General features: G+C 41.8%; 6 protein-coding genes, 2 long non-coding RNA genes and 3 pseudogenes across 20 annotated transcripts in view; 5 read left to right on the plus strand and 6 right to left on the minus strand.

The window, feature by feature from the left end:
• Positions 1–447: 447 nt before the first annotated feature.
• On the minus strand, positions 448–1056 carry LOC120582058 (uncharacterized). Its single transcript, XR_005647446.1, has 2 exons — positions 836–1056; positions 448–691 (listed from the first exon to the last, which is right to left on the minus strand). It is a non-coding gene; the product is annotated as an uncharacterized LOC120582058 (long non-coding RNA).
• A 4766-nt stretch (positions 1057–5822) lies between these two features.
• BTD (biotinidase) lies at positions 5823–30395 on the minus strand. 5 transcript variants are annotated; one of them, XM_039837083.1, is made up of 5 exons: positions 30264–30386; positions 23594–23744; positions 13206–13470; positions 8406–8555; positions 5823–7299 (listed from the first exon to the last, which is right to left on the minus strand). In XM_039837083.1, the coding sequence occupies exons 3-5, from the start codon at positions 13452–13454 to the stop codon at positions 6127–6129; spliced, it is 1572 nt and encodes a 523-aa protein (XP_039693017.1). In that variant the 5' UTR covers positions 13455–13470; positions 23594–23744; positions 30264–30386; the 3' UTR covers positions 5823–6126. The 5 variants fall into 5 exon arrangements, with proteins under 5 accessions (XP_039693017.1, XP_039693016.1, XP_039693020.1 ...); XM_039837082.1 differs by lacking the exon at positions 23594–23744 and having other exon boundaries at positions 30264–30395; XM_039837086.1 differs by lacking the exons at positions 23594–23744; positions 30264–30386 and adding an exon at positions 14306–14331.
• Positions 30396–30426: 31 nt separating this feature from the next.
• HACL1 (2-hydroxyacyl-CoA lyase 1) lies at positions 30427–60220 on the plus strand. Of its 4 annotated transcripts, XM_039837078.1 has the most exons (17): positions 30427–30650; positions 30839–30943; positions 35358–35398; positions 35948–36028; positions 37545–37617; positions 38694–38771; positions 39973–40067; positions 41687–41799; positions 44086–44221; positions 47733–47838; positions 49237–49320; positions 50272–50373; positions 52264–52418; positions 52861–53019; positions 54579–54686; positions 55733–55919; positions 59160–60220. In XM_039837078.1, the coding sequence occupies exons 1-17, from the start codon at positions 30507–30509 to the stop codon at positions 59190–59192; spliced, it is 1800 nt and encodes a 599-aa protein (XP_039693012.1). In that variant the 5' UTR covers positions 30427–30506; the 3' UTR covers positions 59193–60220. The 4 variants fall into 4 exon arrangements, with proteins under 4 accessions (XP_039693012.1, XP_039693013.1, XP_039693014.1 ...); XM_039837079.1 differs by lacking the exon at positions 38694–38771; XM_039837080.1 differs by lacking the exon at positions 35948–36028.
• Positions 60221–66380: 6160 nt separating this feature from the next.
• LOC120582611 (uncharacterized) lies at positions 66381–66499 on the minus strand (annotated as a pseudogene).
• Positions 66500–76152: 9653 nt separating this feature from the next.
• COLQ (collagen like tail subunit of asymmetric acetylcholinesterase) lies at positions 76153–135063 on the plus strand. 4 transcript variants are annotated; one of them, XM_039837090.1, is made up of 17 exons: positions 76153–76192; positions 105655–105767; positions 106934–107035; positions 110069–110113; positions 110437–110463; positions 111986–112057; positions 113831–113893; positions 114385–114411; positions 115081–115125; positions 115351–115386; positions 118212–118292; positions 122299–122404; positions 128244–128383; positions 129374–129493; positions 129906–130026; positions 131656–131758; positions 133505–133574. In XM_039837090.1, the coding sequence occupies exons 1-17, from the start codon at positions 76168–76170 to the stop codon at positions 133572–133574; spliced, it is 1296 nt and encodes a 431-aa protein (XP_039693024.1). In that variant the 5' UTR covers positions 76153–76167. The 4 variants fall into 4 exon arrangements, with proteins under 4 accessions (XP_039693024.1, XP_039693021.1, XP_039693022.1 ...); XM_039837087.1 differs by lacking the exon at positions 76153–76192 and adding an exon at positions 81384–81590 and having other exon boundaries at positions 133505–135063; XM_039837088.1 differs by lacking the exon at positions 76153–76192 and adding an exon at positions 101041–101292 and having other exon boundaries at positions 133505–134224.
• Positions 93647–93765, plus strand: LOC120582681 (uncharacterized; annotated as a pseudogene).
• LOC120582576 (uncharacterized) lies at positions 111599–111717 on the minus strand (annotated as a pseudogene).
• Positions 135064–140881: 5818 nt separating the features above from the next.
• EAF1 (ELL associated factor 1) lies at positions 140882–153415 on the minus strand. The gene is made up of 6 exons (XM_039837092.1): positions 153025–153415; positions 151046–151140; positions 148925–149061; positions 147107–147315; positions 145159–145392; positions 140882–143035 (listed from the first exon to the last, which is right to left on the minus strand). Exons 1-6 carry the CDS (start codon positions 153389–153391, stop codon positions 142989–142991), a joined length of 1089 nt encoding a protein of 362 aa, XP_039693026.1. The 5' UTR covers positions 153392–153415; the 3' UTR covers positions 140882–142988.
• On the plus strand, positions 153370–166677 carry METTL6 (methyltransferase 6, tRNA N3-cytidine). 3 transcript variants are annotated; one of them, XM_039837094.1, is made up of 6 exons: positions 153370–153531; positions 154292–154659; positions 155379–155513; positions 159902–160072; positions 164783–164924; positions 166240–166677. In XM_039837094.1, the coding sequence occupies exons 2-6, from the start codon at positions 154405–154407 to the stop codon at positions 166419–166421; spliced, it is 885 nt and encodes a 294-aa protein (XP_039693028.1). In that variant the 5' UTR covers positions 153370–153531; positions 154292–154404; the 3' UTR covers positions 166422–166677. The 3 variants fall into 3 exon arrangements, with proteins under 3 accessions (XP_039693028.1, XP_039693027.1, XP_039693029.1); XM_039837093.1 differs by having other exon boundaries at positions 153390–153531; positions 154295–154659; XM_039837095.1 differs by lacking the exon at positions 155379–155513 and having other exon boundaries at positions 153390–153531; positions 154295–154659.
• A 27093-nt stretch (positions 166678–193770) lies between these two features.
• LOC120582064 (uncharacterized) lies at positions 193771–198209 on the minus strand. Its single transcript, XR_005647447.1, has 3 exons — positions 198069–198209; positions 196703–196888; positions 193771–193990 (listed from the first exon to the last, which is right to left on the minus strand). It is a non-coding gene; the product is annotated as an uncharacterized LOC120582064 (long non-coding RNA).
• Positions 198210–202629: 4420 nt separating this feature from the next.
• The window catches only part of SH3BP5 (SH3 domain binding protein 5), a 62938-nt gene continuing 60890 nt past the window's right edge, over positions 202630–204677 (plus strand). The window contains exons 1-2 of the mRNA XM_039837099.1: positions 202630–202921; positions 204576–204638. Of these exons, the coding sequence (XP_039693033.1) occupies positions 202784–202921; positions 204576–204638 (201 nt within the window). The 5' untranslated portion in view covers positions 202630–202783. The remainder of the gene's footprint in view (positions 202922–204575; positions 204639–204677) is intronic.

Consider the following 204677-nt stretch of genomic DNA (forward strand, 5'->3'; position numbering starts at 1 on the left):
TTTTATTATAAATTAAAATTTTTTTTTCTTTAAAATGCTGTTTTTCACATCCCTCGGTAAGGCCTCATGACTGGTCATGAGGTGTGAATGATTTAGGAGGGGTTGAGGCTTCTGGAAGCCACCCATCATCAGCCAGAGGAATCATTTTAATCAACCATGTCATTCTTCTGCTCAATACTATCCATGTGCTTCCCATATAAACCCCAGCCGCTACCATGGCCTGTGAGGCCTGCACACCCAGGCCCTGCCTCTCTTTCTGAATTTATGGCTCCTTCACTCACCACAGTGTGGCCACGCTGGCCTCTTTTAGTTTTTAATTTGTCAGTTCTTCAAATATGAAAAACTTCTAAAATCAATTATGGCTATCATTTGTTGCATACCTCAAAACTTAATGGCTTAAACAACAATCATTTATTTCACTCACGCATCTGCAATTTGGGCCGTGTGTGGTCAGGGCTGGAGGGGAGAGGGGGTGGGGCTCGTCTCTGCTCTGCAGGCTGGGGCAGTGCATCTGAGCACCGGAGGACCTGCTTCCAAGAGGAGCCCCTCAGATGGCTGGGAAGCAGGCCCTGCTGTCAGCTGGGAGCTCGACTGGGCTGGGGGCCAGAAGCCTTGATTTCCCTCCTCGTGAGTCTCCCCATGAGGCCTCTGTTTCTGCAGAATATGGTCTTCGTGTTCCAAGGGGTAGAGCCTGGAGAGAGAGCCCATAGGAGCAGTGTCATCCACCGTGACCTAGCTTTGGAAGTCACCAGTGTCACGTCTGCCTCATTCTGGTCATCGAGGCAGACACAAAGTTGTACCCAGGGTCAAAAGAAGAAGCATAAATCCCACCTACCTCTTGATAGGGACTGACAAAGGTCTGGAAGAGTCAGTGGGACCGAAAATATTGTCACAGCTATTTTTAGAAAATACAGTCTTCCATAACAGCCTTTACTGATGTGTGTGTGTGTGTGTGTGTGTGTGTGTGTGTGTATGTGTGTTTAAATCCTGTATGTATATGAACACTAGATAATAAGCTCTCTCTAAAAGTAACAGTCTTTTCTTATGTGACTGACTGCATACTCTAGGATTTCTAGCACAGTATTTTACAAGGAGCTAATGTTTAATTTTCACCTGATTTTATGTGAGTCATAAGATACTCATGGTTGGACAAACAATTTTTAAAGAATTAGAACCCCCAGATGCATCTTATCTTAAAGTCACACTGTGCAATTTTGTCTTTCTTGGATTATTCAGGAATCACTTTAGAACCCTACAGTTCTTCCAGGTCAATGGGACGAGTTTCAACCATTACATTCAAAGAAAATGTAAAATGCTGATCCTTTACACTTCCTGTCAGTATGTTTCGAATGGAAATAAGAAAAGTGGAGTCTTCCCTTTAGTGTACTGATATCTTTAGTTAACACACTAGGACTCTACTGTGATAGACTCGGGATTCAGAAGAGAAACTACAAGCCAAGCCTTGAGGTCAAAGGACACAGTATCTAAGATTTCATTCTGCCTAAATCAGATGATAATATTTCAGAAATTGTAAACACTTAAAGTATTGATAAAATGGATCATCGAGCTTGCTTGGACCTTTCAATGTGGTGGAAAGTTTGATAAAGACATGTGCAGTAAACATAAAAAGAAGCAACCGTCCTACATATTTTATTCAAAAACGTTGAAGCACCACATTAAAAGATTACAGGAGCATTCCACTGTGAGTTTTCTCACATTGGAACTGAAAAAAGGGATTATTCTTGAAATAATTGCAAATAAATTAATTAGTTCAATAAATTTTCTTGTATCAAAAACAGGAATAAAGAATGGTAACAACTACATTCCTATCAATAAATACCCTAAACGGAAAAGAATTAAGTGCTCCAACCAAAAGATAGAGTGGCTGGAAAGATAAGAAAACAAGACCCCTACGTATGAAAAAGAAGGGGATGGAACAAGATATTGCTTTGATGGACCTAGAAGATATTTAAGTCAGACAAAGGTAAACACTATATGATTTCACTTATATGCAGAATCTAAAGAATAAAAAGAACAAACTAATTAAAAACAGACTCACAAATATAGTGGACACTTTGGTGTTGGACAGAGAGGAAGGGGGTTTGAGGGGCTGAGAGAATGGGGTAAAGGGCTAAAGAAGTACAAATTAGTAGCTGCTGGATGGTCATGGGAATGGGGAGCACAGCCTAGGGAATGCAGTTAGCATTAATGCAGGGCGGAGGGTCAAGGGAAGGAGGGAGCAATTGAGGGGATCATTTTATTAACTATATAGATGTCTAACCAATGTACTGTATACTTGAAAGTAAATTAAAAAAATAATTTAAAAAAATAAGCTTTCTGCATTCCCATGAAGTCTTTCATGAACTCTCAAAAGTACATGGAACCTGATGAAAGGCAATTGCTTAACTATAAATTATATTTCCCTACTACTTTGTCTTTGGCTAAATAAAAGCAGGGTAATATGTTTGAATGATTAAAAGGTCACCCAGACAGGGTGATAATGTGTTGAAAACCAGAGAAGAGATGACAGTTCTGGGTCAGCAATCCAGAAACTAGCTGTGCCTTGGTCCTGGGGCGGGATCTCCACGTTCTAGCTCTGTTACTGGGGTGCTGTTTGGCCTTGGGCAAGCCCCTGCCCTTCCAAGCCTCAGTTTCCTCTTTTATAAAACGGGCGCACTTGCCTGTTTCAGAGATTGGTGTGAGGAGCTGAAGTCTAGGGCCTGCACACCTGCTTTGGTCTCACACTTGACCAAGATCAGAATACGCTGCTGGGCACTGGCCCGAGCTTCTGCTCCAGCAAATCTGGGGTGGAGCCCAAGAATTTGTGTTTCTAACACGTTCCGAGGTGCTATTGGTTTGGGATCACCCTTTGAAAAACATTGGTCGACATCACACCAGGCTGGTTGATGACTCTGCCTGGCGCGTGTGTATGCCTTCTCTTCTTGTAAGGGCATCTAACGTGTTGGATTAAACGGTCACCCTACTCTAGTGTGACCATGTGACCTCAACTTACATCTTAATCATATCTACAAAGACCCTCTTTCCAAATAAGGTCACATTCTGAGGTCTGGGGGTTAAAACTTCAACATACCTTTTTGGGGGACATAATTACCAATAACACCCTCCATCTCCAGTGAAAGCTTCAGCTGACCACAGCCCTGGCTGTCATCTTGACGGCAGCCTCATGAGAGACCTTGAGCCAGAACCACCCAGCGAGTCTGCTTCCAGATTTTTGATGGACAGACACCATGTGTTAGTCGTGTCCGTGATTGCTGTAAGCCACTAAGGCTGGAGGTAACTGTGTGGGAACAGGCAGCTAATACAAGGAAGGAGACTTGGCATTGAAAGACTGAAGGCCTCCACAGCAGTCCTGCTCACAGATCCTCATGTCACATCAGCATTTGTTTTCGATCTGGACATTTTTGCACGACATTTCATACTAGTAAAACTTTTTTAAAAAGTTCTGCAATGTATAAATCCATTTCGTTGAGAAAACATTTATTTAGTTTGAGCAATTCTGAATTTCAATTGCAAATCCAAGCGGCTGAGTCACCATTGTGCCTCTCTGAGCAGAGCTTGGGTGCCAGGCCACCACAGAGTCTACCGACCTGCATTCTGACTGGCTGGTCTTTGGCCAGGTGCCTAATTCTGGTCCAGTGTGCAATGGTCACAAGCTACTAAGCAGGGCTACCTGTGGGTAAGGGGTGGCCCAGGTGGGTTTCCCGCAGCAGGGGCTACCTCCAGGCTCGCCCCTCAGGCATGAGGGCCGAACGATCTGCATGCAGGGCATGGTTTGCCTCCTCTAGAAACAGGCCTTTTTTAAGTGCAGTGTGAACACAGCTCATTTGTCTCTCACTTCCTCTGTGAGGAAAACCACAGACAGGCACAGCTGCACCTACATGAGAAACCGCATGAACCAAGCCACTTCCCCCAAGTCTGATTCAACCAAAAATACATTTGATTTCTTGCCTGTGTTATAGTCAAGACTGCCATTTGCTTCCTGAATTTCAGGATCACAGTTGACAAAAACATATCGCAACCATGAGTCATAGGTGCATTTTTTTTTTCCTGGAAATGATTTATTTTACTCATGTTCCTCTCCTCCACTTCGCTCTGCCATCTGGCAGCTACTTCTTTTGATTGTAAAAATCATTTCGTTTCACCACCATTATTTAGTTCTCCCCTCATTTCTACTTCATGGGCAGATTGTTCTGAATTGTTGGTAGAAAGTAACTCAGGAAAAGTTCTAGGAGTTCTGCTCAGGAGGACAGAATGCGCATTCGGCAGGCGCTTCATAAATGTTTATTGGGTGAAGTAGTTCCCCCAAGACTGTATTTAGGACCAGACCCTCTGTCTCTTTCTCAGGCTGATTTCAATCATCTTGGCATGAGGAACAAAATGCATTTTTAAGATAATTTCTGTTTCTCTGGGGCTTGGGGCAAGGAAGCTAAAGGGGTGGCTGACAACCACACCAGGAGCCACATGCTGCCTGCCGGCTCACTCCCCAGGGAGGCGAGCTCTGCTCTCTGGTGGGAGAGGTCCCACTCCCACCCCAGGAGGACTTCCCAGGGCTTCCTCAGGAATCCGAGTTGTTCCTGTGTATTCCCTGAAGATGTGATTCATTCCAGGCCTTTGCGGGCTGGTGGGCAGTGAGTCAACAGGGACTTGGCTTCTTTCCTACATGGATTATTCAGTACACATTCTATGAATGAGAAAACTGGGGCATTACAAGGTTTAAACAAATTGTCCAAGGTCTTCCTGGTGCAAGGTTAACTGTGAGACCAAGGCAATAAACCTGGAGAGTCTGATTCTAGGATCTGTGCTCTTTATTATCCTGCCTAAAAGCCAGAAAAAGTCCTGGACTTTGCAGGGGAGTGGGAAATAAATTTCATTTTTTAACCTTATGTAATTATATATGTATGCATATACTGTTTTCAAAAACCTAATTTAAAGAGGGGATAAAACTAAATAGTCACAACATTGACTAGACAAGCCACAGGTGACTAATTATCCATGCTCTTTAAAAATTTTACACTTTAATGATTGGAAACAGTTACTAGGCAGAGTCAAAATGATGCTGAAATGTCAGTTACAAATAATTCAGAAATCAGTGGCCTAACAATGTCTTTACACACAATATGATTTTGCATCTAGAATGAATATGGTGAGCTCCTTACTCTGTACCAGATAGGTTCTCCAAAAACACCTGTTGGGTGATTAAATCACTAATGACTAAAGCAGGCCAACCTCTGTGGCAGGTATCCCATCTTCTCTTCAAGAGGTGGGCTGCCTCTCTGCAAAAGGAAGGCCCTCCTGGGGGCGAAGTAGATTCTACCAGCATCATTCTGTCCTGCACAGTTGGGCAATCATAAGGCTCTTGCCCAAAGCTAGTGTGATTTATTAAGGTCTCTGGAATCCCTAGATGAGACACGTTGTGCAGAAAGAATCCTATTACTCATACCTTCCCACTGCTGCCCCTCTCTTCAGCACTTTTTTCCAACCCCCCCTCTTTCCAGTTATTCCAAGCTCTGCCTGACACATTCCGTTTACTGAAAGGCAGATATGAGAAAAACTTCCCTTCTGTTTTTAAAGCTGCTTCAAGATCCATGTTTCTGGTGTTGTTGGTGGCTCTGGTGTTATCACTTCATCTGAATAGACTTCTGGTCGATCAGCATGGAAATGGGCCCCTCGGCAGCCATTTCTAATGCAGCTTTTGCTCTGAGTTTGTTTCTTCCCTTAGAAAATGTTGGAGGCTTGTGAAATACTTGTATGTCTTAGGTGTCACTGATCAACAAAGAACAAGAAACATATAGACACACACCTCACTGATTTAAGGATTTATAAAATATAAACTGTAATTTTTTTCACTCTTAAAACCAGTTGTACAGTAAGAGATTTGCTGGAGGAAGGTGTGGCTTGAAAAAGATAAATGTGGGTAGAAAATACCAGAAAACATCTCAATAATTTCCACTTAAGAGGACATTTCATACTAGACACACACTGTCTCCCTTACTTCTTCCCCCAGCTCCCAGGATGGGGGAAGAGGTGGTCCCGGTGCTTGTGAACTGTGGCCTGTGCAAGTGCAGGGCTGTCCATGCAGTGGCCACTGCCCGCCCCACACTTCTCCTAATCCCTCTCGTACAACCGCCCATAGAGGGCCGCCGTCACTAGGCCAGAGGACAGTCTACTCTTCCTCAGGAAATAGTGGTCATTCTCCCAGCCGAGCTGGTCAGGGGTTTCCAGGGTCATCCCTGAGGTCAGGAGCAGAGGAAAGATATAGGAAGTACTGAAGTTCCCCCAAAGGTGAAACTCAAATACCCCCGTCGCCTCTGTGATCTCTTGCCCACAGGTGTCAAAGCCAAGACCCCCACACTTGACCAGGGCGCAAACTTGAACATAGTAAGTGCCGTGCACCGTGTGAAGGTCATCAAAGACCCCCAGGGCATACAGCTCTTTGGACAAAGTGGGCCTCTGGTAAAGTAAATGACAGCAGAGGCCATTTGCGCAAACTCGGAGATAGCCTTCCATTTCCTCTACTGGGACCAGGGTAAAATCATCATACATCATCTCAGAGTGAAACGTGAGAGGTGCGTTCATGTTCCATGTGGTGGCTCTATCACAATGGACTTCCTGAGAATCCTTCTCACAGTATGGATCACCTGCCAAGATTTCCAAAAACTTACTATGGGATGGGTCCATTTTATCTGTGGCATTCTCTATACTAACGAGACTCTGTGGATTTTTGGATACCTGGGCAATTATAAGGTGACCTGTGAGGTTTTCCATGTCATGGTGCCAAAAAGACTTCAGAGGGGTGTGTATGCCACTTCCAGTCATCCCCAGAAATGGGTGGTGGATGTTAGCAGCCAGGAAATTGACACCAAAGGCTATGGCGAAAGCACTCTGAATCTGAATAGCTGCCAAGAGTGGGAGCTGGTTCATCCAGGCAGCCGTAAACACGATGTGCTTCACCTCAGTGTCTCTGAGGAGTCTGATGGCAGGGTCAAAGAACAATATATCAAAGCAAGTGAAGACGCCAAACTTGCCAGCAAAAGGCGTATCAAAGATGATGTGATCTACATGGAGAGGAGTATCAAAAGCTGCCTCAAAATAGAGGTTGTGTTTGCGGTAGCGGTCCACAAGGGTTCCATTATTGCTGAACACGACATTTGTGTTAAACTGGTATCTTCCATCACTTGGGCACCCTTGGTCACTGCTATGACAAGGCTGCTTCGTCCCGAGATTGGCCACTAGGAACATATCTCCCTTGATGGCCATACAACTCAGGCGCTGGAGGACCTAGAGGGAAAAAAAGGTATACATAAATGCATAAATAATGGAATTTTTAAGTCCTGCCTTTTGCATTATAATTTTAAAACAGGAAAGTCCCTGTATTGTGTCCAATAAAAACAAACCACTACTGAGAAACTAAAGGATATGAACAGGTGATCCACAGAAGAACAAATACAAACATGAGAAGATGCTCAACCTTATTAGTAATAAGGAAAACCAAATTAAAATAATAATGAGATATTTTTCACCCTTGTAAGACTGGCAAAAATTGAAAAGATGATTCTATCTTACATTGACCAAAGGGTTGGAAAACAGGCACTCATACACTATTACTGGGGATGTAAAGTGAAAAAAGTCTTTTAATGGTGAAATTTGGTACTCTTTAAAATAATTTTAAAATGTGCATATCCTTTGCTGAGAAATTCCATTTCTAGCAATCTTACCTTACAGACATGTTTACAATAGAGAAGAACTTAGACATGTTTATAATACTATATGTATAAGGATAGTCATTGAAACATTGTTTATAATAGCAAGAGTTTAAAAAATAACCATATAGCATGCTAAAAAAGAGGATGTCGATAATTATAAAATGAATAAAAGAATATAGTTGGACGCCCATCAAATTGTTGATGGCAGTTTCTCTAGGAAAGAAAATAGAATGAGGGGTGGGGTGGAGTGTGGTAAAGGTGGGCTTTCATTATTTTTTACTTCTGTTTGTTTAATAAGAATATATTTACTGAATGCGCCCGATCCCGTCTGATCTCGGAAGCTAAGCAGGGTGGGGCCTGGTTAGCACTTGGATGAGAGACCACCTAGGAAGACCAGGTGCTGTAGGCAGAAAAAAATAAAAATAAAAAAAGAGAAGGGACTGTAAGCTGACAAGGTCTTGGCAATCTGTGAGGTCAACCGGGATTGACGAATAAATGCCTCGTAATACCAGACATTCTTTAATTGGATGACTGTGTGGCACATGGAACTTGGGTTTCATTTTTAGGATCCCAGGGTCCCCTTTCAGCCTCATTTAACATGTCTGGGCTTTTGGCCCCTGGCATGGTTCCTCTGTGCGTGCCTGCGGCCCCCTGAAGAGGAAGGGTGAGACCCTTACATACCTCCGTGTCATTGAATCTGTGGGGCTCCAGACATGGGTTCCACTTGACCAGCTGGGGAGACGGCATGAAGTCCAAAAATGGGTAAATGGATGCTCTTGTAAAGTTGAATCCATGAATGCCATCTTCCGGGAACACTATAATCTGTACACCCTGTAAATCAGAAACATCAAACTATTGTGTGCTATCAGGTAATGGAGAGCACCACTTCATTCATTCATTCATTCATTCTTTCTTTCGTTCTTCTGACAGCCATCAAGCAGTTGCTGTGTACCACGAACCAGAGGTAAAAAGATGGTGGCTGAACTCTCACTGGGAATCTCAGTCTTGGGGAAGCGGCCTCGCTTGGCCTAATTCTGAGGGAACAAAGATCAAGTCCTCTAGGAACAACCATTAACTGTACCTGGGGGCATGTCCAGGGAGGGAGGATTGAAGGGAGCAGGGGTTTGCCAAGGAAACAGGGGTTTTGAGTTTTTGGTGGTGCAATGGGAGACGGGCCAAATGTAGTGGCCTTGAATATTGGGCTCATTACCAGATGTGTTATCTGTAGTCCAGTAGTTTAACCTTCATTGCACATCAGAGTCAGATGGAGAACTTCTGAAAAAACACTCCTTGTTTAAGGGTAATCCTGAGACCCACCCCTAAAAGGTCTGCTTCAATTGACTGTGGATGGGTCCTGGCAACAGTGTTTGTTTAAAGTTCCCCAAGTGATTCTGACGTGCAGCCAAGGTTGGGACCCACTGGGCTAGTGGGTAAAAGTCAAGTGTGTTGATTTCAAGATAGAAATAAGGACTTGCTCTAATTCGCACTTCTCCAAGTGGATATGAGGAGGTTCCCTTTACCTGTGGCTTCCTGACCACACTGCAGACCTTTCCCCACACCTGGAGACACCTGGGTTCCCTGCGATATCTGAAGCAAACTAAGAAAATCCAAACAAAAAGGGCAGCGCTCAGCTCTCGGCACCAGGGCCTCTTGCTTCTGCTACTCTCCACTTACAGGGCTTCAAATGTCAAGCCTGGACCATTGCCCCAAAGTGAAAGGGGACAAAGAAGGCAGAGAAGGCATGAGTGATCTAAAACAAAGGGCAATCTGAGTTACATACTTCTGGGATGCACTGAAAACGCTAGAATTTTTTCTGGTTATAAAAGCTTCAAAAGTTGAACTGTAGAAAACTTGGAAAACAGATAAAGAACTCATAATCCTGTCACATGAAGATATTTATTGTTACTACCTTGACAATTTTCATTTTTTCTCTGTCTCTGTATATATAATTGAGAAAATAAATATACGGTTTTCCATCCTGACTTTCTCACTACATAGAACATCAAGACTAGAAAAATACCTTCAAAAATATCATTTGTAATGGCCACATTATATTTACAAAGACAACACAGTTTATTGTCTATCATTGGACATCTGAATTGTTTCCAACTTTTTGTAATAAAAAACAAATGTGACCAGCTGCCTTCAGAGCGCTCAAAACACTTAGCGAATGAGTGTTGTACACAAATCTTTGACTGGCTCGCCAATTATTTCTTTGGAATAAAGTCTTATAAGTGAAAATACTGGGTCAAGGGTATGAAAAGTTATACGTTCTTAACATACATTTCCAAACTGGTTTCCAGAAAGATTATACAAATGTACAATCCCTCTAGAGGAGTGTGAGATTGGTTACCTTACTGCACATTGTAAAGAAAATTATTGCGAACTTGGAAACAGCAAAATGAAGAATGTATGCCTTTTCAGGATCTACGAGGGTACTAAATGACCTCACTTAAGGATTATTTATCTAGTAGACGGACCACTGTTTGACTTTGTTATTTAATAAAACATGACAACTACAAAGATTACAATTTCATTGCCCTGCAAGAATTAGCCAGTTTTGTATCTCCTAGCAAATTCATTTCCACATTCATTTGACTGACTGATCCAGTGATACACACTCTGTTGAACAGCTTTACCATCATACTGGTTCCTTCATTAATTAATGAGGTAAATAAAAGCTTTGATACATGTTTATTCTATATTTCTATGAGTCATGTTTTTAACTTTTTGAAAATTATACTTGGATATTTTTCTTTATTAAAAGGAAAACGTTGAGAGCATGGAATGGTTTTTTATGGACGATGACACTTAAATTATGTATATGTATCAGGTTACTATTTTTAAAATTGCATTTCCTGAATACGTTATCTGACAGGAGTGAGGAGGAGAAGAACCAAATCTGAGCTGGGGCAGAATTTTGGGTCTGATGTGATAACTAATCCATTCCAGAACATTCTAAGAAGCAAGTAGCATTCCTGATAAATGGCTTGGGTGATTTTCTGATAGATCTTAATGAAATCAAGAACTCCTGAGGAATTAAGGTTGCCCACTCAGGTGACTGACCAGCCTCATATCTTTAAGTTGGACTCCTTTTCTTCCCCATAAATGCCTCTACCAAGAAAGAAATAATTTTAGCTGGCTTGTCCAGGAACCTCTACCCTTATCACAACTTTGGTATAAAATTCTGACACATGCTTGGCATCGATTCATCTTAGAAGTTGCTTTAACACGTGTAACACATCGGGGAGCTAAGATGTCTGTAAACACTAAAAACGATCAGATCCACAGCTTCATCCCTGCTCCTGGACCACAAACAGGGAAGGAATGATGCCTCGCAGCCAGCTGGCATGACTTTGACAAAAACACACTATATGATTCATTTGGGGGCAGGTTATTAAAATGCGGGGGGATGCTACAGTCACAGTCTCTGGGTTTCAGGATGGCAGTTGCCAAATGTCTTAGAATGGTCTTGTAGACAGGAGAGAAGCAAGAGGCGGGTGATACTTTGTGCCATGTAAGCAAACACCTCTGTGCAGAGAATGCACTGGAGTGGATCTGAGTCATCAGGTTTGCAGGCACAGCCTGGGATTTGTTTACAGGTAGACATGAGTGAGATGTCTATCAAATCTGTGAATGACGAGAAGGTAACTGATATCCTGGATGGCAGTAAAGATCCCCAAATAGCCCAACAGGCTGGAATGATGAAATTTAACAGCATAAATGTGAAATCTTGCTCTCGAGTTAAATAAATCAACTTTTATGAGTACAGGATGACAATGGCAGTACGTGTGTCTGAGTGTGTGAAAAAGGCTCAGGATTTTAGCTGACAGCAAGTGGCCTTATGCATCCACAGTGAGATGTGGCTCTCAAAAGCGTGCTGGAGACAATGTCTAGAACGATAATGGTGACAGACCTCCTCCACCCTGCCTTCATCAGACAGAATCAGGAGGACTGTGCAGAGCTCTGGGCATGGCGACAACCTGGGAAGTCTTTGGTAGAAAGTCTGAAAACCTCCTCTCTCAAGGAACTGTGGGGTGAACTAGGGATACATATCCTGGGGGACAGATGCGAAGTGGGCCATGAACTGTCTTCGAATTTGGGGAGGGTGGTGAGCTGTGGGAAGGGCTCAGTCTGTTCTGTTTGGCACAGAAGACAGAATGATGAGTGGCAGTTACACGGAGGCTGAGCGTTGTTCATTGAAAGGAAGAGCTCTCCAGAAGGTCCTACTGTCCTCAGCTGGAAGCAGTGGGCCTGTGAGACAGGAGTTTTGGGCCACTGAAGGTGTTCAAAGAGAAACTGGATGTCAGGTTGGGAACAAGAGAGGCCTGTTGTGTCACTCAGCAGGAGACACTGGACTCGGTCTTTAACCTTCCTTCCAACATCAGGTGTGTGTGTGTGTGTATGTGTGTGTGCATATGCATGCACGCGTGTGCATATTACAGGCTAGAATTTTAAAATGTTGCCATAGATAGTGGGCTGTCCAGGCCATCTTAAGCCCCTGAACAGAGACAGGGATGGTTTGGGGCAGGACCTGCTGGCGCAACTGATTCTGTCCTCTAAACTCAAACACAGGGAAGTTTTGCTCATATGGAGTTTACAGCAGGGCTTCAGCAGGGCTTCTTCAAGCAGCTGGTCTTGGTCACCCTGCCACCAGGGTTAAAGCCCAAACTTCCCTTTGGTTATACATTTCCCAACAGGGCATTTTTTACAGTAACATCTGGCACTGACATTCCCTTCTCTGCCCCACCCTTCCTGGCAGGGGTGGGAAATGGGGCCCAAGCAGGAAGGCTTCACAAAGGCTGGCACTGGCCTCCCTTTGTTCTTTTGGGCTCAGCTCTGTCTGGACTGAGTTCTCAAGACTCTTCTCAATCTGGCACTGAGACCAGAAATGAACCCCGAATAATCTGAAGGCAGCAAGTGGCAATTCTGTGGATGCTTACTGTTTTAGTTAAACTTGGAATGCCTCAGAGACTATGACAGGCCATCATCCCTGGTGACTTTCATATTTTTCTGCACATCAGAATCCACTGGGGAACTTTAAAAAAATCCCAAAGCCCAGCCCACACCCCATCTGGCTCTGCAGGCGTGGCACCCAGGCGTGACACCCAGCCATATTTGTTTACAAGTGGCCCAGTGATTCCTCTCACAGCTACCTTGGAGAACCAGGGATCTAGCCCCATCTTCTCAGACTTGAGTTGAAAAGCATCACCTGGGAATCTTGCTAAAACGTAAATTCTAATTCAGCACATCTGGGCGGGGCCCAAATCCTGCATTTCTCATAAGCTCTGAAGGGCTGATGCTGGTTGATGGACCACTCTCTGAGTAGTGAGACTCTCACCAACTGACTACTTCAACTCAGCTTTACCAGCTGGGCTGATTTTTCTAATGGGGCCGCAGGAACCCCTGACCGAGGGCTAAGGAGCAATTTGGCCCATTCTGCGAGACAAGCTGAGGCTCTAACCCAGGAACACGTCTTGCCTTTTGGGCTGCAGTCATCACTTGCTGTTCATAGATGTCAAGGTTCTGGTTCATTAGCTCCAAGGCCTGCTTGCGGCTGGTGAGAGCGAGAGGGTTGGGACTCAGGATCGACTGGTGCTCGTATACTGCGGCCGTGTAATATTCAGCCTCGTGATCCTCAGCCACGCAGTGCGCCGCGGTGTGGACTCCCAGGGCCACCACGAAACGGCAGCAAAGGAAAAGAGCGAGCCGACTGCTGGCTCCAGTCATAATGCAGACCGTAAACCTGGAATGAAATGAGGCCAGGGGAAAACAGCTGAACAGAGAATCCTGCCAAGAACTTAACTTTTGCAACTGTGATTTATTAATCCCAGCAATTAAACTCACCCACGGTGATACTGCCACTCAAAGAGTTTGTTTCAAGTTCCTAATAAAAGGGTATGTGTTTCTCTCCAAACACATAGCAAGCTCCGTTTAAAACGCCTCACTGTGTTAATAGTCTGGTCTTAGAACATTTCCAAAACAGACCCAGTATTTGCGTCACTACTCGCTTCTCTAGTTGCACGTTTCTGTTTTTAGGCAATTATAATTATTCCGATTATTTTACGTAATTTCGTGGCAGATTCCCCATCCTACCACCTGCCCTCTATACACACACACATACTACAGGTCAACCACCTATGCTGACTACGATTGTCGTGATCTCAATAACACAGCTCGGCTTTCATCACTGTAAAAACCTGGTGGACTAAAATTCTCCCTGCACCTCGTTGGTTAGGAATGAATATAAAGGGTAAGGCTCCCTTTACTCAGCAAAATAGTGCTTATTTGGTGCGGAGAAACTGCTGACTTCTTAGATGCCGACATCGATACCCCGTTATGGACAGGTAAAAAGAAGTCTCCCAAGCAAAGTATTTTTTTTCCTCCGCGAATTTGACAATTGCCTTTCATCACTTTCTTAATCTGTCTCTGTGACTCCAAAACTCTTACTCGAAAGCTACTCATTTGGAAAGAAAATCCTTTTGCAGTGATAAAATGCAACTTTCTAGAAAAGAGTTTTCTAGAAAGTAAACTCAGCTTTGTAGCGCCTACCATTAAGAGAAGTAAATTATGTCACTTACAATGACACTTCTGTGTGCCTCCCCCCCCCACCAAGAACAGGAATTTTTATTTCTAATCCTTACGTGCTAAGTGTTTTAGAGTGATTAGTCCAATTCCGCCTTGTAAATCAACCTGGCCTCCGGGCCGAAGCCCCTCCCCTGGCGCCCTGATTTCCTGGGTGCTGTGCCAACGCTGGGCCGCGTGCTCTGTGGAGCTGTGCTGGGGCTGACCAACTAATTGCCCGGGAATCCGGGTTAAACATCAAGAGAACAAAGACAATTCAAGGACTCATATTGCTGCTCTTTAAAAAGAAAACGACACCCTGCCCAAGTCTGACTCATAAATCCTGTGTTTGCATTTCAAAACTAAACTCTCCAGGCCGCAAATTTCTTTTTCTTTTTTTTTCCCTCCCAAGAGTTCCAGAAACAAAAGTAACCATAATTATTTTCAGCAACAGAACAAGGACTAAGGAGGCTCAATCAGAATCCTCAGAAAATCAGAACAAGGGGAATTCTCAGAACAAGGGGAGGTCTGCCTCCCAGCCCCGCTCCTTCGCAAACTGTTACTTATTTTCCCAGGGAATAAATGTGCCATCCAAACACCAAACCCCAGGATTTGTTGCCATTCATCTGGGACACTGTCAACAATGTTTTAAGATTAGAATAAGGGACCTTTGAGTGAGCAGTCATGAGGTTTTGAGTAGAAACAAAAGTATAATTGACAAGTTTTTTTTTTTTTATCTGAATTCTGCCTCTGAAGACCAGCAAGAAATACTTTAAAAAATCTCAAAATCTATTTTCCATTCCATCTCTGCTTTTATGATGATGAAGAATGGTGTGGGGGGATACAGAACATTTAAGTCTCAGGGACTTGCAATCCAGCAAAACAAGGAAACTGTGGAACCAGCGAGTTATCACATTTCTTTCTATTTTGAGAAAATAAAATTTAGAATATTTACAAAAGGAGCCTGGTAGAAGAGCTGTAAGTAGCAGTCGTTTGTGTGAACAAAGGTGGGCTCATAAGAGGTTATGCAGATGCACCCAGGTATTCGTGCTTGAAAGGAGCAAGCTAAATGAGGTAGGAGAGAATGAGTAATTATAATAAAAATAGAAACAAGTTTGCCCTTCACGAAGGGTGGTAAAATAGCAGCCATTTTAACCAAATTTGCAAATGCTGGTTTTCTGTCTTTATTTGGCACCACACAACTGTCTCAGTAAAAACAAAACGAGGTCAAGGCAAGGACTCCAAAGGGCACAGCAGGAAGGAGGGGATGGTTCTAATGGGGTAGGACTGGACATCACCCAGATGGTTTCCAGTGGTTGCCAGATGCTGGCTATGACAGCATGCACGAGAGGGCTGGGCGGTGTGGGGGCTTCCTGGGAACAAGGGGGCTCTGGAATGTCATGAGGTTCTAGGAAATCCAGCAACCGATCCAGCTTTACAACTGCCCGGGACCTGGACCATAAACGACATGGTGACTAGAGCTATGTGCCCGGTCTGAAAAGGTAGCTATGCCCTCTCTTGCATTGGAGGGCACTTGACAGACGAGACAAAACTGCAGGAAGAGCCTGGCAAGAATGAATCACCGAGGTGATAATGTGCTTCCACACCCTGCTTCATATGCTCTGCTCTCCACAGCCCTCTGAGATGGGGGCGTCTGTTCGTGAGGTGCCTGGGAACAACAGAGTCCGGAGGGCTCACTCCAGACATCCATGGGACACTGACTGTACGCCAGATGCAGGTGTAGGTGTCAGGGATACAGCACTGAATAAGACCAGCCCTTCTCTGTGGAGCGCCCACTTTAGATGTGTCGGGAGACCGACCACAATCAAATAAATTCCTAGTATGTCAGAAGACAATGCGTGCAGGGGGAAAATGGACGGGGAAAGGGGAGGGATGGCCTGGCCTGGGTGAGGGACAATTTTAAACAGCGTGGTCGGGGAAGGCCTCAGTGACAAGGTGTTGTCTGAAGGTGAGAGAGGAAGCCACGTGGATGCCTGGGAGAGTGCTGTAGGCAGAGGGGCTGGCTAGGTCGACCCATATGGAAGCTTGATAAGTGGGTTCAAGAACCAGCAAGGAGAACTGGCTGGAGCCCAGGTACTAGGGGAAGGCAGCAGAAAACGAAGTCAGAGAGGAATCACGGGGGACCCGTCACTGGCCTCCGCACACCCCCCTGCAGCTGCTCCCGTCCGCTTCCATTTTCATCTCATTAGAGCAGCCCAGGAGATCCAGTTAAAGCTCAAGTCAATCATGACGCTTCTCTACTGAAAATCTTCCAGTGACTCCCCACTGCTTGCAGAGTCAAAGCCGAAGACCTTACAGTGTGCCAGCCAAAAGGAATGACAGGGCAGACAGGAAATCACCGGCGGGTGGGAAGAGAATTGCCAGAGTGACATCTTGAGCAAGCATCCTGATATTTTAACTGCCCTATAGAAGCCTCTGCTTCTTATTTCATAATGAAAAATATTTCCCCGACACTCATCCAGATCAGGATGGTTCTTGTGATCTATGAGGAAAAGAAATCAAAAGTCTAAATTACATAGAAATCTATTTTGTGGAAATTTGGCAACATGTCAATCACTAGATATTTTTACACAAAAGGAACTTTTTTTCCACCTTGTTAAATGATTCATCTTGGTAATTATCTGTGTTTCCTTCCTAAGCCTGTTATTACAATAGTGTCTTTGCAATAAAATGAAAGGATTTTTATTAAGGTATTCTTAATAAGATCATTTCAGAGGTGGGTATGTACATTTAAAAATATATAGAGAGACCTATTGATCTTGTTAATAAAGAACTTGTCACTCTTTACTTGTCAGGGAGAATAACTGTCCCGCGATTGGAAAAGGAGGCAGGAAAAATCAGCAGAGGAAATGTCACATCCTGTGGAACGAAGCCGAGGGACCTGCTACGTCATTAGAAACCAGCCGAGCATGCATTTCTATGTATATCTGACAGAATGCCAAGAAAAACACTGTAAACTTCCAAATAGTTTTAAACCTATTCTTTTACATTGTGTGATTCCCGTGTCTAAATCCTTTTACATAGAGAAATAATGTCTACATCTGTCAAATTTACATAATTTGAATTTAAAGAAATCCTAAAAGAGGCCTTTTATTTCCTAGAAAGCCTCTTCTTGTCTGTTTCTCCCCTCTGATGATGCTAGCAGGTAGCTTATCCATGACTGGCCTCTGAAATGAGAAGCCCCACGATGATTTTAGCTTGAACAGCTTTCTGCAAACCCATCTACCACCAAGACTTTTCGATGTCTCAGTGGGAAATGTCAAGTGTAAACAATTGTGAGTGGCAACTGATGACGTCAAAATTCAAGGCTGAGTTCACAAAGGATAGTGTGAATAGTGTAAGTTACCAACTCCTTTGAATTGAACTGGCAAGTTGTGATTTCACCTTTTAAAAAATTACAGCTATTAATCTGCAAAAATAAAGAGAGTGACATACAGAAGGGTAACTCTAGACCAGTCCTTCACTTGGGGCCTACTTCTGCTCTGCTGACTAAAATAATTTATCTTAGAGCACTAAATGAGCAATCAAGGGATCGTGACACTTGAACCTAAATATAGGTCTTTTCCTCAAATGGGATATTATCTTCATAATTTAAGTAAAATAAAACTTCTCCCTGCAATGCCCACGGAAGTAATGCAAGAAGGCTGTTTCTCACTTTGTGCAGAAAAAATTCTCAGTTGAGACTGATTCTACAGGTTTGCTACTGCCACCCGGTGGACAAGATGAGTATCGTTAGCTCAAGTGGGGATTAGCTCCAAGCACCACAATAGCAGAGTGGTTCCTATGCAGTAAATCCCTTACTTCTCCTTTCTCTTTCTAACACTTCGTCTATCTTTTTTACACTGGAAAAAACAGCAGCAACAACAACCACAACAAAACAACCATTTTATTTTCCAAGATAGGGGTCTCATGAAAGCTGTTTTTTATTTGCCTACTGCATCTTCTATATTCACCAGTTTTAAATGTTGTGGTTACTTATCTTATAATCCTGCACTCTGAGGATGTGACTGGAGTGCAAGGTGACGCAGTCCCTCCACACTGTGCATGGGGAAATCTGGCTGAGTTAAGGGATATATAGGGACGAACTTTTATATTGATGCCACATTGCATTTTACATATTACATGTTAACATTTTCAAGCTATTTTAACATCCATTATTTCATTTTTTTTCCCCCTTGTCACATAAAGCGGTGAAAGCAGATGGTAAAATTCTATCTTTGTGGTGAGGGAATATTCCAGTGGTGAGATTAGGCTAAAAATCAGGTCTCCTGGCTCCTGGTCTAGTCCTCCCAAAACATGTTGAACTGGGGTAATTTATCAGTCAAACCTTCAAAGACCACTGTGGAATCCTCGGCTGAGGCAAAATCAAACAGAAATACAAAGTAGTGCTCCCAAGGGACATTCTGGTGTGACAAGAGCAGGAGCTTCTAAAATGTGGGCATGGTGTTGAGTGACCTGCAGGGTTTGAAGACACAGATCCCTGGACCCCCATGATCGGAAGTTTTAATGCAGCAGGTCTGGGGTAAGGCCTGAGAATATGTATTTTCTAATGAATTCTCCTGGCCTGGTGATGCTGATTCTCCTGGCCTGGGGTCACACCCGGAGAACCACTGAGCTAGAGGATAAGGGCATGTAAAACGGATATTTTCACTCCTACCTTTCCCTCGCATTGAAGAAAGACATCGCCTTTATTTCCCAGGTGCCTCTCCAATAGGACCAATAGAATGTATGCGGATTTCAAAGTGTTTCCACCACATATAGTGAAAACGAGCAACAACGTATTTAAATGCTTAAACTAAGGGGTGGGGTGGGGAGTGGGGAACCTCCCCCAAACAATTTGATCCAGGTCAGTTAAAGGATTCGGTGCTTATCCTGGCCTTGACAGAAACATCTCTGTAGAACCAGACTGTTACTGGTTTTCATTTGTTTAAATAAAGTTCCTAATTTTAAAAGAATAAAACAGGAGTAGTTGATGGATGCTCTATAGACACGCTCTCCTGCGATCCTTGAAGAATCAAGACACCAGGAACTCTACAGCTGCAAGGAAATTATTATTCCAATAAGCAACTGAGCTCAAGAAAGGACTCAGCCTCAGAAGAGACTGTGGGCCCAGCTGGTGTCTTCACTCTAGATTTGTGAGATCCTGAGCAAAGGCTTCAGTTAAGCTATGCTCAGACTTCTGACCCACACAAACTGTGAGATAATAAATGCGTCTTATTTTAAACTGCTAAATGTGTGGTAAGGTAATCTGTTATATAACAATAGATAATACATAATGGAACAGGTAGAATATTTAGATATAATTGAAAAAAACTTTCCAGAAATAAAAGCAGATCTGAATTTCTGATTGAAAGGACACACCAAAATTCAGGACAGAAAGGAATGTCAACACCAGGACATAGCCTAGTAAAATTCCTGATTTTTAAAAGTAAAATAAGAATCATTTGGGAAGCCAAATAAAAAGGTCAAGGGCATTTATAAGGGCAAAAACTCAGGCTGTCCTCAGACTTTACCATGGTAACATCGATGCTAGTAAAAACTCGTAGAGTCCTTTTAGAAAAGAAAATATGAACCAGGAATTTTATACTGTGCCGAACTGTGGTTGAGGTATAAAAGTAAGAGATAACAGATTTGAATATGCAAGAACTCAAGAAATATTATTCTCACCAGCATTTCTAGAAAAAAAAATTCAGAGGATAAACTTCTGTTGACCAAGAGGTGAACAGAAAAATTGTGACAAAAGAACTGACAATGAGTCTTAAATATGAAATAAATATGAGGATCATGTTTACAGAACAAAAATGCAAATGTTATAAACTCTTGACAACGTAGGAATTATAAAACTAACAAAAGGTGGGTGGCGATGGGAGGTAGAGTAGTATAGTACACAGGAAAGCAGAAGGAAGGAAATAAAAGTGCAAATTAACAAATTAGGAAATAGAAAACTGACGGAATAAATAAGTCCAAGAGGTTGTTCCTTGAGCAGAAAAAATGGTTACATAGAAAAATCAATAGCTAAACTAATAAAGAAAAAAGGAACATATACAAAATAGATAATAATGTGAAAATATCTACAAATGCAGAAGTTAAAATAATAATGAACAATCTATTCCATTCTGTGCTGATAAACTTGAAAACTGAGATAAAATGGATAATTTCCTGGGAAAAGGCATTTTTACCAAAACTTACTTCAGGTAAGAGAGAAAACTGAACCAAACCAAAAATAACAGAAAAAATAACAAATGTTCCAATCCTCCACTCTCAAAACAGTCCCAGAGAGTTTCCAGAGGAATTCTTACTAACTTTATATAAAGGAGCAGATAATCCCAGTGCTACTTAGTGTTCCAGAACATAGTAAAAGAAGAAAAGTTTTTCTTATCAAGTGATAAAGTTCTGATAACAAAACCTGACAAAGGTAGGAGCTCCAAGATATTACTTTACCAACAACCTAAGGTCCATCTCTCTTTGTGCCCTTCTGTCCTCAGCATGGGGCTTCTGTCTTCAGTCACCTTGAGGTTGCAAGAGGACTGCTACAATTCCAATCCCATGCTGTGTGGAGGAAGGGGGAGGGGGTATCTGCCCATTTATTCCACTTTTCCCCAAACCCTGCTCACTGGCTTAATTTACACTGCTTTGGCCCACGCGGGGACTTATGACCACTGCTAGCAATAAGGCAGGCTGAGAAGTAAGCAGCATTACTATCCTGAAAAAAATCAACATTTTGCCAGATAAAACACAGGGCCCATTTAGATTTGAATTCTGGGTAAACAAGTATGCTGGGATATACACTAAAAAATTACTCACTGTTTATCTGAAATTCAAATTTAACTGGGAGTCCTGGGTGTACTGTTTTGTTTTTCTAAATCTGGCAGCTCTACTCATAAGTGGCCAAGTAACCATTACCCTGACTTATAGTTATTACTTCCTTTAAGAAAGTAAAAGCTTCATCACCCAGTGTGTACCCCTAAGCATTACAGTTCAATCTTCTCAGTTTAAAAAAATTGATGTATCTTTTAAAACTCTTTTAATCCATAGTTTCCTTTTCCATTCCTTTTATTTCTGTAAAATCAACCTGTTGAAGTAGCCTTGTCATTTGACCTGTAGATTTTCCAACAGAATGAATTTTGCGTATTGCACATGCATGGTGAGGTTCAAACTTTCTCTTTCCTTGGTATTTCTTACAAATTAGCCGTTGGATCCAGAGACTGGATCAGACTCAGATTCATCCCTTTGGGAAGACTATGAGTGGTAGCGTGTTCTTTCATCATGAAGCATATGTCTGACTCTCTTTTCATGGTCTTAGCACGAAACACTGATGTTTAATGCCTTTATCTATACACTGGGAGTTGTGAAATGCTGGTATTCTATCATTACATTTTTACTTATTAATCAGAATACTTTTTATAAAGATTTTATCTACTATTTAGTTATCTAGAGGTACAGTTCATATAGGAATGGCAGGATAAATGCTAGATTCTCTCTTCTATTCTTTTTAAAATCACTTTTCAAGATAATGAATTGGTTCTCTATTATTCTCTGAAGGTGATCAATTTTTAAAAATACTACTATGAACTCATGGATTTAAAGATATTTGATGAGTTTCTCTCTATTGCAATTATTATCATTATTGAAACTCAAACGATCCCATCCTTAGCAAGTGGTAGCCTCTTCAAGTTGACTCTTGATTCCTCTTGAATAACTCTAGTAGTTTCTGATAGCTTCTTTGTAATCTGACATTAAAAGATGTCCCAAGCTTATCTTGTACATTTTCTACCTCAGATCTGGAACTGGCCATTACGCCAAGAAGCCTTGGATCTAAAACTGAAAAGACTAATGAGATAAACAAACCTCCATCAAGACTGATCAAGAACAAAAGCACTAAACACATACATGAACATAAAGAAAAATTTAAAAAGAAACATAACTATGATTGCAACAGAGATTTCATACATGTGTTCCATGTGTTGAATTTTTTTTTCCAAGAAAGAATATTGGATGCTCTGGAACACATGTATGCTGAATGGATATATGGATAAATTGCATAATTTCCTAGGACAATAAAATTTACCAAAACCAAGTCCAAAAAAGATAGAAAAATAAAGCAGACTAGTTACTGAAGATGAATTAAATTACCAAAGCCTCCCTCTAAAGCACTAATCCTGGTCTATTTTTTCAGGGGAATTCTCTCAAACATTTAAGGAAAAGACACATACTGTATCTTTTTTTTTTTTAATACAGACATATTTATACATACATATTTTATACAAATAGCGCCAAAATTTTTTTAAAAGTTAACTTTGATACCCAAGCTAGATAAGGATAGTTCAAGAAAGGAAAATAATGATTGACTCTTGTTCCTAAATACAAATGAAGAAAGCCTAAATAAAAATAATAGCAAAATGAATAAAGTAATATATAAGAAGGAAGTCGTCATTACCAAGTTAGGTTTATCATAAGAATGATGAATCATTTAATATGAGAAAGCATATCAACTGAATTCATCACATTAACAGATTAAATGAAACAAAATTGACACTTTTCAGAGCTTCTTAACTATATTGTACTGGAAGTCTTAGCTAGTGCTAAGACCTAAAAATAATATAAAAGATATAAAAAAAGAAAAAGAAACAAAATTTTTATTTTCAATGATATGATTATCTACAAAGAAACCCAAGAGAATCTATAAGCAAATTATTATAATTAATAAAAAAGCATACTAGTTAGATTTAAGACAAACGTATGAAAATTAATTGCACTGTAATACATTGGCCCCCCAAAAAACTAGAAAATGCAAATAAATAAATAAAAAGGTACTTAGAAATAAATATAATTAAAAATTTTTTTAAAAAGACATTAATGAAGAACAAAATAAATGGAGAGATATATTATGCATATAGCAAGATACACTCAATATAAAGGTATTTTTCTATCCAAATTAATCTATAAATTCAATGTAATTCCAATCAAAAACCCAATGAGTATTTCATGGAACTTGATAAATGGATTCTATAATATATATGAAAGAAAAAAGGCCAAGAATAGATCTAGAAGGTAGAATAAAGTCCCCTCAAAGATCCTAATCTCCAGAACCTGTGAAAATGTTAGGTTACAAGACAAAGGGGAATTAAGGTTGCTAGTCTGCTAACTGTGAGACTGGGGAGTATCCTGGATTATCCAGGTAAACTCAATGTAATCACCAGTATCTTTACGAGTGGAAGAGGGAAACAGAAGACTGAGAATCAGATGGATGACAGCATGAAAGGACATAGCCCAAGACTACTTACTTTGAAAATGGAGCTAAGAATGCAGGAAGCCACTAGAAGGTGGAAGGAACAGGCATGGATTCTCTCCTAAAATCTCCAGAAAACAATGCAGTCCTGCGAACACCTTGATATTATCCCAGTGAAGCCTATTTCAGACATCTGAACTTTAGAACTGTAAAATAATAAGGTTATGTTGTTTTAAGCCATTAAGTCTGTAGTAATTTGCTACAGCAGCAATAGGAAACTAATCATGATAAGACAGTTTCAAAAGAACAAAGTAGGATTTGTCCTACCGACATAAAGACTTATTTTAAAAATATAGAAACTAAGGTATTATAGTATTTGTGTTGGGAAAGGAAAGGAACAGAGTCTAGATACAGACCACACATATATGGAAACTTGATATATGTCATTAAAGATCACTGGGATAAGAATGAACTATAAATGGTGCTTAGACAAAGGATGTTCTGCTAAATTAACTATAAAAATTGCAGCATTATTCCTCTCTCCGTATTCATGTTCCCTTATCATTTTAATGCCATTCCACTCAGAGTCTGAACTAAATCATGTTAACTTGCTTTGGCAAATGGGCTGTTAGCAAACATGACACATAAAGGCTTCCAAAATGGGGTTTGTCCCCTTTTACAACCTGCTGCCATCATGAAGAAGCCCCGGTGTAAGCGCACACAAACTACATTTCTTTAGATAGCTTTTACTCTGATTCGAACAGGCTTTGCCTAGTTATAATAGCACTGGGACTCGCTTGCTGGTCTCGCCCTAATCTTTACTTTTGTAGGCCTACTCCTCTAATCATTAAGCCTTAGGACATAACGTTTCAGCCAATGTCAAATCTTTTAAGAATAAAGCCCAGGTCTATGATCATGAGGACAATAAGTTTTGGTTAAACTAAGGATAACATCTTGGTTTTAGTGTGTTTCAGCCCCAGGCCCACCCAAGTGGAACAGCCCCACCAACCAAGGGATCAGAGGGGACAGGTAGGGGACACCGTGGCTGATTTGAGAAATGGACATGACGATCAACTACCCTAGCTCCAATGAGCAGCACCCTGACCCCGACTCCCTTAGTTTCCATAAATAATGATTTTTCCCCTATATAATCTCTCCCCTCGAGAAACCTGAGGGAGCCAGGTGTTTGAGCTCACCTGTGTCTCTGGAACTTGCAATTCTCTAAAATAAACCTTTACTTTCTTTGCTGCAAAACCTGTATGTATCTCATTGGACTTCAGACATGTGCAGGCAGACAGGCCTCTGCTCTGATAACACGGGCAGGCTTGAATGATGAGATATGCATTCATAGCTCAGCAGCAGTATGCCCGCCACAACACTGGCAGAGTGACCTAGCTGACAGTAACTGAACATAGAGACAGGAAGGAGCCCAGCTCAGCACAGCCTCACAGGATTATAAATTAAATAAATGATAGTTGTTTTAAGTCACTGAGTTTTAGCATGGTTAATTACAAAGCAAATCTAATTGATATAGATATTATATGGAAGAAAAAAATCCCCTGGATTGCTACCTCCCATCATATATAAAAATCAATTTTAGGTATGCTAGAGAATTAAATACAAAAAACTAAATTTTTTTGATGAAAATACAGAAGAAAATCTCCATAACACCAGGTTAGGGAAAGTTTTCTTAAGCAAGATACAAAAAGTATAAAACACACAGGACAAGAATTGTCAAATGTGACCGTACACCAAAAAACACAACTTTGCACCTCAAAAGTAACTTTAAACAAAGTTAAAACACAGAGACTATGTATTTGGGTTATATAAAGAACATCCACAAATAAATAAGAAAAGGATAAACAATCCAATAAAAAAAATGGGGAAAAGATATAAACAGGTAATTCACAGAAGAAGAAATCTAGATGGCATATCTATACATAGCTATATCATTACTGATACACATATATCTTTATTAGTAGTCAGGGAATTGGAAATGAGAAGTCATTTGATATCCATCGGATTGGCAAAAAATGTTAAATCCACAACTGAGGATGTAGAGAAAGGGGAGTTCAGATAGACAGATGGATAGATGGATGGATGGATGGATGGATAGATGGATGGATGGATGGATGAATGGACTGACGGACGGACGGACGGACGGACGGACAGACAGACAGACAGACAGACAGATAGATAGATAGATAGTGGTAGTATAAATTGGTACAATAACTTTGGAGACCAATTTGGCAATATCTAGTAAAACTGATGATGATTTCCCCCTCCCCCTGATACATAAAAAACTCACACATATACACAAGGAGACATGCGAGAATGGTCATAGAAAACTGTTTATGACTGTGAAAAGATAAACAAACCTAAATGCCCATCACCTACAGAATGGAGGATGAGGGAATTATAAACACCAAATTCACTATGGTGGTTGCCCCTATGGCTTAGGGAAGGAGATACAATGTGGGAGGGACACATAGTGAATTCCACTGTAGTTGTAATATGTTTCTTAAGCTAGGGGCTGAGTACATGGGTGTGTATTAATTTCTTTTCCTATTCATGCATCTCAAAAATGTCATAAATGTTAAGTACATATAAAAAGTGAAAAAAACAATAAATCACAGCTAAACTCCAAAGAAAAACTCATAGCTAATGATGCAGAAAGAAGTTTAAAGGCTTGAGTTCATCATGAAGATGTCTCTAACCTGGCTTACACCCCAGTTCGAGTCTTAACCCTAGGAATCAGAGATTCTGCCAAGAGCTCATTCTTTGTTTTGCTGACAAATAATGGATTAAATGCAAAACAAAACAGTAAATTACAATTTAAAAAGCTAAAGGAGGCGGATGTAATGAAAGTTAATGGCAAAACAGAAGAAACAAAAACAGAAAACATGTAAAGACTGATATCACCCCCGCCCCCCACCCCTGGGCTACCCCCAAGTGTGGAGTTCTGCCATATTGAGAAATGCTGGACTATAATTTCTAACCCATTTGAGATCTCTTACGTCCTCATAGCATGACATAACAATTGTCACCATTTCTTAATACATTTTACACATTGTCGATGTCAAACTACTATAAATTTGCTTTAAAAACAAAAACACCACAATGGATGAAGACAAAGCTAAAACTGGGAAACAATGTTCCTTTAGTTTCTGCACCCTGCTTCCCTGCAGTGCTCCCCCCTCCACTTCTGGGTCTCATTGGGATCAAAACGCATAGTAAAAATATAGGGCTTGCCAGCCCAAGGCAGTGGCTGGAATCCAGCTTTTCTCTAGGTTAGACAGTCACTGGGAAAAACTCCCAGTGTCTGTCCATTGGTACCAGGCATTAAATCTATCCCTGACAGTTTAATAATAAAGTTGCTTTTCAACTGGTTTTGCTTCGAGCCTATGTCTAAGCTTTGGTACTTTGCGGTCCATAAATATTTTAATGAGAAGCAATCAAAATCAACTTAAATTGTTTTATGCAAAGAACTACTTTGTTATATTATTTCCTGCTCTGTTTATGTTGATATATTTTCTATAGCTCATTTCCTGCTGTACCGTTTTCAATGTTTGTTCTAAAAAAGTGTTCTACATAGATTTCTTGTTTTGTTATTGTTGCTTGCTTTTTGTTTGTATTTAAGATATTTCATTTCAGCCTTCTTTTATTTCAGCCATTCTATAATGGATCACAAAACCCCGAATTCATTTCTTCTTTTGATAACTTCACATTTTGATAAAATATTTGTGAGAATATTTCTCAAAGGCTTAGCCTGGGTTATGCTTTTAAACAATCACAAAGATTTTGAGTGTCCTTCTTAATTCACTGAAATTAAGACGTAATTTTGGAGGGCTAAAGAGTTACCACCTGCAGGAGCTCACTGTTATAAATCTTTAAAGAGTATATTTTCTCCAGGCATGATATTTGCAACTTTTACTAAATTATGTGGTTGCCTGGATATTCTCTCCACCCAGAGGGAAGAAAGCTGCCAAATAACCGTTTTATAATCTCAGTTCCAGCACTCACAAATAGAATAATTGGTATGAAAACTGTTTGATGACTGGCTCTGCTCTTTGCAGAGCATGTTAGCATTACTTTGGCCTTTGCTTTTAAAAAAATTAAACCTATTCCTCCCTTGACCTATGTCCACCAATAAATTAATTAATAAACAAAACCAAATAAAATCCCAATAAAATACCCGACAAAATTAAATTACCAACCAAAGTAATAAAGAATGTGGTTAATCTTTACAAAGTTTGCACAAAGGGCCTTGGATAAATTACAAAAGAACCCTGAAATCTTGTAATTACAGTTAGATTAGAAGGAGGTGCTTCCAGTGCCTGCCAATACTGTGGATGAGGACTCTCCTTACTTCTGCTGAATCATCATACCCTATCAAAGAGTTGGAATGTTGTACCCTGGACTGAAAGATATAGAGGTGAAAGCGATTATAAAGTCTGACTTTTCCCTTTGCCAAAAGGCAGAATCCAGTCTGTTGAGAAATTACCCTTTTGCAAAACAAGTTAATCTGAATTCAGCAGATTTATTCCAATTCACAGTTCAGAGTCCACTACACTTTCCACTGAGTGATTCTGTCAGCAATTCTTTTGACACAGAAGTGGACACAAGGTCCCATTAACTGAATAACTACAGTCTGTTCTGCCAATGTCAAACAGATCTTGAACTTGTAAATCCAAATTAATCAATGGTTTTACTTTGGTAACAATCATACGTAAGTGCTTCTTAAGTCAGGCTGCGAATCAAAATTAGGTGGCAGCTTTGAAAAAAAACAGGTGCCTGACTTGTCCTAAGATGCTGATGCAGAAGATATGGGGCAGGGCCCAAGTAACTCTGTTTTTAAAATCTTTCCAAGTGATTCTGATGCAATAGGGGTAGAGACTGTCACATAGGTACTGAATATAAACTACTACATAACAGAAGGGATGGGGTCCACGCTTCTGTCAAAAGTTAAGAAATACGTTAAGTATAACGAATGAATCATTGAAATAATAAGTAGTAAAAATTTATTGTGCACACACCAAGAAGACAGTCTGCAAACCAACAATTTTGGCAATCAAACCAAAACACAGAATGAGGCTCAAGGGCATGCTATAAAGCAGCTTATACAGTGAGAAAGCAATGGTTATTTATTCTTCACAGTGACTGGTTATACTATTAGAATTTTCAGTGGTTACTTCATATCAACTTTGGGAAACAGTTCAAGTTTTGCTTATGATTTCCAGAGGCATAAGCAAGAAAGATAGGTCAGTTATTCTTGCAAAATAAGCTTAATTAAACTTTGTGTGACTAACTGCTTTTGTTTGCTCAGGGAATTTTCAAGGCTGGTCTCTGTTTTTTATTTTAACGCTTCTTAAACAAGGACAAGAGTCATTCAAAGCCACATAAAGGACATTTTGCATCTTTCTGAAATGTCAGTTTTACTTGACAGGTAAATAGTTTAAAATGTCATTTTGATTTTGAGCGGTGGTTACATAGGTATATACAATTGTCAAAACTCATCTAACATTTAAGATCTGTACATTTAATTGTACCTTTATTTCACCTAAATAAAAGGATCATTTTCTAGTAAAATATGGATACATTCTGGAGAACATAAAATCTGTATTTATTTTTTAGATGAACTCTGAGACTTCAAAGAAATCTCCCTCTTAGGTGGACTACCCTTAGACTACATCCCCATATCCAGTGGGGCTAGCATTTCCCTCTCCTCTACTTGAGGTGAGAGTTAGGGCTTGATATCTGGAGAGGAAGACCTTTTAGAAGGGCCCGGGTCTGTAATCTGAAAATTTCTGGGTTCAGAAATCCTTTCACTTCCGATGCTTTTCATTCATTTCACTACCCATGACACACTCCCCTCTCTTTTTGTCTCTTTATCGAGGTGTATTACTGGTCTTTGCTTTAAAACACTCCAAATCCTCAAATATTTAAAGTTCCATTTTTTGTTATGATTGGAGATTTTGTTATTGAGCAGATGGTCTAATGAGCCTGGGGTCTTAGCCTCAGAAATCGCACATCGAAAGCATCTGTTTCATTAAAAAAATGTCTTTTAAAAGGTTATAAGCCGCAGGCAGGGGCTGCTGTATATAGGGACTGAACCTAAAAATTATGAAAAGCCACATTTTCTGACTTTGGAAAGATAAGAGAGTAATGTGAGTTTAGGCGAGGGTTAGAAGAAACATGGTCAAAAGTAACTACGTTCAAGAAGCCATTCTTATCTTCTGTAGCCAAAGGGTTGAACAGCGAATAGAGTACAAGATTGGGATTCTGAAGCATGGTCTGGGTCCAACAGCTCTAGAAATGTTAATTTACTTCTTGCTTGGAAACTAGATGTCCTTATCTATAATATGGAATTAAAGAGTGCACATTCGCCTCCGGATTAAATGAACGTACATCTGTGTGTTACTATGCTTCATGGGTTGTAGAGCCACAAAGTTATGAAAGCATAAATTAAAAAGCGTGTAATAGCTACAACACAGGGGAGGCAGAAGTATGGCGCGACTCAATGACTTTGCCCAGCGCGAGGAGCCATGCAGCCCGGCCCTGCTCCTGCAGCCTTGGCGGCGCTGGCCTGCAGCCCCAGAGCGGCCCGGGCCAGGGCAGGGCCAGGAGCGCGCCACGCCCCCTCCCGCCCCTTCTCTTAGACCTCCTCCCGCAACGACTATGCGGGGCCCGAAATGGCGAGAGGCCTCTGAGGTTCGCCTTCTTACCTGCTGGACACAGGCCACGGTCTCTTGCTGGCCCCGACTCCTGACACTGATCCCACGAACGGAACAGTGTGCAACACGGCGCGGTTCTGATTGGAGAGAGTGTGTTTACATTCTCACCTCTCCCGGAGCGTGGGCTGGTTTTAGTCCCGCCTTCCTCCCGGCTGTTTAAAGCGGTTGGTTGCCTTCTTCCTGTCAGTCGGAGGAAGGGGGCCCCCACAATTGGTGCTTGCAACCCACTTTGACATGGGGTTGCAAGGTGACCCCGTGTCAGCTTGCTGCCGACTGCGAGAGTGGAAAATGTCGGAAAGTAACTTCGCAGAGCGCAGTGACACCAGTGAGGAGAAGGTGTCTGGTGCTACAGTTATCGCGCAGGCCCTGAAAACGCAAGTATGAATGACCTCCCTGCAGTAAAAGGATCCTAGGGGAGCCTGCGGGGGCCGAGGTGTTATCTTGGAGACGCGGAGAGCGTTGGAAGTGGGAGATAGGGAGGTTGGCGTGAGATTTTCCTTTTAGCTTCTGGGACGGAAAGGTGTGGCGGGGACACGGGCATTTATTCCTTTGTTCTTGGTCCCCAGAATGTGGAGTTCATGTTTGGCATCGTAGGCATCCCAGTGTTCGAAATCGCCTTTGCGGCCCAGCGACTGGGCATCAGATACATCGGGATGAGGAATGAGCAAGCGGTAAGTATGGACCCTGGGAGCCGAACGCATTATTGTTAATGACTAATAAATGAGAAACATTCATTGCAGACATTTAGTGCTTACCAGCATCCTAATACTATTAATATTAGTTGACATGAGAAAAGTGAGACAGAAGTTAAGTAACTTGTTAGAGGTGACGGCTGTTATTGTCAGACTCAGGATTTGAACCCAGGTATTCTGAGTCTGGAGTCCATGTTCTTAACACTACACAGTTGTGCTCTGCCAGGTGTAGAGTATCAGAATTGGGACAGTTTCCAGGTCTGAATGGGGGCCCCATGTCCTTCACTCTCATAACTACCTATTATATGTTTATTTCTGTGTATTATTTGCCTGGTCAGACTTCCCTATTAGGCTGTCAGCTCCAGTCCATGAGGACAGGGATATTATTTCTTCTTGACACATCTGTATCCCCTAGGTGGTTCCTGCACAGGATGGGTACTCAGGGAGTACCTGGGAGATGACTGAGTGAAGACCAAGTCTCATATAGTGGGTGGCCCTACAAGGTGACAGATATCACAAGTGATAATGCCATGATTGGAACCCAGGTGTCCCAAAAAATGCTGCCACCTTTTTTAGAGGCTTATTTGGAAGCATGAGAAAGGAAGATAAGCTATTTTGTCAAACCAGTCTCAGTTCTTCCTCTGTTAACCTAGCCTCACCCTTTTCTCAGCAATACTGGCTTAAATTGTAATTGAGGCTTTTGCCACTTCTGGCCCAGACAGCTGCCTTGACCTCCTTAAGTGATGCCCTTTCTTTGCCATCAGATGTGAGCTCCTGGAGAGCAGGAATTGTGGTTCATTTCTCAAGTCTCCACAGTGCCTGGCTTGTTTAGGGTTTCTGCATGATGTAGATGCTTACTACATTTTCTTTAATGAATAACATTCCTTATCTATGAGATTTGAGAAATTTTTTTGTAATCTTAAAACTAATGGATCTTGAGTTTGTGTTGCTTCTACCTTCTACTTTTCTTAGTTGGAACAACATTCTGTTTCATCTGTGTGAGAAGGTGAAGCTGATGACCTCTTAATGGGAATTATATTTTACTGTTTTTCCTAGTGGCGGGATGACTGGTTTCTTCTTTATACAGCAAATATTTATTGAGTACGTAGTATATATCAGGTGCTGTGTTACGTAACCTGTGGGAAATATATGAAGGAATGAGGTTTAGTCTTGATCTTCAAGTTGATCACAGTCTAGGAAGGTGAGGACAAGACATACCAAAAATTTATCGAGTATAATACCTCAAAATAGACATATGTATATGGGACAGTACATATAAAGCATGACTGGTTCTCTTTGAATAGGACAGAGAAGATTACCTATAGAGGCAATATTTGTTCATGTTGTTCCAGTAAGCTAGCTTAAATGCATAGTGGCCTGTGAGACTGGATTTATAGGCCAAAGGGAGGTTGTAGAGATATCTATAGCTGGAAAAGAAGTGTGGAATTTTTTCAATAGGCATTGGGTGAGACTGTAAAAGTTTTTATAAATAGGTGGGCAACATAATTAGATTTGTACTTTAGAAAGATGGTTTTTGTGGTGATATAGAGTATGAATCAGAAAGGCAGCTTGAAGTTTTATTTCAGTCCTCATAAAATTAGTTGAGGGCCTCCTTAGGTCCCAGGTGCTTTGTGGGACACTGGATATGGAGATGAAGGACAGTTCCTATCCTTGAGGGGCTTAGAACCTAGCTGTGGAGATAGACACAAACAGTTTTATTATAATGTGATAAGTTCCATGATAGAGATATATCCAGGGTGCTGTGGAAGCTCAGAAAAGGGTACCCTGCTCAGCCTAAGACTTCAGAGAAGGTTTCCTGGAGGAGATGATGCCTAAGCTTTCCTAAAGGATGATGGGCATTAACCAGCTACGAAAAAGAGAGAACAGGCTCTTCTGAAGATAATTCATGGGTTTGGCCTTGCTTGAATGACTAGGTGGATCATAATGCCAGTGACTCAGATTGGGAATACAGAGGGAAGAAGCAATTTGAAGGGGAAAGGTACTGAGTTCAAATTTGGACATAATGAGTTTGAGATTCCCAGTGTATATGCCCCTCAGTCAACCTGACTCTTTGCAGTCAAAGAAAGACTTAACTAGTGCCTGAACTAAGGGTAATGACAGGACGATTAAGAGAGAATGTGAGAACGGGTTCGGAAGCTGTTCGAGGAGCAGAAGTTTTGGCATCTCATTGCATATTTGTACTAAAGAGAAAGGTGTAATTGGTTGTGACTTGATTGTCTTTCATCAGATCCTTAGAGTAATCAAGACATATATTGAACAGTTTTCCAGACTATTAGAATTTTAACTGCTATTGAGAGCTTACTGTGTACAGGCACCATTCTGAGAGTTTTACATGTGTTAACTGATTTCATCCTTACAGCAATGCTGTGAATTATGTTTCTTTTATACATGAGGAAGCCAGAGTACAGGGTAACTTTCCAAAATTACACAGTGAAAATTAAGGGAGCTGGGACTTGAATCAAAACAATTTGGTCCTAAGAGTATGCTCTTTTAAGAACTACAAATGCTATTCTGCCTGTGAGTGGTGGTAATTGGTAGAGAAATAGATTTTTTTATGATCACAAAACCAGTTCCTTTTCAACTTTTGATAGCTGTTACCAGAGAGATATAATTTTTGTTATATGTTGTTTTCTATTTTAAGTTCTGCAGCAGCATTTCTTACCCTGCTTTAATAAGTGGGCAGTACTCCTCAGTTTCTGAGGAAGTGTTCTTGCATTATCTTATTGTCATTGAATTATCTTATTATTGTCCTATGTGAACTTTGCCTTTTGTGCAAGAGAGAAAAGGGCCAATGGAGAATAGCAACATGGAAAAGGTACAGTGCCTTTGTGCACCTTTGGCATGTCTTGGTGCCAATTAAGATTATTCGTAAAAATTTATTTTTAATTTTTTTCACTTATGTCCTTAATATGGGTTTATTTAAGTTTAGTATACCACATATAAAGTTGAATGGAGGTTAGACAATACCCAATTTATTATTACTTCTAAAACAATGAGAAGAAATAATACTAGAAAGGATGATGTTCCAAACTAAGAAGGATTTATTTAAGAAGAGCATTTTGCATTTCTCTAGGTTATCTTGTATTTAATTTAGCACCTCCTCTCTTCCTGTTATAAGCTGAAGTACAGTTTAAAAATAAAAACTAACCATATACAAGTCATAAAGGAAATCTCAGTAAATCTCCAAGGATTGAAAACATACAGTATATGTAACCTGACCATGTGGAAATAAACTAGAATCCAGTAACAGAAAGATAACTAGAAAACCCCCAAACTCCTGGACATTAAATAACATTTTACTATGTAAATATTTGAAATGATTAATAAATCAATAAACTTCAGGGTAGACTGATCAAGAATAAAAGAAGAAAAATACAAATTGTCAGGAATGAAAGAGGAAACATCTCTGTGGGTCCTAATCAACCAATGGCTTGAAGAAGAGATCAAAATAGAGATTATTCCCCCCCCCAAAATAGAGGATATTTCCCCCCCACCTCTAATTACCCCTGCCACTTTCACCCCTGACTTATGGATGTTGCTGTTTCCCCTTAAGAGCTGGATCTTTGAAGGCCGGGTGTCTCCTCCCACATGTCTGGGGGCGCTCGGGTGGGCCTAGGGGGCCTGGAGCACTGGGGGCATAGTCCGTGGCTCCACCTGGGGTGAGAACCCAGGACTTTCTGCGTGTAAAGCAGATGTGCTAACCGCTACACTATGGAACCACCTCCAAAATAGAGAATATTTTGAGTTGAGTTATAATGAAAAGATGAGATATCAAACTTGTAAACTATAGCTAAAGCAGTTCTTGGAAGAGTTTCAAATGAATCTATTAGTGAAAAAGATCAAAAACCAGTGCTCTGAACTTACATTTGAAGAAGCTAGAAAAAGGAAGCCAAGTTCAACCCAAAATGAAAGGAGTAAAATAATAAATACAAGAGCAGAAATCAATGAAAGGAAACAAATGAACACTAGAGAAAAATCAACAAAGCCAAAAATTGGTTCTTTGAAAAGATTAATAAATTTAATAAATCTCTAGCAAAACTGATGAAGAATAAAAGAGAAAAAACACAAATGACCACTGTTAGAAATAAAAAAGAGGACATTCCTATTGATCCTGAAGATATTTACATAATCGTAAGAGGATATTATGAATATGCTAGGTGATATGGACAAATTCCTTGAAAAACTAAAAACGATTAGATATCTAAACCATTATTTGAAATCTACAGGTGAAACATTAGTTGTTAAAATGGAAGGTGTTCCATTTCTTCCTTCATAATTAGGTTCTTGTCTCTTACTAAATAGTAAAATTATTATACATGTGCTTACTTTAAGGATCCCAATGTACTTAAGACACAGTGTTTTTTCTTTGTAGGCTTGTTATGCTGCCTCTGCGGTTGGGTATCTGACGGGCAGGTAAACAAAAGTCTGTTCTATTTCAATTTCTTTTAAAGGCTGTCTTAAATTGAGGTTCTTAAGAAATTACTTTAAATGTAAAATGGCCAACCGAATGAATGAGGATACGTTTTCCTTGAGTGCCTAAGCTTAGACATCATCTAGGGTAAAACATTCAAGTTCAATTTAAAAAATTTGGACAAAACACTACATTTCAGAATTACTTTCTGTCAAAGATCAATTGACATATTTACTTGTTAAGAAAAATTTTAAAACTCTTCTTTTTTCCATACAAAAATGTCCTCAGCAATCAAACTTTGCTTCTGTATGCAGTCAGCTTGACTTAGCCCTAATGTAGTAGGAGCAGAATATGAAGAGGTTAGTGAAATACAATGTGAAAATGATAGGTACCTTATTTCTTGCAGGAAGACTCATATCTTCCTCTTTTTTCCTAATTCAAAAATATTTTAATAATTGTTTTACCAAGGTTACCATGTTTCACCCTAAAGTGATATGATTTCAATGGTGTGTTTGAACTCCTTTTAATACAATAAATTATTTTGCTTTTAGGCCGGGAGTATGCCTTGTTGTTTCTGGCCCAGGTCTCGTGCATGCCTTGGGTGGTATGGCAAACGCAAACATGAACTGTTGGTAATTAGATAGTTCTTATTAAAAACATTTTCTTAAAAATATTAATGCATGATTTTACCTAGTGGAGCAACCACTGATCTGGGGTGGGAAGACTTGGAATTAAGCGCTTGAGAGAATGACTTAGTAAAAAATTAAGAAGACTATTAGGAAGAAAAATTTTAAACTATCAGTAATTCCTTTATCTAGAGATAAACCTTGTTGACATTTTGGAATATACATATATATATATAAAATCTATATATATGTATGTGAATGTGAATAGTTCTCTTTAAGTGAAGAACTATTTTTTAAAGATCTCAGCTCAATATGCAAGAATGTATTTAATTTTTCATCTTTTCTTGCATAATTAGCAAGACCATTGAAATTATTATATGTATTGAGTTTGCTATAAGCTGCTTAGTACTTACTCTTTGACCTTGCCCCCAACCCCATCTCTGGTACTTTACCAACCAATAAGATTGCATTAAAGTGGGTAATGTTTTAATCAATTCATAAAATATTTAATTTTCCTAGTAGGTAGGACATTTTTTTTCTTTCTTGCCATGTATTTCTTATATTCCTTCTTCCCTTCCTTCTTTCCTATTTACTTTAAAGTAAATAAGTCTTTCTTATTTACTTTAGGGTCCGATATATTTTGAGTAACTAGCTTTACTATATCTTTTGTTTTCTTCTTGAAGGATAAGAGTGTCATGGCTGAGGAATTTCTCTCATTTCCGAATAGACTCACTTAGGAAAGTGTGAAAAACATTTTCTCTTCCCCTTAATCCCAAGAATAATAGGAAGGGCATAAAAATTCATTTTACATCTCCATGCCTAGAGGTTTAACATCAGCATCCAAAGGGGCAAAGAAGAAAAGGGTATGGAGAAAAAACATATACTATAAATTCTAGATTTTTCCAAAATTGAAGAAGGGGTCTCTCTTACCAGATTATTTCCTAAAGTTTTTTGAATCTGCAATTTTTAAGGGGATATGTAATTCTTTTTCTCTCTCTTTTTTTAACATTCATTGAATATTTATTATTCATTGGGCACTTTGCTAAGGGTTTTAGGAATTGGTCTCATTTTCTTCCTTTTTTTCTTTTTTAATGTGAATAATAAGTTTTTTTATTTTCAATTACAGTTGACATTCAATATTTTATTAGTTTCAGGTGTACAACCTAGTGGTTAGACATTTATATAACTTATGAAATGATCCCCCCAATAAGCCTTTCACCCGCCTGACACCATATGTAGTTATTACAATATTATTGACTATATTCCCTAAGCTGTACATCTCCATGACTTTTACAGCTGCGAATTTATACAGTCTCTAGGTGGCTGCTTCTGTATATCATTAGTTATAGGACTTCTGTTCAGCTAGACTTCAGGTGATTCTCAGTGATGATTCTGTAGTTATAATTTTGATGTGGTCGTGAGAGGAGATGAGCACAGCGTTTACCTACTCTGCTGCCATCTTGACTGGAACTCCCAGGTTGATCTTGTTTGTAATTCCCCTTTAAAATTATGAATATTTCAGGCCCTTGATTGTGATTGGCGGTTCCTCTGAAAGAAGTCAGGAAACCATGGGAGCCTTCCAGGAGTTTCCTCAGGTATCCAACTCTAAGATTTTTTTCCTCTAGAGTTTAGATAAATCAGGAATCATTTTGAGAACTTCAAAATATAAACAGAATTTTACATATGATTTAAACTGATATAAAATATTAGATCTTAGTATAGGTTAATGAAAAAGTTATATTTTTATACTCTTGAAAAGGAATTGAAATTTTACTTAGTTAATGGTAGAGAATAACAGCAGTTATTTAAAAGAAGCTGATACACGTATTTGAAAAATAAGTTGAGCAGGTAAGTTGTTTAAAAGGAAATTTAAAGTATAGATGAAAAAATAAATCAGAATATTGTCCATTACAAAATTTTTTTCCAAAGAAGGAGAATAAGAGGTTAAAAAATTTGAAGAGAGAGATCACCAATTTGATTTACAATCCAAATATCTGTTTCTTGTGGAAGTACTTAAAACTAAATGATATGACCATGAACAGAATAAAAGTTGGAAGGTAATCTAAATTCTGTCATACTTGTGGGACGAAGACTACCAATTATTCCATAGATTTCATACCAAAAGGTATCAAGAAAAAGTTTCTATAATGCTTCAGAGTACACTAAATAGTGAAAAAGTAACACTACTGAATTCATATGACCCAAACAGCATACCAGCAAAATATATAACAGGAAAACTGGCAGAAATGTAAGAATATTATTGTAACGAGATATAACAGATGAAGTTGTGTATTCCTGGCTGTGTAATTTCTGGATATATTCATATTAATTTTTAGAAGACTTTGTCAACTTCCCTTCCCATTTATACTCTCACCAGCAGTTTATGAGAATGCCTGTTTTCCTGTATTGTAGCATATGCTGGGTATTATCTAAGTTTTTCATTTTTGCCAGTCTGAGAAATGAAAATAGTGTCTTGTTTTAATTGCTTCCTTAATCAAACTAAGGCAGAAATTTGTGCTTTGTATAGGCTTTTAAGAAACAGGCCAAGTAATGTATTTTTTCCATCTTGCCTCTGAACATAATAGAAAGTAATGACTTAACATTTGTCTTCCTTCAGAAGAGTAATTTGACCTGTGAACTGAATTTTAAGTAATTTTCTTTCTGCATATAGGTCGAAGCTTGTAGATTATATAGTAAATTCTCTGCACAGCCAAGCAGCATAGAAGCTATTCCCACTATTATCGAAAAGGTACAGTGTCTAGTTACAAGCTCTCCAAGTCAACTGATTTTTCTCTGTTGCTCATAACCTGTGTTATTTTTATTCTCAATTGAATAAGTAACAATTTGGAATATATTCAGGCCATTAAAAACTATATCATTAAAGAGCTATTTACATTTTAATGATCGCTGCCATTATATTTAATTATAGAAATGAGTTATTTTTGAAAAAAGTTCCTTTTATACTTAACTTTAAAAATAACTTTTTTAACTATGGAAAAGTAAACAGAAAGATATCATAAAAATCTGGTGGCCCTTTCTCTTATGCTTTTGCAAAAGATTATTTTTGAAAATTAGTACTAATGTATATATCTTAGTTGATTAAACAGCATATTATCACTTTAGTTAGCTAACATTTATATATGAAGTTATTTATGAGCTGTTTCAAAACCATGTGTTATGAAAACCATTTGATACATTACAGTTTCTAAAAACTTTGCCATATCATTAGGTTTAAGAAGCAGGTGAAAGTGTATGTTACAGAGCCCAGTGGTTAATTTCTAAGACTAAAGTGTAACAGAACATGAATTTTAAAGCTCTAAATGAGTATCTCTTATCTCTTTTCTTTTAAACAAAAATATGTTTTAAAATACAGTTGAGATGTATACCTGAAAATTATATAATTATATTAACCAATGTTACTCCAATAAACTTAATTAAAAAAAATAAATAAAATACAGTTGACCCTTGAACAACATGGGTTTGAACTGCATAGGTCCACTTACAAATGCAAATTTTTTTCAATATGTGCAGTACTGTAAATGTATTTTTTCTTTTTTATGACTTTCTCAACATTTTATTTTCTCTAGCTTACATCACTGTAAGATTATAGTGTATAATACATATAACATACAAAGAGTGTGTAAATCAACTGTTTATGTTATCGGCAAAGTCAACAGTAGGCAAGTTTTGTGAAAGTCAAAAGCTGTACACAGATATTTACTATGTCGGGTGTTGGTACCCCCCAACTCTTGCATTGTTCACGGGTCAACTATATATAGAATCAATGGAGGGTATTTCAATTTTAATTAAAATTGTTTATTTCTATGACTAAGGATGTCCAGAAAAATTAAAATAATATTCATTTCACAGTTTTTAAGTTATCTTTGAGAGGAATATGATAGTAAGGTATGAGATTTAAAAATTTTTTTTTCTATTTGTAATAAATTTAGGCAGTAAGATGCAGTATTTATGGTCGTCCAGGTGCTTGCTATGTTGACATACCTGCAGACTTTGTGAACCTCCAGGTGAATGTGAATTCTGTAAAGTGAGTAATAGTTATACTGGAGTTTTTTAATTGTGTTATTTTAATGCTTACCTTTAAAAAAATTTGTCTAGGAGCTTATCAGTTAATCTTCATGTGTCTTAACTTTTAAGGATTTAATAATTAAACTGAATCCTAGCCAGAAGGCTTCTCTTAATTAAAATGGCATTATTTAGTAATTATTTTGGGATTTACTTACTGAATCAAATACTGGACCTTCCTGAACTTCTCATTTAAAATTACTCTTCCAGTACCCATAAATAATACATCCTCATTAGTACGGTATGGTTATTTAGAGTCCTTATCATATAAACCAAGAGATGAGGTGATTATTGAAAAACTATTAGAAGTCAGCATAAAAATTTTAGTCTATCTCTGTGATTTAAAAATATTCCAACATCAGATGTTACTATGATTTACCAAGTTCCCTTATTCCTTAAATAAACATTGAGTGAACAATAAGTATAAGAAACATTTTTCACTGGTATCTAAGTCACCCCTAGTAAGGATTGGTACTTGGGTTAATGCATCACCCTGAGTACCACTTAGTACATTCCTGCTATTGTAGACCAAGTGGTCTGGTCCTCTAGTAATTGCAGAGAGAAAGTGGGTATTTCTGTGCACTCATATATACCAAGGAGTGGTTTCTATTTGGGAAAGTCAGACAAAAAGGACAACTATTCTGCATAATACCTAAACATGATACTCAAAATAATATTATTGGCTGTGGGGAGGGAGAGATGAGCCTTAGGTAAGTTAACTCTGTAATCCTTCATTAAAATTTTTGTGAAGATTTGAATGTTCTCTTTTTGTATCGTATGCCCAAGTTTTGTACAGTATGCTGTTTATCATAATAAATAAAATGAAACACTGAGATCTCAGTGTCCAAAAATAATTAACTATGACAGTTTTAATATTTCTTTTACTAATAATGCATATTGTGGTACTAAAATATTGACTTACCCAGTGAGTCAAAATATAGTGAGGTGGTTAAAAGCATGGACTTTGGAGACAGAATGACCTAGTTAAATCCATTCTTTGCCACATGCTGTCTAGGGACCCCGAGCAAATTACTAACTTTCTGAATTTTTTTTCCTCATTGGTGAAGTGGAGATAATGATAATACCTAACCTCATTGTTTTGAAAATTAAAATGTGAATAACTGGCACATAGTAAGTGTTATGTATTAGCTTTTAGTGCATTTTTTATTATTACTACAACAACAACTATTACTACCATGCAAAGACATTAACTCAAATTTCCTGTCATTGATTTACTCATTCGGCTGGCTTAGACGATATTAGGGAATAACTCTTAATTTGCTCAATTTGATAAGGATATTATAGTTATATAGAAGAAAGTCTTTCTTTTTTAGGGCTACATAGGGAAGCTTTTAAATCTTGATGCCAAGATTTCCTTTGAAATAGTTTAGGAAAAAAAAATTGTTATATGCATGTTTGTGTGTATATGTGTGAAGCAATAAAATGATATTAGCTGTTGAGTCTGCATGGTGGGTATGTGGAGTTTCTGTACTGTTTTTACCTGCCTTTTTAGATATTTGATATTTTTTCCATAAAATTTTGAAAATTGGTCTCCTAATTAACAGACATCTTTATTTCCAGGTACGTGGAGTGCTGCATGCCACCTCCTGTCAGTATGGCAGAAACCTCTGCTGTGCAGCTGGCAGCATCTGTTATTAGGAATGCAAAACAGCCCCTTCTCATCATTGGTAAAGGTGACACTGAACGGAACCTAAGTCTTCCTTGTTGAAAGAATGGTGATTCTATCAAGAAACTGTCTTTATTACTAACATCTGCTCTAATGTTTGAAATTGGAATAAAGTGTTCTTCACCCATGTAGCATCGTTTATTGGTAGACTTATTCATAGAATTATTCTATAGTGTTTAGTGATCTTGTTCTTTTAATGGAATATCACCTGTTGCATTTCTTTGGTCATACAAGTAAAATGTGTTCTTTTCCCCATTATAAGAAATAATACATTGTTATTAAAAATTTTGGAAAATCCAGAAGATTATAAAGAAATCCCTTCATCCAAAGATAACCATTTTTAACATGTAGTACTTTTCTATTCCTTTTTGCACGTATATTTTAACATATATTGTGATCATACTACATAAACAGTTTTATATTCTACTTAATCTATTTAACATTATAACATTTTTTCATAGTCTTAAATTTTTTAATATAATTTTTAGTATCTATTCATGTATATACTAATACTTTATGGCAAGTATTTGCCAGTTTCTGTTTGTTTGGAATATCTGCGAAAAACATGTTTGTACTTTAAAGCTTTTTCCATATTTAGGGTATAAGAAAGATTCCCAGAAAGGAAATTAGCAAAGTTAAGAGGTATTCATATTTTAAGGCTTTAAGTGCACATTATCGGGTTGCTTTCTCCCAAGGTATTGTACCAATTTACACTCCTGTCAGCAATTTATTATGGTATCCATTATATGTTCTAGAACTGAGGAGGCTATGAACCACTTATGACCATGTCAGTCAGTTATCAACTACTTAGGAACTAACTATATAGAAACTAAAAATCGTTGTAATGAAAATGGTGGGCAACATGAAAAAATCAAAGTCAGATCTGAGTTGAAAGTAGCTATATGATGTGCCAGCTCTCTGATCTTGGCAAACAACTGCTGTGGGTCTCAAATACCTCATTATACAAAAGATATTAATCACCTCAACTGTATTGTTATAATTACATAACAAAATAAGTAGAAAGCACTCAGTAGATGCTAGTTTTAATTCTTTCTTTAACCGATATTCGATCAACGCTTACGATAAGTCAGGTAGTATAGAAAACATTCTGTGAAGTATACAGAGAAATAATGTTCCCTGCCTAAAGGGAGGTAGACTTAGTAACACATAAGTGCAGTATATACTCTTAAGTGATGTGTACAGAGAGGTGAGGTGGATTCTCAAGGGAGACAGCAACAATTTGCTCATGTAGTTGGTGTGGAAAGATTATCCAGAGGAGACGATACTGACGATACTGTGGCTACACCTTCACGAAATATGTCTGATAGGTCAACTGCATGGGCAAAGAGAACAAAGACAATCCCAAGAAGAGAGAACTGGGTGTGCAAAGATATAGAGGCAAGAAAGAGACTACAAGGTAACTTTCTGGATGAGAAAAAGGAACTACTTTTCATCCTACATATATGAGAAAAGGTTCTAAGGTGGTTTTATGAGGGGAGCATTACACCGAATCTGAACGTACACTATACCATTTACTGGGATTCAGTGGAGAATTACAAACTCTAAATATGCAGTAATATTCTGTTAGTCCTAAAAAAGAGTATAAAACTAAATAGCTAAAAATATATATAGTGACCTTGATGACATTAGAAATGTATTCAAACAGTGAGTTGTTTTCAGTGTCATCGAAATAAGGCATAGTTATTCTGCAGACACACACTGTAAAAACAAATGATATGTGATCTTCTCGTATTATTCATGTTGCAATCAAAATTGTAGAGCCTATGAAGAGAGCTATAGAGCTTTAGAAACTTATGCCTATTGTTAGAATTTCCATGCCTAGACTAAGAGACTGCAGTCCAGGTTAGCTGGTGGGGGCGGGCAATGTGCAAAATTAGAGAGAGCCTTCCCCTGTCAGGGCAGAGTCCTTCCTTGCCCTCCTGGGCCTACTGGTAAAGGCAATGTGTTCAGGGAATTGTGAGTAGCAATTTAGTAGGATTGTTAGCATAGAATGGGCCATTGAGAGCAGAAGAGATGTGAGATGCAGCTTTTTGGGAGGATAAACATCTTTCAGAATAATTGAGAATATTATTGGAGGAGAAATTAGAATTATTGCTTTCTTAAACATTTTTAAATGCCACAGGTTAAAAACAGTAGTAATTTGTTTTGAGTTGAAGCCCTGTGTAAGGAAGAGAATATTTGAGAAGGTCTAAAAGCAGTTTTGCATGAACTCATTTAAGGGTCATTGCCTGGAGCTTAACTGACTTGTGCAATAAATTTGCATTTCTTCTAGGTGCTGCTTATGCCCATGCAGAGGAGGGAATCAGGAAATTGGTGGAGCAATGTAAATTGCCATTTTTGCCAACCCCCATGGGAAAGGGGGTTATCCCTGACAACCATCCAAACTGCGTAAGGGCTGCCAGATCCAGGTGTGTGGCATTCCAGATGTTAAATACAATGGCTAGGCAGATTTTAGGCTAATTTAAATTATTTTGTAACTTTAGTGAGTCTAGGAGAAGTTATGAAAGAATTGTGTAATTTTCAGCACATCTATTTCTTTTTAGACTTTTCAACACTTTAAAGATGTCCACTATCTCCTGATACTCGTGTTTTCAGATGAGAAATTTGCAGTCATTTGAATTATTGTCACTCTATATGTAATATGTTGTTTTTTTATGGCTGCTTTCAAGATTTTTTTTTATCATAGGTTTTCGGCAGTTTGATTATGATGTGTCGACGTGGTTTTCTTTTAGTTTATCCTGTTTGGTGTTTCCTAATATTCTCGAATCTGAAAATTGAGGTCTTTCACCAAATTTGGGAAGTTTCTGGTCATTATTTCTCCAAATACGTTTTTCTACATCAATCTCTTTCCCTTCTCCTGGAATAACACAAACATTATCCCATAGGTCCCTGAATACCTGTTCGATTCTTTTTAATCCTTTTGTTTCTTATATTTTGTTTCTCTACTGAGAACTTCTATCTTCCCATTTATTTCCAGAGTATTTTTGTTTATCTTATGGAACATAGTTATAATGGCTGCTTTAAAGTCTTTTTTAGTAATTCTAATACCTGGGTCATCGTAGAATTAGCATCTATTCATTATCTTTTCTTTTGAGAATTGGTCACATTTTTCTGGTTCTTTGTGTATTGAGTAATTTTGATCGTATCCTGGAATGTTGAATACTATGTTGTGAAATACCAGGTCGTATTGAAATACCCTGTGGAATGTTTATTTTGTTTGTTTGTTTTAGCAAGCAGTTAGCCTGTTTAGGTTCAGATTGCAAGTTCTGTCTTCCTGTGAGCAGATGTTCCAGGACCACATCGGTTTCAAAGCCTTTGCTATACAATTCTGGTCTGTCCACATATGCCCAACCAAGGGATAGCCTCAGACATGTGCTGGTTCATATCTAGAGTTAGGGATTTCTTTTCCCTTTAAAATATAGCTCCCATTCCCCTTCTGATTTCCAAGAGTCCCTTTTCCTGGCCCCTGCTGCTGCTTTATTATACTGCACAACAGGGGCTGCCTTTGAGGTAAGGTGGCAGTAAAAAAGGAAAGATAAAAAATAAGTGGTTTGCCCCCATAGTCTTCAGACAACAGGGGACCCTTTGCTCAGTTCTTCTTGTTGGAAAAAATGTTTTTCTTGGAATTTTATCTGTTTGAGAGTTACTACAGTGCTGCTGTGTAACAGGGCTGCCCTCGGAGCACTGCTGGGAGAGAGAGGAAGAGAAAAAGACAATCCCGAGCTTTTCTGTTGCGCTCTCTTGCTTGCAGGAGTCCATTTTCCTGAATCTTTGGCCAAAAAGACAGGGTTTCTCTCAAGGTTTTTGCTGGCCTCCAGTTCTGCAGGTAGGGCTGCCCCGAGTCAAAGCCAGGAGTGGAGATACATGAGGGGACAAAACCTTGGAAACTCACCCCCTGCGTGGGTTACTTCTTCAACTTCCCTTCCAAACCACCCACTGTTGTTTACTTTTCTGAATGCGCAGGTAGTTGTTTTTTTTTCTATTTCAGTGGAGAGCTAGGCTGTACTGGGCTTACCCAATCATGGCCTCTTTTTCAGTTTTTAAAACACACTTTTTGACAAACCATATATATATTTTTTTCTTTTAATTTCTTGAAATTTATTATGAAATATTCTCAATATACAAATAAGAGAGAATAATTTAATGAACATTTATGTAACTACCACTCAGTTTTATCATCTGTAACTGAGTGGTAGTTACATAAATGTTCATTGCTTCAGGGTTTTTGTGGTTTTTTTTAGGAAACAAAAATTACGGATTCACTATAGTCCCCAGGATATCTTTCCTGATTCCAGTCCCTCCCTCTCCACTGTTTACCAGCGTTATGCATTTGGTATCTTTCATATTGTCATGCACACATAAAATTAATTTTGAGGGTTTTTAAAATGTAATGTTTGCTATGCAATCTTTGTTGCTCATTTAATGCTATCTGAATAGATTATACCTTTTTTTTATATTAGTATATATTGTACAGAAACCAATTTAATTCTTACACTTTTTAAAAAATATATAACATGGATCGAGCTGAAGTTTATCTTTGTTCCAGCTGAATTTTAAGAGATAATATTAATGACATTAATAGTATAAAAAAGATTGCAAGAGGCAATAATTGAATCAATAATTTCAAGGATTTTAGGGTATCTACAAGCAAATCTATCCTTCCAATGATAGTTTTTAACAGATAGTTTTTATCTGTTAAAAACCATCATTGTTTTATCTGTTAAATTGGGTCCCACAGGACCAATACAGTATACGAAGATAGCTTTTTTGAGTGTATACTTGAAATGATAACTGAATGTCTGTGAAGAATAGGGTATACTACTGAAGAAGACAAACCGAAAAAACAGCTCCTCTATGGCAAAAGATAGGAAAAAAAGAAACAGCTAAGAAGCAGAAAAGTGAGAGGAGAAATAAAAAACAACCCACAGCAATTATGATAATAAATTCTCCTGAAAAAAGGCAGAGACATTTAGATTGAGTCACTAATGACAGTTAACACGCACTATAAAAGTCACATCTGAAACAAAATGATACAGCTTAAAAACCAGCAAAGATGTGTGAGGTACACAAAAAGAAAGCAAGAGCATCTGTGTTAATATCAGTATGGATATCAAAATAAAAATCGTTAAAAAATTAGAAGTTATGACAAAAGTATTAAGATCTATAAAAGAAAACTATTAGAAATATACTGGGTGTAGTATTTTTTTAAAGCAATTCAGAAATAGGAATCAATCCTCTTAAAAATATCTGCCTGTAGAAATCAATATGAAGTGTGTATTAAGATTCAAGCATAAACATGTGCAATCCAATACTGTTAATAGCAAAAAAATCCAGCAATTGAGAAAAGGTTACATAAATTTAATGTGTGCATTCAGCCAAATGCATTGCCTTTAATTGTATTGAAAAAGAACTTAATGACAAAGGAAAACATGTATGATAAGCACAAGTGCATGAGGCAGTACTGTATGAGTTCAACTGTGTAAAAATATACTAGCATAGAAAAAAAGACTAGATGAAAATATGCCAGGATATTAATAATAGTTTATAAGTTGATAGTACTATTGGGTATTTTTGGTTTTTTCTTTATACTTTTTCTGCTTTTTCCAGATTATCTATGGTGGACTTGTAATTTTTCTAATGATAATAAAGTAATAAATGAAACAGTGTAGATGCAGTCCTATGATAATATTTTTCTACTTATTTCATCTTTTATATTACTATTTAAATAAAATGGCATCATAAATTATTTTAGTTTGAAAGATCTGATTTACCTACCATCAAATTCATCTGATTCTGAAGGTTAATGAAGTTCCAAATTATTTAGACTTTTCCAAATACTTTAGAAATTAATTTTAGAATAATCCAAATTAAAAATATAGATATACTTTTTGTGTTACATCCTATTTTTCTTTTTAACAGGGCTTTGCAATTTGCTGATGTAATCGTGTTATTTGGTGCAAGATTAAATTGGATTTTGCATTTTGGATTCCCTCCGAGGTATCGGCCAGATGTGAAGTTTATCCAGGTACCTAGAGAAGAGAGAGCTTTTAAATCAGAGCTATCTATAGTTTATTGTTCTCCCTCTCAGCCATTACCAGCTCTGCTTTCTCCTTGGCTTTTGTAGCGAATCATTATCTTTTTACAAAAGTAGAATTTTATAAATTGTCTAACATAATTACAGGTACCAAAGTAAGCTGCCTTTTCAAGCCTGTGAAACATAATGTGCCGCTAATCAGAAAACCTTTCAAAATCAAGTTTTAAATAGTTTGAAAAGCATAATTTGCCTCTTCTTTATAGTTTAAGTATATTGAAAAGTAGACAAAAGAGGTTTAGGTAGGATGGTAGCTGAAAACAAAGCATTCAGCATTGTTAGGGATTGAGTTGTTCTTTTATATGCCAAAACTTTTAAACACCCTTTGGTTGGAAATCTCTAAACAATGCTGCTTTTACCTATGTCACTAAACGGTGTTTGAGATATTCTCCGACTTCCTTTTTAGGACTCTTGTATCGTTATGACCCTCTTTATGAGCCAGTTTCTTCACTGGTGTGGAAAGTCCTGCCTACATAGTGGCATGGAAACCTGTTTGACCTACACAGACTTTGTATGGTATTTGATGATCTAGGTACAATTGCTGTTTTCTCTTATTTATGTTTTTATTTAAGGAGTTAACCTCTAATAATTCCTTTCCCCTGGGGACATTCAGAACTAAAACCAAAAACAAGCATGACCTGGGTTGTACCTGGAAGATGCTGCCACTTCTTTGTCCCTCTTGGTTCCAAAATAAAGTGCAGCCGCTTTGAGGTGGCTAAATTACTCCTCTTAACAGATGCCCTTTTCACTTGCCCATGTCCATCCAGAAATGGAGCTTCTGAGTACATGGGAAGTAATCATGACATGCCCTAGGAGTGGTTCTCAAATGCGGTTCCTGGACCAGCAGCATCAGCACTGCCTGGGAAACTTGTTAAGACATGCATATTTTGGGGCCCTACCCCAGACCTGTTGAGATCAGAAACTCTGAGGTGGACTCTTGCAGTCTACAGTTTTAACAAGCCTACTGGATGATTCTGATATATGCTCAAGTTTGAAAAATTCTGCTCTAAATAGGAATTCCAGGGTAATTAAATAGAACCTTATTATTGGTTAGATTCAAAAATATAATCGATCAAGTCAGATGGGTTCCTTTGGGTATAATGGAACACTACCAAAATTTTACAGAATAGATTTTTAAATGGGGGAAAATGATGACGTTTTTGTACTAGCTGTATTACTCATAATTCCATGGATTTTTACTTTTATTAAGGAACTTCTTAAATATCAAATATTTATCATGTTATATGTACATAGTTTATTTATTCAACTTTAATTGACTTAAAGAATTTAAGAATAAACATGGCTTGCTCTTCAGTCTTGTCTCTTTTTTAGATCGATATCTGTGCAGAAGAATTGGGGAATAATGTGAGACCTTCTGTGACTTTGCTAGGAGACATAAATGCTGTCACGAAACAGGTAAGAGCTTTTGCCTGGGTTTTAATTTATGTGGATTGGTCTTTAGAGAATAGTTCTTTAAAATGTTTCAATTGTGATTCACTTGGTGACAGGTCTGATAACATCTATTTTAAACAAAACTTAGGCTATTCTTAAATATAACTTTGGAACTTGGTAAATCTAACTTCTTGTATATAGATTATTTTTATGTGAGTAAGTTAAACATTTTTGGAAGGCAATTGAAAATTTAAAGGCATTCAGTAGGCAAACAGTGATTTATTAAGTAGGATTCAGCTATTTGAAAAATTATAATATAGCTTCCAGAGGCACTGAACTTACAACCAAGGAGTGGCTTTATGTACTGGAAAAAATCTAATTTAGGATTTCTTCAGGTATTAGAGAGATTTTTACTCTTCAAAACTGTAATCAGTGATTTATTGAGATTCTTATAATTGTACATAATTTATATATTTCACTGTGACAAGAGATAAAATATAGTCACATTTATCACTTGATTTTGCATACAGATCGGTATTGTTATCATGATTATACAACATTAGGATGCAATCTCCAGTCACATTAAAACACTCTGGAGCATTTGATCTGTATATTGGAAGTCCCTTGGTGTTTGAGGCTGTTCGCCTTCCTGTAAGGGTTCTATGGAGGGGGTAGTTTTCCTTTTAGTGTCAAAGACGGAGAAGGGCTTAAGAGCCTCAGCCAGTGAGGTGAGGAGTAGGGAGTACTTTGCTCTGCCTTTGGGAATCCCAGGATCTGGCCGAAGTCCACACTGACCCAAACAAAAACTTTCCCTGTTACCTATTTATCTTCTATCAGTTGTTTGCTGCCTAGAGGAAAAACAAAGAGTGTGAGCGATGTGAAGGACAGGATAGTGTGTGTCTTTAAGGAGAGATTTTTATGTTAATACGATTTGTTTATTTTCAAGAAGGAAAGAAAATGTTTGTGGTTTTTTAGCTTTTAGAACAATTCGATAAAACACCGTGGCAGTATCCTCCGGAGAGCCAGTGGTGGAAAACTCTGAGAGAAAAGATGAAGAGCAATGAAGCTGCATCCAAGGTAATACGGGACCCACTGAAACTCAAGAACGCTTCAGGTTCACGGTTCAGTTCTGTTGTGACATGGCATATGCATTCTTAAAAATCACGCCATGCAAAATCATGCAGTAAAACTCACTGGGCTCATGGGGAAAAAGATTTAGGGGCACAGCTGTCAACAGCTTTGTGAAACATTAAGGTAGGAGACTAACAAAAATGGTGGCAAAGTCTTACGCAGTTCTGTACACATGGCACTTTACCTTGAAAGAGGCTTGAAGTTTCCTGTGGAAGTGGGCATCGGAAGGGTTACAGTTTGTGAGTTACTGTGGTAGAAGGAGGGCAATCTGACATTGGACAGAAAGTTGTAAGAGCGTATGTTGATGGATGTGACATTTTATCTTCAGTTTGACCTTGGCACCAAAATACAGTTATGGTCTTTTGGAGCCTTAAGTCCTGGGGTATGTTGGGGCGTATTTTTCTACCTTTAAGATAAGTCCTTCAAGGCATTTATTTGTAATAGATAGATGCTTCATCAAAATTGAAATTTTGATCTAATGTATAGCCTTTTTTCTTTAAAAAAAATTTTAGCTTTATTGAGGTATGTTTGACATATAAAATTGAAAGATATTTAAAGGTACATCATGGTGGTTTGATAAACACATACATTGTAAAGGATTTCCCCCTATCTAGTTCACATTTCTCTCTCTCTCCTTTTTTTTTTTTGGTGAGAACATTTATAGCTTTCTTAATTCAATTTGTTTTTACTGAAAATTCTTTTATGACTTCCTCATCTTACTTGTGGCTTTGCCTGATACCTGAAGGCTTTAGAAATTGTAGTATTGTATAAAACCACCATCCACTACTAGCATTAAAATGAGCCACTGCTGCAGGATTTGGCGTTTTCTGTTTAAAGTCTTTGTATATCGATAGTGTTTTCTCTCTGAATGTGAGAAAGGTCATTCCTGACCTTGTTTTATGTGTTTCTATGCATTTTGGTTCAGCTGAGTGTAGTCTTCTGTGTTCATGTATTTCTCATGGATAGAATGATGCATGAGCAAATATGAAATTCAAGTTATGCTCATATTGTTCCCTAACATAGCAGCCATCTTGGAATAAATTCCCATTTTCAAAACAAGCAGAATTAATTATACACGAGTCTGTCTTTCCTTGGAATTTTAATCAGTGACTGTTTCTCTTAGCAAGAACCAGTCTCACTTCTATTTCCTTAGGGGTATGATTAATTCCTTCTTTTCTCTAGGAATCACCTTAGTTTAAGATGGAAGGAAGTTGCCTCTCGTCTCTGGTGCAAGAGTATAGGAGGGCTGCTCATCCGTCTGGGGTGTAATCTCTGATGGGCCAAAAAGTAGGACAGGTGAAGCGATGCTGGGACAGCCCCACGTGGCTTTCTCCAGTTCAGAATCTAGAATAGTGGCTGAAACAAATCTCTTTAACTCTCCACTGGAATTCTGACTTCATTTTTATTTAAACTTAGAGCCATACTTCAGATGAAAATATCCTAGAATAAAGTGTTTACTTTTTCTAAGGCAGTGTTTCCCCTAAAAGTGCTCAAATAGGACTGTTTAGTTCTGTTTAACTCAGTGTTTCCAGCTGTTTTTACTATAGGACTTCTCAGTCTTTAACATGTTAATATGGATCTTCAGGAAGAGGGATATTCCCTGGCTTATTTGATTGTGTCCCAAATTGGGAGTGTGGGACCCATTTTTCTTAGCATGTCCCCCAGGACTGTTCATAGATCAGTTAGCTTCTCAGAGTAGCGATTGGTGGTCATTTGGGAACCTCATAGTTTTTAGTTGTTACCTGTTTCCAAATAAGTTTGATAGTAGCTTATCGGCAGTGTTTATTTGCATTATATTTCAATCTAATTTTATTATTTTTCTCTCTAATATTTTAGGAATTAGCTTCCAAAAAATCCCCGCTTATGAATTACTACACAGTATTCTTCTGTGTTCAAGAACAACTACCCAGAGACTGTATTGTGGTGAGTGAAGGAGCAAATACTATGGATATTGGACGCACTGTGCTTGAAAACTACCTTCCTCGTCACAGGTAAGTCTTCCAAAAAAGAAATTATGATGAATTATGTGTTAAATTTGAAACTACAATAGTGCAAATTAATAAAGGATTTGAGAATTATATGTGTTCAGTGTGTAAAGCCTGAACAGTGTATAGGTCATGAAAGTATTCTTAAGTGAGGTTTTATAGAGTTTTTATGCTTTGTAGGTCCTCGACATCATGTGATAATTTGTATACTCAGTGCTCTAAGAATATATTCTCAGTCTTTCAAGCAATTACAAGTGACTTTTTCTTGTTATTCTGCTGATCTTTGACAGATTAGTTCTTCACAGACTAAAACTTTATTAAAAGAAAGAGAATGTTTTTACTGTTCTTTATTTTTTTATGAACCATGTGAATACATCTAGATTTCTGCCAACTCTACCACCTGTGACATGCCCCAGAGGGTTTCATTTTAGCTTTATTCCCCCAATAGGCTTGATGCTGGTACTTTTGGAACAATGGGAGTTGGTTTAGGATTTGCCATTGCTGCTGCAGTAGTGGTTAAAGCTAGACACCTAGGACAGCGGGTCATCTGTGTGGAAGGAGACAGCGCATTTGGGTTTTCTGGCATGGAAGTGGAAACCATCTGCAGGTAATACAGCACCCTGACTCAGAGTATTTCTTTCTCCAAAATATGGAAAATTATACACAAGCCTCACCTGCCTAAGAAACGCTTACCAAATGTTAATCATGTGCCAGGTGACAGCACTGGGCTGTGTCCTGAGAATATTAGTATAAATAACGCTGGGGGTCTTTCTCATCCAAGACAGTGTGTTCATGATTTCTTTACTGCGTGCCAAAAACCTGTAAAACTATTGGGTGTGGTTTTAAGGTCGTTGAAAAAAAAGTTCTGTCTGAGAAAAGCTTGTTTTCTGCAGGGAGCCAGCAGAGCTTGTGGTTAAAAGAAGGCCTGTGGGTCAGATGGCTTGAATTTAAATACTGACTTGACCACATCAAAGCCAAGTGACTTGGGTTAAGCAATTTAACTAAGCTTCAGTCTCCTCTGGAACAGGAGTAGGAATAATAGTAGTTTCTACCTTAGAAGATGATCGTGAAGAACAAATGAGATAGATCATCTGGGTAAAGCTCGAGGTGACCGCTCTGTGAAGTGAGCTATTCAGATTATGTTTATAGTTGTGTGGATTCATGGGAAAACTCAGTAAGTTGTAGCTCTTACTATAGAAGTATGGGATTTTTTTCTCCCTGATTATTTAAATTAGGAAAAGCATTCTGTTCTTAGCCAGAGCTCTTCTTAGGGCTTTTGGAAATCATGTTTCGGGGCTTTGAAAGCTTTAGTATATAAAACTTACCAGATCGGAGGGAAAGTATGTGCCGGTTAAGAGTGTCTGTGTTGACAACCAAGTAATATACACATAAAAGGTCATTTAGGGGGAAGGCAACCTTCAAGAGAGTGAAGCCTTTCCCTTTGAGCATGGAGAGCAAATAGTTGCCACAATCCAGTTACATAACAGTATGCAGTTTAGTTTTTGTTTTTACAACTCATCTCAGAAATTATGTCTGTAGAAAATAAAGCCCATGTTCTTTTGTCAGTCTTTAGTAAAGTTTAATCAGCCTTTTTTTGGTCTTTACCATACCCATACTGTTTAGCACATTGTTAAATACTCTCTCTTTCTCCAATTACTACAGCAGGTAATGCTTTTCTAATTATGAGGGAAATGATTTGGGAGGGGAGAATGTTTGCTAGTCGCTTGTATACATCCCACAGCATCTAGAAAGTGCTGGTCGTCTATGAGGAATTCAGTAAATAGATAAATTTCTAAAAGTACTTCGAGGCACTGTGTCGAAGTGGGGCTTCAGAGAGTATTAAGTATGGAAGGTGTCATTCTTATTAATACCGGAACCTTTGAAAACCGAGACTCAATAATTTGCCCAAGGTTCATAGCTGTATAGTAGTAGGAGAACCTGGTCTACAAACCCCTAATCTTGTTTTCTTCCTACTAGTCCATGATATTTCTGTGAATGATTTGATATTCTTTTATTAGGATAACAAATGCTTAGTTTTTAGTCTTACCCTAATATTACAAAAGTTTAGAGAAAGCCATCCATTTTTAAGTTAAAATTTCAGCCCAAAGAAAATAAATTGCTTTAGAACAAAGAATGATTTCCTTTCTATTTTGCTGTCAATTTTAGGTACAACTTGCCAATTGTACTTTTGGTGGTGAATAATAATGGAATTTACCAAGGTCTTGATGCAGATACTTGGAACGAAATGTTAAATGCTAGAGATGCTACTGTAGTGTAAGTAACCCAGAATAATGTGTATTTCCTTTCTTTCCTTTCTGAGAGAAAGGAAAAAGTCAGCTGTATTGAGATGTGCTTCCATGATGTGAGTATTGCTTATTTATGTTGTCAGCCCCTCTAAAGGGCAGGAATCTTGTCTGTATGATTCCTCTTTGCACAACCATCCATGATTGGGCACTTCAGTAAATAGTTTATGATCCGGGAGCCACTGAAGACTCAGACGAATGAGTTTGCTAAGCCTTGTTAATGAAAGAGCTTATTGGAAAATGCTCCCAGTCCTGCTATTCCTATTACACCATGTAGGAATACATGTTTATATCTAGAGGTCTTCCTTCCTTTTACTACTTATCTAAATCTTGATCATCTGATGGCACAGCCAGACTGAGATGGTGTTGTAACTGGCTGTGTGGTGTGAGAGAGATGTGAATTTGTGAGTCAGCCTGGGGGTGGAGCAGGGTGTGGGTATGCCTCAGTGACTTCATTTTTTGTTTTGTTGTTATTTGCTGTTTTTCATTAACCATTCCTTTTATAATTTATTTTAATAATATATATTATATGTATTATATATATTTATTATTTACGTACATTAGGATGTAATGTATAGCACAGGGAATTTTATCAGTAATAGTGTAATAACTTTGCACAATGACAGATGGTTAACAGATATATCATGGTGATCACATCATAAGGTACATAAATGTCAAATCATTGTGTTTTACACATGAAACTAATACATGCCTGCTATACTCTGATAAAATTTTTAAAACACAATAGTGAAACCAATTGATTTCCTTATTTTAACTAGTCATGTTTCAACAGCAACAGGTGACTAGTGGCTATTACATTGGATAGCACAGATATAAAACTTATCTATCATCACAAAAATTTATATTGGACTTTGCTGTATATGGACAGTTTAGTCTACTGGCATCTCAGTTTAAGTATTGGATATAAAAGTATGCCTTTCGGTTTACCTTAAATTTTTTCCCATTATGTCAGAGGATGACTTTTTTTTCTTATTTACTTATGACCTCCTTTTTCAGGGCCCCTCCATCGTGTTTTCTGCCAAACTTACATTATGAGCAGATTATGACTGCATTTGGAGGCAAAGGGTATTTTGTACAAACACCAGAAGAACTTCAAGAATCCCTGAAGCAAAGCTTGGCAGACACAACTAAACCCTCTCTTATCAACATCATGATTGAGACACAAGCCATGCGGAAGGCCCAGGTAAACGCGATTGCTAAGCAAGAAGCATGAATGCACCTCCCCTCTCACCCCCAAAAGTATCTACCAAATAGAACTCAGGGTTGTTCAGAGAGTTCTTTCTAAACCATTTCTGAGTTTGGCACTTTCATTTGTTCAATAAATATTTGTTGAGATATGTGTTAGGTATGCTGTGTCAGGTGCTAAGAATAGCATGGTGAGCAAAACCAGGGGTCAGCTTCACCCCCACAGGGAGCTAACAGTACGGTAGGGGAGGACAGCCCAGTGACCTCACAACTGGATGCATTATGACAGAGTGAGGCAGTTGTGCTGAAGGCAAGGAATCTAGTTCTGAATGTATATACAGCAAAGGACTCTCTTTTATATTGGGGTCACAGGGGTGGCGTCTCAGAGGAAATAATGCCTAAACTAAGACCCAAAGGTTAATAAGTAGGGACAAACTCAGCAAAGCAGTAGGGGAAGAGATGTGCAAAGGCTCTGGCAGGGGGGAGTACGGCAAGTCTGAGGAACTGAAAGAAGGCCAAAGATGCTAGAAGACAGTGAGGGAAGCACAGTGAGAGAGAAACTACAATAGGACGACTTGTGCAGTTACATTCAAAATTAGTTACTTTGGCCTCTAAAGTAAAACTATAGTGTAGATTATAACGACAAAATAAACGATCTTCTTTCTTCCCAGGTTAAGTTGCTTTTCATTCTTAATTTTGTTCTCTGATCCTGGTCCTGCCCCTTGCTCTCTCTCATATACGTGTCCTCCATACTTTCAAATTGTGTATCAGCCATTGTTTTCAGAGCGGGTAATTTTTTCAGTTAGTTTCGTCATGGTTCTTTATACACATATCTGCTGTGAGATTTTTTTTTTTTAAACAAGGCAGTAAGCAAATTCTCACACTTTGCAAAAGGAACAGATTGGAAATATAAAACAGCCAGAAAACAATTAGCAAAGCAACAAAAAGGGCATACCTATCAATAATTACTTTAAATGTTAAGTGCACTAAATTCTCCAATCAAAAGACGTAGAGTTACTGAAGGGATCAAAAAAAGAGGACACATCATTACGCTTCCTACAAGAGACTCACTTGACATGTAAAGACACACACATACAGAAAGTGAAGAGATAGAAAAAGATATTCCGTGCAAATGTAAACCAAAAGAAAACTGGGGTATTTATACTTACATCAGACAAAATAGATGTTAAAACGAAGATTGTAATAAAGACAAAGAAGGGCATTACATAACGATAATGAGATCAACCCAACAATAGGATAGAATATTTGTAAATATTTAGGTACCGAACATAGGAACACCTAAATATATAAAGCAAATATTAACAAACTTTAGGGAGAAATAGACAGCATTACAGTAATCACAGGGAACTTTAACACCCCATTTACATCAATGATAGATCATCCGAAAATCAATAAGGAAACATTAGCCTTAAGTGACACGTTAGACCAAATGGACTTAACAGATGTATGTAGAACATTTTGTCCAAAAGCAACAAAATACACATTCTTTGCAGTGCACATGGAACATTCTCCAGGATAGATCATATTTTAAGTCACAAAACAAGTCTTCATAAATTTAAGAAGATTGAAATCGTACTAAGCATCTTTTCCAACCACAATGGTGTGAAACTACAAATTAATTACAAGAAGAAAATTCACAAATATGTAGAGAGTAAACAACATGCTACCAAACAACCAACTGCTCAGGGAAGAAGTCAAAAGAGAAATAAAAAAATACCTTGAGACAAATGAAAATGGAACACAACATACCAAAGCTCATGGGATGCAGAATAAGTAGTTAAGAGGGAAGTTTATAGCAATAGATACCTACTCAGAAAACAAGAAAAATCGCAAATAACCTTACTTTACACTTCAAGGAACTAGCAAAAGAACAGTTAGTACAGTAATCCACCCTTATCCACAGTTTTGCTTTTCATAGTTTCAGTTACCCTCGGTTAACTGCAATCTGAAAATATTAAATGGAAAATTTCAGAAACGAACAATTCAGAAGTTGTAAATTATATACTGAGTAGCATGATGAAATCTTGTTCTGTCCCACTATATCCTGCATGGGACATGAATCATCTCTTTGTCTAGAGTATCCATGATGTATAAGCTACCTGTCCATTAATCACTTAGTAGCTGACTTGGTTATCAGAGTGGCTGTCTGCAGTATCACAGTCCTTCAAGTAGCTCTTATTTTACTTAATAATGCCCCAAAGCCATTCCCATAACTTTTAGTATAGTGTATTGTTATCATTGTTCTATTTTATTTGTAGTTAGTGTTAATCTCTTACTGTGCTTAATCTATAAATTAAACTTTATCATAGGTATGTATGAATAAGAAAAACATAGTATAGATAGGGTTCGGTAGGATCCACAGTTTCAGGCATCCACTGGGGGTCTTGGAATGTATTCCTCTTGGATAAGGGTAGACTACTGTATTCCAAACACACATACACAAAATAGATAGTATTGAGAACTGTGTTAGTCATAGGAAAGCCCTAATGAATTGTCTTCTCTCTGCTAGTGAATTCACCCTTCTAATGATCTGCATCTAATGATTTATTCTCTATGTACTCTATGAATTTAGGAGTGTTCCTGCAGAAATACAAGGTCTTATCTCTTCCTTTATAATTCCATGAGGATTATTTTTATATTTCTTACATCTACCTCTTTGACATTACTTATCCCCATTCCAGTAGAATTCTGCACATAGTTTCCAAGCTGTTAATTTTCATCAGTTGTCTTGTCCATCTACTATTTGTTATTGATTCACACTGAAGGCTGGCTGCTTCCTGTTGTAATAATCGGGAAGACCTAATCTCTGCAGTCACCTATGTCAGAGCCACATGAGTAGGACGGCGTTAGTCCTAGGAGAGACTTCTGTGCACTGCCCTTCCCACCCAGGTTTTTAGACCTGGGAGCTCAGCCCTTCTTCGGGACATCTTTATCACCTGTCTTCTTTTGAATGTACTTCTGTTTCTTTCAGACTCTGTTAATGGGAGAGGACCCAGAAAGTCATTTTAGGTCGTTTCATAGGACAAGACAGAAAGGTTCACTATGGGTTTTTACCTCCTTTTTGGGAAAAGCACTAGACCAAAGACAAACCTTATTTACCACCATTGTGGTAAACATGGTTAAAATTGGATTTGTAGATTTTAGAGTAAGCAAAACAGTGAGGATATAGTTTAAGATAATATTTCTTTTGACTGAATGTTGTCTTTTCTTTTTCTAGGATTTTCAGTGGCTGACTCGTTCTAATATGTAAATAAAGGTGCCAATCAGTGACCTTGAGGAGTTTTCTCTTTCCTGTAAGATGGAATTTTATTTTCCACGGCAAAATAACTATGTTAAAATTGTTGCGCAAAGAAAAAAAAGACATTTCTAAATGACATTATATAGTAAAGTAATTGATTAAAAACAGAACAAGTTACTAGTATTCAGCCACAGAGATAACCATTCACAGATGAAAAAGAAAGGGTTTTGTTAAATAATAGCGTTGTAACTGCCTAACCACCAAGTTAACATCAGTATCCTTTTGATACATACATTCTTAAAGTGACATATCTTTTAAAAACATCTGAAGAAAAAAGCTCCAAGAATTTCGTAATGTAGAGGCATGTTCAGTAAGTCGGAGTACACAGGCTATTTCTACTTCATAGTTTATTTGTTAACTACTTTGTACTTTAGTCTCCCCAGTATTTAGTGGGGGATGTTCTATACTTTTTGAGTTGGGGTTTTGTTTGTTTTTTTTTTGTTGTTGAGCCAAAGGAAAAGTCACACCCAAACTTGTTTTTTTTTTTGTTGAGCCAAAGGAAAAGTCACACCCAAACTAATAATTTTAGGGCATATTTGAATTAGCAACCTTAGTTCGTGTGTACCACATTGAGACCAACAGAGTCAACAGCCTTAATATATAAAGAACGCTTATAAATAAAAATATTAGTGTACTATAGAACAATGAGCAAAGGGCATGAATGTATAATTAACAGGAAAAATACAAATGGCCAATAAAATTATGATCATGAGTAATGAATATGTTAGACTGGAAAACCGTATTTTTACCTATTGATGCGGCAAAGCACTTTTTAAGTTATAATTCTCAGCGTGTGTGAGGGTGAAGTGAAACGGGCACTGCTGTGCTATGGCGGAAGTGGAAACTGGTGCTATATTTCTGTAGAATAATTCTAGCAGTGCTTGTTTTGGAATCTTAAAAATGTTCATACCCTATAACTTTGACCTAGTAAGCCTGTCTAGAGAATGTATTCTGAAGAAATAATAAAATACTTGGTCACATATGTATGTATAAGACCATTCAGCGTTAATTTTAGGAACAACCCCAGTGTTTCATAGTAAGATCTTGGTTGTATACATTACGATCTGGCAACATCATAAAATAAAAATTGTGTTACAATTATTTATTAACGAAAAATAATCACCATAGAATATTACGTGAAAAAGGGAAGCTACAAAATGGATGGGTCCAAGTCAAGAGACACACCTGTACGCGTGCACACACATACACGGAGGAAAAAGACGGGAACAAAATAAACCAAAATTTTAACATAACTTGGTGATGAGATTATAGGTAATTTTTATTTTTTTTTTATTTTTTTTCCTTTTACAAAATTTTCAAATAATTTTGTAATTTTTATGACTAGAAACAGACATTGCAGGCATGCCCCCATTTGATCACACTTTGCTCTATTGTACTTCCTTACAGAGCCACCTGCTCTGCCAGGGTTCACTAAATAATAGTTGAATGAGAATTCATGATGGTTGGAAATAACTCAGATGCTGCGTTTTAAGACCTTCCACTAGCAAAGATTAAGACACGCTGAAAGTTCAGATGATGGTTAGCGGTTTTTAGCAATCAAGTATTTTAAATTAAGGTATGTACGTTATTATTTTAGGCTTAATGCTATCTCACACTTAATAGGCTACAGGAGAGCGTAAACAGAACTTTTGTGTGCTCTGGGAAACCAAAACATTTGAGCGACTCACTTTATTGTGATACTTGCTTTACTGCAGTGCTCTGGACCTGAACCTGCAATATCTCCGAGATATGCCTCTATTTAAAAAGAATATTGGAAATGGAAAAGTACTGATGATTTTCAGGGTCATTCTTGATGTTCATTTTCTGCAATTTTATATGAATGGGAACATAGGACTTTATATTAGAGTTCACTTTGCACCATACGTATCAGACTCGTCTCCATTGGCTAGTTAGAGGCATGCGTGAACTCCACAAAGTAGTGGATTCCAGCTGTGAGATGTGCACCCAGGAGGTACTTTCAGGGAGCTGTAGTTTTTACCTGACAGGCCCCTGAAATGGGACCCAATCAGCAGGTATTCTTAAATATCTCTAAGATACACACCAGAGAGCCTGGGCTGCCTAAGAGCACACAATATCAAAAGAAACATTGATAATGGGTAGCTCATATAACCCCATCAGTGTCCTACTTTGCTCATGGACATTTGCCTCTGGCAGCCAAGTGCAATACACGATTTTGCTGTAAGGTAGTATGGAGGGCTTGATGAGTATTTGAGAATTGAACTATATAAATCTAAATATTAGATATAATTTGGGGAAAATGCTCCTTCCCTAGCTACGTTCTCTCAAGAGAAAAAAAAAAGTCAGGTTAATAGACTGTCCAGCAGAGGTCAGTCTGAGAATATAAAAACCAGATTAGTCTGGTAGCACTTTGATGACTATTGATTGCTTATTTTATAAAAGTGACCTTGCAATTAGTCTCCTAATAGGATTTTTTCTATAGAAGGATAAGATATTGACTAAGTCCCTCTAAAATGATTCTATTGGTTGATAGTCAAAATTTACTTTGATAAAACATTTTGCACCCCTTAGTGTAATAAACAATCTTACGTGATCCTAGTATGTTGACTACTCAAGTGCCTCATAAAAACTGAACTTTGAAATATTGTGACTGTTTTCTTGATTTATGAAAACTAAGAATCCAGGGAGGGAAATGACTTCTTAGGGTTAGTTTCTCTGCTAATATTCTTTATAAAATCTTTCATACTTTATGGGGTTGTTAGGGGATTCAGAAAGCTATCCAGAAGCTCCTACCCCAGTGCCTGGCATGTGAAGGCACTCAAGAAATGCCACTGTGTGTGAGAAAGATGTGACCTTAGAGAAGGGCACACTGGCTAGAGTTCCATCCTGTTTAACAGTGTGGTTTCACTCTTAGAGTAAGTGGGTCTTATTTCCCCAAGTAGATTAGTCATTTCTTGGAAAACAGGGGCTGTGTTTTTACTTCCTTACAGAGCCACCTGCTCTGCCAGGGTTCACTAAATAATAGTTGAATGAGAATTCATGATGGTTGGAAATAACTCAGTGTATATTTTCTATGATTATTTCAACATACACCTTTGAAGTAGCTTAGCTTATATGGAATGAGTGTATTTTCCCTAGGGAAAAAAGTCTCAGATCTATTACAAAGAAATAATAGGACTTTTGAACACTGAAAGAAAATGAAAATAATATTCAATCCAAAAATATTACTGTTTCTTTGCTGTTTTCAGGTAGGGGGGAAACGGCATTTAAATAAAGAAGTGGCGCATGACTAAAATGCAAACTTAGAGTGACTAGGATAGAATTTCATATGAATGTATAAGAAATTTGGAAACCAGTTAAATTCCAGGTAGGAATTATGTCTGAGAAAACCAGATAAAACTGACTCTGAAGTTGGAATCATCTGGTGTTTTCTAGTTGTGTTTGCTGATACTAATCTGAATGATGGAATAGTATGAATAAAGGAAGAGATTCTGCGAATTCCTCTTGTGGATAAGGTACAGATAAAAGTACAGCAGGGATTCAGATCTGACAGGCAAGACTGCCTGCATTTCTTGTTTTTCACTGGATTATTTTAGACCTTCCCTCCTCTCCAAGGCCTTTTCTTCCAGAAGAGGGGCGATGAGAAATCCATGAGAACCCATGAGAAATCCAGGTTGTACGGTTACCCTTTCAATTAGGGAGCAGAAAAAGACACATGTAGAAATCCCTGGCACTCCAGTTTCAAAGTTTGAAGGGAACATATTAAATTTTGACTCAGGCCTGGAAATATCTACAGAGATAGTCCCGTCCACGATTTCTTTCCTTCTCTCCAGTGGTCACTAGGGCCAGCTCTGTAGAGTGGTTAATCTGCAGCCACATGGTTCGTTCTGAGGCTCATTCCCTGGTCCCAGCATGTTCCTGGGAATTGCCTCTTCACTCCGCCAGTCTAGGTGGGCTCAGGAAATCAGACCTAGTTTCGCTTTAGCAGGAGCTTTACTTGTGCCGTTTCCACTGCAGTGCTCCGTGCACTCCCACCCATTTTTTGCCGCGTGGAGTCAGCCCTATGTTTCAACGTCCAGCTCAAAAGTCACCTTTTCCTAGAAGCAGTCCTCCCTCTCAGTGCTCCTACAGCACCGTGTGTACCTCTGTCACTACTCACGGTGTTTAGAGTTCCTAATAAGAACCAAAGGGTCGCTGCAGTTGTAACCTTGATTTAGAAAGCTGTCCGTGAGCTCACCAGCGCCCAGATGAGTGCCCCCCAGGCATTTCTAGCTGATAGCATTACTAAAAGGCTGAGACCTGTACAAAACAGTGATACATTGTACTACAAGTCACTAGGTGATAGGAATTTTTCAGCTCCATTCAAATCTTATGGGACTGTCACCACATATACAGTCAGTCATTGACGGAGATGTCTGTAACAGAGTAACACACTTGCTCTCTCTGACTATCAATTCTGGCCTGTATTTCTCCCTTGGCAAATAACTCCTGCTGTAGATATTAGAGGAATTCTTCAGGCTTGAGGTTTGGCAAAGGTTTGCAGGAGCCTGAAGACTGGACACAGATCGGCAAGGGTCAGAGGACTTGGGAACAAAGAGATTTAGAGATTTTGCACTCTTCCTTGGATCCCTGTTGGTGCCGAGGTGACATGCCACTCTTGCCCCGCCCATTCTCCCTTCTCTTGGTATAAAAAGAAGCCTGAATTCTGGGCTCTCTTAAGAAGGATTTGAGGAATCTTTAAGGCCCCATCTTCTTGAGCTCATGCTTTCTCGATCAATAAACTTTTCTTACTCCAAACTCTGATATTTTGAATATTGGCCTTTTGAAGCATTGGGCACACAAACCTTGAACTGGTAACATATGTGGCACATGACTATGTCACAAAAGTTGCAGCAGACAACTGCAAACAAGGATGTAGGGTGAAGAGATGAGCCAGCAAGTCTCAGAAGCCCACCCCTGATGCCTGTGTAATATGTAAGCCCAACAATTCTTAGAGCCGTGTGGGAAATGGGGGTCGGGGGTACGAGGTGCTGACATGACTGAATTTCGTTTTCACCCTGGCCAAGGGAGGTCAAAATTAAAATTAAGTTACTGAAAATAAATATTTCTTTTACACTTGATTCCTATAGGCTGAAATTTGTACCCACTATATACATAAAACCATTTCATAGCTCATTATGCCATCCCTGTCTCCCCACCCTCCATCAGCCACTCCATCGATCCCCTCTTCCCCACTACCCTACCTATGTTTATTTTCAGAATTTTCATGGTTATTTCCGCTTGATTATTTTTCTGTATTAACTTTAGTAGCACACACTAAAAATCTGCTATTTTCATTGGAGTGTGTTTTAAAACAGTATACTAATAAGAAAATGAGGTTTAGGAAGGCCAACAGATCAAGAGATAATTGTCATTGAAAAATTAAGTTTCTTACTCACAGTTCCCAAGACCAGCACCATTCAGGGCCACAGGAGAGAACACTGATGTTGATCTCAGGTAAAGATAAAGGTAACTAGCGGGCTGAAGCCTTGTGATTTTGTGGGGAAGAAAGAGAGGCAGGGTAAATTGGGATTGGTTCGGTTGAATAATTTCCGCGTGCCCTGATTGTATTGGTATGTGGCCCTGGTGTGATTAGGGCAGGTAATAGTAGCTTGGAATGTGAGAGATGATAAAGAGAGAGGTTGGGATCACCAACTGCTTGCTTTGCATGTGAAAGGAGAGTTGTTTGCTCTAAGAATTGACTAACAAGAGGAGGGTAGTAGATCCACGGTCAGCAATTCTCCACATGTCAAAGCATCAGAATTACAGAAAACAAAAAGACATGGTTAAATCTGGATAAAAAGAGACCACATACCAAACCTGAGATGCTCAGGAGATGCCTGCACAAGGGGCCTTACAAACACAGAGACTGAAATTAATCACATAGTATGGTCTAAGTGTTGTAGCCACCAGCTCCCGATAGACACATGGACCACCAGAAATCAGTGAGTTATAAGAAATGCACCCTTTATTCAGCCAGCTGGGTCTGCCAGGGGTACACAGACCCCAAATTAAGCAGCCCTGGAGTGTAGAGGTACAGGGTTTTTAAGCTCTAAATCCCATTCCTCATTCTGTCTTAAACACAAAGGTCTATTTTTCTCCTATTCACTACCTGTCAACCCACAGTTCGGGTGTGCAGGCAGGGGTACAGAAGCAGAAGGCTTATTGTTAGAATGTTATGTTCCCATGGGTGACAGCCTATGCTTCCATGGGCGATACCCAAGCAGAAATTTTCCAGCCAGCACATAAGCATAAAAATTCCTAACTAAAAGTGGTGCATAGTCATGTCTTGGGCCTGTAGCTCCCTTGACAAAGGTCAATCTTTACCTTCAGTGAGCCTGTCTATTGCCTTTGCATCTAAGAGAACATAACCTTGAAAGGTCAGAGTTATCCCCTTTTTCTGGACCCCTCAGAGCATAACCCACTGCATCAGAGGAGGAGGCCAGGAACCCCTCATGGTCATCTTGTCCTCTGCATACCATCTCTGTTTGCTCAATGTTAATTATTAACTTTCCTGTACCCATCAATGTAAAATAATTATGTATCCCTCTGTTTTACTTTTTATCCAATCCCAGAGATTCCCCCCCAACACTTTACTTTCTCCTACCCCCTTAATCTACCACCAATGGATTTCATGTAACCCTTCTTACACCTCCTTTGATTTCTAATTTATGAAATAAGCTGCAAAATTGCCATTCCCTGCTCATTTTCTTAATCCCCTGAGATTTCGCTTCCCAGCAATTGTCCTGGTTTGGCTCAAATAAACTCATTAAAATTATCTTCAGGTTTGAACATTTCTTACATCAACAATACAGAGAGGCATTAAATGGATATTTATTAAAATATTCATATATGTATTAAATATCAAAGTAATATTTGGAGAATTGGATCTTAAAATATCGTTTTTATGCAAGAATAAGGTATCTGAATTTTTAAATGTTTTTTCTGTCCCTCAGTGGAGTTTTCATCATATTGGCCTTACACAATTTTTGTTAAATATGTTTCTAGACATTAATCTGTTTTGTTCTTATTGTAATTATGTTCTTATCTTTTACTATATTTATATGTAGCTATTGTTTGCATATTTTGTCAGCTTACAATCCCTTATTTTTTTATTTTTTACACCTGCAGCACCTGATCTTCCCTGGTGGTCTCCCATCCAAGTACTAACCAGGCCTGACCCTGCTTAGCTTCCAAGATCAGATGGTATCAGGCTTGTTCGGGGTGGCATGGCCGTAGAGTTTGCATATTTTGTAAATCACTTCCATACCTTAATAAATTCTCTTAAACCTCTTTTCCTTTCTCTTACTTAGTGGCATTGGCTAGTATTTCCAGAACAACGCTAAATAATACTGGCGATTGTGAGCATTCACCACTTTCTTTCTAGGTGTTTTACAATCAGCATATTGTTTGTCTGCTTTTTTTCCCCAAAGGAGAAAAGATGACAAGAAACTCTTCCTATAAAGAGTTACTGAAGCTGCAGGGTTTGAATGTCTTCCCCAAAGGACCTAACCAGATGGGAAGAGAATCCCTACCATTTCCAAGTGGGCACTAGTGCCAATAAAAGATGACTTCTTGGCAGATACATTAGGACTAGTTGGGCTACTAGTTAGTTGCATGTCACCTGGACTGTGTTCTACTTGGCACTGAGAGCAATGATGAAGCCAAACATATGGAGAAATCTGTTTTTGTGGACCCCAAGAAGAAAGATTTATTTGATATAAACCCCAAGAAGGAATTTATCTGCTGAGATGGACTCCTGATGGTCAACTAAGGGCCCAAATTTTATAAATAATAAAAGTCTAAGAACCATTTGCTGACGGGCTCATCATATACTCTGTATACTCAAAAGAACCTCAGACTGGACAGGCTTCCTGCACTGTGTCCTGCTTGTTTATGCGGCTGAGTCACCACTGCACGAAAGCCCTGGTTTTGTTTTTCCACCAATGGATTGAGACCTGCCCTGTCCATTCAGAACTGCACAATTACATTCTCATTTGCATCTATACCAGCCGATCAGAACTGCTCTGCAACAACGAATCAGAACTACATGATTCAGACCAATCAGAAGTGTAGGAATTTGAAAACCACATTTGCATAAATTTGAAGCAATTGGGAACCTGGGTGGGAACTTTCCCTATAAAAGGCGGCCTCCCCTTTGTCTCAGTGAAACCGAAAGTAACAGATGCCAGAGGAGGCTTCCTGTGAACTGTTTCCCCTGAAGTATCTCCTTTTTGGCACCTCTTTGGGAATTTGGTTTATACTCTGTAGTCTTCACTGTCAAAATCTCAGACCAGGTTCCTTTAGGCGAGTCAGCAGAAGGTGACCTTCTTTCCTCCCTCTTTCCTCCCACAGTGATGTGTGTATGGTTAGGGCCACCAGTGGGTAGGGACATTGAGGTTCTCTGAGAAGCTGTTGCCAAGATGGAATTAAACACTTGAGGGTTTTATTAAGGGAGCTGCCTGTGTGAGAAACCAGGGAAGGAGCAAGAAAAGGCTGTGAGAGCCATCAATCAGGCTTTCATGCAGACCTGACCCAGGAAAGGAGGAGGGGAAGTAAGGTTTGGTGGTAGCATCCTGGTTGTGCCCCCAGTCTAAGGAAGATTTGGCAAAGCTTTTGTCAGAGCCCCATGTCTCCCAGCAATGGGTCCCTCTTCATATCCCTACTGGACACAGACATCGAGGGGAGCAGCACAATGCATGGGAGATGTGGGCTCAGCACAAATGCAGGTGACATGTTTCAGAAAGCAGCTGCTAAGCTCTTGGTCAGTTCTGTTCTTCATGGCTGCCACAGACACTTCTGGATGTCTCTTTGTTGCTGCCTTTAGACTGTTAGAGCTGAAAAAAATAGGGAGGCAAAGTTGGTTTAGGAGAACTTCAAATCCAAGGTTCTGTCCCAAGTCCATCTGCAGCTTGCTTTCAGCTTTGAACCTAGACTGTCCCTCTTGGACAGAGTATGACAAGCTTGAGTTTCCATACTGGCTCTACCATGGTGGTTATACAACCTCTCTAAGTCTCACTTTCCTCCTCTCTATAATAGGGGTAATAGAACGCTTCATTCAGGGTTATTTGGAGCATATGCTATTTATAGAAATGCTTATGGTAAAACCTAGCACAAAAGAGATCTTTGGTAACCATGAGCCTCTCACCCTTCACTCCCTCTTCATACCTCTGGTCCCCAACCCTCACAGCGTAAAGGGTCAAGAAAAAGCACTTTTTTGTAAAACACCTAGAAAGGGTCCCACTGTGGAACCCTCTGATAAGAGAAGTCCTCATGTCCATGTAGTTAACTGTGTTCCTTTGACAGCCTGTCTGTTGCCCACTGTGGAACTGGCCACAGCCAGCATTTAGTTTGGCCACCTTTCTTCTATACCTCAGCATAGTCCTGGGCTGTCAGTATAAACTCAGGAAAAGGCACATTCATTTGAGCCAAACTGAATTATCCAGGCCCGTCAGTGGCTGGGAAGTCACGTGCTGTTTTCCCAAACCAAATAGAAATTATTTTTAGATTATTTACTGTTTGGTATTATCCATGCCACAGCTCCCTCCTATTAGGGCACATCAGAGAAAACTGGCTGCAGCCAATTAATGGATATTTCACAAGTCATTTGTCAGTACCGGGCCTCCCTGTTGTCATTTGTAAAAAAGTGGTTGAAATTGACCAGTGGTTCTCAACCCTGGCAGCATGAAGAAATCACCTGAGGAACTTTAAAAAATCCTGATTCTAAGGCCACAGCCCAGCCCAATTACATCAGATTCTCTAGGGTGGAACCAGGTATCGGTATTTTTCAAAGCTCCCCCAGAGATCCCAGTGCGCAACCCAGTTTGAGAACTAATGAAAGATGATTTTACAGCTTCCTGTCATCTCCAGTTCCAGGGACAATGACCTTGAAGAGTGTACAGTCTACTCTAATTTAATTCACAAAATGGGAATTCTGAGAATGAATATTCCAGCAATTTTGTAATTTTATATTCTTTTTAAATTTCCTTCCCTCAATCTTGTTTCTTTTTGGTATCTTGTTTAGATACCAAATGTTTAGACTCATTTTTAATACTTTTTTTTCTACATAAATATTTGTTTACTTCATGTATCAGTCACAGTCCCTTAATTTTACTTATATATGTTTATGGCAGATGTACATTTCATGGAGTTCGTTAACTTTTCCTTATTACTCTGTAATAGAAATTAGCTCCCGAGCTCCATTTCTACTTGTTATCTTGAGTATACAGCTTAATGAATTCTTACATATGTATGTGTCCATATAACCACTGCCCACATCAAGGTATAAAACATTTCCAGCAATCTAGAGGCCTTTCTCATGCACTTTCCAGTCAACCCTCCACCCCCCAGAGATAGCTACTCTCTGACTTCTATCACCAGAGGTTAATACTCAGTCTCCTTTGACTAGGTGCTTTGTCCAATTTAGGTTCACTCCTCTTCCCTGTTTCCTCCTTCTAAGGATCTAATTTGGGGAGGGGGGTATTTATCTTGCCATCAAGAGAGATATCTGCTTCAATTATAGCTCATTCAATAATCTACTTATGTGTAACGAACCATCCCAAAATTTAGTGTCTAAATACAAGGCATTATTTTCTCACACAATTTTGTGGATTGCTGTGGCCCATGTTTCCTCTTACCTCGCGTATGGCCTCTCACACAGCTGCAGTCAGATGGCAGCTGGAGCCAGATCCATTAGAGCAGCAGTCCCCAACCTTTTTGGTACCAGGGACCGGTGCTCCTATGAGAATCTAATGCCTGATGATCTGAGGCGGAGCTGAGGCGGTGATGCTAGCGCTGGGGAGCTGCTGCAGATACAGAGGGAGCTTCGCTCGCTCACCTGCTGCTCACCTCTCTTGTGCAGCCTGGATCCTAACAGGCTACAGACCAATATATTGGTCCGTGGCCCAGGGGTTGGAAAATCCCTGCTCTAGAGGCTCCACTGAGCTGGAAGGCCTGAGTTTCCTACTTTACTCTGAGAAAGTAAAAATTAGCTCAGTCTAAGAATGTAAAAATCTGCCTGGCCATTCATCAGGCTGGAATAAAAGACATGGACAAAAAGCCAGATACACATTTAACAGAAAGAAACATTTCATTCAAGAACACTGTTTTTTCCTACTTCTGTAAAAAAAAATGCCATTGGAATCTTGATAGGGATTGCATTGAATCTATTGATGGCTTTGGGTAGTATGGATCTTTTAATGATATTAATTCTTCCAGTCCATGAACACAAGATATCTTTCCATGGATTTGCGTCCTCTTTTATCAATGTTTTATAGTTTTCAGTGTATGGATCTTTCATCTCCTTGGTTAAATTTATTCCTAAGTATTTTATTTTCTTTGATGCTATTGAAACGAAATTGTTTTCTTAATTTCTCTTTTTGGATAGTTCACATAGAAAGGCAACTCATTTTCGTATATTGATTTTTGTATCATGAAACTTCACTGAATATGTTTATTCTAACAGATTTTTTGTGGAGTCTGAGGCTTTTTTTATATATATAAAATCATGTCACCTACAAACAGACAATTTTACTTCTTCCATTCTAATTTGGATGCCTTTTATTTCTTTTTCTTGCTTAACTGCTCTGGCTAGGACTTCCAGTACTATATTGAATAGAAATGATGGGTATAGGCACTCTTGTTCCCAATCTTAGAGGAAAAACTTTTATTTTTTCGTCATTGAATATGATGTTAACTGTGGGCTTGTCACCTATGGCCTTTATTTTAACATACTTTTAAAAAAGTGGTTTGTAAGAGGCTTAGGGTTTTGTGTGCACAGATGGTAAAATCGAGTGAGATAAAAGATTTTATTTAAAGGGAAAATTCAATTAGGCGAATGCTTTGGATGGACCTTGTACTGCAAGAAAAGTTGAAAGATGTGAATTGTTGGTGCTATGAGGGGTATTAATTAAGGGTTATAAGATGCCAGAGAGACAAGAAATAGTAAGTGCTGATAACTAGTTTATTGAAAGTTTTAGTCTCTTAAAAGAGCTTTATCTCATCTCCCTTTCACAAGTCTTAGGCAATAGTTCAAATAGGAGTCGTCATAGCTTTTACTGTCAGTTTAGATATTAAACAACTCCTTCATTTTCAGGCTTTAGAAAGTCCAGCCCAATCTATACCAAAATTTCAACCTCTCATCCAATGCAAATAACAAGGGCTGTTAGTTGCCCACACTTAAGTGACCTTCTCTGTATGCTTGGTATTAGGTAACTGAAACCTGATCCATTTCCTGTGGTCAGAAAAATATCCTCAATGTGTCTGCTCCACAGCAGCCTTCTTTCTCCTTGGGGCCTATAGGGCAGGGCTAAAAGTAGCCATGAGCACTTCTCTCCTCCCACCCACCGGTGGTCCATAAGCAAGTTGCCTTGTACATCTGAGAGTCCGAATATCCCTACTTATTGGCTGAGAGGGGAACCAGTATTCCTTGAGCACCCACTGTGTGCCAGGCACTCTCTACATAGTAATTTCTTTGATTCTCATAAAACCCAGGAGCCTAGTTTTCAAATAAGGAAACGAAAGCTCAGACAGGCTTAGCAACTTGTCCATGATCACATAGCCAGGACAATGGACTTGAATCCAGTCTTTCTGAACTGTGTTCACCCCCAAATTTATATGATGAAGTCCTAACCCCCCAGTATCTCAGATTGTGACTGTATTTGGAGATGGGGCCTTTAAAGAAGTGATTAAGTTTAAATGAGGCCTTATGGGTGGGCCCTAATCCAATCTGACTGGTGTCCTCATAAGAAGAGGAAATTTAGACACAGACAACAGGGATGTGTGTGCACAGAGAAAAAACCGTATGAGGACACAAGGAGGAGGTGACCATCTCTAAACCAAGGAGAGAGGCCTCAGAGGAAACCAAACCTATTGACACCTCAATCTTTGACTTTTAGCCTTCAGAACTGTACGAAAATACATTTGTTGTTGAAGCCATCCAAGCTGCAGTATTTTGTTATAGCAGACCTAGCAAATGAACCCACTGGCCTAATGCATTTTCCAGACAGCACGTGGAGTGTCACAGTCTGTAACTGAGGGTATGTCAGTGTCTTTCCCTCTGTATGCTGTTTTTCAGGGTTGCCGATATTACATTTCCTGAGGCCTGGGCTGGGCAGAGCAGGTTCTTTTGTTCTAGACCAGGTGGCATGCCTGACGTGGAGAAGTGTCCAGCATGTAAAGAGAGCCTTGGGGAGACAGGTGGGAGGCCAAAGCACTCTCCCAGCCACCAGCTCACACAGGGGACTCTGGAACATCACATTTATAAGCACACAAGGTGCCTTGCATGTGTCATTTAAAGCTAAGGGCTCCTGCAGCTGCAAACTTATGGTTCCCTTGGCAAGAGGCAAGTCTGCTCTACTACTTTGCAAAGGGAATCTTGACCTGGGCTGAATTACTCTTAAGATTTTGGACATATTGCAATATAGTTTATCTGTCTTGTGTGTACCATACAAATCAATTCATTAATTAATTCAACACATATTGAAGGCCTACCTGTGTATCAGATTTGACACTTGGGGGAATAAAGAGATGAAGCAGTCATGGACCTTGTGCTCAAGGATTTAGTAATCTATTCAGAGAAATAAAACACGTACCTGAATAACTATATTGCAAGGCTGAAAGCACAGACTAGAGCTACATTTATATAAACATACACACAAACATAAGTATTCTTATTTTTGAATAGTTTAGAGCTCTCCTACCACATGGCAAGGCAGTGTATAAGGCATTTTAGAAGCTGTTACTGAATCCATACTGTTAAAGAGAAGACCCCCCTCCACACACTTCTACCCTGGGCCAGCCCCATCTCAACCCATACCCCCATGCCCTCTAAAAGAAAAGGAGTTATTTGTCTGACCAGAACCCAGGACATTCATAGGGCCATTTTGCTCATGGGCCAGGTCACTCTATCTTAAAGATCAGTTCCTGTTTTTCTCCTGTGCATGTGGTCAGGAGGCTTTCTAGGGACTGCTCACCCAGCTCTGGCCTCTGTCCCACCTTCCTCAAGATAGACGAGAGAATATGTAATAGTCCATCTTAGCTCAGCTCATTCTATTCCCCTCTGAGGACTCTGGCCAAGAGGCCCTGCCACTGGCCCCCAAAGGGCCATGATCATGCCCACTCTGTGCCTTGAGCCAGGACTGGTTCCCTCATCTTACTCTCCATTCTTTGTGGTGTCTGGAGCTGGGGCTGGGTAGTGTGGTGTAAAGAACACAGGCTTCAGGGTATGCAACCAGCTTCGTGTTGTAGCTCTGTGTCCTTGGGAAGATCACCCACATTGCCTTTAGCAGCCTTTGTTTATTCATCCCTAACAGGTATAGTAATACCTACCTCCCAGAGTTGCTGTGAGGCTTTCAAGAAATAGTATAACGTTCAAGCATAATGCGAATCTAATGATGGTGTTTGGTGTCAGCATTTTCATCCCGAAGGTCAGAATTGTCTTAGACTCTTCCATGAATCCCCACTGAGAATTATAGTCAAACTCATCTCTTACCTTCTACATCTCTTTTCTTACTTCTCTTCAGGAAGGCCTTCCTCACTAATTATATCTCTCCATTGTTCTGCATTACATTGAATATCCCTGGGCTATTATATATGCTTCCTGTCTGTTTTGAGACCCCTACTAGAATGTAAACTCCTGTAGACAAGGAATTTCAAATATTAATTTCAGATTAAATCTCCAACTCTAGAACTTTGCCTGGAGCACAGTAGGAACTCAGTAAATATTTGTTGAATTAATGAATACTGAATGAATGAATCCTCTAATCTCTCTCTTACCTTCCTGAATCATTCTTTTTCTGTTTCTATCTTCTTGAAGTTAGCTTCGTCCATTCACTTCCTGAGGACGTGTGTGTTTTTAAAACATTGCAGTTACATTCAGTAACTCTGTATATAAGGAAACAGGTAATCACATAATCCATGATAACTGAATGGAAAATTTTTATCTCTTTAGTTCTTAAAAAAAAAAAAAAATCACCTGTTCCTCTTATCCCAGATTGTGTGGTATGTATTTTAGCCTTACAGATAGCCCTTTCCCTGTGGCTGGGTATTTTTAAAATACTTTAAGACTTTAAGGAGTGGTTTAAATACAGAACATACTTAGGCCGGGGGTTTGTTCCACCACAGCCTGCAGAATGGGAGAACCTCCTGGTTCCAGGAATTACAGGGCCTCATTGGAACTCAGACTCCACAGCAACATGTGCTGGTCTGCAGCGATTGTGTATGTTCTCCATGACTTAGGTTATTGTTTCCTAAAAGTTTGTGGTTCTGAAATGCTCCTTAGCAGCTCCCGCTTATTGCTCATGTTGGCCAAGATCTTTCTTCCCACAGTGGGATGGAAATATGCATAATTATATGTGGCAAGGGCAGTGCCCCTTTCCCACCCTTTACTTCAGAGTCTTGGTCAGCATGGGCCTAACGGTACATTAGGAATGGCCCTGTTCTATGGCCTTCCCAAACCACACAGCCACATGACCTTGATCTTCACCTTTAGCTGTACTGAGATTAGATCTAAGCTTTGAAAATGATGCTTTGTCTTGACTTTGGGCCAAGTCAAATTGTGAGGTGAGTCTTCCTCTTCACTCCATCCAGTCTCTTAGAATACAAGGGGGATCATTGTCTCCAGGAGGAATGAGGGTGGGGACGATTGAGTGGGGCAGTAGGGTTGAGGTAGCAGGGAGGCAATGCAGGTGGTGGTAGTAATATTCTGCCAATAAATATATCAAAATAAAATCTTGCAGCGACTACATGGCAAATACAAACAGTAAACAGTAAACTAGGAACATACATTTGGACTGGCCAGAAGAGAATGAAGTGAATGTTAACTAAGTTTTCTGGGTTCACCCTGGGGGAAATCTGAGGCAAACTCCCACCCCACCTGTGAGAGTGGTGCTGAGATTCGTTATGCCCTTCGGTGGCTTAACAATTATTTTGAGCTCATTTATTTCTATGATTCTTGAATTAAGTAACATCAGAAAACTGGCTTTGCTCAGGATTCAGGATGTTTTCCCTTCCTACGGGTTCCAGTTCAAGAACCACTGATCCTTGGTTGTCATAAATCATTCTGGGAACTCCTGTGAAGGATCCAGCCCTCCCTGACTTCCTGTCATACAATCTGTGACTTTCCAGTCTCCCTCCCAAGAATGTGGTTTTGCATTTTCAGAGCTGAAAGATTCTTGGACTCACAGTATTTCTGAGTCCATGTTCAGGTAAAGGTTATTGATGTCTCCCAGGGAACCAGTCTAACCCAGAGGCCTGGGAGCACTGCTGGCATGTGGCTCCATGTGTCATTCGGCCACCCAGAGGGTTCAGGTTCAGTCTTGCCAGCAATCACTCTGCCTGTCACACAATGCCCAGGATCTCTACTGCTAACCCTGGAACCTCACACAAGCCTCAGTTTTCTCATCTGTAAAATGAAAATTTTAAGTCTAGTTCCACTGCCTCCCTTGTGAACACCAAAAGAAAAAAAAAAGGATAAAAAGAATTTTATAAAAATTAAAGCCCTACATAATAATTATCTGTTTAGCATACCATTAACATGTTTATTGCATAAAACATAGATAAGAAAAAAAGGAGTAATAAAAAATAGAAATTAAATAAAAATGGGTTTTGGGGTCAAATACTTTTAGGGGTAAAAGCAAAGTAAATGGGTTTCTTTACTGCTGGATTTCGCAGTGGCTTTGCTATACTAATATATGTTGTAAATTTCCAATATAATTTTCATAAAATAAGCAGGGATTCTCCAGGTGACCTCTTCTGCTTTTTAAAAAACAGTATTTCTTAGAATGTGTGTACCTCCAACTGTACTGGGTAAGTTATTGTCATTACTGTGATTGCATCCAGGTGGCTCAAGGCCAGTCCAGTGCAAATTTCATCCCTGAAAGTGAGGATAACCAAGCTCCCTGCCCTGGAGATGGAACTGCATGCTCAATGTCTGAGTGAGTCTGATTAGTCTCATTAGACTTTAGTTCTTCTGCTTTTCTGTTGGATTTTTCCTTTGCATTGTGAGGCTCCATCACTTCTGGCTCTGATTTAAGGTTGAGCCGATGGGACAGGGAGCCATTAGGAGGGACTTTCCCAGGGCTTCTCAGCTGCCCAGTGTTGTCTCCCTCCTGCTGATACAGCTGCATAAAATGAATCATGTTAATTCTGGGCCAGAAAGACCAGGCTCAGCTCTGTTCTCTGCCAAGACCAACCCAAAATGGTTTATCTGCGCCTCACAGCATGTTGGCAGGTACTTTGTTGGACCTCAGACGTGCAGGAAAGATGCCTTTTTCCCTTTCTTCCTCCTTCTTTACTCCTAAGGTTGCCAATAATTTTATTTTATTTTAAAAAATCCTTCTGTTTTTAAATCGCAAATTAAATATTCATTGTAAACATTTCCAAAGTACACGTATGTGTAAGATTTAAAAGGAAAGTTTCCTTTCTTCCTCCCTTATCATCGCACGTACTTCCATCCCCAAGTGTGTAGTGTACATCATTCTAGATCTTTCTGTTTGCACATATAAATAATTGATAAACAAATTTGCTTGTTTGCTCATATGTTTGATTAGATGCACCGCAACTTTCCAATTTCACTCAACCATATTCCATGGACAACTTTCCACATCAGTGCATAAATGCGAAATATCTTTTTCTTATTTTTTTTAAAGTCAGGTTTATTGAGGGAAAACTTACATAGAATAAAACTCACCCTTTTAACAGTATAGTTCAATGAGTTTTGACAAAGCAAACAAGCATTCCAGTCAAAACTCAGAACATTCCCGTCGCCGCCAAAAGTTTCCTTTGCAGTCAGCTCTCTTACAAGCCTAACCCCTGGAAACCATGGAGACCGTTGTTCTCCGTCTCTATAGTTCTGCCTTTTCCAGAATGCCATGTAAATGGAATGATACAGTACATAGTCTTTTGTGTTGGCCTCGGCATATTGCATTTGAGAGTCAACCAATTTACTTATTTCAGTCGTTTATTACATTTTACTGCTGAGTAGTATTGCACTGAACACAATATGTTTATGCATTCAGTGATCGATGGCCATTATTTGGGTTGTTTCTAGTTTTAACACTTGGAATCGTCAGTCTTTTACATTTTAGCCGTTTGAGTAGTATGTGGTGGTAATTCGTCATGGTTTTAATTTGCATTTTCCTGATGACTAAGGATGTTGAGTATCTTTTCGTGTGCTTATTTATCATTCCTGTATCTGCTTTGGTGATGTATATATTTACACTTTTTGCCCAGTTATTTTAATTAGATTGTTTTATTATTATTGAATTGTAAAAGTTCTTTATATGTTACAAGTCCTTTATTATATAACTTTTGCAAATATTTGCTCCCAGTCTTTGGCTTGTTTTTTCAACTTAACATTATCTTTCGAACAGCAGGAGTTTTAAAATTTTGATGAATTGAAATTTAACATTTTTTTATGGTTTGTGCTTTTTGGGGTCCTATTTAAGGAATTAAAAAAAAAGAAATTTTTTTATAGAAGCAGATAGTAAAATGATGGTTACCAGGGGTTAGGGATTAGGGGAAATGGGAAGATATTGATCAAAGAGTACAAAGTTTAAGTTATGCAAGATGAATAAGATCTAGAGATCTAATGTACAGCACAGGGACTATAGTTAATACTATATTGTATACTCGAAAATTTCTAGATTAGTTCTTAAATGATCACTACAAAAAAGGATAACTATATGGAGTAATGGGTATATTAATTAGCTTGATTCTAGTAATTATTTCACAATGTATTTATATCAAAACATCATGTTTTGTATATGTAATTTTTATTTAAATATATGTAACTTTTATTTAAAATTTTTTTTAATTTAAAAAGAGAAATCTTTGCCTAATTCAAAGTCAATAAGATTTTCTTCTATTTTCTTTTAGAAGTTTAATACTTTTAGCTCTTACATTTATGTCTATGATCTACTTTGAGCTAATTTTTATATGTGGGGCAAGGTAAGTGTTAAGGTTCATTTTTATTTGTTTTGTATATGGAAGATCAATTTTTCTAGTATCATTTGTTGCAGAGAATACTTTATTCTTTGTCACGACTATAATGTTTGAATGGAGGTTCTGTGATTTATACAACCAATCTCATATTCATGGAGAATTAGGCTGTTTCAAATATGAAGCTGTCATCATGAACATCCTTGCACCTAAACCACTGGGCAGCTGAGTGTGTATTTCTGTAGAATTTCTGGGTGAAATGGCATGTACAAGTTAAGTGTCAATGGGTACCCCCAGATTATTCTTTAGTATACACTCCCACCTACAAGGCCTGAGAAGGAAAGCTCTAACTTCGACTGGATTTATTGGTGGAAGCCTTTTATAACTCTCCTATGATTTCCTTCTGGAAAAGTGTCATAGCCTGTGTTAATAGATTCTGAAAGATTCAGAGCCCTTCCAAGAGGGTTTGAAGAAAAGATGATAATTTCTGCCTTGGGCACTTAGGGTAGCCTCATAAGACATAGGCTCATAAAATGGATGGTACATGGGAAATGGAAATTTATAAAAAGCTGTTTAATAAGTGTTGGGGCCCTATGAATACCTCTGTGCTGGAGCCTCTTCAGAGGGTAGTGATTCCTGTGGTAACTTTAATCAGCAGTCACTCATCCCCCAGTGGCCTGAATGTGTACACCCTAACTCAGGGTGGCGGTCTGTCTGCAGCCCCCCACTCTCTCACTTTATTCACCAAAGCCAGCCAGCGGTATGTGCAAAGGCACAAAGGGATTCTGGGAAATGCAAGTTGCTCATTGTGGCTGGAGCATAAAATTATGCTACTTTTCCTAGTTTCTTTTCTTTTCATCCTACAATGGTGTGATTTGATCAAATGGAACTGACTTTGTTGAGGTTCTGTTATTAGGTGACAGGGACTATCCTAGGGGTCATGGGGGTCACAGAGCTATGGAACAGCCCCCCATCTTGGGGTATGTTAACACGGGTTAAAATAGTAACACAAAGTGGTTTAGAAGTAGTTCTAAAACAATACCGGCAGGTGTCACAAGCAGGACAAATTGATATAATTTGTGCCAGCTTCGTGGTCTGTGGTGAAATCTGTATGCTGAGAGAAGAAATAGATCACTCTGGCTGCTCAGAGGAGGAATCTGAACTGGATAGTGGAAGTTCAGATTCTGGCACCAAATTACTCAAGTTACCTTCTTCGCAGATAGACTACACCTTTCTCCAAGCCACCAAAACCCCACCGCTGGGGCTGTAGGTTTCAAGAGTCAACAAGAGCAATCCTGGCAATTTCCTGGTTGGGTTTAGCCAACAATCTTTCTTCCATTAAACATCTTGGGAGCATTTAAATGGAGATATCTCTCTTTAAACTGTACTGTTAATTCTGAATGTAAGCCAAGTATATTCTTTATGCTTTCAAAAGCTTTTCTTATGAATCCTGTATCAGTTAGCCATTGCTGTGTAATAAATCATCCTACAACCTAGTGGCTTTAGGATGCTGAAAGCAGAACCAACAGCCATTTTATTTGCTCATGAATCCGTAATTTGGGCTGAGTTCACCTTGGCAGTTCTTCAGCTGGTCTTGTCTGGGATCACTTTTGTGACTGCCACCATCTGGACACCTGGATGAGTACAGATGATCCAAACTGGCCAAACTCTCATGTCTAGTGCCTCATCTGAGACGGTCAGATATCTGGGGGCTGGCTGCTTCCCCCACCCTGTGGCCTATTCAATAGTATAGACCTTTTTTATGTGGCAGTTGGCTTCCAAGTAAAGGCAAAAGCAGAAGATGCCCAGCCTGTTAAGGGCATACTGGTGCTTTAGTCACATTCTATTAGTCAAAGCCAATAAGGCCAGGAGGGGAAATAGATTCCACCTCTTGCTGGGCAGAGTGGCATACGCATACCGGGATGAGAGAGGTTTCTGCTGGCCATCTTTTCACCCCATTTACCATGGCTCTGTAGGTTTCATTTTTGCTGTCTTGACACAAATTTTAATTAATGTATGATTCATCTCATGTTACCTTATTTAACCTTTCCAACCAATCTTTAAAGGGAACGTGCCTCCATTTTATGATAGAAAAACTGAGGCTTGGAGAGAGCAAATAATTTGTCCACTGTCACAGCGGAGCTGGGAGCCAAGCCCATCCGGTGCTGGAGCTGTGGAATTTCGCCTTGTGTCTCGCCTTCACCCAACTCCACCTCCCCCCAGAGTGAGGGTCAGTTACTGGATCCGCGTCCAGTCACTACCAAGCCATTTATGAATTAAGCCATGAGGCACTAGGAGTATGTTATGTAAGTTAAAGCAAATGGACAAGTCTGTGAATTATTATTTTAATTATTTTAGTAATCTAAGAATCTCTATAGCAGGCTTTGTAAACTCATAAAAGGTATTCACTTAAGGATGCAATACTTTTTATTTAAAGAATTTTGTCTAACCAAAGAAGAAGTAAATGATGCTATTTCTCCAAATATAGTTTGATAAAATAATCATTCACTTTCCAATCTATTGACTCTTTTCATTTATCTTGCTTTGCATGGGATAAAGTTAGCAGCTTCTAGAGAGAGAATAAACACTCTTTCATGGAAAAAACTGTTTTTCATGGAAAATAGAACACCCCCCTCCACACACACACACTTTTTATTGGATGATTAAAGAAAAAAAAAATCCAAGGTCAACTTTACATTTGTTACCCAGTGGGTAAAAATGTCACTGACTGACAGCAGAAGGATTTGTCCCCACAGAAATTCAATGTGAATCAGGAGAGTTGATTCTGTGATGAGGCAGGACACCTCAGTCCCGAGCAGGTAGATGCTGGTGGATAATCAATTGGGAAATCTATCTGCCATTAAGGGCTGCTTCTCGTGAGCATTGAAACTTGGCTGCCTTTTCATCACCTCTTCAATAGCCACTTACTACAGTCTCCAAAAAAGAAAATTCTGACATCTTAATTTTAATGTGGGCATTTGATCCAGTGCTTGAGATAAATATAACCCTGTGAAGTAGAGAGAAGGTTTAATGGAAATGGTTGGCATTCTTTCTTGGTAAAGACATAGGGAAAGGAGATGGAGAGAGAGAGGAGAGAGAGAGAGGAGAGAGAGAGAGAGAGAGAGAGAGAGATTGTGTGTGTGTGTGTATGTGAGAGAGAGAGAGAGAGATTGAGAGAGAGAGAGACAAACAGCAGCGGTGAAGACAAAAGCAGAGATAAGCAAAGCTCCACGGCAGCTTGGAGGCAAAGCTGCTGAGAACTTGATACTTTCCAGACCCCAGGCAGCATGGTTGTCCTGAATCCAATGACTTTGGGAGTTTATCTTCAGCTTTTCTTCCGCTTTATTGTGTCTCAGCCTACTTTCATCAACAGTGTCCTCCCAATTTCAGCAGGTAAATGATGACCACAACTTTCCTCTCTTCCATCTATTGGGGGCAGGGGGAGGAAGGAAGATTGTTTTACATTATGTCCTGATATTTTTCCCATTCTACTCTTGGTGGAGGGAGCTGGAAGGGAGACGGACACCCCAGTAGCTTCCTGTCACCCGAGCTAGTCTTGGAAGCCCCTTCTGTCTTTGTTTCAAATGGCCTCCGTGCAGCTGCTCCAAGCCAGAGACCCTTTTTAAAAAAGGATCTCCCCGCACTTCTCATTGCTGCATGATTTCATTTTGGTTGGGAATTGTGGGGAACTTAAAAGAGATGGAGAGAAGTGCAAGTGAGAGAGAAGTGAGCCCAGACGTTTCTATAAATACATCCCTGGCCCCTTCCGAAGGGGGCTTGACTCAAAGGAGACATGGAGTGAACAGGCCTCTGCCCCGGCTCGGCTGGGCTCCGGCAGTGATAGCTGGCTGCCAGCCCCACCCCACCCCACCGAAGGAGAAGGGAGCCCCCTTGATTCTCTGGTGCAGACTCAGGACTAAGTCTTCCCTTTCTCCAGCTCTGTCCGCTTTCCTGTTGTGCTTTGTCCCTGGGGTGGAACTTCTCTTCGGCCTCAGATAAAGCAGCCAGAGGTACTGGGAGGATTTCTGGGGAGAAGTGGAGGGAGCTCCAGAGTGACAGCCAGGCCTGGAGCTGGGTGTCTGCCGGGCATAGCACCGGGAGATGAAGAGAAGGGGGCTTTCCCTGCCAGCCTGGCAACCTTTCCTGAGGGCACCAGGCTGTTGCCCTTGTCCTGTCTGACCCAGAGTGGGGAAGTATTGGGTTACCAGCATGGCCTAGTTCGGCCTTTCTGAGGAAAGTTAAATGTTTCCGGGGGCTCGAGGGAGGCATGCAGACCCCAGGCTTGGCTTCCTGTCCCCTTGCAGCCCTCCCTTAGTTCACCCAAGTCACCCCTAGCTCTCCCCAGAAATGGCAATTTTAGTCATGCTCCTCATAGTATAAACATGAACCTCATAAATATGTTAATTTAAGGCAGAAATTTCACCCTCATTGCCTTTGCTGGAAACACAGTCTCTGAGAGAGGGCGCATCTCTGAATCCGGTCCTGGACCTCTGTCCATTCATAAAAACGGCTCGTCAACATTATGAGCCGCCAGTGTGGGCCTCGAGGGAAGGACTAAGAGAAGGGCGTGGGGCTAATTGTAAAAGTGTGAGGAACTGAAGGAGGTTTGTGGGGAATGTTGTGTGTGTGGGGAAGAGGGGTGGGAAAGGTGGGTGCTGCCACCCAAGGGTGTGTATGCCAGCATACTCCCCACAAGTTCAAGTTGAGAGCACCAAGTTTCTTCTGGGAGTGAGTGGGCCATTATTTCGCTATTCAAGGGGGGAAGCTTGGTAGTTAATTTAGTCTAACTTGGTGGTTCTTAACCTCGTTTGGGCCGTAGATTCCTGGAAAATCTGCTGAAGGCTCAGAACTTAAGGAAACTTAGTCTTCTGGTCCTAGCCCTGCCTCTAGCGGGCTCTCTGACTTCTGAGAGGGATGTGGTGTTAGACTCTAAGCATCAATATTTCCCCAGGGTCAGAACAGTGTCTGGCACATAGTAAATGAAGGAATAAAAACCTTTCTCTTCTGTAGATTGAGGTTTGCCATTATTTGTACCACTAAATTTAGATAGAGCCAAAATGGCTAATGAGTTCTGAAAGCTAGAGAGAAAAAAAACCTCTGATTTTCTTTGAACTCCTTGTCCTAGAGAGAGCCCTGGCACAGCTTAGACATCTCTTAGGTGAGATTTTGAGCAGATCGTATCAGTCAGGATAACAGCAGGAAAAAGAAGCAACTCCGATGGTTCTGATAAAAAGACTTGAATGAAGGGACCACTTTCAGAGGTGCAGGTGGGGTTAAGAGAACCAAAAAGGGATGTTGAGAAATTAGCAACCACCGGAAGCCTCCACCTCCTTTGTGCTTGAAAAGGCAAGAGGAGGAAACGGGGAAATGGATCCCAAGATGATTTGGGACATTGGAGGAGGGGCGGCGAGCAGGAGCTTGGATCCCAGAGGGCCCCAAAGCAGGGAGAAAGTAGAGAAGCAGTAACCCCATCTCTCTGTCCTCCAGGCCAACTTCCTCTTGGCAGTGCCTCCCGTTGGCCAAACCCAACCTAAAGCCCAGGCAGGGAAGCTTCTGGATGATGCCGTCATGGGGGCCAGCCTCTGGGGTGCAGAGTGAAGCGGGGGTGGGGGGACGTAGAACAGCTAGCCCCCACATCCGTAGGCACTTCCTCATGAGTTGCTAGGTCCAGATCTTCTGGTTGGGACTGTGGTCTTTAGACATGTGGTGAAACAGTGAGGTAGGGCTAGGGGGGAATCACTAAGGTGACAGCTCAACAGACCAAAAAATATCTGCGTCCTGTAGAGTCACTTGGCTTTGTCCTCTTCATTCAGTTGCCAGGGTTTCCTGATAGCACTCTTTAGAAATAAACTTATGCCCCGAAATGGGAACTGTTTCTTGATACAGGAGAACTTCAATCCTTTGAAAGTATTTTCCAACTAGGTGATGTGAAATATTCTATATTCAGAAACTTATAGATTCTTACTCTTCTGAAGAAGACATTCCCTGTGCACACAGAAACGAGGGCCACTAGGAAGATCTTTTCATTCCACCCACCATACCTTAGTAAATGCTTACTGCGTGCCTGGCATTGCATCAAGTGCTACAGGGGACACAGAGACAAGTGGGACTCTGGGGGGACACGTGGTCATTCGCTGTTGAACTAAAGGCAGCACAGGCAGCACATGCTAAATTCTCTGGAGAGGGGCTGTGATGGGAAGAGCTCTTACAAACCTGTAGGCTGGTTCTTACCTCCACTCTCTCCAGGAAAGACAGTATTCCAGCAACACCAGACACAGCACTAGCTGCCTGGATCAGATGCTCATTACCTGGCTACCTCCACTATCAGGTCCCAGAGGAGAACCAGGAAGGGAAGCAAAAAAGCATCAGAGAGGCCAAAATTGATGATAGAAATCTGAGCACTAAAGCACGTGCATTTGATACACAGAAAAACAATCTCAGGCCCTTGCTCCAACCCCATCACCTTTTCCTTTGGATACCATTCTAGCAGGCTTAGATAGCAGGTTTCTTGAAGGGTGCTGAATTAGCTGTAGCACATTAGATTTGGGGAGGGAGGGGGCTGCTGCTTAAGAAACACACAATTGGGGGGCGGTGGTCGCATAGTGCAGATTGGGCACGTCTGCTTGGTAGAAAGTACATCCTGGCTATGCCTGGGTGCACTATATATATATAGGCCCCCTCCCACCCCCCCACCCCATGCGCCAGCCCCACCCCCACCGTGCGCCAGGCCCCTCCCCCATGAGCCAGGCCCCGGGTGCACCTCCAGAGCTGCCCCAGCTTCAGAGATCCACTTCTTAAGGGGAAACACAACATTCATAGGTCAGAGGTGGAAGCTGGGGGCTAGGGTGGGGGAAGGGAATTAAAGAGAGGAAAAAAATACACAATGACAATAACAGCAGCAAAAGACAGCTGATAAAATTGGTTACAAAAGTAAATAAATAAAGAGTTAGGGAATAGTATACTAGGGAATAGCGCACTGGGGTTATTTTTGTGTTCTGTGTGTAACCCCTGAGGGCATCATTGACTTGTAGCACATTACCTGGCTTCACTATGATGAGCAGGAATGACCCAGTAAAGACTGAATTGTGTTCACTTTATTTTGCTTAAGAAGGCAGATAAATGTCATATACATTTTAAAATAACTTCTACTGAACATGACCCTAAAATTTTAAATGTCAGAAACCCAAACTTTGGTATGTCGTTTTAACCATTGCTGGGTAATAAACTGCCCTTACATTCAATGGCTTAAAAAACAATCACTCATTACTGAAGTTCATATGTTTGTGGGTCTACTAAGGATTAGCTGAGCTAGTCTGGGTTTGGCTGGCCCTGGCCGGGCTCAGTGTAGGTCCGTGGATTGACTCATCTCCAATATTCATTCACAGATGTAGCTCAGTAGTTGTTCAGTTTCTAGAATGTGCTGGCACAGACCCAAGGACAGTAATGTTTATAGATAGGCAGACCTTCCACACACTTCAATTTATGTAATTCTCACGACATCCCTGGGATTGGATGGGCATCACTCCCACTGTTCAAATGAGGAAATAGAGGTTCAGAAAGGTTAAGTGACTTTCCCAAGATCACAGAGCTGGTTTGTGGGAAAGCTAAAGGCTGGAATTCTGCCCTCCGACTGTAAGTCTGGGGCTTTCACCAGTGTAGACCAAATCTACTTATGACCATGGATAAATAATGATATTAGCTATTATAATCTGGTAGCCTACACTTCTGTCCTCTGAAAACTCGGCGCTAGATTCTATTTAAAAATTCTTCATTCCTTCTTGACATAAATTGAAATTTTTCTTTTCAATTATAGTTGACATAAATATATTAGTTTCAGATGTACAACATAGTGATTAGACATTAATATAACTTTGAAGTGATCACTCCAGTAAGACTAGTGCCCATCTGACACCATATATAGTTATTACTAAATTTTTTATTCTCCATTTCCTCCTACCATCTCCTTAGGATATCAATGCCCAAAGCTCTTAGCAAAATATTGAAGATGACTGTACTGAAGTGTGCACGACTTGCCCAGATACTGGTTTACCTTTCCTTTGAAAGTATTTGTATTTTAACAGGGGGTAAAGTTCTAAGCCAATGTATACTCCAGTAAGATGAGCTTCAACCAAGGTATTTTGGTGGATGAGGCCTTTCTAGAGTCAAGGGGATACCACTCCACAGACATTCTCTTCAGGCATTGTGAGCCAGTCTGCCCTGTACCCACACAGACACATATGGCTTCCCTCTGCCAGCACGGGATTTCTCAGGCAGGCAGGAACTCTCTAGATGATGTTTGGGTCAAGGTCTCAGAGACCAGGTGGTGAGAAGATCCAAATCCAGTCCTACTGAGTCATGTAGAAGAATGTGAATTCTGTTCGGGTGCTGGAATCTTCTCTAGTTGCCTGCTGGGATGTGACCAAAAGCAGACATTTTGTGGCCTATAGGACCTGATGTCTAGCCCTGTGCTCCCCTGACTAGGGAACCAATCACGTTCTCGGCAGTAGATTATGGGCCATTTGCTTGTGTCTGATGTTGATCAGCTATTGTTTAATGTTCCGTAATGCATTTCCCAGCCGTCTCCTCCAATTTAGCTTCCCATGTTTCCTCTAGATAATATAATCAGTGAAGGTTCTTAAATTAAAGGGCTTTCCAGGGGTCCCGGCCTTGCCACTGCTCCGCATCCCAAGCCTCTGAATAAAGCAGTAGTTTCATCTCCAGCTCAGACGGAGAGAGGTGGGTATGAGAGATGGGAAGCTTTCCCTTCAGATATCTAGAGCCGAGCCCCCACATTGCCACTCACCACACTGATGCCTGCTTTCCTCAGATTCACAACAAGCACTGCAGCAACCATACAAAAACATTTTGCAGCTCTAGAATGAAGGAATGCCCCTCTGGCTTCAATGAGTCACCAAGTGTTCCATCTTCTTTAAATGCAGTTCACATCATAAATACTACTTGTATCGCTCGTATACTTGGTACCAATTATCCCCAAAGCTACAATTGTATTTGCTCTTCCTAGCAGTCCCTATGTGACGGATCTTGGGTTTGAATCCTGACTCTGTTATTTGCTCTGTGATTGTCGGAGGGGGGTGGGGTCACACCACAATTATAGCAAGCCCCAAATTTCTCATCTGTAATACGGGTATAATAGTCTTCAGCTCACGGGACTGCTATGAGGATTTATTCATTCAATAGTAACTTAATAAGTGCCAACTATATACCTGGAACTGAGGAGCAACAGTGTTCAGATAAAAATGTGCCATACACGTGGAGCTGCTGTCATCACCCTGAGAAGGGCTTGCCCGGCTGGCCCGCTGGTCCCACGAGGTGGACGAGACACCTGCAGCAGAGCTGAAGCTCAAGAAACAGCTGCCCAAGGACCAAATCCAATCTTTATGTTTAGCCTTCATGTTGTAGTACTAAAAAAAAAAAGGACAGAGAGAGAGAAAAAAAAATTTCTTGATTGCCTTAGTTAAAAGTGTATTTCTGATGTCTCTTAAAAAATAAACTTCTTGAAAACTAGGACGACCTGGTGGTCCTGACCACAACCTGATATGGCAAAAACTGTCTGGAATGGAGCAATTGGTGACCACTCAGCCCCAGCTCCCAAGTCCCCACCGCACCCCTCTTGCCTCACACCTGGTCTACCCTCCTCAGGACACTTACCTGTCTAGCCCCATCTGGGCATGTGACTGTTTAACTTCTGGGGTCAAAAGCCCTGCTGGGCCGGACTCTGCCTGCTCCTTCTTTAGCAGTCTCAGGGAATTTTTCCAGAATTCCCGAGCTTTGTAGAGCTCAGTTTGAAGTCAGTGTTCTGGACTAGTGGTGCTCAAGCTACAGCACTGGTTCTTGGCTCTGGCTAGACATAAGAATCACCTGGGATGCTTTATAGAAGCCCAGAGTCCAAGCCAAACAGACTAAATGAAATAAATCATAATCTCTGGTTCATTTGATCAGATACTCATAGTGTTTAAAGTGTTCTAGGTGATTCTAAGGACTAGCCAGGGTTAACTATTGAACTATAGCCAGCATCGGAATGACCAAAAGGTTTGTTAAAACACAGACGGCTGGGACGTGGTTCCATAGTGTAGCGGTTAGCACATCTGCTTTACACACAGAAGGGCTTGAGTTCGCACCCCAGTGGAGCCACGGCCCATGGTCTACGGCCGTGCCACCCTGAACAAGCCTGATGTCTGATCTCGGAAGCTAAGCAGGGTTGGGTCCTCGGCTGGACCGCATCCCCGGAGTTTCTGATCCAGTAGGTCTGGAATGGGGCCCAAGAGTTTGCATTTCTAAGATCCTAGGTGCTACTGATGCTGCTGGCCCGCAGACCAAACTTTGAGAACAGCTGTTCAAGTTGGCCTTTGAGCTCCTGTATTAGTTTCCCATGGCCACCCAGTGGTCACATTGCTGCCTTCTTCTGTGTCAAATCTTCCTCTGCCTCTCTCTTATAAGGACACTTGTAATTACATTTAGCCACCCCGCTCCCAAATAATTTCCCCATCTTAAACATCTTAATTTAATCACAGCTGTAAAGTTCTTTTTGCCATAGAAGGTTACATTTACAGGTCCTAGGAATAGGGATCTGGACTTTTTGGAGGCCATTATTCAGCCTACCACAGTTACCTTTCCACTGGGCAAAGTGTCCCATGAGTGCATTTTTTAAGTGACATCAGGTTCAAAGGGACAGGTATATGTACTGTCTTCATTTGAGTTCCTTCCCAGAGCAGACCCTGAGACAAGATTTGGGTGCAAGTATTTTATTTAGGAAGTGATCCTAGTAGGGCTTGGGTAAGAAAGACAGGAAAGGGTGGGCAGTCAATACCGGGGGAGTTCATAAGAGGATACCTGGGGACCTTGAGAAGACAAGGAACTGGGATATTTATCTACCAGACCCTGGAGACATGCTTGCCTGAAGCAGCAAGCATGGCTGGAGAAGCCCTCTGGCATAGTCACAGGTGCTTGTGGCAGGAAATGGAATCCCGTAGGGCCTGATGAATGCTGAGAGATATGGGCAGGGAGGTGACAGCATCTGCCATAGATACTTGAAGAGATCAGCTGTGGTTCTGTGGCCCTTGCACAGTTGCCTACTCCATCCGTTCTTTCTGGGCAGTGGCAGTTATAGCTCAGCACCCCTGCTGTGATACGGGAGCTGGGATCCAGTTGCTAAGGGAGCCCCATTAACACTAAAAGCCGCCTTGGATGGAGCACTTTCTGTTTGCTAGACTCTTTAAGTATATGACTTCTAATCTTCACAACAATTTCACAAGCCATTCCTGCCTCCATTATACCAAAGAGGAAACTAACTATTCAGAGAGGCACAGTCACTTGCCTGAAGTCACACAGTGCCAGGGCCAAAATTCCAAATCGGGACTTTCCCAAATCATTGTAGAGGCAGAATAGCCTAGTGGTTAGGAGTAGGGCATCTAGTACCACACTGCCTACGTTCAGATCTTGTGTTTCCCTTAGCTTTGTGATGTTGAGCAGGCAAATTACCCTCTTTGTGCATTTTTTAAGTGACATCAGGTTCAAAGGTACAGGTATATATACCCTCAGTTTCCCCATCTATAAAATGGGGCTAAAAGTGAGATTTAACTCACAGATCACGTTTGAAGTTTAAAGGAACTAATTATGAATGTAAATACTTAAAATCAAGCTGGGTGTGTGATATATAAACTTTTTCTGTTATTTTTTTCCCCCAGAACCTAGCAGTATCTCTACATATGCCAGGAGGTCATGATCTCCTAAGATGCATTTGTGTCAAAAGGCAAAAGTTCCAGATAAAACCCAAACAATAACTTTGCTTAAAATATCCCGCAAGTTAAGGCAAAAAGAGGGGCTCAGCTTTTATCCATTTTGTATTTGTGAATCAGTCCCTAAAGTAGGGACACATAGACCAGGGAAAGAATCTCTGCTTGTGGTGACGGGCTTTCCCAGACGGCTTTAAAAATACACCTGGCCCTATTCCATCTTCCAGCCCAGGAGCATTCAGCTCCATTCATGCCCACACTTATGTCTCCACAGCAACCAACATAAGCACAAGCTTGACTGTGTGTTGGGAGCTGGTGACAGCTGAAGGAGGCCTTGTGGCTGCTGAGGGCTTTTTACTGTAAACCAGCTGGAGTCTGAAAAAAGAGTTGAACAGGCCCCCACCTCTCCCAGGCCTCCCACTTCTTTCCCCCTTCATCCTGTGCTGCTGCTCACCTGGCCTTCTTTGGAATTTTCTCAGAAGTCTGGAGAAAAGACGAGGAGCTTTCCTACTGCAGCTGGTAGTTCTTTCTTGGGACATGTGCTTCAGAAGGGACCTTCCAGGGGACCCAGAAGGGCAGAGGGTGGGGTGATGATGGCCATCCTACCTGTAGAGACCTGTCCGACTGGGGCTTTCTTACTCTACTGTGACATGGGGTTTGTTCAAGCGTTTGCACTTGTCCCATGTATGAGAGACCTGCAAGGTGGGTCGTTATCGTTAAGGGTTGAAACTGGGCTACCTCTTTGTGCCCAAATAGAACGGCTCAGTTTCTGGGATCATCCATACTGGGGTGGCCCCCGAACGCTTCCAAATTCCCTGTGGTCATCCAGAAACCCAACACTCTACCGCTGAGATTAGTGTTCAGGATTTAGGGTGGCATCAAGTGAGACAACGACCCTTTTCCCTCTTGTTTGTCTTCCTGAGAGCTATTTTAGGCAAGGTCATGATAGGAAAAATAAATGGTGGAAAAGATGGACGTCCTCTGTGTCCTGGGAGCAGCAGGGCCCTGAGCGAACAGTGTGGGTTTGGGTGACATGCTCCTTCACTCTCCATGTCTGCCCATAGAAAGTGAGGGGTGGAAGGCCAGGATGCCTGTCTGGGCAGTTCGAACCCTGGAAACGCTTTTCCCAAAATAACTGAGATAAACGGCATCTTTTCTTTTTTGTTTCTTTAATTATTTGAGTCAACTGCCTCAGCCCGCACTTTCTCTGCTGGGCAGCCTTGAAGGTAAGAAAACACCTGCCTCACAGGCATAGAGCTGGCTGCCATGGTGACTGCTGCTAAGATTCTCTTGTTCAGGTCCAACTAGAAGGTTGCGTGGGGACATTGAATCAGGGGGCTTGGCAATTTGCCAGTTTACTAACATTCTTTGAGAGGTATTGTGACATAGCGCTAAGGCACTGAGGTAAAATTTGGGAAACTTGGTTATTTCTCTGGACCTGCCACTAACTCCTGGGACACATGTGCAGTATTGGACAAGCAATTTGTTCTCTGTGAGATTTGTTTCCTGATCTGTAAAATGAAGGGATGGACCAGATTGCAAAGATCCTTTTAGACGTCGACTTTCTCTGACTTTGTGGCTAACAAGTTGCTTGCTAATTTATAGAATTAGCATCTACCCAAAGAAGGGGTCTTGGTGCGTATTTCTCTTCTGAGCATTGGCATCTGAATATCCATGATGTGGTTCACCTTTGGACAGCTCTGGACTTGAGTGACATCTTTGTGATCTACTAGCTAAGTGATCTTGGTCAAGTGGTTGTAGTTTAACTTAACACCTCAGTTTCCACCTCTGTAGAATGGGGATAATAAAAATACCTATCCCATTAGATGGCAGTGAGGATTCAACGAGCTAATAGGTACAGAGCTTTGCACTGCACCTGGAACACAGTCAAGTTCTCAGTTACTGGCTGCAACATGATTCCAAATGGTGGTGAGCAATTTGGAGTCCAGGCCACGTGCCTCCTCCTGGGATTCTTCACTTCTACTCTAATCCCACCTGCTCTTATTTGGTGGCTGGGAGATTTGCTCATGGTTCGAAAGAGCCCAGTTTCAGAACTCAAGGTCTCCATTGAAAGCCCAAGGCTGAGCAGGGGACATCACAGGGCGTGGGCCATGGAATCGGAGGTCTGGGCTCAGAAGCCCTGCTCCATGGGACCTTGAAGGTCAGAGCTTCAGTTTTCCACACCTGAAAAAGGGGAGTGGGGGGCATAATAGAAGGTAATTCCAGGGGTTATTGTGAGGGTCAAAGGAGAAAGTATGGGAGGGCCTAGCTCTGACCTAGTGGAGTATGTACTTGGGAATTGTTGTTCCTTGAGGGGTGACACCAGACTTTCTCAACCTGGAAAGCATGGGGTCATACCTGAGGCTAATAACAGTGTACTAATTTCTCAGCAGAAAGGCCTGCTGATGGGCAAAGCCCACCCATAGGCAGCCCTTCCTGTGGCTGTGAGGGAGAAAGCCTCTCACTTCCCCCCACAAGGGTGAGCTTGCTTATAACCCTCCTCCCCTGCCCCAGGCACTGCAGCCCTGAGAGTGTCCACCCTTTGGAAGTTGTGCAATTCTGCGAGGAACCTAGCTGGTAAAACAAGCTACTTCCTTGTTCATCCATGTCAGGAGAACAAGACCCTCTGTCCGCATAGCATCTGTCTTGTATAGAATGACAGTCTTTCCCCCTTCAAATGGACAGCAAATGCCAAGTCACCAGGCCTGCCAGCATGAGTCCCTCTGGGCAATCAGAGGAAGGTTAAGTATGAAAATTTCAAATGGAATGCCATCAAATGGTGGCTGATTTGGCAAAGATGCTCAGTTTACTGGCCATATACCCATTGCTGCCACTTTGCATTTTGTTGAATTTTTTTTTTCTAAATGAGGCAATAAAATCTATTTAAACTTATTCAGGTTATTATTTATTACCATGTATAAATCTGTCACTCTATCTCTAAATTAATTATGACTCTTACTTAAGATATATAGCTTTTGATAGACTTCCCATCAGTCCAGTGACCAATGACCAATAGTTATTGCACCTCCTATTATATACTTCACTATTTTATTGAATAGGATTCATAAGACAAGCTAACTCAAGGAGCCTGAAGTCTATCTGTGACATTAAAATAACACAGATGAGATAATTAACAAGGAGCAAAGTATCCACATGGTGGTGTCTCAGACACACAAGTAGTTGGAGTTTATATGAGAGCAAAGCAGTTACAACAAAGAGACAACTGATTTGCGTTCAAGTCACAACCCCACTGCTTAGCTGGGCACGTCTTTGAGCCTCAGTTTACTGATCTGTCAGGTAGGGAAAACGTTAACAAACCTGAAGGCTGTTGTAGGCCAGTGCTTAGCACATAAGTGTCCAGTACAGGTTACTGAGTATTTGTGATGGTTGATGTTTGCAAGCTATGTAAAAGTAGTTTAAAGAATGTTTGTGTTGTCTGCTTTAGATCACAGATAAAATGTCTTCTGGAAAGCAAGCAAAACAAACAAACTTATACCTTATAACAGAATAAATTACAAATGAATTAGGATTTAAATATAAAATATGAAATTATAAAATTATTAGAAGAAACCTGGGGAGATTTTTAGAATAACTTTAGCATGTAGAAAAACCCAGAAACCATAATAAAAAAGCTGCTACCATAACTTCTACCACCTAAATTTTGTGCGTGGGAAAAACAATCAAAAACAAAGTCAAGTCCACGGCCATGCCACCCTGAACAAGCCCAATCCCATCTGATCTTGGAAGCTAAGCAAGGTTGGGCCTGGTTAGTACTTGGATGAGAGACCACCTAGGAAGACCAGGTGCTGTAGACATAAATAAAATAAAAAATAAGGGATTGTAAGCTGACAAGGTCCTTGCAATCTGTGAGGTTAATCAAGGGTTGCCTAACCTAAAAAGTCAAAAGGCCAAAACAAACTGAGGAAATACTTGCAAGTCATATAATAAAGTGCTACTTTCCTTTTATGTAAGAAAAATTTATAAGAGAAGACCAGCAACCTGATGGAAAAATGAAAAAAGTGCAAATGGCTCTGAAGCATGTGAAAATATTCACCATAAGAGAAATGCAAATTAAAACCACACTGAAATACCGTTTTTATCTATCGGATGGGCGAAATTCAAAAGGTCTGATGTCGCATGTGCTGGCGAGGGTGTGTGGAAACAGGTACGCATATCTCTGTTCGTGGGGAGGATGCGAACTGATGGCGGCTTTGTGGAGATGAATTAGCCAACATGTGTAAAAATTACAAATACACACACTCTTTGGTCCAGCAATTTTATTCTAGGAATTCATTTAATGGACACACCACCGTACGCAAAGATGCATGCTAAGATTATTTTATTGTATCATTGTTTATATCAGCAAATGTTTGCTAATTACCCAAATGTACATCAATAGGAGGGCAGGATGAACAAATTGTGGTTCTTCCAAGTGAAGGAAAATTATGTAGCTATAGAAAGGATGCATTTTATGTAGTCACACAGAATAATCTCTTAGAAATACTGTGAAGAAACTGAGAGAAGACCATATTCATAGTATTATATAAGTAAGTTTACTCGAAGTAAAAGGGAAAATATTGTACCTACTTGCTTGCCCTGTATGCATAAAATTATCATGGAAGTATACACAGGAGACTAAGCTGCTGATGAGAATTAATTGGAACTGGAACAGATGTGGGAAAGTTTTCATGTATACCTTTTTATGAGTTTTGAACTCTGAATTGCATGAATGTGCTACTTATTCTAAACAATTAAACAAAATTCCATATATGCATACAAAACAGAGCCTCTCATCTGAAGCACAGGGTGGGATTTTTCTGTCTTTAAAGGTCTGTTAGACCCAAATTAACAATAGGAATTGAGATCTCAGAGAATTTCCAGACCGATAGAATCACACAATCATAGTGCTGCAAAATCCTAAGCTTTATCTTGCCAACTTGTTCAGTTGAGAATCTCTGTTGCTCAGTCAAGGTCAAGTGGGTCAGCCTGGGGTCTCCCACTTTCTGAAATTCAGGGATTTGAGTGACTCCGTGAGACCAATGGGTAGAAATGTCCGTCTGTGCCAGTGGGCATCCGGGGGTTCCCAGGAGCTCTACTCCCTCCTCCCCACCTGCTGTGGACCCTCAGACAACAAATACTGAGGGGGGTGGGGCAGGGAGGTGGGGGCTCTATGGAAGGAGCTAAGTAAGCCACTTGGTTTTGAATCACAAGTGTCAGCAGAGCTAAGATGTCACCATGGAAGAATGAAGGTGTGGAAATGTGATGATTGGAAACACAGGGTCTTTCCACTCAGCCCCAGTTGTCAGAGGGTGTAGGAAATAACCCACTCTTTGGGCCCAATGCAGCTGGACGGTTTTGTCTCTGACCTATGGCCAGACCTCCTGAATAACCCTAGAACGTGGCCTCCCCTGTCAAGCCGTAGCCGAAGATTTAATAGCACTCACTGATTTATGCTGGCCGCTGTAATCAGATTCGGAGCCAGGCGCAGCCAGACGTGGGGAGGTTTCTTGATGTTCCTTTGTCTCCTAATAACATTGTCTCCTCCTTCCTCTCTATTTACCACATGCCATTTGGTCAAATTAGAACTTGAACTTAAAAAAGCAGATGCCTTCCTTTAGATAAGGTCCAAAAATTTCCCTCGTGGGAGGAAAGAGGGATGGGTTTGTCTCCTTGAATCTATGCACAGTCAAAGGAGTCACAGTTGATATATGACTTACTATAAAGTAACGACCCGTGTGGGATGATTCTCTTTCATCCTTGTAGCTAGAGCAGATTTTTCCTCTTCCCGGCATCCCTGTAAGGGACAGAGGAGAATGTCCTCATGTTCTTTGTGGAAATTTAATTACCTTCTCCAGGTCTCTTGATGAGTGGCTACAGGCTCTTCCAGACAACACTGGTGTTCTAGCTCTGTGCAGCTCCAGGAGCCCCCAGATATTTGACCCACGCCCAATCCTAACCCTTATGAAGATATCTTCTGGTTCTTTGTTGCCTACTTAAAATTATTTAATTCTTTTTTATTATGAAAAATTTCAAACATTCAAAAAAGTGGAAAAAATTATCCAGGGAACATCAATATGCCCCGCTGTTATCGGCCGAACTGTGTGCCTCTCAAAAATCATTAAGTGGAAGCCCTAACCCCAGTACCTCAGAATGTGACTGTATTCGAAGACAGGGCCTTTAAAGAGGTGACATGACTATATGAGGCCTTTAGGGTGGGCCTTGATCCAATCTGACTAGTGTCCTTATAAGAAGAGGAAATTTGGACACAGAGAGATACTAGGGATGCTCAGAGGGAAGGCCATGTGAGGACACAGCTAGAAGGCAGCCATCTGCAAGCCAAGGAGAGAACCAAACCTTCCAATACATTAATCTCAGACTTCCAGCTTCCGGAACTGTGAAAAATAAATTTCTGTGGTTTAAGCTCCCCAGGTACATTGTTATGGCAGCCGTAGCAAACCAATACACCTACCACATAGATTCTGCAGTCATCATTTTGCCGTATTTATTCTATCATATATTTGTCCATCTTTCCTGTTTTTTGGTGGATTCCAAAATGAGTTGCAGATCCTCTGCGCACGTTAAAGACTAAATTATTCAACAGGGAAGGTAAATGCACATTTGATTAAAGGCCACTAATGCACATGATTGAACCCTTTCTGTGGCCAGAATAGTAAGAGGCAAGTAGGACTGTCTGTCATCCTGCAATATGAGTTTACAAACCAGGAAACTGGGACCCAAAGATGAGTCATTATAAGGCTTGATTAGAAAGACATGGAACTGGAGGCTGGTAAATTCCTCCAACCCTAGCTGGCTGGAGCTGCTATTACACTTTTTTTTTCAGGTTCCCTACGCTTTCTCTGGCTGGTGGGGACAAGGGGGTGGGAAGTCACCACTTTGTGCCGGTAACCAAATCTCCAGAAATCTCCAGGGTCAGACATCTGCATTCAGTCCTGGCCTACTACCCACTGGCCCTGTATGCCCTTAGGTACGTCCCTAAGTCTCTCGGCCTTGTATGAAAATGAAGATGTTAGTACTGATACGTACCTTGTAGGGTTGTTGTGGGGACAGGAGAAAGTTATTGAATGTTCGTGGAATGCTTCCGGTAGTTGGCACTTCACTGTTGCGTTAGGGTAATGCTGTCCACTGTAACAAACAAGCACCCACATTTTAGTGACTTAATCTAACCAAAATTTATTTTCTGCTCACGCAGCAGTCCAGTGTCCCTGGTTGGGGGCAGCTCACCTCCACGCTGGCATTTCAGAGTGCGGGCCCTTTTTCCATCTGTGGCTCCACCATCTCGCAGGGCTCTGGTCATCTGCATCCAGGCAGAACCATTGGAAAGAAGAGTCACATGCCCCAGGTATTCTCACTGCAGAGGCAGGAAAGTACAGCCACGTCTCAGGGACAGCTGTGGCCTATGGAAGGGGGAGCACACATTTTGGGGGAGTACTAGCCTTCTCTGTAGAGCCCCAGGGAGAGAGGTGCTGTGATGTAAAGTCAGTGGCCAGGAGTTAGGTGTGGAGAGAGCCAGCCAGTCAGGGAAGGGCCAGGTCAGAGGGAAACCTTCCTGCTCCATGGAAGCAGTGAGAACAGAAGAGGGGATGGTGAGGGGTGGCAGGAGGAGTGGGGGTTGGGAACAGTGGTCGGGAAGGAGAGCCATCCCTCGGGGCGGGATAAGATGGCCACCAGGGAGCACCTTCTCACAGGGCTGTGTGCAAGATTCCTTTTGAACTTGGTACTAACTATGTGGCCTGGACTTGGCTTCTCCAAGAGTCCTTTTCTCCTCTATAAAAGGAAGATATTTTATATGCTATGAGGAGTAACTGCAATATTACGTGGGAAGTGCTGAGCCCACCATCGTCATTTCATGATGAGGATTCTGCTAAACAAGGGTCAGCAAGTATGCAGCACAGGCATCACTCCTTCCTCCCATTTCAGGGAGGACGACACTGATAAGTCCCAACCCTCTTTCCTCTTAACACAGTGTTCCAGGGAATCTGTACCACTCAGTTCAAGTTAGCAGATGAGATGAAAACTCTTTGCCCTCCAGAGTTAGACCATGGACTTATTCATCTATATATCCTGGTGGCAGAGCAAGAGCTTGACATACAGTAAGTGTTCGATAAATGTTTGCAGGCTGAAATGGAATCTGTTATAGGGCTCTACTGCTGGGGATTCTGTCTAAACCAACTTAGCAGGATTCTTGCTAAAACTGGACTCTGCAAGCATGGACGCAAAGCCCAACTTCAAAGCCTTGTTGAGAGCCTGACCAAAGTTTGCTCAAGGAGACTCTTTGTCAGCGGGAAAGAACCTATGTCCTCCAGGCTACTTCTCTGTCCACCAGGTTCGGATGGGACAGCCAACTTGAGGTGCTCTGGGGTGGATGGGACCCTAGGCTCTGCCCCCAAACATGCAGATGTCTTTGCCTCACACTGGGAATTCTGGGTCCTTGAGAAGGATTCTGAGTTATCCAGGCTCCACAATCTCTCTGCACAGTGGGGGTGGGAGACACAGCAGGGGGAAGATGCAAAGCAGACTCCGCTTTGGTGAGGACCAACAGGGAACAGGCCTGCATGTGCCAACAGTGGGGACAGGAGCTTCTGGAACAGTGCCCAGGGAGGCAGTATTCCAGAAATGGTCTTCTGTCCTGGTTGATAAATACCAGAGCTGCAATTAAGACAAAATACTGTGAATATGACACCTGCTGACAGCTGCAGGAAGGCCCCGGAAACTTATTATGAATTAAATTTTGCAGGCAGCTCTGCTGTGGTGAGCTGGTGCTTGGGCCAGTGAACCTGAGGGTACTCCGCAGGCCGCTACCTCCAGTGCAAGGATTGCCCTCCAGGGTAGAAGCGGGGAGAGTGATCCTCCGTCCCTGTCAGGGCCCCTGTGAAGGGCTTTTTGTGTCTCAGAAGTCATAGCTGGAAAAGGCTTAGGCTCATCTTGTCCCACGCTACCATTATACGTTTTGGAAAACCAAGGCCCAGTGGGGAGCTAAGGTCACACAGTAAGTTTCTGGCCACACCAGGGCTGGAAACCAGGATTCCGTATCCCGGGCTGGCAAGCTTGGCTGAAGGGCAGTCATCAGTCGTGGAGCATACATCCAGGCGTTTGGTTTAAGGAATTTCAACTGTTAGTCCCTCAAGAGATAGAGACAGAGGCAGAGAATGGGACATAGTTAGAGATGGGGAGACAGAGAGAGAGAGAGAATGAGACCGAGTCAGGAAAGAGAGTTGCAGGAGGAGAGAAACGAAGATAAAAGGGACAGAAAGAGACGTGCATGAGCCTGAGTCGTTAAGTTCGAAATAGAGATTCGAACACCTGAAGGGCTGGACGGGACCTCAGAGGTCATCTAGTCCAGTCACCTTCTTTTTTACAATAATGAAACAAAGTATACAAAGGTTTACTTGTGCAAACCTTTTAAGAAAAACGTTGATGCCGAATGGTAAGAAAAATAAATGCTTTTGGTGCTAACAGTGGCAAAACTCCCATCTCCAAGAGTTTCGAAATGAGCTTTAAAGAATGGAGAGGTGCAGGAATGACCCAGCCCAGGACATCTGAGAAAAGGTGATGCAGATGATATTTCTGCAACTGTCTGGGATTCGGGCCTCTATGCCTTCCATGCTTCTTTCTCTGAGATCTTAGATTCTGTGTTTCTGAGAACAGAGAGGAAGGCCCCAGAGAGAGAACACAGCCTAACCCTTTCAATCCTCACTCCTCCCATCTCGATGCCAGTAAATCTTCTCTGCTTTCAAAGCTCAGCTCAAATGCCATCTCTTCTCGGAAGCTTTCCCTGATTTCTCACTTGTATTCCCTGCTCCAGCTGGTACCCATCACTTCCTTCTATAAATCCCTCTACATACCCCAGCTGCATTTTAGCCTCTTCTCTTTTCCCACCTTGTACAATAGTTGTCTTTGAAGATGTTGATACAAGAGCCCCTATTCTATGCCAGGAACTACCAAAGCCTTAATAGTTCTTTAGTCCTTACAACAAGTAACAGGGCAGGTTTCATCTTATCCACTGTACAGATAAGAGAACTGAGACTCAGAGAGAGTGAATAACTTTCTCGAGGTCATACAGCCAGTAAGTGCAAGACAAGGACTGCAACCCAAGTTTGCCTAACTCCAGGGCCTGTACTCTTTCCACAGCACTGAACAGCACGCTCCGAGGGCAGGGACTGTGTCTAGTCATTGCGTCTTGCACACGATTGGTACTCGATATGTGTTTCTGAATGAATGATAGAGTAAATGAATGAATGAATACAAGAAATAGTCTTTCTTTTGGAGACTATAGCTCAGGGGTCAGCAAACTACAGCCTGCGGGCCAAATCTAGCTTGCCTCCTTTTTCGTAAGTGAAGTTTTATTGCAACACAGCCACACTATTCCTTCATGTATTGTCTATGGCTGCTTTCATGTACTATGGCAGAGTTCCATTGCAACAATGACCATGTGGCCCATAGAGCCTAAAATATTTACTGTCTAGTTCTTTCCAGAAAAGCCTTGCCGACTCCTTCTATAGCCTATGGTCTTTACTAAGCTGGTTAAAACAACAGAGCTTATTGCTAAGTACTAATAATCTTGTCTTTATGACCTGGAATATTTGTGTGTGTGTGTGTGTGTGTGTGTGTGCGCGCACGTGCGCGCACGCACATGCTTGTGCATTGGGTATGCCTATAAAATTTCAGACAGATTTCTACACGTGTCTGATACATATCACCTTATTATTTTACAGGCAGGCTTCATCTAAAAAGGTTTACCCCACAGGCTTTAATTAATTTAGCTTTTTTGGCAGCACGTTGGCACAGACATGGTGAAGGCTAAGGGACCCTGGCAACAAAGGTCTCCCCTGAAGCAGTGGAGGGCAGACTCCCCAGACAGTCACAGTGAGAGTGGACATTGGGGCTGGCCAGAGCAGTATCATCATGGCAATTTCTGAGCTGAATGAAAGAGGCCAGTTTGATGGACTGCACTTCATTTCCTCTCTGCTTGCGATCAGTAGCCCAGGCTCCCGACCTCAACCCCTCCCTTGGACTGAGAGGACTCTCCCTCTCCCAAGCTGCCCCCTAGTGCTACCTCCTGAGAGGCAGCTCAGGTCTGGCTTCTGGACCCCTGGTGTCTGGGGCAGAAGCAACACCAAAGAAGAGATTGGCTGACTGTCACCCAAATGCCCAGCAGGCCAGATGCTGGGAACACTCGGGGTGTGACAGATCTCACCCCGTCTCTAGTGTGTGCTCCCTGGCCAGTCCGCCTTGGGCCTTGCCCACAATGCTGGGCCCATCTCTCAGCCTCACTCATCTGCTCACCACTTCGGGACTGCTCTGTTACTCAGCTTGCTGCTTGGGTGAGTTTGCATGTGTGTGTATGTGTGTGTGTGTGTGTGTGTGTATTGTGGCATACTTGTGCACTTGCATGCGCGCGTACATTGTGTTGGAAAAGAGGACTCTCGGAAAGCAGACTTGATCTAGGAGCTCTCAGCGGCCTTTAAATCTTAAACTTCTCAGCTAGTTTTGGAATCGCAATGTAAAGGGGTCTGACAGTGGACTTGGTGGGGGCCTCGGCACACATGCTCATGTGCGTGTGCACCTGTGTGTTCCCACTTGTGATCTTGACTTCACAGTGGAAGGCTGGCAGCTGCTTCTCCATTGGCTTTGGAGTAACATTGTGTCCTGTGGTCTGGGGCCACCCTCGCCTTTGGTGGCCGAGACACTCTCCATCACTCTCCAGGCTGACTGACGTGGGTCACGAGGCTCACCATCCCAGGGCAGTAGCTACCAACCCACTAAATCGTTTTCTTTATAGACTGTGTCCTCACCTGCCCCCCATGACTACTCAGGAGCAAGCCGCAAGATGACAAATCCTAACATGGTTTTTCAGAGAAGTTCAAATACCTTCAACTTTTAGGATTAGTTTGTTTTTCAAGGTGTGTGCTATGTGTGGGGGTCGAAGAAAGGTTGTAGGGTGAAGTCTTCTCTGGGATATGCGGATCAGGGAAAACCAGGCAAATTGCAACCAGTTAAGGTGACTCAGGGTCCAAATGCCTAGTGATGCTGTGGAATGTGTGCCCTTCCCCTCTCTTCTCCTTGAGCTCCTTCTCAAAAAGGCAGGGAAACGCCTAAAAGCAGCAGGAGGAAGTTGGACAGTCCATCAACTGCACGAGCAGTTACGGAAGGGTTACTATATGGCGGCACCTGGAATTTTCTCAACCTACTAAGGCAGGATATTCATGTCACTTCTTTCCTTTGATGGCTTCCGATGACACATTTGCTTGATTTGAGGGGAGCTTCTTGATGCAAGAAAAAGAGGCAGAAACAGAAAGGGCTGTCTCTAGTACCCTGTTGATGGGCATGTCTTGTGAATGAGAGATCTAGGTGGACACAGTGGGGATCCTGGTGTCAGATGTGTAAAAAGGACTTGAGAGATGGTTTGAGCTAAACTCTTTGTGGTACAGATGGGGAAACTGAGTTTCAGATTGAAAAGGAAGTCACATGGTCACTTGCATTCAGACTCACATTTTAAGTCTCTATATTTCCAAGAATGAGTGGAGTGAATCACTTTCCGAGGATATGCCCCAGAGTCAGGTGGGTACTGAGTCCAAAGGGCAAAGCCAGCATCAACAACAGCAACGAACAAACAAACAAACAAACAACCCAAATTTTGCCAAAAGCCTGATTAGACTCAGCATTGTTTCAGCTCATGATTTGACATTGCAGTGGCCACATACAAAGCGACTTTAGTGTCTTTAAGTCAGGGCGAGCAGTCCCAAAATTCCATGATAGATGGCATTTCCAAGGCAGCTGCCTGGAGCTGAGCCACGTGACGCAGCCAGGTTTCTGCGCCCCATGTACACACACACATAATTTTTCCATCACAACAGAGCCTGCTGGGGCTTTTCCAGGCTGGACCCTGAGCTCAGACACGATTCCACGGAGGCAGCGTAGTCCAGAGAGAAACCCACAGGCCACTCGGATGACACCAAAATAGACATGTGAAGCCCTGGCTTAGGTGACTGGGAAGGAGGGGTAGGGGTGTGGGGGGGAAGTTGTTCCCAAACACGTCCACCTGATGGAAATTTTCGGAGCTGGAATGAGCTGTAAATAAACTAGACTGTGCTAAAAACAAACATCTCCAGGCAGTTGGGGGGGTGGGCAGAAATGCCTGCTGAAAATGAAAAAGGTTAAAGGGGAAAGGGATGGGGAGTCTCCAGTTTCCAGGAAGAAATAGGAGAAGTGATTGCTTTAAATGATGCAGAGTCTTTCATCAGTGGAAGGACACACAGGGTGTGGGGTGAAGGGGGGCACTGGAGGCCATATATGGTCTGGAAAAATAAGTGGTCAAGAGTGCAAGTGAACCTGCAACCCTCCCAGGTGTTCCTGGCTGGGAGAGGCTTTACAGAAACCCGCATCCTCAGGCCTTAGCTGTCTGCTGAGGCCAAAGAGAGGCAAGGGAGAAACTGCAGCTGGGTGACCTTGACAGGGTTCTGAAGTGCTGGTGCATGTCTGCCAGCCATCTCCACATGCCCGAGGCAGGGTGGAGCAACAGAGCTCGCCCGTGCCTAGCTCATTCCACACTCTGGGGAAGAAATCGGAGGAGGAATACCATTGGTATCAATGTCAAGTTTTGTAGCAATATAGCTATATTAGTTTACCACCGAGAAGGAGAAAAGCAGCCCATGACAGCCGGAGCGGGCCTGCCATTCACAGCTGGGCCATGGTGTTCTCCTGTCGAACATAAACGATCCCATAGAGCAACATCAAAGGCCACTCTGTGACTGTGACGGGTCAAGATAAAACAAGGAAGGCCACTCTGTCGCCATGTCAGACATAGACAGAATGAGACTATCAGCCGACCACAAAAATGACCAGCTATCCCTCTGTCTTTGGTAATGTGAGTGACTTCTGCTTCTTTACCAGTCAAGCTTCAGTCTCTTTCTGGTCTTCTCTTCATCCAGACAAGAATTAAGATACTCAGTCATAGACCAGCCCTTGCTTCTCGACAGCATCCAATTAAGAGTGAAGGCAGACTTTGCTTCCTCAGTCTCCCCCAATGCCACCTGGCAAAAGTCCGAATCCTAGACTAAACCTCTTCTCACACCCTGTCACCCAGATGCCCACGGTCCCCCCTGGTGTGTGCCCTCCCTGTTGCGGTGAGTCAGTAGAGCCCACTGTGTTCAACTAGAGGTACGGTCCTGGTGGTCTCCTGTTGGAAAGCATTGATGCTGGACATCTCAGGTCGTTGTTATGGGAGACCCTTGCCTTCCTCTTAGCTCCTGACCTTTATTTCCACCCACAAGCAGTCAAAGAGGAGAGATCTAGAGGAAGGACTCTGGAACCAGACTGCTGGGTTCAAATCCTGTTTCTATCACGTACTAGTTGTACACCTTGGGCAAGTCATTTCACCTCTTTGCCTCAGGGAATCAATCTATGAAATGGGGATGATAATTATAATAAAAGTACTTAACTCTCAGACTTGCTGTGAGGATTAAATTTATATGTGTAAAGCATTTAAATGGTGCCTGCTGTGTAATAATGCCCATCTTCCCACTGTCTTAAATACGTTTTTTTTAAATTAATTTTTCAAACATTTTTGTGGAATATCTAGTGTATGCCAGTTACTGTGCCAGACCCTGGGGATAAAAACTGGCTCCCATAAAACATGAGATCGTCAGAGATATACAAAGATAAAGGCCAACATAGGGGTAGGAAGTCAAGGAAGGCTTCCTGGTGGAGGCAGCACCTGACAGTTTTCGATGTAGAATAAGAGTCTCCAGATAGGCCTGGGCATGGGAGGGCTGAGTGGGATATGAGCGGAAAGGCTTTGGCAGCCACTTTACCATCTACAGGGGCACAGTTTAGGCATCTTTCTTCTTCCTGCAAGGCCTAGCCCGGTGCCTGGCAAAGCATGTGCTCAGACGAACGGACGTTTAACACCACATTTGGCAGCTTTCCCCACAAACCTGTGCCTCCTCTGATTTTTCCATCTCATACTCTACCACCATTGCCCTGGGGCCCCTGCAACATCAAAAGAGTCCTTGACTCTTCCTTCTCTTTCTCTCCTACGGCACAGTGGCCTCAGTTTCCTTCTCTCCAGTAACGTGTGCACCAAGACACTCCACGTGACAGTGAAGCTCTAAAGGTCCAGGGCCCTCTCTTTGTCTCCTCACACTCATGTATTGAGACATTTAACTGTAACTCTCCAGTGAGCGTGGGGGACACCGAATGTGTATGTAGGGTCCGGAGTCTAATATGTGTTTTACATCATGGCTCATGGCCTCTTGGAATCACCGCTACCTCCAGCCCGGCTGCCTCCCTCTCTGAACCATTTCTTCTGAGCACAACATCAAAGTTATTAACAACAACTTCCTTCTCCCCCACTGCGGGGGCACATTATGAGTCTGTCCGAACTTTGCATTCCTTGCCCCATCTCCAAAGTGACGAGTCAATCTCCAAAGAAGGAGAAACGGACCTTCTAAGGGTCACGGTGTCCGTACTGTCCACTCATGTATATCTTATCCAACTTATCTTGGTCATCGAAGGCCAGGGGAGGGCTACATCAAGTAGCAAACAGGAGGTGCACTGCTATCTAACGGGTTAGGAATCAGATTCGGAAGTCTAGGGTGGCAGCGCGGGTCTCCTTGGGCACAGCGGGCATGCCAGAGGCCCTAGCACTCACACCATGCTAATGAGTGGCAGTTTTCTCTAAACAGCCCTTCCCGGCCTGGATCAGAAGAAGCGTGGCAGCCACAAAGCATGCTGCCTTCTGACACCTCCTCCGCCCCCACTGTTCCCCCCACCGCTCTTCAGAGAGGGCCGAAGTGCGGTGAGTATCTCAGGACATGTGAGGGGACAGGAATGCAGGCTTCTCCATGCCCACCACGCCGCCCCCCTCCCCACCCCCATTCCTCAGAGTGAGCTGCCTCCAGAACCTTCTCTGAGGGATTCAACCCTTCCCTCTCACGTAGCGGTCGAGCCTGGAATGGACACTTTGCAGCTTCTGGTGTGTGCCCATCCTCCCACTATCTTAAATAAGTTTCGGAGGGAGACTCTTCTCGGTAGGGAATTGGGTTTGATAAAGTGTCCCATCTTCCTGAAAACAATGAGGTGAATTTATAACTTGCTGGGCTCCCATCAGCTGCTCAAATATGGAATTTCCCCTTTTATTTTTCTTCTCCCCAAGTACTGATGAAATTCCCTCCCATGGCCTGTATCTCTCACGGACCGTTTTTTGTGAGTTGATGCGGGAAATGGTCCTGCTGTAGCCGAACGAAGGCGTGAGCGGGAACAGAATTTGGGAAGAGAGGAAAAGAACGGGATTTGGAAAGCTGACCTAGAAGACAACAGGCTGGGCATTCTGGGGACTTGAGAGCCTCAGATCTTTCCAGAAACTCATAGATATGTACTGCCCAATACAGAAGACTCTAGCTATGTGGGGCTATGGAGTGTTTTTCATGTGGCTAGCTTGAGTTGAGATGTGCTGTATGTATAAAATGCACCCTGGATTTTGAAGACTTTCTATGAAAAGAGTCTGTAAAATATCTCATTAGTAATTTTTTAACATTGAATATATGTTGAAATGGGATATATTGGGTTAAATAAAATATATTATTAGAAGTCATTTCACTTATTTCCTTTTACCTTTTTAATGGGGCTACCAGCAAACTTAAAACCACATATATGGCTCACATTTGATTTCTACTGGACAGTGTTGTCCTAGACAGACATTGGATAAAGGTCGCTGAAATGAGCTCCTAACGCCATCCAAAGTGATCAGTAAGTCTCTGTAATCCATTCAAGCCAGTTACATCTCAAGAGCAGATGTGAGAACAGACACTGGTGGCCCAGAGGTCATCTTCTTGGGACACCATTGGGGTGTCAGGGAACCACCAGTCTTGGGAATTAGACTATGGAGCAGGTCCGTGTCCAGGATGGTGACCCTCTTCGGTCCCCCAAGTCTGACCTATAACCCTGTGTTGCTTTGCATTGAAGCTTCTCTCCCAAGACATGAAGAATCTCATCCTGGAACTGGAGACCACGCAGCCCCTGTGCACACAAGGATCGCTTGGCTCCCCTGGGCCTCCTGGCCCCCAGGTTGGTGCATCCACCAGACCTTCTCCTGCTGTCTTCGGTTCAGAGCAGCGAAGCCCACTGGGCTGAGCCCGTTCGAGCTGCCTGTTTTGGTGCGATGTGGGGCAGTTTTTCCTTCTCTGGCTCACCTCCAGCCCCAGAGCCACGTGGATAGAACGAACGCTGGTTCTTCCCTCGGTGAATTCTGTCCTCCCAGGCTTGATTTTCTCATCCACCCACTGGGGATAATAATTACCCCTGCAGTACTGGATTTGGGGTGGGGGGGGCAAATGAGATGTTGCCTAGATGAATGTGGTTGTTATTATAGTTATCATCAAACACCTGATGACAATGGGTTGCCCTTTATGTGGCCATCGACCCCACCAGGGGACCCAGAGGTGCCTGCATTCAGTGCAGGAAAGTGGAGGTAAAGAGGAACTTGTTACCTGAGCTCAACTGGCCCCAAATATGGTACCAAGCAGCCCACCCCTCCCCAGCACAGCCAAAGGGAAGAGTGAGGAAGAGGCAAAATGCTAGAAAAAGGATTTTCTAGGAGGGGAAAGAGAGAACAAGGAGCAGTCAGTTCCTCGAGTTCCTTAGGTGTTATTTCATCCTCCCTAGTAGTCTCTCCTGTGGCTTCTCATCACAAGACTAAGAAACAAATTCCTCACCCTGGGTTTCAAAGCCCCACGTGAGGGGACACCAGCCTGTATCTCCCGCATCATCTCATGCCACCAACCCTGCTTCTTCAATGCAGCCATAGTACATGTCTTGGGCCCTCAAGCCCACCAAGCTTTTTCCAGCCTTTACGCTGTGGCTCTGACTGTGTGGAATGTTCTTCCTTCTGATTTTTTACCATGGCCAGCTCCTTTGTCACTCAGAATTCCATTTACATGCCACCTCTTTAGAAATGCCTTCCTCGGCCACCTCGTTCACAACAGCCTTCCCCATCACTTTCCAGCCAATGACCTATTTTAATTCTATGCAAATTTTGCTCATGTTGTTATATTTTCCTTTTTTTTTTTTGTTTTGTTTCTAATCTCTTTGGTCTCCCCTCCATAAAATGTAAGTTCTGTGACTGGGGTTGGCAAACTGTGACCCATGGTTCATATCCATCTCTCTCTCTTTTTCTTTTTGTAATTAAAGTTTTATTGTCTCTGGCTGCTTTCATGCTACAAGGACAGAGTTGAATAGCTGTGACAGAGTTGCTATATCAGGGGCACAGCCAAAAATATTTACTATCTGACTCTTTACAGGAAAAGTTAACTGACCCTTGGTCTTGAAAACAGGGACGTTGTCTATCTTGTTTATATTGTGTGGCCAGTTATAGCCGTGTGTGGGGTGTAGTAGGTTCTCCGTAAATATTTGATAAATGCGATAAAGGAAACAGGACTTCGAACCCAGAATTGGCCAGAGCTGCCACAGAGGGGCTAGGTAGTTGGCAGAAAGGCAAGATGGGCACCCTGAGAAATACCTCTCGGGTGGGTTTCTATCTGCCCACCTCCCACAGTCTCCGCTGACAGCTCTCAGGGTACGGGAGAACACACAGAGCGTGGGGGAAGACAGGGATTCTCTGCTGACCAACCGCCCTCCAGTCACACTTGCTAATCTCTACCCTCAAGCAATCCCATCTGAGTCATACAGAGGCTGTGTTGTCCAGTTCCAGGGGACTATGCAGCCACCTCTGTTCTCTTAGGACACCGCGTGAATGCTGTCCCCACCAAAATGAGATCTGTGGATCAGCAACATTAGCATCATCTGGGAGCTTGTAAGAAATGCAGAATCTCATCTCCCCCCCTCCATCCCCCCACCCCCCACTCAATCAGAATCTGCATTTTAACGAGACACTCCAGTGAATCATCTACAAGTCAGCGCTAAGCACAATGGCCTGGGAAAATAGTTCTAGCCCATTTCGAGAAATGGAAAATACCGAGTCTTGGAAAAAATGAAAGACTGGAATGAGAACTCTCCCCTCTGTCCCCTCCCGAAACCAGAAGGAGAATAAACCAAGGACGGTGGTTTCCAAACTTATGTGCACATTAGAATCCTCTGGGAACTTCAAAAACTCCTAATGCCTGCCTGTGCCCTTCACCCTGAGGTTGGGATGTAATTTATCTGGGGTGTAGCTTGATCTTCGGGATTTTTTAAAGATCCCCAGGGAATTCTAATGTTCACATAGGCTTGGGAACCACCGGCTGAAGGGGCTGTTTGTCATTCGGACAAGTCTCATAGAAATCATATTTCAAACAGACTTCGTGTTAGGCGTGTTCACCTGCACGTCTTGGGGATGAAGTAGTGGCCTGGATAGGTTTGATGGATTTCCTCTCTGCTGTACCGGGGAATTTCAAAAACAATTAGCCAACTGAGCATTTCATAGACACATGAGCAGAAAGCAGCTGCATTCTGCTGTGGGAGTGCCAAGACTTCGTGCCATGGGTGCTAGAGTCCCTGAGCCTGAGACACCCCCACTCCTGCAGCTGGGCAGTGGGACAAAAAAAGAACTATTTACTTGCTCACATTCTCAACGTCTTAAAACAGAAGACTTTGCTGCACCTGGTACCCATAGATCCACCATGGGAATTTCCAAGTTGGCTGTTCCCACTTGCAAAGTGTAAATTTTCTCTCGTCAGGGCCCAGGGAAGCTTGGTAAAAGCAGCTGCGAACATATGAGAGGCGGTGAAGCCTCTTGTTTTCAGCAAACAGCATTTCTTTAGTTGCTCTCACCAAGCACTCTGGATGCTTCAGGCAACCTAAGAATTCCAGGGAGAAAAATTAAAATCACAGAGAATAGATGTGTGAGCACCGCAACTGGCACCATTGAAGACACAGCTCAAAAAAAGCTAGAAGAGGGGAAACAGAGAGGAGAAGATTGGTCTGGAGGGCACAAGGGGGGTCCTTCACGGGGCCTCTGGAGCCCTGAGTCTGCATAGAAAATGAGGCTGTGGTTGGAGCTCAGTGCCCCAAGACCCCCGCCCCCCAGTCCTGTCTCCCTCGCCACCCGTTCTGCCCTGGTTTGATGTATACTTTCTTCATTTCTTGACTTGTTTATTTATGTAGGGTCCTCCAGGGCTTCCTGGCAAGACAGGAGCAAAGGGAGAAAAGGTATGAGCCACTACTCACTTCTCCTTCCTAATTCCAGCCTGTTTCCTGGGGGTGCCACTGAGAACTTTCTTGTTGAGATTTCAAAGCACGTGCTAATTCTACCTTAGTGCATGAGAATGGGCTCTATGATGGTTGGGCTGCTGCTGCAGGCGTGGGGTCCCATCAGTGTATTTTGGCTTGGCCCACTGACATGGCAGTGGTGCCATGAGTGGCCAAGGGACCAAGCCACATGAGGATGCCCAGTCATCAGCCCTACTAAGCCCTCTGCTCCTAGGACTTCTCTTCCAAAGCAGCCTCTGCTTACTTGTCTCTTCCATCCGCAGGGGGAGCTTGGCCGACCAGGAAGGAAGGTATGGTCCATGCTGTTCTGTCAGCATTGCATAGGCAACTGTGCTTGGCATGCATGTGAGTGTGTGTGTATTCCTTGGGGTGTGGGAACCAGCAGTACACTTCTGTGGCCTCCAACGCCCAGGTGGTCAATGATGGCACGGCCATCCTGATGATGACAATAGAAACCTTTCTCTGCCCTCGCCTTCACTCAGGAGCTGGAGCCTTCTATTGCCAGCTTTAGGACTTCTGCCAGAGGCTGCAAGCCTGGCCAAATTTTCCCCAGCTTCAGAGCGTCTCATCCTGCCACCCATCAGAGAAACTCTCCAAGGCTCCAACCAGCAGCACAAAATGACTCTCACTGTCTATTCGATTAAACTGGAATAAAGTGCCAAACAGACAGAAACAAATGGCTTTTGCTTTTTGGCCCCACTGAAATTAACGGGAGTTACTTTAGGTCACAGGGACTCTGAATGAACCAAACACATGTTATCAAGACTCTCATTAGTGTCAGGAAGAAGAAAACCAGCAGCCACTCACTGTGGTCAATGGATGCTGGCACTAAAATTGTAGGTCTTGGTGATAGAAGGAGGTGCAAAACTTTGGCCAAGAAAGATGCCTATGGTTCTAAATATAAATTAGTATCTTTCTGATTGACTGTTTCGTTCAAATACTTTTACTATCAGTAAGAGCCTCAAACAGACCTATGCAAGGCAAAGCTACAACATTTTAGGGCAGAGATGACAACCCCAGCCAAGGCACAGCAGTTGTTCAAAGTGCTGGGCTGGAGAGGATTCTGGTCTCCATGCTCAGCGAGGACCATGAGTAATTAGTGATGTGTACCATGGATGGGAAGCAAGAGTAGAAACCGGTACACATGCCAGCATTTGTGATCCCTGATTTAGGGGCTGAAACTTCCACATCTCTAGCTAGGCTAACTGAAATTAGCCAATGAAATTGCATCCTTGGGGAGAACCCACTGGAATGCAGGGGACATTTGGGGGGGGGGTGGGTAGAGACAATGAAGATGGAAAAGCAAGTTTATTTATTTTATTTAATTTATTATTTATTTCTTTTTTCAGGTGAGGCAGCCCTTGGTTGACCTCACAGATTGCAAGGACCTTGTCAGTTTACAATCCCTTATTTTTTTATTTTTTACGCCTACAGCATCTGGTCTTCCTAGGTGGTCTCCCATCCAAGTACTAACCAGGTCTGACCCTGCTTAGCTTCTGAGATCAGATGGGATCGGGCTTGTTCAGGGTGGCATAGTCGTAGCAAAAAACAAGTTTAGAATACCTTCTTCACCACCTTCATTTCTTCAGTAGAATAAGATCTTGTGTATCAAAGCAATGTGACACCTACGGCTTTAGCTTATACCTAGGTGATCCACCCTTTTGGCTATCAGTTTTTAGAGAGTGAGGACGAGGGTCCTGGAGCCATGCTTAGAGGCCCCATACTCCTCTCTGGACCCCGGAGATAAATCTTATTTCCTGGAAGGAGGGAAATAAACCCAGTTGTCCTGACTTTTGTTCTTTGACTTTGAAGGGTAGACCTGGCCCCCCAGGTGTTCCTGGCATGCCTGGGCCCATCGGCTGGCCTGGCCCTGAAGGACCCAGGGTAAGTGTGACACACTCTCAGGGTACTGGAACACGAGAGAAGATGGTGGCTCCTCTGGCCCCTGAAATGTAGTCAGTGAAACTCACTTCCTCAAGACGGGGAGGAAGAAGAGGGCATGAGGGCTGCTCGGAGGTCCCTCAAATGCTTCCTTCTCACTTGGACTGTAAGACCTTGGTCAGTCCAAGATCTCCGCTCCTATAAGGGGAGAAATACTGGCTGCTTGTTCTCTCTCACAAAGGCCCTGATTCTTTTTGTCCTGGGCGTTAGCATGCAGTTTTTTTGTTTTCCTGAGATTACTCAAAATGGGCTTGGGTCTGAAAAGCTTCGGCCTGTCGTGCTGATCTGGTGGGAGGTGGAGGGTCGAGGGCGTGGGCGTTGGCTGGCTGGAACAACCACAACCCTGTATTCAGAGGGGGGTTGCCAAATACTAATGAATTCCCTTCCTTAAACAGGTTATAGAAAGCTAACATGTCCACACCCATGCCTTTGTTTACGTTCTTCTCACTTTGGTCATAGATTATTGGGTGCAGAGGCCGTGACTTAGAAATCTGACCTGCTGAAGACAAGGGCAGGCAGGTGAATGTCACTATCTACTCTGATTCACTTCCGGCAGTATTTATTATGGGACTAGAACTCTTCCCAGTCCTCATAGGAAAAGTCCCAAGGATATATACTTTTTAAATCTATACCGTGTAGAGCTGAGCTGTCCAATATGATAGCTCTAGCCATATGTGATGACTATTGAACCTTTGAAATTGGCTAGTGCAACTGAGGAACTGAATTTAAATTTTTAATTAATTTAAGCTCGAATTTTAAAACTTGTACTCAATTCAGTTATTTGAAAATGTTTAAGTATATTCACTTGAGTATGTGAATCTGCTTTTTCAACTATAAATTTTATGAACTCTAAAAACAGATTATATATTTTGGATGCAAATTTAGCGCCTGAATTGAGATGTGATTTAAATGTAAAATATACAACAGATTTCAAATATTTATTATGAAAAACAGAATGTAAAATATCTCAATAATGTTTATATTGATTACACATTGAAATGATAGATTAAATTTGAGTAAATAAAATATATTGTTAATTTCATCTGTTTAGTTTTACTTTTAATGTGACTTCTAAAAAAAATTTAAAATTAAGGATTTGGCTCACCTTATATTTCTACTGTTTAGCAGTGATATAGAGTTGTTTTTAGCACAGAGCGTGCTGAAAGTTCCAACTGCAAATCATTGTGAGGAGCAGCAGAGCCCACCCATGAGGCTTAGCCCCTTGCCTCCATCGTACATACCCAGGGGCTAATGTTCACTTTACTTGGCTGCAAACCTAGGGTGAGAGTATATGGAGATGTCTGAAAGCACTTCCCTATGCAAAGAGCAAAGTAGGTGAAGCTTTTTAGGGGTGTTGATACCTCATCCTCTGGGACCCGCAGAGCCCCCATTCTCTCTCCCCCACCCTCTTACAAACTTCTCAAGGAAAAAGTCAAGCATCAGTCCATTACAACGTCTTAGTGAGAATTTAGTTTGGAGATCTGCCCTGCCTTGGGCAATTTCATTTTATATTTCATCTCAAATACCAGAACGAAGTGTGGAGTATGGAGCCTTGGGCCCCTGCGAGTGAACAAGGGAGCATTTGGGGGTCCTCAAATTCACAAGCCAGCCGCGATGTCTCTAGGTCCTTCCTGATCTTGCCCATGACTTCCTGGTTCAGTTTCTCCAAGAACTGTCACTTTAAGTCTGTTTTTACCTTTCTTATGATTCCTACAGGGTGAAAAAGGTGACTTCGGTCTGATGGGCTTGCCAGGATCAAGAGGACCAATGGGCTCCAAGGTCAGTGCGTTGGCCAGATGGGTGTTCCCAGGTCTTCTCACTAAGGCTCTGGAGCAACTGTTACCTACAAAGATGGGGACTAGGTGGGGGCTGCGGTCCTGGGCTGGGGAAGGTCATGGATGTCTGAGAGCCCAATGCCAGAGTGCTTGTCTTTACCAGTCTTTGGGGGACATCAGGGCTGGGACGCGGGGGAGTAGGGATGCCCCCCCTGCTCTTCTCCCAAGCAGCAAGGGTTAAACCTCTGGACAACGAGACAGATGGCACTCTCTGTTCAGGCCTTTGGGGATGGTGGTAAGAAGAGCAGTGTTCTTTTTAGGCCTGGTGTAAACACAGTCCTCAGGGACATCTTTGCGTTTAATGCAGCAACCCCCACTAAAACTTGCAGCACAATGAGACACATCTCACCACCGCATTCAAGGGTTCCTCCTACTCGCATCAAATCCAAAGGTCCTTCGGGGCTGAATGTAAATGTACCTTCTGCTTTCTTTTAGGGCTATCCTGGATCCAGAGGGGAAAAGGTTAGTACCTGTCTACGCTGGCTTCCCAGAGCCTGGTGTGGGCTTTCAGCTCTGGGGTCAGTGGTGAGCAGAGGATGGGCCCAGGTCTCTCTTTAGTCAATAACTGAGTGACCATTCCTAGCTATTCCTGGATCTTTTATCAGTGGGCTGAGAGAGAAATGAGGGGCCTCCTGAGGCAGGGCTAGCAGGTTAAGAAGGAGCTCTCGGTAGAGGTGGAGACCCCTCACATATGAGAGCAGATGAGCAATCGAAGCTTGTGCCAGATGGAGAATGAACGCGGCTTGCATGGGGGTGCTGGAGGAAGATGGCAGATGTGTGTTTTTAGACCAGGCTTTCACTGCACAGTCTTCTTATCTGTTAAAAACAAAACAAAACAAAACAAAACAAAACAAAAACTCATTCTGAATCTGGGGACAAATTTCTTATAGGATGAGAGAGGGTCTGGGACCCAGAATTTTCTGTGGGTTGTCCTTTATTAAGGCTAGAGGTCTTTGGGGTCCAAACAGATGGCAGAACACAGAGAATTCCTTCCCTGGGTGAGTCAATCCCTGAGCTTGTTTCTTTGACTGTGAAATGAGGGTGTTGGCTTAGGGAGCTTTCAGTTTGAAATGCTCCAATTTTTCCCCTACGGCATTTACTCATTGACTCTCTCCTGTGGTTTCCTCTTAGGGATCCAGAGGTGAAAGGGGTGACTTGGGTCCCAAAGGAGAAAAGGTAATGGCCATTGCATAGATGTGATAAACTACAATGGAAGTGGTGGCCCTGTCCACCCCATCATATGGGCTGGCTGACTGGTTATCTGTGAGTCTGATTGACTGGCTGGCTGGCTGGCTGGCTGGCTGACAGGGCTCTATCTTGAAAATGACTGACCAAGCTCTTCCATAGCCCTTTTAAGTGTTGTTTCAGAGGTGGTCACTATATTTTTTGTTCTCTTCATAGGGTTTCCCAGGATTTCCTGGAATGTTGGGCCAGAAAGTAAGTACCTAGAATTAGTAAAAATAGGCCTTAGTAATAAATTAGACCATCGAACTACAACAAAAAAAGAGGTCTGCTTTTTTGTTCATCGGGCAAGGAAAGCAGGTTTTGCTGTGGAAGGTTCTGGTTTGGAAGGGGAGCAAATTGCCAGGCATGTTGGTGAGAGGGTGGCAGGATGGTCTGAGACCTCCCTCCAGTTGAGTGGGAGGGCAAGGATGCCCCACTGGGTGGAGGGAGGCCCTTTCATGTGCATTTCCTACTTCTTAGAGGGCTGTGGTAACGTTCATAGGCAGAAAGCTTTATGACATGAGACTCGGACCTGAGCTGCAATGGCCAAGGGCCCCGGTGTGAGACGAGACGCAGGCACCTTTGGCTCAGTGCCACTGCGATATACACCCAACTCAGAGCTTCTTTGAGGGTGGCATATGTGCTGCTGGAGGCACGCAGAGTTGTTTCAGCTGGGCAATGGCAAACATTTTTTATTTGATAGTTAAATTTTTATTTAAATAGTTAAACATTTAGTGGGATTTCATGAATTTCTTCTTGGGGCATGGCTTAATAAAAAAAGGAGTTCATTCAGTTGGCTTAAAGGAAAAATATTCAGTAAATAAGAATAAAATGATGTGCAGATATGACAAAAATTGTAATGGTGGCAATTGACTGATAGTTTTTTAAAAACACTTTTCCTCAGGGTTAGGGTCTGGGAAGGAAGAATGGGGGTGGTGGTGACGGGAGCTGTCAGAAAAGAGAGAGAGAGAGCGCACAAACGGCCACTGAGAATAACTCCTAATCGAACTTCATAGCAGTGAGTCCTCATGCTATAAGGCATTGACAGGGGAAAATGTTATTTTAACCTTGGCCCAAGAGCATAATGTTCTTCAAACATGCAAATGAGACACTTCCTTAGAATTCTAAAAAATTTTTTGAGTTCACCTTAAAGTTTTATTTTCTAAACTTGAATAAACAATTTTTATCTGCTCTTCTCCAGTCAGGGGAGCATATTTAAATAATTTTAGTCATCTGACACTCACATATTATAATTTATCACTGCCTTAAGTTGTCAAAAACTCTGTTTCTGCTACCCTAGATGGAGTGTTGGTTTAAAAATAGATTATTATATAAGCAAATTAAGGGAAACATTAAAAGGGAAAAAATAATTGGGTTAAACATAGATTAATTATGTAATCAAATTAAAGGAAACATTAAAAGAGAAAAAGTCATTTTATTTTAAATGTTTCGGCTAGGTTTACCTTCAGTGCAACAGCGAATATCAGAGAATAATAAATTATAGTAAAATTAAATGTGACAGCTTCTCTGGTCTCTGATCCATTTACTAGACTTGCTATTAAGAGTCCCCTTCCCCTTTCACAGCAGGCTGTTTTAAAACAGAGCTGATATGATAACCATAATTAGGTCTTGGAGAAATTAGATCAAGAAATTACTGGCTGCTTCCAGTTGACGAGGAGAAGGGCCACACTTCCTTCTGACAATCTTTTTAAAAACAATTATGCTGTCTATGCTGCTGCTTTCTCCCAGCCAAACAAGACAGCCCCCGGCCCCCTTGACACGGCCAGGGCAAGTTGTGCGCTGACCACATGGAGTCCACCCATCCTCTCACACTCTCTTACCGCCTAGCATCCCGAGGGATGTGGCTGGTTGGAAGGAAATCATAGGTTTAAGGTCAATTCTTGGTGAAGCAAGATGTTAGTAGCTTGGGCAGGGACAAACTCATAACGTTGGCTGAGCAGACAGATAACTTCGGAGGTTTCTGCTTGCTCCTTACTGTATATCGGTGTTCCCTGGACTTTTCCATGTGTCATATACCTCCTCGGACTTCCATGTGAAATGTGGCCTGGGCGTTTCTTGTTTTCTCCGAGTGACTGGGGCAGCTCTTTATGGACACTGGCTGTGGACTAACAGAAACCTTCATGGTTGCTATTGCTAACCTTAGCTTGTTGGCGGTGCATTCTGGGCTGTGGAGGGATTACTGGAAGTGTGAACAATGCTCTGTGGGTTCATGGTCCAAAGAAACAGCAGGTGGCCCTGGAATTCTAGAAGAACATGAGAAAGAAGAGAAACTAAAATGGAGAAATGGGTTTTACAAAAGGTTGGCCTTAAACTATGGAATTCCGCAATTGGTGCATTTGGTTCTAATAGTTCGAAATAGGGCTTTTCAATTAGGAATGTTGTTTACATTGCTTTCTATGCTTTTACCATAATTATATTGACTATTTGAACATATGTCTGGAACATCTCTTCCCACAAAAAGTTTTCATCTAAATCGAATGGAAGCGAGCTGGAGATCAAATCAATTTTTGCTGAAGAGTGGGGAAATATACAACCCTATGTAAAGGTCATTACATGAGCAGAAACTTCCCAAAGAGGATAGTCGTGAAAACTGTCCAGTTATTCCAAAACCCATATATTTGAATTTGTGCTAAAACAACAACAACAACAACAACAAAAGACAGACTAAAATCTCAAGTAAAAGAGAAAGCATTTTTCCCCAGCAGCTTGCAGTGTCACGGGCACACATGCGACTGAAAAGCGGGAGCCTCTTTGGCCATTATGGATGGTAATTTGGGACACCAAAAGGTGTTGTTGCCTGGCAGCTGTCTCTCTCCTTTCCTTCCTCTTCCATGAAAAAAACCTATCCACCATTCACATGCCCTCACGTCACTCTTCCAGTTCCAGAGCAGCCCACCCGGAAAAGACTTGGAATGATCAAGTAGGCTGCCCTCGTGGACAGTGACTGGATAGACCTGTGGAGACCTGCCTGCTCCACATGCCCTAATTCCTCTCTTGCTTCTCTTTTTTCTTTCCAGGGTGAAATGGGTCCAAAGGGTGAGCCTGGAATAGCAGGGCACCGAGGACCCACAGGAAGACCAGGAAAACGAGGCAAGCAGGTAAGGATCCCAGGGCTTACCACACCCCTACAGTCACGCTGGGGGGCAGTGTGGAGAGGCAGGAGGGTGGGTCAATCAGATATTCCATAAACCCAGTCTCCAGTGTCCTCTGGGCTCGTGAGCAGAAGCAGCGCCACTTCCAGGAGCTCCTGGCTTCTGTACGTTAGCCATAGTTTGAGTCGATGGGATAGGGTGCTATGTTCCAACGGTTTCCAAGGCTAGGGGCAAGAGTGGATCTTTGGTTCATGAGAAGAGGCCCATCTTAATGAATGCAACGGGGACTGGAAACAAGATCTAGTCGTTTACCCAGAAAACCTGCTTTTTGCCTCAATGCCCCAGACACAAATGGAGTTTTGGAGAACAGTCCAGATATTTCCCTGCTGTTGAAGGGTCTTCTGAGTCTCAACAATTGGGTGGTTTCCCCCTAGGATCCTGATTTATAAGTGACCCTCTTTATCGGCACTATTAAGGGTTTAGAGAAATTTTTCATTCTACTCTCCCCCTGGTCAGCGGGCTCTTGGGTCAAACCATGTGCAATGAGAGAGGAAGGAGGAAGGTACACGTGCCTTGGCCAGCTTCAGAGCTGTACTGAGCGCCTCAGAGAAAACTCTCATCTTTGTTCTAATGGACAGGCGCTCCTGAGAGGCGCTCCCTTTTCTTTTTTGGTTGTCCGTTTGCTGGCTTTTTAGCTCCTTTCCCATTATAAATGTAACATATAATCATCACAGAAAACTCGGGAAAGTCAGAAAAATTGAAAAGAAATCATCTAAAGGCCTAATATACAAGAATAACTGTGTAACCATTTTGGTGTATTTCCAGTATTATTTATTTTATGAACTTCCTAGTTGTTTCTTTCTTTTATATCCAATATCTACTTGTGGTAGCCTAAATTTTTAACTTAAAATCACAATATAAGCATATTTGCTTGTTATTGCAGTTATTCATTAGGCATTTTTAACATCTTTTCAAAATGTCTACATCAGATTTTAGTAAGTGAATAAGCAATAGATTGCTTGGACAAGAGAGGCCTAGCCAAGTCATCTATAATGTTGAGAAGTAAACATCTTTGGGCAAAAAGCTTTTCCATTCTTATACTTCCATTATCTCCTTAGGCTAGATCAGTGGTTTTCAGACTTTAGCTTATATCAGTCACCTGGAGGGCCGATTAAATACAGAATCCCTACCCCAGGTGCAACGGTTGTAGTTCCAAGTTTGCCTCTCATTGTCCCCAATGCCTAGGCCTTACTTCCCAAAGACTCTTGACATAAGTGACTTGGCACGGGGCTTTAGATATGGAATGTTGTGTTTTTAAAGCTCACCACATGATTCTAATGTACAGCCAGGGTTCAGAACCATGGTAACACTATAAAGCCAATTCTGGTCTTTCCCAAATGAACTTAAGAATGACACGGACTCCAACCTGAATAATTCAGATTGCATGATAACTTTCGATGTCACAAAATTCCAGTTCAATTTTCAAAGTGGCATGGCCATGCATTCACAATGCTGTCACAGATACCAATTTCCCAAAAACTAGACTCCGAAAAAGAAAAAAAAAAGGAAAATCTTTCTTTCTATTTTTGTTTTAAATAATTTTCTCTCCTATTGCTGATTTCCATCCAGAATTTTCTATACTGGGGTTCAAGAAGCCTATTGGCTTCTGTCATCTAGTTCTTTACTTCAGCAACGTTTGTCTCTTCCTGGTGAGGACTAAAGCCAAGGAGGCTATTTCTTGACCCTGTTGAGAATGATTCAGTTGTAGTAATTTTAAAAACTACACAAGAACCATGTCTGGGAGCTCAGAGAAGTGAAGGAAATTAGCTCATCCTTTCTACAAGATGTTATAAACAACCTGAGTGTGCTCCAAGCCCTCAGTGCCTGCAGTCGGCAGATACTTCAGTTGTTAGCCTTGGGAACCTGCCATGGCACTCTCTTTTTGTCATGAGTTAATTCCTAGCATAGGGTCTTATATACCAAGTGTTCATTTGGGACAGTGGTACTGAGTTCTGGAGGTTACTGTAAATTAATCCAAATCCTAGAATCAGAAATCCAGAAGGGACTTCAGGAGATTAGGATTTCAGAGCCAGAAGGATTTTAGTGACTGTCCAATTCAATTTCCTTTGCGTAGTCACAAGGAAACTGAGGGCCAGGGAACTGGAGTGACCTGCCCAAAACCCCTCAGCTGAGCCAGCTTCCAATCCAGAGTTAGAACTTGGAGGGTTGAGACCAGCTTTTCCCCACATCACATCTTCTTCCATTACCCTCATGCTTTAGGACTTGCCGCAGGCAGGCCTAGGAAAGCAGCTTTCGGCTTTTTTATACAAATCTTCAGCTAGGGAGTCAGACCAGCTTGAGGGATCAGTAAACTTTGTGGCAATAAAAGAAAAAAGAATGCTTTTCCTGGAAAGCACTGTGCAGTGATTTCTGCTCATAGAGACATGGCTTGCTCCGAGTAGATGACTGATAAGCAGAATAGTCCATTATTGCTGGTGTCAGAATCAAGGAACATTTCCAGCTTCCTCAAGCTGTGGCACTTCCTGTGCTCACAGCCAGCTGCCATGGTTGTTAGAAAAACAAGCCTTAACTGTGGCTATATTAAGACAGTGTGACTTCCTTTGCCATTTTGGGACCCATCTTGGTTACCTCAAGGAATGCTTCAGCTTGGGCTAAGGCTTAAGACTCCCTCCGTCAGGATGAAATTAGAAACAAACTCTGACCCTTGAATCCACATTGAGAGTTTAAGAACTCCTTGGACATCCCCGAGAGAGCCCCTGGGGCCATGTTGACAACATGGCAGGTTACAAGTCACTGCTGAGATTGGAAAGGTGTGCCCCGCATGCCTGCTTCCGAGACTTGGGGAAGATCACGTTTCATCATGTGGGCACAGGTGTAGAAAGGGGATTCAGGCCAGAGATGTCGGGCATCAATCACTGTGCTGGTTAATCCTGGGGCAAGAGCGAACAATTAGCAAATTGTTCATGGGAAGAACCCACAGGTCTTGGTTTCTGGGGTCATTCCTAAGAGCAGTCCCGAGGGAGAAATCTTTGTTCTTGGCCTTCCTAGAGCCGGCCGCAGAGAGGACTCTCAGGTAGAATGACTGCAGCTGCAGCTGGGCCTCTTTTTAAGAAATCGGGACTTCTCTGACCATGTGAGAAAGACGAAACCAAGCCAGTTGCTCTGATAATCCGCTCGCCCCACATAGCCCTTGGTTCTGTGCAAACCCCTTTTTCCCCTCTGAGACGTTTGTCAGCCTCACGACAAACCCTTCACACAAATGAAGCTGTGCGTGTACTCGCCCCATTTTGCAGATGAGAAGACTGAGGCACAAAGCACTGACGTGAGTTACCCAGGGTCTTGTGGCTAAGGCGAAACCCCAAATCTTTGACTAATCACTAAACAAAATTACTTCCTTTTGTATTTTCAGCTTCTTCCTCTTATCTCATTTGATCTATGGAAGAGAGGTGAACAAGTCAGATTCAGCCTACAGGGAGCTTAGATGTCTCATGGGGAGATGTTGATGAAATGACCACAAAGTAATTGTATAGTTATGATCTAGGATAAATGCTATTGGTTTTTATTCTGAGAGCAACGGGTAGCCATTGGGTAGAAATAGCTCTTGTGTAAAATAAAAGTGGTCCTGATGAGCAGGCAGAGGGCCTGAGTTCTAGGTCCATCTCTGCTGTCTCCATGCTGGAGGACTTAATTAATTCCAGCTTTTTTCTAAGCCCATTTCCTCCTCTGCCCAGTTAGAGGAGTGGGCTAGATTGTCATATGCCATATTTCTAGGACAGAGCAAGAAGTAATGTCTGCAAACTTGCAACCATTACTATCTCAAATGTCACTTGCCCTGAGCTTTTTAGGAGCTTGGTGGTCAAGGCCTCTGGGGCTGCATCCTGCCTTGGGCCCTTGCTTCAAAGTGTGAGGTGGTCCTCAGTTTAGAGATAAATAGGGAAGGAAATTTGCTATGTCATACTATTATAACAGGCTCTGCCTTTCTCTCTGTCAGGGGCAGAAGGGAGATAGTGGAGTTATGGGCCCACCAGGCAAGCCTGGGCCTTCTGGTCAACCTGGCCGACCGGGTCCCCCAGGCCCCCCAGGCTCCCCATCTGCAGGTAAGTGCTATAATGCTTTGCTTGACCTACAGTGTCGCACTCCTGGCCAGCCTCCTGACAGAGGGTATTAAGAGATGCCAGCAGAGGTCTACCTTGTGTTTTGAGTTAGAAACTACCAGAGGCACTTTGATATATTTAGGATTTCTTCACAATTTGGCTCATTCAACTTTTACACAAGAAAGACGAACATCAAAAGAAAAAAAAAGAAAGATAAACATCATTCTGGTCTTGTTTTTAGCATTTTGGAGAACAAATAGAGAAAGAGAAAAAAATTATATTTATGATGTCCTTTTTACTTTAAGTGAAAAATAACAGGCACATATTTTATCAACTAATACCCTTTTTAAGAAAAAAGTTTCATGGCTCCAAGAAATCTTCGTAAGCCTAGAAGTAAAGAAGGCATTGCAAATTTTTCTGTCTTACACAGTGTTACGAAAGAGTCCTTATGGATTTGCATCAAAGATAGGAGGAAATCAAAAGAAATCAATGTCTATCATTGAATAAGGCATAGGTACACTGCTGCCTTGTTTGACCTTGTTTAATTTGATGAGCTCAGCCCTTTATTTGGTTTGTTCCTTTGTCAGCTCAAAGTCAGGCCTTTCATAGCACACTGTCTGGATGAATACAGCATCCCCACGGCCAAGAAGACTGTTTACTGACTGTGTAAGAGTCTTCCTCCTCAGTTATACAAAAGAAATCAAAACAATTTTTATTCTGATTTTTTTCTTAAGAAAATGAAGGCATTTAAAAATTCCACAGTGCATCACTCCACCCCCACTGTCTCCCCCACCGTGCTTAAGGAAATATATTTGTAACCATATCATGGGATGATCAAGAAATGTCAATTTTGTTAGACCAAATTGAAACTGGCTCTGAGATTCCAATCTTCCAGCATGCCAGGAAAATTCAATTTCAGGCATTCTTGGGGTTCTCTCTGCTTCTCCGACTGCCACAAAGGAGAAGAGTTATGGCAGAAAAACAGCAGGGAAGGCCTCTCCAGCCTTTTTCTGCCCTCTTTACCTCTGAAATGCCTGTCGTCCAAGACCATGTGGTCTGTGCGTGCCTGGTGACCACTATCCTCATGCCAAGCTTAGGTATCAGGACATTTTCAAGGCTAGGGATCCTGGTCCCTTCCCAAAGAGCTCCCCACAACCCATCCTTCTGAGACCTTACCTCTTCTCCGGGATACCTGGGGTCTCTATTCTCTCCAGGTTGGGGCGATTTCTCCTCTTCCAATCTCTAGCCCCCCCTCTCTCTTCATACTCCTCATACACCGCCACCCCTCTTAGGAGCTTTTTCTTCTGAGAACAAAAGGCAGACGTTTTCAAATAGTACCTGTTTTTAGCAAGGACAAGAAAGCACAAAATTTTTGCTATCTGCTTGAAATCCTGAGAGAACAAACATCGATTAGCATGCCAATAAGTTATCTTGTCACATCTATTTCTATTTCGTTAAGGGAACTGGATTTGAGGTGCAGCCCAGTCTACATGTCCGTGTCACATATTCTGTTCTCGTGAGTTGACTGGATGATGTGGATGGAGGTCCTACCTAGTCCTCGTCCTCCTTGGTTCTGGCATGCATAACATTCCAAATCCAGGGACTGAGAGCATGGCCCGAAGCCTGGGTTTTGCCTTTGAAAGGGACTCTCATGGTCCTTGGGGTGTCAGGGGCTCCTAAAACTGAGGAGTAGCCGGGAGATGGAGCGGAGATGTGGATGCGTAAGGAGGTCCTTAGCAGACTCAGACCTTAATAGTCTCACTGCGTGCATCTGTTTGTCAAGGCCAGCCCCCATCTGAGCTGAATCCCAGTTTCCTGCTTGGGCCTGGGGCTGGGTGCGAAGGGCAGGGCCTGGAGACTGTCAGCAGCTCATTCAGATGCCCACTGTTTGTCTCACCAGTCTCTGATGGATTGCAACCGCATCCCTTTAGTAGGGCCAGTGTAGTCTTGTTTTCCCTCCTGGTTTTCCACCTCTTTCTCGCTCAGTTGAGTATGCTCACGTCCCCTTCCCCTCCACTACCCCATCTTCTGCCAGATCCCAGCCATGCCGCCCTCTGTCCTCCAGCAGATGCCCTGCTCTCCGCAGAGCTAGAGCATTTTCCCATAGTCTCTCTGGGTCCATGTAGCCCAAATGGCATTCTTGTCATCCTCTGGTCCACCCAATAAAAGCCTTTCCTTCCTTCAAAGCCCTTTCTTCAGTAAGGCCTTCCTTTGTCTCTAACAGATGGGTCTCCTTCTCTTGGGGCCCCATTGCCTTCTGCTATGGCTCTTCCACTGGTAACTCTTTTCCCTACATGTATTTCATTTCATTTTCTTTCGAGATACAAGTCCTTGAGGCAGGATCTGGCTGAGCCAGCTTCACATCCCATGGCACCTGGCAGGTGGGATGGCTGGGGCTGGTCCCTGCAGGTGCCCGCTGGGCTACATTGGCTCTCAGCCTGTCCCACCTGGGTATTTACTGCACAGCAGGCAAGCAGGATACTGACTGTCTCTTTGGACTGATGTCCCCTCCCTGTGCCTTTCTTTGAGTCACTTCCTTTCTGGGAACCTCTCAGAATGAGAGGTCTGAAGAAAATGGGGCAATAATCCTGTTCTTTGGGAGAGGTTTTGGAGGGTAGGGAAAGAAGGGAAGGAGGAGTTTATAATAGACCTTCCCTGTGCCTGGGACCAGCTGGATAATCATGGAGAGTTGGAATAGGGCCCCAGAGCAGTTCCTGAGACTACCTTTGAGAGTCTAATAAAAGTCTCAAACCCATGCTCAGGAAAAAAAAAAATGGGTCTACCCAAGATTCTGCACATTACTTCCCAGAGATCCAGAACTCCTGCTCCAAATCCATCTGGGGATACCCTAGGGCTCTGCGGAACACAGGTTAAGCTCTCCTGGGCTAGTTCAACCCTTCCTTTATAGGTAAGAACTTTGAGCCTCAAAGAGAATTGACTTCTCCAATGTCACAGAGCCGACTAGTGGCTCAGCTGAATCAGTCTGTGGCTCCTGGGTCACAGACCTCCCCGCTTGGCCGTGCAGCCTCCACAGGGGCAAAGTGGGACCTGGGGATGATATGGAGACTATTCTATGGTTTCTCTGCCTTCTCCCAGATCCCCTCTCAGACCTGCTCCCCCTGCAGCAGCCAATGGTGATGGGAAGTTCTCTGGGTAAAGATGGAGAACAGGTCCTCTGGCTGCAGGGGTGCAGGACAGGCCAGGCCCACTGGACCAGCTTCGAGAGGCCGAGGTAGGGAAGTTCAGGTTGCTGTGTCTTTCAGTGAAGCCTGACAAGAAGTAGGCGGAGGCAACAGATGCCCTCCGACAGTTGGGAGGAAGCGGCAGGGAAGCTGCAGTGGTGGCAGGAAGAAGCCTCCCTACCACATCCTATCTTATCAAGTTCTGGTGCCAGTGGCGTGACATGGAATAGTGCTGGGGGAGGTGGAGATGGTGGGAGCTTTTTATTACCCAAGTTACAGAGAAAAAGGAGTTGGAGTAAGGGAGGGAGTAAAGGCAAAATGCTTTTAGGATGTAATTTGCAATAACCAAATTATAAATTTGGCTGAGTCTTTTCTGCACCCAGACAGGGTATAAGTGAATCAGTGTGGTACCTGGGAATTGCCAGCTTCCTTCGAGCATCAATATTCTTGGATATTTGTCTTTTGAACAGCATAACGTTAGATCAAACATGAATTCAAATCTTAGCCTCAGTACGAATTAGTTGGATAATGGACAAACCCCTGAATCGTTCTGAGGCCACGGTTCCGGAGGAGTCGCTGGGGTCACAGAACCTGCCGGAAGTCTGCTCCAGTGCCACTCTCACGTCCTTGGTTACAGAGCATTCCTACCTCAATTTCCCTAGGTTTTTAAGTACCCAGAATATTCCTGGGCTGGTGGAGTCTCTGCCTCTCTGGGCTCTGCTGAAAATATCAGAATACAAGACTGGAGCTCTCCCTACAGAATCGTATTCATATTTCTATTAGAACAAACAGCCGTTAGCTGGTGTAAGATGTTGGCAAGCCTCCCTTCCCCTTCGCACCGCCAGCATCCTGATCTTGGACATATCTGTCCACTAGCTCACGAAGGCTCAGGGTGTGGGGGTCTTCCCACTGGGGGCTCCTCCTCCAGCTGCAGCTGTTTCCCTGGGCTCCTGACCAGACCTCTCCTCTGGGGTCATTTTATTTCTTGCCCTTCTGGGGTCTGCAAACTGTGCACCCCGTTACTGGCTGCCTTGCATGTTTTACGACCTGAAAGCAATGACGGGCTGGTATCCAGACTCCCCTTTATTTTCCCTGGGGGAGGGGCACTTATTTCATTTTTTAGTCCCCATCTTTCCTCTCTCTCAGTCAAATGGCTCTTGCTGTAGCACTTTTCTGCCAACCAGAGTGTGACTTCTAGCATTTTCTGAAGATCTTTCCTTTCCAGTTAGTCTGCATTGATTGATTGATTGATTGATTCATTCATTCATTCAGTCAGTCAGTCATCAAACAACTACCATTCCCCTACTGTGTGTCGAGTCCTAGTGAATGAAAACAGGCACCAACCCTGCACTCATGGAGCTTACATTCTTGAGGGGAGATCAAAGAATCTCATAATATATACAATCACGAACAGATAAGTACCTTGAAGAAAAGGCATGAAATTGTATCCGAGTTGAACATGACAGAGTGTAAGGATTCAGAAAGGCTTCCCTGAGAAGGCAGTGTTTGAACCCAGATCAGGAGTGGGGGTGGGGGCGGTCAGGCACCTGGAGGGGAGGGATAGAGGGTGAAGGGGAGAGCGATCTGTTGAGGGAATGAAATTTCCGTATTTACCAGCAGTTCTCAACCTGGGTGCACACTGGAATCATCTTGAGAGTTTTTAAGTGTGGTTGCCTGGGTTCTGTGCTCAGCAGTCTTGATGGAATGGGTCTGGGGTGTGGCCTGGGCATCAAGGCCTTTAAAAGTCAAGGTGAGAACTACTAACCTAGCAGGTATCTCACATTGCAGGGAGTAAATTTCCTGATCACGTCTTTTCAAGACACTCTTCACTCAGTACCAGGGAAGAGTAAGTGGGCTGAGCATTTTTTGATGTTCCATTTTCTTTTGGAAGAAATCAAGGAAATGCACACTCAGACACTCTTTTGTAAAGATCCTATGTATAAGAAGAACAATATAAAATAAATAAGAAACAATAAAAGTTATCAGTCAGCAATTTGATCATCTGCAAGCAGTCCCCTATTGATAGTGGTCTAAACAAATAGGATTGTTCTTTTCATGCAACAAGGAAGCCCAGAAGTGGCCAGTGGCCAGCTCTGGTCCAGCCTTTAAGTGTCACTATCAGGGCTCCAGGCCCCATGAGCCCCTGGTTTTTCCCTTATGTTGGCTTCTCTTCTCATCCTTATTACTTTATGTTTGCAATGTGGCTGCTGCAGCACCAGACATCTTCTGTCTTCAAGGCAGGAAGAAGGGGGAAGCTATGCCTTCCCCCAGCTATGTTTCGCCCTTATCAGGATAGAGTGTCCCAGATGCCCACCCTTCTCCCACCACAGACCCTGCATTGGCCGACACTGTGGCACCTGGTCACCTTCAGATGCAACAGAGTCTGGGAAGTAGAATCCCTGTTTGTCTAGTCTCCAAAGCATAGAGAGAGGGAAGGGAGAAGGGGACTTGGGAAAGGTGTTACCGCACCCAGCATGGTTCAGGGACCCACACGGAATATCACCTCTTCCACATCTTGGCTCAAAAGCATCTCTTTGAACCCTGCCCTGAAATACTGGGGACTTAACCTTCCTTCTGTTGTGAAGGTCACTCACATTTCTCTGGGCTGTTTGGTTTTCTCTTCCTTGGCGCTAGTTACACAGCAGTCTGTTGCTTCCTAGGACAATTTGTAATGGGACCCAAAGGGGAAAGAGGATTTCCCGGGCCTCCAGGAAGATGTCTTTGTGGAACGCCCATGAACGTGAATAACCCTTCTTATGGGGAATCCGTGTATGGGCCCAGCTCCCCGCGAGTTCCTGCGGTAAGGTTCTTCTGGGCGAAATCTGGGGTGTTGTCCATTAGGACAACATTTGATCCTCTCGGGGCTTTTTAAGAGTAAATCTTATTTTGTATGTATGTATGTATTTAGTAAAACTTATTTCCCCCATTTACTGGGTACACACATATAAGAAATTGGAAAATAGAGGAAATATCAAAAAAAGAAACCCAAATTGTCCATTTGGTTGTGGGTCCATTTTGGAGTGGTTTTTTCTTTTGTTTTTTTTTGTGGGGTTTTTTGGTCTTTTTATGCAAACAAACAAACAAACAAACAAAACACACACACAAATACACACACATAAAAAAACACACATTGAAAATTTCAAATAAATACAAAAACAAAACAAATAGCTTAATGAACTTCCATGTACCCTTTACCCAAATTTAATGATTATCAACTCATGGCTAATCTTGTTTCCTCTTTATGCCTACTTACGACTGCCCACCCCCTTGGATTGTTTTCAAGTAAAGCCTGGTCATCAGTTCATCATAAACATCGTTTGAATCAATGCACACTCTTCTATCTATCATGTGGTTGTGCTGTGATTTATTCACCCAGTTCCCTACTGTCTGATGTTTATAGAGTGCTCCCAAGCATTTCACTAATGTAAATAACACTGTAATGAACATCTTTGAGTATAAGAATTTTGTTAAGAATCATTTTTAGGTGTTGAAGTACTCGCTTAGATGACATCACCTTTCTCCTTAAGTCTTGGGAACAATTTAAATGTTTAAAATTTTTAAATTATGGTGACAATTTTTATTTCAAATTTAGACATCAGGAAGTGAATTGCAAAGGTGTGGGAACCAAGCCATTCCTTCCCACTTCTGGAGGAAGGCTAGAATATAACATGCAAATCCCTCTTCCCTCTGTTGAACAGCCCGAGGTTGGCGATTCTGTGTCTTCCTCTAGCTTTTCCCTGCCCCCTGTAGAAGTTTTTTCTGAACACCTCACCAGTGTGTTCTCTGGCAGATTTTTGTGGTCAACAACCAGGAGGAGCTTGAGAGGCTGAACACCCAAAACGCCATTGCCTTCCGCAGAGACCAGAGATCTCTGTACTTCAAGGACAGCCTTGGCTGGCTCCCCATCCAGGTACCCCGAGGCGTGCACTTAGGACATACCCCACCCAGGAAAGGGACACGTCATTAAAGGTAGGGAAGGCCAACAGTTAGGCCTAGTGCAGAGCTTTTTGCAGTCTTTCCATGGAAGGGCCGAGCATCCTTCTATTTCTGAGCAGCTCTCCATGCCCCTGCTCCCCAAACAGAATCTCCTCTCTGAGCCAAGGATCCAGATAGTCTCATATCACTATACTGCTCAGCCACCGACTGATCTGGCCCAGACGCCCTGCCAACTACAGAGCTTTAGGCAACGGGAAAGGAATGCCTTTCCCACTCAGGAGGAAGCCAGGGGCTGCCCTCTGGACCTAGAGCCTCTGTCCCCAGTGTCAATGACTGCCCTGCCTGGCACACTGTCCCTGGTAACTATGGTATATTTCTTTGACCAGCTGACCCCTTTCTATCCTGTGGACTACACTGTAGACTACCGCGGCTCCTGTGGAGATGGAGTCCTACAGCCCGGGGAGGAGTGTGACGACGGGAACAACGATGTGGGTGACGATTGCATAGGTGAGTGGGGCCCAGCCGAGGAGAGCTCTGGGGCGGGGGTCAGGGCAAGCCCTAGACACCAGCTGTGGTGGTTTGGGACAGTTCTAGAGCCAGAGGGATGATGTACCTGTGCTGTTGTGGGGACAACCTTCTCCATTCAGGACAAATGTTAACTTCTACCATCCAAGCATGCCAGTGGGGGTTGGTGTCAAGGACCTTGTCCTCAGAGGAGCCACCAGTACTTCGCTTTTTTCTGAATCCTACTTCTTGGCAAAATCCATATACCAATTCATATTCTTGTTCAAAAGATAAGGGCGATGCAAAAGGGAAAAGCTATGAATTTAAGTCAGGACTCAGTTTTACTAGATTGAGCCCTACTAGAAAAACCCTTTTTAGGGGCAGTGGGCTGGCCAGACCTGCCTTCAGGCCTTCAGGCTTACAGGATGCTACCAAGATGGACAGGCAGCCTAGCACTGGAGGGTTTGCTTTGCTTTTTAAAATAAATCAGGTAACAAAAGTAGAAGATGAAGTGAAAAGCATAGGCTTTAGAGTCAGACAGAACAGTGTTCAAATGCAGGCTTGAAGAGCCACTAACCTACCTCCAGCTCAGAGCAGCTACTCAGTGAGTGGGGTGATGGGGAAGTGATAGCTCCAAGCCTCACTCTTCTCAACTGAAAAATGGGTATAGCAGTACTGACCACTTAAATCTTTAGAGATTCTATGAACTAATGTGTGTGGATTATCTGGGTCTAGTAAGGGTTCAACATCCCTTCACCGAATTATTTTTAAGCCCCTGCCAGACTCTGCTCGGGTTTAGGGATTTGGAGATACAAAGTTGAGTTCCTTTCCTGCAAGAAGCTCAAGGGAAGGGTGACGGTGTGGTGAGGAAGGTGTGCACAGGGGTGGGATGGGGGGTGGAGTGAGAAACTGCACTTCCTGTGACAGTTCCTGGGATGGTGATCCCCAGGATGCTGGCCTTTCCTGGAGTTCTTTCTGCCTCTGCTGTGGACACTGTCAAAAAGGAGATCATGCAGCAGGAAGGAACAAATGGGGTCTGAAAGCCTTGTGAAAATGAGGGTGGCATTCATACTCCAAGACCCTCCCTTTGTGTGAAAATAGAGATCCCTTTGAAGACCATCTGGCTCCCCAGGGATATGGAGTCACCCACCCTGGAAGCTCTCTGTAGACAGACAAGAGCCACCATGGCCATCACTTGTGCCCAATGCTCAGTCTCCTGACCCTCAGCTCACGGAAGCCCACAGTGGTCCTGTGAGGGGGAGGTGGTGTCCATACGCCAGGTTTAAGATAAGGACATTGAGGCTTCAGGAAGCCAAATGGCTGCTCTTGGATGCTTGGCTAACAAGTGGCAGGACTGGGCTGGAGCCTGAGTCTCCTTATTCTCCAGTGTGGGATTTGGGGTCTGAGGGTGGTCCCTGGATGCACATGAAGCTTTATTGAAGTCCATATAAAGCTTTAGTGAAGTCCATGAGCATGAAAGGCTCAGGCTCTGGATGGATGCTTTAGGCCACGATTTTACCAGATAGAGCCTTAGTAAAGAAAATCCTTTTAAGTGAGTGGGGCCCACCCAGGCTGGCAAGCCTGTCCTGCCCCTGCCCCTTCTCAGGTCTGTACCTCCTTGTGTCTTTTCAGGCTGTCACCGAGCATACTGTGGAGATGGTCACCGGCACAAGGGCGTGGAGGACTGTGACGGCTCTGACTTTGGCCACCTGACATGCGAGACCTATCTCCCTGGGTAGGGAGGGCGTCACGTGCTGTCATAACACCCCTTCCTTCCCACCTGCCACCCTCCCTCATTCTTCCTCTTCTTTCCTTTACAATTTTGAGTGCCTCGTACATTTCTGGTACTTTCCAGATACGGAGGTATGGTAACAAGACAACACATGATCCTGCTCACCCAGGGGAGACAGGCAGTGAAACCATAACCACTATGTGTCCTTCTGGGGCAGCCTGCATGCCACCGAGGACAAGCTGGGACAGACACAGCCACCAGCTCCATCCTGGGCCCCTGGGGGTCAGCGATCTGTAAGCTTAGCTGGTGCCCCACACGAGCAGCCCCCATCCCTGGTGGCTGCCATGACCACATTAGTATTCTGGGCTGTGGGCCTGGGAGAGAAGCCCAGCAAAGGGTGGAGAGGCATCAGGGTGTTTCAAAGAATCTAAGCATCTGTATAACTTGCACTCTCTGGAACAACTCCTTACTTCTGGGCAGGCCTGTGGGTGCCAGTGAGACCACACCAGAATTAATATCTAGTTTTGCTGGCTTGTGGCTCCTTCCAGAAAACTCTAAGAACTTAGTATTCCCTTAGTAGACCCCTCTAGTTACTTCTGAGACTCTTCAGTGGGGAGTTCACATTGCTTTGGATAGACATTCCAATGTTCCAGCCTCTACCTGGACATCTCTCAAGCCAACTGAGGGCCACTGGCCTGTGAGGCGCTCATTCCATGCCCAGGCTCCTTTCAAGATATAAAATGGCACCATGTTCCCCCTAATCCTCCAGAACCGGAGTTGCATAGCATTCTAGGGCAGATGGGGAGGCTCTTCCCCACCGCCCCCCCCATCACCCCTCCTCAGTCCCTTAGAGTTTCAGTCTCTTCAGCCTTTGCTTCCAGTGTTGTTCCTCTGATAGGTTTGGACCCAGGACCTTGGCAGGGCTGGGGAACAGACACCAGGCCCCCCACTGCATCTAGTGCATGCACTGCCCCCTCTCTGCAGTGAGGAGACCTCCTAACAGCCACCTGCCAGAGAGTTGGCGGGAGGTCTGAGCTGGATAATGGCTCCATGGACACAGCTGAGAGTACACAATCACTCACAAGTACAGGCTCTCATCGAGCCCAGGGCTTGCCCACTGGCTCACTGTGGTTACTCTCCTGAACTCCAGAACATAAGTAGAATGCATAACCCACCATGTGGGCACTAGTACTTGGGCTTACAGAGGTATAGACCGCACTGTCCAATATGGCAGCCCACAGCCACATGTGGCTATTTAAATTTAAATTAATTAAAATTAAATAAAATTTAAAATCTAATTTTTCAGTCATACTAATCTTATTCAAGAGCTCAGTAGCCACATGTGGCCAGTGGCTGCCATATTGAATTGTACAGCAATCGGACATTCGCATCAGTACAGCATGATCTAATGGACAGAGCTGGAAACATTTCAGGCCTTGAGACGGGGGCGATTCTCTCGGAGATGGTGTATTAAAAACAAGACTACCAACCCCTTTTACCCGGATTCCTCAGCTGGGTTCAAGAGAAAACACTCCAGAGGCCTGGACTCAACTCCCCCAAGCCCCTTACCCCAAACAAGAATGAGAATAGTCTCTGTAGAACCCTTGGCCCTAAGTCAGGTGGCAGCAGTGGCTGCTGTTTGATGAGGTTCGACCGAAAGTCACCAGAGGTGGCTTTGTCCTGAGGGCTAGGCAGGAGCTCCCCTGCTCACTTCCCCATGTCCACCCTGACACGTGTCTGCCTCCTCAGGTCTTATGGGGACCTGCAGTGCACCCCGTACTGCTACATCGACTCCACGCCCTGCCGCTACTTCACCTGAGGGCGCCAGGAGGAGGCGGGCTGCCTCTCACATGCCTGCAGCAGCTTCTCCACCCTCGTGAAACTGACCTCGCACCATCCTGGTCCGGTTTCCATCGCCTTCCTGCAACCAAGACAAGGACAAACTCGTGCTGCTAAGATATGCTTTTAACTCAGTCCAACTGGAGGAACTTAGGACCAGTGCATCCTGTCTTAATCCAAAATACTGGAAAACCTCCCACATGCCCAGCCTGGGGACTGTGACCCATCGCTCAGATCGGGCCAGTAGCTGAACTACAGTGCCTGTTCTATTCCCGCGTCTTGCCCTCCCAGGCCGTGGACTGGCTTAGCACTGTTACACACACATGGACCTGCAGACTACTTGTTCTCATCCTGTTTGGGGTGTCTGGGGTACAGGCCTCTCCATCCCTCTGACCTCCAGAAATGTGGGCATTTTCACCAGGACAACCAGCTTCCGAGTCTCTCCAGGCCTGTGAACCGCACAGCAGGAAGTGGGTCCATTCTCTCATAGTGGCTCACAGCTCTGGACCTCCTGAGGGTCCCCTCAACTGGCCACAGCCCAGTACAGCCCCATGTGGACGTCCCCCAACAAGAGACTCAACTGTGAAGAAGTACTGAGAAAGCCACCAAACCCTTACTCTGCCTCAAGTATTGGGTGGAGGCTCAGCTGTGGTGCCTGCCACGCAGACAATAGCAGATGAGTGGCCTTCCGCTTCTTGACCATTTCCCAAAGGGACAGCTCTCATGGTTTCACCATCCCAGGCACCATCTTGACCTTGTGGCTCTCTGCACTTAGGCCTCTGTCTCTTGAATGCCTCTCGCCCATTTCTAATTCAGGAAAGTCTCTGGCAAAGTGACCTGAGTCCACAACTGGGCAGGCTGTCCGTGTTTCTTCAGCCCTGAGGAGAGCCCCGCCCTGGATGTCCCGTCTGGGACCCCACCACTTTTAGGCAGAGACGGTTCCTGTCCCGAGCTCCAGCTCCTGGCTGCCTGCTGACCCCTGAACGCCCTGTGGCCTCCCCGTGTCTCCATAGTGCGCAGCTTGGTCCTCCCGTCTGTATGCCGAGTCTCCCACGTGTCTACAGGGTCGTTGTCCTGCATGTCTGTGAGCTGCCTTTCATCACCATCTTTCCTGAGTGGGCCTTGGCATTGTTTTAGAAAGACGTCTTCCCCACAGCAGACCTTGAGTGGGGTTTGCCCATTTGTTACCAGATGAAGGGACACTCCTGGACTTTCGTACAAAGCTATTTAATTTGGCTAAGTCCTGGGGACTCAACAGATAGGAGCCTCTGGCCCGGCTGGCCATCATGCTGGTGGTCTATAGTGGACGGGGTCAACTCGAAGGTGGTGTCTTTAGAGATGGGCACATTGGCCAGCTTGGTTTCCTCAGCCTCTACTGCAAGCCCTGGGGTGATCTGCTCTCATGTAAAGTCACCACCTTCATACTGGGATCTCTGGGTAGGAAATCAAGAAATAAAGACAGCTCTTTTCCCCAACTGTGGCTTTCTCTTCTCTGGGGGTTTGGGGCTAGTGTCCAGCATTGCTGGATGGAATGAGGGGTCTGAATTCAAATTCTCTTCCCAGACCCTGCAAAGGATTCTAGAATTTGGAAGCAGTCCTGCTTCCTCAGGGAGAGGGGAGGAAACAGGTTCAGAGATGTGAAGGAACTTGCCCAGGGTCACAAAGCCTCGGCTTGCTAACCCAGCCCCACCCCCAGCCTTGTATGAGGATCTTTAGGAGGGATGGAGATTCAATACTGCCTCGGGCCTGGCTGAGAGGGTCCCTTTTCTGGGCCTCACACCTTGGTGGGCATGAATCTGTTTAACCATTGTGCATAATTTGCTTAACTTCTCCGAGTCTCTATTTTCCCATCAATAGACTGGGAATAATAGTATCTTATTTCAGGGTTGTGTTGGATTTTAGCGAGCATATAGTTAAAATTTCTGACACCTAGAAACTGTTTAAGAAGTGTTAGATTTTATCTGTGTCATTATTATTTAGTAGCTCAGCCCAATTCAATCACATCTTTGGGGACCTGGGGTATTTTTCTTCCCCATTTGAGGCCAGTTACGTGAGTTCACTTTTGACAGCAGTTTGGAGCACAGCCTTTACTGCAAAGCCATGAGAAAAAGCAGTGGTTCTCAAACTCTGCTGCACGGTAGCCCATTTGATAAATAAATACCACCAGGGATGAACCCGTAGACCATCAAAATTAGGTTTACTGACTGGTAGGTAGTAGGGAGACCAAACACCAGAGGAGCAATGGGGCACCTCGTCAAACCCAGAAAGACAAGATCGCGATAGGATTTGGGGAGGGAGGGAGAGTAAGAAGAAAGTACATGAAGCAGTGCTGGGACAGGCACAAAGTAAAGCAAGCTGTGCATAAAGGGGTCAACAAGCAGCCTGGACCAGAAAGTGGACCAGTTAAGAAAAACATGGAATGTTATGCCTGAAAAACCCTTTCAGAACTTCTGCATCTAGGATGGAAATTGAAACTGCTTCTCTGTGTCAAAGTGACACACAGTTCAGGTCTTCCAGGCAAGAATGGAACACTCCATTCTTACTGACAGGCTTGCAAACTGCAAAGTTTTGACAGCCCATGACAAAGTTTCACAGTGATTTTTGTTCAGGTGGCAGGAGTAACAATGGGAGGCTGGCGATGTCATTAGAAAGAAAGTAGTAGTCACTCAAAGGAATGATTATGACACTTTCAAGTGGCAGCGGTGACTTTGAGAGAAAGATCACTTCCTATTAACTTTGCTGCTGGCTTTATATCAGTGTCTGCTCAGGCAGTCTGATGAATGGCAGGGCACAGGGCTGAACTGTACACTCTCAGTCTGAACGGGTTTGTTTCCAATCCCAAGTATCCACCTGTGGCCAGGACTCTCTAGGCCAGCCCAGAAGCTCTTACTATAACCAGGGAAATGTGGGGATGGGCAAAGCCGTTTGAGTGACAAATTTGTAAGCAAAGTAGTCTTTGAAGGAAGCTTGGTAACTAATACTTAGAAACCAGTGCTTGGCAAGATGGTAGTTGCTGAGCATATTGGGACAGACGGGATGCTGGCCATCTACCAGTCTAATAAGGGCATAGAGGGCACATGTGGGTCAAATTGCTTAAGAATCTTCAAACCTCATTATAATTACTGGGCCAACCTATGGCCCAGTGACTGTTATACTTGAGTCGTCTGCCCCATCCTTCCCCTATAATGGTGTGAACCAGTTTAAATTTACAATGAAACTCAGATCTTCAGTTTGTAACCATGAGCTCACAGGTGATGGACCCTGGTGGTCCACCAAGGTTACACTTGAGCACCCACAGTTACCACCCAGAAGTTCCAGAAGTGTCATCTATTCTCCCTCATCTTCATTTGTAACCATTCTGAGAGGGTTTCAAATCACACAAGAGTAATGGGTTAAAGACTCCCCACTCCACCTCACCCAACCCCCCTGAGAGAGGAAAATAACTCCCATTTCTCTCTGGGGATTCACCTGAGTTATTTGCAGTCCCAGATAGTTGACTTTTTAGTCAGACAAGTCTACAAGAAACAATCTTACTAAAGGCAGAAATTGGTTATTTCCCCTGCTCTCTGTTCCCCCTTGCCCCACTCCCTTTATAGAAACTCAAGTAAAAGTCACTGGCCGTAGGTTGGCCCATTAATTATAATAAGGTTTGGAGAGTCTTAGGCTATTTGACCCATATGTGCCTTCCATGCCTCTATTAGAATGATGACCAGTGTGTCTGTCCCAAGATGCCTATGTAACACTGAAATTCTGCTGCAGAGACACTAGTATCTCAAGAGAATTTCATTTATGGTTATTTTGGTCCCCGTAATTTCTTCAAGGACAATGATGAATTTTTCTGTCTTTGATGTTCCAACTCATAAACAGTACCACACTCCACTGCATGTCCTGCCCCAGGTTATGCTCAATATAACACCTGCGATGGGAACTTGAAGGTAGTCATCCTGGTCATGGGTCATCACTTGAGGCTCACCAGTCTTCCCCGGGGCAGTGGTTCTCAATTAGGGCTCGTCAGAATGACCAGAAGTGCTTATGAAAAAGATTACTGGGTCTCAGCCCAGAGTTTCTGATTCAGCAGGCCTGGAGTGGGGCCTGAGAATTTGCATTTTTAACAAGGTCCCGGGGAATGCTGATGCTAATGGACCAGCAGGACATTTTAAGAGCCACTGCTCCAAGGAGATGGCTCATCTGAAGACCACTGCAGTAGACCGAAAACACAGGGAGGAAAGGTGGGGACTTGGGTGGGTTGCTTTTTAGTACTCTTCTATTAAACGGGTAGAGTCCAGATCCCTTCCTTTTGAATCTAAGTGGGCTTTTGACTGCTTTGACCAGTAGAATACTGTGGAGGTGATGCGGTATGACTTCCCATGCTAGGTCTTAAAAGGCCATGCAGCTTCTCAGAACAGAACATTCTAGGGGAAGGCAGCCATCATCACATTAAGACCGACTACCCCGAGACTGCTGTGCTAGCAAGGCTATGTAGGTTCTCTGGTTGGTGTTCCCAAATGAGCCTACTTCAGCCATCCCCACCATGGTACCAGATATGTGAGTGAAGTCAGCCTGGACTTCCAGTCCCGCCCATTTGCCAACTGAGTACCTCCGAGTGACCTCAGTTGAAGCCACAAAGAGCTGAATTGCCCAGCCAAGTTCTGTCCTAACAAATTCCATTAGATAAAATTGTTGTTTTAAGCTACTAAGTTTTGGGGTAGTTTGTTACTTAGTACTAGATAACTAGAATACTGCTCTAGGTTAGAAAGGATGGGAAGGAAGCAAACTACACACAGTGAATAAAGAGGGAAGCGCTAAGCCTAGAGAAGCCATCGACTTGGGTTTGGTGCCCTCTGCAGGAGCCATAAACAGAAATGTCTTAACTCCCCCTGGGACTTACTTATCTGGCCAGGAGAAAAGCCAGAGCTGGGGGGGGCCTTAGTGATCTCATGGCCCAGTGTCCTCAACCGTAGTGGAGACATGGGATATGTTGAGGTGAAAGATTGATTGCAATAATTCCCCAAATTTTCATACCTCCCTGTATCTATACTTTTCCAATGCACTTTGCAACTCCTCCCATCAACTAGTGGAGTGTATTTTCCCACTCCTTGATTCGAACTTGGCCTGTGCCCTGCTTTGGCCAATGACACGTTAGCAATTGTGACAGAGACAGTTGTGTTTATTCTCATTCTGCCTTGCACGACAACATGCCCAGGCTAGAGGATGACACGTGGAGCCGACCTGCCTGATTTTGCTGGCCAAGGCCTCCTCGATCAGCTGAATCTGTCAACTGCCAGGCATATCAAGGAGCCCAATCAAGACCAGAACTGTCTATAGCTATGCCCAGTTTAAATCACCAATCCAGACTTGTGAGCAAAATAAATGCTCATCATTGTAAGCCATTGAGTTTGGAGATAGTTTGTTATGTCATTGTAGTGGCAACAGTTAACTGAGCATTAAACTGTTATGTGATGAATGTATACCACCACTTCCTCACTGAGAGTCCTGGTTCAAGTTTAACTCTTATTTCCACCTGAAGAAATGGGAGCCAACTGCAGAATAAGCAGCAGAAGATTCTTGGCCTAGATCTCTTAACGTGTAATTGTATTCAGTCCAAATTTATTGAGCACCCATTAGGTGAAAGACACCACAGAATTAAAAAGGAATATGGTCACAGCCACCTAGGGGTTTACAGTCTATCAAGGGAGCCAAGACCACAAGACAGATGTGGGCATTGCTGATCAGAGGTATGGAATAGAAGCAGGAGGCAGGATCACTTCCAGCCACCAAGTGTCAATCGGGGGTCAGAGGTGTGGCATGGCATTCCAGGTGAAGGAAATTGGTGAGCTAAAATGACTAAGATATGTCTAGGAATTCGGTTTAAACTTTGCGTGGTTCTCAGACCCAAAGCCAAGCCTTTCCAGACCAAGGAAAATGGCCTCAGATGCCATGTGGCTCACTAAAGTCGTCCTTTAGTTTTGAACTTACACATCTTTTAAAAATGAGGTGTATGTCCTGATAAACGTAACACCAAACTAAGAAGGAATCAATTTAGGTAATCAAGGTTAAGCACAAAGGATTCCTAAAAGAATCCTATATTTTTCATTGATTTCCAGTTAGAAAATAAAATCCACCAAGACAGGAAGTGTATTGCTGACTTTAATTTTTACTTAAATATAATGATCTTTTAAGAGAATAAACCAAAAAAAACTTTACACAGCAAATATTTTACATAAATGTAAACATGCACATCTACTTCATAATTAAGCAAAATAAACTTTTAAGCACAAAATTTTAAAAATTATTAAAGAATGAGACAATGAACTCAAGACGGAAACAACAGGAGCAACGAAAACACACATTCCATAAAGCTTCAATTGGTCTTGTCCTCCAACCCACTGGTTAAGGCCTGAGTTTCAGAAATCCTACCTTCCTCGCCAAATGGGAACATCCGATTTGGCTGTACCTAATATACATCCACATAACAGAATATTACTCTTTCAAAATAATGTAATAAATACATCACACACACACACAACCAAACCCGCACACACCTGTACACACCCATACACACCCTACTTAACCAGCCTCTCAAAAAGGGAAGTAAGGATTTTGGAATTTTCAAGTTTTTCCACTACTGAAGCACATACATATTAATACCACATAGAGAAAAAAAATGATTCAGCTACAGAAATAAAACAGTTAATGAGTGGCATCATTACAAATATCTAGTTTGTGTTGTTTTCCAAATCACGTCTTTACTGTGGTTTGCCATGGCTCCTCAGATCGTTCGGACTTAAGTCTTTACACCTCACCTAATGACCCATAGTTGGTAGACGTACAGAACAAAGGAAAGGCAATTTTAACAATTCAGTTAGAAACTTCAAAATTATGAAAATCAGCATGGATAGTTTTTAGCTGTCTCTAAATGCCTGGAATGTTTTCTCTAAGTCTACCCTCTCTACTCCGATAGTTGGTTCCCTCCGCCTCCCACTCATCGGGCTATAAGCATCTGAATGTCTATTCCTGTGGACGCCCCAGAGGATAGACATGAGAATAAGGGCCCCTGCTTTTCAGGAGTTCATACTAACCAGAGCTCAAGCGAGGTCAGTACGTACACACAGCACTCCAGTCAGCTGCAATGAACAAGGAGGAGTCCATGAAGATGGCACCTACAGCACCTCAGGAGTAAAGTTTGGAGGGGGCGAGGGGGAGGAGAGACTGTGAAGGCACAGAGGCAGGAAGAACAAGTCAAGTTGGGCTGGCACGAGGGTGCTCGTGAGTAGTCTGTAAGGCCAAATTCTTGATTTCCAAAAAGAAAAAATTCCTTACTCTGGTGGGTTAAGCTGGAGGGCGGACAGAGGGAACCACCGAAGGCTTTGTGCAGAGAACCGACCTAGACTGTGCTAAAAGACAGCTGCGCGATGCCAGGCAGGATGGATGATGGGGGAGTCTGAAGCTCAGAGAGCCTGACTCGCCAAACCCAGTGCCACGTGCAAGCATTTCCTATAGAAACAAATGTTTACCCAACATGCCAAAAACCACAGTTCTGTCTATATATGTGAAGACTTTAGGAAAGGGAAAAAAAAGAGGCTTAAACATATTTTTAGTTCAAGTTCCTGGAACTTGCCCCACCTTGAGCAAGTTAAGAGCAGTGAAACATTCTCACATCCAGTAACAATTCAAGTCTCCCAATCGTGACCTTCACCCTCCCTGAGCTGTCATTACCAAGGAATTATAAAGCAATTATCAACTCATTATAAAGAAGTTCCTACCTGCCATTAAATCCACCGGACACCTCGACACCTCCTGATGGGCTAAGTACCTACCACAGGGGGCGAACGTGCACCAGCAGCCCACACTTGGCAGTGGTGTGAGCACGTGGCCGGACGCTGGCCGTAGGGCCACGATGTGGGTAAAAAAGGTGACTCTGTAAAGCTTTATTCTAACAAAGCCCCCACTGTGGATCACCTAATTCCCTGCTAGGTCCAGACTGCTTCCCTCCGCTAGCTGGGGAGGGAGAGGCCATCCAAGTGGAGGACCCCAGGCAGGAAAATCATATTGAATGTTCTTGATACCCACTAAACATAAGTAGATGGAAATTTCTCAGGACATATTCATTCAAATAACAGGAATGGGATATTCCATCCTAATTATGGGACAATTTATCACACATACACTCAGTAAGGAACATTTACTAGTGACCAGTTTCCTGCAACAGATTCAGTATGGAAACTGCACACAGAAGGCAATCTTGTGACTTTCTTCTAGTTGTATATAAAAAATACAAATCAGTCTGGGAGTCAGGCACAAACAGTGGTACAAAAAGAATGAACAAAAATATCTTATCAAAAGAATGTGCTCATTTCATATTGCAGAACTCCTATCTAGATTCTGGTTTTTGAAAACCTGCAGCTGGTTAACTGGTTCAGAAAGGGTTTTTCATCATGCCTCTCTTCCGCTCTGACCATCCCCTATTAAATCCACTGAGTGAAGAACACTTAATATGGATCTGCGATGGAACGAAAGCCCCAGTTTGACTGAGTCATGTGTAAGCACAGTGACTGCTGGTTTAATTTGCTCACTAGCCCATGCATTTAGGGACTGTCTAGATTTAAATTTGAGCTAGAAGCGCTCAACTCTTTTCTCTTTCGGAATCCAATAAAAACTCCAATGTTCATTTATAAGTCACATGTGTAAGAATCTCTGGTTCCAGTAAGTGAGATTCAAGGGAGGGAGCAGTGGGGAAAGCCTGGACTGGGGGCAGGAGACTGGTTGTAAACCAGCTGTGTGCTTCCCTTTCCTTATTTGTAAATGAGGGGGCTGAACCACAAGAGCTCCAGGGTCCCACCCAACTGACACTCCAGGACTCCTTCTGGAAGTCCATTTCTACACAGGCTTATCAGGCTGAGTCAGACAAAATTTCCTTACCACTTTGTGTCCACAAATGAAAGTGGTTTTAACATACTTCTACACTGCAGTTTGAGGTTTCTCTTACCTCTCAAAAACTGTGTTTCATTTCGCTGGTGCAGACCACTTGGCCAAACTGGTGGCTGCTGAGGTTTAAAACTGAATCACTGGCCTGGTGAAGATATGGCCTTTGAGTAACCTAGACCAGGGCACATTTGTATGTTTTTCATTAACAGTGTTAATCAAATAGAAATATAATTCTGTTAGTTCTTCTACAGATCTACTTAAACTTTGAAACGTGAGATTGTTCAAAAATTACATGAGAAAATCACCCATCACCACTAAGTTAAAGACTTGAATATCTGAAAGGTCCAGAGCCTCAAACTCCTACTACAGTCACTGAACCACATTTTCCTCTTGGCAATGGACTTCATGCAAAGTAGCCCGGTCTTGCAGCGTATTTGTGCACCAAAAAGTTGATTTGAAAGATCCAACTCTAGTCATCACTGTCACTGCCAGACTCACTCAACTGCAAGTCATTTCCTATAAAAAGAAAACAGAATCAAACCAAAAGTACACAACTTAAAAATGACTTCCCCACAATTCTTTGGTTGACTGCCTTGGCTATCACACTATAGTAAAAGCAGGCCAATTCAATTTAGTAGAGAAAAAAACTGATTTGGCTCATTGACAAAACTGCTCCAGTCAAAACTGTGAAAGAGATGCTATTTTTGGTACCTGCAAAGCACATCAATGCTGTTTACTGGGATAGAACAGGGGAGAAGTAGGCTAGATAGCTTTAAAATGTGTTAATAAATAGCAAGAAAATATTTCTAAATAACTTTCACTATCTAGTAGAATTTTTCACATTGAGTTGCTTTATAAAAGCTAAAATGACACCAAGTTGGGCTTCCCATTAAGGAAGCTGAATACTGTTTATACCTGCAACATGCTAATCCAATATCCCCCCCGTATACCTCTATACAGGATATTCATGTTACTTTAAAACTGAAATCTGGACTAATTAGCTTTTGTAAGCTTCAAATTTTTGTATGGTGTGCAGAATTTAGGTTTTAGGAGTGTAGAACATAAGTACTAAACATTTCACTCTAATATAATAAAAAGAATAACAGGCCCCCAGTTGACACCAACTGGATTATAACAAAAGTAAACATCTATATTTTTAGGTTGCTAATCTCCATACCAGCTCTTCTCTAAGTGTGTTCTGAGGACCCTCAGGTCCCTGAGACCCTTTCAGGAGCGTCCAACTTCGAGGTCCTTCCTTTTCAAACTACATACATGTGTGATGCCAGGTTTTCTTCGTAGTTCAACCTAAACAATTTTTGGCAACAGACTGAATGCAGAAGCACATGTAAGAATCCATCTTTCTACTAAGCCAGGCATTAAAAAGATTTGCAAAATTTTAAAGCAATGTTACTCTTCTTACTAAATATTTTTTGATTTTGAAAATTTGTTTCATAAAAAGTTTTTGTTAAAATGTGATGGTTTATTATTGTTCTTTTAAAATGAATTACTGAATATTTTTACATTTGAGTTTGGCAAATTTGTGCTATTTACTGTGATTTTAGGGTTTATAAGTTGGTTTCAGTTGACAATCCTGGTTTAAGTAACTCTAGTGCTTTACTGTGTATGAGGTATGCAAAGATTAAGGTCTTGCCATTCGAGGAGCTGTAGGAATGGAGGACCTGGAGACATAAAAAGCTAAAAGGAGTTTAAAGCACTGGTAAGTAGTGCCACAGTGACGCCCACTATACCATCTTTTCGCTCCTTCTTTCTAAGAGGAAAGAATAATTTAGCATTGACTGGGACAAATGAAGAATTGAGTTAAAGCTACAGTAGCTGTCTGGTACTTTTCCACTATGAATACCAAAATCCCAATGTGAAACTTACTATCCCTAGGCAACTAAAAAGAACACCAAGATATACTCTGATATCCAGAATCTGGGCCCACATAATGAGATAGTAGACAACATCCTTAACTGATATCATATCCCCAGTATTGCCTTCAGACCTTCCAATCTCCTTAAAAGAAGTCGTACTAGGGACAGCATTCATTAGGATTCTGGAGAGAGAAGAGGGTAGAGAACCTGCATTCTCCCTACCTCCAAAACAGGGAAATTTGCTCTTGTCCTTGTGTTCCTCTGCTTTACTTTTTGTATCGACTATGTTGAAAGCCACCCAGACATTACTATGTCTCCTCCTTCCCCTGTTGCCAAAGGCTAGCTGGTCTCCAAATATATGCAATAGCATAGGTTCCCAAGACTGCGGGCCACAGACACCACAGTCTGGAGACTGTATAAGGACTTGAGGTAAGGTGACAGTACAGTGGCAGGCAGCATCCCTAAAGCCTGATATATGCAAAAATAGAGCCTAACTGTTCAAGTTTCAGTATTTTCCAGAAGTCGCAAAACCTAATTTGTGCCAGTGGGGGAAAAAAACCAACAAACTTTTAGTTTTGTGCTTCTTTTACTGTTTGATATTTTTACTGTCTTATTCCTTTCTGTTCCAAATTATCTTTGTCAGGATCCTTTCTCATGCCTTAAATATCTCCAGGTTTTTAGATTCTTCTCTAAGAGAAACAGAAGGTGTATCTCTGACCTGACATGCCACCCGTCTCTCAGCCAGAAAACGGAAAGCACACTTACTGAGCGTGTTCATGAGCTGGTTGCTTCCTTGTGGCCGGCTGGTTCCATTGGCAATGGCTGGCCTGTTGTTGTATGGCTGCTGGTGTGAAGGCTGCGGAGGAGATGCAGGGCCATTGTCCTCACCTCCGCTGCTGGAGCTGTCATCATCGCTTCCCGAGGAGCTCTCAGAGTCTGAGGAGCTGCTACCACTGCTGCTGCTCATCTGTTCAATAATGTCAACTTCAGCCCTCAGCTCTGGAATAAAATTGCACGACAGGGGTCAGCACTGGAATAAAATTGCACGACAGGGGTCAGTACTGCAACCACCCTCAAGACAGCACACTGAGCCTTTTATAAATAGTAAATTGGCAAAACCAGTAGCAATGAGGAATAACGTAAAACAAACTCCTGCTTCTCTATTCCTTAAAAATGTACAAACAAAATGACCAGACCAAACAAACAAAAACATCTAACTTGTCTCCAGAGAGACAATGGAAACATTAAATTCACCCCAAATAAGCAAAAAGCTGACTGTTTCAGGATAATGACTGTTCTGTAAAAGCAATGAATTAAGTCTATTTTGAATTAAGTCTATTTTGCCTTTATCTGGTAAGAAAAAAAAAAAAAAGATGGTAAATTATGGAATTAAATACCAAATAAGAGAAGAGCAATATTATGCTAAGGAACTGAAAAATATTTGACTAGGAACTAGAAAGTCTGAGTGCTTGTTTTGGATATACCTCCTACCAGCAGTGAGACTAAAGTGGAAGTCAATGAATTTTCCAAGACACTGTAGAAAAATGAAGGGCCAGAGCAGACAGACTCTGGGGTCCTTTCCAGTTTTTATGTCCCACAAATGGAAGCCTACGGGAGGAACCATGGTGACTGAAGAAAAATAGTTGAAAACATTTTTCCTCTGTCCTCTTTATGTATTTGACTAATAGCCATGCTTGTCAGGTATTGTGTTTTTATAGATGTAAAGCAGGGAAGGAAAAACCTGTTTTACCTAAGCATTTCAATGTCACTAAATATATTAAGGATACATCATAGATTTTCCTGTCCAAACACAACTTAAATGGCTATGGTTCCTATAACTGGCAACAGCTAACCACTCAGGGTCCAACTCCTATTCAACTAAAGTGAAAACTTCCATAAATGGCATTCCAATATCCCTGAGGGAAAAAAATCAGGAGGCTTAACAGCTGTGCGCCATGCAGAGTTATTTCGTTTCCTGAAAAATAGCATATGTATAAGGTGGGAAAGGCAAACTTTCTAAGGACAACTCTTTACCTTTCCCTATTTACTACTGTTATGGATTTAATTTTTTTTCATAAAACTTTACAGATATGAAATATAATACTTACCCTCATAACTTCCTGAAAGTCTGGACAACTAAAACCATCCACTGCATAAGGGAGAAAGCCAAGGTAAACTTCTTTATCTCAGATATGCATTGGAGAGAGGAGCCAGACCAGGCTACTAAGTCTTTCTAGACCAGTGTCCATGTCCACTGGTCCTCATGACACTTTCGTATTTATAAACTTTGTGTTAGCACAAAGCACTCACTACTCGTGGTATTTTAAATATCCCTCTAAACTAGATACTATACTAACACTGGCACACTTGGTTTCTACCTGCAGCACCTTGGAATTTTCTTCTTCCAAAGCCTTCAAGGTGTGCCATATAGACCTTTAGACGGTAGTCATGCTTGTTTAAATCCTGGGCTTCTAGGCAGAATGCTGCAAAGATAGCCACAACTGAAGTCACTGTGGCTGGACTCCCCTTTCAAATGAGGTAAGTGGTAAAAGACCTGACCCTCATCACTTCTGGAATGGTGAACTCTGCAAAAATTTTTTCAATGGCAGAGAATGCCCGTGTCATTATGCCAATACAGCAGCTTTGTGATGTTCACAAAAACATCTACAATATACTCTAAGTTGCGATCGTGCCTCCAAGAATTGCTCTCTACCTCTTTTGATGTCATCCAGCTGAGGTTCAGGTGAAGGGTTATCTTTTAAGGGAGAAGTTTTGGGTCCGACTGGAGGCTTTGTTGGAGCTCTGAATGGCATAGGTGGTGGAGGTGGCGGTGGTGGTGGAGGTGGTGGTGGCTGTGATGGCTGTGGGGGACGAGTGGGCTGCTGTTCCATTCGAGCTTGGATTTTACTGCTCCCCTCAGCCCTGAAATAAGATATGGACATTGAATCAGAGGGACAAAACCAGTGCTTCTCAAACTTGTCCATGTGACTGAGCACCTAGAAGTCTCCGCAGGTCCACCTGCTTTTAAGACTGCTGCAAAATATTGACATTTATAATTTTAACATTCGACAACTGTCTATAGTATTTCAGTACTGCACTATGCACCAGAGATACAAAAATGAATACAACAGACTTGCTGCCCTCAAGGAGCTCACATTTTATAGCAAGAATCAGATAAAACATATGTAGAATACGATGTGGTTATAAGAAGTCATTTTACTAAGAGAAAATATGACTATTTGACTTATACGGTGATAATCACAAGTATATGAGTTATTAAATAGCTATTGAAATATTGTCTAGTTTGCAAATTTTCCCATTATTTACTGCTTGCTCATTTTGTCAGCTCTTGCTGGCAGACAAGCAAAGCATTCTATCCCAAACTGAGGAAATTCTATCCATTAAAAATTTCTTTTGTAAATGGACTAGGCCAGTACTTTTCAAACTTCAGTGTGCATATAAATCATCTGGGGATCTCATTAAAATACAGATTCCTACTTAGTAGGTCCTGAAATTCTCTACTTTAAACAAGCATCCATGTGCTAAATGCTGCTAGTCCCCAAATGACACTGAGTAGTATGAGAAATGCGAACAACCATCAGCTCCTGGAAGAGTAACAGCAACACCTGGTTCATGGAGGTAATTAATACAAATACACTGAGCAGCAGGAGAAGAACAGGGGCTCTACAATGCACTGGCACTGGACTAAGACAGGTCACAACGTCACTTATTCTCAGTCTCTTCGTCTGTGTATTTGTGTTTTTAAGGATAACAATAGCATCTTTCTAAGAGTTAGTTAAAGATGAGATAATGCCATAAAGCGTCTAGCACAGCTCCTGGCATATGATAACCCCTCAATAAATGATAGCTTTTATTTTTATGTGAAACGAGTGAAGAAAGATGACTTGAGGAAACACAAACAGAAAAACATCAAGCTATTAACATTCTTTAAAATGTAATTGCTATATTACAATAATTGCTATATCACAATATAACTACTGGGTTACTTCTATTTATAAAATGAATTTGACTTAAAAATAAAATCTAATTGGCTTCATATCAAACATGTAATGCCTACTGAATTAAATATTAAAGACAGTTCACTAGCTCAAAAAATAAGCAAAGCTTTATTTTAATGGTCTTCTAATGACTTCAAATAGATCTTATAAAAAATGTTTTTACTCTAATAAAGAATATACCATTCAATTATTCTTTCATAATTATAAATCTATAAATTTAAAATCTCTTGAGTAGGACTGTATCAAAATCAAGAGATTAACAAAATGAACTTAATTATAAAGCACATCCTTTCGCCAATGGCTTCTATGTTTCGGGTCTTAAAGGTATTATTTCTTTCCATTACATTTGAGGAAAAGATATTTTACTTATTTGTCTGAGAAGACAAGTGAAGTTGTTTAGATTATCAATAGGATACTGAGTACCCAGGTGTTCATATCCTTATAAAATAATTCAACGGATAATACAAAGATACAGAAACACCTTCTCAATCTGTACCTGGTTATGGACATACCTTGTTTTCTTGACCTGAATGCTGCTACTGAGTTTTTCCAGCACGTATTCACCAGTGTCATGATTAATAATAAGCACACAGTCTTTCTGATAAGGCCGTTTGTTCCCCTTGAATACAGTCATTGGTGGTGTGGATCCCTAAATGCCACAAAAAGTATAAGATGTTGAACACGCAGTGTAAATATATATATATGTGTGTCTTACTGTTAAAATGTACAGCTGAAACTTATCATTATTTCGTTAACCAATGTCACCATAAAAAAAAAGGTATAGGATGAACAAAATCAACACACCAGTTATAAATATCAAAACTGAATTTACAAGTGACTCTACTTCATCAAATCTTTTCTCAGAGCGACTCAAAAAGCACAGAATAAACTGATTTCTATTTTAACTCCTGGCTTCCCAGGCAAACATAAAGGGGAAATAATAATATAGCAAGAATCTATGACTGTGTTACTGGTTCTAAGTAATCAAGAAAGGTAATATAAATTTTTAAATTACTGTACATTTTCCTGAGGTTCGGGAAATGTTACAAATAATGGTAAAGTGTGAACTGAGAAAAACAAATTAACCATTACTTGTATTACACTGAGTAGAGTTTTCACTGTGAGAAGTAAAACTAGTGAGCCATCTCTAATATTTCCTTGTAATTGTAGAGTCCAGGGCTTCCCCCTCATGCCAAGTAACCAACAGAGCATCACGAAGGGCAGTTCATTATTCTGGTTAGCTCAGAGTAAGTACATCATGTCACTCACCTGTCTAAGCCCTTTGATCACTAACCCATTGATCTGAAGTCAAGTAATTAAATCTTTAAACCAACTGTTCAGCCCTCAGCCTCACCCATACCACTAACTCCTGGGCTCTTCGTGCTCCAGAGCAAAAGGCAGCTGGCATTCTCTCAGATCCTCAATATCTTTTTTCTTGGGCTTTAACAAGGCTTCCACCTGTAATGCCAGTTGCTCCCCCTCTTTCAATTGTACTCAACCTTCAAATCTACTCACAGGTCACTTCCTTAAGGAAGCCTTCCCTGACTTTCTAATATAAGCACTGTTTTCTTATATTTAAACTCCATACCACAAACTCCACAAGGACAATCAACTTGTTTTATTCAAGACGGTATTCTCAGTGCCTAGTAATGGACCAGCACACAGGAGGTGCTCAATTAATATTTGCCAAATATAGGATTTAATCCCTGTATAGATTCAAAAACTGTTTGGCTCCTTGACTTATTCAGACAGTAAAAATTTAGAGTAGGAAGGGGCCTTAGGGACCATTTATCTGACTCCTTCACTTTACATTTGGGAAAGTAAGGTCCAAAGGGAGATGATGTAACCTGCCAAAGGTAGTAGGTAATGAAATAGCAGTTTGAACTGGCAGACAAGTAATTTTTCCAAAACATAAAGCTTCCAGGTCTCCCTGTCCAAAGTGTTTTCATTCTACCACTGGTTAGCAAAAACTTATTATGTTCCAGAACAGGACTGTGACATGCAATGACACATGTTCACCAAGCGTATTTTGTCTAATCCTTTGGACTCTGTAATCAGAGTCCTGCCTTGAGCAAGGCTTCACAAAAGCCTCTCTCTGCAAAGATTCTCAATTCAGCTTTTAACTGGGTTTCTCATCACTCAATTAGCTGAATGCTCTGAACCTCTGGTTCTTGCCTGAAACTATCAGCCTATACTTCACCCTTTGCCAGATATATGAAAGATGTAAATCCCGTTCCTGCCAGCCTTAACCCCTAGCTTGGCAGACCCCACGCACCTAAACTATTGTTGTTTTATATCAGTGTGGCACCTAGGGCTTTTCTCTGTGGAGCTGCTTGGGGAAAAGCTACACACGTTTAAAAGAGGGTCTAGGTGTTCGGATAGGATCTTTGCCTATTTTGTAGTAAACGGAAGAAAAAGAAGCTTGGGGAAAATGGCAAAGAATCATTTTTAATCAAGCACCTAAGAAGTATGAATTCAACCCCATCCTATATCCCAGATTCCTTTTTTCCTTATGTTGGCCCTTTAGAAAATTAGAAATTTTTAAACAGTAGGAAATTCAAATTGTAATAACGTAAAATATAAGGATTCACAATGATTCTACATTTAAAAAAACAACAATGTAATAAACTTACAGGAATATGTGGCAGCGTAATTGTGACTTCATCTCCTTTGCCAACCTGAAGCTCTCCTTCACAGGAAGTATCTATAGATGCTGGCTTAAAATCATCTAAAGGGAAAGGGAAAAAAGCATTTATCTACCAGGTTACTTATCCTAAGGGCTTTCTGGGCATTCTCATTTAAGAATTAAAATTTATTACTCAGATAAATGGAAAATATAAATAATTTAGACTACTAAAAAAAATTATTTCATTGTGGAAAACTTCACATATACAAAAGCAGAGAGAACAGTACAATGAACTCCTGTGTACCATCATCACCCAGCTTCAATAATGACCAACTCAGGGACAATCTTGTTTCACTATACCTCCATATACTTTTCCTCCCACCCAAAATGGATTATTCTGAAGGAAAAAAAAGCTAGAATTTCTACACCATTTTATTAAACAAAGATATTACCTTCTCCCCAGTGATAGATGAAAATTAATGCTTATTATTTATAGTAGTGTTTTGTTAGGGTTGTTGTGAGGATGAAAAACAACAGTATATTAATAAGTATATAACAGTATATTAATATTAATTCTGACTGTAAAACCTTACATGAAATATGAAAGGCTACAGCGTCATATAAGCTGATTTCATTTTTGCATAGGAATTGTCAAAACTAGGATTTGCCATTCAAGTTCCATAGTTTTAACGAAACATTCCTGTAGATGTTTGGAGTAGATGGCTGAACTGTATCTCCAAAGGTTAATTCTGCCCAGGTTTTTGAATTGCAGGGAAAGTACAACATGGATAGCCATCTTATTCCATTTTAACACACACCTGCCTCAACTGCAGGCCAGGTGCATATGTGAAGTGTCTCATTTAAATTCTACATTGCCCTTCACTCTACTAAAATATCGATTTAGTAAACTGCTCAGGAAATGATGCTCATCACATTCCTAATATTCTTCTTCTGAAAGAGCTGATCTGCTGTCAGTAGGAAACACAGTAATGGCATGGCAAGTGATCATACAAGGATGGAACTTCATTTTCTAACACGCCCTCTTCCAATGTGTTGAGTCACATCTATTAGCTCCTTTGACAAAAACAAGTCTTAACCAGCATTACCACTACCAAGACAGGAAACCCAGAGCTCATGAATCACAGAGGGATGCTCAGTCAGCTAATTCCTAAAAGCCAATCTTTACCCAGAACATAGAGTGGAAGTGCCCTCCCTCAACAGAGTCTGTAATCATGTAGAAAAGGAAGGCCCAGCATAATGACTATTTCGACATTCTCTATGCCTGCTCTCTTCTGCTTCCAAACATAGATTAAGCTTTAACTTATTCCAGGTTCACAAATTCTAATTTTATTCTTCACCCACATGGGATTTGGCCCTCAGTTAACGTCAGGGCAATAGAGATGACTTCAAAAGACACCAAGTCAAAGGAGGTGCGGAAAGCTGGAGGAGAAAGACTCTGATGGGGCGCAAAGAAGATGCGCATTCTTCGGCTGCAAGAGGGCATGAAGCATAGTGACAGGGTGTTCAAAACAAAGACAGCCAAGGAAAGAAAGCTGAGGAAAACGGGGGAGAAGAGAATGGAATAGGAAGGAGTGGATGAGGCTCATGAGCAAACAGGGAGTCATTTAAACTTGGAGAACCCTGGTGGGGTAATCAGAAAGGGCGGGGGGTGGATAAGAGGGAGAACTGGAATCTGATGTGGGGTCACAGTCTTGAAATGGCAAAGGGGACAATGAACTTAGGAAAATGTGTTTGGCCAAAAGGCAGAATAACTGGGAGTGGCGATGGGTTTGGTATGGGACGAGCCAGCTGGGGCAGGCGGGGGATGGGGGAGGTAAATTGAGGTCTGGGTTAAGAGAGAAAATAGGTGACGTAGGCAAGGGGTTCCCTGTACTTTGGAAGACCCAGGGAAGAGAGAAGGGAGTCGAGGTTGGCACAAGAGGCAGCTGGAGCAGCCAAAGGGAACCGTGGGGAGCGCTGACTTACAGCGAATGGTGTGGAAGGATGCTCGCGGTCGCTTCTCGAAGCTTTCCCCGAGACGCAGGCAGTGTTCCTCGCGGTCCAGCAGCGGGTTCACGGTCCCGTTCATGGCCCCCCACGGGCCTCGCACCTGGGCCGGCGCTCTACTGAAGCAGCCGCGGCCCGAGCCTACGGCGCCGGCGTCCGGAAGTACGGTGCTCCGGGGACACCGCTCCGGAGTGTACCGGGAACCCAGCCGGCGCCCAACAGGGGCCGGAAGCAAGTCTTTACCTCCGCGTCGCGGTGGGGGAAGCCCCTGAAGCAAGGCCGCGGGACTTCCGGCGTCGGGGAGGGACTTCTGGGTTCGTAGCGGAAGTGGCGGGGGCGGTGCCATGGCAATAGAATTCCGCCGGGATTCTGAAGTTCTGGGTGCTGGTTTGTCCAGGCTCAGGGCTTTTCGCGGTGGCTCCCAAATTCTGCTTCCGAAGTCTGGATCTGCCTGAGGGCTGAATGCGCCCGACCCTACCCCTCCAGGTGAGTCTAGGAACTGATGACCAGAGCGCGGTGGACTAGATTAACGCGGGTATGATAGCCAGTATGGCCGGCTCTCTGCAGGCCCTGGCAGCCTGGACGCCCTAGTTTACCCCGAGTGTCCTGAGGCAGATGGACACTACGCCACGCATCGCTCTGTCTTTGTGCCGTGATGGCGGAGCGAGGGCCTCAGTTCCTGGAAAGCGACGCCCCCTCTGGTCGGGAGACAGCTTCTTGTGAGTGCAGTCAGAGACTCGGGTCATCTGGACATAGTTGTTCCATCTTCCCCTGAAAAAAATTGAGTCTCCGGTCCTTGGGAAACGATGAGCCCACTTCTGTCTGGCAGTTGACCACCTGCCTCCAGTTAGGGCAGCTGTTGTGGCTGTTGTTAAGTCACCCCTTTCACAGGCACCGAAAGTTAATGAGTATTTTCTCTCAAAGGTTTCTCATTCAGTTATTGGGAATGTCCTTTTTCTAAACTAAACCGATTTATTATAGTAGATGACTTATTCTTGTTTGAATTAGACTTCGGCGCATGAGAGTCCTGGGCCACTTGAACGTAAGCCCCACGAAAGTAGGGACTTTGTCTTGGTCTTCTTTGTGACCTCCTCGTTTAGTGGGTGGGGTTTTGTGTAGAGTCAGCACTAGTAAATGCTTGGTGAATTTAACTTCTGTGAGAGAATTATTCTAGAACTACTAACTCAGCGTCTTAAAGAACTCTTCTAGAACCACTAATCGGAATCTCATTCTTTTTCCTTTGAAGCAGGAATTCTGCCTGAGGCTTGAACCCAACCTGAGGAACCACATCACATCTGCTTATATCTGCAGAATCAGCTTGGACTCCTCAAGTTATTCAGGGATGGAGAATCTTCAGCAATGTTAAATATACTACCATCAACTTATGAGATGGCATCTTTGCAAAGGAAAGGGCTGCAGGCACGGATTCTCAGCTCTGAAGAAGAGGAGAAACTGAAAAGAGACCAAGTTTTAGTGTCTGACTTTAAACAACAAAAACTGGAAAAAGAGGCTCAGAAGAACTGGGACCTTTTTTACAAAAGAAATAGTACTAATTTCTTCAAAGATAGACACTGGACCACTAGAGAGTTTAAGGAGCTCAGATCATGTAGGGAGGTAATGTTACACCTTATTCGAGCTGTTCGTCATTTAAAATGTTTAGAAGAGGAGTGCTTTATTGCTTTTTAATGGAAGTATGAGGTAGAGAATTTATGAAGCCTGCCAGAATGCTTTGTACCTTAGAGAGAAATAAACTGGTCTCAAGTAGTTTTAGCAGTCTTTGGGTTGTATAATACATAGGAGAGAGAACTTTAATGGACATGTCTGTTTCTGTAATCTGAAAGTTGTAAATATTAAATTTGTACTGAATAACTTAAGTGACAGATTCAGATTCACAGTAGTGATGATGATGAACACTTTACCATGGCCCTTCTCTAGAACTTCATATGTATTCTATAATTTAAGCCTTCTAATAAGGCTGTCAATTAGGCATTGATATTATCTCCACTTACTGATGAAATTGAGGTACAAAGCTGTTTGAGTGATTTGTCCAGTGACAGAACACAGGGGCAAGGGGAGGAATCTGGGTTGAGTGCAGGTGGTTTAGCCCCAGAGCCTGTTCTCTTAGCCATTATGCTGTGTTTTCTCCGTAACAAATTGCTCAATGTTGCACAACAAATTGATATATCAATATTAGCTTTCAGTAATCAGTTTACTTTTTTAATGTTTGCTCAAGGTGGCAGAGGCCTTGTCTTTCATTTTTGGACCTTTTTGTTTGGTTTGTTTCTTCATTATGCCAATGTATTGTGTTGTAACTTTGAGTTCTCTTTCCTCAGTTTGAAAATCAAAAATTGACTATGCTCGAGGCTGGCTGTGGGGTTGGGAACTGTTTATTTCCGCTTTTAGAAGAAGATCTGAACATCTTTGCTTATGCTTGTGATTTTTCTCCAAGAGCAGTTGAATATGTCAAGGTTGGTGCACCATCCTCGTATTCTGTTACATTTGTTTTCTTAGACTTGTTTAACCTGCCCTCTATACCCATTTGGCCAATTCCAGTCCTCTCCCTGGAGCTAACCAGCTGTGATCACCATATATGTAGTTTTCCTATTTACATACATGATATTAATACATATAGAAACACAACCGTATTCAGAAAAGTAGAAATAAATACCATAATGACACTCATATACTTACACCCAAATTTAATGATTTACCAGCATTTTGCCTCATTTGTTTTATAGACTTTTTTCTTTGTTGAACTGTTTTAAAGTAAAATTACTGCTACATAAGCCTGCGTACATCTTCGATAAGAATTTTCTCTACATGACCACAAAACATGTATATCTAACAAAAATAACTGTAATCTCCTAATGTCATTAATACCCAGTCTAGATTCATATTTCCCCATAGTGCTAGATATCTTTTATAGCTGTAGTTAATCAAGGACTACATCTTATACTTTATTATATACCTTAAATCTCCTTACCCTAAAATATCCCTACCCTTCCTATTGACCTTTTTCCCCACTGACAATGAGTTTTTGAAGAGCAACCATTTTCTTTAGTGAGGGAGGCCCTACTTTCCAAATTGTTCTGATTGTGTCATTGTTGAACTTATTCCTCTAGCCCCTATTTTTTCTTTAAACTAGCAGTTAGATTTAAATTGGGTAAATTATTTTTGGCAAAAATACTTTAGTACGTGATGTTGTATCTTTCATATTATATCCTGTCAGGAGGCAATAAGGTCTGGTAATCTTACTATAAGTGACACTAACTTTAGTCACTCGGTTAAAGTACTAACTACTGAATTCTTCTGTTGTACAGGTATTTCCCTTTTGCCATGAACAAATATATGGGGGATACTTTGGCAACATGCAAATACCTCGTTTTCTATCAATTTTTCAGAGTTTTAGCATCCATTAGATTTTTTTTTTATTAGACTTTTTAATAGTGGTATCACATTGTACTATATATTGTTTTTGTCACACTACATCTTGCAGAGTTTTTCATTTCAGTAGATATAGGTCTACCATATTTTATTTACCTATTGCAGTATTCCATAGAATGGATATACCATACTTTAACAATTACCTTGTTGATATTTATTTAAATTGTTACTAATTTTCTGCTCTTATAAGTAGGGTTAATGTAATCAGCCTTATGCACATGTTCCCCAAAACACATGTACACATTTCTCTGTGATGAATAATGGAAGAAGTAGAATTCCTTGGAGAAAGCATATACACATTTAAATTTTAATAGATAATGCCGTTTCCTTTTAGAAAATTATACTAATTTACAATTTTACCAAGAATATAAAGATAAATTTTTCTCTGTGCCTCAACATTTGATGTCAGTCTTTTATATCTCCCAATCTTATGGGCAAAATATAATGTCTCCATATTTTAATTTGTTCATTCCTTATAATCAGTGAAGTTGAAGTCTTTATAATATGTAAATAAGCATTAGTATTTTCCTACTTGTGAGTTCATTTCACATATATTTATCGAGAGCCTAATGTGTGCCAATCATTGTTCTAAGCACTGTGATTAAATAGTGAACAAAACACAAGAACCCCAGCTCACATGGTGCTTATATTATGAATCGTCTGTTCCTAACCTTTCCCATTTTTTTGTCATTTTCTCTCATTTTTAGTATACATTCTGATTCTGTTATGTATGTTGCAAACGTTTCTTCTAGTTTATTCAACGTTGTTTTATGGTATTGTTCTATGACAGGATTTAAATTATTATGTCAAGTTTATTAACCTGTTCCTTTTGAGGTGCTAAAGTTTTATGTTTTGTTTAGGAGTTATAGAATCACCTGTACATTCTTTTTATAATTTTGGTTAATTTTTTTTTTTAATTTGGAACAACATTGGTCATTATTTCTTCAAATATTTCTTCAGCTCTGTTCTCTCTTCTCCAGTTATATGTATATTACACCATTTGCTATTGTACTACAGCTCTTGGATGCTGTTTTGCTTTTTTTGTTTTTAAACTTCTTTTTTCTTTGCATTTTCAGTTGGTATAATTTCTCTTGTCCCATCATCAAGTTCACCGATTCTTTCTTAGGCAATAAGCATTCTCCTTGATGAGCCTATGAAAAACATTCTTCATTTCTGTTATTTAGTTTTTGGTTTTTAGCATTTCCATTTGATTTTTTTTGTAGTCTGTCTCTACTGAAATTACCTATCTGATCTTGTGTGTTGTCCACTTTTTTCTATAGAGCCTTTTACATATTAATTATAGTTATTTTAAATGCCCAAACTTTTAGTTCCAACATTTGTGTCATATTTGAGTCTGGTTGTGATGGTTGCTTTTTCTCTTCAGACTGAGTTTTTTCTTGTGTTTTGGTATGCCTTGTACTTTTTTGTTAAGAGCCAGATTTGTTGTATAGGGCAGCGGATACTGACATCATAAGGATTTGTAATCTAGACAGAAGTTGGGCTGTGTTTGAGGTCTGCTGTTACTGTAGTTACCTGTGAGGTTTGCTGTTGCTATGGGCACCACAGACTTTACACGCCTCTGGTGACAGTTTTTGTCTCTCCTCTTGGCTTCTCTCCCTTTGTGCTGTTGCCCATAAAGAATCTGCTCTTGTGGCTTTTCCAGCTGCAGTCCACTATTCTTATTACTGGAGACTTGTTGGTAGGGTATGGGAGAAGGGATTGTTCGCTAATGTTCTGATTCTCAGTTTTTGAACTGCATACCCGGCCTGTGTCTGCAGGGTATGACCTTCTACTTCTCCAAGAATAGAGCTGTATGAGGTATCCACTACTGCCCTCCTCTTTGGTGTTGAGGCTTTTCTTCCTGCAGATTAAGACTAGATCTGGGCAGAGTCATTCCTTTCCCCCAGTAGCAGTGGTATTCCACCAGTTCCCTAAGGATGCCAGCCTCAAATGACCTGTCCCTAGCAGGTTAAACCTTTTCTGTAAAGGAGATAAGGAAGTCCAGCACCAGAAAGAACCCCGTCCTCTCTGTGAAAGCCTGGTGATGTTTCTGGTGAAACCCCTGCAAAAGGGTGAGAACGTCCCTGTGACTTCAGCCCCCAGGAGCTTCACAATATAACACCCACATTCCAGCAGTCTGTCAGATTTCTAGTGTTATCTTTCCACTCTGGAGGCTTTTGCTTCAGGTAAGCAAATGCTTGGGTCTTGTCTTTCCATGAAGGCACCTTTCTCTTTCCAGATTTTGGTTGTTCATTACTCTGTCCAGCTTTTTTCTTGTTTTAAGGATGGGAGCTACATCTTTCCACTGGTGTACATCTCTGTGCTGAAACTGGAAGTCCTTTAATTCATTTGGGTAGCCAGTCTTTTAATACAAATGGAAAGCTAATTGTTTGAACACAATAAATTAAATGAAAATTTCATTTTCCCTCCCTGATAATTGTTACCTTTATTATATACATTCTTTTAATCTCATTGTCATCTTTGTCATCTGTCTTTTGTCGTATCCAATACTAAATTTTCTCTATATACATGGGTCTGTTTTGAAACTCTGTTCTGTTCCAGTGATTTGTTTGTCCCCATTCTCAAAGCACATTGTTTTAGTATTACATTTATAATGTTTTGATGTCCAGTAGTGTACCTTCTTCTTCATTGCTCTTCATTTTAAAGGTTGAGTTGGCTATTTCTAAAGATTTTTGCTTCCAGGTTAGTTAGACTTATCTTGTCAAGTTTCTAGATATTTATTAGAATTCAGTTGAGATTGTAAGTGCAATGATAGGTAGAATTGACATCTTTTCAATACTGAATCTTCCCATCCAACCACTTCGTATGTCTATCTCTTTATTTAGATCTTTATTTAAAGAAAAGTAATATTTTTCTTCAAAATATTCTTATATATGTGTTGAAACCCACCAACCAAAATGTACCAGGAACACACTTGTAGTAAAAAAAAAAAAAAAAAAAAGTTAGGCTTATTTGCCTTTATGCATCAAGGGAAAATATAACCGGAACTGTGGGAGCATCCCAGTAAGGGGAGCCGGAAAGACTTCTCGTAGGATTTAGTTTTGTAATGGATGATTCAAAGGAGGATTAAGGAAGCAGAGGCCAGTGTGGATTATCATGTCCCTGGAAATACATGCTTCTGAAATACTCAGTTTTGAGTAAGTAATAGACTGTTCTCTCTTTAGTTAATAATAAGTTGTTAAAATGAAATCTTGTCCTCTCATAGCAACATTGAATATTACATGCTTTAGTATGTAAATGGTTCATTATTCAGTTTTACCCAGTAACAAACATCATTGATTTCTGTGCAGTAGTACAAGTGGAAACAGGATCTCCTTTTGAGGCTCTATATTTCTATATGTATCAACATGAATGTCGTATTAAAATTCTTTGTGTTTTTTTCCCTTTCTAGCAAAATCCTTTATATGACACAGAAAGATGCAAGGTATTCCAGTGTGATCTAACTAAAGATGACCTTCTGGAACATGTGCCCCCAGAGTCTGTGGATGTCGTCATGTTGATATTTGTGCTCTCTGCTGTTCACCCTGATAAGATGCAGCTTGTCTTACAAAACATTTATAAGGTTAGTGATTTGGAGCCTGCACTTGAGGGTTGGACATCTTGGTCTTGTTTACCTTCCCTCTGAGGCCCATGTACCATCTAGGTTCAGAGTCCCCATTCTCACTATGAAGGATGTATTGTCAGTGTATGGAAAGGGATGCTCCTGCATAAAACATCCACCCTAAGCTTTGGTTTGTCTGGTGGCCATTGCTCTTCTTCAGGCCAGCCTTGGAGCAAGGATGATTTTTCAGTTAACCTGGGATCTTTGGAGTCCTGCCGTAAAGTAGAGGGAAGTGTGATTCAGTGATCAAGAGCATACAGTCAGAGTGCCTAGAGTCAAAATCTGGCTTCTCTATTTAGGCAAGTTCCATATCCTCTCTGAGCCTCAGTTTCATTACCTCAATGTTGAGATAATAGTTCCTAGATCTTAGGATTTAGGGTAGATTATATGAGATATGAATAAAGCACTTAACATAATGCCTAGAACGTGGTAAGTGCTCTTTCAGTCAGCCATTGTTGTTACTGCCATCATTCGCTCTTAGAATGGGAAGAACCCAAACTGCTGTGGCCACCAGGAGGCTGCTGTAGCACTCGGGAAGTAAAGCTTCACTTGTAAGTGATGTGACTTGAGATAAGCCACCTCATCTTCCTTCCCTGGGAATTTGAGGTGTAAATTTCCTTGTCTGTAAAATGGAGGTATGTCTCACTGACAGTTATTGTGAGATGCAGGTAAGATCATATATGAAGATGCTTTGTAAACTACAGTAACAGCTTTCTTATCTATACAATTGGTATCAGTGTTGATTAATTTAAAAATCAGCTAAGTCAAGAAATCATAAAAAATGGTAAATTCTTACCTGAGACATTTTTATTATAACTTAAGATATATTAGTATTCATTTATCACTTTTGATATAAAGCCAAGGCCTTTTCTTTGAGTTTAGAGCCATTTATCTTCCCGACATGAACCACACATATGAAAGAGTTTTTGTTTCTTTAAAAGTGGAATAAGAACTTAAAAACAATTGGAAAGTAATGTGAGGGCAGATTCTTTTATATTTTTACCCTGACTTCCACAGTTGATTCTTCCATACGTAATTAAATAGTTTGTTAATTTCTTCTTTTATCAAATCTTTCCAAAGTATTCAACCTACTTTTCATAGAAAATAAAAATGGCTTCTGTTCACGTTCATATTGCATTGTTTATATACTCGTGTATAATTATAAATCTAAGTACAACTGGCACAGGCAAGTTTGGGAACACACGTAAGTGACTAGTGGTAAGCATGTAGCTTACTTGGGGGGCACTAAAGTGCAAGCATGCGTCTGGAAAGCCTGTAAGCCTCATCTGTTCAGTCAGTCGTGGGCTCCCTCCTTTACAAAGGAAGTGGAGAGCATTCAGCAAGTTGAAAAGTAAATGTTAGGTAAGGGAGCTTCTATGTATTTAGAGCTCTACTTTAAAATTTAACCCCAATTTTAATTGTTTTAATAGAGTAATAAGGTAGAAATTTCAAGACACTGGAAACTTGTTAGGGATAATAATTCTCGCTTAAAACAATATTATTATTAAATTCAGATGTTGCCATATTGGTTTTAGCCCTCCTCATGTAAGGTTTTTTCTAACCCTTTTCCCTGCCCCTGGTATGTGAGCAGATGAGAACCCAGCCTTTACCAATAAATAATCATGGAACTTAAGCTGCTAAAGAGGGAAGAAAAGGCATCTGGGAAGAGACAGTAGGATCACCTGAATTAAAGGTCCGGTTGACGGTAAAGGATTAATAAAGATGGTGAACTGGACAGCTGAAAAGATAGTAGGGGTGGTCATGGAGTGACCTGTATGACAGGGTATAGAGGATTATACTTTTTAGTTTTGACAAGGTTTAAGTAGAATAGTGGACAAGATCTTTGGAAGAGAAGCTCAAGTCATTAAGAAGCCAGCATATTTGGAAGGATAATCCACAAGTATATTGAAATTGACCAGAATTAAGAATGGAGCAGTGTTAAGAATAAGAATAAACCAGAAGATACGTTCATAACGAAATGAAGGGAAGTGACCATGGAACTAAAAGACAGCAGTAACAAAAAGGGATACTGGGTGATATAATCTGATGACTGGAGATTCAGATCTGGGGCATTTAGGGAGGAGAAAGGAGAATGCACAGAAAGTAGCAATGAGGAGCAAGGAGGACACCAGCTCGGTCTTCAAGCCCGGTGGTACAAGGGTAATGGGAGAAAACACAGCCATGACTTGAGCTCCTGCAAGGAAAACATTATCATCAGGGGACAGTCAGGTTTCTGTGAGCGCAGGAATGAAGGGAACATTAAGAAGAGGTTGTGGATACTTGTAATTCCACTTACGAAGTGTTTCAGGTTTGAGAGAGGAGTAGAAATTAGGATAGAATAAGGAATATCAAGAACTTTATGGAGATGTGGGCGCCCACTACCAATACTTGTATTCAGCATTGTACTGGAGGTCCTAGTCAGCTCAAAATGACAAGAAGAGAAAAGGTTTAAGGATGAGAAATAAACAAAACTCATTATTTGCAGATAATATAATTGTCTACTTAGAAAATATTAAAAGAATTATAAAAGCTGTTGTAGATCTAATTACTCCAAGACGTTAATACCAAAGAAATTTTAAAACTACGTAATTTTAAACTGAAAGACAACCTTAAAGTTGAATTCCCTCATTTTTTGATTAAAATGATGAAGTAAAAATGGACCAAATTTGTCATTGGAAGATCTGGATTTGGTCTACCTCGTGCCACTGACTTGCCTTGAAACCTCAGGCAAGTAACTTTTACTCTTAGCCTTACTTACTTTAAAGTGGGCATAATAGACTTCGTCTATCCAATTCTTGGAGTAGTTGGGAGAATGAAAGAACCTAACATTGAAAAATGCCAGGTTAACTATCCAGTGCCATGATCAAAAGAGGCATTAGTATCATTATTATTTTACAGACGAGAAAACATATACAGAGGGATGGAATTACTTGCTCAAGGTCATTCAACTAGTTAATGGAAGAACTGGGATATGAATCAAGATTCCCAAAATTGATTGGAAACTGAGTGAGTGTTCTTTCCACTGTCCCACGTAGTATTTCCTTCCTTCTGAAATGGAAGAATAAGTCTTTCTCATATGAGTTAATTTTTTCAAAATTTTCCCTTCTCAATTATTCAGATTTTAAAACTTACCATTTCTAACCAAGGTAAGAATGTTTTTATAGAAGAAGCTCTTTACTGACAATATTTAAAATGCATGCTAGTATTGATAAAAATTATTAAATGAGAAAATCTGCTAGCACACTTGCAAATATTATGGACAGTCTTTCATATTCTGTTCAGAAAGAGGAAATACATGAAACTACATGAAAAAATCTATTATAATAACATATGTCATATGTTTTAAAAATCATCTTGTTGATGCGATGGGTCAGAATAAGATTTAATAAAATTAGAGCCCCCTTTAAAGTCCACTCTTATTTGGTAGTGTTAACGCAGTTTGAAAGAATTTTCACATAAAAAGCAAGTGTCCCGATCAAATATATGGTAGCTGAAGGAAACTGGACTTTGGGTGGTAAACACACAATAGAATATACAAATGTCAGATTACAATCTACACCTGAAAATTATATAATTGTACTAAGCAATGTTACCCCAATAAACTTAATAAAAGTAGATACATACATACATACATACATACATACATACATACATACATAAACAAGTGTCCCAAGACATCTCACTTTTCATTCTGGAAAGCATATGCAATATGCTTTGTAAAATAGAGGAAGTAACACCCACACCCTGCTGATGTTTTCAGTTTTTGAGACACCTACCCTGTGATACATGTATCTGGAAGGCTTTAGTGTGGGACTCCTGTCTGGGCCTCACACTGATCCCTTTCCCTAAACAGCTGTACTGGCCTGAAGATCCACTCCTCCTCACATCAAGAAGTGCAGCACAGTTTGAAGTTACTCTGCCCCGCGTAGCCTCTTTTCTTGTTGGTAGTATGAATGGCATTGGAATGATACCCCACACATACACCTGCCAGGGCAAACAAATGTTTCTGCTTTTATTATATGATGCTTTTTAACCCAAATGTGAGTCCTGTCTCCCCCACTAACTAGCTGATATGTGATTGTAGACAAATCACCTCTTCTGTCATCAGTTTCCTTATCTCACATGAGGACAGTAAACACATTCCTTGCTCCTAGAATTGGATGAAGATCCAATGAGATCACGTGTGGTAAGCTGTACAGTGCTAGGCATATGTCAGTTATTAGCCTGATGGGCAAGCTATACATAATTGTAGCACAGTGAAACCAGTACTGAGACTCAGAATGAGGAAAGCTAACCGGAATCAGGAAAAAGCCAAAATGACATATTTTTAAAGAGGCAGTTTAATTATAAGGTCATGTACTAGGAGATGACTAATAAATGCTTTAATGAGGATAAGACTGTTTTGTTTAATGTCATTAACATTTTAATTGTATGACACTGGACCTTCCACTGTGTTCCTGTAAGTGCTCAAGAAGTTTCCCTCTACTGTCTGACTATACCTTTGATTAGCAGGCCCTTTTTCCTTCATATTAGGGGTATTTCAGTCTGGCCCCCTTTTATAATTATCATAAGTATAAGTTAATATAATCCCTAAGTCAGATTTTTATTTTATGGTAAGCTTTACTTGACTGGGTTCCCCAAAGTTATATGCAGCCTGTTTTTCCTTTTCAGGTATTAAAACCAGGCAAAAATGTCTTGTTTCGTGACTATGGACTATATGATCATGCCATGCTTAGGTTTAAAGCCGGCAGCAAACTTGGAGAAAACTTTTATGTTAGACAAGATGGAACGAGATCATATTTTTTTACTGATGGTAAGATTAAAGGAATCTGTCTTTATTTCTTATCTGTTTTATCACTGTAATACTGGGGGAAGCCGCGGGTGGCAGTACTTAGTACACAAGCACGAGACCCTGGAATAAGCTTTCTGACATATGCCATTTACCTATGATGGCATATATGATGGCATCCCAGCACCTGGGATGACATAGACACAGCCCCTGGCCGTGGTAAGCTCACAAACCTCTTTTGGTGACGATGTCTAGTTAGCCTGGGTTAGTGGACAGGCTCACACACACTAGGTGAATGCTGTACCAGGAACTGTGCTGGAAAAGGGGAGGGCAACTCAGAATCTTCACTTTGTTCAGTCAAAAATAAAGCAAATAAGACAGTGTAAAGCCCTGAGATTACTTTCTCAGGCCACAAAGGCAAGAAACATTTTTCTATAAAAGTGATTGGATCTGTTTTTAAATGTATAAATTTGCTAGAGGGGGTTCCTTAAAAAGTAATTTTTGATAAAAACATCCAAGTTCCGTACATTATGTCAATGTTTTAGGTATTTTGAACATTAGTTTTAAGCCAACTTAATTATATGGACCATAAAATAATTACTTCTTAAGCTTGGTTTCTTAGAAACTTCTGTATTTCTTGAAATACTGTTTTGATTCCAAAATGAAATGAAAAATGATTGATTACCATTAAAATTGTAAAATAAAAATGTCAGGTAAAAATTTTAAATTTGTTTTCATGTTTCTGATTCATGAAATTTGATTAAACCAGTTGTAAATAATTGAGAAGATGCAATAATAGCTGCAAAGTGCTTCAGAGCACAATCTTTGGAATAAGCTCTTAATCAGAGTCTTTATTTTTGCTACATAGCCATTTATTCCATTTGTTTCACTTAAAGTGTAGTGATATATTATTTGGGTTAAATTTTCCTTAGAGCATATCATCATTAGGTGATTTTTTTTTCCCCTACTCTGGTCACAAATTTTCCTTCTTCATGTTAGGATAGATGAGGTGCTTGAGGTAAACAAATTGAACACATGCAGACTTCGTATGAAGATAGCCAGTTGGAATTTTATTTCTTTTTACTCAGACATTTGTATTTGGGGGACTCACAATAGGGCACTGTGGGTATTTTCTAGGTTGTCCTTAAACTTTTCTGATTAAATTTTAGGTGGGGATTTTTTCGGGGGTGTAACATGATGAGAAGTAGGAGTGTTACTTTAGCATTGAAAGTTTAGCATTGAAATTTTCATTACATTAAAAAAAATCTGTCTCAGCCCTCCAGTCCTCCTCATCACCGCAAAGCAAATATCAAGTGTTGTTGATCTGCATGTCTTACAGAATTCCTGGCCCAGCTCTTTATGGACTCAGGTTATGAAGAAGTGGTGAACGAGTATGTCTTTCGGGAAACAGTGAATAAAAAAGAAGGTCTGTGTGTGCCGAGAGTTTTCCTTCAGAGCAAATTCCGAAAGTCTCCGAAGAACCCAACTGCTATGACACTGGGCGTGGGTCAAAAGTCCTGACCTTTCACAAGGTTGCATTTGTGAAGGACGATAAAGTCACACTTTTTATTTTGTGTATTCTTATATTTTAACTTTTTTAAATGAGTATGTTTAATTTTTGTATTAAAAAGTAGCAAGTGTGTGTTTATGTGTGTATGTATTATAGAAATGCAAAAGCAAGTAGAATTGCAAAGCCTGAAAAGTTTTACAGTATAACATAATTTAGCCATGTTGACTAAAAGCCCCCAGAGGAAAGCATAAAGACCCAGTAGCACTTGAAGAGATCTTTGTCATTACTGATGTGATTCTGTAAATGTGCCTCTAGGCAGCATGTCAGACAGCCCTGTAAAAAATGAGGCCAAATAGACTAAAATAACACATCCACATGTATTTTTAGCTTGAAGGACTGTTCCCTTTTTTCCACTGTCTCATATTTGCCCATTTTCTGTGCTTCAGTTATTTTATATTCCTTTTCAAGACCAGTGTTCCACAAATACCACTTATGCTGTGTCATAGGAACCCACTGTGGCTCTCTGCCTAATTCTGAGACCCTGTATAGTTGGTCCAGTCCCTGGCCACACTGCCTCAAGAGAGGAGAAGGCCACCACCTATCCCCACCATCTGCCTTCTGTCCTATTTTTCTTTTTTTTTTTTTTTTGGCAGAGTGCTGTTTATGAGAGCATCTGTCTTGAGCGTATTAGCCGGACTACGTGTGCAGCAAGCTAGGGCCCTTCAACACCAACCACATCTGAAGAGGGTTCCTGGTGGGGCAGGGGCTGGATAATAGTCATAGCCATTTTGTACAACTGGAATAAATCCTGGCTCTTGGTGAGATGAGGGAGAGGCGGTGGGTCTCAGCGTGTTTGCCGGGTGTCCTAACTGCCATCACTCCTCTAGTACTTGGCATAGAGGAAGCAAGAGGAACCCTTATCTCTTGCTGGTCTGTTGCATTGTGTATTCTCCCCTTCTTCTGAAGGCTGGAAGATGGCTGTACTAGGTGAAAGCAAAACTGATAACAGTACCACGTTTTCTCTTTGCAGTGTTTTTATTTTTCTTTGAAATCAACTTGTAAAGAAGATGTACCTATAGGATAGATGCTCACAGGCATTAAAGAGAGTCAAACCCTGTCCCAGAGCAGTTTGTTAGGGGAGAGCCAGGACCAGGCCAAGGCTCCTACTTCCAATTCAGGGCTCTCCTCCATGCCCCTCCACCGAATGAATCCCACACCAGCTCTAGCCCCAGAACTGCCTACTGCCTCCACAGAACTTCACCTGTTCATTAGGTCTGACCAATGTCACTTGGATTTTAGTGGCCAAGCTGGGTAAAAATGGGATACTTAATGGTAGAAAACGGGCAATGTGGTATATAGTAAGATAAGCGTGGGCTTTTGTTATCAAGTCGTTTGGAATTGTGACCTCATCGCTTACCCCGTTTGAACCTCAGATTCCTCATTTGTAAAATGGGGATAGGTGTACTGAAGAGTGCACATAGAGGTTGCTGATCCAGGGCAGACCATCTGCCCAGGAGCCAGGAGTCACACACATAAAGAAAGCTGAACAGGCTAACAAGGACCCTGGCCATAAGAAAAGGCCACTCTACCTTTGCCAGTAGTTGGCTGGGAGGACATCTGTAAATGAGGCTAACAATTTCTTCCAAACACAACTTGGCATTGTCTTCAGCGACAGTAGGAATTCCTACTCCATAAAGGAAGGCTTGCATAAATTTTCACTTAGGATATTTAAAGTGAGCAAGATAATCTCTCAGTGACCCCACTTTAAAATATATTGATTGTAAAATATACTTCTAGTTAAATGAATGAGGTAACACAGTCCGTCAGGGTTTTAGCTATGAGCCAGTGAATTGGATTAAGAAAAAACAAAAGACTGAGCATTATAAAAACATGACTTGAGTGCCACTGCCTCAATGTTCTTGTGTTAATTCTCCCTAAGCACACCTCCATTATTGCACCCCCATATTAACACAACGGAGGAGCAGAGTCTCCCACAATTTGGGTGCCCAAGGACCCAAGAAAGCAAGGGTACAGTTTAGTAGCAAAACTCCGTAACAGCATTTGTTGAATTGTAGACTACAGAGAGTCAACCAAAACTACCTTGTCTTTACAGACAAAACAGCCTCAGAAAGTTAGTGGGTACTGGTTAGCAGTACTATAGAAAATAGCATGAATACTATAGTACTATGTAGTATAGTATATGTAGCATATACATAGTATATTATACTACACAGTATATACCCTATACTGTATATTTCTCCCGAATTTTTTATATATACTGCATAATATATAGTATATACATACTGCATACAATGATATTAATAAATTATAGGATTTGGAGTATGAACATGTGGGTTCAAGTTCAGGATTTGCTGAATTCAAGCCTTCAACTTCTCTGAGCCTCTGTCTCCACGTCTCTAAGGCTGAGATCACGCTACCTACAGCACTGGGCTGCTGCCAGGATTAAATGAGACCATGTGCAAGGGCTTTGTTTACTACAAAGGGCTAGTCAAGTTCAAGTTATTTCTATTACTTTGTATTCCCCAAGAAAATGGCCTCTCCCATGATTATTATTAACTCCAAATTCCTTCAAGAGGGCTGTCATTTTTAAATATTGGAATCCTTGAAAGGGCCCAGGATTTGGATGCATCACCACAAGGTGGCGTTAGATACCAAATATGCCCATTGGCTTCAACTCCCATCTTAACTACAGCCTATATAATGTCCATTTTTATTATCATTGAAGAGGAAGGAAAATGCTCACAGATGTGTTTTCTAGGTCGACTTTAGCTCAACTTAAGATCAATGTTGGCCTCACTGAGGAGATAAGAAATCAAGGGAGATTTCATCTAGCCTTCAATCTACTTTGCCTACTGAAGGCAATTTGCTCTCAACTAAATTTAGGTAACATTTTAGGCACTAGGCTCTGAAGGTGTCCTCACCCCAGGCACACTGGGAGGCATAACTATATGCTGGACACCAATCAAGGATCCCAAAGTTTTTTTCTTGGGGGTAAATAAAATATCCCTTTACACTTTCCTCATCCTTAAATGATTCTGTGGATTCATTTTTACTGTTGCTCAGGATTAAGGCAAAGCAAGAGAAGGACTACAGCACAGATACTTATTTGCTCACATATTATTCATAGTTATCTTTGATAGCATTTGGTTCCCTATTTCACAGCTGTCGGCCAATGAAGGGGAAATTGTGAAATGTCCTGTATACCAAGAGAGTGTTTTATAGGACGATGTTTGCTGTTGGGGAGAAAATATTTAATATAATCTTAAATAAGCTCTGCTACCAAAACCAAAAGTTCCATTAAAAATAAAATTAGCTATTTTTTGTTTTAACGTTTCCTGTCTACCCTTCTTAAACGTATAGCATTTCATGGAGTAGTGTTTAATGGGTACTAGGCACAGGGCACTGTGGGGTCACTCTAGTGGGAGCACAGGGCTGGGGAAAGAGAACAGTGTGGACACATCCTGAGAGGTAGGGAAACAGCCCCAGCCATGTCTTTACTAAACCAAAGTAAAATGGCTAGGAAACCAAACGAATACTCAGAACACCAGAGAAAAGAAAAAGAGGAAGAAAGGCTATGGAAAACCTAAGTATGGTAACTGTCACCATCATTTGGAAAGGATATTTCCACATTTTTCCAGTAGAGGTATCATATGCTTAGGTCTGGGGCAAGGCTGTGGAGATGAGAACGTGATACATAGCTCCTTTAGAGTATCTTTCCAAGCATGTCTAAATCTATAAGGAAAATATCAAGACAGCAAAATGAGTCCATTCCCAGAGGAAATACAACAGCTAATGAAACGGTCAAAATGGTCAACTCTAAATAGAAGTAATATAAATTAAATTGAGATTCTCTTTTTGGACTATCAAATAGGCTTAAAATGATAGTATTCAATGCTGATAACGGAGTACAGAGACTGATTGTGGGGGTACAGAAAGTACAGTTTCTCTAAAATAGCACTGTCCTCTAGAACTTTCTGAAAAGATGGAAATGTTCTCTCTCTGCATTGTCCAATATGGTAGCCATACACACCATGTGGCTATTATGGACTAAGGCTAGGGGCCAGTGCAACAGAGGACCTCATTTTTAAACTGCATTTAAATTTAAATATAATTAGCCACATAGGGCTAAGCAGCTACCATATTGGACGTCACAGGGCAAGAGCACAAGTAGGCATCCTGTAGCAAATCCCATAAACCTATATGTAATCTTTGATCCAGTAATCCCACATATGGGAATCCAACTTAAGGAATTAACCAGAGGGGTATACACAAGATTTCATCCAAAAACTATTTAGATCAGTGAAAAGATGGCAACAGCTCAGACGTTTAAAAATAGGTTGAGGGATAGAAAAAAATGGTGTAGATGATAGAGGCTCTGTTCATCCCTCTGGCGACCAAATCAAAGTTGTGACAGAAATAAGGAGCAGCGGCAAGGAAAAATCACCTGGGATCTAGAGGAACAAGCCATACAACTATGGAGAAATCTAAGAAAGCACCCTGCCACGGCAGAAGGTAGGACAGGCAAGGACGCAGGGCTGCTCAGTGTCGAGCGGCTGAGATGGAGGACGCAGCAGCGGCAGATGCCTCTTAAAGGGGCCGTGGCCATGAGCGAATTTTCCCGATGATGGACCTGCTCTCTCTGAGCACCAGTGCCCATTTGGCTGTGCGCAGGGGGCACCAGAGACTTACAGGGAGGCATTTTTGGAGTGAGTGCCTAGGTGAGACTCACTTGGTATAGAAGTGCTGGCAGTATCCATTGATCCCTATTGAGCCCTGCCCCCTCCCAGTGCACTGGACACAGCATTGCCATAGCTGTGACATCATCAAACTGGATAACAGAGGTCGCTCCGCCCAGAGGATTCCCTGAAACCCCGCCTCCCCCAACTCATGGCCCCACCCAAGCCGCATCCAGGTATATCCTCAGCAAGTCAGGTGCTCCTTGCTGAGACTCACACTGGTGGAGGCAGCTGACCTCAGTTTCTGGTGTGGCCTTTTGAGGCAACTATAAGCATAGCATCTGTGGATTGCTTGCTGAATCTTAACAGGTGGCCCCAGAGGAGTAGAGGCTTGGGCTAAATTTGGCCTGCAGCTGAACCCCTCTCAGGATTGTGCCACTGGACATCTACTTCACAAATCCACACTAATAAGACCAGGAGACTTAGGAGCTTTGCTTACTACATAGAAACAGACACAGATAGGCAGCCAAAATGGGAAGAGAAAGAAGCAGAAACCATATGACATAACAGAACAGAGATCCAGATATAATGGAATCAAGTAATCTAACAGGTGCAAAGTTCAAAATACTGGTTATAAAGATGCTCAATGAACTTTTGGGAAGTGTAGATAAATTCAGTGAGAACTTCAACAAAGAAATAAAAAACATAAAAATGGAAGAAGAAATTATACAAGGGAACCAGTCTGAAATGAAGAACAAACACATTATCTGAGATGAGAAGTATATTAAGTGGAATAAACAAAGGAATAAACAAAGTGAATAAAGAAGAGGATCACATGCCCTATCTAGAGGACAGGAAAGCCAATCTGGACACTCAATCAGAATGGCAAGAAAAAAGATGCCAAGACTATAAAAATAATTTAAAGAGAATGTGGGACACTATTAAGGCTCCAAATATTCGTCTGATCAGTGTAACTGAAGAAAATCAAGATGTCGAACAGCTGTTTAAAGAAATAGTGATGGAAAACTTCCCTAACCTGGTGAAGGAAATGGCCATAAAACCCCAGGAAGCTCAAAGAATTCTAGAAATCAGATCTAAAGAGGCCCATACCAAGACACACCATAATTAAAATGCCAAAGTTTAAATACAAAGAAAGAGTAATAAAAGCAGCAAGAGAAAAATAATTACATATAAAGGAACACACATAACACTAGCAGCTGATTTCTCAAAAGAAACTATGCAGGACAGATAGCTTGGCAAAAAAAATATTCGAAAAGATGAAGACCTAGGATATACAACCAAGAATAATTTATCCAGCAAAGCTATCATTTAGAGTTGATGGACAGATAGCTTCCCAAACAAAAATAAAAGAATTTATCACCACCAAGCCAGAATTACAGGAAATGTTGGAGGGACTTCTTTAAGAAGAAAAAACATGTATCAAAAACAAGAATAAAGAATGGTAACAGCTACATTCCTATCAATAAGTACCTCAAATGGAAAAGAATTAAGTGCTCCAACCAAAAGAGAGTGGCTGAATGGATAAGAAAACAAGACTCTTATGTATGAAAGAGAAGGGAATGAAAAAGATACTGCTTTGATGAACCTAGAAGGTATTTAAGTCAGACAGAGAAAGGTAAACACTATATAATTTCACTATTTGTGGAATTTAAGGAATGAAAAGAACAAATCAATCAAAAACAGACTCACAAATATAGTGGACAATTTGGTGACGGACAGAGGGGAGGAAGGTCTGGGGCCTGGGAGAATAGGGTGAAGGGTTAAAGAAATACAAATTAGTAGCTGATGGATGATCATGGGGATGGGGAGCACGGCATTAATTAGCATTAATACCTTGGCTAGGTGGAGAGTCAGGGGAGGGAGGAAGAAATTGGAGGGATCATTTTGCTAACTATATAGATGTCTAACCAATGTACAGTATACTTGAAACTAATTAAAATTTAAAAAATAAAAAAAATTTTAAAAGAAGATTGATTATATAAATTGTGCTGTGTATTAGAATATTGTGCAGTCATTGAAACTTTTGAAAACTTTTACTAAGAAAATGCTCATCGTATAAGAAAGCAAGAATATAAAACTCTGCATGAGTGTTCTCAACTATGTTTAATTGGATAGGTTGATAACGTATTTTTTTAAATACCCATACAAGAAGGGACTAGTCTAAAATTGTTATAGTATATAGTTCAGGGTCATTCAATTACAGCTGATACTTTTTCTTTAAACTTTTCTGAAATTTTCATGTTTTCTCTAATAGAATATATGGATTTTACATTAAGAAAAAAAGTATTCTAGAATCTTCAGAACTCCTTTCCAAAAATCCTTGTGACAAATCTATTAGAAATGCCATTTCAACCTTTAAGATTCTTACCAACCTGGAACTAGAGGACACCTCCCAGGAATAAGAGAGTGGCTGTCTTAGACTGTTCTTTTTGTTCTAGTGTGCTGTAGTCATGGTGAGGTATTCAGATGGCGATATTTTCATCTTTTGGGCCGGGCCCTCCATGGCTGCAATGATTATCCTTCAGTTTGGAGAAATTTACTCAAGTGAAAAAGCAATATCTTTTTCATTCCCCACCACTACCAATACACACACACACACACACACACACACACGCACGCATGCACACACGCACACACACATTTTTCTTTCTCTCTTTGCAGAACTCTCATTATTAAAATGTTGAACTTCCTAAACTGATGTTCTAATTTTATAATCTACTCTTCTTTTCTACCATCTCTCTTTCTTAGTGTTTTGCTTTCTGGGAGATTTAACTCACAATCTTGCATTGAGATTTTAATTTCTGCTCAAATTTTTAAGTTCTAAGAACTCTTATTCTTTCAATGTTTGTTTTAAAAATTGCAACTTATTTTTGTTTCATGGATGCAATGTCTTATCTCTCTAAGGGATGCATTCTCCACAGGAGCAGTGTTGTCCCCCAAAGAGGCAAAAATTGGTCTTTAGGGGTTGGCAAAAAATATCTTAGATATTATAATGCTTTGTGGCCCTCCAAAACTCAACCCTATCTGACAAAATCATATTCTTTAATATTTAATTTTCTCTCATTATGGAAAAATAGATTTAATTCTAGTTTTTCTCCCTAGTGGTATGATTTAGGCTTTCATCTCCCTGCATAGTTTCTGTGTTATTAGTCTGGGTTTGCCAGAGAAACGGAACTAATAGTGTATGTATATCTTATACATACACTATGAGGAATTGGCTCACACAGTTATGGAGATAAGAGGATGCAGGGTGACTCAGCATATTCCTGACCAGGGCTTAAAAGCCAGGGCTTTGTTTATTCTCAGAGTTGCAAATATCCACTTGGTTCCTATTATGGACTGAATTGCCCCTTCACATCCCCCCAACTCCTACCCCACCCCCACCCCTTTAAATCATGCCCTGAAGCCCTAACCCTTAATGTGACTATATTTAAAGATAGGGCCTTTAAAGAGGTAATTAAGCTTAAATGAGGTCCTAAAGATGGGCCTTAATCCAATAGCGCTGGTGCCTATGAGAAGAGGAAGAGACACTAGAGATTTGCTTGCAGTGAAAAGGCCATGTGAGGACAGAGAAAGAAGGTGGCCGTCTGCAAGCCAGAGAGAGAGGCCTCAGGAGATACCAAACTGCCGGCACCTTGATCTTGGACTTCGAGCCTTCAAAACTGTGAGAAAATAAATCATTGTTTAAGCTGCCTAGTCTGTGGTACTTTATTATGACAGCCCAAACTAACTAACATAGCTCCTAACCCGGGAATGGAACGAGATCTCTGGTTTCTAGGTGACTGTTTCTGCCTTAACAGAAGATTTTCAGTACACAGGATCTCCCTCGGGGGGTGCTCAGCAGCTTTCGGCTGTCTCCGAGGCCAGGCGAGGAGAATCTCCTCTGGCCTAGGTAGTTTTTATGGGAAGGCCAGAGCAAAAGGGCCATGCCAGGTGGAATCTGTGCTATCTCAGGGCTGCTGGTTGTTAACTTGGTGAGAGGAGTTTGAATTCAACACCTGACGTTCAGGGGCCGCGTTCTCGCCTCACAGTTTCCTCTTGGCAGCTATTCCGAGATATTGTCTGTGGCTCCTCAGCCTCATTCTTGCCTTTCCCTGTTCCCTTCCGTACCTCAGGGGGCTGCAACCTGAAAGCCGCATTTCCAAGACTTCCTTGCCAGCTGTGTTCCTTGCATGTTAAGTTCTGTTAGTTCAAGACACTGGCGTGAGGTTGGTTGGAAGGCAGAAGGAAGGAAAAGCCTTTTTTGTCTCTCTATTTGTGACATCAGCAATAGCAGTCGTAGGTGGTTATGAGTTCTGCCCTGGCGTGGGGAGTAGGCAGCAGTGGTGGTTAGGGTAACTAAGGGCTCCAGCAACTCTGATGGCAGGTTTTAAAGCATGAGCAGGCGGGCTTTGGCTTTCTGCTCAAGGGGAGAGCAGTGAACCTAATGGTGGCGGCGGCAGGAACCACACTCCAGATGCCTCAGTGGTAACGAGTGCATGCTCATGGGCTCTGGGTAAAGCTACTCTCCCCATTCTTCTTCTATGTTGTAGCATATGTCAAAATTTCTTTCTTTTTTAAGGCTGAAAAATATTCCATTGCATGTATAGACCACATTTTGCTTATCCATTCATCTGCTGATGGATACTTGGGTTGCTTTCATGTTTTTAGCTGCTATGAACATAGGTGTGCAAATATCTCTTTGAGACTCTGCTTTCAATTTGGGGGGTTATATAACCCAGAAATGGAACGGCTGGATCATGTGGTAATTCTATTTTTAATTTTTTGAGAAACAACCATACTGTTTTCCACAGATGCTATACATTTTACATTTATTCAAGCAGGATGAATGTAAACACAAAACACTAACTGAGGATTCCAATCGTTGGTTTCTTAATAATATCGATTTCCCCCTGGGGTCATTGAAAAAAACTGTGAACACCACAAAAATGGTCTGAATATAAGGGCCTTGGGTGCCAGATTGACATGGTGCCTTATACATCATTCAGATTTGCTGACCAGTTCTCGGACTGTTAAATTGTAGAAGCTATGCTAAGAATACCAAGGTGACGTGTCTTCTGTTCCCGACTGGGTTCCTGAATGTCCTCGGTTCTAATAACCTTTCCACTACTCGTGGGTAAGTCATACGCCTCTTGGGGCCTCAGTTTCCCCATCTATAACATAAAGTGATTGAATTACATAGTTGTTAAGCATAATTCAGTTCTGAAACTTCTTCTAAAATGATTGGAGTAATTGGGGGTCTCTGGCAGAGTCACAATTTGGAAACCCAAGGATCAGTCTCAGCCCGCAGATAGATGGTTGATTGGTTAAATATTTTTTAAACTTTTGGGTTTGAATTGTTATAGATACAGAAGGATTTAAAGTAATATTTTGAGACTATTAACTCACTATATGGTATGGCACAAAATCTGAAAACCTAGAAAAAAACAGATTTCTCTCAAAATATGAAATGCCAAAGTTGACATAGGAAAAAAAATGAAAAATTTAAATAAACTTGTTACTATAGAAATTATTAGAAAGGTAAAGATATGTGATGTTGAAAAAGCATCAAGACGAAGCGGCTGCATAACTGAATTTTATCTAACCTTTCAGATACAGATAATTACAATGTTATTCAAATCCTTGCTACTCCAAATGTGATCCATGAACCAGCAGTTTCCACATCGCTGGGAGCTTGTTGGAAATGCAGAATTTCAGGCCCCCTCAGACTCACTAAATTAGACACTGCATTTTCACAAGCTCCGCAAGGGATTTGTGTGTATGTGAGCATTTAAGCAGCACTAGGCTAGGGCAGGGATTCTCAATCTTGGCTGAACATTGGAATTATCTAAAGAGTTTTAAAAAATACTAGCATTCTGATTATTGATCAGGTGTATGGCCTAGGCATCTGCATTTTAAAATACTCTCCAGATGATTGAGAATCAGAGATTTAAACTAGGCCATAGAAAAACATAGAAAGCTTAAGAAATAAAGTGACAAAAAAATGTACCCTTCAAAATAACAACAACAAAAAACACTACAGACCAACCTCAATTATGATAATAAATAATATCCAGTAGCGATAAGAAATACAATAAGACTAAGCACAGTTTATTTCAGGAATATAAACTGTAGTGTGCTGGTTTAACAACCAGCTCTCCAGGAAAGAGTAAAAAGTCTTGATTTGTAGCATTTGTCAATTCCTGAGGTGTAGATACTCTCACCATGACTAATATTAACCATAGTTAATTTTAAGCTAATTTTATATCCGACAAAGAATGGTGCTTATTTTAAGCTACAAACATGACCTCAACCAGCTTGAAAATTCCTGAAAATTAAACAGGAGAGGTCGATTCAAAATTAGGAAAGGTATCAATGAATCTATTCCATTATTACCTTAGAGAAGAGAAACCACATTAGCAATATCATGGATATGTTTGGGATGGGATGCCTTAGGTTGGGCTTCATCTCCTCTTTGGCACAGGCAGCATGTGCCAAAGATGTCTTGTTGTCTTGTACTAGCTGCCTTCACACATTTCCCTGACCTGCTGGTCCCTGACGACACCTGCTTTGCTGCCAGGTCAGGCCTAGCCCAGACTTGCTGGGGCCACTCTGCCCTTTGGTCCTGGGAAGGCCTCGCCCGGGTCAGGTCCTCTGGAGGTGGATGACGAAGATATTACCGTCACCTCTTCATTTTTCATCAGGCAGAGCTGGCAGGGAAAGTGTGCTGCTTCCTTAATCCATGGATATCCTGCTTCAGACAAGTTTGCCCTTTCTCGATCCTGAAAGAAACGGAAGAGAGAAGGCAGGGGCCCACCTAATATGCCTGAAAAACAGGATGAGTTTCCTGCCCCTGTGACATTCTTGGCTTGCCTTCGGGTCCCCATGGTTCACCTACTCTGCTCTGCATTTCCTTACTTCCTTGGCTCGATCGTGCCAGTCCCTCCTTCTTGGAATTATGGGCTCTGATATCCAGTAAATTACCATTTTGTTTAGATATCCAGAGTCTATTTTTATTACCACTGAACTGTTCCTGAATATTAGCATTACTCTTAACCAAGAGGGCTGACTAGTACGAGAATCCAAACTGGTGTTCCTGTTAGCTGTGATGACAGTTACAAAACAAATCCCGTATCTGGGCCTTGTATCAGGATTCTGGGGCAGTGGGGTCATCAGCAGCCTCCAGGTTGGCCAGCTCTTCTCAGTTACCAGGGTTACCCGGGTTACTAGGTTACCAGGGTTACCTGCTGGGAACAATTGCGTTGTGCAGAGTCATTGCCTCTCAGAGGTCATGTTCTCGGAAAACTGTGTGGCAGACTGTGACCTCTCTTCTCTCAAAACTACTCTCTCCACCTTGCAGGAACAACGCCACTCCCATTTTCTAGCAAAGAAAGGTGAGAAGTTGACAGAGATTCTGCTACGTGAGCTTATTTATTCTCAGTGGAGCAGATTTTATTCATCTAACAAATAATCGCTGAGCACCTATTATGGCCACTGTGCTGGGGATGGAGCAGTGAACCAGAGGGATATAAACACCTAAGTCCTATATTCCATCAGGCGAAGAAAAAATGGACAAAATCAGCCCTAACAAATAAATGAGTAAGGTGATTTTAGGTAGTCATAAGTAATATGTCGAAAATAAGAGTGTAGAGAAACAGAGAGGAAGGGGTGAGCTCCTTCAGCTCAGAAGGTTGGTGAAGGGCCGTCTGGGGAATGAAATGATCTAGGAGCTGAGTGAGGACGAAGAGCCAGCCTTGTGAAGAGCAGGGAGAGCTTTCCAGTCAGAGACAGCAACAAGTGCAAAGGCTGTGAGGTGGGAACGAGCTTGATGTGTCCGAGGAGCCAAGTGGGAGTTACTGGTACAGCTGGAGCAGTGAGCAGAGGCTCTGAGAAGGTGGGCGACTGGACCTGCGGCTGAGCACTAAGCGCGAAGGCATTTCATCTTTATTCTAATGGCTAGGAATGGGAAGTGTTAAGCAGGGAGGTTTATAAGATCTGACTCATGGTGTGGAGAATAGGCTGTGATGGGGTAACCATGGAAGCAGGGCACTGGTTGGGAGGCTGCTGCCAAGGCCAGTGACAGTGATGGCAGCAAACCACCTGGTGATGCAAAGCCGGGCTTAGTCATTTGAAGTGATTCCTCAAAGACAACTGCACAGACATCACCTTTCGCTGCAACCCAGAAACACAGCAATTACTTGCCAGGAAAAAAAATATGTATATTTATGCTGAAATAATAGTAATTACAGGGCTACTTCTCTTCACGCCTTCGTTGCTAACTCTCGACTGTCCTGACAACTCTTGCAAGTGAGTAATTTGCTTAGCCCCACTGCTGTTACGTTATGGGATGCTTGAGATCCTCAAAGCCTCTACCACCCTCTGTACTCCCCCTACCCCCAGGGTGGTAGACTTTCATTATCAACTCGTTACTGTATGTGTCAGAGGTGTAGGGATCAGAGATTTTTGGAAATGTTTCACATGTTATAAATTATTTGATTACTTTGACATGACTTAGTTATTCATCTCAAATCATTTATCATTCCGGAGGAATATATTCATTCATTCCTTCGTCCATTTATCCATTCATTCAGTCAACAGACATTTGTTGAATCCCTACTATGTGCCACACTCCATGCTGAGTAGGAGCTAGAGATACTGGGGCAAAAGGCACAGATCCTACCCCTCAGTGGGGAGTGGCCATCCGCAGATTTTGTCGTGACTGGCTCTTTATTAGGCACCAACACCAACCCAGGTTTTCAAGCTACAGAACTAGATATACTCTCTTTAGTAGGAGGAAGGAAATGAAATTCACATTTATTGAGTATCCATCCTGTGTCAGATTCTGTGTAAGGTCCTTCTATAGACCTAACCTCATTTAGTTCTCACAACATTCTGGAAAATGGATACGATTGTTCCCATTTTTACCGATGAATATTTTAAGGCCAGGAGAGGTTATACTATTTGCATACTATTTTACAGCCAGTTAGTAGCAGAGCTAGGACTAAAATCAGCTCTGCTTGACTCAAAGATCCACACTCTTTCCACTCCACCATAGTTAACTTTAAAGAGGTAAATCAAACTCAAATAGAAGGGGAGAACTGGGGCGCATGCTAAGTCCCTCCTCAGTCAAAGGAGAGAAAAGTGTGCCCTGTAAAGACGAGAAGGAAGTCATATGTCAGGGATGATAAAGTATCAACAACAAAAGAATCATAGAAACGATAACAAAAGACATCATGGAAAAACCCAGCAAGCTGTTTCACTTCACAGAATGAATCATCCCTATAAGACTTCGGAGAAAGATTAGAAAATGGATAGGCTGTGGAATAATTATTCATCTGCACTGTTTACTGGGAGGCAGAGTCCTGCCAAATCCAGTGTATTTAGCATCCAGCTGCCTGTGGGAGGTGGGAGGAGAGTTCTCCAGGGACTTCAGATTGAAGTCAACCAAATTGTGCTCTTAGCTCTGGGGTCAGGGAGAGCAGCCATCTAGGTCCCAGCATCTCAACCTGGGTACCTGCACCCATGGGATGTTGGCAGACCAGAGGCTATATTAAGCCACAGGAGAAAGAAGACAGATTTTTTTAGAAATGTCCATTTTACTTAAAAATTTGAGAAAAATCAATGGCATTACTTTGAAAACAAACAATATGTTATGGAAGAGACAGTTTTACATGGTATTTTAAAATAGTACAAGTCTTCAAGGAAGTTTCCTGATTTTGGTGGGCTGCTTCAAGCTTTGTCCCCAGACTCTCAAGATCCATGATCTTTGGTGGGAAATACTGAGACACTCTATGCAGGTTATCTAAAACCTGTATCAAAGGAATGACCCTCCTCCCACCCTCAAGTCAATTTTTAAGTGAACTCTCATCCTAGGCAAGAGATTCTGCTGTATCCTGCTTAAGATTAATAGGATATAGTTCATGCAGTAGGCCTTAATATATGTCCACAGTAGCTATAATATAATGTGTTAATCATGCTATAGTAGAGGTACGTGGAAAGAGTTACAGGTGCTCGGAGGAGGCGTGGTAATTTTACCTGGGAGAGGGGCTATGGGGAAGACTTTGCAAAGAAGTTTAAGCTGAGGGGGAAAGGGGTGCTCGCTCATTCCAAGCAGAGGAAGCAGGGAGCCTCTGAAGCATATGGCACAGGCGGGGAAGCAAGAAGGCAGAGAATTTGCTGTGTAAAGAACATGGGAGGTGTTGGTCAGTGATTAGTAAGGTAAATTATCGGGTTCGGGTCCCACAGGCCTTGAATGTCCTCTTGGGTATTCTAGAATTTATTCTAGGGACAATGGAGGGCTGGCACTGAAAGGTTTAGAATTGGTGAGAAATACAACCAAACCTATGTTTTAGAAAGTTAATAACGGTGAAAGGCGACTCAGAGGGAAGCGGTCTTATAGTTCGGTTTTCTGGAGCCAATCGTTAATGTCTATCCTGAAACCGGTCTGCCATTTGGACAGCTCAGCCCTCTCTTGGAACAGTCTAATGACAGAGATTTGACACATCTATGAAGTCCATTCCAATGTGTAGTCACCCCCATAGGGTGGATGTATATATTGCTATATCACAATTTTAGGTAGCATTTTTATAAATTTAATTCGATATAATTGGTTTACTTTATCATCCGTGTTTTTGTTTTGTTTTGTTTGTTTTTTAATGCACTTAAAAATATTCTGGGAAAGATTCCATGGACTTCACCAGACCCCAAAAGGGTTCATGGCTCAAAGCCTTCAAATATTTGAAGACATTATGCAGACTATCTTCTTTCTTTTCTCTGTATGACTTGCTCTCAAATCGAGCCAGCATTTATCAAACACCCCTTTCAATCTCAAGGCTATGTCAGAGACTATGCTCTGAAAATCTGGACCCAGGCTGACTGGGCCAGAATCCTGACTACCTTTTCTAGCTGTGTGACTCAGGCCAAATTACTTTAACCTCTCAGTCTCCTCCTCTGTAAAATGAGGATGATAATAGTATTTACGTTATGGGGTTGTTTTGAGAATTAAGTCAGTTAATGTGTGTAAAGCTTTAGCATAGAGTTCAGCTCCCTGCCCCCAACCCCTGTGGTTCCAGTAACAGTGTGTTTACAGTATAATTAGGGAGGCATGATAGGGAGTCTCACCTCTGCTGGTGAAGAGGAATTTCCCACTTAATTGGCCAACATTTCTAATCAGTTCTTTTTTTTTTTTTTTTCTGCTTCTGTAAACATGCTTGCCGCATAGGCCAAAGATCTTGGGGTCAACTGAGAACTCACCCTTTCCTAAAGATGTATTGCTTTAGTGCTTGTTAGAAAATCCCATGCTCTGTAACTGCCCGTGGCCCATAGCAATTTCAGGGGTCTGTAAATCAGCCCATGCCAACGGCAACAACGCGGGTATAAAAGTGAAATTGCCCCTAAGCTCTGTGCCCAGATTTTCAGAGCACTAGCTCTTCTGGGACCGCTGGTGTAATAAAACTGAGTTCTCTTTCTCTCTGGGTTACTGCTTGGAGTTTTGCTGGTCTGATTTTTGGAGCTTTTGGGATTTTTCCATAACACTGGGACGACTTGAGGTTGGAGCCACTGTTTGGTACAACTCTCATCATTTTGGTTTCTTTTCTCTGGTTTCTTTTCTTTGGTTTCTTCTTAAGGATGACTCAGAGATTTCTGCCCAAAAGTAGTAATAAAATCCCTTCAAAGTATGCACTTATCTAAAATTTTGGTAGATGTTTTAGTTGGGGCAAGTAGTCTATTTGGGAGGTGATCCCAGGAAGCAGAGTGTGGAAGTGGGAAGAGAGATAGGGAATAGAGAAAAGCCAAAAGGGTAAGTTAACAAGCAGGTTACCTCTGAGGACAACTGGGCCTCGTTCTTCTTACTGGGGACCCTCTGAGAGGCTGTGTGTAGAACACACCTCCAATTGTCCCTCTAGGGGTGAGGGGGCTGGTGGCCTTATCCACCAGCTCCTAGCCCTCATCTCTTAAGGGCTATCCTGAAGGCCAGTCTTGTTTGTGGGCTCAGCAAGCTGCTGTGGCAGAAAAAGGCCTGAGGGAGAAAGCCAGTGGGTAGAGGAATTGTCTTTTAAAGCTGCAGGTGACCACAGGGTGAGGCCCTTTAGCAGGGTGGGCAGGTTAAATACCTCTGTTGGTAATAAGTGAGAGACATGAAACAGATTAGTTTTGACTTGATTTGATTAAAAATGTGACTGAAAGTGATTTGACCCAGCCTAGATCTTTCAACTTCTCCTTCCTTCCGCCTCCACCCCCGCCCCCAACTTGTCACATTTTGCGATTCTCATGGGTGGTTCCTTTACCAACTTGTGTGTGATTTAGTCTTTAAGGGTGTGCTCATCAGAAATTCCAACCACCCACTCGTTAGAATCCACATATTATTATGGGCAAACTTTTCATTTATGTGGGGAGGGGGTGGCAGAAGATATTATTTTGGTACCTGCTTATTAGCAAAGAAAATTGAGTTCCTGAAGTGTTTCTCTTTTGCTGTTGTGAGTTAAGCAAACAAATACCATGACTTGTGTTGTAGAATCTTAGGATTATGGGATGTTAAATTCATCTGGTTAGATTTCAATGTAAGCAGAGCCCTAACAGCTTGCACTTGGTTGAATAAATAATGACTGTCACGGTGTTAAATTTCATAATGAGCAGTTACATCGGCTCAGCTTCTAGGTGAGAGAGATAAATGCTGGAATACAAATTTATCATCATTATTTTTTAAAAATACGTTATGGTAAAGGAAAAGAAATGTAAAATATCACATTTTTATCAACACTATGAGTACAGTAAAGTATGTGAGTTCATAGACAAGAACAGGAAGGTAAAATGGGGAAACGAATATTGTTTTGGCAATACAATTTTCTTTTTAAAACAGGAGAAAAGAAAAATCAGCAGTCTCTTATAGTCAAATCCCAATGTGACATGAAGATTTCAGTGTGCTTTTTAGTTACGCTTGGCGACTTTTCTAGGCTCACCCAAGTTACTGAGGAATTTCCCAAGATTTCCTGTCACCCATTTTTTGTTTCCTCTAAAAGTAGGCCGAAAAATTGAGACTGGCAAGAAAAGCACTATGAACATGGATGGACCTCAAAAGTAGTATGCTAAGTGAAAGAAGCCAGGCACAAAAGACCACACATTGTATGATCCCATTTATGTGAAATTCCTTTTTTAAAAAGATGAAACTGTAGATCTAGAAAGCAGATCAGGGGTTTCCTAGTACTTTCTGGGAACGGAGATTGAGTCTAAATGAGCATGAGGAAAATTTTCAGGGTGATGGAATTGTCCTAAAACTGGATTATGGTGATGTTGCACAATTATGTAAATGTAGTAAAACTCATTAAACTATGAATCTTATGTAAATTATACAATAAAGTTGTTTGATGAAGAGAGAAAGAAGTACTCAGAATTAAACACTGCCACATCATTTCTGAAATGCAAGGAAATGTTAGAAAACAATTTCCGGTTACTATGGGATAGAAAGCTTACTGAGACTGGAAGGGTTATAGCACCTCCCCTCGACAGTCATCTTCAGCAGCCCCCACAAATAAACCTTCCCAAACATACGCTCTGGAGAAAGGCATCACTTGCTTTGCAAAGAAACTTTAAGGCAGGCCTCCTGACCCCCACGCCTCTAACAGATTGCCCCCAAACCCATACTATAGAAGACCAGCTAGAACAGCGCTGTCCAATAGAAATACAGAGGGAGTCACACATCTGTACTTCTAAATTTTCTAGCAGACACACTAGAAACGTAAAAAGAAATGGGTGAAAAAGAAAGTATTATCATTTTAGCATGTAATCAATATAAAAAATTACCAAGGAGATGTTTTACATTCTTTTTTTCATACTAAATTCTTAAAATCTGATATGTCTTACACTTAATGGCACATCTCGATTTAGACTAGCCTGCTTATTGATGATAATCCAGAGACTTCGGATTATTTGTAAAGAGAAAATGGTTTTCATGCAAACATCCACTGCTAATTAAAACAAACATGTAAAGATATATGTTGAATTGTGTTCTATAAAAGAACACTCATCTCTGTGATCCTCACTTTTTTAAAAATTACATTTCACATGGTCCTCATGAATTTTTTAATGGACTCGATGAGTTTTATTTTTAAGTCTTGGCGGTTAAACCCCTATGGTCAGCACATCTAGCAGTGTTTGAAATTAACATTGCAAAGGAGCCATTTTGAGACTAAGAATTATGAAGCAAGGATTTTAGTTAAGATTAAAGGTTATGTTGTTTCTCAGGAAACTGCATCCTGTCCTGGCAAAGGAACAGCTGTGATGATTTCCAGTAATAGGTCTACCTGACTCTTACGATTATTGAACTAAAGCTACCAGTAACAATCTAGAAATTATAGTGTCACAGAGAAAAACTTATAGTTTGGGAAGGCCTCAGGGGGATGTTTTTGGTTTGGTTCGATTGCGGGTAGGATGAAGGTCGTCTCGTTTTGGAGAGTACAACCATTTGAAGTCCTGTCAAGATGCTTAGTCTACAGATTCATTGACAGGTTCTAATCTGCTATCTCCATTGCAGGATATATCTGATTTATTCCACAATATTCACTGTCCAACTTGGACAACTCTACTCGTAGCTGACCACCCAGCTTTCTTGTGGAATTAAAATTGTTCTGCAGCTGTAGCACCTGAAAAAATATCCCTTTCCTCAGAAACACTATTATTGCATTTTTTCTGTAGACCCACAAATCCAAATAAGAATAAGGCAGCCTCATAAAATCAGTAGGAAGGAAGGCAGGTGATTGATTACTCAGTGATTGTTGATTGTTCTTGGAAATCCCCCTTTACTAATGGTGGCCTTTGTTTTATTCTTCCTTTCCATGTGTTAAAACTGCGCCCTTGGGATGCAGGTGTCCTTACTGGGCTCGACTGCTTTTTATCTTTGTTTCCTTCTCTTCTTTTCCTCCCAGACAAATAGACCCACAGCCAGGGAAGGTGTCATGAGATCTGCTGGGATTGCTGGGGGTATTGTTCACTGGCAGGCCCCTCACACAAATGCTGGGAAGGGATAGAAGCTTTTGCCTTGGCCTTTACCCTTGATCCCCGCAGTTAATCTGGACCACCCCCACTTCACGAGCCTGCCTTACCCACTTCGTTCTCTAACTCCGTGACCTCAGTTCGGCCTTTCCAGGCCTCCACGATTTGCTTTGAATATTGTCTTTGTCTCAACCACATCCTTTTCCCATTCGCACATTCTGCCTCCAACCCACAGCACTAGGACTGGGAATAAATATACTTCCACACCCAGAATCAGTCAGGTTATTCCACTTCTGCCAACAACAGATCTTGGCCAACAGATCAACCCTCAACTTTAAGGTTTAACTTTGTAACTAACCAATGGCCAGAACTGAATTTCTACTTCTACAGCTTCAAGGACAACGCTTCTTCCCAATAGTGACAGGTTCCCTTTTGTTCTTGTTCCACAAAAGAGCAAGTTTATTTCTGAACATAAAAAACAAAAACAAGATTCCTATCCTGCTCATTGATGCGTGTTTTAGTTTAGATTCTCCCCAAAACAAAACCTCAGATGGAGATGGAGACATGGGTTCTTAGGTCCAGGTAGCCTTTTGGGGAGGAAAATCTAGTATGCAGATGTGAGGGAGTGGAGAGTGGGGGAAAAGCCAGTAAAGGATGTGTTAACCATGGTTATTGTGGGCAGCTGGGGCTTACTCTTGTTGGAGTACACCACCCTAAGGAATGGTGTAGAACCCGAGCCCCCACCCCTTCTAACTATACCTCTGCAGGACCAGAGGCTGGAGCCTTTTCCACTGACTTTCCATTCCTCCAGTGGTTGAGGGTTGCCCCAGGAATGTTAACCTCCCCACCCCGATTCTATACTTCGGGCTGCCTGTGTAAGGGTTAACTGAACTACCGAAGCTTCAAAAAAAAGCCCGAGGTAGAAAAGTTGAGGGACTCCACATAGGCTTGAGGAGGGCACCACCGGTATGTGTGCATGGAGTATGTCCACCCGAGCCACAGCTGAAATTTCAGACAGGCTGAGGAAATGTGCTGTAGAGTACAGAAAACACTGGCTACTATTCACAAGTGGTAATTGAAACTATCCTCCTCACCCTCCTCAAAAAAACAAAAATGAAATATGTTTAAATGGAAATATCTCTAAGACCTGACATAACTTCTGCAGCTGTTTCTTCATGTCAAGAAGATGGAACACTCAAAGACAGCTGGCTTATATACCAACATGACAGGGCCAGTGCAAAGAATCCTTTCACTAGAGTGCCTTATCTTCTAGCACCTGTGTGTTCCTATGTGAGATGGTTGCACTAGCTACAGTCAGGCCAAAAACATGGTCATCCCAGCCCTATTCTCTTTGCCAGAGTCTTTAGGGAAGCTGATCCAGAGGCATGCGGGACTAGGGGATAGAACCTCTCCCCTCCTGTGCAAGCTGAAGCTGTGGGAACATTAAAAGTCAAGTTGCAAACTGGTCCAAACCAGGACTGCAGTTATTTTAACAGCAGAGCAGTTCCCATGGTGATGTCATGAAAGCTAGAGAAAATGAGGGTATGTATTCCTCCTCATTGGTGCAACCAAAGAAGTCTAGATGACTGCTGAGGACTTTGCGACAGGGCAGAGGAAAGGTGGTGGGGCTTAGCAAGGAGCCCTTGGGGGCCGCTTATGAGAGATACTTAATGTTGACAGATGACCTTCTAAAGCCTGTGACTCTGGAAGTTATTTGATTAAAATTACTACCAACTATAGGATTTCCAAGGCACCAAGATAATTCTTGAAACAGACAGGCAGACAATCTGGACTACGGGATAGGATAACCCAGGAGATCTGGGACCCTTCTTAGTAGTTCGTGGTGTGGCTTGGCCTCGTCAATAAGGATTGGGTGGACGTGCAGATATCCGTTGAACTCACAATACATCCACAGACCTTTACTTGTGTTAGCTTATTTAACACATAACAGCAAAGCAGATCTAATATTGCCAGTTGATAAATGGAGCAACGAAGGCTCACAGAGGTTAAGGACACCCTCAGAGTCACACAGCTTCATAAGGAGTTTATAAACTAGTTCATAGGCAAAGTCAGAACTATGGCTCCTGTTATGGTTATATATACACCCTTTAATAGATCTCAGAAGACGGGCAGCCCCATGGGTCAGCCTGTACCTCTATGAAACAGGACAGCAAATGGTTCAGAGCTCAAATTTTGGAGTCAGATCATCCCTTTTGAAAACTGTCAGGGAATAGAATTAGATTTAAAAAAAAAATTATCTCCATGTCTTCCATACAATGTGATTAAATTTAAAAAAATAAGTAAGGTATACATGAGTATGTATTTTGTCTTGGATGTTTGTCAGAGAAACTAAATGTTTTCCAAAACAAAACAAAACAAAAATTTGAAACAAAAATGCTATTTTTTATCCTTCTACGAGATGTTGTCTCCTCATTACAGACATGTGCTTATTCTTTGGGTTGCATATTTATAATTGGTGGCAAATTTCAGAAGTTTGCATGAACAAGCTTCCTTGGGAAAGTGTAGAAGGAAGAGCTAGTTTGCAGACCCAGCAGAAACGAAAGTGCTGGCTTTACGGGTTTGCAGGTCTTCCGACGACATGGAGGAAACCCATTTGGACGTCTACACTTGCCTCTCTCTGGCTGCAATCTTTTTCATTTCATTTTTTTTTTTAAGCTATCAGTGCGGATTTCTTTTGTGCTGCATCCAACTTCCCAATGAGCCATCAGGAAGAAATTTCTCATCAGCACCACAGACAAGTAATGAGCTGGAACATAATAGATGCCTCATGGATCCAAAGTTCCACAGGACGAAAAGGGATTTTAAAGGCCATGGGCCTGCACTGGACACCTGAGGGTTTGACCTGTTCATTTGGCAGCAAAACTACCCAAAAGAGGTCTCTGTATGTTTGCTATCTCCACTTGCCCACATCTCATGTTTTTCTCAAACCACTCTGGCCAGTGGTTAAGTCTTCCCTACTCATTAAAATTTCTCTGGTCGAAGTTTTAGAGAGCCCTTGTATTACTGAATTGGGTGGTCACTTCTCTGTGAAGCATTCAACACAGTGAACCACTCCTTCCAGCTTGAAATATTCTTTTCAGGTTCTCATGAAACCAGTTTCCCTTCTTCCGTTTGCTTTACCAGTCACTCTTCCTCATTCTCTTTTACTGACTTCCCTGGCTCTGATGGGTTCTGGTTTTTGCCTAGCTGAGGGCTCTCCCTTTATCTTTTCCTTGGAGATATTTCTTCCAGGCCTCTGGCCTCAATACTGTCTATTTACTGAAGTTGATGAAAAAGGGGTGTTGTAATAAGTCTAACTGAAAATAACTTCACAGGGTGATCTGATCATAAATTCTTAACTGGGCAGGTTGCGGTGGATAGTCAGGTGGATAGTCAAGCCTTCGGCTGATAACTTCCCTAGTAAAAGGTTATCTTTGGTTTAAGCTAGCCCTGTCCATTGTTTTTGTGCATTTAGGTTCACACACCTTTGAAATGCCTCTTTTTCAGACCCTGGAAGCACCCTCAAGGGAGCACATGATCTTGTTAACTATCCTGTAATCCAATCTCCACCTTGTTTTCTCCCACCTTCATGTAATCTTCTTTATTCCAAAAGGTGTAAAAGAAACTGCTAACTCATTCTGAGAAAAATTTTTCTCAGTCTGTTGAGATCTCACTCCTAGGTGTATCATCCGTTTGGCTCAAATAAACTCTAATAAACGCTTATAAAAATTTTCTACATGTCAGGACATTCTTACTTTGACACTGATTCTCAAATTTATACTCTGATCTCCACACTCAAGTACCTAATTGTTTACTTGACTTTGCTTCTTGGATGCCTGACAAACATCTCAAATACAGTCTGTGCAAAACAGAACCTTGCTGCTCTTTTCTCCCACCCAGCTCATCCCTGGGTCTTTCTCTTTTCAGTTGATGGTACCACCATTAATCCAGTTGCTCAAGCCCAAACTTTAGGAGTCATGCTGATTCCTCTTTCTCCCATTTCTATATCTAATGGCTCAGCAAGTCCTGTGGGCTTCCTCTTCTCCATGTATATGCCAATTCATCTACTTCTCTTAGTTTTCTACTCTACTATCTGTTCTCTGGAGGATTACTATAGCCTGCTATGGTCTCTCTGCTTTCACTTTTATTTTTCTATAATGCATTCGTGGAGCAATTCTTTTAGAAATGGAGGTCATATATTGTGGCTCACTGGTTTTAAACCTCCCAACAGCTTCTCCTCACTTGGAATAAAACTCAGATCCCTCAGTAGACTTATCGGGCACCTCATGACTTAGCCCAGGGGTTGGCAAACTTTCCTGTAAAGATCCAGATAGTAAACATTTCGGACTTTGTAAGCCATGTGGTCTCTGTTGTAGCCACTCGGCTCTGCAGTTGTAGCAGGATTGCAGTCACAGACGTGGCAAACAAATGAGTGTGGCTGTGTTCTGTTAAAAAGAAACAACGGACCCCAAATGGAGTCGCTTTTGTTAAGCCCTACCAAGACTCATACCTAACTTAATTTCAGTTTCAGGGGTGGAATTTTAAACCAACCAGTCTGGAATTTCCTGACCGACACTACAGAGGTAATCTGCTTGATGAGACCTCTTGCCTTCCTTTAAGTGAAGGTGTCCTTGCCTGAAATAATCCAGTCCATCAACTTCTTAGTCCTACCTTCTTTCTGCCTCTTTCACTTCCATTTTGTACGAGTTATAGGAGTGACCTTCTAGTTGCTAGATGGGATGCTGTCTGATTCATGAATCACTCAATAAAGTCAATTAGGTCTTCAAATTTATTCAGTTGAATTTTGTTTTTTAACAATTCTAATAAAACTTTATTTATATAAACAGGCAGTGGGCCGGATTTGGCCTGCGGGTCACAGTTTGCTGACACCAATCTCGCCTTTTTATACCTTTTCAAATCCATTGCACACTACTCTTCCCCTCACTCTAGCCCGGCCACACTGGCTGGAGTAGATGGTCTCCTAAGATGGCTGCCACCAGGTCCACCTATTCATATACACTAATGTCACGCAGGTCTCTGATTGCTTTGGCTAATGGAATGTAGTAGAATTGATGTTCTAGGACTTCCAAGCTGAGGCCTTAAGAGGAATGGCAGCTTCTGCTTCCTCTCTTGGACTCTAGGCACCATGCTGCGAGAAAACAAAAGCCACAAAGAGAGGCCACCGTGTAGGATGTGAATGGAAAAGGGGCTCTAATAAATCAGTGACCAAAAGTAATCTCACAGGGTGACCTAATCATAAATGTCTAACTAGGCATGGTGGGTAGTCACGCCTCAGGCCTGTAACTTCTTTAGGAAAAGGTTTAAACCAGTCTTGTCCATTATTCTTATGCATCTTGGTTAACATACCTTTGAAATGCCAGAATAAAGCTCTTCTTCAGATCTCTCAAAGGGTCTGAAAACTTCTTAGTCCCACCCTCAAGGGAGCATGTAATCTAGTTAACTATCCCGTAATCCAATCATAGAGACTTTCCTTGCTTTCTCCCATCTTCATGTTTTATTCCTTATATTCCCTCCGTAATTCCAAATGTATAAAAAGAACCGCAAAAATGTAATTCTCCACGACATTTGAGATCTTGCTTCTTGGCATGTTGTCAGTTTGGCTCAAATAAACTCTTACAAAAATTCTCTACAGGTTTGGATGTTCCTAGGTCCACAAGGAGAATGAAGAAATACTGGGCCATAGTCTCAGATGAGCCCCCAGCCTGCAGCGTTGACTGCCAGGCATGTGAGTGAGCCATCTTGCATATTCTAGACTGCAGTCAGCTAGAATCACATGGAACAGAGTACGGCCTCGCTGAGTCCAGTCATTTCACAGAATTGTGAAAGATAAAATGGTTATTATCTTACGCCACTAAGTTTGTAGCTTTGTTTTATAGCAATAGATAATTGAAACACTAGACCTCTTTCTGTTCCTTAAACACCTAGCTCATTTCTCTATCAGTACCAGCTGCTCTCTGTGCCTGGGACACTCCGCCCCCAGATCTTCACTTCGAAGGTCCTTTTCATCATTCAGGTTGGCCTATAGTAGTAGTATCTCAGTTTTTTGTTTGTTTGGTTTTCTGTTTGGGTTTTTTTGAGGGGTAGCTTTGGGGGGAAGCCACCCTTTGTTTATATCGGTTCAGCCAATGTAACTGAACCTTCTCCCCAACCTCATCTGGACTCCAGGATGAACTTATAACGCAGGCCAAGCCAATCAGTAATTCTACCCTCCTTTCCCCTCACTCGGCCTCAGTTATTAATTCAGGGATGGACTTGTGACCCAATTCAGTTCAATAAGAGTCAGTTTTAGGAATTATTGGTGAGGAGAGACTCTTGGTTGGGTTTGTTAAGCTGGTTTAACCTGAGTCTGGAGCTGCTGGTGCCCAACTGTCCCCCATAAAGGCAAAGCTTGTCTAGGAATAGAGCCAACAGAGGAGAGCCGGGAGGAGAGATGGAGAGGATGGGACAGACTCCTGGATCTAGCCACACTTGAAGCTAGAATTTCCTTGGAGTTTTAAATTCCACGAGCCAATACACCTCTCACTCCACTATCACCCCTCTCTTCTTTTGCTTAAGCCGGTTTGAGTTATATTTCTGTCACTTGCTCTTAAAATATCATAGCAATTGCTTGACTCACCTTCCACCATTTCCACCAACTGTTTAGTTGAGCATATAAAATTGCTAACCATGTCAAAAATGACTGAATATCAGTAATTTCATATGGCTAATTTAATTTGAATGTCTCCAGAGACAGGAAATTCACTACCTATTGCAGCAGCTCAGTTAAAAATGAAATAGACTCAACCAACAGAAAGTTATTTTTCTAAATATAAAATCTACATCCTTGTGCCTTCATGATCCATAGTGCCCTCCTCTGAACACATTTCATGTCCAGTGTAGCACTTCACTGCAAGACTCTGGGAGGCAGTCTTCCTTAGGTGGTGAACGTGAGATTATCACCTCTTCATTCTAAACAATACTTTTAGTAGTGCAGCCTAAACATCTAAATCTTTTTTTAAGCCACGTCTTCCCCATCTTGTTCTAGCTTATTTCAAACTAAGTTCAGGACCTTATATTTAGCCTCAATGAAGTTCAGTATGTTTTATTTGGCTCATTGACCTTTCTCAAACTTCTTCCCTACCCATTGGATCAAAGTCTTTGCTAATTCTATGTCGGTATCATGATACGACAACATAATGAAAACCTAACGTCAAGATCTTTGTGAATCATGGTTGTGCAATCCAGGTATCCCTTCTAGCACTGTGTCTTCTGCAAATTTGAGAAGCATGCCATCTCTATATTCATTATTACAAATGTTGAAAAAGACAGCTGACAATTAAGCCTAAAGAATGTGTGTGGTTGAACATGATTCATTAGCTTATAGGCTTGGTTGTCCAGTCAGTCACTGCTTCTCTAACTTGGGCTAACCACCATGTTTCTCAGCTTGTCAATAGGAAGTCACAGGATATCAGCTACGTGTCTTGCTGAAATATATAAGAGACTCCTCATTATTGGGTATTCATTATCCCATTCCTGAAGTTAAGTAGAGCAGTGTGTTACTTAGGATAGGCTAAGCCACAGTAACAAATAGACCCATATGTTTAATGGTCAAACACAATGGAATTTTATTTGTACTTTGGGTAACAACAATTCAGGATACTCAGGTTGGTGTGTGTGTGTGGGGGGGGGGAGAGGCATGCTCTCTTCCATGCAGCCACTTAAGGATCCAGGTTTTCTTTACCTCATGGATCTGCCATTCTCCAGGGCCTCATTGTCATCTGCATCCAGTCACAGAAGAGGAAGGAGCATAAAGGAACACGTGTGGGAAGTTTTTGTGGGACAGGCCTGAAAGTGCCATATCACTCACTGCTGCTCATCTAGTCACAGAGCCACACCTAGCCAAATGATAGGTAGGGAAATGCTGTTTAGCTAAGTGCTTAAAGAAGAGGAGAACATAGTCAGTGAACAGCTAGTGGACTCTACTATAGGCAACCCGCATAATCATGACACAAAATTAAAATCACTAAGAAACTGACCAGACACACATTCCTTTCTTTTAAAACCAAGTGTCTGCCCCCATCTATTGAGTCAAAATCTTTTCTCCTTATTCTCTCTATAGTTGTCAGGCTACAACAACACAATGCAAATATAACACTAATAACATAGAAATTGATGGCAAAGTAAAACTGTCAGTCTTGCAAAATAAGCAAGATTTCAAGATAGGAAAGCAATTTTGGGGAACTGCCCTAATCATTTGCAAAGCCATTGACAAATGATAAAACAGCAGTGTTAAAGAAAATCTATGAGGATGAGTACCAAAAAGACTGCAAAATGAGAATGATTTTAACCTCAAAGGGGTAAGGGAGACACCTGGGAAAATTAACAATTCTCTTAAATATTTTTGCCAAAGTTATACTATTTATAATTATGTTTGAAAGTCAAATCTTAATTGAATAATTTCATATTATATGATCTTACAATTTTACCAGAAAAATATGCCAAAAGAAGCCAGCCCCAAAACATGACAGTGGATTGCTCATTTTTGTGGTTGTTATTGCCATTCTTACAGTGAGCTGGGGGTAGTACTCTTACCTGGCTTCTGGTCTAAGGCCCAATCTCTAAATATTTGTTGCCCCAGAGCTTAATCCTGGTCCTCTTCCTTTCAGCATCTCCCCTTTCCTAAGTGATCTCATCCAGGCCCCTTGGCTTTAAATATTATTTACATTCAGTTGACTCTCAAATTTATACCGGTGGACTTGGCTTTCAGGTGTATATCTTTGTACTTGACATTTCCACTTGAGTGTTTAATAACCTCTTAGACCTAGGTGTCCAAAACACACCTCTTTATTTCAAACCTGTTTCTCAAGTTTGTCCTACTTTGCTCAGTAAACGGCAATATCATTCAGCCACTTCTCAGGTCAAAATCTCAAGAATCATTCTTGATGCCTCTGATTCCACCCATTCCCATATCTAACGACTAGCAGATTTTATGGTTCTATCTTCAAAATACATCATGATCTGTCTCCACTCATCCTCCCACTACCGCTTAGCCCAAGTAGCGCCATCTCACTGGGGCCCCTATGCTAGCCCCCTAACTGGTATCCCTGCTCCCACTCTTGGCTTCATGACCATCCCGTTTTCGCATAGCAGCCATGGTCATCTTCTAAACATGTAGATCCGATTGCGTCATTCCTCAGTGTAAATACTTCCAATGGCTTCTCATCACATTTATAATAAAATCCAAATGCTTTCCTGTGGCCCCACATCATCTGATTTGTGCTCAAGCCTGGCACCTCGTTTCAACACCCCATCCTCCTTGCTCACTCTTTGACCATCCCCCGGGCTGTCCTGCTGACTCTCTCTTCAGGGTCTCTGCTAACCAGATCCCTCTTTCCTCCAGAGCATGGCCGCCTGACTCCTTCTCATCATCAAATTTCAGCTCAAAGGTCACATCCATAAAGGCTTTCTTCATTCCCCACCTAGGGCACCCTACCCTCAGCCTTCTTTACTAGGTTATCCTACTTTTTTCCTTCCTTCATAGCAATTATCAGTATCACTAATTGCAACTCTTTTGCTCATTTATGTATTTAAATTTTTTTTCTGTCTTCTCTTAGACTAGAAACCCCAGCAAGGGCAGGGATTTTGTTTAATTCGTTCACTGCTGCATCTTCCTTGCCAGAAGCTGTCACATAATAGATGGTCAGAAAATATTTGTCAAATAGTTTTTAAAATACAAGAAAATAACTCATCTTCCTAATTTTAAGTTTCATTTTGCAGGGTAAAGTCTCGGTAAAAACTTAAAAAAAAATTTCACATGAAATTTTGGTTTTCTTTATAAGTAGATTTACTTACGTAGCCTTTTGCTGTACAATTGTCTTTTTACAATGAAGACCTCTTGTCTTGTGTATTCCCTTCCTGGCTAGACTAATAAACCATGGAATAAAGAAGTGAGGGCAAGGCTGACATGATTTGTTCCTGGTTAACGCAAGCTGGGTCACAGTGATCAATCATCTTTCTTCCAAAGGGCACAGTAATGCCCTTTCCCCTTTAAATCCATTCTACAACTGAGTCTGCAATCTGTTACGCTCACTGGTTTGCTGTGTATGGAACTTACCTTCTTCTTTTTAATGGAAGGCTTTTTTCTGTCTCTAAGATTCTAGCACCGTTTAAGATATCTGCAAGTCCTCTAAGATCACAGATAAACATCAAAATTTCTTTCCTGGGTTCTCCAAGTACTCAGGTCTGTAATTCATCTGGGTCAGAAGAGTGGAGTTTAATTCAATTTAGGACACAAAATAAAGGTTCTCATTAGAGGGGGGTGGCCACAATGCAAGACAGTTTGGCAACACACGGATGTCACTGGAATCATAGAACTAAACAGATGCCTCGCTGATAGAGAGGCCCCAATCCCTTTCAAAGAACTGGCTTCTATACTTCCTTAAGTTCTGAGAACCAGTCATCTGGGGCTGAAAACTATTGCTGAAGGGTTTGAGGTCTACTTTAAAACTCATCCATCTTGCCACATGCCATGATCCTTTGGGGGCTGTGAGAATAGAAGAGAAAGTGAGAGGAAGACAGAAGGAATCATCCTCCCCTTGTGACCTTACCATGGGGTGCTGAAGAGAGGTGGGTGGGGTGCAGCCTGCTGGTGTAAGAGGGTCTGCCAACAAGGCTCTGAGGTTAACTTGAAAGCTCAAGTCCTTTCTCAAGGGATCAGTCACTCCTCGCATCTCCAGACTCTTGCCAAGCAGGGAAGTCTGAATTTTCATGTCGCAACGCCTGAGTTTTAACTGCTGGCTCAAATTTATAAAGCACCATGTCAGTCAGACAGCACGTGCTCTAGGGTCTGATCCAGCCAGTAGGTCCCAGTTTGTAAACTCTGGCCTAGGGCGCCATGTAAAAATTATAGGTGGGCTTAGAAAAGATGCTGATTTTCAGTTTCTTCAGTCACTACTACTAGAATGCGGTGTGAATGCAGATTTATTTCCTTTTTTAGTCCAAAAGAGGAGATGTATTTTATAGGGGTTAACAAGCAGATGTAAAGTTGGGGGGGGGGGGAACCACACCATGTTGCAGGAAATCTTCATTTAAATGGCATTGAAGTTTAACAGAAAGAGCCTTAACGTCACAATGAAGAATTCATGTGGTTCCTTGGGGCATAATTTTTGTAGGTGCATGACACTAGGACTTTGTCATTTACATGTTTGGGGTCCTCAAATTGGTAACTGGAATAGAGCACTCATGTCGTAGGTGCTCAGAAATGTATTAAATTAATGTTGCTGGCCACTTTTACCTTGCAAATTTCACTTTAAGAGATATTAAAAAAACTCTTAGGTGAAATACCTGATGCCCTTAGGTTTAAACCCTGGGGCAGAGGAGGAGAACAAAGGCAAGGGAACCACTGTGAATTAAAGTTTTGTTATGTACCAGTCATTCTATAAACATCACTTTCTTTAACCTTTACAATGTCTCTGACAGGGAGACACAGGTGTTATTATCCTTATTTTACAGGTGAGGATATTGAGGTGCTGAGAGAATAAGTAGCTTGTCCAAAGTCAGCTCCCAGATGGCATAGCTGGGATTGAAACCCAGTTCAAATGTAATTCTTGTCTCTGTATCTCTGTGAGCCCCACCAAAAGAAGAGATCTCCACCGTACCTGTTTCCCAGAGGCCACCAAGTGTCAGAAATAAAAACCAACATGATCCTCAAAGATGGGATGAGCTGTCACACACTTGCTAAGGCAAGGAAGTGTATCGAGGCAACAAGAAAGACCTTCTAAAGTGTTTTGTTCAACCCTTGGATAACCTGGATCCTGGTTTTCAAATATGACAGGCAGTTGAGCTTTCAGGGTTTTCCCTTTAAAACTGGTATGCTCTAAAAATGAATTCATTACCTTCCCAACCAAAACTTCTATAGCACAGATTCTAATTACTGTGTCCTTGTGACCTGAGGGCCCTCCATGGCCTACCCACCTGCAGCTCTCTGATTTCATCTTCCTTGCTGTCTCTGCTCTGCCCACATCGATCTTGCTTTCTCTCCAACACTTGGAGCACACTCCCACCTCAGGACCTCTGCACATGATGCTTCCGTCTCTGGAGGGAAACTTCTGTCCCCTTCACCCACAGTAATGGCCGGCAGCACCCCTCTTTCTGCCCTAAACTAAATCCAAGTGCTCTGAGGTCAGCAGACCATCTCACTTCCTCTCCTTCTTCCACTCTTGGATTCATGAGTTTGCGGGGGAAACAAGTTTGTCCTTTCACAAGAAAGGCTGAGGTGCATTTTAGACACAGGTTGAGCACACTCTGTTCACCTGAATACAGGAAAGTGCCTTGAGGATGACAGGATTTTCTGTGAGTGTTTATGAAACAAAATCGAATTTTTCTCCACACTTACAGAAACAGAAACATTCCCAAGTGCTCACCACTGCACAGAATGGGTGGACCAGGTAAGGAGAGGGTCTCTTTACTGGAGACCTGCTTGCTTTATAATTCAGGGAGGATGAGGCTTGGATTGTAAATGTGTGACATCAGTGGGGAGATGGGGTTACAAAAGGAGAAGCTGATTTCAATCCTACTAGAGAAACCAGAGCATGACAAATAAGGCTGCATTACAGAGGAATCTGTAAACCCAGGCTCATTCTGCCAGATACCTTTTTTCTATTTTTTTCCAAATTTCAGCCTGCTGTTTTAAATGGCAACTGGGACAGCACAGAGGCTGTGATTTTTCACCTAGGAAAATTTACAACTTAAGGAAGTGGTGGGCAGGGAACAAACACACATAGAGTGTATTTATCCCCAGTGTCTGGATGTAAACAAACTGCAAGAAGGTAGTAAAAAAAAGCAAACAGGAATGTGGTTTCCAAGCAAAGCAGTACTCAAGATTTTTGTTTAGATGTCATCAGCCACCCCCGATACTGCCCACACTATGCAAGATGTGATCAGGCCTCTGCTAAGAAACTGCAGCTTTGATATAGGTGAGCCCTGCACCACTGGGACCCACCCAAAGCCTGGCAAGGCAGAAGCGGGTGCTCAGAAACCACATCACAGACAAAGCACTATAAAGCTAACCATTTTCTCCAAAGGTGCAATATTATAATTGAGTGATAACTTTTTTATAAGAATCGATAAAATATAGATCCTAGGAAATAACAGAAGATAGGCCACTCGAACAACACCACGTCTAACCATCTCCTCAATCATTTAAAATTGTTAAGTTATATTTAAAGTCTTCTAAAATGGGCAAAAATGTACTGTGCTTATAATACTCCACCAGTGGCCAGCATAGGTCTGGGGTGCGGGGAGACATCTTTTGAATGAAGGAGGAAGTAGAACATTTAAATACACATTAAAAAAAGGATAACAAACCTAGAGTACACATTTTGTCTCAATCAGTGATTCTCAAACTTTTTGGGGCCAGTAAGCCTTTATATATTTTTTAAACAATTGGAGATCTCAAAGAGTTGTTTTTTATGTGGTTACTGTACAGGATTTTAAAAACTTTATTCATTCACCTAAAAATAACAATAAACCTATTTATCGTTTATGTTAATATAAATATATTTTTTTTATGAAAAATAACTAGTTTCCAAAATGAGAAATATAGTTTTCAAAACAAAACAAATAGTGGGAAGAAGGGCATGGTTTTACATTTTTGCAAATTTAATGTGTAGTTTCATAGTAGACAACTGGATCCTCATATCTCTGCATTCAATTAAAAGATATGTGATATCACATGTCTGCTTCTGGAAAACTTCAACATACACTCATGAAAGAATGAGAATGAAAAAGGCAAATATTGTCTTAGTACTAGTATGAAAGTCGTTTCGATCTCATGGAGTTCTCAGAGACCTCCAGGGGTCTCCAGCCCATACTTTCAGAGCCACCGCTCCAGATCAATATGCCAGCTAAAATTAATATCAAGCATCTGCTTGGCTTACAAGCCATCTTAGTATGTGCAGCAGGCAGAATTTATAAGATTGGCCCATTTCCTGCTCCCTGATGTACATACTGCTGTATAATTTTGGGAACTTATGAATATAATGAGAGTCACTTCCATGATTAGGTTATGTATATGGCACAGTTGACTTTAAGAATGAGAGACTATTCTGAGTGGACCTGACCTAATCAAGTGAACCCTTAAAAGGGACTGGGTTCTTCCTAAAGAATAGATTGAAGTGTGAGATTTCATTAGTTGAACACAAGTGAGGTTCTCTGTTGCTGGCTTTGGAGGTGGAGGGGGCCACGTGGCACAGAATGAAGGTTAAAACCTCCAGTGGCTGAGATTGGCTCTTGGCTGATAGTCAGCAAAGAAATGGGACCTCAGTCCTACAACCACAAGGAAATGAAAATACTTTTTTTTCTCTTCAGAGTCTTCCAGAAAGGAATGCAGCCTGACTGAAAACCTAATTCAGTGAGATACCTTGAGCAGAGAGAATCTAGTCATACCTATACCTGCCTGAAATTCAGACCTACAGAACTGTGAGATAATGAGTGTTGTTGTAAGCTGCTAAATTTGTGGTAATTTGCTACACAGCAATAGAAATCTAATACAGTATGTATTATTTTAAATTTATTTTTACACAAATAATCATAAATACGCCCTTGTAAAAAATGAAAACATCATCGAGAGATTAAAAGTTCTCTTTGATCCCTCCTATTCTAACCAATCTTGAACCCCTCCCTACCCCCTTTTCCCAGGGGTAGAAATATCCTCTTTGTTGGGTATGAATGGGTCTATCCAGACCTTTTTCTATGCATTTATGTACATACACATGTACCAACAGAAATATATAGTACTGATGTGGTTTATTTATTTTCCTTATGTTAACTTCAGAACACTATGGGAATTAATGCTATAGTTGGCCCAGGTCTCTTAAAAAAAAAACAAAAAAACTCTGACTTGATGTTCTAGAGCAGTTTCCCTATGACCGATGGTAGCATTTGAACCACTTTATTGGTCTTAGATCTAAGCTAAATAGAAATGTATTTTAGAGATTAAAATGGTGAGGCTGGGGTTCCACCAGCTGAGAAGCATTTAGAGGCAGGGCTGACCTCACTTTTCTGGTTTTCCACCTGTCTCTCAGGTTATTCACAGCTGGGATGAACCAGCTCAATTATAGGCTCAATTCCGAGCCACCGGGGAAACAATGGTGGCTCTCTCCCAAAGTGACCTTTAATGGCTATCTTGTCCCTGCCTTCATCACCACTGGAACTTCAGATCTTTCAAAGATATGCTGATTCTCTCGTGATTTAAAGAACAATGAATAGGTGTGACCTTTTCAGAAACAAATCTATGGCCTAAACCTATATTACCTCCAGGAGCCAGGACAGATTTCCTTTGACAGTGGACCACGGTGCCAGTGTGTGTAGTAGGGTCGTACCTTGCCCAAGGAGTAACCCTTCAATTTAGTTTCTGATAAAACCTTCAGAAACAAGTTTTCCAAGTGGCTTTAATGATAGGTTCTCAGAAAGAATCTGCTTTCTCAAGTAAGTTTGTCCTCCCAACTCAGAGCTGATGGGCCACAAACCTCTGTGGATAAAGTGTACATATTCTGCACTTGCATAACGAAGAAGACATTAACGGTCGCCAGTGACAATGTCCTTTCTCCTTTGCTAAGGTCACCTCACCTTGTGCTCCCCTGACATCACAGTGGCCCTGACATTTTATAACTAACAGCAGAGACTGCCCGCTTCCTTCTTTGGCCTTTTGTGATGTTGAGTTTGCCAGAGGAGCTCTGGCTACCTACTTGTTCTGGGTGGGCAGGGAAACTCACCAGCTCATAAATCCTCGGATAGAGTGTGCCCATTAACAGGGGTTACACTTACCTTCTCCTCGAAAAGGCTGTACCCACCCACCCACACCCCTGATCCATAGATTTTCCATGCTCCCTGGCTATTCGGGTAGAACCATCCCACAACTATGAAAGCACAGGTGTTTGGGTATGGAGCTCTGCCCAGTGGGGGGCCACAGCCTTTGGACAAAAAATCCATGCATGGAGCTGCGGCTGGTTAACCTCTTTGCACTTTTGTATCTATGCGAGTATATGTTTCTGTTCCCTTTTCTGGAGAAATCTTCAAGTGGATAAAATTCCCAAGGTTCACCCAAGGGGAGAAACATGCTTGGAGCATCTACAGTCAAGGAAAGGTTTGAGCGAGTCTTGAAGCTGGTCCAGGGCCATTGAATACAGGCTTCTAAAAGTGACTTCAGAGAGTGGAAATACCCCAAACTTTCCTTCCATACAATCAATTTGCCTTTGACGAGGAGGGAAGGAAAAAACGTCCCCAAAAGTAGGCGGCCAACTTTGGGTAGTTTGTGATATACTGCTTAGTTAAAAAGGGGCGAGGGCTCTCTTATTTCACCACGCTGGAGATTTTCAGGGAGCCGGGGTTTTGTGACGAGCCCCGGCTAACCGGGACCGGCGCAGGAACAGAGGCAGAGCAGCGCTGAGGACGGCGCGGGCTGCCCAAGGGCGGAGCGGGCGCCGCTGCGCTGACGGCCGCGGCAGAAAGGGGGCGGCCGCGCCCATTTCCTCCGCTCCGCCTCCGCTGGAGGGATCCGCATCGGCGAGCGGCAACCCAGTGTCAACCGCGGCTCCTGGTGCCGGCTGTGGCCAGACGGCTCCAACCGAGCCCGCGGCGGCCGCCACCTCTCCGAAGCCGGCCGCGCGGTTCGCGTTCCGGCTGCCCGCATGGACGCGGCGCTGAAGCGGAGCCGCTCGGAGGAGCCGGCTGAGCTCCCGCCGGCGGCCCGGGACTTGGAGGAGGAGGAGGAAGCGGGGATAGAGCAGGAGCTGGAGGAGGAAGAAGAGGTGGACCCCCGGATCCAGGTAGGGCGCGCGGGGGCGCCCCGATCGCGGCTCCGCGAGGGCCGCCGCGGAGGTCGGCATCTGCACCCGCCTCGCCGCTCCCGCGTCTGCGGTCCCGGGTGGGGGTGGTGGCGACGTGGTTCCAGGGGCAAGAAGAGGGGGTCTGGATACCCGATTTCACTCGGTTCATGCGGAGGCTGCAGTGCCCGCGTGGATGCGGCCCGAATATCTTGCGGGGTTGACCTCGGGCAGAATCCGGGGGTCGCCGCAGCGTGCCCAGCGGTTGAGCGGATGTGCAACAAAGGGAAAAAGGGGGCGGGGGTACCCCAGCTAGGCTCCCGGCGCCGCGGGCGCTGCACAGCCTCCTGGCCCTGGGAGGAGGGGTTGGCCGTCCGGGGTGGGCGTTGTTCGCCCCTGCAGCGTGGGCTGGCACCGGTGCCATGGGTTCCGAGTCCTCACCTGGCAGAGGTGCCCGGCCTGAGCCATCTTCGTCCTCCTTTTATTCATTGTTACTGAACTGAAGCTTTTTTACAGTCATCACTGTTTCAACCCTCTACTTGGCCTGAAATGCTTTAAAACCCAGCTTTTCCTTGTTATATGAGGTCGGGTGTGAATAGAAATCAGGAACAACTGATGCGCAAAGCTGACGCGGGGAGAAGGCAAGGGGATTGGCCTGGCTCTCTGTGCCTCCATTTCTAAGGGAGATGATTAAAAAACAGTTTCCAACCGGAGATCTAGGAGTGACAGCTTAATCTCTTCACTCTCTAAGCAAAAAGCACAGCAAATCCAAAACCCGTTTTTCTACCCTTTCCATAAATCTTTATATATTGCTTTTAAGTAGGCTTTGCGATTCCTGGAGCCCTAATTGGTTTTTCAGTGCACAGATCAATTAAAGCTCATTTAATTCAACTGTTGCGGTTTCAATGAATTGTTTTGGCAGATTAGCAAGATAAGATCAGGTGGAAAAATCTTCGCATTAGAAAATTTAAAAAAATCATCAGTTTGGTCTACTGTTATCTTGTTTTCTTGGTACAGGAATTGTGTTAACAAGATCCTTTGTTTGCAGAGTAAAACGAGTTAACTTCTTGCTGGGTACTCTTTACAAAATTTCAGTTCGTAACTGTTTCTTTAAAGACAGATTTTTAAAAGCTATTTTTAAAAAAACCACCTAGAGATATTGAATAATTGGCAGTTTGAAAAGATTTTCATCTCTATAGAAAAATACTCAGCCACCAATGAATTAATGCCAGAATTCTGCCCTCGATTTAAATCATTTCACTGGGTTTATACTTTTGGCTTGGCCTTATTTTATTGTCTTTTCTGCAAAGTTCTTGCTGTAAGGCAGAAGGTACTGTTTTGATTCAGCCCCTAAACCATTTGTAACAGGTGGGTTTATCTCTGGTCACAAACCTGGAATAAATATTCGACCTAAAAAAAGACAAATTCCTAGGACCTTGTGACAGTCTCAAAAGGGATACCATCAAGAAAAAGGTTTCAGAAATGCTGATATTCATTTGCTCTGCCAGCCAAGGCTCAACTATTTTTCTTGAGAATTAATATTGATTCACCCCTCTTCCCAAATCGTGCTGGAGTAATTTTGCAGGTAATGGGCTGAGTCATATTGGAAACAAAAGACAATCTTTTAAATCTTTTTTCTCCCTCTTTTCTTTGTTAGGGAGAACTGGAGAAGTTAAATCAGTCCACGGATGACATCAACAGGCGGGAGACTGAACTTGAGGTACAGAAGACCGGGTCCTTGTTCTTTTTTTTTTTTTTT

The sequence above is a fragment of the Pteropus medius genome, unplaced genomic scaffold (genome assembly GCF_902729225.1).
Source record: "Pteropus medius unplaced genomic scaffold, Ma_sr-lr_union100, whole genome shotgun sequence".
Taxonomy (NCBI): Eukaryota; Metazoa; Chordata; class Mammalia; order Chiroptera; family Pteropodidae; genus Pteropus; species Pteropus medius.

Excerpts from the sequence above, each read along its gene's own strand:
- BTD (XM_039837082.1), bottom strand. The coding sequence starts at position 13,454 with ATGACTGGAGCCAGCAGTCGGCTCGCTCTTTTCCTTTGCTGCCGTTTC. Across the intron at positions 8,556-13,205 it reads TGATGACTGCAGCCCAAAAG|GGTGTACAGATTATAGTGTT; the intron begins GCAAGACGTGTT and ends TCTGATTTACAG. Across the intron at positions 7,300-8,405 it reads ACAGATTCAATGACACGGAG|GTCCTCCAGCGCCTGAGTTG; the intron begins GTATGTAAGGGT and ends TTTTCCCTCTAG.
- HACL1 (XM_039837078.1), top strand. The coding sequence starts at position 30,507 with ATGGGGTTGCAAGGTGACCCCGTGTCAGCTTGCTGCCGACTGCGAGAG. Across the intron at positions 35,399-35,947 it reads GTTGGGTATCTGACGGGCAG|GCCGGGAGTATGCCTTGTTG; the intron begins GTAAACAAAAGT and ends TTTTGCTTTTAG. Across the intron at positions 54,687-55,732 it reads GCTAGAGATGCTACTGTAGT|GGCCCCTCCATCGTGTTTTC; the intron begins GTAAGTAACCCA and ends CTCCTTTTTCAG.
- COLQ (XM_039837087.1), top strand. The coding sequence starts at position 81,485 with ATGGTTGTCCTGAATCCAATGACTTTGGGAGTTTATCTTCAGCTTTTC. Across the intron at positions 81,591-105,654 it reads TGTCCTCCCAATTTCAGCAG|CCCTTCCCGGCCTGGATCAG; the intron begins GTAAATGATGAC and ends TTCTCTAAACAG. Across the intron at positions 107,036-110,068 it reads CTGGGCCTCCTGGCCCCCAG|GGTCCTCCAGGGCTTCCTGG; the intron begins GTTGGTGCATCC and ends TTATTTATGTAG.
- EAF1 (XM_039837092.1), bottom strand. The coding sequence starts at position 153,391 with ATGGCACCGCCCCCGCCACTTCCGCTACGAACCCAGAAGTCCCTCCCC. Across the intron at positions 151,141-153,024 it reads ATCCTTCCACACCATTCGCT|ATGATTTTAAGCCAGCATCT; the intron begins GTAAGTCAGCGC and ends CTTTCCCTTTAG. Across the intron at positions 145,393-147,106 it reads GCTGGATGACATCAAAAGAG|AGCTGAGGGCTGAAGTTGAC; the intron begins GTAGAGAGCAAT and ends ATTTTATTCCAG.
- METTL6 (XM_039837094.1), top strand. The coding sequence starts at position 154,405 with ATGTTAAATATACTACCATCAACTTATGAGATGGCATCTTTGCAAAGG. Across the intron at positions 155,514-159,901 it reads GAGCAGTTGAATATGTCAAG|CAAAATCCTTTATATGACAC; the intron begins GTTGGTGCACCA and ends TTCCCTTTCTAG. Across the intron at positions 164,925-166,239 it reads ATCATATTTTTTTACTGATG|AATTCCTGGCCCAGCTCTTT; the intron begins GTAAGATTAAAG and ends CATGTCTTACAG.